The 288,358-nt window shown below is 33.2% G+C and overlaps 5 protein-coding genes across 14 annotated transcripts; 2 read left to right on the forward strand and 3 right to left on the reverse strand.

Moving 5' to 3' along the window:
• Window positions 1-14,355: 14,355 nt before the first annotated feature.
• Window positions 14,356-39,222, forward strand: LOC143084035 (uncharacterized). Of its 3 annotated transcripts, none has more exons than XM_076260450.1 (8): window positions 14,356-14,584; window positions 23,527-23,677; window positions 24,532-24,701; window positions 25,643-27,255; window positions 31,154-31,257; window positions 32,921-33,092; window positions 36,317-36,483; window positions 37,327-39,222. In XM_076260450.1, the coding sequence occupies exons 1-4, from the start codon at window positions 14,530-14,532 to the stop codon at window positions 25,861-25,863; spliced, it is 597 nt and encodes a 198-aa protein (XP_076116565.1). In that variant the 5' UTR covers window positions 14,356-14,529; the 3' UTR covers window positions 25,864-27,255; window positions 31,154-31,257; window positions 32,921-33,092; window positions 36,317-36,483; window positions 37,327-39,222. The 3 variants fall into 3 exon arrangements, with proteins under 3 accessions (XP_076116565.1, XP_076116563.1, XP_076116564.1); XM_076260448.1 differs by lacking the exon at window positions 14,356-14,584 and adding an exon at window positions 18,068-18,245; XM_076260449.1 differs by lacking the exon at window positions 14,356-14,584 and adding an exon at window positions 21,093-21,245.
• Window positions 39,223-44,748: 5,526 nt separating this feature from the next.
• Window positions 44,749-109,342, reverse strand: LOC143084036 (dihydropyrimidinase-like). 8 transcript variants are annotated; one of them, XM_076260452.1, is made up of 16 exons: window positions 109,200-109,342; window positions 95,386-95,714; window positions 70,382-70,476; window positions 66,732-66,805; window positions 61,618-61,728; window positions 60,872-61,036; window positions 59,136-59,278; window positions 58,697-58,765; window positions 56,693-56,813; window positions 55,107-55,263; window positions 54,069-54,210; window positions 53,207-53,290; window positions 51,829-52,008; window positions 50,238-50,372; window positions 49,366-49,555; window positions 44,749-47,225 (listed from the first exon to the last, which is right to left on the reverse strand). In XM_076260452.1, the coding sequence occupies exons 2-16, from the start codon at window positions 95,698-95,700 to the stop codon at window positions 47,140-47,142; spliced, it is 2,067 nt and encodes a 688-aa protein (XP_076116567.1). In that variant the 5' UTR covers window positions 95,701-95,714; window positions 109,200-109,342; the 3' UTR covers window positions 44,749-47,139. The 8 variants fall into 8 exon arrangements, with proteins under 8 accessions (XP_076116567.1, XP_076116568.1, XP_076116566.1 ...); XM_076260453.1 differs by lacking the exon at window positions 56,693-56,813 and adding an exon at window positions 57,707-57,827 and having other exon boundaries at window positions 49,399-49,555; XM_076260451.1 differs by lacking the exon at window positions 56,693-56,813 and adding an exon at window positions 57,707-57,827 and having other exon boundaries at window positions 109,200-109,341.
• Window positions 109,343-125,454: 16,112 nt separating this feature from the next.
• LOC143084038 (molybdate-anion transporter-like) lies at window positions 125,455-131,979 on the reverse strand. The gene is made up of 2 exons (XM_076260459.1): window positions 131,864-131,979; window positions 125,455-127,118 (listed from the first exon to the last, which is right to left on the reverse strand). Exon 2 carries the CDS (start codon window positions 127,060-127,062, stop codon window positions 125,698-125,700), a length of 1,365 nt encoding a protein of 454 aa, XP_076116574.1. The 5' UTR covers window positions 127,063-127,118; window positions 131,864-131,979; the 3' UTR covers window positions 125,455-125,697.
• A 209-nt stretch (window positions 131,980-132,188) lies between these two features.
• Window positions 132,189-153,047, forward strand: LOC143084039 (tRNA (guanine-N(7)-)-methyltransferase-like). Its single transcript, XM_076260460.1, has 6 exons — window positions 132,189-132,363; window positions 136,875-136,999; window positions 148,633-148,817; window positions 149,885-149,998; window positions 151,686-151,787; window positions 152,704-153,047. The coding sequence occupies exons 1-6, from the start codon at window positions 132,251-132,253 to the stop codon at window positions 152,851-152,853; spliced, it is 789 nt and encodes a 262-aa protein (XP_076116575.1). The 5' UTR covers window positions 132,189-132,250; the 3' UTR covers window positions 152,854-153,047.
• An 11,883-nt stretch (window positions 153,048-164,930) lies between these two features.
• LOC143084336 (uncharacterized) lies at window positions 164,931-220,322 on the reverse strand. Its single transcript, XM_076260748.1, has 16 exons — window positions 220,275-220,322; window positions 219,373-219,471; window positions 218,173-218,274; window positions 210,750-210,839; window positions 198,541-198,616; window positions 189,460-189,702; window positions 188,498-188,986; window positions 187,265-187,371; window positions 184,237-184,690; window positions 178,159-178,931; window positions 177,447-177,477; window positions 175,491-175,762; window positions 174,676-174,703; window positions 170,454-170,780; window positions 167,450-167,749; window positions 164,931-165,419 (listed from the first exon to the last, which is right to left on the reverse strand). The coding sequence occupies exons 1-16, from the start codon at window positions 220,320-220,322 to the stop codon at window positions 165,085-165,087; spliced, it is 3,774 nt and encodes a 1,257-aa protein (XP_076116863.1). The 3' UTR covers window positions 164,931-165,084.
• Between the last annotated feature and the right edge of the window lie 68,036 nt (window positions 220,323-288,358).

Consider the following 288,358-nt stretch of genomic DNA (forward strand, 5'->3'; position numbering starts at 1 on the left):
TTTTGGATCTGAATAACGATTGCACATACCATTGTGTTCATTGTTCACTGTTTTAAGTATAGATAATTCAAAAGAATTTAAACATTATGTGTCATTTTAAGGACGGTTATTGGTATGCATTGATACTGTTCACATTTTGTAAGACGAATATCTGTTGTCAATGTCTTTATTTAAACTTCAATACAGAATGCTATTTGATAAAGGGTATAGGTATATATTATATCTACAACACATGTTTTCTGTCCTTTATGGATGATCCCAAATATGATTTAATTCCAGTCCTTTGCATTATTATATGATAAATAATTTTATATTGGAAAACTCGATTTCCCCCGTCTTATTTAAGATGAATAAACATGATTTGATAATGACAAATGTATTGTGAATTATATTATTGATGTCATAAAGTGGTAAGATGTGCTTGACCAAAACACTAAGATTGTTTAATCTAAACATTTTCATGATATTGTGTAATGCCAAAACTATATTGATTTTGTTTAATCTATATACATATGTATATGTATTTTTGTATAAAAACTAGCACCTGTATTTAATTTTATGTATCAGTACTGCTACTACTATGATTATGGTACATATGTCGGATCACTGTAAGTAAACATTGCACCTCGTGTTGATTTCACAAATGAGAAAGCAACTGCTCTCTGTTGGTTTTGGTCCGTGTCTCTCAATTTCTAGTGAGCTACACATTGAAAGATTAATGTGTGTGTCGATTCATTGTTCTTGTTTGTTCCTTATATTGTTTTCTTGCGATTTATATTTGAATGCTTTACAACTCTTCTTTAACGACATATTTAAAGTTCCATTAGGGTACGCGACCGGAATAAAATCTAGTAAGACATACATGTGCAGATACCAACGCGAACTATCACCTTTCATGGACGAATACATTAGAAGATTTAGATTGAAAAAACAAAACACTTTTCATGGGAAACTATCTGAAGATAGAGAAAAAAAAAAAAAATTGTAGCAAGAGTTTAGGTTGATATGTTCAGAAATAACAAACTATACAATGACACGAACAAATTTATTTTTGGGCATAAGAAAAAGAAATACGTAGGATACCAAAGGACATTTACATCCATTAGTCGAACATAAACGCCATGGCTAAAAAAGAAAACATACATACAATATCTTCTTTGTTTTTAAACAACAGTACACAAGCTAATATAGAAAGCTAAAGAATGAGCAGCACGAACTCCATCAAAATCTAGAGTGATGTTAGGTACTCTGGAAGAGTAAAGAGATTCTGCTCCACATCTAACACATATTGTGTTGCTCATTACGAGGGTGATGTTAGGTGCTCTGGAAGGGTAAAGAGATTCTGCTCCACATCTAACACGTATCGTGTTGCTCATGACAAGGTGATCTTAGGTTCTCGGGAAGGGTAAAGAGATTCTGCTCCACATCTAACACATATCGTGTTGCTCATGACAAGGGTGATGTAAGGTGCTCTGGAAGGGTAAAGAGATTCTGCTCCACATCTAACACATATCGTGTTGATCATGACAAGGGTGATCTTAGGTGCTCTGGAAGGGTAAAGAGATTCTGCTCCACATCTAGCACATGTCGTGTTGCTCATTACAAGGGTGATGTAAGGTGCTCTGGAAGGGTAAAGAGATTCTGCTCCACATCTAACACATATCGTGTTGATCATGACAAGGGTGATCTTAGGTGCTCTGGAAGGGTAAAGAGATTCTGCTCCACATCTAGCACATGTCGTGTTGCTCATTACAAGGGTGATGTTAGGTGCTCTGGAAGGGTAAAGAGATTCTGCTCCACATCCAACACATATCGTGTTGCTCATGACAAGGGTGATGTAAGGTGCTCTGGAAGGGTAAAGAGATTCTGCTCCACATCTAGCACCTATCGTGTTGCTCATGACAAGGGCGATGAAAGGTGCTCTGGAAGGGTAAAGAGATTCTGCTACACACCTAACAGATATTGTGTTGCTCACGACAAGGGTGATGTTAGGTGCTCTTCAATACAGTGAGACCCCCCCCCCCCCGGAGGCGTGCTTCAGCAGGCCAATTAACAAAAATATGTATTACATGTAATAGTTCAGTGGTGATAACTTCACCACTTTGAACTATTGCTTTGATAGTTCCCTTGTTAGCAGTAATCTTCTATCAAGTCAATCATGATAGGAAATACAAGCCGTGTAATATCGTGTCAAATCGGAGACAGATCTGATTGTGCGAATGAGATTTTTTTTACTAAGAAAATATTTTATTGAATATAGATACCAAGATTACAATTTGATATGCAAGAAGCGTGCTACGTCTTCAAATACAAATGGTCTGTCAATCTATTTATTTGGTGGTCTTTTGTATGGATGCAAGATGAAATTCTATTTCACGGAGGTCTCAGATGTCCTTCAAAGAGGGACGAAAGATACCAAAGGGACAGTCAAACTCATAAATCTAAAACAAACTGACAACGCCATGGCTAAAAATGAAAAAGACAAACAAACAACAGCACACACGACACAACATAGAAAACTAAAGAATAAACAACACGAACCCCACCTGTTTTATAAATGACAGAGCAATTTTTTTTGGTGTCAATTGTCTTTTTTATTAACCTATAATTCTTTTTCACTTCAGGACAATTGGAGACTTTGTTGGTATCATCATTGGAGTCATAATCTTCTTATTATATCTGTAGCTGTGGTGATATGTAAAGGCTGTTTGAAATCAGAGTGTCATCGCGGACGAATGGTGTACCCAACAGATGGCGTAGCTGTTATTCAACACTGTACGTTGGTTAAGTGTGTGTTATATTACAAAAACTCGTCAAATACACATATGTAATTTTCCTATGAGGTAAACACATAAACAAATGTATGTAATATTACAAAAAACGAGTCAAATATACATAAATTATGTAATTTCCTATTAAGGTAAACAAATGTGTGTAATTTTACAAAAACTCGTCAAATACACATATGTAATTTAGTTATTAGGTAAACCATGCGGTACATGTGGAAACATAGAAACTCATTGCTTTAAACAGATATGAAGTATACATTTGAGCATAACAAAACAAAAGCAAAAATATAAATTTGAGAAAAATGTTTAAACTTGTTTAATATGTTTCGTAATGATGTTTACAACTGAATGCAATATAGTATTTGAATTAAATAGAGCTTTATGAAATTCACCTGTTGAAGGATAGGACACATTAAACTAGATTATGAGTAAATGTTAGCAACTATAAGTCACCGTATGATCTTCAACAATAAGCAAAAATAAATACCGTACACTAGTAGTAAGTAATAAAAAAATACGACATGACAAAATCTCATTAATAAATTGTTCATGGAAGATATAAGTGATATAGATAATAAAGAAAGTAGTATAGCACTTAACGTATAAAAAAAAGTGAATGATATACAATACAGTAGGATCATCGAACACATATTCCCATTGTTTTTTCAGATGGAACAGATCTTTCAACTATGGACGACCTCAAATGCATTCGAATATTGTATCTTATCCAGCTTATTCCCTCAATGCATCAGCCCCACCACAACCACAGTTTCCGGTAAGCGAGCCACTTCCGCCACCAATTTATGCTGAAGACAATGAAGCACCTCCTTAAAGCAATATTACTAGTAACATATTTGCCATGAAGACGAACACTGTAGAATTACGAGAACATTCAATTAACTTGATGTTTTTATTAAACGATATAGAATTTTCATATAAATGTTGTTACTATATCATTATATATAATAGGGTCATCTCTCTCAATGTCGTATGCGCCTCAACATTATTTACAGTATCGTTGTTTTATGAACAAAAGTGATAAATATGCTACAGTTTTGATATATTTACCTGCACTGTGATGAAATGATTTAAAATTTTAACATCTATGTACATGTAGGTTATACAAGTTTAATAGACAGGTTGTATTTTTAGATATGTGCCTATTCACTAGAAATATGGTTTGTGATCTGAGCGTCACTGATGAGTCTTATGAAGACGACACGCGCGTCTGGCGAATCAAATTATAAGCCTGGTACATTTGATAAATATATATTCCTGAATTAGCACAGGCATTTGCTTATGCAGAAAATGGTTGATTAAACCATGTTGTACAGCTAGCTTAACCTCTCACTTGTATAGAAGTTGCATAAAATTATATTACTAGTATATTCAAAACAATGTTAACAAAGTAAACGCCGTGTGAATAAAACAAACAGATATAATGAGCAAAAATGTCAAAATAGGGGTACAACAGTCAACCTTGTGTTAAACCTTATGATCTCAGGTGGTCCGGAAGGGTAAGCAGTTCCTGCTCCACATGTTTAGATTCTAGGATGATAAACAACGTCAGTACCTATAATTTTTACTATATAATTCTAATATATCCACGGGTTTCAGGTTTGTAGTGTTGCAGAAACAGTAACGTGTTGACACTCGATAACGAACTTCATTACTTACATCAATAATTCAATTCAATTCAATTCTTTATTGCCATAAAACTACATATTTATAGTATGTGACACAACATAACAAAATGAAAATAAAAATAACAACAAGATCATTAATATACACAATATAAGTAAATATTTTAAGAGTCCCCTTTCCTCAGTTCAATAGACTGATTTAAAAAGGGTCCTAGCTTATTTACCTGAATGTGTGAAATTGGGTTGAGTATATATGTTATTTTATCTATGTCATTTAAATTTATAAAGTGGATATTCTCATTTATTAAAAAATCAAAATAAACTTTTCTATTATTATGGTTTCTATTACAATATAAAAAGAAATGAATTTCATCTTCAATTTGTTTACAGTTTTTACATAATCTTTCTTCTCTTGGTATGTTAAGGTATCTTCCCTTTTCTATTAATAAATTATGGTCACTTAATCTAATGATCTAAATTTTGTTATCAGTTTTCTGAATTCAAGTTTGAGCAAGTTAAATATTTTTTTTCTTTATTATTTATTTTTACATGTTTATAAAAAGTGAGTTTGCTGTTATCCTTTATATCTGATAGTTTATCATTTACTAGTTTTTCATGAAAATGCTTCAATTTTAATTTTATTTGTTCTCTTATATTTTTAGTTATCTTTTGTGAGGAATATGTTTTCAAAGTGTCCAAATCCATACAAGTTTCTTCTACTATATGTTTTACATATGAGAACCAAGAATAAATTCCTGCCGAGTCTAAGTTATGAGACAAAATAAAGGATTCTTTTAAAAGAGGATTAATTTCCTCAGAACATAATCTTATAATATACAATATAGATTGAAATTTAATATTAAGTTCCAGGGCAAGTCTCCCCAGATCAGCTATTGCACTTAAATTTGATGAAATTTTCCTTATACCAAGTGTATATTTACAAAACTGAAGGTGTAACTTCTCTATAGGTGTTTTATCAATGAAATAAAAGGGGTCCAATTGTTTTCCAGAGTTATTTGCTCTTTTTTGGCCCTAAAATATGTTATATAGGAGTCTAAAAATTTAACTTCTGAATTATATAAAGCTATAGGTTTAACTAATGAATCAAAGAGATTATTTGCAACTTGAACTGGTATATTATTCAATGGACTAGTATAAAACTTCATCGCTAAAAGAACTTATTTAGCCTTTTTTGTTAGATCTATAGTAAAGATTTCCATTATTTTTAATCAACATTCCTAAAAAGTTATACTCATTTGTGTCTGATATTGGAATATCTTTGTATGTTGCAAATGAGTTCGCTGTTTTTGGAACAGTTTTGCTTTAAAATCATAGTTTTAGTTTTAGTTACGTTTACACTTAATTGCCAATTATCACAAAAAGCACTTAAATTGTTTAAACTATTTTGTAATCCCTCTTTATTTTCAGATATTAAAAGAAGATCATCTGCAAATAGAAGAGAGTTAATATTTGAAGAAACTAATGAAACTGGATCTGAATTTCTTTTATCTAACTCTTTGATTACATCATTAATAAAAAGGTTAAATAATGTTGGACTCAATGAACTCCCTTGTTTTACCACTCTTGAAATGTTAAAATAATTAGAAAATTTACTTTTATATTTAATTGAAGATTCTGTTTTATTATATTGCTCTTTTACAACATTGAAAAATTGTTTTCCAACACCTGTTTTCACTTATATATACAAAAGACTTATTCTCCATACAGAATCAAATGCTTTACCTTTTTTTATTTTTATAAATGTATTTATTTATTCAAGGTTTTAATACAAAAATGCTTTGAGAAGTGTTATGGTTTTCTCGAAAACCAAACTGGTTTTTACTGAGTTGCCCATCTATAATTTTATTCAATCTGTTATTTAAAATTGCATTAGAAAATTTTGGAAGACAATTAATTGAAGAAATACCCCTGAAATAATCTAGATCATTAAGATCTCCTGACTTATGAAGAGCTATCACAAAAGATTTTTTTCACGTATTTGGATATTTACCTGATTTTAAAATAAGATTAAAAAGTTTGAGAAATATTTAGAAACTTTACTAGGAAAAACGTCAAACCAGCTGTTTACTTGTGAGAAAACTGAGAGAATTAAAAGTGTTTTGATAAATGGGAAAAGTGATTCAGCGAGATTCCGACAATATGTTAAGGAGAAGCAATTCGCATTGATCAATTGTCCTGAATTTGGAATGGAAAACGAACTCTGAGGATAACAACTGTACCATAGCAACGGACGACGGACAAATGACTACTCACGACAGAATACGAAAGATACTGGACAAAAATTATAAAAAATCTGTTGAAAATACAATGAGAAAATATACTAAAAAAAGTGTCAAAAACTAATGCAAAAATTGAAAAAGATAGATTTTTCACTGTGCGAATACCAGTTGTTGATAGGGCATCGGGAGATCTTCCCAGATTATTATGTAGGGTTGATGATATCATCGGTAAAGATGCAAGTTTGTACAAGCTATCATGTGAATTTGGTATATTGAACTCATGTTATGATATGGGTGATATTGAACTTTTGACAAGGAAAATTGAAACTGAACATTGGAGTACAAACGGAATTTCCTTGCATGCAGCCGCAAAACAAGCAAGTTTTTCTCTTGCAAGTAAGAGATGCAAATGTAAAGGAACTTGCATGAACAAGACATGCAAATGTAAGAAATCAGACTTCCTTTTGGCAGCAAGTGTCACACGGGCCGAGAGTGCCAAAACAAGGTGTCGATAGACAATTAATTTCGGAACTATTCAATTAAATTTAATGTTCACTTATTCACTTTATTTTTCTAATTGTAATAAATTAATGTTAATTTGTAAAACTCAATCAATGTTTTTTGATAAATGTTTGTCTAAAATAAACCCATACGGTCCTAATACCGGTATGGTCCAGCTCGTACTAGACCGTACGAGTATACGCATACGGTCCGGACCGTACGCGTACAGTCCAAATACTCGTATGGTCTGGAACATAACCATTATTTGACATACAAGTAAAATAACCAAGGGAATCACCTACATATCTTCCATTTAATATGCGTAGTCTCGAAGATAAGCACAGCTCTAATAAATTTAAACCCTGTGTATTTAGAGTTAAATCTTGATTTCTTCTTTCAAGTTTATTATCAGATTTGTATCCATCTGGTAGAAAATTTTTACCATCAAATAAGTTAATATGAGGAGAGTCTTCTTCAATATAATTTGGAGTTTTTGCTATCCTTGCATTAAAATCTCCGTTACGTAGTATTTTACCTTTACTAGAAAAAGAGCATATTTCCTCTTCCAGAGATATAAGATCATGATCGTAGTGGCTTGATGAATAATGGAAATGGGGAATATGTCAAGGCGTCAACAACCCGACCAAAGAGCAGACAACAGCCGAAGCCCCGAATGGGTCTTCAACGTAGCGAGAAAATCCCGCACCCGGAGGTGGTCCTCCGCTGGCACCTGAATAAAACTGTGTACTAGTTCAGTGAAAATGGACGTCACACTAAACACCAAAACATAGAAATGAACTAAAATTAAAAAAAACATACAACATTAACAAGGACAGAGGCTCCTAAATTGGGACAGGCTCAACAGTGCGGCGGGGTTAATTAGTTTTGTGAGATCTCAATTTAATTCCAACTCTAACTTTTATATTATGATCCCTCAGTGCTTGTATGTTTCCTGATTTGTCACTTTACAAAATATTAACGTGTGTTGAACACGGGCAATCAACTGTCGCCTTTATCTATATGAATTATAATCATTCGTACACAACTCTCTCATTTCCTTTTTATTTCGTAACATATGAGAGATGAGACGTGTGTAAATTCGTATCATATGGATTTTTACAGTATTTAATTCAGTGATGACTGTAATGACTGCTCTAGTTTTGTATAGAGCCCGTAAATATAAAAAAAGGCAAACTTATCAATGTAGGTATTGTATTCAACACTGGAATAAGATCTTTTATTGTTTTGGGTATTGTATTTAACATTGGAATAAGATTCTTTATTAATGTTGGTATTGTATTCAACACTGGAATAAGATCTTTTATTGTTTTGGGTATTGTATTTAACATTGGAATAAGATTCTTTATTAATGTTGGTATTGTATTCAACACTGAAATAAGATCTTTTATTGTTTTGGGCATTGTATTTAACATTGGAATAAGATTCTTTATTATTGTTGGTATTGTGTTCAACACTGGAATAGGATCTTTTATTATTATGGGTATTGTATTGAACATTGGAATAAGATCTTTTAATTTTGTTTTTATCGGTACTTATTACAACTAATAACATTTAGAATGGAAATGGGTAATGTGTCAAAGAGACAACAACCTGCCCAAAAAGTAAACAACAACTAAAGACCATCAATGGGTCTTCAACACAGCGTGAAAATCCCGCACCCGGAGGTGTTCCTCCGCTGGCCCCTAAATAAAATAGTTTACTAGTTCAGTGAAAATGGACGTCACACTAAATACCAAAACATATAAATGAACAAAAATTTAAAAACATACAACATTAACAAGGCCAGAGGCTCCTGAATTGGGACAGCCGCAACATTGTGGTGGGGTTGAACGTGTTTTGTGATATCTTAACACAAATGTGTTACTACGTCCTAATTCCAACTCTAACTTTTATATTATGATCCCTCAGTGTTTGTCTGTTTCCTGATTTGTCACTTTACAAAATATTAACGTGATTTGAACATCTGCAAACAACTGTCGCCTTTATCTATATAAATTATAATTATTCGTACAAATACACAACTTTCTCATTTACTTTTTATTTCTTAAAAGAGGGACGAAAGATACCAAAGGGACAGTCAAACTCATAAATCTAAAACAAACTGACAACGCCATGGCTAAAAATAAAAAAAGACAAACAGAAAAACAATAGTACACACCACACAACATAGAAAACAAAAGAATAAACAACACGAACCCCACCAAAAACTAGGGGTGATCTCAGGTGCTCCGGAAGGGTAAGCAGATCCTGCTCCACATGTGGCACCCGTCGTGTTGCTTAAGGTAGCACTCCACAGTTAGAAAATAAAATTAAAAATTAGCCACAAAATGTTTTATCATCTCCTATTCCTGGATTTCTTATACATTAACCTAACTGTTTGTGTTGTACATGTGCATATGTATGTAATCAGTATATTCCATAGATTTGATTTTCAAAAGTTAAAAGAGTGAAAATAAATTCCTTTTATGTGTATCCATGGCAACATTCTGCATTTATTTACCATAAAATATTGCAAAAAGGGGGGTGGACATGTCTCATATCCCCCCAAAATTGGGATCAAACTAGAATTTCAATGCCTTTGAGTAGTACCTTTTTAGAAACTGTTTTCATAAATCTTCCTAATGATCAAATAAAAAATGGGTGTCTTTCGCCTCATTTTTTCATAAAATCCAATCACAAAGTTCGTGCGATAAAAAGTTGGAAAAAAACATTGCAATAATTGCCGGACCAATGTATGGTAGGGACATGCAAATACGGACTGTCATACAGAAAACAGCCTATATTACATACATTACATACTCTTGATGTTCATATAAACCCAATACAAAGGCTATTTTAATACTCAGCTATCCAAAAATGAATTTTATTGCACACTAGCTCTCATATTTGAAAAATCCACAGGGGCCAAAATGCGAAACTACACACCTAACTGTGGAGTGCTACCTTAAGGTGAAATTTTTCCCCTCCTGCGTCAATTTTCATTATATTTTCTGTGTTCTACTAGCTGTTACGATGAAAATGGTACCTTAGTTTTTAGAATTGGTTCAGTAATAAAGATTTTATGAAGGTTAGCAGTTGATGTTGAAACGCGACAAAAAGTGATTTAAAAATAAATGCTGGATCATAGTGAAAAACTTCAAGTCTGTCTCATTTTTGGGTAAATTTCTACCCCTTTTCCCATTATCTTAATTTAAAATCATAAAATTACCTTAAAAGAGGACAAATTGTACAATTTTTAGGTATTTTAAAGCACTTATAGGTCAATTTTGCTGTAAATAACATACCTAACCATGGTTTAGAAGCTCTCAAGCAGGGTATAAATTTCTAGCAGTACTGGCATCATTAAATTTAATTAATGCCAAATTATAATATAAAATCCTGCTAAAAATGTTTATTTGACTTATTCGCATTCAAAAATATAAAGCGATACATTCTGAGGATATCATATAAAGCGCAATCTTTGGTTACAATGGCGAAGCTAATGGAGTACAAATTTAAGACCGCAACATGTCTAAGTGTCAAAATGTGTATATTTGGTTGCTAAGGACAGTAAACAATAAAATAAACATAAATTGCATTCCTAGCAGATTTTTTACCTTCAGAACTAAAACAAGAACATAAAAGACTAAAGATTTGTGGTCAATTTTATCTTAAAAAGTGCATTTCTGTGCTTTCTGATGTGCCATAAGGTAGCACTCCACAGTTAGAAAATAAAATTAAAAATTAGCCACAAAATGTTTTATCATCTCCTATTCCTGGATTTCTTATACATTAACCTAACTGTTTGTGTTGTACATGTGCATATGTATGTAATCAGTATATTCCATAGATTTGATTTTCAAAAGTTAAAAGAGTGAAAATAAATTCCTTTTATGTGTATCCATGGCAACATTCTGCATTTATTTACCATAAAATATTGCAAAAAGGGGGGTGGACATGTCTCATATCCCCCCAAAATTGGGATCAAACTAGAATTTCAATGCCTTTGAGTAGTACCTTTTTAGAAACTGTTTTCATAAATCTTCCTAATGATCAAATAAAAAATGGGTGTCTTTCGCCTCATTTTTTCATAAAATCCAATCACAAAGTTCGTGCGATAAAAAGTTGGAAAAAAACATTGCAATAATTGCCGGACCAATGTATGGTAGGGACATGCAAATACGGACTGTCATACAGAAAACAGCCTATATTACATACATTACATACTCTTGATGTTCATATAAACCCAATACAAAGGCTACTTTAATACTCAGCTATCCAAAAATGAATTTTATTGCACACTAGCTCTCATATTTGAAAAATCCACAGGGGCCAAAATGCGAAACTACACACCTAACTGTGGAGTGCTACCTAAGTGATTACAAATCCGGTAAATAGTCTAATTCGGTAGGTCATATTCATGAAAGGGAAGGGGATTGTAGTTACGACGTAAGGAACATATCCGATATCATTTGTGAAACGGTTATTCCATAACGGTCAACCAACTCGTGATGGCGTCCGTAAAATTTACGAAGGGATGATTTCAACTTCACCATTTGGAACTCTTGGTTTAATAGCTTCCTTAACATATAAGAAATTGAGATGTGTGTAAATTCGTATCATATCAATTTTTACAATATTTAATTCAGTGATGGCTGTAGTAACTGCTCTAGTATTGTTTAGATCCCGTAAATATAAACTAGAGGCTCTAAAGAGCCTGTGTCGCTCACTTGGTCTATGTGCATATTAAACAAAGGACACAGATGGATTCATGGCAAAATTGAGTTTTGGTGATGGTGATGTGTGTAGATCTTTCTTTACTGAACATTCTTGATGCTTACAATTATCTCTATATATAATGAACTTGGCCAAGTAGTTTCAGTGGAAAATATTTTGTAAAAATTTTCAAATTAATGAAAATTGTTAAAACTTCACTATAAAGGGCAATAACTCCTTAAGGGGTCAATTTTTAGGTCTTACTTTGCTGTACATTATTGCTGTTTACAGTTTATCTTTATCTATAATAATATTAAAGCTAATAACCAAAAAATTCAGGAGCAGCAATCGAACTACAGGTTTTCAGATTCATTTGAATTTTTCTGTCGATAGTAATATTTTAAAACACGCTTTTCTATGAATATCTTGTAAGTCTATATGAAGGATTTAATTTCAATAAATTTCATTGATTGTGTGTACAGATTGGTTAGCTTCTCTAAATGAACATGAAATATTAGGTATTTCGGATAACAGATATCCTTCTTCAATAATAGCACGATGTCAAATGAATCATGTCAATATATTCAAATTGAGACACTATACAAAATCTTGAAAGTATATACAATTTAAGCGGACACCACAGACGCTGGTACAATTTTAAAATTTCCAAACACGACGCAAAGATTACAAAGATATGCCAAATAAGAATAGTTATTTGCGATGTGAACTGGCACAACTTTAAACTGCCAAAGGTTGTGACAGTTTAGATGTTATAACTGCATGGAGGGCAGTCTTCAAACCAAAAAAATCAAAAATGCCCTAACCGATCCAAGTTGGTATAATATCACAAATTTGGGCAATTGCAACAGAAACTACATATTTAAGCCTCCCAAACGGATAGCAGTTTAGTAATGGTTAGAAAAATAAGTTTTATCTAATAATGGTGATGTTGTACCCTTTTTGACTTGTTATATATATATATATATATTCCGAAGAACCTATGTTGATACAATGGTATATAGAAACACATGGTCATACATGATAGTATTATAAGACATATGGTGAGGTAACAGCAAATAGAGAAAAAAAGAATGCTTAGGTTTGAAGGCTTACATTTTATCAAAGAGAATCCATTTTCTATTTTTGATTCGAATGAGCTTACACATTTGTTTTTAGTTTTGATTGCTTCTATTACACAAGTTACATCTTCGATTTTCTCTAAGTATGTTTTTCCATCTAACAGATTCAATTAGGAGCATTTGATTTGCAGTTCTTAATCTACAAAGAGAGCTTTCATTTCCAATCATAATTTTCTCGATTCATGCACGGACGCTATTGAATCATGAGTATGAAATGATAAAGATGAAGTTTTCCTTGATGACGTCATCACGACAAGTTGACCGTTATAGATCTGTTTCAGAGATGACGACGAATACGTTTGAATTGTAGTTATAGTAACCTCAATTCTGTCCGTATTTTTTTGTTCTTTCGATAATTCTTTATTTTCTTAGGTAGTGTTTTGTTAACAGTTGTTTTACCTCTCTTTTTTTCTAAATGGCATTGTCAGTTTGTTTTCTATGTATGTGTCTAATGTGGTACCCAACACCTTCCTTAAAATTAATTTGGCTCGTTTAATTTTCTTAAAATTTTGACCCTTTGACAGAAATATAAAAAATTCCAAAAAATTGAACCAACCATTTCATCAGAAAAAATACACTGGTTATATAGCAGTTTGACAAACACTAATGTTGATCATTGAGAAGCTTTATATTCCAATAACAACACAGCGTCATTAAAACGTTTAGCTGATTTTACAGAGTAATCTCCCTGTAGTATTAGGTACCATCTTAAACAGTTGTTTGGTATCTTTTGTCTTTCTTTTACCATGAGAAAATCTACATTCATTCAAATATTGTTAAAAGGGTAATCTTTTAATCAGTAAAACAACTTGTAAGTTGTCGTGACGGGACTTTATGAATATTCAAATGTCGTATAAATTCTTAATATTTTTGTAAGATTGTTTTGAATAACTTGATAGTACTTGTATGAAGTGCTGTGTGTCAAGCCGTTTTTTGAACGGCGTGATGTTGTGTGTCTTTCGTAATTTTCTTCAAATCGCCAGATCCCTACCCTAATTAAAGAAATACGTTAATATCAAAACAACAATTTATTCAATAGTTTTATGTTTAATCAATTTTTGAAATTCATCATTTGATGGTCACAAAATTGTATACCAAATTTAACTGTGGAAGAAAATAAAGATTATTAATGCCAAAAATTGCAAGAGAAGATAACCGTGTATTAATGATTGGGACTAACATTCATGGTTTACAATTTATATTTTAAAGATCTCTGTAAACTAAATTCATGTATATTGTATCGATTTCAATGATTTATTTTCTTAATCACGTGTGCTGTTGTATACCTCAGATATGGTGAACATAGATATATCATGTTTCACTTCCTTAATTCGAACAATTTAAATTTTAAAAATATATTAGTGCATAACTACCTAACATAATTCCATTGCCCCATAACGACTTATTTACTTTTTAGCGAAAAGCTATATCGTATAAAAGAGAGTTATAATTAGTAAAGAATTGTATCAGATATACCTTCAAAAGTTATTTGGATATTATAATGGATTTATTAAGAAGGATGTTGTGGTTGATAGTATTTTACTGTTTGAAAATTGGTAAGTTTTTTTTTCTCGAAAAACTAAGAATGCTCTCATCCCAGAAGTAGATAACCGTAGCCTTATTTGGCTTATTTTTTTTTTTTTAATTTAATGGTTTTTTTTAATGCTCTTCCACTAAGCACTTGTTTGGCTTTATAACTATTTTGATCTGAGCGTCACTGATGAGTCTTATGTAAACAAAACGCGCGTCTTTCGTATTAAACTATAATCCTAGTACCTTTGATAACTATTTGCTAACTCCATTCCTTTAATATTTTTGTTCAGAAATGACTCATTTTTGTACCAATACAAATATTTTCGGACATCATAACATCGAAATTTGACCACAATTATCAAAGGAATTGAATTAACTTAATTAAAGTTAAATTCGACATATTATAAAATGAAATTTGAAAAACGGATAGCTACTGAAACTTGGTGGTTATAACTAATTTGATTGATAAATTTCTATTATATAAATGCGATAATTGTACATATTACATATTTAATGTAAGTTTTACATCGAAATACAAAATTGGCCCTGGAAAATTATGTTTTACCTGCTCTAGAAAATATAAGGCGTTTCTGTATGAACTTATCAATGCTCTCAAACTTGTTCTCTAAATTGTGGCTCCGAACTATATCGATTCGAGTGCACCTGATGAATTTTATAAAGACAAACGAAACGAAACTATTTTTTTTTTTTTGCAGAAACGAAAAATATAAATATTTCATAAACCGCCAGTACATTAAGTATATAAGTATATTAGAAGGAACGCATTTTTAATACAACTATGAAAGTAGATCTGTTTTATATTACAAGAATCAAGAAAAGATTAAATCAGATACCATAAAATATTGAAACCTCGTTTTTGAGGTACAAAAGTGCTTACAAGATATTGTATTTAGGTACGCAACTGCTAACTGTTCATTAGTGCTTTTATATGAAGTTTTGCAATTTCTATTTGTTCATTAGTGCTTCGATATGAAGGTTAACAACCTTTAGCTGCTCACTTGTACTATGATATGAAGATCTCAATTTCTAGCTTTCACTAGTGCTAAGATGTGAAGCTTTGCAACTGTTAGCCGGCTACGAGTGGCAATTTGCCAACCATATATATGTTAAGTAGATTATAATAAAATCAATAAATCTGAGTCTTTTATGACTGAAAAATTAGTTTTTGGAGAAAAAAAAAAACATCACTTGAAATCCTAAATCTATGTTTTCTCAAATATGATTGTAGCAATAATAAGATATATATATGACATTACATTAAAATTGAATTTCTTAACTAAATGACAACAAAATAATCTAGCCGTTAGCTAAAAGTAAAATTTTACTTTTGTTTGATAAATCATTTTTTTTTAGAAAACTCTCTGATCAGTTTTAAATTGACGATTGAACCATTGCTTATTAAAAGTCGTTGTGAAGACATTGAAATAAAAACAATTACACACAAGGAAGTCCAGCAGTTACAATGTACATTTCATTACTGGGTAAATTAAGGAATATAATTACAGTGAACTTAAAATATGAATATGGTACACCAGTACTATCGATTGAGACAAATCTATTGCGCAATAAAACTTAATAGTTGGATCATTAAAATCTGTTATTTTGCGTAAAGAAGTTTTTGTTTAGTTTACTCAAAGTGATAATGTTATATTCATGTGGAAATTAATATCATTAAAACAATACAGTATTGTTATATACAAAATACAGATACAACTGCTTGACTGCCTATGTTAAGACAATACACTATTGTTAGTTACAAACTACAAGAATTATTAGTAGACTTTAATTTTTTTTAAATCAATTACCTTACTGTTAAATACAACATGGATTCATTAATTGATACAATATGAAAGTGATATGTTGGATATGGACTGTTCCAGTGACAAACAGAGAAATCAAAATAAAATAAAATTGAACATATTTTGTCCTACTTTTTGTTTTAGTAAAATAGAATCCTTACCACAAATCTAAACTATATATATATATATGACCTCTTTAATGTTGTACTTTATATTGTGTGACAATATTTTGAAATTTTGACTTACAATTTCTATATTCCGGAAGTTCTATGTATTTAAAGGATATATAACAGAAATACCGAACGCCAAGAGAATTCCAAAATGGAAAGTCCTTTAGTCTTATGTAGACGAAACGCGCGTCTGGCGTACTAAATTATAATTCTGGTACCTTTGATAAATCTTTATCAATTGGCTAAATCAAACCTAAATCATATACTGTAAATTCAGAAATTATTGCGTGCATTTATTATTGCGATTTTGTCATTTTGAACCACAATGCGATTTAATTTTTTTCGATATTGAGAACAATCCTGTTTAATTCATATACAACTTTTCAAAATGCGAGTTTAAATTATTGCGATTATAGACCTGTCGCATTTTTTGCAATAATAAAAACATCACATTAATTTTTGTAATTTACAGTATAAACAAAAGTTTATCACAAAAATACTTAACTTCGAGAAAATTCAAAACGTAATGTCCTTAATCAAATGGCAAAATCAAAAGTTCAAACACATCAAACGAATGGAAAATAACTGTCATATTCCTGACTTGGAACAGACATGTATTGCATGAAATGGTAGACTTAATCTGGTTTGATAGGTACTTTCTAGTTTAAAATTAGAGTACTTTTAATGACGTTTAAGTTTTGTTGTATTACTTTTACGATACCTACTAAAATACATTTCCGCTTGTAATTTATAAAATTCTACCTTATTTACGTGATGAGGTACATGGTTCGAATCAATCGCTTATATGATATCTTAACATTATTGCAATGTTGTTTTATTTATGTTATATTTGTTATTCTCGTGGGATTTTGTCTGATGCTTGGTCCGTTTCTGTGTGTGTTACATTTAATGCGTTTCACTCAGTTTTAGTTTGTTACCCCGATTTTGTTTTTTTGTCCATGGATTTATGAGTTTGAACAGCGGTATACTACTGTTGCCTTTATTTGTTTCGTCATTTTGACCAAACAAGAACTATATTTTCCCCTTCCCTTTCATGAATGTGACCTACCGAATTAGACTATTTACCGGATTTGAAATCGCATAAGCAACACGACGGGTGCCACATGTGGAGCAGGATCTGCTTACCCTTCCGGAGCACCTGAGATCACCCCTAGTTTTTGGTGGGGTTCGTGTTGTTTATTCTTAAGTTTTCTATGTTGTGTCATGTGTACTATACTATTGTTTTTCTGTTTGTCTTTTTCATTTTTAGCCATGGCGTTGTCAGTTTTTTTTAGATTTATGAGTTTGACTGTCCCTTTGGTATCTTTCGTCCCTCTTTTATCGATATGATATGGTGTTTGTGACTTTTTTCGATTGTAATGTAAAATTTTAATAAAATAAAGTAGTCATTTAGAGCTAATATACAGGCACGAGCAGATATAATTAAAAGATTAAAAAGATAAAATTTTATTATTTTTGCTATGTATGTACTGGCATTTAAACATGGCAAAGAGTGCAATTTATTGACAAAAGTATAAGTACATAAGATAATATTTGTTTACACTACTGTTGTGTTAATTGTTGAGTCGGAAAGACAAGATTTTCCAAATTTATTGTATTATCTAGAATGTTTAACATCATGGATTTTAAAGTGAAAATGTATTTGTGGATCTTATTTTTGATTTTTAAATTTGGTAAGAATTTTTTTTCTACTTAATTCGAATAGTATTCTAAAAACGTATTCTTGACTTGGTAGAAGCATTTTCCGAAGAAAAATGGTGGGTCAAACCTAGTTTCATACCTATCTAAATCGCCCACGTGTACGCCAGTTGTCTATAGTTTACCGGAAGGATGTTTAACCTTTAAACATGTCAAACTTGAGAAGGTTATTCCAAAGTATGCTCGAATAGTTCAGCTTCAAAACAAACATTATTGAACTGATTTATCTTTGAGTTGGTAATTTTATAAGTAATATTTTACAAATGTTTTTGGGTAAGATAAAGATTCAACAAAATCATTTTGATACATGTGACATGATACGGAATGTTACGTCTTCTGTGTATTTGAAAATGATTGTTCAAGCAAACAAGATTGCAAATTTTACATCACAAACTATCACACCTATGACACATTTCAACACATTCAACACTATCACATGCATCACACACTTGAATTATCACATCACACTCATCACACACATCAAACACATCACACAGATCACACACATCACTAACCATACTTCAGTAATTATCTGACGTTGAAATAAAACTATTTTTCAGTATGATATGCTCGTGCATTGCTTTGTACTTACTAAACTACTAAGGGGACGACCATTTGATATTCTGGGGGGGGGGGCAGGAGGATTTTGAAAATAGATAACTCAGCCTTGATAATCACAAAAATAAATGGTTTGTTCTGTGGTAGTTTGAAAATGAAATACCTGACTTGCAATGTATAGAAAATAAATAACTCAGCAGGTCTAATCGAAAGTATGAGATGGCACCAGATTCTTCATAAATTCATCTTTTTTCCCAAAAAAAATCAGGAAACACTTCCCAAATTTTTTAATAACAAAAGTATAAATATTATTTAAATATACTTGAAATGTCTGAAAATTGGTTTCATTTAACTTGAAGTATATTGTCACCTTTATTTTAACAGGGCCGTAACTACATGTAGGAAATTTCAAAATCAAACGTTTGTCTCCATATCAGATTGTGTTCACGGCCTTGCAAGAAGAAAGTTCTGTTTTCCCTCAGACTTATAGCCCTGATTTTTCGGGATCAATGTTTCTTATTTATTTGTCTTTTGTTTATTGATTGCTCTTCTGTATTCTGTTAGTGTTGCATTCCTTTTGTAATCTAGTAATTTTGTTATGAACTTGATCATGAGTTTAAAAAAAAAAAAACAGCAGCCACAGGCTTAACTATGTGAATTCCATTTTTTCTTAATCATGCACATTGGTCTTTTGATGTTGTCCCTAGAAACTTCAGTCTTACACTGAATTTATACGTTTTGCTTTGAGACCAAAATATTGTCAAAAAATTATTAAAACAAAACTTCATTTTCAGATTATGAAAGGGTCTTCCGAACACCCAGAAAGCATGATTTTGCATCATTTGTTCTATAGCTTCTTGGGCCTTCAGTGGGTCCAAAACCCTTCAAAAAAAAATTTGCATCGCTCCGCTCGGCGTAGTATGTTTGCCAATATATTTAAAAGTGCCTAGTTATAACTAAACTTTAATACTATGTATGTATGCAATACATGTATATGCAGTTGGGAATTTAAAAGATTCATTTCTGCAGAGGGGATGGTTAATCTAATTAAATGGTACATAATGACTTGAACTATATGTATTATTTATAAACAAATCATTTAAAAAATTGTATGTTTTCGAATATCAAAAATATAGTTGTGAAAATGAATAATCAGTCCCTTACTTTAATGAAAATGAAAAATCTTGCTTCAATAGTGCAGAAAATGAATAATCTGTCCTCTTAGTTTACAAAAATAAATAACCGATCAAAAACAAATCCTCCTGCCCCCCCCCCCTTCCCCCCCAAGAATATCAAATGGTCGTCCCCTAAAAAGGTAAATAAAGATTGAAAAAAAACTTCCGAAAAAAAAACAGCATATAAACGAACAAATCAATAACACAATTAATCAGTATGGAACTAAAATTACTGTGGGAGTTATGTCTAATGAGAACTTCTAAAGATGAATCGTCGACATCTTTAACATATTGAAATCGGCAACTTGCCTTAACTTCTTTTAATATTGTTAAAATACTTTTTATGAATGAATTCTGAGAAATGATTGACTATTTAGTATCATGTTAGTTGTAGTCAAGGCATTGAAATGAAAACAAACATAAACCAGGATGTTCGACAGTAAGAAGGTCAAATTAAATAACATTCATAATCATTTACTTCTCGAATGCGTTCAACCGATAATATACGTTTTATGTATCCGTATACAAATAATTAAATGTTTACCGAAATTTTGATTTTTTCGAAACACAAGTGCTTAGGATTTTCAACCTCATGAATAGACTATGTGAGATGTGTGTAGGTGTGAGATTTTCTTCAAATTCGTACTATATTAATTAATTTGATAAATATTTATTTGAACGTCACCGATGAGTCTTTTATATTTCGCTCCTCTTTTCACAATTGTGTACTGGTATTCATGATGAGTTTATATAATATCTATCAGAATATACCACAATTGACAAAATGTCGACTCACAAGTTATGATCTATCCATTTAATATTTTCTTTCCTGTGATAAGAATAACAGAAATAAAGTCTTCGTTTATAGCATTATATAATTATTGAGTTGAACAAATCCTTTTGTTGAGGGTAAAAATTATGATAAAAAAAGCAGTAGACATTTAAAGCAGATATATAGTCGATAGAATATATTAGTTAAAGATTTAAAAGATTGCATCTTATCAATTGTGACATGTATGTGCTGTCATTTAAATATGTTATAAAGTGCAGTTTATTGACAAAAGTACATAAGATAAAGTTTCAATAGTTATGCCCCATTATTTGTGTACACTACAGTTGTGTTAATTTTTGTGTCGAAAAGACAAAATTTTTCCAAATTTATTGTTATATCTAGTATTCTTAATATCATGGATTTCAAAGTGAAAATGTATTTGTGGATCTTATTTTTGATTTTTAAATTTGGTAAGATTTTTTATTTACTTAATTCAAATATTATTTTCAAAACGTAATCTTAAGCAAATGTCTGAATTTATCGATTTAAAATGTCACCAAGTTTTACGCCTATTTTTATCTTCTAACTTAATTTTCCCAGCATACCAGTTGAAATGATTAGATAGAAGATTGTATAAAAAAAAGTAAATTGAAAAAAAGTAAGATTATTGAATCAGTTAACTTGTTTTATAACAAACTAAATAATGTTATATATTAACTTTGGTGCAGATATGTCTTTTTAATGTCATCGTGTATTACTAAGAAACCAACATAAGCGTATTAATAATCAATTTAATTAAAAAAAAAATAAAGCAACAAAACATTCGAAAAAAAAATATTCTCACATCTTGAAGAGAAATATTTTTTTCTCTCCATTTTTATGTAAATGCGAAAAGAATTACAACCTGATACAAATGAGAGGGGAAAAGAAAAAAAAAGTCATGACTTCTATCTGAAACATGTAGCTAGTATGTCAGTAATTGCTGATAGTCCTTTGGTAATTTGTGTATCCTTGTCATTTACTTAGTTTCTTTTGTTACCTATTCTGACATCGGACTCGGACTTCTTTTAAACTGAGTTTTAATGTTATATTTCACATGGCTATAAAAGAGGGAGGTTTGGCATGCCACAAAACCAGTTTTTCCTTTAAAAATGTCCTGTACCAAGTCAGGAATATGGCCATTTTTATATTTTTGTTCGTTTCTGTGTGTGTTACATTTTAACGTTGCGTCGTTTGTTTTCTTTTATTTTTTAGTGTAATTTCACGTTGCGATAAGACGTGTCACGGTACTTGTCTATCACAAATTCATGTATTAGGTTTTGATGTTATATTTGTTATTTTCGTGGGATTTTGTCTGATGCTTGGTCCGTTTCTGTGTGTGTTACATTTTAGTGTTGTGTCGCTGTTCTCCTCTTATATTCAATGCGTTTCCCTCGGTTTTAGTTTGTTACCCCGATTTTGTTTTTTGTCCATGGATTTATGAGTTTTGAACAGCGGTATACTACTGTTGCCTTTATTTTACAGTCATTTCTTATAATTTAATTCTAAATTCCATTTTAAACCATAGAAAACCATGAAAAAACGTTGATGACGTCACGGTCATATGACTTAATTATGTCTAAGGGCTGATAACAAAATAACGTCAGCCAATCAGAAGACGCGTTACATCCAAAATTAAATTATTGTTTATTGGTGTGAATGAAAATGATTTACTCTGTGTCTCTATACTACTGTGGATTCATTTATTTTCGTGGGAACCAATTTTCGTGGATTGCGGCAAATTTGCATTTAAGTGGATTTGTGATTTCGTGGTTCTGCCAAAGACTGGATATAATTTATAGAAATTGGTATTTTGTTGAACTTTTAAATTCATTGTTCAGCAGTACCAACGAAACCCACGAAAATTGGTATTCAACGAATAATAATGAATCCACAGTATTTAACTGAAATATACATCAATCAGTCATTTCAATTTTGATAAATAAATGATAAGAAATTAGAGACAAATGAAATCGCGCCTAGAAAAACAGATAACGTTACTTCCAATATTTGTCTCCTCCGAAATAACTTATATAGACGAAGACATACAATAACAGACAAGACATGGTCAAGATAGCTTGATTTGTTAGAGGCACACATTATGGTGTGTTGAACACTTGTACATGTGCACAAAGATTTTTCGCGGCTTTAACGTAAATCTATAACAAATAATATAAAACCAGCAGTGCTCCTAACAACAGGATGACAACAAACTTGATAAAATAATTTGATAAGCGACATAATGTGGCAAGCAGGCCTAAAATATGCTTGTTTATGATGGTAGCTACGCTTACATAATTAAAAACAATATTTCTTAAGGGTTCCATGGAGTGTCATTTCAAAAAATTAATTGAAATTAGTAGCATTTTGATATTGTCCACAGAGTAAAATCAGACTATCGAATTAAATAACCCTTTTAGTGAATTTATGTGTCTATCACACATGTATCCCTTGCTGTGGAACAAATAAAAATAACTTCACCGAGTTTGAATATATCAGGCGTCTGAAACTGTTCTAGTGATTTAATTATATCAACGACTTCACAATAGCAAGTAGGATGAGAAATACCTAATATTATTATTATACGAAATATATTGCATTTACATTGAAGGAGTTGATATCGAATCTAACTTTTAAAAGTTTGTTTGTAATTGTTACCCTGTAAATTAATGCAGGTCAACCACGTAACACTATTTATGTTTTTTATTGCAGGTTTTGTTTTGGCAGATACTTGTTATAAGTATTCATACACCTATTTCAGAGTCTACTCCACCTACTGCTTCGGTTATTGCTATGGATATTACGGCAATGAATACTGTGGTAGCTATTACAATGACTATGACGTTTCACATATAGGATCACTGTAAGAAATATATAATTAATGTTAAACATAACTCATCAAATATACCAGGCTTATAACACAAATGGTCCAATGGCGTTCACATATCACAGTTGATTATGTTACGCTCGTGCATGATCACAATATACAGATGTCGATAACATAAATGGGCTCTTTACATAAAAACATACAGACCTTTGAGAAGGACCGACTGAAATATTTGAAAATAAGAAGATGAGGTATGATTGCCAATGAGATCACAATCCACCAGAGTTCAAATGGAGTGGATACATAATATACATTTAGTTATGGGGATAACCATCAAATAAAAATATTAGAAAAAAATAGCATAAATATATTTAGGCTTTTCAGTATAATCAAAATCAGATCAATGGAAGACATCGCCTAAGCTCGTTGAAGAACAGATTTAAAACCATATCCATGAGACAACTATCAATTAAAGTTCAAAGGACAAAATGTAAAAAAAAAGACATTAAATATCGTAAGGGGTCCAACAATAAATAAATCTTTAACCAACAATATTAATTGCAATCAAATCAAATCAAATCAAATTGATGTGAACATCAAAATTAAAACAATGCCTACTAGTTTTTTGGTTGTTTTTTTTTTATTCTGAAATCGTAAGAAAATTACACCCAACAAGGCATTTGAATCATGTTTAGTATTCAAATAAATCTTTATTCATCTCTTTATATTTATTTTTTCATATCTTTTATCTACTATCCAATAAATAGTTACCTTTGATAACTATTTATTAGGAGATATTATGTGGGTTTTTATATCAAATTATTATGTATTTATGAGTAAATCTAATATCAATATCTATCATGTTATACATAATTTGAGTTATATTTTAGGTCAATTGGAGCGTTTGTTGGCTTGATAATCGGTTGCATAATATTCTTCATATTTTTCGTATTCGTCACTGTGGCTATATGTAAATCTTGTACAAGATCTGCAGGTCAACATGGACGAATTGTCAATCCAACAGGTGGCGTTTCAGTTGTTCAAACAGGACAACAACAGGGTATGTTGCAAATTAAATCGCAAATAGTTTTATAATTAGATTGATTGTGCTGAAACTACGAGAAATTAAAATGAACTTACCAAAGTGGCAATAAAAAGCATAAAGGGAAGAAAAACTTATCATGTCATTAGACAACCAACATATGTAAACCTGAAGACTGCAAAAGCACGATGATCTAAGGTGATCCAGTATGACAAGCCGATCAGGCTTCATCTCTTGAACCCATCATGTCAGGAAAAGTAAAAGGTTTGAAGAAAAAAAAATCATTCGATCAACAAAAGATTGCATTGCGGTTTCAGAGCGCACTACATGCTTAAGTATAATTTATTTTAAAAAATTATAAAATAACATTCAAATGAATTCAATAACATTTACAACGATATATGTGATTACAAATTCATCAAAGATGAGTAAAATATGTGTAGTGTAAATCCAACAAAACGAACAACTAAAAGACAAAAAGTGGTAGACAATACCAAAGAAATATTTCAACTTATATCGAGAACAAAGTGATAAAAGCCCATGCAGAAAAAAAAACGATCAAAAGGAAAACAACTACAAAACGCATCATAGAAAACTAAAGACGGGGCAACATGAACCACACTGAAAAACCTGGGGTGATCTCAGGCGTTACATACAGTAGATATGTGTCTATACTCTTTGTTAAGCCCAAAATATCTTCGATTCAAATCATAATCTGTCATTTTGTCATTTTGATTTTAATTCATTTGAGTATGATTTAGATGAATTATTTTCTTGATTATGCTGTTGATCTTAATTACAAATATATATGTCTTCAATCCGTTTTTTTCATTTGTCTTTATGTGTTTATGTTTTCGTCTATGTACAAATATAACATACGGACATTTCCGGGTTTTTTTTAACAATTTAATATTATCAAATATACTTTCATCAATAAATGATATTTTTCGCATTTTTAGGTGGACCTGGTGGTTACCATTATGGGCATCAACAGATGTATTCGAATGTTGGATATCATCCTGGCTATCCTCCACCACAACAAATGAATGCTTACGGACCACCACATCCTCAGCCAATGACTGGACCACCTCCACCGCCAGCATATACTGAATCCAGACCAGAGGTTAATCAGCCACCACCAGTATCAACTGCATTTGGTGGAGAACCATCAACAAAGTGATTGTTCTTTTCATATCTGAGTGGTCTCCCTTTATCGGATTCGACGATATCGGAATATTACTACTTATTGATCCGCCTTCTCAGAAATCTGATGCATTCTGAATATTTTTTTCAAAAGCGAACCTTAAAACGTTGTTATTGGTTATAACGTCATAGACAATGAAAACTCAACCAATGAAATAACGTTGTTTTTATTTTTGTTTACTAACATTGTTATCACCCATAGTATTTTAGATTCTGAATAGGCGAATTCTCAACTATATTTTTACCAAATGATGTTATTAAATTGCAGTATTGATTTGATTGTGATTGAGTGTGTTTAAACAAACATTATACTATTTACTTCTAAATCGTTTTGAACGATTTCGTGTCCTTATATATAATTTCCGTGTCCTTTTCTTTCTTGCCAAAGCTTATAAATAGTATATGCATTTGATATTTGTTAACTTTCTTCGCAATTTTTTACATAAAACTTTGTAAAGTGTATAGCATACATTTGTTAGTTATTGTCTCATTTAACTGTTGATGTAAATGTCTTTTGATTTTATGAGTCTTTGTTTACTCCTTGGTTTTGATTGTTATTGTCTTAACACAATCTTAAGAATATTGTAAATTCAGTAATATTTACGTACGCACATTTATGTTTACAAAATTTTAACATTTGACAATATGCAATAGTATTTGCTTTTTTAATGTAGATAACAAGTAATATGTTGACTCTGAGGGAGTACATCTTGATACGTCTTTAGTTGTTTATGTTTTGTTTTGTGAACCATGGCAAACCTTTATCTTTACTTTTAGATATTCAGTTGAAATAACCCTCCCTTCTCTTTCTAAATTCTTTTGTTTTATTTTAATTTAAAGTTCGATAGGTGCCACAGATTTTCTTAAATATTTATGTTTATGTATATATCATATCATTTTTGTACTGATAAATATGTATATAATTTTTATATTATATTGTTGTTTTTTTGTCATATTGAAAGAACAAAAAATTATGACAGGCAATACAAGTTATACTTATTGACCTCCATTTATGTTATCCAGCCGATAACACATTATTTTTTCGATATGAAACTGTCACACAAAAAAAGTGCAGAGGTGATCCTTATGACCATGAGAAAAAAAAATCAGGAGACCTTAACATTGTTCAAGGTCGAAAAGTTTTAAACCTTTTTTCTAAAACAAATCAAAGATATTGCCTACCATTGAAATTTGATTGGAGAGACTATTGCTTTGTTTTTTTAGCACATTGAAGAAATTGGTGTAAACGATAGCGAGAGAGATAAGAACCAATCTTTGTTAAGTTTCAATACCTGTACATAATGGTACAAATGCTCATATATATGTGCATGTATCTAATTTTGAAGAGAGTCAATGATTTGATCAAGGGGTTAGTATAACGTATGTTGCTAAGATTAGAAATAAATGCTAAGTAGTGCGCATTAAGCCTCTCTCACTTTGGTGTTCATACGATTCCCTCAAGTTTTGTTTGTAACCTAATTTGTATTTTCTGATTCGATTTATGAGATTGGAAATTGGTTGTCTTCTGTTGCCTTAACTTGTTCGTACAAGTCGACATAACGGACACTAATCTGGTAAGGTATGACGTAAACAATACACGAAAATTTGATAATTAGAAGTATCGCACAGCCGGTAATTTATGACTCTGGATTTCAAATATTTTGGCCACGAGCATCACTAAAGAGACATGTATTGTCGAAATGCGCATCTGTTGCAAGAAAATTGGTACCGTTAATTTTATTATGACGTTGTGATGGGTTAAAAGCCGTCGTGTGGTAACCCACTATTGATTGATAGGTGGTTAGTAAATTTCATATGGGGTTCCGGACGTCACATCTTCTTATGTTTCATTTGATGGACTGAATGTTGGTCAGTTTTGTATTATCTTTTTATAATTTACGGATCCGATGTGTTTTTTTCTACATTTAGGTCTTTAACTGTACGGACAGTCAAATAAAAGCAATTCATTGTACCAAAGCTCAATTTCAGGACATTTGTAGGCACATACTTTGCATTAGCTTTCAACGATTACAAGCGCAAGTCCTCATTGTTTGTGTTGAACATTTTCTATTTTTGTTGGGTGTAGGGTAAAAATTAATAATTTTATAATTTTTACCAAAATCTTCTCCTCTGAAACTACTGGGCCAAATTTAAAAGTCATATGAAACGAGTATTTATTTCACTTGGTCCGTGTTGTTGTGAAAATATGGCAGCTAATTAATGGTCGTGTTTTGAAACCGAAGTTTACCGACTGTCACCTTCGTAAACAATCAACAAAGAAGCATGCATATTCTGGTAAGCACGTGTATAACATGTACAATAAGATATTTACAGTTTTTTTTAGATTTCTGAACGATGTTAACGTTTGTTGACTCTCTCTGCCAATTTGTTTTTTCCATTCGCACTTGCGTGTTGCGATCTCCGGATTTTTACGAGAAGGTCACGCTGAGGTAGCTGCACACATAAAATCTGTCGGCGAATTGTTGGCTGGAAGAAAACAATAAAAAAGTTAATTCAACAGTTTATTATGTTACTTTATAGTCTTGTAAGAATAACATTTTACCAAAAACAATAATTGTGGGTACGCTATTAAAACCATAATTTACATTTCCATCATCAAATTGTAACAATTGTCCCAAAAACTATTATTTATGTGTTAGCATAAAAGTACTAAAACGATTGAAATTTAAGAGTTGTCTGCAACTGAAAAAATAATGTATTTTATAGTTTGACTTTAATTAAATAAAACAATAAAGTCAATTGAGATTTTAAACAATCCCGAACCTGATTTAAATGTTATGAACACGATATTAATTGTATACCCAATAATACGTATACTGAATACCAACAGTAATGTATCACTCACTGTTTTATATCATGTCGTTGTCAGGACCATTCTGACCAGTGACCAAGGATTTCATGCATTTATCAGTATCTCTTGGTTTTTAAATTTTTTTTATGAATAAATATATCTGTAGTTATGATCATAATAAGATTCTGACCAATCAGCAGCTTTGTGTGAAACCATATATTTAAAAAATGTTTGAACGTTCGATTAAAATTTCTAGCAAACAAATAAGTAGACGTTATGGTTATCGTAAATGATGTCTTTTTCAAAAGTCGACATATAATTAAGACATTTAATTTCTGGGAAGAAAATATTAAAAAAAGAAGATGTGGTATGATTACCTATAAAACAGTTCTTAACAAGAGATCAAATGACACATACGTTTACAACTATAGGTGACCGTACGTACGGACGTTACGCACGGTAATGCGTTCGGATTAAAATTACGTTATTATATGATTTAAGAACAGCAACCATTTGCCTATACAAAATAAAATCACCAACATCCGTATATCTACAGAAAGGCCTGGACATGTTTTTTTTTTATTTTAAGTTAATTCTATAAATTTTTGCACCATACATTTATTATATTGAACACACAAATCTTACTTTTACGTTAAACGTAACATTTCAAATTAAATAAAATGCATTTTTCTATGTTCCGTTGTAATTTAGCACATAAAATCTGCGAAATTTAGTATATCAGCTTCCTACTAGATTTATATTATAACATCATACCCGTTTTTTGGTATTGGCTGAAATTTGAAGCAAGCCTTGAACGAAATATTCAGCAGAGGAACCTGTCTTAATGTGTTATGAGGAAAGTTTATCAACATTTCAGTTTTATTATTATCCCTATAAAGTAATACAATCATATTAAAACTATACTCAATAGAAAGTTCTGAAAAAGATAAACATTTCCAAAGTTTCAAATGTAAAAAAAACCTTTTTTTTCAAGCAGAATTTTAAAAAATCGAATGTCTAGCCACTATGTCCAAACGTAATTTTTGTCCATTCCTTAGGTGAAACATGTTGTATAAATACTAAATGTGCATTTATAATACAAAACTAAAATATTTATAAGATACAAACTATAAGTTCATACAAATGGCTAAATGAGTCGGGTGTTTTCACAAACATGATGACCTTACAATTTATTTCGGAAAGCATTCCCTATGTCTAGCCATTATGTCAAAGGGCGTCATTTTGACGTTTCTGCACAGTGGCGTCTTTTATACAAATATGTACTATTTACGAACTGTTTAGGCAGTTAAAATGATGCCGGGAAATGTTCATTCCAAAATGGTCTGATGAATCAAAATAACACTCAGATTAGAAAAACACACAAACATAAGGAATAAACCCTTTATAGACATAAGGGAAAGGGGGATGGGCCGAGGGATAATTTCTTATGGACAAAAGTTTTCACGCAAATCTAAAACACCTTTATAGATTAGAGACCGATTAGAATCCGAGGTACAAGCTAGGGTCTTATAATTTTCAAAGAATTAAATAAATACGTAATTGTAAAATAAAACCATCAGTGCCAAAAGAGATAGAGAAATAGTCTGAAAACTCGCACAGACATATACAAATATTGGACAAAAGTCAGTTCGATCTAAAAAAAAAAACCAAAAAAAACATTTCAACTAAAATTCTTATAAAAAGAAATATTGCTGAATTATTATATGACCTATTTTTATGAAATAAATACAATGACTGTTTATGTTCAATTTGTCAAAAAAAATTCCAGCTATACTTTTGTTTTCATGTGTCCCTCCGGGAGCAAGATTTTTTTTAAAGGTTGCTATGTATCCCTATCCAAAATAAAATTGGAAAAATTTGCATTTGTCTTCATCTCATTACAGATCAGAAAATAAAAGCGATCCTTACTTAATTGCCTTATACATGATAAATTTTGAAACATTTCGTCAGCTTATTGTATTTATTTGATAAAAGTCGATTGAGTAGGTTCTCCGCTCTTGATAGCAAAATGTCAAATTAGTATATGGCGTCACATTTGTCAATTATACATGTTACGTCTTGCGACGCAATACCGTGCGTAACGTCACGGTCTTCAACAATGAATAAATCCCATACCGCATAGTCAGCTACAAAAGTCTCCGAAATGACAAATGTAAAACAATTTAAACGAGAAAACTAAGGTACAAAAAATGAAAGAAAACCAAAAATGTAACACAGCAACAAACGTTCTAACAATTCTTTTGTGGGAAATTTTTACAAATACATTTTGTAGTTTCTTAACTGATGTATCAATTATGTGGTGCGTTTGCTCTGTTACTGAGTATTCGTCGGTTTTAAATAACTGGACGTCATAATGGTTACACCATATTGATTTGTATATAAAAATTTTAACTTATTTTTAAACTTTAAATTCGTGACTTCATTATATTGAAAGGTTGGACCAAAGCCAGGTATTTGTTTTGATTGCAAAATACATATAGGAAGTTGAAGGGAAAATGGAAAAATGGCTGAATTTTCTTTTGTTTTTGTTTAACATTGGTAAGATTTTTATTATTAACTTAAAATAACTGTTACAATGAAAATAAAGCTGCAGAATGAATGTTAAATGTAAGTGCAGTGTTATCTCTAGCCGTGTTAGATAAACGAAAAATGACCATACAAATTATTTCTACCCCATAGAAAATAGGACCAACTTAATGCCGAGTATTTATATAATAGAATATAATGAAGCTGGAAAAAAAGAGGCCATATACAAACGAACTTTATCATTTCAAGTTTTCTTATTTATTGTGGAATGATTAATTATGTAATTATTGATTTACGTCCAGAGAACAATATAACAAAAATCATCAAGGCTATAATTATGAGGTCTGTTTCTGCTCTCAATTTCTCAGAAAATATTTAGAATAGAGAATATAGATACAAAAAAGATGTAGTATGATTGCCAATGAGATAACTGTCCACAAGAGACTAAAATGACACAGAAATTAACAACTATAGTTCACCATACGGCCTAGACGAAATACCTTAAATATTAAAGAATACAGAAATGAAAGATACCCTATCCAGACCCTCGTAAAAAGACATTATGGTAAAGGTAAATAAAACAGCAACAACACGGAGCCCCCTAAAAAAATATCTAGAATTTAATATATATATTCTTTCGAATATACAAGTTTCTTTAAAAAAAATGTCAAGCTCTAAATCGTCCTTAGAATAAAAATCGGTCAATATTAAACAGATATCACCAGAGATTTTCCACCATTTAATAAAAAAAAAAGGACCCAAGACGAGATTTCAAATACTGAAGATGTTGATCGTGCTCTTATTCTATAAATATCTGAATAGAAATGTTTTAACTGCACGGGAAAGAGGATCTAGATGGGGTTTATGGGAGAGAGAGAGAACAGAATAAATAGCAAAAATATAAAGAATGGACGAAAAAAGAATAGAGAATAATGGAATGCTGAAATGTAAAGAATATATAATTACAGGAAATCACAACAAAATAGTATAAAGAGAAATGGCCTAACACAATAGAGAGGACTCCTAATCCAGTCCTTCGGGAAACTGTCTTTTCTTTGCTTTGTATATTCAAATAAGAGACTTCTTACTTAAATATCTTAGGTAAAATCTGTTTTCTACATAAGACTCATCATTGACGCTCAGAATGAGAATGAGATCATATTCCCAATGTTCATTTTCTTGTTTATGTCTTCTAGCGCAGAACAGTGTCAAAAAATTTGAACCTTTCGACATTTCATCTCATATTTTTTTAACAATTAGTGACACACTAAAATCTGAAACTGAGGGTAGTGATCAATCACCCTGCTTCGGTTAGTTCCATGAGAAAATCAGCGGCTTCACACAAGCTTTTTGATTGATCACGTGGTTACAAAGTAAATCATTCAAGTTATAAAACACATGTAAAACTGAGAATGGAAATGGGGAATGTGTCAAAGAGACAACAACCCGATCATAGAACAGACAAGAGCAGAAGGTCACCAACAGGTCTTCAATGTATCGAGAAATTTTCGCACCCAGAGGCGTCCTTCAGCTGGCCCCCAAACAAATATATATATATACGTTCTTGAATTCTTATTTCAGGATCTGTTTTGTCCGATTGTTGTGACAAGTATACCTACCTATATTCCTAATCCTGTTGTGTATACTGTAATGGATATTTGAATTCTTATTTCAGGATCTGTTTTGTCCGATTGTTGTTACACGTATTCCTACCTATATTCCTACTCCTATTGCGATTACTGTGATGGATATTGTTATGGGTCATCACGCAATGAGTACTGTGACTCCTATTACAGCAACTACTACTATTACTACTCGTATTACAGTTATGCTGCTATCGGACCATTGTGAGTATGCTTAAGCCGTTAACAAATCAGTATGAGTATGTGGTATTGTCAACATAAATGTGTTCTTCTTGCCGATGTTTTCTGGAAACCATGCTATTAAATAGGCAGTGGCTATTTTGACGGCTCTGATTAAAATATCTTAAATGAAGCCGGCAAAATAGCTTATTTCTTATTTTGACGGCTCTGATTAAAATCAGTGGCGTAGCCAGGGTTAAAATGATGTGGATGCGAAATGTCTTTTAGGACCTTTTATGTACTTTTTTTCAGACGTTTTTCCTGTATACATGTGTACTCCCCCTACAATCCGACAATGGCGCGAGATTTTTGTTTAATTTCAAAATACCCATCAATATATAAGTTTCTAACAGAATTTTGTTGTTTTCTCGTAACTACCATCATTAGATACCGAAATATGTGATGTTAAAGTTTTACATCCAATTGAAATATGAAATCTCAAAATGGACCCATTACAAAGGCCCTTTTGTATATGGAACTTCGAAATATAGGCTCTGAAGTGATACGCCCCTTTCCCGTAATTTGAGCCTCCACATGGATTTTTTTATTACTTGTCTTAAAGCGTTGCAGGGGACAGAAATGCCGGGCGTCCGTCATGTGTTGCCAGATTTTTGTGAAATTTATATCATCAGCAATGTCTTTGAAACTCGCGAAAATAAGTCCTGATCAAATAATTTAACCAACTATGCCCCCTTTGAAATATAAATCATAATTGATATACCATTGCATTTGGCCTGAAGCTTTTATTTCTCTTTAGATATTAAATTAAAAAAAAAAAGAAAGAAAATGCTTTTTTTTTAGTAACTGCCCTTGTATATTAGTATATTAGAATAGATAATTATGTGCACTAAGGGGACTTTTGAACTCTTTTTTTGAAAATAAAATTAATATTGTACAAAGTTTGAAACGGGTATTTATTGGGCACAGGACGTTTGCGCTTCAAACACTGTGGACATTTGCGCTTTAAATTTCGATTCGCCTGTATTAAATTGACCGGACATTTGCGCTTTTTACCTATAGTCGTATACCTGTAATTCACAAACGGACGGAACAATTAATTGTTGCCCAAATTTTTTATACCAGGCTGAGTCATGGATTTAAAAATGGGAACTATATTCCCCTTGTATTTATTGTGTTGACTGGGAAGTCTGAGGAAATTACAATCCTGCCAGACCTAACCCCGGGGAAAAGGAGGGAAGTCATAACAACCACATACTGCAAAAGCGCAAATGTCCTTTTAAAAAGCACAAACGTCCCGTGCCGTATTTATTAGCCCAGAAATGATCACACTCCATAATAAATACTAGTCGTATTTAATGTCACAGGAAACGATATCAGGCAATAATGTGTTCGTTGTTAACTAGTAACGTTGCTATGTCATCTCTCCGCTTGGTTCAATCTCAGACCAAACATGTCTGCAGGTCTACGTATTATCATCCTCTGCGCTTGCCGTTGCCGACGACGCGCTAAGACGTAGATTTTTCATGAAAAGTTGACAGCACTTTTCTGCGATTTATCCATCTTGTTTACATAAGCTATAAATGATCTTAAAGGAAAGACCACGTATACTGCTTTGGAAATGATTGCACGATGTTCACATATCCTCACCCTTACATTCAGACACAACATATGCAATTGTATATATATATATATATATATATATATTTTTTTTTTGTTTTTTTTTTTTGTCAAAATGATGCGGATGCTTGAGCATCTGAGCATACATGCAAGCTACGCCACTGAAAATATTGTAAATGAAAATAAACTCATCATAGATAACAGGACTAAATTTTGTATATACGCCAGACGCGCGTTTCGTCTACAAAGCCGACAAAATATCCTATTTCTATAGAAATGGTTATTTGACCGGCACCAGCAATATATAGTGAATATGTTGTTGGTGCTGGAAAAAATAGAAAATAAGTCAGTAAGCAGAAGCAAAGTTAAAAACTATTTAGTTTACACAAATAACTATAATATGTTAAATTTCACTATTCAAAAATTAACAAATTCACTACATAGCTGGTGCTGGCAAACTAGCCATTTCTATAGATAAACTCATCATAGATACCAGGACTAAATTTTGTATATACGCCAGACGCGCGTTTCGTCTACAAAAGACTCATCAGTGACGCTCGAATCCAAAAAAGTTGAAAAGGCCAAATAAAGCAGTGGCGGATCCAGCCATTTTAAAAGGGGGGGGGGGGGTTCTAAACCCAGAGTAAAGGGGGGGTTCCAACTATATGCTCCCATTCAAATGCATTTATCGGCCAAAAAAGGGGGTTCCAACCCCCGGAACCCCCTCCCCTGGATCCGCCACTGTAAAGTACGAAGTTGAAGAGCATTGAGGACAAAAATTCCTAGAAATAGGCTATTTTTCTGGTTTGAATAAGGATATTTTAATCAGAGCCGGCAAAATAGCGACTGCAGTTAAATATGTTCCTGTTAGAACAAATATTGTTACATCCTGTAATCCGTTAGGAATATATATACTGTAATATTTCTTCCGGTAATAAAATATTCAAGAATATTTATTCCTCTTGAAACTAATTTATAAAGTAAATTTATTCCATGGCAGTATCATTGCTAGTGAAATAGTAATCCACGAAAAAAGAATGAGGAATAAAGGTGGCACGGTAGTATTTTATTACATTAAGTCGAAGTATTTGAACATTATGATTGAACAAAAAATACAGTACCAAAATGTATCTACTGAATATATTTCCCCAAACTGAGGCATGAATCAGGTGTAGAATAATAGAAATTTTACATACAGATAAAAATGTTTTTTTTTTAATTTCGTATTCACTGCGTGATAAAAAAAAAAACAAAACATAAAAGCACTAGTGGCCTTAGGTTTATAAGGATAGCAAAACAAGTAAACGGTCATCATACAAGTTATTTTCTGAACATTATAATGACAGTACTTCAGTTAACTGTGTATGTAGAATTTTGTGCAGTGGCAGAAAGTGATGAAAATTCTAAAAAGGTTATCCAAGGCTCCGTGTTGAAGGCCGTACATTGACCTATAGTGGTTTACTTTTTTAAATTGTTATTTAGATGGAGAGTTGTCTCATTGGCACTCACACCACATCTTCCTATATCTATCATTATCGTTAGGGACCAGGAAATACTACCGTGCCACCTTAAAGAGGAGCCAAACTGAAATGAGGTAAACTTTTAAAAGACATTTCCTTTACATTTTGCAGTTCTATTGGTGCTTTCGTAGGACTTATAATAGGCTCAATAATCTTCTTGGCATTTGTAATTAGTGTTATTGTGGCAATCTGTGCTTCCTGCACAAAGACAGCTGGACAAAGAGGAAGGGTCGTGCATCCAAACAATGGAATAGCAGTGATACATTCCAATACAAATAGTACGTATAATTATATTATTGTGTTCCACGTAAAATGCTAACCTACTCACACTACCACGGAAAATTGCAATTATAAAGCGTGTGCTCTTGTATTTCGACCCTCAATTTAGATATTATTAGTTACATAGTGTGTTAGTGACATAACATGATATATACGGGGGTCAGTAAATTCCATATGGGGTGAGAGCGAAGTACTATTACACAGTACAGGGCAATCAAGAACTTATATAATTAGAAGAAAAAAACGGTCGACAACCGGGAATATTTTAAAACGAAAATTTGACATTCAACATACTTGTGTTTCTTCGTCATAATTCCAACAATTACTGAATATGTTACCATGATAGTTACTGCAAACTTTAATGCATTCTGATATGTATAAAGTATGTATGGAGTAAATCACTCTTGACCAACTTTGTTGAGACTATTTTGATGAAATTGAGCGGTTATGAAATTTCAGCTCAAGTAAAGCTTGTTGAAAGAACATACACATTAATTTGAGTCAGGCGTTTGCTCGACGAAGACGAAGTCTCTATGGTTTTCAAGTACTTTTGATATTCATATTAACAAATTGGGGTCTTATTCTTTATATCAAATGGCAGACTCCATTATTATGGTAAATTATGTACAAGTACAAATGATGTAAAAGAAGTAAACGATTTTAGAGTGACTATAGTATATTGATTTTTATTGATTTTTTTACTTTTATTAAGGACTTTGCAAGATCCAAAATGATAGTTATGAATACCTTGATACTAAAAAATAAATAAAAAAGAAACAATATTTGCAATTCCAAAATAAATGGTCGATTCTTAGTATATATATGTTGATTTTTAATTCCAGTTGGTGGACAACAAATGTACGCCACACCGAGTGCCCCGCCACCTTACATGTTTGGAGGCTATAGAATGGGATATCAAACTTCATCTGTATTAATGCCACCACCGCCACCAAGTTATACGGCTTTGGATCAGACCAGACCGCCACCACCACCAACTTATTCATCTTTAAATTCGTCAATCCCACCACCAACGTTACCACCAATACAACAAAGAAATAATTGATATACAACATTCTGTTTCCCTGACAACAGTAAACTGATCATAAAATTATTCCCCATTGGTTCATATGAACTTGCCAATGGTTTGTCGAACATTGCTACTAACTCCTAATTTTTCGGTATATTTAGTGTCATCGGCCATGAACTTGGTTTGTCGAACATACGTACCAACACCTCATTCTTGTAAATTCAGTGTCATCGGTCTAAACTTGGTTTATCGAACATTCGTACTAACAACTCATTCCTGTTAATCGGCCATGAACTTGGTCATCGAACATACATACCAACACCTCATTCTTGTAAATTCAGTGTCATCGGTCTAAAGTTGGTTTACCGAACATTCGTACTAACAACTCATTCCTGTTAATCGGCCATGAACTTGGTCATCGAACATACATACCAACACCTCATTCTTGTAAATTCAGTGTCATCGGTCTAAAGTTGGTTTACCGAACATTCGTACTAACAACTCATTCCTGTTAATTGGCCATGAACTTGGTCATCGAACATACATACCAACACCTCATTCTTGTAAATTCAGTGTCATCGGTCTAAACTTGGTTTACCGAACATTCGTACTAACAACTCATTCCTGTTAATCGGCCATGAACTTGGTCATCGAACATACATACCAACACCTCATTCTTGTAAATTCAGTGTCATCGGTCTAAATTTGGTTTACCGAACATTCGTACTAACAACTCATTCCTGTTAATCGGCCATGAACTTGGTTTGTCGAACATACATACCAACACCTCATTCTTGTACAGAAAGTGTCATCGATCTTAACTTGGTTTGTAGAACATTCGTACTAACAACTCATTCCTGTTAATCGGCCATGAACTTGGTTTGTCGAACATACATACCAACACCTCATTCTTGTAAATTCAGTGTCATCGGTCTAAACTTGGTTTACCGAACATTCGTACTAACAACTCATTCCTGTTAATCGGCCATGATCTTGGTTTGTTGAACATACATACCAACTTGTTAACAACACCTCATTCTTGAATAGTCAGTGTCAGTTTTCTACAGAACTAGTGTGTGTGTGTGTGTGTGCAAGTGTTATATGCCATCAACCCTACAGACTATAATTATTTGTACATTCAAAATGTGGCCTTAAATTTGCATGAAATAAAGGCAACTGAACATTAAGCAAGCGGCAATCAAACAAAAAATTTGAAAAGACAAACAAACTATTGTCAATCAAACGCAGACCGTTTACTAAACAGAGTGAACGAAATACAATGTAGTTTACTTTGTAATATTCATTTTTCAGTATCCTGGGCCTTTTTCACAATCCAAACACATCACGTCCTAAGTATCCAGGTGGTCTCAATTATAAGACGAACTACTGTATCACTAGAATATCAACTCAGGTTAATAGATTGAGTCCCGCATGTGACAGGTACCATCGGCTCTAAATGATGATTGAATAGGATTGTCAGTTTTCCTACCGAAGGAAGGTTCTCGGGTGATTACTCCACCATTATAAACTGACCACCAACAGATAGCACAATAATGATGAAAGTGGCGTTAATCACCAATCATGCAATCAATCAATCAGTCGATCAACATTAAACATCAACCAAATCATTCCTCAATCAATTTATTGTGATATTTCACGTTTTGATAAAAGTGTGCATTGTATACATTCAGTATTAAAGTTTTGAAGTTTTTATAGTTACGTTTGTGTCATCATCTGATGGGCGGGGCTTATCTGTTAATTTGCATACGGACAGTCAATTTGAAGACTGGAGGATTGCTGTGATAGTATACAATATACAACATAAATGCATATTTATAAAGAGAAGATGTGGTATGATTGCCAATGAGACAACTCTCCACAAGAGACCAAAATGACACAGAAATTAACAACTATAGGTCACCGTACGGCCTTCGACAATGAGCAAAACCCATACCGCATAGTCAGCTATAAAAGGCCCCGAAATGACAATGTAAAACAATTCCAACGAGAAAACTAACGGCCTTATGTATGTATACTGTATATTAATGTTTGTGTAAAAACAGAACAAAATAATGTTCAAGGACAATAACTCATAAAAGGAATTAATTGACAATTATGGCCATGTTGACTTATTTGAAGATCTTATTGAGAAAAATATCTTGGTATTTTATGATTTCTGTAAAAAAAAATGAAATGGATAAAAATCAATTCGTGCATATTGATTTATTTGCAGATCTTATTTTGCTGAACAAATTCGATTCTTATAATTTCTCTCCATCTACTATTGCTTCTTCCAAGGACAACAACTCTCATCAGTGATAAAATTGACAATTCGTCCAGGGTTATGAATTTGCTCATTTTAAATGTCTATTTTGGTCTAGTTGTTCAAGTAAATCAGCAAAAAACTCAAGAGCCTGAATTGCTCACCTGTAATATTTTGCTTATATTTTTCAGCAATGATTATTTATGCTTTTCAATATATATTCAAGATAATAACCGAAAACTGCAAAATTACCTTAAATGATAAATTAAGGGGTAATACACATTAAAATTAGTAAGATCATATTATAGGAAGCATATATACTAAGTATCAAGTTGGTTATACTTCAACTTCATCAACAAGAGTGCAAACGCTGAAATGTCTCCCTTCTTTACTAGTCATTGATATTATGTTGATAGTCCTAAATGTAAAGCTTTATTACAACTGTCACATAAACTTAACATTAACCAAAAAACTAAACATTGACCAATGAACCATGAACATGATGTCAAGGTCAGATTAATCATGCCAAGCATGCATGTACAGCTAACAATTCATCCATACAACAATTATAGTTGACCTATTGCTTATAGTTAAAGAAAAAATACCAAATCACAAAAACTTAACACTGACCAATGAACCATGAAAATGAGGTCAATGTCAAATAAAACTTGTGTAACTGCCAAAAAGATCATAAAATATTTACATACACCAAATATAGTTGACCTATTGCATATAGAATGAGAACTAGAGGCTCTAAAGAGCCTGTGTCGCTCACCTTGGTCTATGTGCATATTAAACAAAGGACACAAATGGATTCATGACAAAATTGTATTTTGGTGATGGTGATGTGTTTGAAGTTCTTACTTTACTGAACATTCTTGCTTCTTACAATTATATCTATAATGAACTTTGCCCATTAGTAACAGAGAAAAATATTTGGTAAAAAGTTACATAAATTAACCAAATTAATGAAAATTGTTAAAAATTGACTATAAAGGGCAATAACTCCTTAAGGGGTCAATTGACCATTCAGGTCATGTGGACTTATTTGTAGATCTTACTTTGATGAACATTATCGCTGTTTACAGTTTATCGCTATCTATCATGTCTATAATAGTATTCAAGATAATAACCAAAAACAGCAAAATTTCTTTAAAAATTACCAATTGGAGGGCAGCAACCCAACAACCGGTTGTCCTATTCATTTGAATAATTCAGAGCAGATATATATTGACTTGATTAACAATTTAACTCCTTGTCAGATTTCCTCTAAATGATTTGGGTTTCAGAGTTATAAGCAAAAAACTACATTTTACCCCTGTTCTATTTTTAGCCGTGGTGGCCATCTTGGTTGGATGGCCAGGTCATCGGACACATTTTTCAAACAAGGTACCTCAAAGATGATTGTGGCCAAGTTTGAATTAATTTGGCCCAGTAGTTTCAGAGGAGAAGATTTGTGTAAAAGATAACTAAGATTTACGAAAAATGGTTAAAAATTGACTATAAAGGGCAATAACTCCTAAAGGGGTCAACTGACCATTTCGGTCATGTTGACTTATTTGTAAATCTTACTTTGATGAACATTATTGCTGTTTACAGTTTATCTCTATCTATAATAATATTCAAGATAAACAAAAAACAGCAAAATTTCCTCAAAATTACCAATTCAGGGGCAGCAACCCAACAACAGGTTGACCGATTCATCTTAAACTTTCAGGGCAGATAGATCTTGACCTGATAAACATTTTTACTCCATGTCAGATTTCCTCTAAATGTTTTGGTTTTTGAGTTATAAGCCAAAAACTGCATTTTACCCCTATGTTCTATTTTTAGCCGTGGCGGCCATCTTGGTTGGTTGACCGGGTCACGCCACACATTTTTTAAACTAGATACCCCAAAGATGATTGTGGCCAACTTTGGATTAATTTGGCCCATTAGTTTCAGAGGAGAAGATTTTTGTAAAAGATTACTTAGATTTATGAAAAATGGTTAAAAATTGACTATAAAGGGCAATAACTCCTTAAGGGGTCAACTGACCATTTCGGTCATGTTGACTTATTTGTAAATCTAACTTTGCTGAACATTATTCCTGTTTACAGTTTATCTCTATCTATAATAATATTCAAGATAATAACTAAAAACGGCAAAAATTTCCTCAAAATTACCAATTCAGGGGCAGCAACCCAACAACAGGTTGACCGATTCATCTTAAAATTTCAGGGCAGATAGATCTTGACCTGATAAACATTTTTACTCCATGTCAGATTTCCTCTAAATGTTTTGGTTTTTGAGTTATAAGCCAAAAACTGCATTTTACCCCTATGTTCTATTTTTAGCCGTGGCGGCCATCTTGGTTGGTTGACCGGGTCACGCCACACATTTTTTAAACTAGATACCCCAAAGATGATTGTGGCCAACTTTGGATTAATTTGGCCCATTAGTTTCAGAGGAGAAGATTTTTGTAAAAGATTACTTAGATTTATGAAAAATGGTTAAAAATTGACTATAAAGGGCAATAACTCCTTAAGGGGTCAACTGACCATTTCGGTCATGTTGACTTATTTGTAAATCTAACTTTGCTGAACATTATTCCTGTTTACAGTTTATCTCTATCTATAATAATATTCAAGATAATAACTAAAAACGGCAAAAATTTCCTCAAAATTACCAATTCAGGGGCAGCAACCCAACAACAGGTTGACCGATTCATCTGAAAATTTCAGGGCAGATAGATCTTGACCTGATAAACATATTTACCCCTGTCAGATTTCCTCTAAATGCTTTGGTTTTTGAGTTATAAGCCAAAAACTGCATTTTACCCCTATGTTCTATTTTTAGCCGTGGCGGCCATCTTGGTTGGTTGACCGGGTTACGCCACACATTTTTTAAACTAGATACCCCAATGATGATTGTGGCCAAGTTTGGTTCAATTTGGCCCAGTAGTTTCAGAGGAGAAGATTTTTGTAAAAGTTAACGACGCCGGACGACGGACGACGGACGACAGACGACGGACAACGGACGCCGGACGCAAAGTGATGGGAAAAGCTCACTTGGCCCTTCGGGCCAGGTGAGCTAAAAAAAGACCAAACTCAAAAACTAAACTTTAACACTGAACCATGAAAATGAAGTCAAGGTCAGATGACACCTGCCAGTTAGACATGTACACTTTACAATAATTTTATACACCAAATATAGTAGATCTATTGCATATAGTATAAGAAAAAAAGACCAAAACACAAAAACTTAACATTGACCACTGAACCATGAAAATGAGGTCAAGGTCAGATGACACCTGCCAGTTGGACATGTACACCTTAGTCCTTCCATACGCCGAATATACTAGATCTATTGCTTATAGTATCTGCGATATGGACTTGACCACCAAAACTTAACCTTGTTCACTGATCCATGAAATAAGGTTAAGGTCAAGTGAAAACTGTCTGACGGGCATGTGGACCATGCAAGGTATGCACATAACCAACTATAGTTATCCTATAACTTATAATAAGCTAAGAGAGAATTTAACATTACAAAAGATCAAGTAGTCACTGAACCATGTAAATGAGGTCAAAGACATTGGACATGTGACTGATGGAAACTTCCTAACATGAGGCATTTATATACAAAGTATGAAGCATCCAGGTCTTCCACCTTCTAAAATATAAAGCTTTTAAGAAGTTAACTAACACTGCCGCTGCCGGATCACTATCCCTATGTCGAGCTTTCTGCAACAAAAACTATATTGACCAAAAAATTTAACATGAAAGGGGACAGACGGATGGACGGACGAACGAATGGAGGCACAGACCAGAAACATAATCCTCAAAAATGGGGCATACGAACTGCATTTTACCCCTGAGTTCTATTTTTAGCCATGGCGGTCAAATTTGTTGATGGATCAAAACTTCGGATACAATTTATAAACTAAATACCCTAAGGAACATTCAGTTAAAGTTTGAAGGTATTTGGTCAAGTAGTTTCAGAGGAAAAGATTCCTGAAATAGTGTATGTGAACGACAGACGACGGACTCTAAGTGATGACAAAAGCTCACTTGGGGACTTTGGGCTCAGTGAGCTAAAAACCAAGACATTCTATTGGCAAATCCCCATTATTCTGATTTTTCTGATAATATCGCAAAAGATAGACCCTAACCTGCTTATCATTTTTACCCCAGTCGGATTTGCTTTCACTGCTTTAGTTTTTGAGATGAAAACCAAAAACTGCTTTAACCAATGTTAGCAGCAGTTATATAAAAAAGATATGGTATGGCTAATGAGACAACTCTACATAAGAGACCAAATAAACTCATCATAGATACCAGAATTAAAATTTTATATTTACGCCAGACGAGTGTTTCGTCTACTTAAGATTCATCAGTGACGCTCGAAAAAAAAAAGTTTAAAAGACCGAAAAAAGTATGAAGTTGAAGAGCATTGAGGACCAAAACTTCCTAAAAGTTTGGCCAAATACAGCTAAGGTAATCTATTCCTGAGGTAGAAAAGCCTTAGTATGACACAGAAATTAACAACTATAGGTCACCGTACTGCCTTTAACAATAAGCAAAGACCTGTGATGAGGTTTAATTTTTGCTTCTATCCAAAATATTTTTATATGCGAACGGTCCAATCATCCAATGTTCTCACTTTTTATCTGGTTCAACCATTTCTGCAGAAATCACCTTTCATATCTAAAATGTTTGTTTCTCTAGATGCCAATAACTGCAGACAAAGAATGAATAGATATAAAATATTTGGTGTCCCTAACATTTAAACTATTGCAAATTCAGAAATTAATGCAGGTATTTATTATTGCGATTTTGAGAAAAATCCTGTTTAATTCATATAAAACATTATAAAATGGGAGTTTTATTTATTTCTTTTACAACTCTGTCGCATTTTTCGCACAAATAAAAACCTCCCAATAATTTCTGAATTTACACCTTACAACACCCTATATTTAAATAGAAAACAAGATTTTCTCTTAATATATTTATTATTATTACTTGGTATAAAGAAGACAATAACAGATTGTAACATTTATAAACTGTAGGCAGTGTCAATACATCTAAAGCTGTCGTACAAATACCAGGTCATGGTAGCAACATCTTAAATATCAGAGCTTTTACAGACAGCAACATAGTAAAAACAACTTACCATGATAGTAAAAATAGTCAATTCCAGAGATTATAAAGATGGTAAAAAAAGTCAATTCCGGAGTTAATTAAGATAGTAAAAATATTTAATTCAAGAGCTTTTAAAGGTAGCTATATAGTAAAAACATGATGAGTTGTCCAGCAAATACCAGAGGTTCACGTGGTAGCAAGGGCATTTACCATATTTGTAGCTCCATAAAGCGAAAGGGCGAGGTGAGGGGACGAAGCAATCAGCCCCTAAATCTGCCTCTGATCAACATAGTCAATATAAGGACATTTAATGGTTACAAAATCTTTAATACCAGAGCTTATGGAGGTAGTGATATAGTAAAAACATAGTGGGCTGTTCTTAAAAATAACAGAGCTTCTCATGGATAGCCACAGTAGGCACAGTAGGCAAATTCCACAGCTTCTCATGGGCTTTTAAGACAAATTCAGTATATTGTGATGTTGTTTCTAAGCTTGATTTCAAAAAGTATTTCCTTATTTAGCTTCTAACAGAAATGCAGAAACTATGTCCAAGAATGATGCTTCCCTACTTCACTTTTACAATTCAACAGACAGTTAAAATTAAGAAATAATTCATGGGGGATGGAATATATCGTGATTTTACCACGGGTTGGCCCTGTATGACAAATATTTTACCATGAGCGATAGTGTATTTTCCCGTAAAATGCTCATATTCTTACGTCATCGTTCTATGACGTCGGGTATCTCATTCATAAAAAAGCATATGACGTGGGAGTACGATTGGAACAGCTTGACAATGTATTCATATTTTACCACAGGTGTGTACTCAAAGTGTTTGAAGGACGTCATGTTAGAATGATTTATAACAATTTTTCAACTTAGACAAACCACCATCTGTCAATAACTAATTCTATGTAAACCAAATGACATGACACGTGGACTTGACACAGGGAGATGACACAGGGAAAATAAAGTGAGGTAAAAGTATGTATCATTTATGTTGGACACCAGAAACCATGGAAACACACTTGAATACTTTAGCTGTAAATAGATAGAAACCTGAGTAAAATATAACCTTTAACCTTACAAAATATGGTTCACCTTGAGATGGTTCATCTTGAGAATATTTTGTCAGACACATATAAATCATTTCAGAGGAGTATAGGTTTTGTTGACTGCATACAGAAGATTAGATTACCTAAGTACCTAAACATGTGCTAAACAAAAACATAAACTACATAATTTGCAACAAATGTCAAAAAATATAATGGACTAAGTAACCATGCTGCATTAACGTAAAACATATACTACTGTTGCATTCTCACAAGTCTCACAGCCATAATGGTGAGCAATGATTCTAACCCAACTATTTCACACATTACAATAATTTTATGATGACTACACCAGTTATTTATAACAGATAGTATTTGACATTCATAACGTATATTGTAAAAGAAAAAAAGTCATATTCAAAAATAATTACATTCATACTCAACATGATGTTTGCTGTATAACCCTAACCCTATAAAGATTAATGTCTCATAATTTAATATTTGATTTAGATTATTTTTCAAAAAGTTTGCAAAATCAGAGGTCCTAAATTGGGGGTATTTTTATTTCTGTATTTTCAATGAGGTATATCTATTTCTTCTGGGTAATTTGCTAATTTAAAAACAAATTCTCTTTGTAAATGCAATCCTTTCCTGTGTATATTTAAATATCTTAGATAGTCATCACATCTTGATCTGCATAACAATTGTGGCCTAGTTAAAGTAAGATCTAAGATAAACATATCCTTGTAAAACAGGTGTATTTTCTATGCGATACACACATCCTTGTGTAACAGGTGTATTTTCTATGAGATACACACATTCTTGCAAAACAGGTGTATTTTCTATGAGATACACACATCCTTGTAAAACAGGTGTATTATCTATGAGATACACACATTGTTCTAAAACAGGTGTATTTTCTATGAGATACACACATCCTTGTAAAACAGATGTATTATCTATGAGATACACACATTCTTGCAAAACATGTGTATTTTCTATGAGATACACTCATTCTTGTAAAACAGCTGTAAACCAGATTATCATATTCTATGAGATACACGATGATAAACAGACAACTAAATATGGAGATACACAATGTAACAATGCAGCAAACTGAAGCAGTCTTCAAATGTTATAAATAAAAATGTCAAGAAAATGCTGTAGTTATGTCCCTTGATAAAGGGAGATCACCACAATCCTGATGATTTTCCTCCTGGAGGGTTTAATGACCTAGTTGTTGACCTTCTTGGTGATTTCTCATCAATTTGTTGACCTGAAAAAAACAAAAATAAATGCAGAAATTCTAAAATATACTAATGTTGCCTTTTAAGATAATTCCTAAATATTTCTTAATCTTGTTCTTCTGATTACAAGGTTCTTGTGTTTACACTTTTTTGTCTACACATTTTGGTAAAAATCTGTAGAAAATGATAGAATTTGTTTCAGTTGGAGAAAAAATTACAAAAATATCAAACTCTAATTAAAATTCAAATGGAAAGTCCCTTATCACATGTATTAAATATCAAAATCAAAAGCTCAGACAACCAATGAACAAAAAATAACTATTAAACTCCTGACTTGATTCAGACATTTCCTAATGCAGAATATGAAGGGAGAGTTGGGAGATATTTTTCAAAAAATCTATTTTAATTACTACAGCCTAACCAAAAAATGCTAAGTTCTCTGCAACGTTTTTGTGAATAGGTTGCTGTGTGATTGATAGGTTCCTATATCCCATATATATATGTAGGACTCTGAACCGCGATGGTTACACTGAGGTTAAATGGTTTGACTCTGAAATGCGATGGTGGCATTAAGACGCTAGCTTGTTGGCGAAGTGCGATGGTGGTATTGCTGAAGTGCGATGGTCTACTCAAAGTACATGTTCAATGCTTTTTATTTCAATGTAGAAGTCCATGTGTATGTAAGAAGTAGTTTTGCAGGTTTTAAGATGATGATGAGAGGCTTGTAAAATTAAAATACAACGACAAATGTGAGGATTGGTGGATAGCTATAGGGTATAACATAAACTTCTGTTGAGATTATTTTCTCGAATCTACAAAAGGTTCTTTTTAGCGTATGGTGAACCGTGATATTCTCTAATTACAAATGGGTCCGCAGACAAACTCTCTGTATAATATATTAATAATTAATAAGATTACGGTAGGTAAAAAGAGGATATTACAAGAGGAAAAAGTTAAGATAAAATCTTCATGCTAAATTATGTTAAGTCCTACATATATATATAGTCAATATCCATTGAGAAACATCACTTATATACTGTGGATTACATAGGTTCCCATATCCCATATATATATATATATAGTCAATATCCATTGAGAAACACCACTTATATACTGTGGATTGCATAGGTTCCTATATCCCATATATATATATATATAGTCAATATCCATTGAGAAACACCACTTATATACTGTGGATTGCATAGGTTCAGGTAAACCATGAATTTAACTGTGCAAATTTTCTATAGGTTGTATGCCAACTTTGTCAAAACCAAAAATATCCATGAAAAGAAAATTTTTCCTTAATTTCAGAAAATTGTTTCCAAAGAAAAAATTAAAAAATTAAAAATCTCTGTTCTATAATATGTGCTAGACGTGGTGTCACTTCTAATAATTGACTGAGGTTACAATAAACAATGATAAAGGTGAAAACACTATGGAGTTATTAATTATAAAAAAAAAAACAGTTTTCCAGATCATTGAAATGCGAGAAAATAAGGATTTTATTCTGGCTAAAACTGAACCACAGTGTCTTGAGGGTTTCCAAATTGGTAAAAAATTAAATCACATCGAAAAATTGAATCACATCTGTGAGAATGACTCGGCATCCAAAAGGGCCATTATAAACGACCATACATATTCAAGTTAAGGATAAGGAAAGAACAATGGAAGAAAAAGGATGCCCTTACCATATACCTACAATGAATTGCCTATATATGGATACATTTATATAAGGGCTATTCCAATAAAATGTATGCGAGAGGGTAGGAGGAAACTTCAAAATATCCCTACAACCAAGAATCAATTTTTAGATAATTTTGCATATATACTGGTAATAGGTGCATGTTGAACAAAGACCTATGACCAACATTCAATAATTAATTGATCGATTGATTGTTGGTGATTTAACACCACTTTGAAGTACAACTATTTTGTGGCCGCCAGTTTTTATTGGTGGAGGAAGCCAGATTGCCTGGAGGAAAACTGACAATTCTAGTCATTTAAGATTTGTGTCAATTGCACCCTCATGGGCAGGGTTCAAACTCACAAACTAAGTTTCGACTGGCTAGTGATTACATTCTCAAAACCCATGACCCACATCCAATAATTAAACTTCCATTCCTACCCTCCAACATAGATTTTAATGGAATAGCCCTAATTGTTATTTACCACTTAAAGAGAAAGTGGAATCTTGTAAATTACGTGCTCCACTGCTGGTCATGGGTCGACCGTGAAATTCAGCATTGTTTGGTATTATTGGGTTGTCTGCTACTATCATTTTTTCTGACATCTGTGTGGCTGTAATCTTAGCCACTGGGCCATCATACGGTTCTCTTTCCACTTTACATGGCTTCGTAGTCTGAAAGGAAAAAAAAAGTCAATATTTAATTTTCAAGGTCATTTGTTAAAGTTTAACTAACATAACTGTCTGAACATAGATATAAACGTTCAAATTGAATAGGGGCCAGGAGGTAGAAAGAAGTAAAATTAAAAACTAAAAGTATTTTTGTGTTGCTTTGTGAAAAATATATTGTATTGGCAAAAGTGGTGACGAAAAAAATAATTGACCAAGGGGTTACCCCGGTGTTTGGCCCCTTTTCTCTTAAACGTTTGAGCCCATAGCCACCAAAATCAATCTAAACCTTCCTGTTTTGGTAAAGAACACTGTGGTCTAGTTTCATAGAGATCCATCTTCTTGTACTCATGTTTTTGTCAATACTTGGTTTTGGCCCCTTATTCCTGTAGGGTTAGGGCGTAACCCCCAAAATCATACAAATATTTCTTTGAGGTATGGATCCTTGTGGTACATTTTTGTAGAGATCCATACACTTATACACAAGTAATTGTCTTGAAACCAGAAAATTGCTTGTTATAATTGGCCCCTTTTCCTTCTTTGAGCCTTGTTGTACTATTTTCAAGAGACCCATACACTTTTAAACAAGTTGTGTCTGAAAGTCAAACGTCTTTGGTAGCAATGCAACATCACCATACAATTATACAGCTGCCAATATTTTGAAATCTTATAAAATTTAAGACATTACCCTTTCCCTCTCTCTAATCCTGTTAAACACCATCTCAGAGTTACCTACCCTTTCCCTCTCTCTAATCCTACTGAACACTGTCTCAGAGTTACATGGAAGTGGTATAAATCTTCCCATTCCTTGTGTTACTCTCACCTATAAAAAAGTGAAATAAAGTGAATATTTATTGCATACAGAGAAATTTATCATGTGTTGTCAGACCATGACTTTGAGAAAACTCCTCTGAAGTATGAAATCTTTAAATGTACAATCATTCATATCAAGTTACATGTTTATCATATTTATGTTTATTTTTTTTTCTAGGCCAGTTTATGAATACTGTATACTGAAGTAAGTTGGATGTGATCTTATTCCTTTTTAGTCTGGAAAAATAATGTTTAATCAATAGCTGATATTGTTTTTGTACAAATTTTCAGGTATTGCTGGTACTCTCAGATAATTACTTCATATATATATTTGATGTTTCTCTTTAAAAGTCTTTATAAAACTTGATACATGTTTAGACACACTATTGACTAAGACTGTAAGTTGAAATCTAAATGTCTTCTGGTTATTGTGTGTTGTTTCATTGATGCATTTCACATTTCACAAAACACAAAACATGTCATTCCCTCAAAGATATTGAAGTTTACAGCTTTATTGAATACTTACCTGTCCCTCATCTAAAACAACATGGCCTTTTGTCATGACATACTCTGCAACACCATGACATAACATTCTCTCAAAGATATTGAATAATACTAACCTGTCCCTCATCTAAAACAACATGGCTGTTTGTCATGACATACTCTGCAACACCATGACATAACATTCTCTCAAAGATATTGAATAATACTAACCTGTCCCTCATCTAAAACAACATGGCCTTTTGTCATGACATACTCTGCAACACCATGACATAACATTCTCTCAAAGATATTGAATAATACTAACCTGTCCCTCATCTAAAACAACATGGCCGTTTGTCATGACATACTCTGCAACACCATGACATAACATTCTCTCAAAGATATTGAATAATACTAACCTGTCCCTCATCTAAAACAACATTGCCATTTGTCATGACATACTCTGCAACACCATGACATAACATTCCTTCAAAGATATTGAATAATACTAACCTGTCCCTCATCTAAAACAACATGGCCGTTTGTCATGACATACTCTGCAACACCATGACATAACATTCCTTCAAAGATATTGAATAATACTAACCTATCCCTCATCTAAAACAACATGGCCGTTTGTCATGACATACTCTGCAACACCATGACATAACATTCCTTCAAAGATATTGAATAATACTAACTTGTCCCTTATCTAAAACAACATGGTTGTTTGTCATGATATACTTTGCAACACCAAGACATAACATTCTCTCAAAGATATTGAATAATACTAACCTGTTCCTCATCTAAAACAGCATGGCCGTTTGTCATGACATACTCTGCAACACCATGACATAACATTCTCTCAAAGATATTGAATGATACTAACCTGTTCCTCATCTAAAACAGCATGGCCGTTTGTCATGACATACTCTGCAACACCATGACATAACATTCCTTCAAAGATATCGAATAATACTAACCTGTCCCTCATCTAAAACAACATGACCGTTTGTCATGACATACTCTGCAACACCATGACATAACATTCCTTCAAAGATATTAAAGTCTACAGCTTGATGATGTGTCTTAGCACTGATTGTTCTTGAAGCATTTGGATTCCACACAACAATATCTGCATCTGATCCTACAGCTATACGTCCCTATGATAAATAAGTTCTAGGTTACAATGAATGTGTTTTGGGTATCTGTTAGAGATAATATTGAAAATGGAAATGGGGAATGTGTCAACCTGACCAAAGAGCAGGAAACAGTGCACTGTCCCATTAGTAATCATACCACTTCTTATTCTCATATATACTGTAAAGACAGAAATTTTCGTGGAGGATTTAATTTCATTTATTTCGTGGAAACAATATATCCATGTAATTTAAAAAACACACGAAAATTTAACCTACATATAAATATTCCTTCCATTTACTGGAAACCACGAAATTAAATCCCCATGAAATCTTATACAGAAATAAAACCACAAAATGTTTACCCCAACAAAAACTAATGTTTCTACAGTATATAGATAAGTTACATTTTAAAATTATTTTGAGATTGGATTATCTCCCTTGACACAGGCTAAAATTGTAAATTTCTTATTTTCTTATCTCCCTAGCCCTTGGCAGCCATTTCAGAGGCTAAAATTGTAAATTTCTTATTTTCCAAACAGAATTGTATGTGTTGCACTGACAAGTCTGAAAATCTTAACTATATGGTAGTGATCAATTATGCAAGGCTTAAGAAATAGTTTGAGAATGTGTCCATGGGACATTGATGATGCCGCAATTGCATAAAACATAATAAAGTGACATAACTAGAGAACTGTTGTAATGACACTACCCAAATTCTAACTTAATCAATGTATTTGTGTATAAGTTTCATAACATATGGGATAATGGAATCTTTAGCTATAGAATCAAATGATGATAAGGCCATAAAAAAGAATAGGTTTGTTTGCCCAAACGCTACCTACCCAGAAAATGGCTGCCTACTCAAATTCTTTTATTGTCCTGATTTGAAGAAGTTTTTTTTTAATCAGATAGGCATGAAGACTAACAAACACCCAACACTTCAATTTCTCTTTTAAAAAAAAAAAAAAAAAAATGCCTACCTACCTACCCACTGTCTCAACCTTTGGGCAGGGTTTGGGCAAACCAAACTATTTTTAATTGTGGCCTAAACTTTAATTCCCACTCTGCTACAGGAGGGGTGTAATAAAAATGTTTAATGTATAGGTCATATACATTGAATTCAGCTGATTAATTAAGTTTTTTTTTTTTTTAAAGTAAACCCCCAATTTTGCCATAAAGGGAAGTAAGTCTTGCTCTCATTGCATCAATAGGAACATACCTTTTGTGGATAAATATTAAATATTTTAGCAGCATTAGTACTAGTTACAGCTACAAATCTACATGGATCCATTTTACCAGTATGCTGAAATAGAAATATAATGTTTTCATAACGAATAAAAATATGCTCTGACATTACAAAAGAATACTGTAAATTCAGAAATTATTGCAACGTTTTTATTATTGCAAAATTTGGTACCGTTGATTTTATTACTACCACTGGGTCGATGCCTCTGCTGGTGGACTATTAGTCCCCGAGGGTATCACCAGCCCAGTAGCCAGTACTTGGGTACTGGCATGAAAATACAGATTTTTTGTGTTATTAAAATTTGCTGTTACAAAATATTAGAAATTATTATAAATTAAGGAATGTATCTCCCTCATGCAAAGCTCTGATTCCTTTCACGAATTTGGCTATACTTTTTGGACCTTTTGGATTATAGCTCTTCCATCTTTTATATAAGCTTTGGATTTCAAATATTTTGGCCACGAGCATCACTGAAGAGACATGTATTGTGGAAATGCGCATCTGGTGCAACAAACTTGGTACCGTTGATTTTATTGTGACAGAGTTATAGTTGCAATACTTTATTTTTAAACTTGCATTTTAAATATTTTATATAAATTTAGCAGGATTTTACTATAATCAATGTTTCCATGGGACATAAACTTTTTAAAAGTAAATGATTGACATTGATTTTCAAAACTCATCACTTTATATTCTGATACTGACTTCACCAGCTCTCGCTCTCTCTCTCTCTCACAGATACAAATACTGATCGAGGATGCAGAACGAGGTCAGCGTTATCTATTATCTAAATCTACAAATGTATGAATTACTTTCATGGTAACATAGTACCTACCACACCCTTCTCCCAAATGACAGACATTCTATCTTCTACACCATTTACTCCATTCGGTATTTTTCTAAAATCGTCTTTTCCTAAAGCTTTCTGATCAGCATTAAATGTACAATTATCTGTCCCCGTAACTTGTAAATCATTACTGTAAAATAAAAAAACAAAACATTTGTTTGAAAAACAACCGATGAAAATCCCTTTTGTTTTTTAACACTTGCCTGTCAGACCAAATTTTTTCAAAAATAAATTTATGTCTTATACTTATATATCAAGTTGTTTTGCTGTATATTAGTGTTTTTGCCACCTTTCGGATACCTTGGATTTTTTTTTTTTACTTTCAGGATATTTCTTTTTGTTGTTATATTACCATGATAACTTGCTCCTTCAGTTCAAAGTTACTAATAAAACCCCAAAACTTGGAAACGTAAAATGTAAAATTTATAATTAACCAAAGGAAGATCACATCAATAGATATTATAAACAATTCCCCAAAGTTTATGCAAATTGGTTAAAGTGTTTTTAAATTAATGTTCAACATGTTGATACAGACTGACAGACAAACATCAGATTAATATATGGCATGGCCAAAATATAACGCTGAACTTTGACTATTTACGGCCCTTTCTATGCTGTTGGATTGGTAAGGGACATAACTCAAGAAGATAGTGAGAAATTAATAAAATCCTTGGCCAAGGTAATAACCCAGGAAGAAAGTGACAAATTAATAAAATCCTTGGCCAAGGGACATAACTCAGGAAGCAAGTGACAGATTAATAAAATCCTTGCCCAAGGAACATAACTCAGGAAGAAAGTGACAAATTAATAAAATCCTTGGCCAAGGGACATAACTCAGGAAAATAAAGACATATTATTCAAATCCTTGGCCAAGGGACATAATTTAGGAAGATAGTAACAGATTAATAAAATCCTTAGCCAGGGGACATTGCTCAGGAAGATAGTGACAATTAATTAAATCCTTAGCCAGGGGACATAACTCAATCTACATAAGATTTTTCATCCATTATCTATCTGAGTACATACTTTGCTAACAAATCCATAAGATAGCCTGGTGTTGTAGGGTCCGGCCGGAGTGGTGGTCCCATCACATGACCAGCAGCATGTCTCCAACATTTATTCCAATAGTGGGTTCCGTCTGTTCCTAAACTAGCAGCTATTGGTTCACCAAATACAACTTTACCTGTAAGATATTAAAGCTCAGGTTTAATTTTTTTATTACACTTAACCTTGCATCCCTCTCTCCAAAAATGAAAACCAATATATATTGAATACAGGAGTTAATTTCAAACACTTTCTTGTGTACTGTGGATTCAGTTATATTCGTTAGTACCAATTTTCGTGGATTCATTTATTTTCGTTGAAAGAAATTCGATTGAGGAAAACTTACATGTTTGTGGATATTTAATTTCGTGGTTTTGCTGACGTATGGATACAAGCCTATAGAAATATTTGTATTCATTTAACATTTTGTTTTATGGTTCAGCTGTTCCCATGAAATCCACGAAAATTGGTATCCAACGAAAAATAATGAATCCACAGTATTAATATGCAATCTTTTTTCAGACATTTTTTGTTTGATTGAATTATAAAAACTGATATTACTTTTGGATAAACAATAAGTAGGAGTGTCAGGAAATGCTGAATACAAAAAAGAAAATAAGAGTTTAAACATTTGCAAAACCTTTCTCCCATAATCTTGACAGGAACTAAAGCATCATAAAAAATTCAGAATTTACAGTATCATTTCAGATATTTACAGTAACATTTCAGATATTTTCTGGCAGAAAATTAAGAATTATTAAGAAACTGGTATTGCAGTTAATCAAGTCTCTTTCCAGAAGTAACACAAGATGACATTAGTGATTCAAATGTGGAGAAAATGTGTCTCCACGGTTGAACACTATCTGGTGACTTACACATAGATAGACATAAGCTACAAGTGGCCAAATCTGAACAGCAGTGAAAATTGCTGAATAATCATTTGTCTAAAATAAGACAGAACCATTTTATCTTGTTGCTGACAAACAATACCCCAATTATAATTAATTAGTAAACAGGACATTTATGGGTGATGGATGTATCACATAATCACAGGGAGGTTGATCCAAAATGTTAGAATGTCTCGATTTGTAAACATGGCCCCTTAAGGCCTTATGTGAAAGATAACCAGTATTCGTTAAACAGGAAACTGATGACCAATAAATCTAAAAATGCATTATACCTAAAAATACAAAAATGAGGTATGAGCGCCAATGAGACAACTCTCCATCAAGGCTCAATGTATGAACATTTAACAATTATAGGTCAAAGTACAGCCTTCAACACCGTGCATTGGCTCACATAAACAGTACTAGTATAGTCTGTGCACATGAAACTTGATACCAAATTTCAGGATTTGTTTATAGATCCTGAGGAAAATTTTACCAAAATATTGTAGGACAGATGGACGGCAGGAAAGACAAATGTAAACCCATAAACCCCAACCTTAGGAACAGGGGTATAAAAATTGACCGCTAGAAAATAGTAGTTCAGTCTAGTTCTCTTTAGACAGATTAAGCCCAAAACGGCTATGTTTTCCTCCCTTCATCTGTTACAACATCGACTGTTACCTTCTCTTCTCGCCTCATTGATGACCTTCCCAGCAGTTTTACTCATCACCTTGACGATATACAAAGGACAGTTTGCCTGATTTGCAATAGCTATTGCCCTCGATGCAGCTTCACCTTCAACCTAAGAGTCCAAGGTCAAAAGTTCAATTTTTATTGTAATACTGGATCACTAAAGCGTTTAACCTTGTGGCAAGAGAAGTGTATTTTGAATCATTTATTCCAAAGTTAATTGTCTACTTCTTAAAAACCATATGGTTTGTTCTGTTTCATTTTATCTACAGAAAATAAGCTCCAAAATAAACTTCTCTCAATTTCACCAATGCAACCAGGACTCATGCTATTATCAAAACCTTGTTACATTGCTGCCACCAAAATTGTAACGTGTTTTAACATAATATAACTATAATATTGAAGAAGTCAAGAGTATAAAATACACTAAAGCTCAGATGAATATTTCATTTCTTCCTGCCCACCTTGATCAACATATTTCCAACTGCCTAACTTGACCAGCCTATCTCTCCCTAACAAAAGTTAATCTCAAAACTTGGTAAAAATACATTTTGTTTCCAAAATTGTGATATATGTTTTCTGTAAGGTAATGTATGTTAAAGTTTTATAATAAAAGACAATAAATAGTATGTCTAATCTATAAGATGGTTTCAGGGGTAAAAGGTGGAAAAAGAGAAACCCATCTGAGCTGAAGCATAAATAAGATTGCATGAAGATGATCCAGGGCATGCTTATCAGTCCAAAAATTTAATTAAATTCCAGATGCCATTTAAATAGTGCATTTTGGGTATTTTCAAAATTCAATTCTAAATCATGGCCATTAACAACTGCACAGTTTTCATCTTTAAAGAAAATTAAAATCAGAGGCAATAAGGAATCTAAAATAAAATCACTGATCATGATTTGGCCTGGCAAGCATAAAACTTTAACTTGGGTGGATCAAATGTTCACTTATAAAAACCATCTTCGTGCAATCTTGTGAACGAGCATGCAAAGCTTGCTCACCTTGTCGACGAGCTTTAGTGACGACTTTAGCGGCAGATTTACTCATAACATGAACAATATATAACGGACAGTTAGCCTGATTGGCTAAAGTAATTGCTCGATTGGTAGCCTCTGCTTCAACCTAAACAAACAATAATCAAATAAAACAATAAACTAAATACATATAGAAGTGATACAAGCAATCAAAATAAAAACATCGAATGAAAAGCACAGAAATGTATTAGATGTTCATGTACGTTATTATGTGTTAAACTTCTAACTGAAGGATCTGGCATGCAAATAGATATACTAATATAACAAGAGGCCCTCAAAAGCATGAATCCCTCAACTGTACTTTGTTGCTTTAATCTTTCATTAATTACTATTTCTGCTTTTCCATATATATTAATGAGTGGCTTAGAAATGCCATTTGTCTGTTCTTTGAATCTGTCATAATTTTTTAAGCCAAAAAAAAAGTATTTAATCCCTATCTTTCATTATCATGATTATAGCCATGCATAGTGGCCATGTTTCTCAACGTACAAGGAAATAAAATACAAAATTTATACTAGAAACTCTGAAACTCATTCAACTTAAATTTGGCTGAAAACGAATTAGCCGTTTCTATGTTTTTTTTAAAGTAAGCAATAAGCAGTTTCTAAGAAAAAGACTGTTTTAAAGTAAGCAAACTAGATGAACAAATTGTGAAAAATTGTCTTCATAGGATAATACTTCCTGAAGTGGTCTGTTGACAATTATTGTCATTAATCTATTTTGTAGATCTTACTTCGCTGAACATAATTTGAAGTTTGGAATGGTCAGATGTTCTGTTAAATTTTTACTTTTATTGGAATTAGTTTATTGTCAGCAAAGTTCTTTTTTTTTTTTGTCTTTCTATAAAGTTTGGTTCTCAAGCATGTATCTGATGGAAGTTATCTGAGAGACATGTGTTGTCCTATATTTTAACCTCCTGACAGAGAAATGTTATGTCCTCTATATTAACCTACTGACCTCTTCAGGACGGCACATCTCATGAGCTTCTGGACCTGTAATACCGTGCTGGATCATTTCTGAGGATTTCTGTTAAAAAAAAATACAATCTGAATTTCGCAATTGTCAAATTATTAATGTGCAAATATTTATAAGATATTTATACCGCAACCATGCAGTCAAAAGTTTTTAGAAAATAACAGCATTGTATCAGGGTTAAAATTTTGTTTATTTCATTCCAGCAAGTCTTGCATTTTTACTTGTTCTATACATCTAAGAAATAATTTCATTTTCTGAGACAAACTTTATTATTTATATAAAATTTTACTGGTCATTCAGTCCAGCAATGCATATATCACTTAACTAGACCAAACCAATTTTTCCTGGCCTTTGACCTATATCTGGCAACCTTGTGATTGAGTGCTCATGATAAGCTTTTAAATGACTGATTCTTAATTACCTCTGCTATTAAATGTCCATTTTCAGCATGTACCATACCCAAGGCACCTAATTCTCGACATCTCTTAAATACTTCATATAGTTCGTTATCTTCTAACATAAACACATCTTTATATGCCAGGAACATTTTAAATGAATTTATACCTGAAAAAAAAAATCATTTAGATAAAATGAATTATAATGAAAGCTTTCTTATCCATTTTTGATATAGCAAATGTACACTAAAATTTACATGAGTCCTTTCAATTATAATTGCCGCTGGGCAAAGTTGCAGGAGAAAGCAGTTTTAACAATTGTGACTCAAACCTATTTGTGATGGGCACCAGTGAACATGTAAACCACCCCAACATTGTGTTTGTAACAAGTCAGAAGCCTGTAATGCAGTGATTGTCATTTAATGCTGAATATCATATTTATCTCTTGTTTATTGTTTTAAAATTGAGAATTGAAATGGGGAATGTGTCAAAGAGACAACAACCCGACCATAGAACAGACAACAGCAGAAGGTCACCAACAGGTCTTCAATGCAGCGAGAAATTCCCGCACCCAGAGGCGTCCTTCAGCTGGCCCCTAAACATATATACTAGTTCAGTTATAATGAACGCCATACTAAACTTGTACATAAATCAGCCGTTTGTTTTCTCATACAATTTGATTTACATTTGTCATTTCATTGCCTTTTGTTACTTGTTGTGCAGTATGGCTTTTGTTACTTGTTGTGCAGTATGCCTTTTTTTACTTGTTGTGCAGTATGGCTTTTGTTACTTGTTGTGCAGTATGGCTTTTGTTACTTGTTGTGTAATAGCTTTTGTTACTTGTTGTGCAGTATGGCTTTTGTTACTTGTTGTGCAGTATGGCTTTTGTTACTTGTTGTGCAGTATGCCTTTTTTTACTTGTTGTGCAGTATGGCTTTTTTTACTTGTTGTGCAGTATGGCTTTTTTTACTTGTTGTGCAGTATGGCTTTTGTTACTTGTTGTGCAGTATGGCTTTTGTTACTTGTTGTGCAGTATGGCTTTTGTTACTTGTTGTGCAGTATGGCTTTTGTTACTTGTTGTGCAGTATGGCTTTTGTTACTTGTTGTGCAGTATGCCTTTTGTTACTTGTTGTGCAGTATGCCATTTGTTACTTGTTGTGCAGGATGGCTTTTGTTACTTGTTGTGCAGTATGGCTTTTGTTACTTGTTGTGCAGTATGGCTTTTGTTACTTGTTGTGCAGTATGGCTTTTGTTACTTGTTGTGCAGTATGGCTTTTGTTACTTGTTGTGCAGTATGCCTTTTGTTACTTGTTGTGCAGTATGGCTTTTGTTACTTGTTGTGCAGTATGGCTTTTGCTCGTTAAAAATTTCTCCCTGGCCTCACCTTACAACACACCTTAGTTAGAACACTGCAATAAGAGGTGGTAGTTGTTTTATCTGTCATATCTAAACTAAGGTTTTGTACCCAATTGTTATTTCATCTTTCATCAAACAGTAGCACAAACTCTTAATATTTTACACATCAGATACCGAATAGCGGGTTATTTTTCGCGGGTGTAAAATTTTGCTATTTTCAATGAAAAAAGGTGTACAAAATATTTTGGCAGTTATTATTTTGGCGGATTCAAATATTTACTAATACCTTTTGCATGTACACTTTTAAATTGGCGGAATTTATTTTAGCAATTTTGTTCAATCCACGAAAATTAGCAAAAATTTACACCCAGCGAAAATAATCCGCTGTACGGTATGTTATAAATACCTTTTTCTTTACAAAGTATATCCATTTCTTTGGCGACTTCTGGACTCCACCATGTGACACATGAATGTAAGGCGTAGTCACAACATACTTTACTGTCGGCCCAATTCCTCCATTTGTCATAGGCCTCTAATAAGGAGACATTCTTCTGGTCCAACACAAAATCAACTGAAAAAAAAGAAGTATTTTTTATTACTGGACTTCTATTAAAGGCACTATGAGCAATACATTGATCACGTTGATAATGTCATTAACCATTATTAACCATTTTTAGAAATTTGAAATTTCAGCAATTTTTCTTATAGTAAAAGGGAATTTTACTTGAACAGTAAAAGTGAAGCCACCAAAATTAAAAACTTTATCTGCATTTTGTTGTAATGAACAATGTGTATAAGTTTTATATCAAAAATATATATATAGCAAACAAAAACAATTTCGGAAACTGCAGGCTTACGTTACGGAAATACATGATGTACAGACAGACAAGCTAAGGATAAAACTTATACCCACTTCGCTATAGGCATAATAAATTAAAAACATATATATACAAGACTTATACATGTTATAAAGGCCCAAACTCCAAACAGCATTATCGTTCGGGTCATACTTCCCTTTTAAAGAAGTGTAGCCAGATGTCACGACTGTTTCAGAGTTTAATAAAGGCCAGAGGCTCCTGACTTGGGACAAACACAAAAATGAAGCGGAAAGTTATGAAACAGTTTAGAATTATAAAATTCTACATGACTTACTGATCATGGTGGTTCCCCCAGCCAAAGCTGCCTTTGTTCCACTGTAAAAGTCATCCACAGCATGTGTACCCATAAACGGTAACTGCATGTGTGTATGGGTGTCAATGCCACCTGTAAAATTAAAAAATAAATATTGTAAATTCAGAAATTATTGATATGTTTTAATTATTGCAAAAAATGTGACAAAGTTATTAACGCAATACTTCAAACTTTCAAGTTTGGCAATTAAACAGTATTTCTTTTCAAAATCGCTAAAATTAAAATTGCATTTTTAATACATGTAGTCTTAAATGACAAAATCGCAATTATAAATGCAGGCAATTTCAGGGATGATTCCACTATATAGTTTAGGGCCGAATAGCGGCCCTTAAATCGGTGGGCGGCCCCAAACAAATTTATGTGAATATAAATTCCCAATTCAGGAAAAATAAAATAAAAATCGATATTTCTGGAAATGTTTCCTTCACTGATTTAGGCAACTATAATTTTTCTTAGTTTGTCGACAAAATGTTTATAAGTCCGAATAAGAATGCTGTCAACAATCGCACTTTATTAACAACGATTAAATTATGTCAACATGTGGTAAAAGGAATTTAGCAGCCGGATTCAATTGATGTAAATGTTATGGGAGTATTTGATCTCGTAAAAGCAGATCGCCCAGCAGGTCTATAAAAAAATGGGTGTCATTAAAGCAGACCTGTGTTTCTTTGTCATTCAAGTATTACCCTATAGTTACAGCAGTCCATTCATGCTAACTGGGAGTTTATGGGACTTAAGACACTTAAGTTAAGTGTCTAGCTGGCGAATTATTATTGTCAAGTCAGGTCTGCCTAAATGTCCGTTTTTACGGTGACCTAGATTTTACAGACTAGATTCCTATTGACCATATTATACCTCTTTGTGTTCCTATTCCACCTATGCATGCATTTACGATAATAGTTTATACTTACAATCAGTCAGAGCTCAGACATAAATAAGTCTGAATCTGCTTTTGACTTATAGATGTCTAAATTTGTAAGTTTTAGGATTTGTCTCCCTTTAATGCAAGACAAAATACTACTTAAATAAGTCAAATATTGTTAAGCAAGAAATGATTGACCAGAATCAAAAAGTTGCAAATATCAACTCCTACAAGTCGATAAGTTACCAAAATTGGTCAACTTCAAGACCCACGCATACTTATAAAAAGGTCATGCATCTAAATCAAATAATGACAACATTGAAAGCCAATGCCTTGTCTTCTAAAGAAAAATATGAATGAGAGTCTGAAAAATCGGGGATCATGTTAATTAACCTTACAATGCAACCACCTGGATCCACACTTAATGAGGTAAAACATCTGTGTTTAGTAAGGATGTTCAATTAGATAATTAAATATAGATAGATCAAGTCCTTGTGAACTCTCAGACAGGTTTTTACTGTCAAAGGTGGTGTAGTTTGGCCACCAAGTCAAGTTAAGTTTTTTCATCAACATAAATAGACCTAAACAAGTCTGTCATTTTGTGACTTAGATAAGTCTAAAATTGAAAACACATTTTTATAAAGAATACATGTTTTGACTTCTTTAAGTCAAAAACAGAAATAGACTTGTTTATGTCTGAGCTCTGACTGACAATGACTACCAGTTACGTAGTGGCCATCAAAAGATGCCCACCCCCACCTGATTTTGGCTTCTTTTCACGTTTTTCCGATTTTGAACTCTTAAACGGCTTTCAAAGTGCCATATTTTCATAAACAGACGTCTGAGAAGAGTTTATGGACCATGAACTGCTTGGTTGAAGTCCCTGCTATCATGACAGTCCAGGTGGGGCAGTTCAAAAAAGGTATGGAGGGTCATACAGGCCATCAAAGAATGGTTGTCGCCATCACGCCTACAGGTGGGATTGGGGGTTAAAGGGTTACAAGGAGATCGCCCAGCAGAGCCAGTTATATAATATGATGAAAACTTGATTTGTAAACAAATTATTTTATATTTAGTTAGGCTCTATTTCCTCAAAAGACATAAGTTTGAGCGTTTTTATGCACCATTTATGAGCATTATGTTTTCTGGCCTGCGTCCATTCGTTCGTCCGTCCGTTCGTCCGTCTGTCCCGCTTCAAGTTAAAGTTTCCAGGTTAAAGTTTTTGGTCGAGGTATTTTTTGATGAAGTTGAAGTCCAATCAACTTGAAACTTAGTACACATGTTCCCTATGATATGATCTTTCTAATTTTAATGCCAAAGTAGAGATTTTCTCCCATTTTCACGGTCCACTGAACATAGAAAATGATAGTGCGGATGGGGCATCCGTGTACTGGAGACACATATGTGTTTGAAAATGCATCTGGATGATAGATCATTCATGAAATTATTAATACGATGTCAACATTATGGAACTGTTTCAAAAGTTGTGAAGATGATCCAAATGATATCAAAATACAATGGTTCATTGCTTTAATTTCCTGTTTCTTATGGTGACACCTAAAGTAAAACTATGGCAACCTTCTACATATTAAACAGCAAGCAAAAATCACAAAAATATCTGATCAATTAAGTATATAAACTTTCGTATTAAATTGCTTTTCTGATTTCGACACTTGACCAGTTCAATTTGAAATCACTTTGAATCAGAGTAAATTTATAAAGTCTTTAAGATGACCTGTTGTTATTGGGTTGTTTTGTTCAGTGGTTTATGTTACCTGATATATATGTTATTGTAAAAGGCCTAGGTAACCATACATTTTCCATAGCTACATTGTAAGATGCAAGTCTACAAAAGATGGTGCATCATGTGCAATGATCTTAATGTAACAACTTCCCTGGTCTCAATCCAATAACTGTCAATCGATTTGGTTATCATATATATCATAATCAATAGCCCGTCCAGAATTATTCAAAATGTTACAACTTCTAACATCAGTGTACAGGTGAACCTTAATATACATTTTCTGTTTTTACAGGAAAAAAGTTTTATTTCATCTTAGATTTTATGCATAAAAAATTTACAATTGGGATAAAAATTCCCAATTTTATGGTCAAGGGACCCATTTGAAAACACCTGAAATCATCCCTGAATTTTTTTTTTTAATTTACAGTAGAAAAGGCTCATGTGGAATGGATACTGATTGTTATGAATTCCTTGTATACACATGTTGGTTTTAAAACAAATTCTCGATTCTGAATGGTATATAATATTAACAAGTGAAACTGTGAGCTACTGCTCAGGGCTATTCCAGAAAAAAATGTATGGGGGGGTTGGAAGGCAGTTTTTGTCAGCACCCGCCACCCAGACAATTGTAATTGAGAATTATAGTGCATTATAGTGTGAAAAATTGCTCTGATACCCATCACCCATGTATTATTAATACAATGTGCCTTCCAACCCCCCCATACATTTTTTTCTGGAATAGCCCTCACAGATGATACCCCCGCTGCAAGTGGATAATTTTAATAGTGTAACAAGAATGTGTCCACAGTACACGGATGCCCCACTCACACTATCATTTTCTATGTTTAAAGGACTGTGAAATTGGAATAAATTCTCTAATTTGGCATTAAAATTAGAATGATCTTATCAAAGGGAACATGTATACTAAGTTTCAAGTTGATTGGACTTCTACTTTATCAAAAACTACCTTGACCAAAAACTTTAACCTGAAATTTGCACTATCATTTTCTATGTTCAGTGAACCGTAAAATTGGGGTCAAAACTCTAATTTGGCATTTAAATTAGAAAGATCATATCATAGGGCACATGTATACTAAGTTTCAAGTTGATTGGACTTCAACTTCATCAAAAACTACCTTGACCAAAAACTTTAACCTGAAGCCAAAAACTTTAACCTGAAATTTGCACTATCATTTTCTATGTTCAGTGAACCGTAAAATTGGGGTCAAAACTCTAATTTGGCATTTAAATTAGAAAGATCATATCATAGGGCACATGTATACTAAGTTTCAAGTTGATTGGACTTCAACTTCATCAAAAACTACCTTGACCAAAAACTTTAACCTGAAGCCAAAAACTTTAACCTGAAATTTGCACTATCATTTTCTATGTTCAGTGAACCGTAAAATTGGGGTCAAAACTCTAATTTGGCATTTAAATTAGAAAGATCATATCATAGGGCACATGTATACTAAGTTTCAAGTTGATTGGACTTCAACTTCATCAAAAACTACCTCGACCAAAAACTTTAACCTGAAGCGGGACAGACGGACGAACGGACGAACGAACGGACGAACGGACGCACAGACCAGAAAACATAATGCCCATAAATGGGGCATAAAAATATGCAAGTGTTCGGTAAACAGGAAGTTGTTGAGTGATGAATCTGAAAACGCATCACACGGTATAGCTGACTTGAATAAATCCTGAAACCAAATTTCAGAAATCCTTGTATTGTAGTTCCTGAGAAAAATGTGACGGAAATTTTCAACTTGGTTATCATGTGTAAAATAGTACAAGTGTTCGGTAAACAGGAAGTTGTTGAGTGATGAATCTGAAAACGCATCACAGGGTATAGCATACTTATATAAACCTTGAAACAAAATTTCAGAAATCCTTGTATTGTAGTTCCTGAGAAAAATGTGACGAAAATTTTCAACTTGGTTATCATGTGTAAAATAATACAAGTGTTCAGTAAACAGGAAGTTGTCGAGTGATGAATCTGAAAAGGCATCAAACGGTGTAGCAGACTTATATAAACCCTGAAACTAAATTTCAGAAATCCTTATATTGTAGTTCCTGAGAAAAATGCGACGAAAATTATTCATGGGACGGACGGACTGATGGACTGACGGAAGGACAGACAGAGGTAAAACAGTATACCCCCCTTTTTTTGAAAGCGGGGGTATAATTAGAGACAGGTAAATTCTGAACTTATTCTGAATGTCTTTTTGGGGGATTTTTCATCATGTAGCTAGAAATGCATTAATCATGTTTATAATATAGCAATCATAGAGCAGTGTAATTTAATGACTAAATTATTCAGGCCAAGTCTAACAAATTTCCATTGAACTTCAATGGTGCTGGCCCCTTACCTGGTATAACAAGTTTGCCCTTTGCTTCAATAGTTCTGGCCCCTTACCTGGTATAACAAGTTTGCCCTTTGCTTCAATAGTTCTGGCCCCTTACCTGGTATAACAAGTTTGCCCTTTGCTTCAATAGTTCTGGCCCCTCCAGGTATAACAAGGTTGTTGCCAATTTGTCTAAAAAATAAATAAATATGTTATTCATGGTTATGATTATGTTTTCTATCTAGCTTAAGTTAAAGGGGCACAGTAACCTTCTGTTCTTTTAGTGAACCCTCTGCCTTTTGAGTCCTGTCCTTTTGAGTGCAGCCATTTTGAATTCGGCCCTTTTGAATCTTGCCATTTAGAGTTTTAATAGCCCTTTTGAATCCTGCCCTATTACGTTTTAGTGCAACTTTTGGAGTCCTACTCTTTTGAGTCCAGCTCTTTTGAGCCCTGTCCTTTTCTTTTTTACTTTGTAAAAAAATTCTTTTCAATACAAACTTTTAAAAACAAATTTTACTTCTTTTAGTGCACCCTCTGCCTTTTGAGTCCTGTACTTTTGAGTGCAGCCATTTTGAATTCGGCCCTTTTGAATCTTGCCATTTAGAGTTTTAATAGCCCTTTTGAATCCTGCCCTATTACGTTTTAGTGCAACTTTTGGAGTCCTACTCTTTTGAGTCCAGCTCTTTTGTCCTTTTCTTTTTTACTTTGTAAAAAAATACTTTTCAATACAAACTTTTAAAAACAAATTTTACTTAAAGAAAAAGATAATTAAAACACAAAAATACTTTAAATTGAGCAAAATATTCGATTAATCATCTAAAAATATATGCACGACCAAGTTGTTTAACCAGATATTGTTTTAAATAAGGTGGAAAATGTCTAATTATCTCAGTGGTTGAAAAAAACTTGACCTTTTAATTTGATATTAAGGTTAAACAGTTTAAGTTGGCTCTAGTTTGACAAGACCACTGGATGTTTTTTTTTCATAATTTTTCAAATGCCATAAAATTGTCTTCACACATTATAAATCTTATAAAACAAAGAGATGTGGTATGATCTACTAGTCTAATTGACATGGATTCAAGCAACTATAGCTCAGTGTTACACCCTTCAACAAAGAGGAAAACCCACAGCCTATGGTAAGCTATAACCTGAGACATGTACAGGATTCGTGACATCATCAGAAGCTATATCCAGGACAGATGGTTTTATTACTGTTGTGTAATATTGTCACAAAATCCCTTCAACTTGGAGGAAAACCAACACCCTATGGTAAGCTATAACCTGAGACAGGATTCATGACATCATGGGATGATATCCCTTCAACAATTTGGAAATCTCACAGCCTATGGTATTAGTTATAACAGGCCTTAAAACCTGAGGCAGAGTCATGACATCATCATTGGACAATATCCAGGACAGCTGGTTTTATAACTGTTGTGTAATATTGTCTCAACATCCCTTCAACAATGAGGAAAACCCACACCCTACAGTAAGCTATAACCTGAGGCAGAGTCATGACATCATCATTGGACAATATCCAGGACAGATGGTTTTATTACTGTTGTGTAATATTGTCACAACATCCCTTCAACAATGAGGAAAACCCACACCCTACAGTAAGCTATAACCTGAGACCAGAGTGATGACAGATTTCATGACATCATCGGAGGATATCCAGGACAGACTGGTTTTATTACTGTTGTGTACTATTGATTTTGAGTCATGTCTGTTATTCTACAGACAGACTATTGATTCAGACTGGAATAAAACTGCACAGGGATTCAATCCCATATATATGCCAAAGATGTAACAAGTTCTTAATATGATATTGCATTCATTTGGTCAGCACAATTATAGACCAGAAATATTTCCGAATATTATATGTAGTAATTGCTCATTGCGTTGAACATCAATAGCAACCAGCCTCCAGGTATAGATTATGATATCATCAATAGTTACATCTGGAAAGTTGGTTGACACAAATTATTGCCAAATTTTGAGGCATTTATTTTACGTCTTTTGTACCATTCAAAATCATTATAAATTTGAGAATGGAAATTGAGAATGGAAATTGGGAATGTGTCAACGAGACATATGGTTATATATCATGTATATTATCAACTCATGTTATATTCCATATTTGAGCTGTATTTTTTTTATGTTTGATCATTTACCCATAATTATGGATCCTCTATCTGGATAAAAAATGTTTGTAAATTGTAATTAAATTCTATGAAATAGATTATCTTAGAAAATGTGAAATGTTGAAAACACTTTTTCTATAACATAGGCTAATCCATAGGGACCATGCCCCCCTTTTATGGGGAAAATTTGGTGAATTATATAGGGAATCACTGAAGCATGACTGTAGCCAGTCCCCTCTTATGGAAATCAGTGCCCCTCTCTTATAATAAGTTCTGGAACTGCCACTATATAAACAAAATATATATATATGTACTTGACATTGTACACATGTCCCTCTAAGTTCTTACATGTTGGTTATTGTGGTCTTTATGTTTTACTTTGATATGTACATGTTTTTTTATTATTACATATACATTTATACCTCTTTGAACTGTTTTATCTTTTACTATGATAAGAAGATAAGAATTTTATGATAAATTGAACTATTAAGATTGTAAATTAACTATGTGTAAATATTTGTTTTTGATTGTATAGTATATGACTGCTTCACAAAACTTAAACTAACACAACTATTTCTATTACAAAAAAAAAAGAAAACTTTCAAAAGAATGTGCTGTGAGGATCACAACACTATCTTTACAAAATATATTGTACAGAACTTGTTATGCATTGATCAAAACATTATAATACAGAATAAACATGGACTTCATAAAAAATTTCAAGCATTAGAAATTATGAAAATTCCATACTTAAAAATTATAATTCCAAGTTGAAATAACATGAATAATAGCCTGTTCTTACTCTTTTTAAACAAAGAATTTAACATTATGATTGAATATATACAGATACACATTTTAGAATAAATCTCCATAAATGGTCACTATTCAGAGAAAAATCACCAACCAGAGAGATTTTTGGCCTTTAGTAAATTGTTGTCCTTTTTTCAACCTTAAGCATGTTAAGAGGACTGTAGTGAGAAGCAATTCGATAAGAAAGATTTTTTCTCATTATTGAAGCTGTACGCCACGCAGCCGCCTTTAATTTCTTACATCCACTTCATTTGAACTTGAGTGGATAGTTGTCTCATTGGCAATCATACCACATCTCCTTATTTTTATTTTGATACTATGTGTATTCTGACATATTTATTTTTCACAAAATATCATGCTTCTAAAATTTAAGATGAGGAGAAACACTTTTCCCTCTATTGCCAATATCAGTAATAATATTATAAAATCCTCTTATAAATACAACTAAAGCCAATTGTCATAGTTTAAACCTGAGTTGGACTGAAACCACAAACTATTTGAGATCCCAACAGACATATTTTGTCTTATGCATGCTGTTGGCCAAATAAAGCAATATATAAAATAAGTTGCCAAAATGAGGTCCTAATTGGTCAATTAACTATATTCTTTATGATTATATGATTATAAACACGATTGTTTAAAACCTTATCCATGTGTTTCATATTTCTTATATTTATGTTCTTAAACAAAATGGTTGATAAGTCTAATCCAGTACAAATGTAGGTCATGTAGGTCCTACAAAGTCATGCAATCATCAAATATAGTTTAATTACTTATCTCCGACAACCAAAATTATTCAAATAGTCCTTACTTGATAATTCCATCTTCTATGTAGATGTCTGCATCAAATGACTGGTCATCATTTACAATACGGCCACCTTTTATAAATAGCCTGGACTGGGCACTCTGAAATAAGTAAATATATATTTAGTATATTTATAAAACAACTTTTCATCATTGACAATACGGCCACCTATAATGAATAGCCTGGACTGGGCACTCTGAAACGAGTAAATACATATATTTATTAAACAACTTTTCATCATTGACAATACAGCCTGCTGCAAAAAATATAAAAGGAAAAAAATGTGTCCATGAAACACAGATGCCTTTGCTTGATAATTCTGTAAGTTTTTAATTTACAAAGGGACATAACTCATGATTATAAACTTCTAAAAGTTTCATAACATTCGAGTAAAGCAAACTAAAGTTAGGGTACAGAAACAGCAAATTTTGCAACTTTTTCCATTTTAATTGGACACCACCCAAGTTCATACTAGACCTGAGTTTGGTGCATGGTACATGTAATTGGTATTGTTTATAAGTTTCACAATATTTGGTTGAAACATAACTCACTAATGGTGAAAGGGATATACCACCAAAATTCAAATTTGACTTGACAGTGGTGGATCCAGAACTTATCATAGAAAAGTGTGAGGGGGAGGGTGATTCCAGTGATTCCCTTAATAAATCAACCAATTTTTTCCCACAAAAGGGGTGTGCCCCCCTGGATCCGCCATAATGCTTGAGTTTGGTGGTAATGCACATGGTTTATATCTTTAATAACATTTGGTTGACATAAACTAAAGTAAGTATTGCCAATGTATCTATACAACCTTTTAAAAATTTGTCGTTTGTTGAACATTTAATTTCGTGGTTCACCCAATGTCGTGAAAACCATGAAAATTGGTATCCAACGAATAATAATGAATCCACAGTATTATATATATATAGATAAATGTATATTATTTTTTATAATTCAGCACACAAACATTATTCAAGGGAGATAATCCAGTCCAGAGATATGACTGCCATTTAATCAATGCCTTTATTTTGGATAGGATACACAATACATTGGAGTACTACACCAATATTGACTTAAGTAATACCAATGTTTACAAGTCTGTCACAAGTTTGAGTAAATACAGGAATATTTAAATCTAAAATCCTTTGATAAAAGTTATACTGTAGAAACTGATACATAATTTAGGGTCTAGGTGTAAAAGATTTCCTTCCTGAATAAACTTGCATTAAATGATTAACATTTACAAAAGAATATCTGCTTAAAAGTCTGAAACTGGAGTATTTCAAATAACAAACTTGATCTAGGGAGAATTCAAAAGATTGCACAGGCTGTATTAATAAGTACTGTAAATTCAGAAATTATTGCAAGGTTTTTATTATTGCGAAGAATGTGAAAGAGATGTAATTGCAAAATGGCATTTTGAAATATTATATACATGTATGAATTAAACAGGATTATTCTCAAAATAGTAAAAATTAAAATCGCATTCAAGTCTAAAATGACAAAATCGCATTAATCAATGCACGCAATAATTTCTGAATTTAGAGTACTCTGTGCAGAGGCAAACCATGGTGGTGGTTAAAAGGGAGTCAAAGTCATTAAACCCTCCTTTTAAGGTCTGCTTTTCTCAATGTCCAGTGGCATATATTTCATATATATAAATTGAGAAAAGAAGAACTATGTTTTACTCCATGCAGGTCACTAAATGACCTAGTTCTTTCATTTGTTTATGTTATAGAACCCTTAATGTGGCCTAGACATACAATGTTTTACAAAAGCTAGGTACATGTATAATTGTGAAATCCTTCATCAAGTGTGTATGTTTGTTTTTTTAAATTGTTCAACAAAGTAAAATGAAGGGGTCAAGTAGGCGGAGGGGATTGTCACCAAAAAAAACACCACAGTGTACACCACCGTAAAATCATAGATGTATGTGTGTTGATGTCGAAAAAGATGGAAAAAATTTGTTCAAACAAATAAACCAGAAAGGTTTAATATTTAATTGTAGTAAAATGCATAATACATTCATAAATTTCCTTTTTATATTACTAGACAAGTAACTTGACCTTGACCTTTCTGAAACCAGGAAGCCATTACAAAAGTTGGGACTGCAGACAACAAAGACAAAACTTACAGTATGATGCTCACAGCCACAATTATGCCATGTGTCTGCTGAGCCTTCGGGGGCCTCTCTGGCGTGACTACACTCCATGTCGTCCTGACTCCCCAAACAACTGGGTATGTCAGTAAACTCTTTCCCACGATTGACAATTACTTTAAAGCAATGGGTGAAGTCCATTTCATGTCTAGAAATCCAATGCAACTTGATCCAGACTTGTGAATGTTACGTAATAGTTTAGCATAATGCATTGACATCTTCGGAATAAAATTATTGATTTAAATTCTCCGAGTTTCAATGAAAGATGACTTGCTGCTGAATCTGCCCACTACATGACAAAGATGGAGTTGTGGGAAATAACAACTTGAAATTGAAGTAGTTCACATGCATTAGTCATAGAATTGATAAAAAATAAATTAATCCATTCATGACTACATAAAAGCTTTAAACAAATCAATATTTAACCATAACAGTAAGCTTACTTGTAATGCAGATTTCAGAACAATGCAGAAACTGAGCTGATCATTAGTCTTGCCTTTTTAAGACTAAAAGGTCAAAAGGTCAAATGATGAGAATGATTAAAATTTGATAGTATATATCCATCCTCTTTTGAATATTTTTTTTGGTTCAATTAATTATAAAAATCCTCTCTGATCAAGACACTCAAATTCCTCCACCCCCCCCCCCCCCCCCAAAAAAAATACCCTCTGAATAAAAAAAATCTTTTCCCCAAGTTCAGAAAAACAATGTACAGACACTATCAAAGAGCTTTTTAACTGGAAATCAAAAGATCAACCACAAACAAGATTGGGAACAGTTTATATGACCATATGAACAAGTGAAACTGCGAGCTACTGCTCACTGATGATACCCCCGCCGCAAGTGGATAATATTAATAGTGTAAAAATATGCAAGTGTTCGGTAAACAGGAAGTTGTCGAGTGATGAATCTGAAAACACATCACACAGTAAAGCTGACTTATATAAATCCTGAAACCAAATTTCAGAAATCCTTGTATTGTAGTTCCTGAGAAAAATGTGACGAAAATTTTCAACTTGGCTATCATGTGTAAAATCATACAAGTGTTCGGTAAACAGGAAGTTGTCGAGTGATGAATCTGAAAACGCATCACACGGTAAAGCTGACTTATATAAATCCTGAAACCAAATTTCAGAAATCCTTGTATTGTAGTTCCTGAGAAAAATGTGACAAATTTTCAATTTGGCTATCATGTGTTAAATCATACAAGTGTTCGGTAAACAGGAAGTTGTCAAGTGATGAATCTGAAAACGCATCACACGGTATGGCTGACATATATAAATGTTGATACCAAATTACAGAAAGGGTGGATGTGTAGTTCCTGAGAAAAATGTGACGAAAGTTTTGTGGGACGGACTGACTGAAGGACGGACTGATGGACGGATGTAAAAATATGCAAGTGTTCGGTAAACAGGAAGTTGTCGAGTGATGAATCTGAAAACGCATCACATAGTAAAGCTGACTTATATAAATCCTGAAACCAAATTTCAGAAATCCTAGTATTGTAGTTCCTGAGAAAAATGTGACGAAAATTTTCAACTTGGCTATCATGTGTAAAATCATACAAGTGTTCGGTAAACAGGAAGTTGTCGAGTGATGAATCTGAAAACGCATCACACGGTAAAGCTGACTTATATAAATCCTGAAACCAAATTTCAGAAATCCTTGTATTGTAGTTCCTGAGAAAAATGTGACGAAAATTTTCAATTTGGCTATCATGTGTAAAATCATACAAGTGTTCGGTAAACAGGAAGTTGTCAAGTGATGAATCTGAAAACGCATCACACGGTATGGCTGACATATATAAATGTTGATACCAAATTACAGAAAGGGTGGATGTGTAGTTCCTGAGAAAAATGTGACAAAAGTTTTGTGGGACGGACTGACTGAGGGATGGACGGACTGATGGACGGACGGACTGACAGACAGAGGTAAAACAGTATACCCCCCCTTTTTTAAAGCGGGGGTATAATAAATCCCTACCACTTTCATTATTGATCAGTGGAAACAGCATATTAGTTAGTATATATTTTGGTAGATTGTCTGTATTAAATAATAAATAACATAGCAACTTTTTTCATTTGATCAAAACTGAGGGCAATGGAGGATTAGACAACAAAAAAGCCTCTGGCATAATAGTCTTAATTATAAGCATAGTGACTCTTTGGTGACATTTTTATGAAATATTTGCCACTGAACATTAAGCAACACATTATCAATCAATTGGTGTTAATCAGGCCATACATGTTATATGTTCACTTAAATAGGATACATTAAAGTCACATAATTATCTGACTTAACATAGAAATTGACTGTAAAACTTATTCACTTGTAAATACATTTGTAATATATATAGTAACCTGTATTTAGTAAACAAACCAAACATAAACGATATTTTATCCAGGTGACAAGATTTATAGAAAAACACTATTTTAGAGGTCCTCCTGTATTTAAACTTCCATTCAGCATGTTCAGTGTCATGTTTTATACAAGTTTGTTATGTACACTAGATTAAACAAGGTTCACTGAATAAATACTGTATAACAGGCTGGGAACATCAACTCTATATTCTGAGGAATTCTAAATACCAGGGTTTTAATTGTGTCATCTACTATATATTCAATGTCAGAAATACTAAAATTAATAATACCATGCTGTTTCCCCTTAAAATAATGTCTGGTAAAAATATTTGCAAAATGTCCTGCTGTTCAAAATTTTTCATTTATGTATTTTAATTTTGAATATAAAAAAAAAAGAAAAGAAACAGAAGGTGATTGTCATAAGACAATTGTGCTTCACAAGAGACCAAATGACAAACAGTTTAGTGTAACATCTATTTTTTCTGAACCATAAAATTGAGCATGGAAATGTGAAATGTTTCAAAGAGACATCAACCTGACCAAAGAGCAGAAAACAGCGGAAGACCATCAATGTGTCATCAATGCAGCAAGAAACTCCCACACCTCATGGCTTGCTTCATGTGGCCCCTAAACAAAAATGTATACATTTTTATTTACGGGCCAGCTAAAGTAGCTTAAGTCTGCATCCTGGTACAGGATTTTCTCATTAGTTGCTTTGATCTGTTTCTGCCTTTGGTCGAATTGTTGTCTCTTTGACACATTCTCAATTTTATCATAAATATGCTCATGATACAGGAACGCAAGTAATCAACTATGATCGAGACACCACAGTCTGATGGATATTAATAATCATTTTTTTTTTCCATTTTGCATATACCCCCCCTTGATTAAGGTATCACAAGACAAAATAAGAATGCTGTTACTATTTTTGAAACCACAAATCATTTTGACATATAAACGTATATATATGTCATGGTGTGTTATTTGGCTTATATTTGTGTTAGTGTTATTTTGGATAAAAATATGTTTATTTTATGAAAGAAAATTAATTGTTTGTATTTTGTAAAAGTTTTAATTAATCTGTTAAATTAATTTTACCTATGCTGTGGCATTAGTACTTGAAATGTCAGTTTGCTCAAAGCACTTTATTTTGAAATATTAATTGTAATTAGCATATGTCACTAGGATTAGGCTTTGTTAATTAAAGTCTCTTTTTTTACTAATGAGAGTAATATTAACATCTCGTGTCATGTTGAGTTATTTTGTGTTTTAGTATAAATATCATTGTGAAATTTTGGAAAAGCAGTCACCTTTCGGAAACCTAACCTTTCACTACTAAAGTCTATTATACTGGATCTATAAGACTGTCGATCAGTCTACTAGTTGACTTTGTAGTGTTTAGACAAAAATGTATTTTTGACTCACCTTTTATTTTTGATAATTTTTAAGATAACAGTCAGTGTTTCGGAAGCGTAACCTCACACTACTCATGTCATTATACTGGACCTATAAGACTGTCTACCAGTCTACCAGTTGACTGTGTAGTGTGAGACAAAATTTATCTCTGACTCATAATTTAACTTTAAAAATTATACTTTTGAGAAACTTTTATTTTGAGACTTTTACATTCTGAAATTGAGATTAAGTACATTTTATGATTTAGTAATTTTGGCATTTATTTTATATTTTACATTTTAAAGAGATATAGTTTTACTTTGGATTTGAATTGATACTTTGTACTTTAATTAGATTATTATTATTTGGAATTGTTTACTAATTGATTTGTTATCATCATTCGTTTAAATTGTTATAGTAATTAAATTATGAAAACCTTCCTTGCGTTTTAGCTATGCCTATCAGAACATTAAGTCTAGCGATAGACTGACCCCCTGTCCCTTGGTTCCAGCACATACGAGTTAGCTCCCCCTTATCTAACAGTGCTCTCGAGTGGACCTTGGTGACAGATAAATTAGTACAGTTTTGTTTCTACCTTGTATGATTTATAGGATGTATATGCATGTCGGTCATGTCAGTCATATCGGTCAACCTAACAAGTCTGACCAACATTCAACAACATACAGTAATTACTAAATGTTCCATGACTCTAGAACAGTAACCCCCCCCACCAAAATTCAAACTTGATCTGTGTTTTTTGGTAATTAGCATTGTCTTTTAAGTTTTATAACATTTGGTTGTGGCAAACTAAAATTAGAGAATGAAAACCAATTTTGGGATGTGCAGACATATGAACATGCAGAGGGACAAGGGTAAAATCCACTAGCGCATGGGCATACAAAAACAGAAAACAGCAAAATATTGGGTGCATAATAACGTTCTGACATAAAAAAAAAATCAATTTCAAACTTAATTACTGCTTATCCAAAACTCCTTCAAAATTGTAAAACTCCACCTCCCATTTCTTTAAATACTATTTGTATACCTCTTATCTCTTAGTATTACATAATTGACAAATATTTTCTATCTGCCTTTAATAATTATGACTCAGTCATTGTCAACTTCCATGGCAGATTATAAGAACACTTTGAAGTGTCTGCAGGGACAGGGTTTGGTGCACCTTGAGACTTTTTGAAGTTTTAGTGCCAAAAACCTACAACAATTATGATGCACAGACCTGCACTACTATTTTGGTGCATTTTAAAAGTCATGCTGTTTTAGATGGTTGAATTTAAATAATAGAGAAAATAAGTTGTTACACCATTTAATAACCCAAGTTGCATTGTTTTCGTCATAGGTTAATTTTTTGTGCAATGTTCTCTTAAAACTTACATTTGGTTGGATTTTCAGAGTTACCTTTAATAAAATAATGATGTATTCAGACCTAATTATTAACATTTTTACTTAAAGTTGTAAATTGCCTATATATGTAAGTTTATTCTCAAGTCGATGTTGATACATGTACATACACTAAAATCCAAATTTTCTTCTCTTTTTCAAAATTCTTTTCAAAGTAATCAGAAGTTAAAATATTTTGAAAAAGTAAAAACATAATAATAAATGCATTTGGAGTTTGTGGTCTTTAATCAGACCAAACATCTGTATATTTAAGGATCAGATTTCATCTCCAAACTGAACTCTTTCTTTTCCAATGTCATACGAGTACACAATCAAACACATTTAAAATACATGCCATTACATATCTACAATCTATAACCTGTCCAATTACCCGCCTAGTTTATTCCACTTGCATGCAATTTATGTAATTTAAAACAAACAATTATATTAAATGACCATTTAACTTTTTAAAATATTTGAATTGAAAAAACAGCTACCCGACAGGTGTAAAATGTTATCTTAACAAGTAGATTTTTAAAGGCCCCCTTACCTGTTCGTTTGTAACCGTCTCTTCCTCCATTTTCGATAGTAAAAAATATTTGGTGGAAAATCGAAGCCACTTAATCAATGTACAGGTAGATAAAATAATTTCCCGCTTTTTATATATTCCACACTTCAGCAAACTTTCTAAACAACAAAACTATCTGGAAACTTGTTAAATGTCTACCTGTTATAGGGTACGACCTTGGGTGTACCATATATTCATTCAGTTAAAAGTATGGTAGAGTAGAAGTCACCAATGTGTGACAACATGCCAAAGGCTAAACATAGCTTAATGAAGGAGATGTATAACTGATATCTTATGTGTAATCCAAAACTTGACAGGATTATAACTGTTCACCTCAGAGGACCAAAGAGGACAACATCCACTTGTACTGAATAACTGGTTGGGACCACTGTAAATTTTTCTAGATATTCATTAACCATTACTTGTAAGCTAGGTGACCCAGGCCCATAGCCAGGAATTTTCCAAGGGGGGGGGGGGGGGGGGGTATTTGGACTCACAAACTCGACTTTAGCAGTCACAATTCAAACAAAACGTTGACTTTAACAGTGCTTATTTGTTTTCAAAAGGGGGGGGGGGGGGGCGTCCGAACCCCCCTGGCTACGGGGAAGGGGGCCCCTTCAGTATGTCAGGAAATCAAATTAAAAAATTGTTGTAGTGTTGATTCATTATATTAAAAATATTTCAGTAACTGTTCACATACTTTTTGAGGGATGCCAGATGCAGATTTAGCCTTCACACTGGATTTTCTATGTTTGCAACCTACTTGGTACATAATATACATTTTCAGGGCCTACATCCAGAGGATTTTCAGGGCCTACATCCATATTGGCAATATTAGCATAAATAACTAAATATAATAAAAAGCAACAATTGTATAGTTACTTTTTTTCAAATTTCAACAGAATAGTTGTTTATCAATTAGTTTGCGTTGGTTATAATGAGTTTGAAATTAGATTTATAATATTTAAGTTCATATTTATAAAGTTTATTGAAAACTAGCTTTTCAATTATAATAAAAAGAAGATGTGGTATTATTACCATTTAAGAGACAACTCTGCACATGAGACCATTTATGACATAGAAGTTTACAACCTTCAACAATGGATAAAGCCTATACAGCAAATATAGCTATAATAGGCCAAGAAATGACAAATATAAAACAATTTAAAGGTGAAAACTATTACCCCTACACTACCCCGATTTATTCTTTATTCGCCTTAATTTATTACAGGTAATTTAATGCAGATGATTTGTCATGACATGGGGTTAATGAGGTCGTAATGAGGTCGTAATGAGGTGGTTATAGGTAGACATTTATATATATCTTACACCTGTGATCAATGATTAATTGTAGGTATTTAATGCTAACCTCCAGCACACTAGGTTGCAGTCTTGTTATTGACTGCTTCATTGGCTTATATGCAAAACAGCAAACAGAAAGTAGAAAAAAACATTTTAACATCAGGGTTTCTGAACTTTTTTTTAAATATAAATATATATTTTTAATTCAGCATTTAATAACAGATTAATTTGAGTCCAGCAAAAAATTGACCTTTTAATTTCACTACATGTTTTGACATGGAATTGTAATACATTTTTTGTACAAGAATGGTACCAATAGGCCATATCAATACAGCCATGTTTTGTTAATGGAGGAAGCTTGAAAACCATGGCTCTAAGATCATTTGTATTGAAAAGCTTAGTTATAGTTAACACTGTAGATAAACTACTTATTAGAGATCACTTGCCACTCAATGCAGGAAAAATATTAGGGTTTTATAATACTATATAAATATAATCTTAACGTGATTGTTTAAATTAATTTGAAATTATACATGCATATATATATATCTGACAAACAGAGGGCATGACCATGCATTTATTACACCAGTCATCTTTGTGATGAGAAAACATTATTGCTAAATTCAGAGGAACAAATACCTTGTAAAGATGCAGCTTTGGGACAACAAGAATACACAAATTGTCCTGATAAGAATATATTCAATGATTATACATGTACCCCCGACTCCTAATTCAAGTTATTATAGCTTGGTCATATTGCAGGCTACAATGTATTTTACTGCATGTAAAGACATCATATGTGTACACTCACTAGGATAATAAATGTTAAATTTCTAAGACAACTCTGTCATTAAGGCTCCATAGAAACAAGAAACCCTATCTATTCCCATATATCTAAAGTTAGGCTCCATAGAAAGAAGAAACCCTATCTATTCCCATATATCTAAAGTTAGGCTCCATAGAAACAAGAAACCCTATCTATTCCTATATATCAGAACTACAAGAATCATAAAAGTCCTGCCGTGAAGTACTTCCAAATAACTGAGATATAGATAACAACAGTGCACTTTAGATAAAGAAATAAACACCTTATGTAAATAAAGGCATGTCTTTTGTAAACATTTTAAATGTGGATAGATTAAAACCTTTCTATAACCAATTTTAATTGACTTTTTGAGCCTATTCTTATAAGAGTCAAATTTCACTTTTTAAATATTGTGTAAGATTAATATCTGATGTCATACAGCTGTTTAGTAATTTGACATTATTTCCAAGTTTTTGAAAACTTTAATAAATTATAAACAATTGAGTTTTAATCACACTAATATAATCTACAAAAGTTAAACTATATTGTAATTAAAAGCATTTGTATATCAGGCTATCAGTTCTTACATACTGAAGGTGTAAATTATGGTCTCAAAGGGAGATAATTAAAACAGAAAATCATTTTACCAGATGCATTTTAGTAATACAAATTGTGTAGCCAAATTAAATGGAGGTGCTCCTAATTAAAGGAGGTTCATATACTAAGAAGAAGAATCCAAATCAATTTGAAATTAAAAATTAGCCATACAAAGCTGTAACACATTAAGAACAAGAATGTGTCCATAGTACACGGATGCCCCACTCACACTATAATTTTCCATGTTCAGTGGACCATGAAATTGGGGTCAAAACTTTAATTTGGAATTAAAATTAGAAAGATAATATCATAGGGAACATGTGTACTAAGTTTCAAGTTTATGTGACTTTAACTTCATCAAAAACGGCCTTGACCAAAAACTTTAACCTGAACTTCTCACTTTCATTTTCTATGATCAGTGGACCATGAAATTGGAGTAAAAACTATAATTTGGCATTAAAATTACGAAGATCATATCATGGGGAACATGTGTACTAAGTTTCAAGTGGATTGGACTTCAACTTCATCAAAAACTAACTTGACCAAAAACTTTAACCTGAAGTGGGATGAACGGACGCACAGACAAATGAACAGAGGCACAGACCAGAAAACATAATGCCCCTCTACTATCGTAGGTGGGCATAAAAATATATCCAGAGCTTAAGGTGGTACCAAACACTTTCACTAAAATTAATTTGGCTTGTTTACTTTTCATAAAATTTTGTCAAAGTATTTACTTTGAGACTTTAATAACAAGAATGTGTCCAAAGTACACGGATGCCCAACTTGCACTATCATTTTCCATGTTCAATGGACCGTGAAATTGGATAAAAAAATATAATAAGCATTAAATTAGAAAGATAATATCATAGGGAACATGTGTACTAAGTTTCAACATTGGACTTCAACTTCATCAAAAACTACCTTGACCAAAAACTTTAACCTGAAACATGCACTTTCACTATCTATGTTCGGTGGACCGTGAAATTGGGGTCAAAAGTTTAATTTGGCTTTAAAATTAGAAAGATCATATCATAAGGAACATGTGTACTAAGTTTCAAGTTGATTGGACTTCAACTTCATGAAAAACTACCTTGACCAAAAACTTTAACCTGAAGCGGGACAGACGGACGGACGGACGAACGGACACACAGACCAGAAAACATAATGCCCCTCTACTATCATAATTTGGCAGACTACATAGTTTACACCTACATGTACATGTATTTACTTCCCTTTTTCTGTCCATGTACATGGTATTCATGCTTAACTAGAGTGACATTCTGAATGTATTTATGCCTGTCCCAAGTCAGGAGCCTGCAATTCAGTTGATGTTATAAAAAAGAAGATGTGGTATGATTGCCAATGAGACAACTATCCACAAAAGACCAAAATGACACAGACATTAACAACTATAGGTCACTGTACGGCCTTCAACAATGAGCAAAGCCCATGCTGCATAGTCAGCTATAAAAGGCCCCGATAAGACAATGTAAAACAATTCAAACGAGAAAACTAACGGCCTTATTTATGTAAAAAAAAAATGAACAAAAATTGTGTGTTACTGTGTTGCATATTTGATTTGCATCATTATTTTGTATTTAAATTGAGCTTTTGAATTGTTTTATAGTTGTCATTTCATGGCCTTTTCTAGCTGAAAATGTGGTATAGGCTTTGCTTGGTGTTGAAGGTCATATGGTGACCTATAATTTAATTTCTATGTCATTTGGTCTCTTGTGAACAGTGGTCTCATTGGTAATAATACCACATCTTATTTTTAATATTCAAAGGTACAAATAGTACAAACTTAGAGGTATTTTCCCCAATATAAAGTAATTTACATCTTATTTCGACACAGAGTCATCCCATTACCCAATTTTTTCTCGAGTAAAAAGGAGGGTTCATATAATTAACTCACCATTGTTCCTGTCTGATCAGTATGATTACTGTGTACTGACATATTGATGTATATGTGGCCTTACATGTACATTATCAGGAAGTAGACTAGTCAAATGTAGCTACTGCTTAAAAGTCTTGTCAGAAAACAAGGTCAATGTCATGGTCTTTTCCTAGCAAGTGTTTTATAAAGATCTTGATTATGTGCCTCCCTCCCTTTTGTGGTAAAAACTTGATGATTATTTTTAGGGAATCTCTGAAGCATTATAACTGGAGCAGGCCCTTTCTTAGACAGTCAGTGGGCCCTTTATGAACATTTCTAGATCCTCAAACAGACACATGCATATTTTGTACATATGTGGCTGTGGTGATCTAGATTTCCAAAGGCCTGACTGTTCTGTATAACTTCTTACAATGCACAAAGCCTATACTGCATACCCAGCCAAAAAAGGACTTGAAAAAACAATTCAAACAATAAAAACAATGACATAATTAATGTACAAAATAATGAAATAATCAAAGAAAAACAAATATGTAACACAGCAACAAACAACAACCACTGAATGCAGTATCCTATTGGAATAAAGGGTATAGATCATTTGTTCAGAGTTTAATATATTTATATATAAAGTGCCTAGAAAATCAACCTAACGATGTTTTGATTCGTAACTTCCTCCCTGGCGCCAGGGCTGGAACCTGACTAATTTTTGTTTCTAACTTCTACGACAACACTGCCTATATAACAGGAACTCAGTGATATTGTTGGCTTTTTTCAAAACTACCTCTACCCTTTTTTATTGGGAAAATATGCGTCATTTTCATCAAAGTGGGAAATTTATAATAAACCATGAATCTGTTTGGAACTTCAAGTTGCAGACCCCCTTTTAGGAGGTAAACCCTCATTTGAAATAAGACCTCTTATTGTCAGTGATGATACATAAATAGACCCTCAAAACTGCACATATAGTCATTTTAGACATGAAAAATGTTAAAATGAGTGTTTTTGATTTTGTATTCATGCAAGATTACTACTGAGACTGCACTGTTTGGAAAAAAGTTGTCTTTTGGGAATAATTTTAAGCCATTTTTTTTTTCAAATTGGGATTCTTCTCCAGGGGAAAAAGTCTTTATACTCCAGTAATTTAAGGCAAACAATATCACTGGGACTGTTACAGACATTGGCCTTAAATTGTTTATAAAAAAGTTTCCAAAGGAACTTCAGTTAGCGGAACAAATATATGTTGACATGCCAAGATTTTGCGGTGATTAAAATGAAGAGCATTAACACTTACTGATAATTTTTGTTTATTTGTGTTTTTGGGGTTACTTTCTTATTGATGTACTTGTTCGAATGTATTACATCCACCTTTTATCCATTTGTACATACATGTAATGTAAAATGTACATGCTGTTACATACAAAAACAAAATGTGAAATATCCAGCAGATTATGTAAACCAATTATCTTCTGCATAAACAAATCATCTGAATATATTTCTTATGAAGAAAGAATGCAGCACATCTGTTTATAACCTACAGTACTCCACACTCCAGGGACACCCATCACGTGGTGTATACCAGATGTAATCTGACAGTATTAGTTCTGACAGTAACAATGGTGAATATGGCAGAATTCTACTTATTGTCTAGATAATCCAGTTACAATATAGCAACAGGTACTACTCATATAAATAAGTCCTTGGAAAGTACAAATATAAACAGGTGTCAACAACAGAGTCTACACAGAGAATTATACTAGATTATAAACACAATCGAAACAGGCTTCTGTCAAATTCATTGGGTAAGGGGGGGATCAAACCGTGCTGTATTTCAATATAGAATATTTCCTGATTATTTGCACTTTATCAGTTTATCATAAAAAAATTCTACATGTTACTGAGGTGTTATTTAGTGTAATGACTTTAATCATATTCTACGCACCAGCTGTTTGCACCTTGACTCAAAATTCACATCTTGTATTATTTTTTAAATGAATGAATTCAGAATAATGAGCATAATTACTAATATTACATGTTTCATGTTTTGCAATATATAGAAAGTGTAAACTAATATTACAGTTTTATGAGTATACATGTATATAATAGTATGAACCAATGATATTAATACACCCCCAGACATGTATCCAATTTCACTTTATTTTTATTTTCTATTTTGTTAGTTTGAGGCTGACTTTTGTCATGTGTGTACAGACATTAACATTTAAACTTGTTAAAGATGTAAACGTTTCTTCCTGAATTCACAGGAGCAAATTGACACTAGATCAAGTTTCCATTGATGTGAAATTATTTGAAAACAGGAAATGAATCCTACTTCAAAATATAAATAAACTTTATAATTCATAACTTGTTAAAGGGTTGTATTTCATAATACCTTGAAAAAAAATTTAACCAAATTCAATAATTGAAACATAAAAAGTTTGAAATGCCATTTTTCACATTTAGTTACATGAGTAATAGAACCATGCAAATTTGCCTCTTTAAAAAATTGCCAGGTCATATTCATAAATTTATAATTGAACCTTGAACAGTTTCCCAGATGATCCTACAGAGAAATTGATTACCCCATTACAATATTTAAATTATTTTGTATATTTACATGTATCATATATCCTTCCCCTCATGGGGCTATTCACTGACTGGTATAAAACCTTCCCCTCATGGGGCTATTCACTGACTGGTATAAAACCAACATGGAGACTATTGATTGAAGTCATAAAGTTACACAGGGGTTTAGATAACAGAGATATACAGAATGAAGTCATAAAAGTTACACAGGGGTTTAGATAACAGAGATATACAGAGCTAAATTGGATGATTATCTATGCAATTTCATATATCCTGTGTATAAATAAAATAGAACAAATTTTTGTTTCTGGTTTTGTAAAAATCTGTATGTACTTAGAGAGCCAAAGCTAATTATATACATTTTGTATATAAGAGGATTAAAGTGTACAGTCATGTTTTAGTTCTTGGCAAAAATATAGAATTTGGACAGTGATTTCTGTTTCAATATAATAAAAAAATAAAAGTCAGCATTTCTGCAATGTGCAATCTATATAGTTTGTGAATTTGAAAGTCTTGCATATTATGCATATAGAGTGACCTGCCGCCACATTTAACAACTACTCCATCATTTGTTCATGTTACTGTAGAATATAGTACTGGTACTTTATTTTGTATTCATTACATGTAAATGTATACCTATATATATAACAATGACTTTCTTCTTTTAAAATCTTACATGTAAATGTACATGTATACATGTACTGAAAAATATACATGTATAACAATGAATTTCTTCTCTAATAATCTAACATGTAAATTTTTATCAAAATATTAAGGGATTTATTTACTCAAAAGTTTATCTTCATAAACTAATACCTGATTTTTAACTTAACAAAAAACTACAGTTTATTTAGAATAGGTATGGCTGTGTTGACATTTTTGTGAAAGATTAAATAGATAATACCGAAATAATGAAGTGTTTGATCGCAAAGGAAAGGCTTAATGATTATTGGATTATCATACAGAAGTTAAGCTGAAATTACAACTAATTGTAATTTAATCGTTTTGGTCTTTAATCATATACAATATATGCCTATTTTTAAATTCTTAATTTAATTGTACACTAGGCTGAGTTCCCACAGTGGGTTTTAATATCATAGACATATTATTATTGCCTACATTTTCATTTTTAGTGAAAGTTTGAGAATCTACGTACAGCAACTACTTTTTGATTTGGGTAGCCCTTTACTAAGCTCTTGTCTTGAATAATACTCCTGAGTTCCATTCAAAAGTTACTTCTCAATATATCCCTGATTATTCGGGAGACCCAAAACAATAATTTGAACTGATACATTTTGTATTTTAATATTGTATTATGTATTTTTGTATATATGTTATGTTTGTCACAGATCATGTTTTTGGTTTATATGGCAATAAAATTATTTGATTTGATTTGATTATTATTATTGCTTTGATTCCTCAAAATAAACTTGCTATTTTTGTTTGCCATCATAATATTTTCTCCCCCTTTTTCCAACTTGAAAGTAGAAATAGCGCACGTCATAATTAAGCATGCAGGATAACTACCAAAATGACATGCTTGCAATGTGCACTGTACATCTTGGAATCAAGGTATCACATATACAAATGTACATGTATATAAATTAATTGATAACTTTGATGAATAATATTATACATATACATCCATCATTCGTAATAACATATATGCATCTGACATTGTAAATATATGTATTTTAATTTTGAATATTCACATTACAAATACATGTAGAACAAACGAATGTGCATTGATAAAAGGAAACTAGAAGCTCTATTGATAGTTGACTTTATTATTTACAGATTTTTATTGATAGAACTTCTGATTCCTGTTTATATATGCTTATCTCGTAGTGTTGAAGGAATATGTACATGATTATGCTGAAACTCCTGTACATATATATATTTGCATGTTTTTATTAAAGAAAATACACCAAAGTAAAAAAAATCAGCCAAATAAATATGATTTCTTGATTTTTTCTTCAAGCATGTGCATTATGCAACTACAATATACAACCTATTATTCTGAAGGTGGAAACCTTAATATAAACACACACAAACTTGTTTAGTTTAGCCTTATGACCAGGCATAGAATTACATATTCTTTGGAACTGTAAATTATTCAGACTAAAAGAGCAGTCAACATAAATAATTGTACATTTATTAGCATAAAACCTCTATCACTGAAATATGAAATGACATTAATTTCTGATAAATTATATGCTTATCAGCCAAAAAACCACTGTGTAAGTACAGTACAGTCATACACTGCAAATTTACTAATCAAATCCAATGTACATTTCTGTACTAAACAATTAGCATTTTGATTGGCATGAAAAACTGGCAGCATCTAAAATTAAAACAATGATTCACTCCGAGATTCGCTCATGGTCTTGCATTGGTAAATAATCTTATTAATTCAAATTTATTTGAGCTCGAAACAGCAACCTACCTGCAAATGAATGGGAACTTTCTTTACTGGCGTCCGGTTCATTTTTCTGATGGAATGATGTAAATTTTAGGTCAACTATTTCTGATCAATAAACAAGCTAAGATGCTTTGTAACACGTGTGAGAAGATGTAAATTTCACAAAATCAATTCCATCAATAAATTAAACATTCACAATTTTCCGCCACTATGTCTATGTACATGTGTTGTACAAATGAAACTTCCCTTTCATAAAATTAACATAAACACACACTTTTGTCAAACGATCTCATTAAATAATAATGTATCCTAAAGATTAGAACTACAGAATTCCAATCGCCGGTTTGTTGGCAGTTTATCTCAAACGTGAAAGCATCAGTCGATGGGAATTACTCATGCAACAGTTTCGGCCCGGCGACTAGCATAGAGAAAGTGTATAAAATCAGGAATGTCTCGGTGAATGGTTTTACGGAAATTATAAACGCGGACGTCCAAGAAGACACGCACCTGTTAACTTAACGGGATAATTGAATTGATTTGGACAATGACTTTTCTCTATTTAGACACGATGTTTTTTATAAAACAATTTTTTAAAAGACTCACATTATTCCAATTTAATATTTGAAAATGATTATGTATGTCATTTAACAAAATAAAAAAAAATAAAAATCAGGTGAACTCTCAAATTAAAATTAGAATCTATACTCAATGCTAAAACTGAAATTACAATATTTCCACTATATTTAACTAGCCCTCATTTAAAATTATTAAAAACATGACTGTTATAATGTCAAACTTGTGAAGAAGCTTGGGGCTCAATTGGGTTATTTTAAATTTAAGATTTTGAACAACTTTAAAATAATATTTTGGTGTTTAAAACTGGTAAGCGTCTCGGTTTTATGGATTTTCGCACCGTTTTAATGGTTTTAACACGGACATTTTTCAATTATGTAGACTCAAATTTGAAACCCGGGTAATTGAATAGCACCAATGAAAAACAGATGTTTATAATACGGTGACTAAAAAGCCGTTCAGGAACCACAAGAAGTCATCTAAGTTTTTTGGTTTTGTTTGCTACAATTCCATTTCTTTTATTTCTTTCATACTTACTTATCTGTTGACTGAAAAGCCAGCATACGGATTGCCCTTACTCTGCAGATGTCAATATATTATAATAAAAAAAAACCTCTTAGTAATATTAGTAATAGCAAGGAAGTATTCATTTTACTTTCATGGTAATAGCAGTGTAAAATTGTTAAAGGGGTAAAATTGAAGATTTTTTTTAGGGGAGGGACATGTAGTAAGTCTACGAGTCATTTCAGGGGCGGATCTAGGATTTTGGAAAGGGGGGGCGAAGCTTTTGAATTTACCAAGCGGAGCGAGGCGAAAAAACATTGGGACCTTTTGGGGGCTAAAAACATAATCGGTTCCTGACTTGGGGAATGTATATTTTATAGTTGCTGTAAGTGTAGGGACTGGATTGGACATTTTGTATTCTGTATTCTCCTTATTAATTGTCTATTATTAAAAGATAGTATGGATCCAAAGCTATGTACTGATATTTGATGTGGGACTTGTCAGTAAAAATAGACATTGAAAATTCTTGTCTGTTGTATGTTAAGTTTGATGAGTTTAATCATTTGGTTTTGCCATTTGAATAGGGACTTTTCGTTTTGAATTTTCCTCGGAGTTCAGTATTTTTGTTATTTTACTTTTTAGCACATAGTCACAGACTTTGTAAACAAGATATAAGTCGGGCTATTCGATGAAATTAACAATACGACCGACACAAGTCAAGAAAGACAAACAAGCATTTTTTATACAAATGTTTGGTTGAAATGTTTCACCCAACATGATTAAGAGAGGTGAGGGGTTACAAATCAAACGTTGGCTACGAATCAGTTTGGAATGACAACAGGTCTTGAAAAAAGTATTCAATATATCAGTTCGGCGAAACAGACATTCCAGTCAGATATGCAAACCCCCCCCCCCAAAAAAAAATGACGCCCATTTTATATTCATCATGTTTATTTAATATGCTAAATAATTCGGTTGGAAATTGTCGTTTCTTAAAATAGCAAAAAAGTGGACAAGATTATTGTTTTCCTTACGGTCAGAATTTTTGTTCAAGGTAAAAATCAGAGTCAGATTGTTCTTCTCTCAAATATTTCAGACTGCCTCCTCGAATCAAATGGTTCGTACCTTAGACTTTTGCTGAGTTCACACGTAATTCAAATTCGATTCGCATTAACTAATTCGAACTAGTTTAATTCGCATTCGAAACGTTTTACGTCCTAACGTCAATTCTAATTCGAATTACAATTTGCGTCAAATTCGCTCTACTGTCCAAACGACGTTAACTTTTAATTCGTATTAACAAAAGCGTATTTCTAATTCGAATTCGGTAATTCGAATAAGCCAATTCGAATCAATTCAAATTTAAAAAAAGAAGAGTGTGTGAACGCGATTAGCGAATTCGAGTCGCATTCGATTCGAATTCAATTCGAATTAAATGTCCGTGTGAAAGAGGCATTGAAATCTATCTAGAGCTTATACTGACTGCATGGCGATCATTATTCAGCTAAATTATTTTAAAATAGGCTGGGGCGTTTTGGGTTTAACATGTTTTCGTGTGTAAAACTTATTGCTGTGGAACTTTTGTTCATGAGAGTGTAATAGAGTTGGTGGAATTGTAAAATAGAAGTCAATACGTTCTTGCTCCATCCTGAAGGTGTCATTATTGTCATCCTCAGCATAAGTAATGTGTTACTGTAATTTGAATTTTAAAATGAATGCACTGGTCAACTTCACAATAGCGAATCACAAGACTTTGACATAATCAATAATATATATTACAGTAAACACGAGCGAAAAATATCTTTATAAGTAAAGAATTGTCGCATACAAATTAAATACACGGGAAATGGCAAAGTTCACGAAGTCTAGTATGATTAATCATTAAATTTTACAAATAAAAAAGTCCAAGCAATGGGAGCGTTCGCCCTCTACGTCCCCTCTGACTCTGTCACTAATTTTACCACATGCTATTTCCGTTCTTTTAGCGGTATTCAATATATTTTTTCTGAGTAAAAAAATATTCCTATAGATATGGAAGAATTTGGATACTCCTTATTGAAGGAGGAAGACATAAAAAGGACAATCGAACTATCGGACTTTCAAACGCGCTAAATCGGAGCCTGAAAGACGGACAAAACCAATGACCAACTGATGATTGAACAAACCTGAATAGAGTCGGGCTCCTAAAGATATCATATGCTCCGGGAGGGTAACTTGACAATTCAATATTCCTGCTACACTAGTTAAAAACAACCGTCACTGAAATATAAGTTTAGCAAATGCAAATGGTTTGTATTCAAAATCAATCACGGTACATTTGTAAAAAAGCATAGCTTTTTTTTAAAAGAAGATGTGGTATGACGGCCGATGAAACAACTCTTCACAGGAGACCAAATGATACAGAAATTAAAAACTATATGTCACCGTACGGCCTTCAACAATGAGCAAAGCCAATACCGCATAGTCATATGTAAAAGGTCCCGAAATTATTCAATCGACTGTCTCGATTCTAATGGAACCTATGCAGCCAAATTTGTTTCCAATTTCATCGACTCAATACTTAGGGAAAACGTTTTATTCAGTACATTTTATTATATAATAGTTAAATCAACTGAATGGTAAAACCAGCTTCAATAAACTTGTATATCCCATTACTATACTGGCAAAACACCTATTTTAAGGCCCAATACACGTGACACAAAACTGCCTGACCAAAACTATACACATGTATTTACATGAGTATAAACAATGCTCTTTTTTCTTTCTAGAAAAATTCCTCATGCATACAACACAAAACTGCCTGACCGAAACTATGCACATGTATTTACACGAGTATAAACAATGCATGTTATTTTAATTTTGATACAGTGTTAAATTAGGAGGTTTATCTCAAGGGAAAAAGATATCAAAACCAGATGTTCACACCTATCATAGCATGCTTCAATTGAAATGCAATCTTGATATAGACAAACAACCATTAAACACTTATAACTGTATATGAGCAATAAGTTTGTCAAAGAGAAACTAATTAGTTCCAAACGCATTCGTCTCATTCTGCAATTTGAGGCAAATTAACGCACATATTTATTATACACTTCAAGATTACGTAACAACGATGCAAAGGATAATTAGTTCGTCTGGGTGTGTAGAAGTCTGGCCGTAGCTAAAAGAAAGCAGAGGCGGATTTAGGGGGGGGGGGCTTTTGTTGAAAAAATTTGGTTGGTTATATAGGGAATCACTGAAGCGTGACGGGAGCGGGCCCCCTAGGCAGCCAGTGGGCCCTCACCTATGATAATCTCTGGATCCGCCACTGGAAAGGTTTTCACCGGCTATAGACCGGCACAATTATAACCTTTAATGTCCACCCTTTCTAACAACAACCCAGTATCTACACAAACATAGGCAAATAAAGTACTCAAAGAATAGATTCAGAATATATGCGAAAATGTATGCCGACCTTTATCCTTAGAGCTGTTATTTTGCCTTATAAACCGAAGCCTTTATGATTCAGAGCAGTCTAAATACATGCAGTGGTTGTCGTTGGTTCATGTCGGACATATTTGTTGTTCGTAATTTATTTTGTTGTAAACAAGTAAGGCCTTTGGGCTTAACGTTTGAATTGTTGCACATTTTTCATGTCTGGTCCTTTTACAGCCGACTGTACCGTATAGATTTTTATTCACTTCATTTCAACTATGGCATTTATTGTTTCATTGTCAATCATATCACATATCCTTATTTTTATTATGAATATACAAAATCTAAACTAAAATTGCAAAGAAAAAGTATGCTATAAAAGGTCCTGGTTGATAAAATATTGTTTGTACCCCAAAATGAAAATAACGTCACGTCATTGGTTGAATTTCCATTGTTTAGGACGTTTTTAACCAATCACGACGTTTTGGTGTACACTTTTGAAAATATTACCCAGAATGCATTAGATTCTGAAACGGCGTCGTAGAGAGAAAAATCATTGATCTTATTTGTGCATACCTTAAAATCATTGTTGCCACAGGGTTCTCGAAAAGTACGTAGTGATCAGGATTTTTTGAACACTAAAGTTTGCTTAGTAGCGACACAATATTGGTATTTTGCAATAGAAATAGGAGATTTTCTTGAAGAACCATCAGGGAAAATGATTTCGAGAACTCTGTTTTCATTGTATGACCGCCGTTTCTGAATAATAACCAAGGGTATTTGAATACAAATGTCGAATGATTTACGTACATATTATGAAAGATTTAAAGGGCAATCTGGATCATGATATTTCAACGAAAAAGCAACGATTGCATGTTTTTTGTGTTTCCTAAATTTCCTCAAACGAAATATTGAAGTTGATTAAAACGTGAAAAATTGTATAAACATAGAAACTAGTTTTAATTCAAGGCAACTTTTTTTTATTCAGAAAAGAATGAAAATGTTTAGGAACTCTGTCTGGCGTAATTGAATAACAGATGTTACACGTAAAATCATGCTCAATCACATTAATATTTGTTAAAGATTAGCTGACAAAATATAAATAAATATTTTCAAATCCTAACGATAAAGCAACTGACAATTGCAAACAGTTACCGCAGTAACGAACACATGTAGTTATCTGTAATCAGATAATACATTTTCAACGGTAAATTTAAACGAAGTGTAAATACAATGCCAATCCAATAAATTTCGTGCATCCGCAACAACCTTCCGGTACCACCTTTATCAGGAATGTTCAAATCTAAACATTTGAAAGCCATGAATCATTTATGCATAAATAATATGTAGAAACAATATGACTGACCAAAAAAAGTCAAATTTAAAAATCATAAATTACGGACAAATCACTGCCTTATTGTTCATCATTTAGAATCTATAAACAATCCTGACGGTGTGGATTTGTCATGGAATTTACAACTTTGTAAATCAGAGCTGACCACTATAAACTGGTTTCTTAAGGGGAAACAATATTTTATTTAGAAATAGATAAATAAATGCGTACATAAATACAACACAATGGATTTCAAAACAAGTGACAAGTCACTTATACAAATTCCTCTCCTTGAACTTGTTTCTTTATTGCTTATCTTTTCCTAAAATAATGTATTGCATTATTTTGTGGCTCCAGTCTCGTGTTATTATAGTACATTGCCGTAATATGTTGCTGAGGTCTGAGTTGGTACTTATAAAATGTTCACAAAAACGCGCTTAAGCAGAGAAAAGAGCTTAAAAATGCAACGAATAAAACCACCAAAACAAACATCAGTAATCCATCAACACCAAATGATGTAAAAGCAGTTATTTCTTTTATTAAAGAGTCATTAGAACTAAGGAAAGGAGACCAATAACTGTTATTATCATATCTATTATAATATTGTCGAGTTTTCATTATGTTTCATTAAAATTGGTTTTTGTTTGTTTTGCAAATAAAGAATATTATAAGTAATTTAAGAAAAGAATCTTTTGATAATATTTTAATAGGTTGTAAAAATTTTGAAAAGTTAAGCACAAGACTCTAAAATTAGTGCCAAATTTAATAGGCTTTTTATTCAAGAAAACCTAGAGGTATTGAAAAATATTGCTATTTATATCAATAAATGTTTGGAACTGAGAAAACTATCAATATAGTATAGATATTGTTTTATATCTAAGACGTTCAGAATATTTGCCTGTTAATCATAGATATATTGTTATGCCTTTTTTATATGTATGGCTCTGATCTGGCTGTGGATTAACATCTAAGAATTGAAATAGTTAAATTCATATTTATGATTTATTTCAACATTATTGTAACAATTATAAAAATCATTGTATTAGATTACTTTGCTCTTCATGGGCCCTTTAATTGGAATAAAAATATCTTATCTTATCTTATATTAACAAGTCGACCCCTTGCCTTTTTTCAGGTCATGACTTGACATCACTGACACATCCATTTTTTTTCAATTTAAAAAAAATCAAACAAAAAAACAAATAGCAAAGATGAAAAACTTAAAACAAACATACATATATTTTGCAAGATAACTATTATTTGGCGCGAAAAAGTAACATGAGGGTTAACAAAAGATGATCATGTATGACCTATTGACATACATTTCTACCCATTGATATATTATCTCCGTGAAATTGCAAAACATTTATAATTGCCCGTTCAAAAATAAAAATACCCATACCAACCAGCATCCGTGTGTCTTTATAATTCTATATAACTGTAATACTATTTATACTGGACTCCGACCGAGTCTGATCATGCATATATTTGACACATGCATGCATGCATGCATTGTCTCTTTGACACATTCCCCCATTTCCATTCTCAATTTTATGGTAAAATAAAATAATAATATGTAAGACCTACTCTGTCACTGGTGTCCCACGCCATGGCTTTAACCTCATTGGCTACACTCGGCCAAGTCTGACCAATATAATATTTGACAAAGTAAAATAGAAGATAATAAGTAACACCTACCCCGTCACTGGTATCCCACGCCATGGCTTTTACTTCACTGGCTACACTTGGCTTCATTACTTCCTCCACAGGAACGGGCTCTGGTTCTGTCTTCGTTTCTAGCTCAGGCTCTGGCGTTGGCGTCGCCGTGGCATCCTCTGTCGTCTTCTTTTGACGCCGTGGCGATTCTTTACCTAGTTCCAGAGTTTTCCCATCAAAAGCATCGGGAACACTGCCGAACATTGAATTTATGACCCTGACTTTAGTCGGGTGTGGGTGTGGTGCGAAGAAATCAAAGTCCGGCTCTGGGGAGGGTATCTTTCTTTCTCGTGGCATTTTTCTTTGTGAATCTGAAAGTTATTCCAACATTGTAATCAGAGTTATAATTTGTAATGACAGATTGGCGGTTTTAAGACCAGTCCTATCCATTAGCGGAATTTATAGTTTATGTATGGTCCATAACATGTTTAATGTATTTAATTACATCAGTAAAATCGTAAAAATCTTATGTTTCTCAAAAGCCGTTGCTTTCATACAAATGTTGATGCCATATCAGGGCCTGCGACTTTCAGACAATTGAAGGCTTCTACCAATGACATAGTGTCATCGAAACTCTCTATCCAAGCCACAATTATAATAGTACACCATTATAGGTCAAGGTACGGTCTTCAACAGAGAGCCTTGCCTCACACCCAACAGCAAGAAACGAGAAACACTTATGACCAACATAAAATCAGATGCTCCGCAGGACGCAGCTTTATACGACCGCAGAGTTCGAACCCTGAACAGTTGGAGCAAGTATGGACAAAACATTCAAGGTTTCTGACACAGAATGAATGTGGTCTAAGAACTTAAACTTAAAAACTTTAAAATTTTAAATTGGACATTTACCTACATGTATTATGGTCCAATATCCAAAATCTAAATACATGGTTAGATTCAGCATATCAAAGAACCCACAGAATTCAATTTTTGATTAAATCAAATAAACTGTTCGATTTTGGACCCTTTAGACCTCAATGTGGACCAATTTGATAACTGTGCCCAAATATCAAAAATCTAAATACATGTATAGATTCAGCATACATCAAATAACCCCATTTATTCAATTTTTGTTGAAATAAAAAAAAAGTTTAATTTTGGACCCCGAATTGGACCAACTTGAAAACTGGGCCCGTAATCAAAAATCTAAATTCATGTTTAGATTCAGCATATCAAAGAACCCCAAGGATTCAATTTTTGTTGAAATCAAACAAAGTTTAATTTTAGACCCCGATTTGGACCAACTTGAAAACTGGGCCCATAATCAAAAATATAAGTACATGTTTAGATTCAGGATATCAAAGAACCCCAAGAATTCAATTTTTGATGAAATCAAACAAAGTTTAATTTTGGACCCCTATTTGGACCAACTTGAAAGGGCCCATAATCAAAAATCTAAGTACATGTTTATATTCAGGATATCAAAGAACCCCAAGAATTCAATTTTTGATGAAATCAATTAAGTCTAATTTTGGACCCTTTGGACCTTAATTCCTTAACTGTTCGGACCAAAACTCCCAAAATCAATCCCGACCTTCCTTTTATGGTCATAAACCTTGTGTTTAAATTTCATAGATTTCTATTTACTTTTACTAAAGTTATGGTGCGAAAACCAAGAAAAATGCTTATTTGGGCCCCTTTTTGGCCCCTAATTCCTAAACTATTGGGACCAAAACTCCCAAAATCAATCATAACCTTCCTTTTGTGTTCGTAAACCTTGTGTTTAAATTTCATAGATTTCTATTTACTTAATATACTAAAGTTATTGTGCGAAAACCAAGAAAAATGCTTATTTAGGCCCTTTTTTGGCCCCTAATTCCTAAACTGTTGGGACCAAAACTCTCAAAATCAATTCCAACCTTCCTGTTGTGGTCATAAACCGTGTGCTTATTTGGGCCCCTTTTTGGCCCCTAATACCTAAACTGTTGGGACCAAAACTCTCAAAATCAATTCCAACCTTCCTTTTGTGGTCATAAAACTTGTGTTTCAATTTCATAGATTTCTATTTACTTAAACTAAAGTTATATTGTGAAAACCAATGTGTCTTCGGAAGACGACGACGACGACAACGACGACGACGCCAACGTCATACCAATATACGACCGCAAAAATAAAAACAACAACATTCCTGTCTTTATATTAATGTCAACATGAGAACTCTTAAAGTGCCCGTCTCCGAGAGCCAGAGAAAGAAAAAGATGGACTAGCAACCCAACGTCGAAATTTCTTTTTTGTTGTATAAATATTGATTGATTGATTGTTGGTTGCTTAACGTCCAGTGGCAAATATTTCATGCATGTTCAGGACGGGACCAAGTTTACAATAAATACAATAGGTAGGTCTTGTCATAAAATAGGCCATTCGGGATGATGGTCGGGGTTTCGACTGCCACTGGAAAATGAGGGTATATTGGATAGGGACATAAATTTTGCCGTTGTATAAATATAATTTATTATAAGTTATGATTGCTTATGATTATAATGTAGGGTAGTGACATTTTTTATTTTATTTGGTATATATGTTCTGACGCTGATCGTTCAGATAAATCGATTTAGCCTAAGTTGTCAAGAATCGGACGGTCCCCGATAAATATATACTACCATTTGATTTATAAAAGATTATAATACCATATGGTACGATCACGTGACCGTCCCTGACCGTATGGTGAACTTCCTGGGTCGTAAGCAATGTTCTTCGTAAAGATGCATGAAATAATTGCCACTGGATGTTTAGCAAGCAACGATCAATCATTTTTAAAATTTTAAGCAAAGTTTTACTTTTCTTGAATTTTATGATTAAAAATCGAAATGTATTATATGGAAATTAAGAATAGGCAATCTCATCAGTCTTCTCGCATAACTCGAAATTGGAGAACAAACGAATCTTAAACCGGGATAATAGGATTTATAAAGTTCGTACAACTCGTGAAAGAATAAAAAAAAATGACGGGTTTTCATGTAATAGAATCGCGTCCTTGTTCTTGAAACTTTGAGGTCAAGCTAAGCAGACTGCTGAACATTTGTTTACAAATTAAACAAAATTTCACGAATATTTACAGCAAAACGCCTTGCGTGTGTAGGCATATATGATAACTTTTATAAGCTTGCTTTCAGTCTTTTTATGTTAGGTATACTACCCTCCTTTAAGAATAGACTAGTCCGACAGATAACCAATCGATCTGTTTGTAGGACTAAACTACTCAAAAAGGAGGGTAGTATATATAGTTAACTTAATAATGATTTCTGCTAACAAGCAAGCTAGCCCACGATATTATCTTTACCTACACACTCGAGGCATTTTGCTGTAAACGGCGAAAATAGAAATGAATGAGCAGAATGACATGCAGTAAAGTAAAAACAAATTTTAAGAAATAAATGACCCATGACAAATGAAGCTTTTAAGGCTCAGTTGAAGATAATAAAATGTTATCTTCATCTGCCTGTAAGAAAACAATATGTCCGAGTTTCTAATTGACCCCTTCAAATTTTTTATACACAAAATATGTTAAAAATCTTTGTAGTCTTTTAGTAAGAGGTTTACTAGCCATCTTACTACTACAATATAAAATGTAGATTTGTTTAAATCGAGAACGTGCATGACGTGACAACGTTATTTGAACATTTTTTGACCAGAGTTGGATTTAGTGGAAGGACAAGAGGCCCCTTGTCCTTTTGTGGTGAAAAATTGGTTGTATAGGGAATAACTATAAAGCATTACTGGAACGGGTCCCCTCTTAGTCAGTCAGTGGGTCCCCTCTTGTAACAATATCTGGATCCGCCACTGTTGATGGCAACGTTGAAAGTGAGAAGATAGCTATATTTTCCCTGAATTCTACGCCTGATTCGATAAGTTTTCTGTGAAAATAATGACGTCTCCTCCTCTGGCAAGACTCAACCTACATTGGTCCGTGTAACACTTATCAATTCAAAGTTTTAAAAAGTTTTAAAATTTTAGATTTTTAGAATTTTGATCAAAGTTTCAAAATATCAAAATTCCAAATTGTGTAAAAGTTTTGAAATTTTGAAATTTTAACCAAATAATTACAATATTAAAATTCTAAATATTGTTTATAAATTTGATAGTTTAGAAATTTGATCAAACTTTTAAAATACTAAACCTAATGTGCAATTTTGATTATTTCACTTTTTGAAAGTTTGATTTTTTAGATTTTTGATTAAAATATCAAAACGAGAAAAGGGGTGAAAAGAGGGGTACTTGTAAACTGCAAAACGAAATAAAAGCGGAACGAAACGAAACAAAATGAAATGAAGACATACTGATACTTAAAAGTTAATGTAAAACATAAAACCACAGACAGGCAGTTGTAACAGGTGAAAAATTGGATGACAAAAATAAATATTTCTCAAAAGAAGAGAATTCATTTTAAACGCACGGCTCTGATACTGACCATTTTACTTGCTAGTTTTCCCAGCACCCATATTTTAAGAGTAACAGTAAAAAATGACCAACTCGCAGTAGGTCAAATAGTATGGTAAGGTTGAGTATATAAAAAAGAAGATGTATATATATATTTATTGTATAGCAATATAATATTTCCCACAGAAAGTAACCAAAAGTTAGCGTGCAATAAATTCTAATATTGCACTAGTGCAATAAATCGTAAAAATTCATGACGTCATCAACGACAAAATCTTAGTTTAAACCAATTTTTACTTTCAAATATTATATTGCTATACAATAAAAGGGTTATTGCATGTATATTGGGGAATATTGTCCCTCGTAGAACATATATTGCACTCGCAAGCTCGTGCAATATAAAATTCTACTCGGGACAATATTCCCCAATATTCATGCAATAACCCTATAATATTCTACTGAACTTAAAGCAATAAAATGGCTCAATACACATTGTATTATCTCATTTGATTTCAAATTTGTCTGTTATGCTTTACGACTTCTTACTTTCTGCAATCACGTCGGCAGATGGATATATCATTCCATGTACATTTTGAACGATCGTCTTTAACGTTTTAATCAACTATTTCTGTTCTTTATTGTTGGTCTTAAATATTCAGCTTTGAGCGTTCCTGAAGAAGATAGATCCAGAAAAGCGTTTCGGTCGTAAATTCTAACGTTTTGTATTCATTATTTTTTATCGAATGCATGACGATCATATATTGCCTTGTTGCTTGTATCAACGATTTCAGATCTAAGTATTGGTACAGCAGGAATACTGAATTCATGGTGTCGCAATGAACGTTGTACTTGTCTGGAATGTGGGAGGTTTTTGATATTTTTTTACGCTGAAATTCAGAATAAGACCAATATTAGTAGCTTGGAGCCAGGATACTGCTATAAGGTATCTACATAAAAGTCACCATAGATAGATACTAGAATGTAAAATATGAAGTTGAGCCAGACGCGCGTTTCGTCTACCGTGAAAACACTTATCAGTGACACTCGAATCAACATGAGTTGAAATGGCCAAATAAAGTCGTTAACATCCAACTAATTGTTCTGGTTTTGCAAACGCTGTATACATTCATATCATAAACGTATAACATAAACATTATTTTCAGCCTTCATATTTATGTAATAGTTGCTGCTGTACATTTATCGCCCATCTATCAATTTGTATGTGTCGGCGTTTGGAAATTGAAAATCATTTTAAAAAGTTTATATCATGCAGTTATATTTTTGGGAATCCGATATATAAATATAGTCACTAAAGTGACACTTTTTTTTTGCTGGAGAAAACAAAATCTGTGCAAGCAGAGGACAAAAAAAAATCTGAATCCAGATTTCCCGCATGCCTTATAGTAATAATAACTTCTGAACCAAATAATTTGATTAATAAAGCGATGGAAAACTTGATAAAATTGTTTGCGCTCAGCGCGTTTTTTTTTTCTTCACTTCGACAAAACAACCATATTCCCAATTTTTAAGTTAAATGGTTGCACCCTTAGACAACGTTTGGACTGATGCTTGTACAAAATATACGCATTTACCATAATATATCCATTAGGGGCCCTAAAGGACCAACCACTGTTTTCAAATAGAAAATAAAAGGAAATGATTTTTTTTGGTATGACGGGATATCATTGTTCCGTATTTTTTACTTGTGCATTTTTAAGAGCATATCCAGGAACATAGATATAGCAAAACAGTTTTTTTTCTGACGGTGAGAATTTCTTCCCTTTAAGATATATAAGCTACTGTTACCTGCTTAAATTAAATATTTAATGAAAAGTATACCTTCATGTGCTACTTTTTGAGTAAAACGAGGTCGAAATTTCACTGGATCTTTGAAATCAAAATTCTGATTTGTGGGCATATTTTTCCTCCCGACAGAAATGCACAACGTTTTTGTTTTAAAAGATAAACACAAGCTGTTTTTTGATAAATTATTGATAAGTTCTCTCTTACATGTATTATATAAATTTATTTAATATCTTGTTTATAATCAAAGAGCTGAAAGCTCTGAAGAAAAATGACGCCACTGTCTCTAATATTGGGATAGTTTTTATGCAAATCTTGATTTTCACATACCGTAATTAGTTTAACAATGCAACATGTATCGTAAGCATATAATTGATATTCGTATATGTGTGTGTGTGTGAAGTGAAGGTGACAACTGGCTGGTTTTTTAAGACAAATGAATAGGTCAAGACTAGCTGAATTGTACAAATAAATACCGTAGAAAGGCTTGTATATTTCTCACTGGTACATAGTCTGAATCTGAGTCCGTTCGCTTCCATTCACGTTTGCGCCCACTCATTTTCACCCCTTTCACTTTCACACCCTACATGTTCGCACCCAATCTTAATTGGTTTTGTGTTTAACAACTATGTAAGCTAGTGTTTTCTTATAAGTATAATTGTTGTCATTGTCTCAAAATAAAGTGAGACAGCAATTTTTTTTTGTGTTGAATAAATCTTAATTATGCTTTGGATAAGGTATTGCTAAAAATAATAATAATCCTTTCTAAATAAAGTGGTATTTTGTCAACGTTTTATTTTGTGTTGAATAACTCTTAATCATGTTTTGGTTAGTGTATTGCTATAACTTGTTTCATTGACTTGTTTCAAAATGAAGTGAGATTCTGACTATCATGACTATGTTTGTTTCTGCGTGTTGAATAAATTTTATCATGTTTTGGTTATATTAGTGGATTGCTATATTTTGGTTTCTATGTTTTATTGTTTCGTTGTTTCAGATCAATGGGACCAAGTTTTTAAAAACAATTATCTTTTGTGTTTTTTCCTTTAAAATCTTCAATGTTTTACTCATACCAAGCTATAAATACATTCAGTATTTACACCCAAGCAATTTAAAACAACAACCATAATTTTCCAATTATTCAACTTGAATTTGAATTAAAATTGGGCGTGAATGAGTAGAGTGTGAATGTGCGAACGTGTAGGGTGCGAAAATGTATTGGGCACAAACAGACCTGATGCCACACAGTCTGAACCCCCTTCTCCCACAAAATATTAAGTAAATAATCTTTTTGTTACTGCTATCAAAGGTCTAATGAAACTCAGATAGTTTCAAACATTTATCAAAGAATTCTAGTCAAACTGGCACCTAGTTAAATTGGCACCTGAACGTCGTAGGAAGGCGTCCCAGAAAAATAATAAAATAGCCTTGCCAGACGTCATAATTATTTGGACTAATACATGAGATATTGTGTATTTTTCTGCATTATTTTAACCAGTTGAGCATTTTACAGGATTGTTGGTTTAATGCTGTTTAAACTTTACTGAAAAACAAACACCTTAAATTTGCTAATTATTTGGCATGAAAGTTTGATTTATTGAAAGGGACTCATAGTTTTCCATTTTATTTAATAATTGACTTGTTTTTACAATTACACAAATTGTCTAATTGTTAAAACAACAGCTTTGGTAAGGGCTTCGTTGTTTACCTTTATACACTACATATTCACTTTCGTTTCGTGGTTTACCAAAATACACAACAACATATTCACTATGTACTTGGTAACAGTAATTAATTAATTGAATAGAAAATATTATATCAAATATTATTGGATGCCGAATTGACGTCGAATAGGTGCCGATTTGACTAGATGCCAATTTAACCAGGTGCCGACTTGACTTGTACGTTTCAATTCCTCTGCGATCGTTTGCGGTATTTTCTTGAGAAAACCTATTTTCCATCATCAAAGAGAAGAAGAAACTGCTTTAAAATGATCCTGGAACGCTTCATGATTGTTAAAATAAGTTTAATTCACTCAAAAACAATTTTAAAACTTGCGATTAAACAGGAAGTTTCCAAAGCACGTGTAAAAGAAGAAATTAACCGGTGAGAGTGGAAATCCGTATATGACAGATATCCCTATAGTACGACTTTGAAAGTAAAACAGTTCAATCCTTTTGTAAAACAATCTTTAATATACCTATCACATTAATGTTTGAATGGTCTTAAGCTTATTCAAACCATATAAGTCGGTATGAAACACCAAAACGGAATGAACAATAACCGATTACGTTTTGTAGTTTACAAATTCTAAAACTGGTTCCCGTCAAACTACAACACTTTGTTCGAGTGTAGTGGAATACAAGCAAAAACCAGTGTAAACTGGGTCCTGGCTGGTTTAATACTACACAATGATGCATAATGATAACACAAGCAGATACCAGTTTGTTTGGAAAATAGAAAATACGAAACCAAGCGCGGTAGGCAGAGCAATGTAATGAAGTTCAGGTCGGCAGTTATGGAACAATGACTGCGTCATTTTCCAAAAAACTTAAATTTGTCAAATGTTCAGGAACAACCTATTTTAAATTATCAACTTTTGGTTGCCAGTAACAAATATTTCATGATTGTTTAGGAACAGATAAGCAATAAATCCAACAGGGAGCCTGTTATTCATATGATGAAGTCATTATCTTTAGATTAGCTTAATTGAGGTCTGGAGCTGGCATTTGTCAGTAACTGCTAGCTTTATATATAGTAGTACTTTGTTAATTTATTATCATTGTTTAGTTTCTTTTGTTTCCTTTTCTGACATGGGACTTGGATTTATTTAAAAGTGCGTTTAACTGTGTGTATTGCTGTGGGTTTGTTTTTTCTACATTTACTAGATGTATAGGGGAAGGGTTGTGATCGCACGAAACATGTTTACCCAGCCGCGTTTGTGCGCCTGTCCCAATTCAGGAGCCTTTGGTCTTATAAGTTTTGTATGATTTTAATTTTAGTTCATTGTTATATAATTATTTCGTAGTTAAGTTAGTATGACGTATATTATCACTGAACCATCACTGCACCATCACTGAACCATGTGTTCAGGGTACCCCTCTTTTCGCCCCTTTTGTCTTTTTGATATTTTAATCAAAAATCTAAAAAGTCAAACTTTCAAAAAGTGAAATAATCAAAATTGCACATTGGGTTTAGTATTTTAAAAGTTTGATCAAATTTCTAAACTATCAAATTTATAAACGATATTTAGAATTTTAATATTTTAATTATTTTGTTAAAATTTCAAATTTCAAAACTTTTACATAATTTGGAATTTTGATATTTTGAAACTTTGATAAAAATTCCAAAAATCCAAAATTTTAAAACTTTTTAAAACTTTGAATTGGTAAGTGTTACACGGACCTACATTAACTCGGCATTGATAAACGTCAAAATAAAGGTGAGAACGTGATTTAAAATTAAATCGAAATTAAAAAGTATAATAATTCCTTTTACATGTTGTATGAGATTGAGTACCAGCTAGTTGTGTTTTGTCACAGACCAAAAGTTATGAACGGAGATAAATATATTTTTTAAATGTTCCATTTCGACATTACGTATCTATCCACCCCGCTCAGCAAAATATATGACCCATTATGCAGTATAGGTCTTATGTACCAGTGGAGGAAAAAATAATACTAATGAGGTGTATTTACAAACATTTAGACTGTATTAAACTAAATTGTGCTATATTTCTACTTACAGGAACGCAAACAAAAGACTATGGTATGTCAATTCGCAACACACACATAAAAAAATAGCAAAAGAACTTTGAAACTTTTTTTTTGTCACAAAAAATCAAATTCGTATTAAAGAATAGAATAACACTAACATGTGTTAATAATTTACCACAGGTCAATATAAGATATGTTATTCTCCCGATCTCAGCTATTACTACAGGTCAATATAAGATATGTTATTCTCCCGACCTCAGCTATTACTACAGGTCAATATAAGATATGTTATTCTCCCGATCTCAGCTATTACCACAGGTCAATATAAGATATGTTATTCTCCCGATCTCAGCTATTACTACAGGTCAATATAAGATATGTTATTCTCCCGACCTCAGCTATTACTACAGGTCAATATAAGATATGTTATTCTCCCGATCTCAGCTATTACCACAGGTCAATATAAGATATGTTATTCTCCCGATCTCAGCTATTACTACAGGTCAATATAAGATATGTTATTCTCCCGACCTCAGCTATTACTACAGGTCAATATAAGATATGTTATTCTCCCGATCTCAGCTATTACCACAGGTCAATATAAGATATGTTATTCTCCCGACCTCAGCTATTACTACAGGTCAATATAAGATATGTTATTCTCCCGACCTCAGCTATTACTACAGGTCAATATAAGATATGTTATTCTCCCGACCTCAGCTATTACTACAGGTCAATATAAGATATGTTATTCTCCCGACCTCAGCTATTACTACAGGTCAATATAAGATATGTTATTCTCCCGATCTCAGCTATTACCACAGGTCAATATAAGATATGTTATTCTCCCGACCTCAGCTATTACTACAGGTCAATATAAGATATGTTATTCTCCCGACCTCAGCTATTACTACAGGTCAATATAAGATATGTTATTCTCCCGACCTCAGCTATTACTACAGGTCAATATAAGATATGTTATTCTCCCGATCTCAGCTATTACCACAGGTCAATATAAGATATGTTATTCTCCCGACCTCAGCTATTACTACAGGTCAATATAAGATATGTTATTCTCCCGATCTCAGCTATTACCACAGGTCAATATAAGATATGTTATTCTCCCGATCTCAGCTATTACTACAGGTCAATATAAGATATGTTATTCTCCCGACCTCAGCTATTACTACAGGTCAATATAAGATATGTTATTCTCCCGATCTCAGCTATTACCACAGGTCAATATAAGATATGTTATTCTCCCGACCTCAGCTATTACTACAGGTCAATATAAGATATGTTATTCTCCCGATCTCAGCTATTACCACAGGTCAATATAAGATATGTTATTCTCCCGATCTCAGCTATTACCACAGGTCAATATAAGATATGTTATTCTTCCGATCTCAGCTATAACCACAGGTCAATATAAGATATGTTATTCTCCCGATCTCAGCTATTACCACAGGTCAATATAAGATATGTTATTCTTCCGATCTCAGCTATAACCACAGGTCAATATAAGATATGTTATTCTTCCGATCTCAGCTACTACTACAGGTCAATATAAGATATGTTATTCTTCCGATCTCAGCTATTACAACCGTATTATAAAGGATTAGGAAAGTGTTATTTGACTTTCAGATATTAGTACTTAGTAATCTTAGTACTTTTGATCTGTATGAAATATTATTTTGCCACAATGCAATGTTTTCTCTCTATCCTTTCCTTAGTCGTGTACTAGGTTTGATACGATGTGTAACCTAGCTCTTTCTCAGTGATAGTCTCGAGGTTGAGATTTTAAAACAGAATAAAATAGTATTCAACAAGAATGTCCTACTCGTACTAACATTGTCTATGTTCAGTGGACCACTGGACCGTGAAATTGGGGTTCAAACTCTAATTTGGTTTTTACATTACAGAGATCATAGCATTGGGAACAAGTTGATTGGACTTCAACTTCATCAAATACTACGACCAAAATGTTTAACCTGAAGCGGTACAGACGGACAAACGAACGGACGCACAGACCGAAAAACATAATGCCTCTCTACTATCGCAAAAGGAAGGCATAATTGGTAACGTTTTCGTTTGTCATAATTAAGAAACGTATACTGGTATACATGTATACTAAGTTTTTGTTCCAATTCAAATGATAGAACAAATCAACCGACTCATTATATGCATGATTAATGAACCGTATAATGAATTGATATACAGGGCTGGATTTCAGCGGCGATGTGACGTTGGAGCCTCTCAAAATCTTTAAAAAAAGATCGGCTTACAAGTGAAATAGAATGAACAAGAATGTGTCCATAGTACACGGATGCCCAACTCGCACTATCCTTTTACATGTTCAGTGGACCGTGAAATTGGGGTCAATATTTTAATTTGGCATTAAAATTAGAAAGATCATATCATAGGGAACTTGTGTACGAAGTTTCAAGTTGGACTTGAACTTCATCAAAAACTACCTTGACCTAAAAAAAACTTTAACCTGAAGCGGGACGAACAAACAAACGGACGAACTAACGGACGGACGCACAGACCAGAAAACAAAATGCCCCACTACTATCGTAGGTGGGGCATAAAAAGAGTTGTCTGCTCTATGGTCGGGTTGTTGTCGCTTTGACACATTCCCCATTTCCTTTCCCAATTTTATTCTATAGCAGAAAAGAAAAATGCAAACAGAATGCATTTTCATTTTCACTGAAGTAATACACAGTTATGATTAAGGGCCAGCTGAAGCCCGCCTCCGGATGCGGGATTTTGTCGCTGTGTTGAATACCCATTGGTGGCCTAGGGCTGTTTTCTACTCTTGGACACAGTATCCGTTTCCTTTCTCAACTTTATATATACAGTTTAACCTGCCTTGTTCGACACCTCAGTATTCCAAAATCCTGATTAAACCGACACATTAGAATGGTCCCAAAATATATACCTTTCCTTGCAGAAAAAAACGGAGTATATTCAACTGTACTAAAATATCAGTAGCTTTGCAATCATATGCATTTGAAACGTTTTTTTATACAACTAACTAATATGCCTCTTCAAAATGAAATTACTGTCACTATAAATTGAAGTAACTATAGTTATTTTCGATTCATTTGAAAAATTATACCATTTTTTTTTAATATGCACACTTTCTGCAGGCGACGAATTTTGTTTGGGGGCATCGTGTCCGCTCCTGAATAAAGTAAACTGAATTGTATGAATATAAATACAGTACAATCTCTGGTCAGGGGTACATTTAAAGAATAAGAATAAGAACTTTAATAGTTTAAAATCCAAACAACAGGATTGTTACTTAATGAAAAGAAAAAAAACCCAAACATATAAATTACAAACTGAAGATAAATAGAAAACAATACAAACATGAAGCATTCACAGAGACATAAACCCAACAATACAAAAAAAAAGACAAAACACATGTAGTACTTCTCAAGCTGTATACCGTGTACTAGTATATGTAATGATAAAAATATATTTGTTGTGATTATTGACCGTTTATACTGTTTGTGCAGCTGGTCGTTAATAATTTGTAATATTGATAAATATATATATATATATATATATATATATATATATCATTTTGACTTAGTAAATCATAACTATCCCACTACGCCGTTTCGTAACATTTGGTAATAGCTATGGTGATTTTTGTTTTTATAAAAAAAAAATACATTTACCATTTCGACTGCACGGTACATGTAAAGCTAGTGGGGTAAGGATTCGGGGGATGGGATAACTTCAGCGTAATGCATATAATTAAGATCGAAGATAGGAGTAACAATATTTGGAAATATTTGCACTGGTGCCAGAGATATGTCATTGACTATTGTCGGTGGCTATTGTCTAGGACAAGTGACCAGAAATATAGAACCAAACAAAACTGACCTGACTCACTGAAGCTGTTGATAAGTGGTTGAAGTTTAATCTTCGTTCCAATCTATAGATGGATATTTGCTGTAGGACATGTAATGTTTCAAAACATCCGACTCATGCAATGCTTGATTCAGCTGTGAATATGCATGATAAGGGCCGAGTGATGCTGACTAACTGTATGCAATACACTCGATAAAATTACACAAAAATCAATAACATGTAATATATTCTTTTAATTTGCATAAAACGGGTCTAATTAATTGTTGTGCATCGCCTTTTTGAATTTATCTAGTTTTCATATTATCGGATTTTTAATAATAATTAATGCGATCTAATTCATTGTCTGGGAATGCAGGATGTTTTAACTGCTCGTTAGAGAAAACTGTTTGCCGACAGAACAGATGGCGCAGTCAATACAGTACTTATCGCGATGAAAATATATTTCCAGATGGTGCCCTCAATAATGCGGCAAATTTGAACGCGCCCATAATTAAGTTTTCTTTTCCTGTCTTTAATTGTTTACATGTTTATCATATACGATTCAGATTTGATATATGATCATATATATATATTTATATATATAAATTGATAACAAATTAATTTGGATAATGAATAATGAGGATCCCAATGTACTATTTGCATTTTATAAATACATAGAAGATACTAAGAATTGAAGGACAACTTAATCTGCAATAACTAATTCATTATAACTCTTTAATATGAATTTGGATACCCTGTTAAGCCTGCACAGATCATAAGAAGAATTTCAAATTCTCTGGCACCATCCCTTGATGATCCTTGCTGGCTGGACACAGAATCTATAATCTTAAAATATGTTTTTAGAATATATTTTAATAATTTAGAAGTTTGACTCATCTGCATTAAGTACAAGTAGGGACTTCCCTTTAACATGTTTAAGCACCGACTCTTGGTGCTTTCTGCAGATAAGTCATATTAAATATCCTTTATTAAATATACTTGTTATTTGCAGTATACCACATAGTCAAATGTGCGAGTGCTTAATTGTTGTTTTTTTGTTGTTGTTGTATTTTTTATATTGAGATTTCTCCGCACAAACTACTAATCCCTCATGTTTGTCTTTTCAAAGTGAAAATACACTTACCGGGTGCACTTGAGTCAAGGTCAACATAGTATTCATTGAATAATAATACATTGATACTATTTTGTTGAGTGTATTTTCTGTGGTATATTATTTTATTTTATTATTTTTATAACACTTGTTACATATCTTTTATTGTTTGTGTATTGCATATGTTATTGTTTATAATAATATTGTCTGTATGCTATATGCCCTCCTGGGGCCCTAATTTGGTAAATAAAAATATTCTATTCTATATACTAGTATCTACGGGATGTAAATGTATGTATGTATGTATGTGTTTGCCATGTATTTAAACTTCTATAACTAACTAAAAATTGAGATAATACAATTGAGATATTGTTCACGTGCATATTCAAATTCTACCTCAGGCAGGCCCGGTTGTACTTTTTGCAAATTACTTTAGAGTTAACTTGAAATAATGACAACCATTGCCTTGTATTATACCAAAATTTGGCTTCATTTAAGAATAACGGAGGGCGGTGAATTAAAACAATATCGTTTAAACAACGTTTTACTTTTTACTTATCAAAGCTTAAAATACAATACGGCTAATTACCTGTGTACGTTATTTCATTTGGCGACATTTTGTCAAACATTATATGGTTGTCTTTCTGACATTATTTTAAATCTCAATTAACCCCCCCCCCCCTTTTTTTTTTAAATTTTATTAATTTTGTATTTGCATTAATTGTGTCATAGATCACATGTATTCAGTGTAAAACTATGCATGTTTGCTTGTTTTTGACAATATATCTTTTGATTGAGCCATTCCAATTGATATTCATATACACACAGTATATGTCTTTCTATGTTGAGATGTTACTCTATTGTTCTATTGTTTCAGATAAGGGTGAAGGTTGGCGCCTATTAAGACGATTAAACCTATGGAACGCCGTAACTGCCTTATCTTAAAAACTTTTATAATATGATGGTACTTTGACATTATACGAAGGTACTTTAACATTATATGATGATACTTTGATAGTATACGATGATACTTTGACATTATACGATGGTACTTTGACATTATATGATGGTACTTTGATATTATACGATGTTACTTTGACATTATATGATTGTTCTTTGACATTATACGATGGTACTTTGACATTATATGATGGTACTTTTTCATTTTGTAAAGACAAAAGGAATCATGGGAAATTAGAAAAAAACAAGAATGTGTACCCAGTACACGGATGCCCCATCCGCACTATCATTTTCTATGTTCAGTGGCCCGTGAAAATGGGAGAAAATCTCTAATTTGGAATCAAAATTAGAAGGATCATATCATAGGGAGTTTCAAGTTGATTGGATTTCCACTTCATCAAAACAACCTCGACCAATCTGAAGCGGGACGAAGGGACGAGCGGACGGACGCACGCACAGACCAGCAAACATAATGCCCATAAATGGGGCATAAAATCAAAATTCAAGAATCACTCATGTTGAGTGTTCTAAAGAAGGTTGATTTGAAGCATGCGTTTGTACATTTTGGAAAGAGAAAAGATAACACCAAACATTGTGCTTATGCTTTCGAGCTTTTCAAAAGCTTACAAAACCTTTAAACAGACTTATTAAGAAGGGATATATCTTATCTTATCTTATCTTATCTTATAGTTACGATACTGCTGTCAGGTCATTAAAGATTGCATATTTTGGCTTTAATATTGATTCACTTATAGGGTCTTTGCATCGAAAATAAACACATTTAAAAAATAACAACAGTTGTTGGCATGATACGGGTTATGTTCTTCTCATATATTTTATGATAGTATGATACTAAATCCCTAATGGGAGGGATTGTGCCTGATATTCATATGATGAAGACATAATCTTTCAATCAGTTTAATTGAGGTCTGGAGCTGGCATGTCAGTTAACTGCTAGTAGTCTGTTGTTATTTATGTACTAGTATTATTGTCATTTTATTTATTTTCTTTTGTTCCATCTTCTGGACTCGGACTTCTCTTGAACTGAATTTTAATGTGCCGTATTGTTATGCGTTTACTTTTCTACATTGGCTAGAGGTATGGAGGGAGGGTTGAGATCTCATAAACATGTTTAACCCTGCATGCCGCAATTTTGCGCTTGTCCCAAGTCAGGAGCCTCCGGCTTTTGCTAGTCTTGTATGATTTTTAATTTTAGTTTCTTGTGTATAATTCGGAGTTTAGTATGACGTCCATTATCACTGTACTAGTATACATATTTTAAGGGGCCAGCTGAAGGACGTCTACGAGTGCAGGAGTTTCTCTCTACATTGAAGACCCATTGGTTGTTGTCTATATTCTATGGTCGGATTGTTGTCGGATTGTTGTCGCTTTGACATATTTCCTTTCTCAATTTTATTCAGCATATGTTAATTGCCAAAGGCATTAGAGTACAGAGATGGCGTCCAAGAGACTCTATGCAACGTTAAGATTCATCTGGAGCTTAAACAAGGAAATCGGGAAGACGAGTTTATAACGTAATGGGGCTAAACCACTTGTGGCATATAGACACTAACCATAAGCTTGTACGCTGGCGATTCATAATAATAGGTGGTGTTGATGGTTTAAGCATATTGACAATGTTTCTTAAATGCTGTGATAATAACACGTCTCTAACAGTCTTAAACTGTTTTTGTCAGGTGTCCCCAACTTCGGTGTGCCTCTAAGGGTTAGATCGGACAGGAGACTGGGAAAAGTGTCAGTTGCAGACTTTATAGTCAGTGAAAGGGGTGATGGAAGTATGATAACAGGCTTGAGTAACCACAATCAAGGGTTTGAGAGATTATGGAGGGACATATTTGAGGGTGTCCTATGTTATTATTCTATTATATGGAAGATCAAGATATTCTAGAACCATTCAACCTTCAGCATTTAGCAGCTCTACATTTCATATATATAGGGGAGATAAACAGAAGGCTTCATTACGGTGGAAACAGCATGTGCTGGTCATATTATGCGTACAGTTAAATCGTCTCCTTTGATTTTGTGGTCATCTGGCCAACTTCAAAACCCAGTAGGCATACAACTTAGTGAAACCAAATTACTGGAGTATGGACTTGAATGACATAATAAATCGAATAACACAGAAGAAGGGGACCGACCAATATTTGCTCCAATTAGCTATTTAATCACAGGCATTGTGAGAAGTCAACCGTTCTCATGAAAACTTTGAACTAAATGACTATTTCAAGTTTTTGGAAATTATTACAAGAAATTATTTGTTGATAAATTAATAACACAAGTTGATCTATAAAATTTCAGTATCGTATAGTTTGTAATAGCCTGTGTTGGCCAGGATGCACTTGGTCAGAACCTTGCTATGAACATTTCTATATATAACATTTTATTTTATTGTTAAAGATATTTTCCACAATATCGCTAACATAGATGGTTTTGACCTCAATTTTGACTGACAAAATCAGAGTATGGATTCACTCTATGTACACACTCGTGCTCATTTATGAGCATAATGTATAGCACATGAAAGCATACAAATACATGTACAACACTGTGTTCACTGAGTCTTCTACGATTACAGCACTCATAATACAAAGTGAACTACATTGTTTCAGAAAAAGGAGAATGTTTGGTACCATTAAAACGTTTAATGCCGCTGCAAATGTTTGCACCTGTCCTAAGTCAGGAATCTGATATACAGTAGTTGTCGTTTGTTTGTGTAATTTATACGTGTTTCTCGTTTCTCGTTTTTTATATTGATTAGACCGTTGGTTTTCCCGTTTGAATGGAACATGTGACACTAGTAATTTTGGGGCCCTTTGTAGTTTGTTGTTCGGTTTGAGCCAAGGCTCAGTGTTGAAGGCCGTACATTGACATTATAATGGTTTACTTTTATAAATTGTTATTTGGATGGAGAGTTGTCTCATTGGCACTCACACCACATCTTCCTATATCTATATACACCATTGTACATAAAGTTTAGGTTCATACATAATTTTTTGGTTTATATCAATCAACTCAAAAGTTGTTTGTTTGCATTTCCATTAAACGAAATCATCCCCTGCCACTATCTATATGATGGAAGAAATTTGTCAAAGTTACAACAATTATTTTACACCTTATGTGTAAAAGTCAACAAATATCTGAAGCCTAGGTAAAAAGATAGAAACATGCTTGAGACAAGTTAACACTAAAACGGTAATTTGACCTGACGGTCACGACACACATTCTGGCAATACACTCGTGTGCCATACATCTAAAGTCTAGGTCAAAAGACAAACAAGGTGTGGCCTGGACAAACGTCACTGAAAAGAAAGAGAGAGAGACTAAAATAACATGTCTCTCTTAAAAGACATAATGGAAGTCAAGTTCATTGGGTCAAGTTTTTTTTTAGGTTAGGATAAGTGGTGATATAAGCTTACCCCACCTTTGCTTGTGATCTAAAAGCATACTCAAACATTGAAAGTATATCTTTATTCAAGCAACTTTTTAACAACTTCAACTAAAGCTAATCAATACAAACAATCAAATATTGTCTATGTACAAATAATGTGCTCCCCAACAAATAAGGGCACTTCCATGAGAAGGCTATACACAAACCTTCAATTTGTGTCCATAATACTATGAGGTATTTACATCAAAGACCTGATGACATTCAACTGGGTTCAGCAAACTAATTATAAATAGTGTAAAATAGATCAATAGATGCATTTGTTGACCCTATGTTGCATGTAGGTTCGTCCTATAAAATTTTAAGTCTATTTATGACCATTTAACTCTGGTCTTGAAATTCAATAAGTTCTTCCTCTTTTGTGTTCAAAATGTTGTTGTTCTGCATGTAGATAATAGTTATCAAAGGTACCAGATAAGCTTTTTCATATTTTAGAAAAAAGTAAAATCACAAAAATACTGAACTTAGAGGAAGATCAATTGGGAAAGTCCATTAGAAGTTACCCTAACATGCTACTAGGCTAGTATGCCTTAAATGTTTTCATGTGTGCTTAATTTTAGTTGTGCTTCAGCTTTGGGTTGTTTAGATATGTATTTTAGTAGTGCTTTGCATAATTTTCAATGTGCATATGCTGTTATATATCTTGTCTGCATGTTTGTGTGTTTAAATGTTGTGTTTATGTTATTTATATTCGGTAAAAAGCTCTTAAGAGCTTATGTTTGTATTCTAAAATCAAAATAAAACTTTCGTATTCGTATTCGTTTTTTCATGGGAAAAAAGTTCAAGAATATTGGACATTTCCAAGCGAGATAACCCAAGTTAATTGTTTAAGAAATTTTATAAAAACTCTGATACATTTGTGTAGTTTTAAATTGCTCACCGAGATATATATTTGTATTATGACACATGATATCTCGTATGTGTATTTAAATAAAGTCTTCATAATTTTGGTAAATTGTCATAACATTGGTTTTGCATGTATCTGTGTTATTCTATTATCGATAGAACTTTCAATAAAAATTACCACTTTTTATTTCTAAATAATGAAAGTGGGCAAAGATTGATTGATTGATTGTTGGTTGCTTAACGTCCAGTGGCAAATATTTCATGCATATTCAGGACGAGAACAAGTTCACAATAAATACAATAGGTAGGTTGTTGTAATTGAGGCCATCTAGGATGATGGACGGGGAAATTTAGACTGCCACTGGAAAATGAGGGTATATTGGATAGAGACAGAAATTTTGCCTTGCAACAGGCCACCTACGGACCCCTCAAAGAGTTGTTGCAAGGGTTCTTAACGTGCAAAGAGCGTGGCACTCTCTTTACACGAGGCATCGGATTTAACGTCCCCCTTCTGACCGGACGTGACTGCGAACTTGATACATCCCGCACAGCCAAACGGACGCCCCACTTCAGCAAGCGTTTTACTGCCGGTCGGGAGAAGACCAAGTGACCATATTTCTATACCCCAGTCACCCTTGGGGTGAAGTGGGCAAAGAAGAAACTTTTATAAAGTCAACCTTTCTAGTATGTCGATCTATTTGTATACTGAACATACAACATCTGCCGAACGGAGGTTTGGAGTTTGCATTTCAAAATGCAGTTGACAACAGAAAACTTTGATTTAAAATTTATAAAAATCTAAATAATTAGATTATTTTCTCATTTTACAATCTTATCTGCTATGAAAGAATTAACTGCGGCGGAAAATGGAATTTTTATGATTTTTTAAAGCATCAATCCATAGTCAAAGTTACATTATCCACCCACAATAGAAACATAGGGGAAAAAGAATGAAAATATGAATGTTATTTTCAAATGCTATGACAACAGTAAACGCTGACTGAATTTTTTTGTTGTTGAAGATTGATATTTGGAAATCCTTCTAAAAGTTCACTTACTATGGATTTCTTTTATCCCATTTAAGGTTAAAAAGATATATTAAAAACTATAACAGGGTATAAGTGTTTCCCGTTTACATCAATGATAACTATTTATAAGATTTATCAATGAAATAGCATTTGCACTGATTAATGTAAAAAAAGTTATAAATGTCCTTCATTCTTGTATACCAATTTTGATGTTGTTCTGATGATATAAAAATGTAAATTCAAAATTGCAGAGGACTCCCGAGCTACTCGAAATTGATAAAGCAAAGTATAATGTTAAAGTACCATCGTATAATGTCAAAGTACCATCATATTATGTCAAAGTACCATTGTATAATGTCAAAGTATCATCATATAATGTCAAAGTACCATCATATAATGTCAAAGTACCATCGTATAATGTCAAAGTACCATCATATAATGTCAAAGTACCATCATATAATGTCAAAGTACCATCGTATAATGTCAAAGTACCATCGTATAATGTCAAAGTACCTTCGTATAATGTCAAAGTACCATCATATAATGAAAGTTTTAACATAAGGCAGTTCCGGCGTTCCATATAAACCCGCTACATTTGTTTGCAACTGTCAGGAACCTGATGTTCAGTGGCTGTCGTTTGTTGATGTGGTTCGCCATTTTTATAAAGATTAGACCTTTGGTTTAACTGTTTGAATGGTTTAACACTTGTCATATGCGGGGCCCTTTATATCTTGCTGCGCGGTGTGAACCAAGGCGCCGTGTTAAAGGCCGTACTTTGACATTTAATGGTTTACTTTTTTCATATTCTGACTTTGATGGTGAGTTGTCTCATTGGCACCCATACCACATCTCACATATATATCCATCTCCCTGTTAATACAAATGAACAAAATATTACATATTTCAAATATGGTTTGGTTTAAATTGTAAATTCTGCGAACAATTTTTATTTTATTTTGTCAAATTGGCCATCAAAGACTTCTTGAACGAAACGTAACACGTAAATACCAGTGAAAAAAACAATACAATATTGTTTTGGAAAATACAGTTAGATCTCAGTATACCTGCGAGTGAAACAAACTTATTGGTTCGAATAATTCAACATTTTATAAACCGTAAACGTAAAACAACTGTTACATATCAATGCTATTGCATGTCAACATAAGAGTGCTGAATACAACTTATACCCTCGGGAAGGGTGAGAGAAGGGTGAGAGAAGTTGTTCACCAGCAGTGGCATTAACAAAGTGGTTACCCATGATGGTCAGTACTGATACCCTCGGGAAGGGGGAGAGAAGTCGTTCATCGGCAGTGGCATCAACCAAGTGGTTCACCCATGATGGTCAGTTTGCTACGTATCGATTGGTTCACCAGCAGTGGCATCAACCAAGTGGTTCACCCATGATGGTCGTGCAGTGTGCTACGTATTGGTTGGTTCACTAGTAGTGGCATCAACCAAGCGGTTCACCCATGATGGTCAGTGTGCTACGTATCGGTTGGTTCACCAGTAGTGGCATCAGCCAAGTGGCTCACTTATGATGGTCAGTGTGCTACGTATCGGTTTGTTTTAATCAAAATATTGATTCCAACAACAACAACAAAACACACAAAATATATAAAATTCGTAAGGGTTCCACGGAACCCAGTGTCTCGCCTACTTTTGCTGTCAATCGCAGACTCAACAAAAATGAGGAAAAACATCAATAAAAATTTCCCTCTCGATACTGTCTTTTGATTGAAAGAAGCTTCTAAGCTTGGTAAAAAAATCCAGGATAGTTTATGAATCTAATAAATGTTTTATAAACTTTAACTGCAGACTGTATGTAATGTTAACTGGAAGAAAAACTAAGTCCATTTATAAGTAAAATACGCCGAAAAAGTGATTTTTTTTTTTACAAAATTTACTTCTGAATAATATCTTATGATCAGAAACAAGCTTTTGTTTAAGTTTGGTAGAAATCCAGGATAGTTTAAGAACATTATAAAAATTTTAAAAACTTAAACCACAGAGTGAATGTTTTGTTTCTGGCAAAAAAACTAAGTCCATTGGCATTTATAAGTAAAATACGGAAAAGTGGAAATTTATTTTTACAAAATTTTCTTCTTGATACTATCTTATGATCATAAACAAGCTTCTGTCCAAGTTTGTAACAAATCAAGGATAGTTTATGAAAGTTATTAAAATTTTAAAAACTTAAACCACAGAGTGAATGTAATGTTTCCTCGCAGAAAAAAACTAAGTCCATTTATAAGTAAAATACGGAAAAAATGGAATTTTATTTTTACAAAATTTACTTCTGGATACTTTCTTATGATCATAAACAAGCTTCTATCCAAGTTTGGTAGAAATTCAGTATAGTTTAAGAAAGTTATTAAAATTTCAAAAACTTTAACCACAGAGTGAATATTTGTGGACGCCGCCGACGACGACGGAATGTAGGATCGCTTAGTCTCGCTTTTTCGACTATATAAAGTCGAAGGCTCGACAAAAATCTTTTAATGGCATTTTCTCTTTTTCAGTGTCAAGCAACGATTTCTACCTTGTAAGGAGCTTTTCAGGATGAATGAAAAGAAGCTAGCATTATACGTAACTTCACATTCCGCTTAACTTCTAGATGATGTCTTCTCACTAAATAATTCAAAGTTTGGCAACTGTGTTAAACGTTAACGCACCCATCAGATCGAACTTGAAATAAAGATCACAACAAAAACAGTAGTTATAAGTCTGCCTGATATCTTGACTCGAATCTAGAAATTGAAAATGAACTCATCTTTACGACAAAAGAGATGATTTCAGCCAAGTCCCAATTGTGAACTTTACATTTCTATTTTACAACATTCCAGCAGCACCTGCATATGATATGGAGTATTCATCTCCCAATTGATACGATAGTCCAGAGGTGGCATTTCCTCGACAGAGGCTTGGGTTGCTGTTTATTAAGAAGATAGTAAACTGAAAGTGCTAAGTGGTGAAGTTGAAATCAGCCTTTCTCACATTCTACGTACGCTATCAGGAGTTGGTTGACCGTTATGGAATATCTATATCACAGATGACGACGGAGCTTCGTAGCTTCAATGCTGATTTTCCTCGAATGTGACCTACCGAATATTAGATTAATCACCGGATTTGTACTGGCATGAGCAACACCATGGGTTCCACATGTGGATAAGGATCTGTTTGTGCCATGATATTGTCAGTTTCGTTAAACTTATGAGTTTAAATATATCTTTCGCCTCTAGATCTCTTGTGTGAACTTATTTGTAAATAATGTTTTGTGGGTCAGATTTACTTTACTATAGTTATTTCCACAAAAACACAAAACTAGAGATTCTCAAAATCCTGTGTCGCTCACCTCTACTTTGGTTTTGGAAATAATGTATTTTTAAATAGATTACAATCATTACAGATACCATATTTATAATGTATCAGTATATTCGGGTGAGGGGGTGGGGGTGATTTTTGAAAATAAATAACTCAGCCTTGATCATCACAAAAATAAATGGTTTGTTCAATGGTAGTTTGAAAATAAATTACCTGACATGCAATGTATTGAAAATAAATAACTCAGCAGGTCTGAATGAAAGTATGAGATGGCACCAGATTCTTGATAAATTCATTCATTCATTAAAAAAAATCGTGAAACACTTCCCAAATCTTTTAATAATAAAAGTATCTATAATACTAAAATTACGAGGTCCAATTTGTCAGCCGTCATGGGGTAAAAACGACAAATCTAAGAATTCAACTTTATATAAAGCTAACATAGGACAATGGTGTAGATTACAAATTACACCAACCTAGACCCTCTTGTTTTTCACATATTATTAATCATTGCCAATAATTCACAAGTTCCGGGTCGAATACCGATACCAATAGCATATTCACCTGTTACCTATTAGGTGGCACGGTAGTATTTCCTGGCTCATAAGGGATAATGATAGCCTTTTTAGAATTTTCACCACTTTCTAACACTGCAAAAAATTCTACATTTACATTTAACTAAAGTACATTCATTTTACTATTCAGAAATGCATTTGAATATGTATCATGACCGTTTACTTTTTTTTGCTATTTTTAATAACCTAAGGCCACTAGTACTTTTAGGTCTTTTATGGTGCAGTGAATACAAAATTAAAAAAAAAATCTCAAAAATTCATTTTCATCTGTATGTAAAATTATTTTATATTTTTCTACACCTGATTCATCCCTCAGTTTCAGTTGATACTGTATTTTTTTGTCCAATCACACTGTTTAGATACATTTACCTAAGTGGGTACACAAAAGAGCATCCTAAATTCTGGAATGCAAATACTACTGTGCCACCATTACCTTATCTGTACGTTCCGCATCTGACAGGCTAACCAAACGGTGTATTTAGGATTTTGCATCTGACAGGCTAACCAAACGGTGTATTTAGGATTTTGCATCTGACAGGCTAACCAAACGGTGTATTTAGGATTTTGCATCTGACAGGCTAACCAAACGGTGTATTTAGGATTTTGCATCTGACAGGCTAACCAAACGGTGTATTTATGATTTTGCTTTATACACGGGTCATAATCACAGGGTTGTCTACTAAATTCAATCATGTCACGGACCCGCGATATCACGGGTGTGTTCTAGTATATATTTGTAATTAAGATATACTTAAAATGTCTGAAAATTGGTTTCATTTAACTTTAGGTATTTTTTCTCAGGAACACTTATCTCACTTTTATTAAGGGCCTTACGTAACTACATTGAGGCAAATGCCTCGATCATGTAGGCAATTTCAAAACCAAATGCTTGTCTCCATATCAAATTGTGTTCACGGCAAGTGTCTTGCAAGAAGCAAGATGAACTGTTCTCCCTTAGACACAGTCCCTGATTTTTCGGGATCAATGTTTCTTATTCATTTGTCTTTTGTTCATGGATTGCACTTCTGTATTCTGTTAGTGTTGCATTCCTTTTGTAATCTAGTAATTTTGTTATGAACTTGATCAAGAGTTTAAAAAAAACCAGCAGCCACAGACTTAACTATGTGAATTCCATTTTTACTTTATCATGCACATCGGTCTTTTGATGTTGTCCCTAGAAACTTAAGTCTTACACTGAATTTATACATTTTGCTTTGAGATCAAAATATTGTCAAAAAATTATTAATACAAAACTTGCATTTTCAGATTATGAAAGGATCTTCGGAACACTCAGAAAGCATGATTTTGTATCATTTGTTCTATATCTTCTTGTGATTCAGTTGCTCCAAAACCTTTTAAAAAAAGGGTTTCTACAACCAAACTTTAATACTGTGTATGTATGCAATACATGTACATTTTGTGTATATGCAGTTCGGAATATAGAAGATTCATTTCTGCAGAGGATGGTGATTAATTCTGATTACATGGTACATAATGACTTGACTATACATGAGTTATTTATAATACACAAACAATTTAAAAATAACTTATTTTTATGCTATGACAACCACACAATTTGGTTTCTGATGGACAGTGGTTTCATTGCCAAGCATACCATATCTCCTAATTTGTATACTATGACATCCACAGCATTTGGTCTCTGATGGACAGTGGTTTAATTAGCAATCATACCACATCTCCTAATGTTTAAACTATGACATCCACATCATTTGGTCTCATTATTTGGTCTCTAATGGACAGTGGTTTCATAAGCAATCATACCATATCTCCTTATTTGTATACCATGACAACCACATCATTTGGTCTCTGATGGACAGTGGTTTCATTGCCAATCATACCACTATTTATTTGTATACCATGACAACCACATCATTTGGTCTCTGATGGACATTGGTTTCATTGCCAATCATACCACTATTTATTTGTATACCATGACAACCACATTTTTTGGTCTATAATGGACAGTGGTTTCATTGCCAATCATACCACGTCTCCTTATTTGTATACCATGACAACCACATCATTTGGTCTCTGATGGACAGTGGTTTCCTTGCCAATCATACCACATCTCCTTATTTGTATACTGTGACATCCACATCATTTGGTCTCTGATGGACAGTGGTTTCCTTGCCAATCATACCACATCTCCTTATTTCTATACCATGACAACCACACCATTTGGTCTATGATGGAGAGTGTTTTTATTGGCAATCATACCACATCTCCTTATTTGTATACTGTGACATCCACATCATTTGGTCTCTGATGGACAGTGGTTTCATTGCCAATCATACCACATCTCCTTATTTGTATACCATTACAACCACATCAATTGATCTTTGGTGGACAGTGGTTTCATTGGCAATCATACCTCATCTCCTTTTTTGTATACCAAGACAACCAAATCATTGGCTCTTTGATGGACCGTGGTTTTATTGCCAATCATACCACATCTTCTTATTTGTAAACCATGACAACCACATCATTTGGTCTCTGGTGGACAGTGGTTTCATTGGCAATCATACCACATCTCTTTATTTGGATACTGTGACATCCACATCATTTTGTCTCTGATGGACAGTGGTTTCATTGGCAATCATACCTCATCTCCTTTTTTTATACCATGACAACCACATCATTTGGTCTCTGATGGACAGTGGTTTCATTAGCAATCATACCACATCTCTTTATTTGGATACTATGACATCCACAATATTTTGTCTCTGATGAACAGTGGTTTCATTGGCAATCATACCTCATCTCCTTTTTTTATACCATGACAACCACATCATTTGGTCTCTGATGGACAGTGGTTTCATTAGCAATCATACCACATAAACTTATTTGTATACCATGACAACCACATCATTTGGTCTCTGATGGACAGTGGTTTCATTGCTAATCATTCCACATATACTTTTTTGTACCATGACAACCACATTATTTGGTCTCTGGTGGACAGTGGTTTCATTAGCAATCATACCACATATACTTATTTGTATACCATGACAACCACATTATTTGGTCTCTGGTGGACAGTGGTTTCATTGCATTTCATACCACGTCTCCTTATTTGTAAACAATGACAACCACATCATTTGGTCTCTGGTGGACAGTGGTTTCATTGCATATCATACCACGTCTCCTTATTTGTAAACCATGACAACCACATCATTTGGTCTCTGGTGGACAGTGGTTTCATTGCATATCATACCACGTCTCCTTATTTGTAAACCATGACAACCACATCATTTGGTCTCTGGTGGACAGTGGTTTTATTGCCAATCATACCACATCTCCTTATTTGTATACAATGACAACAACATCATTTTGTCTCTGATGGACAGTGGTTTCATTGGCAATCATACCACTATTTATTTGTATACCATGACAATCACATTTTTTTGTTCAATGTTGGATAGTGGTTTCATTGCCAATCATTCCACATCTCCTAATTTGTAAACCATGACAACCACATCATTTGGTCTCTGATGGACAGTGGTTTCATTGGCAACCATGCCACATCTCCTTATTTTTGTACCATGACAACCACGTCATTTGGTCTCTGATGGACAGTGGTTTCATTGGCAACCATACCACATCTCCTTATTTTTGTACCATGACAACCACATCATTTGGTCTCTGATGGACAGTGGTTTCATTGGCAATCCTACCACATCTCCTTATTTGTAAACCATGACAACCACACCATTTGGTCTATGATGGACAGTGGTTTTATTGGCAACTATACCACATCTCCTTATTTCTATACTGTGACATCTTCACCTTTTAATACTGCATCTTATGTCTAAACAGTTTAGTTTTAAGGAAAATATAATTACACAAAATGTTTGTCAACAGGAAATCCTCCTCCCTTAATTAAGGAAGGTGTAATTTATGTATTCTTTTTTAACTAAAAGCTAGCTTTTAAGCCACAGTTAACATGGATAAGGCAGAGTTCTTACATCAATTTTATAAAACAGCCTCAGAAGCCAGAAATTTGGAAATTCCATCTTATTTCTATAATGTATATATTTATAAGAAGATGTGGTATGAGTACCAATGAGAAAACTCTATATCTAAGTAACCTTGGCTCACATTGAACAGCAAGCTATAAAGGGCTCCAAAAATTACTAGTGGAAATCCATTCAAACTGGAAAACCCACAGCTGTCTCATGTCTAATCTTTATAAAAAATAAGAATCACTTGTGAACCACATTAACAAATGTTATGCATTGTATAGCATCAGATCCATATATATCATCTGATCCATATATATCATGTATACAACACAAATTAAATCTTCAAATTTTATTTGTTTACCTCATCACATTCAAGAAATACATTGTACTTATGGTAATATTATGATGCTAAAAATGTAGTAGGGAAAACACTTATATAGTGACTTAACAAATATATATTGAATATCTAAAACTCAAGTTAAAATACATAATTTATTAGACATATAAGTCATATACCATGTATACTAGTATATACATATTTACATGATGGTGTTTATGTAAATCAATAGCACTTAATTACAATGATAAATTCTTTCCTATTTAAATATAATATTATTTTCCTTTTGTCATTCTTTCCAAAAATACATTATTTGGTTAAGAGGAGCATTGAGGAGCAAGTCATGAGTTTTGTTGTTATTATATTCTGTTTTGCAAGAAAATCCTGTCCTCTTGACATTTCCCTTACTTAACAAGCTGATTTATTTTTAGACTTTGGAATAGAGACCTTGACATATACAATACATTGTAGCATCCATCTCGTTTGGACCTTAGCTTGATCTCGATGTTTTTTCGGGGGAGGGATTAGGTTGTTGTCTCACTGACATATACGTAGACAAACACATGTCATTTTTTACATACACGAGTCCATCAATTCCTTAACTAACGGCTAACTATAGATCTAAGTCTTTTGAATTTAGTGTAAAAATAAAACGACATGATTTGAATTATCAATCTTTTTTTATTCATCATATTCATTATAACTGTTACCAAACTGCCTTCATTTTTAAATTAGGGAATTTTTTTAAAGAAAAACTATGAATACCAAATACCCTCTTAACTCATACATTTGTCATAAATTTATATCATTTTATATTTCCCATTTCTAAGTTTTTGTTCTTGAGGCCAGACCAAAAAATATTTGTTGTTAGTCATAACACCTTTGAAGTCAAATTGACCAGACTTCAAAATATATTAACAATATGATCTGTTTCCAGCCAGGCCGCTTCCTGTTGTAGGCCATCGTGATTTTTAGACAATGTATGCAATCTAAACCCACTTAAAATAGCTAAAAACAGTAAAATAACACAAATAACAAAGATCATTCGGTTTCCATGTTGGAAAACATCTTCATGAAGCAACATCAAGACGATGCAAGCAATGATATTGATCGGAACACGGAACCAGTTAATTATGCTCCATCTATGTGTATCTGGAATGATATGACTTCGGAGGAACCCCATGGATGGGAAGTACAATCCAACTCCGACCTGGAACAGAATCAAAGCCGCATATGATAAATCATACATCTGATGGCTAGGATTTGTCGATATCACTAAAATCAAATTGGCGATGAAAGCTATGAATATCGACGCTAATAATAAAATTGATACCGACAATTTCTTCTTGGCAATTGTGATTTGAAAAAACGCTTGCCCTATCAAAATACTTATCATAAAGCTTGAAAACACAAGACCCAATGATGGATTCCCCGGCTCTAAAATAGGAGTCCATAAGAAAATTGTTATGTAAATGACACTTTCATACAGCGATTCCACAGCCCCAATCATGAATATTTCCTCGACGGTAACAATTTTTCTGAATCCTTCACCACATTGTTTTCTAAATTTAACTTTTGTAACGGCACTATTTTCATTCCAATGAGTGAACACAATTATACCGGCCATAATGAGAAATGGAACAGCTAACATGTAAGGTGCTACTGGTCCTAGTCCAAACCACTCTGATATTACATTTGTTGTAATACCTGCAATAACAGCCATTATTCCATTCCAAAATGAGGCTTTAGCAAAAGTAACAGAAATCCATTCTTTAGGAAAATCATGTGTTTCTAAATGTTCATGCACATACCAAGCTTCAAACGCACTGAAAAGAACAGACGTGGCCAATCCTCCCAGAATTCTTCCGATTATCAAAACACCATAACTTCTAGAAAGTTTGAGGAAACAGGATAATGAGTAGATGACTGTGAAAAATAAACATAATTTCTTGCGACCAAAATTATCTGCCGCTATATGAGTCCAGGTACCGAAAATTACTGATGCGGCAAATCCAAACACATAAAGAACAGCAATCTGAGGTTCCTGGAACCCGTAATAGGAATATAATTTGTATAAATAAGGACCTTGTAACCAGTCAGCAAACATTGCCAATAAATAGGCAGCAAAGTAGGTTCTCTGGAACTTGAGGAACTGAGGGTTGTTTCCGACAGATTCATCTTTCCTTGCTCTGTGGGCCAAAATCTGTAACACGGTGCAGACCCCACACAAAGCTAAGAATGAGAACGAGGTAAACGCCAACATAGTCATTGTTATACTTTTCAACTCACTTCACCCTATGGTTGATATCTTACATCTTTACAAGTCTGAAAATAAATAAAATAGAAGATAAAAAGTATAAATGTTTTTATTTACAAGAAAACCTAGTTGAGGTTTATTGAATTATCAAAAATATTATAAAGAAAATCAATATTCATACAGCATGCATAGATATTTATATTTTGGCATTCAGATTCCATAAGGTCATGTTTCTTAATGAATGTTAATTATGAAGTACATGTAAATATATACTGCAGCTGTGCTACATTTACATTTGTATTTGAGCAGTATATTCATATGTGATATACAGTCACTGACCAATTGCAATTATCACCTTGTTTATGATGTTGACAATGTGTTTCTGTAGAGTTTTATTTACAAATATATGACATCGATAAAACATACGTTTTTTTTCTTTGGTCGGGTTGTTGTCTCTTTGACACATTCCCCATTTCCATTCTCAATTTTAGGTTCACAGAAATTTTACATCTTCAGCTCAAAATTAAGAAATGATGGTTTTTACCCTAAAAACTTCATTTAGAGCAGTTATTAAGTTGCAGTATATAAAGAATAACCATACATTGTCTCGAAATATCAATGTAATTTGTACTCGGCTCAAAACAGGTAGAAATTCTAGGCACAGCCTCGCTTTCTACCTGTTTCTTAGCCTTGTACAAATAACATTGATATTTCGAGACAATGTATGGTTATTCTATATGCATGTACATGTTTACACTAAATCTGTTGCCATTATTGGATGTGCACGGATTAGTTTCTTAAGGAGGCTTGCGGGTATAAAAAATCAGCAAAAAAATAAACATTTGTTTTTTTCATTACAAATTTTGTTTATTACACTATTAGCATGATTAGTTATTACTTTATAATATGGTAAAAAAAGTACCCAGACAAATCAATTTGGTTTGGCCCCAGATGACTTTAAAAATGTTTATATATCATTGAAAAAGCTTCAAATTATCTCCCTTTGGTGCAAAAATGTCATTTTTTTACGTTTAAATTTAAATACCTTTTTTAACTCATCGGTGACCTATATTTTTTATTATTGTTTTCAAACAAGCTGTATACATAAACTTAATAATTGTTAAATTTAAGCAATTTCTGTGATTTTTTTCTTTTTATTTCGATATTACCAATATTTCTCCTATTAGTTCAACAGAAAAAAAAAGGGCATTAACAAAAAAAGTATGCATCTTTCGGAGGCAGATGATGAGCTTAAATTAATGGTGACCCCATATTTTTATTTTATATATCTATTAGGTATAACATAAAGTTTAATCATAGAAAAAAATAGCAAAATCCTATATTAGAAAAAAAAAGTTGATTTAGACCCTCAAGAACCCTTAACCTGAAAAACATGGTATATTTATCAGTTGTTATTAGGTTTTGAAATGAATAAGCATTCAGTAACTCTAAAAAACTGGTACTCTTGATCGGTACAATGTACTTTAAATTTGTGTGTTCAGACTTCTTATTTTTTTGTGCTTTCTGCCGAACTGACAAGTCGAGCCTTTTTCACATTATTTTTAACAGAAATTCAGAATTTTACAATGTGTTATTATTGTATGCTGTAACAATGTTGTTCTAGGTCATAGGATTTATTTAGTCCTCACGAGCATGCATGTCTTTCCCATACAAATTCTATATGTGTCTATCCCTAGTCAGGAACCTGTAATTAATGTGGTTCTATGTCAGGCCATGGTTTTTTAATTTGTTGGTTTACGGATTTTTCCCAATGAAAAAGTTGGGTCGGTCGGTCGGGAAAGAAAAGAAAAAAAAATATCTTTTAAGGCAGAATAATATGCAAAAAAAATTTATATTTCACCTCAATAACAATATGTTTGTTATGTTATTTTGTCATCATTTCTTGAATTTTAGTTCGATGAAATATTATTGCTCAGCTGTCATAAACATCACATGACATTGTCTAATAATTTCCCTTAAAAAAAGGGGGGTGCACGGATAAAGACGAAATTAAATCGTCATTTCACAAACTAGAAAAACAGATTCGCGTACCTTTATCAATCCAAGAAAACTTGGCGAATAATGATCTTCAAGCACGAAATTTGATAAAGAAAAAAATGTAAAAACGTTGTATGAAAATAAGTTTCAACACACATGTCAAAAACGTAATAGACTTGTTCACTGGAAAAACAAGACTATCAGATTAATTTGTTGTCATGCATTCCTGTATTTTATCCAAATTGACGATATTTTTTTATTATCTATGAAACAAGAAAATTCCAAATGATTTGTTGATATTCAGTACTTTAAAGGGGTTCTAACTACGAGATATATAAAAAATCTAAAGTAAGATTTTTTTTGGTTAAATCAATAGTGAAATAATAATTCGCTTTTAGCAGCCAAAATAGTTCAATTTTGTCAAAATAAGCAAAGAAACATTGATATTTTCTAATTCACTTGCAAATGAATCAGTCGACCTCATTAAATCCGTATTCATGTGAACTTCAGTTTAATTCCTAGCTAGAGATTGACAACATATGCATTGTACATGTACTAATTATTTTTAAAGAAAAATAATGTCAACAATGAAAGTGAAACTACGGTAAATTAAACCATTTGATTACTTATTCGATCCATATAAAAGCATTTTTAAAGAAAAATAATGTCAACAATGAAAGTGAAACTACGGTAAATTAAACCATTTGATTACTTATTCGATCCATGTAAAAGCATTCTTATACGGTTAAAGACAATGAGAAACATATATGTTGAATTTATAAAATAAAATCAAACAGACCTATAAAAATCCAATTGCACGTGTTGGTTTAATCTATTCATACCTTTATTTATGTTTACATCGCCTACATGTACATGTATATGGTCATCTGAGGTCAAATCGATAGTAAATTAGATGGCGTCTGGACAAAAATTCACACGAAACGAACCTGCATATTATCTACCACATGCTCTATCAACTGTTTCTTTTGGATTTTTGGTAGTTTGGATAAATGGTTTTCATTGTTATACCTCTATTGTGCTCTTTCCAATAAAATATTGAATTGAAGAATTGAATTGAAAAATATTGTTATAAATCCAATATGAGAATTTGAGTCAAATCGGTGACCATGAATTTGACAGCTAGTGCCCCTTTAACTTGATGTCTTCCACCTGCCCACATTTGGACAAGTCTATTTCTATGACATGATGCATCTTACAGACTGATGACAAATATGGGAAACCAACTTATTGTGTAATTGGTTATATACAAAGGTTTCGTTCCGCAAAATTCTTTTCGCAAACGACATTTCAAGGTCATTTATAATTGATGTCTATTTTTAGAAACGTAAACTGAAAGGTTTTTTTTTACAACAGAAAGTGTTTTCAATTTCGTTAGTGATCGATTCATGCATTTCATTTCAATAAAAAAAGAGTATTTTAATTATTTTTCAGAGATAATGCATTTGTTAGGGTCGACGGGAATAAAAAAGCATGAGAAGTAAATTTTATTTTTATTCTGGATATCGGCAAAATTGGGTGAGCGGATCTGTAAACCAACAAATTAAAAAATCCTAGCCTCATAGGGTTTAGTGCAGATAATCATGCCATCTGCTGTGGGTATTTTCGATTTTGACTTTTTTTGATCCCACATTGTCGCAGGAAAGCGTCCCAGAAAAAAATTAAAATAGCCTTGCCAGACGTCATAATTATCAGTCAGGGGACTTACTTAAATAAGTGATTTTCTAAATCACTGATTTAAGTAACATAATTTCCATAAAGGTTGAAAGTTAGAGTTGTCTTTCTTTAATAATCACCTATTTAAGTAGTACAAATTAATCACTAGAAGAAGTGATTTAATTTTATTGTAGCTTTAAATATAGAATACTAATGATCCAGGGACTAATTATGTTTCTAAACTTATCAGAACCAACATCTGTGTTGTCTAGGATGACCAGGTCATTTCAGGTGATGACCTTGTACTGAATCTAGGATAATGACATAAAAATCACTTGTTTAAGTATCAGACCTCAATTTCCTTCCCAAAAATCACTTCTTTAAGTATCATTCTTTTAATAATCCCTACTAATTTCAACACCCCTGAACAGTGAGATTTTTATCGCGAACAGTAGAATTTTATTACATAATTTGAAAGATGAAACCTTGAACTTCACAGGAAAAATACTCCCACTGCTGGGAAAAATCTTTTAAGAAAGTATCAGTTCATTATGTAAAGCCATTATTATAGCATTTTTTCAACTAAAATAGAATTTTCAGCTAAATAATAGCATCAAAGGCAGAAACCTTTCTACTTAAAAGAAGCAAAAAGTTTATTTTTTTTTAATTTTACTAATTAAAAGAAATTATTTAAACCTATGTGTTTAAAATTTGGAAAAAAATACAAAATTCCAATTTGTGACAAAACCTCGATTTTGCTACTCAAATAAGTGATTTAAAAATCACCTATTTCAGTAAGTCCCCTGACTGATTATTTGGACTACATAGGGTTTAGTCCTCACAAGCATGCATGCCTATATATATAGCTATCCCATACACATTCTATATGTGCATGATGTGTCTATCCCCAGTCAGGAACCTGTAATTAATGTTATTCTAGGTCTTAGGATTAAGTCCTCACAAGCATGAATGCAAAACAAATCATTATGTCAAAAGTGACTTCAGCTGTTAAGTTATTTAAGTCTGCACACAGCCACCTGGAAATTGTATTTTTCAAGTTTTTGATACAGAAAACAATATTTTTTTAAAAATCACTTCTCACTTAACTTTTATTGTGTTAAGATACGAGTGTATTGCTTACTCTGTCAACTATGATTTGCTGGCAGATCAAAGGGTAAAACATATCCTGCTGCTGGTTGCCAACAAAACGGAAATGAAACTATAATGTTTAGACGAAATTAAATGTCAATAGTCCGACCTTACATTATTCCGAACAAATTGTTTCTTTTAAGTAAATAAACCCTTAGATTAGTATTTTTCGTTTTGCATAAAATATGCGCATCAAAATTCATATTTTTGTTTTTAATAATCCAAAATAATTGTAATATATTTTGATTTTTATAGTCATTTGATTTTGAAAAAAGTATGATCGAGAATAGAAGACTTATTTTAGCATCCCCACTAAAAACCGAAAACATCAACAAAAAAGAACGATAAACACACGTGTGGATTTCTAAACTTGTTGTACATGATTGACTGGTCTTCAAATAACACATCCAACATGACTTCTAATCTTCCAAAAAAGAAATTTTACAGACAAAGAGCACATTCTAATCCTATGTCAGATCACAGTGTTGAATAGTTAGTTCATAATTTAAGTTTTTAACCCTTTCAACGCTACACAAAAAAATAGAAAAATGGCTGCTGCTGCTGCATTTTTTTTGTGTTCATTCATTAGAACAGTATATTCCTTTTCAGACTGCTGTATCTTTTTTTATTATAAGAGATACAGAAAAGGTTATTGCATGAAAAATGCTCAGGAGAGTATGAACTGTAATGTTAGGCAGTTATTTCAGTAAAATTTTTATCAGGTTACCTGCTTTTTCCAGTAATTGACAGGTAGAAGGTGTAATTTATTACATTTGTGTTGAATTTTGAATAAAAACTACTTTTAGTCTTCATCTATTTTGTTTTTTTTATCTGCCATATAATAAATAAGACACCAATTGCTCGATTCCGTAGCGTATTGCACCATACACAATGTATTATGTAATCATGGCACAAATCAGTGGCTCCGTCCTCAAAATTTTCAGTCAACTTCCGTTTTCCCCCCTTTTTCTACGTCTCGTAATGATCGATCAAATCATATTTCCCACACGAATTGAATGTAATAAACACATTGAGATTACAAGAAACCTTTTAACTAATCCTCGTCGTCAGTTTCGCCATAAAAATGCTGAAATATTTCCATATTTACAGCTTCGTTTCCGATTTCCGCCATTTGCATTTGTCAAAATATTTGTTTTTATTTTCCTTCAATTTTCTTTCTGCTGCATGATTTTACAATAAAAATTGCCGGGATTTCAAGCGCAAATGAGACCTTGCATATCCTCGATTCATACAAGGAAAAATTAGAGAGGACCCGAATGAAAACCGAATGGTTTAAGAGTCCTTATGAAAAATCCGTAGTCATCGCGGCATATGCCGCGAATAGCAGTGGCGGACGGCGTATGTCATCGCGGCATATGCTGTGTATAGTGTTGAAAGGGTTAATATCACGTGAAATATAAACTGAGATATACACAAGTATTTTAATAGCTTTCGGGTCGATCCGGCCCCACGTCGATCCGGTCAAGTCGATCCGTCCCCACATCGATCCGGCCCAAATGTAAAGTCGTTCCGGCCCCAACAAAAAGTATTTTTATAAGGAACAAAAATAAAGATATATATATTAAGTGTAATTCATAAACGTGTATGATTTTTATTATAATGTAAAAGGTTTACGGTAAAAAAAAAAAAAAAGTTCCTTTGAAAAATAGATGAGTATAAAACAACTAGCTAGGTTGATTATGTTTTTATTACAAGTTTTCAAGATAATTGGGTATAATTGTATTAAAACGTATATAAAAGAATTCAGACATAAACATTAATGAGCAGTAATTAGCATTTTCTTTCGATTGACTGTTTTCATCTTGTGTAATAACAAATAGTTACATACACAACGGTACAAGCCGACACCCAAGCTGATACATACACACTTTATTTTTCTTTTAAGTTCTTAAAAAGAGTAGGTTCAGTAAGACCCTTTTTTTGGCATGCAATTTCCATTTATACTGTTAAAATTTGTCACAAATTCCTTCAAAATCAATATAGTTTATTCATATTTTATTATGGGGCCGGATCGACTTGGGGCCGGATCGACATGGGACGGATCGACTTGGGCAGATCGACTTGGGGCTGGATTGACTTGGGGCCGGATCGGTTTGGGGCCGGAACGACCGGATACCTATTAATATGTAAATGATGTATGTGTATATATGTCTCATTTGAAGTAAAAAAGAAAGAGAGATAAATTTGTTAGAGTTTAATTTAAAATAAACTGTTCTTTTTGCTTTACACGGTAAAAGTAAAATGAGCAATACATTTTGTTTTCAATTTTTTGAATCTGTATCTCACTCAGTAGTAAAATCGTGGTATCCCGTCCTCAGTCAGGTCTTACATGTAGTCATTACAGCTTGATCAACTCCTGATAATCTGTTAACAGCAACATGTTAGGCTGCTCAGATGATTCAAAGACAAAATAGTTTATGAGGCTACTGTACATGCAGTAAACCTGCATAAGCAAAACTCTGAAATCCATTGTGGATGCATGAGTGTCATATGATGCCCAGACGTCTGAGGGCTAATAACTGTATTGTAAAATCATCAAACAACTGTCATAATGCACTAATGGGTGTACTTTCTTGATGAAAAACGGTAAAAAATCTTACAAAATGATGTGAATGGTAGTTTTATGAGTTATGTGTCAGTTAGGTATGGCACATCATTCATTTTGTTTTTATAGTGTGGAAACCCCCCAACAAATCTTACTTAGATTGAAGAGAAGGAGACCCAGAAATGAATAGTTTGACTTTAAACACTTTTTTTACACATTTCCCTTCTGTTTCTCACGAAATTATCGTATCTTGAGCTCTCCTTTACACTATTTACGTTTCTTTTACAATCCGGAAAAATCAGTATGATGAGATATTCTAAATATATCCAACCTACATTGTATTTTATAGTGACGTCATTCTTGGAATGCCACACTATGCAGAAGCAGGGATATCCTTCACTGGTTATTTAAATCATTCTCAGAGATCGTGCACTAATTACAAATTGATATTTGTTAAATCTAAACATAATAATCAGTCAGGGGACTTACTGAAATAAGTGATTTTTAAATCACTTATTTGAGTAGCAAATTTGAGGTTTTGTCACATATTGGGATTTTGTAGTTTTTTCAAAATTTTAAACACATAGGTTTAAATAACATCTTTTAATTAGTAAAATTAAAAAATATGATCTTTTTGCTTCTTTTAAGTAGCAAGGTTTGTGCCTTTGATGCTATCATTTAGCTGAAAATTCTATTTTAGTTGAAAAAATGCTATAATAATGGCTTTACATAATGAACTGATACTTTTTTAAAAGATTTTTTACAGCAGTGGGAGTATTTTTCCTGTGAAGTTCAAGGTTTCATCTTTCAGATTATGTAATAAAATTCTACTGTTCGCGATAAAAATTTCACTGTTCGGGGGTGTTGAAATTAGTGGGGTTATTAAAAGAATGATACTTAAAGAAGTGATTTTTGGGAAGGAAATTGAAGTCTGATACTTAAACAAGTGATTTTTATGTCATTATCCTAGATTCAGTACAAGGTCATCACCTGAAATGACCTGGTCATCCTAGACAACACAGATGTTGGTTCTGATAAGTTTAGAAACATAATTAGTCCCTGGATCATTAGTATTCTATATTTAAAGCTACACTAATATTAAATCACTTCTTCTAGTGATTAATTTGTACTACTTAAATAGGTGATTATTAATGAAAGACAACTCTAACTTCCAAACTTTATGGAAATAATGTTACTTGAATCAGTGATTTAGAAAATCACTTGTTTAAGTAAGTCCCCTGACTGATGTTTGCTGTAGATTCAAACATCAACATGCAATACTTTAATTTGTAGGTCAACAACTTTCAAATAAAAGATCGTGGGGTTACATGAAATAGGGGAGAGAAACGAGTTTATTATTTTTTTCTGTAAAAATTCTGTTTTGAGAATCTTCCTCCGATTCAGGAGCACCTCAACTGATGAGTAATTATCCACTAAAATAAAAGTTAATTTATTTAAACACTTAAAATGTGACATTTCATTGGATTAGTAGTCTTTCATTAAAACTAAATTTTTGTGTACCAACATAATCATTGTAATGGTAAAAAAAAAATTAAAAATATTGCATTTTGTAGTTTAAACCTATATATTCATTTACAAATATTTCAAATTTAGGATTTGAACACAAGCTTCACACAGTTTACATCAATCATATTGTTGTGTTATTAGTACCTGTTTCCCTGTGATGAGAGTTGTAACTTTATCAATGGAAATTTAAAACTGAATAGATTTTTCAGTCCACACTTTCTTAAGAAAAAATAAAAAATTCAAGAGTACTGTCACAAAAAATGGAAAATGGCCCTAGCCTGCAGTTCAGTGGTACACAATCAAGATTTCAAAAAATATTGTAGTTGTTGTGAAATGACAGAATTCAGATGAATTTTAGATAATTAACTATCAACTTTAATCAAATGTTTAGATTTAGAAGATGCAGATCTCTTCCATTAGTCCAAATTGAATCCTCAACTAAGGAAATGAAAGTACATAAACAACAATTGATTTCAATATTGTCAACATTTCTACTTGTTCTAGCTGTTCTCTTTTTTCATTCTTTATATGAAGACTATCAAAAGATACCCCCCCTCCCCCCCGCCCCTTTTCCAAAAAATATAATTAAATAGAAACAAGGGCCGTCTTTCCCCTCAGAGCTATTCAGCTCTTTGATTACTTAGATACATTTTATCAGTTTGCTTCACTTTGGCCTACTTCGATTTGTCCATTTGTCGATTTGACTCTAGTTAAAATATCAGTGCTGATCATATGTGAGTGATATTTCGGGTTGTCAGTTGAGTAAACTAGACAAACTCAACTAACTGAGTTGGACTAATAAAATTTGATTTTACTATTAACTTTTTGACATAGAATAAATTACACATTCATAAAAACTGCACTTTGAATTAAGAGTAAATTTTGATGTACAACTTGTTTTATTTTGTAGTCCTTTGAACCCTGAGAGTATGGACTGGTCAGACATTTACCCACAATTCTCCAGTAAAAATGGAGGTGATGAAAATAAATTGGTAGAATTTGCAGACATCGGTTGTGGATATGGTGGATTATTAGGTACTAACTTAGTAAATTATAACCCAGTAAAGGAACAGAAATTTTTAAAAATGGCAGCCCACTGACTGCCTAAGAGGAGGCCTGCTCTAGTCATGCTCCAGTGTTTCCCTATATTATATTCCTCAGAAAAGGTAGGCCCCTTGACACACATTCCCCTCTAAATCTGCATCTGTAACCTATAGTTGAGTATAAAAACCAAGAGATGTGGTACATGTACGATTGCAATAACATTAATGGTACCAATTTTTCTGCACCAGATGCAAATTTCGACAAGCAATGTCTCTTCAGTGATACTAGAGGCCAAAATATCTTAAAACCAATGCTTATTTAACATTGTTTAAATGATGAGGAGCTATAAACCTAAAAGGTAAAAAAAGTATAGCTAAAGCCGGGCAAGGAATCAGAGATTTGCATGAGCATGATAAGGAATCAGAGATTTGCATGAGCATGATAAGGAATCAGAGATTTGCATGAGCATGATAAGGAATCAGAGATTTGCATGAGCATGATAAGGAATCAGAGATTTGCATGAGCATGATAAGGAATCAGGCCAATATTAAAAATATCTTTGTTTCCCCTCACCCGACTGAGGTTGTTAGGGTATGGGTAGGTAGGTAGGCAAATTATTTTATTTTATTCCTTGATATGGTTTTCTATATTGAATTTGTATAAAATTTAACAGGTAAGGCTCAAGTCAAGAAAAGTGGGGTATTAATTCCCTGTATTCTAATTCAGTGTACACCCCAGTTTTTTGGTGTTGAAAAAAACAGTATACAGGGACCACCTTATTTTCCTATTCATTTAATGTAATGAAATCTACAAAAGCGCACATTCTACTTGTGATAACAATGCTTAATGATAGCAAGTGTTTATTTAGTTAAAAAATCAAGCTTATTTCAAGTCTAATTTGATGCATAACTCACAACAAAACAATTCCTTTGTTCACCAATTCATACCTTGATCATCAATTATGAGATGACAAAAAGATACATGTATGTTAATCTTGGGAATTGAAATTCAATGAATAAAATTTTTCAATAGAAGTGAACATAATTTAGTGATGTTGAGTTACACCTGGATCATGCAGCTTAGTCAATTGATTCCTAAACAAAGATTTGTATGTTTTTTCGAGTTCTAGAAGAAACAAGGCTTCACTTTATATTCATGTTTTGTATTCTTTTTTGTTTAAACATTGTTTAAATGATGAGGAGCTATAAACCTAAAAGGTAAAAAAAGTATAGCTAAAGCCGGGCAAGGAATCAGAGATTTGCATGAGCATGATAAGGAATCAGAGATTTGCATGAGCATGATAAGGAATCAGAGATTTGCATGAGCATGATAAGGAATCAGAGATTTGCATGAGCATGATAAGGAATCAGAGATTTGCATGAGCATGATAAGGAATCAGAGATTTGCATGAGCATGATAAGGAATCAGGCCAATATTAAAAATATCTTTGTTTCCCCTCACCCGACTGAGGTTGTTAGGGTATGGGTAGGTAGGAAGGCAAATTATTTTATTTTATTCCTTGATATGGTTTTCTATATTGAATTTGTATAAAATTTAACAGGTAAGGCTCAAGTCAAGAAAAGTGGGGTATTAATTCCCTGTATTCTAATTCAGTGTACACCCCAGTTTTTTGGTGTTGAAAAAAACAGTATACAGGGACCACCTTATTTTCCTATTCATTTAATGTAATGAAATCTACAAAAGCGCACATTCTACTTGTGATAACAATGCTTAATGATAGCAAGTGTTTATTTAGTTAAAAAATCAAGCTTATTTCAAGTCTAATTTGATGCATAACTCACAACAAAACAATTCCTTTGTTCACCAATTCATACCTTGATCATCAATTATGAGATGACAAAAAGATACATGTATGTTAATCTTGGGAATTGAAATTCAATGAATAAAATTTTTCAATAGAAGTGAACATAATTTAGTGATGTTGAGTTACACCTGGATCATGCAGCTTAGTCAATTGATTCCTAAACAAAGATTTGTATGTTTTTTCGAGTTCTAGAAGAAACAAGGCTTCACTTTATATTCATGTTTTGTATTTCCTAAAATACTTTTAATAAGTATTTACGAATTCTACTGATGCAGTTTATAACATTAAAACGTGCCCTTTTGCAATTTTCATGCCATAAATTGAAAAAGGAAATCCCATTTAAACTTGTTTTTTTTACACCAGAAAACAGGGACGTTTCCTGAAAACAGGGAATACATGTATCCCACATTTCCTGACTTGTGCCCAACCTGTTCAAAGACAAAGTAGATAGATTTTAAAGCACGATTCAGACCATTTTTACTCAAAGTCGTTAAGATTTTATCCTTCAAACAAGAACAGAGGTTAGACACAAAGCAAATCAAGATGCACTCAGCGGGTTGAAAGATGCTTCAGGTTTTTTTTATTTTCAAAAAAGATCACCCTTGCAAACAAATCGTAAGGCAAACATTTTGTTTGTTTCCTTGATTCCGAATCTTGTAGGCGCTTTATTGCAAAAATGCCTTGATTTAAAACGCTCGTTGACTACAGCATCGGAAAGGTATCACCAATAACCAACATAGCGAAAAAAAAAAATAGTGGACAAGAATGGCCAATAAAAATTTTCGGGTCGCAGTGATTTTACCGGGTCGGTCGTGTGAGGGGAAACAAACAATATTTTATTTTTGGCCTCAGAGATTTTATTTGCATGAGCATGATAAGGAATCAGAGATTTTATTTGCATGAGCATGATAAGGAATCAGAGATTTGATTTGCATGAGCATGATAAGGAATCAGAGATTTGATTTGCATGAGCATGATAAGGAATCAGAGATTTGCATGAGCATGATAAGGAATCAGAAATTTGCAGGAGCATGATAAGGAATCAGAAATTAGCAGGAGCATGATAAGGAATCAGAGATTTGATTTGCATGAGCATGATAAGGAATCAGAGATTTGATTTGCATGAGCATGATAAGGAATCAGAGATTTGCATGAGCATGATAAGGAATCAGAGATTTGCATGAGCATGATAAGGAATCAGAGATTTGCATGAGCATGATGAGGGAGATACATCATACATTCCTTAATTTTAAATAATTCTCAAAATTTTGTAACCGCAAATTTTAATTACACAAACCCGTATTTTCATGTAAATACCTAAGAACTAGCTACTGGGATGGTGATACACTTTGGGACTCTAAGTTCACCAGCAGAGGTATTGATCTAGTGGTAGTAATAACATCAACAGTACCAATTTTTCTGCAAATGACAGAATGTCAACCTTAAACTGAGGGATGAAGATCATGAAGATGTTAACATCTATAGGTCACCATACAGACTTTGTCAATGAGGATGAAGATCATGAAGATGTTAACATCTATAGGTCACCATACAGACTTTGTCAATGAGGGTGAAGATCATGAAGATGTTAACATCTATAGGTCACCATACAGACTTTGTCAATGAGGATGAAGATCATGAAGATGTTAACATCTATAGGTCACCATACAGACTTTGTCAATGAGGATGAAGATCATGAAGATGTTAACATCTATAGGTCACCATACAGACTTTGTCAATGAGGATGAAGATCATGAAGATGTTAACATCTATAGGTCACCATACAGACTTTGTCAATGAGGATGAAGATCATGAAGATGTTAACATCTATAGGTCACCATACAGACTTTGTCAATGAGGATGAAGATCATGAAGATATTAACATCTATAGGTCACCATACAGACTTTGTCAATGAGGATGAAGATCATGAAGATATTAACATCTATAGGTCACCATACAGACTTTGTCAATGAGGATGAAGATCATGAAGATGTTAACATCTATAGGTCACCATACAGACTTTGTCAATGAGGGTGAAGATCATGAAGATGTTAACATCTATAGGTCACCATACAGACTTTGTCAATGAGGGTGAAGATCATGAAGATGTTAACATCTATAGGTCACCATACAGACTTTGTCAATGAGGGTGAAGATCATGAAGATGTTAACATCTATAGGTCACCATACAGACTTTGTCAATGAGGGTGAAGATCATGAAGATGTTAACATCTATAGGTCACCATACAGACTTTGTCAATGAGGGTGAAGATCATGAAGATGTTAACATCTATAGGTCACCATACAGACTTTGTCAATGAGGATGAAGATCATGAAGATGTTAACATCTATAGGTCACCATACAGACTTTGTCAATGAGGGTGAAGATCATGAAGATGTTAACATCTATAGGTCACCATACAGACTTTGTCAATGAGGATGAAGATCATGAAGATGTTAACATCTATAGGTCACCATACAGACTTTGTCAATGAGGATGAAGATCATGAAGATGTTAACATCTATAGGTCACCATACAGACTTTGTCAATGAGGGTGAAGATCATGAAGATGTTAACATCTATAGGTCACCATACAGACTTTGTCAATGAGGGTGAAGATCATGAAGATGTTAACATCTATAGGTCACCATACAGACTTTGTCAATGAGGGTGAAGATCATGAAGATGTTAACATCTATAGGTCACCATACAGACTTTGTCAATGAGGGTGAAGATCATGAAGATGTTAACATCTATAGGTCACCATACAGACTTTGTCAATGAGGGTGAAGATCATGAAGATGTTAACATCTATAGGTCACCATACAGACTTTGTCAATGAGGGTGAAGATCATGAAGATGTTAACATCTATAGGTCACCATACAGACTTTGTCAATGAGGGTGAAGATCATGAAGATGTTAACATCTATAGGTCACCATACAGACTTTGTCAATGAGGGTGAAGATCATGAAGATGTTAACATCTATAGGTCACCATACAGACTTTGTCAATGAGGGTGAAGATCATGAAGATGTTAACATCTATAGGTCACCATACAGACTTTGTCAATGAGGATGAAGATCATGAAGATGTTAACATCTATAGGTCACCATACAGACTTTGTCAATGAGGATGAAGATCATGAAGATGTTAACATCTATAGGTCACCATACAGACTTTGTCAATGAGGGTGAAGATCATGAAGATGTTAACATCTATAGGTCACCATACAGACTTTGTCAATGAGGATGAAGATCATGAAGATGTTAACATCTATAGGTCACCATACAGACTTTGTCAATGAGGATGAAGATCATGAAGATGTTAACATCTATAGGTCACCATACAGACTTTGTCAATGAGGATGAAGATCATGAAGATGTTAACATCTATAGGTCACCATACAGACTTTGTCAATGAGGATGAAGATCATGAAGATGTTAACATCTATAGGTCACCATACAGACTTTGTCAATGAGGATGAAGATCATGAAGATGTTAACATCTATAGGTCACCATACAGACTTTGTCAATGAGGATGAAGATCATGAAGATGTTAACATCTATAGGTCACCATACAGACTTTGTCAATGAGGATGAAGATCATGAAGATGTTAACATCTATAGGTCACCATACAGACTTTGTCAATGAGGATGAAGATGTTAACATCTATAGGTCACCATACAGACTTTGTCAATGAGGATGAAGATCATGAAGATGTTAACATCTATAGGTCACCATACAGACTTTGTCAATGAGGATGAAGATCATGAAGATGTTAACATCTATAGGTCACCATACAGACTTTGTCAATGAGGATGAAGATCATGAAGATATTAACATCTATAGGTCACCATACAGACTTTGTCAATGAGGATGAAGATCATGAAGATGTTAACATCTATAGGTCACCATACAGACTTTGTCAATGAGGATGAAGATCATGAAGATATTAACATCTATAGGTCACCATACAGACTTTGTCAATGAGGATGAAGATCATGAAGATGTTAACATCTATAGGTCACCATACAGACTTTGTCAATGAGGATGAAGATCATGAAGATGTTAACATCTATAGGTCACCATACAGACTTTGTCAATGAGGATGAAGATCATGAAGATGTTAACATCTATAGGTCACCATACAGACTTTGTCAATGAGGATGAAGATCATGAAGATATTAACATCTATAGGTCACCATACAGACTTTGTCAATGAGGATGAAGATGTTAACATCTATAGGTCACCATACAGACTTTGTCAATGAGGATGAAGATCATGAAGATATTAACATCTATAGGTCACCATACAGACTTTGTCAATGAGGATGAAGATGTTAACATCTATAGGTCACCATACAGACTTTGTCAATGAGGATGAAGATGTTAACATCTATAGGTCACCATACAGACTTTGTCAATGAGGATGAAGATCATGAAGATGTTAACATCTATAGGTCACCATACAGACTTTGTCAATGAGGATGAAGATCATGAAGATGTTAACATCTATAGGTCACCATACAGACTTTGTCAATGAGGATGAAGATGTTAACATCTATAGGTCACCATACAGACTTTGTCAATGAGGATGAAGATGTTAACATCTATAGGTCACCATACAGACTTTGTCAATGAGGATGAAGATGTTAACATCTATAGGTCACCATACAGACTTTGTCAATGAGGATGAAGATGTTAACATCTATAGGTCACCATACAGACTTTGTCAATGAGGATGAAGATGTTAACATCTATAGGTCACCATACAGACTTTGTCAATGAGGATGAAGATGTTAACATCTATAGGTCACCATACAGACTTTGTCAATGAGGATGAAGATGTTAACATCTATAGGTCACCATACAGACTTTGTCAATGAGGATGAAGATCATGAAGATGTTAACATCTATAGGTCACCATACAGACTTTGTCAATGAGGATGAAGATCATGAAGATGTTAACATCTATAGGTCACCATACAGACTTTGTCAATGAGGATGAAGATCATGAAGATGTTAACATCTATAGGTCACCATACAGACTTTGTCAATGAGGATGAAGATCATGAAGATGTTAACATCTATAGGTCACCATACAGACTTTGTCAATGAGGATGAAGATGTTAACATCTATAGGTCACCATACAGACTTTGTCAATGAGGATGAAGATCATGAAGATATTAACATCTATAGGTCACCATACAGACTTTGTCAATGAGGATGAAGATCATGAAGATATTAACATCTATAGGTCACCATACAGACTTTGTCAATGAGGATGAAGATGTTAACATCTATAGGTCACCATACAGACTTTGTCAATGAGGATGAAGATCATGAAGATATTAACATCTATAGGTCACCATACAGACTTTGTCAATGAGGATGAAGATGTTAACATCTATAGGTCACCATACAGACTTTGTCAATGAGGATGAAGATCATGAAGATGTTAACATCTATAGGTCACCATACAGACTTTGTCAATGAGGATGAAGATCATGAAGATGTTAACATCTATAGGTCACCATACAGACTTTGTCAATGAGGATGAAGATCATGAAGATGTTAACATCTATAGGTCACCATACAGACTTTGTCAATGAGGATGAAGATCATGAAGATGTTAACATCTATAGGTCACCATACAGACTTTGTCAATGAGGATGAAGATCATGAAGATGTTAACATCTATAGGTCACCATACAGACTTTGTCAATGAGGATGAAGATCATGAAGATGTTAACATCTATAGGTCACCATACAGACTTTGTCAATGAGGATGAAGATCATGAAGATGTTAACATCTATAGGTCACCATACAGACTTTGTCAATGAGGATGAAGATCATGAAGATGTTAACATCTATAGGTCACCATACAGACTTTGTCAATGAGGATGAAGATCATGAAGATGTTAACATCTATAGGTCACCATACAGACTTTGTCAATGAGGATGAAGATCATGAAGATATTAACATCTATAGGTCACCATACAGACTTTGTCAATGAGGATGAAGATCATGAAGATATTAACATCTGTAGGTCACCATACAGACTTTGTCAATGAGGATGAAGATCATGAAGATATTAACATCTATAGGTCACCATACAGACTTTGTCAATGAGGATGAAGATCATGAAGATATTAACATCTATAGGTCACCATACAGACTTTGTCAATGAGGATGAAGATCATGAAGATGTTAACATCTATAGGTCACCATACAGACTTTGTCAATGAGGATGAAGATCATGAAGATGTTAACATCTATAGGTCACCATACAGACTTTGTCAATGAGGATGAAGATCATGAAGATATTAACATCTATAGGTCACCATACAGACTTTGTCAATGAGGATGAAGATCATGAAGATATTAACATCTATAGGTCACCATACAGACTTTGTCAATGAGGATGAAGATGTTAACATCTATAGGTCACCATACAGACTTTGTCAATGAGGATGAAGATCATGAAGATATTAACATCTATAGGTCACCATACAGACTTTGTCAATGAGGATGAAGATGTTAACATCTATAGGTCACCATACAGACTTTGTCAATGAGGATGAAGATGTTAACATCTATAGGTCACCATACAGACTTTGTCAATGAGGATGAAGATCATGAAGATGTTAACATCTATAGGTCACCATACAGACTTTGTCAATGAGGATGAAGATCATGAAGATGTTAACATCTATAGGTCACCATACAGACTTTGTCAATGAGGATGAAGATGTTAACATCTATAGGTCACCATACAGACTTTGTCAATGAGGATGAAGATGTTAACATCTATAGGTCACCATACAGACTTTGTCAATGAGGATGAAGATGTTAACATCTATAGGTCACCATACAGACTTTGTCAATGAGGATGAAGATGTTAACATCTATAGGTCACCATACAGACTTTGTCAATGAGGATGAAGATGTTAACATCTATAGGTCACCATACAGACTTTGTCAATGAGGATGAAGATGTTAACATCTATAGGTCACCATACAGACTTTGTCAATGAGGATGAAGATGTTAACATCTATAGGTCACCATACAGACTTTGTCAATGAGGATGAAGATGTTAACATCTATAGGTCACCATACAGACTTTGTCAATGAGGATGAAGATCATGAAGATGTTAACATCTATAGGTCACCATACAGACTTTGTCAATGAGGATGAAGATCATGAAGATGTTAACATCTATAGGTCACCATACAGACTTTGTCAATGAGGATGAAGATCATGAAGATGTTAACATCTATAGGTCACCATACAGACTTTGTCAATGAGGATGAAGATGTTAACATCTATAGGTCACCATACAGACTTTGTCAATGAGGATGAAGATCATGAAGATGTTAACATCTATAGGTCACCATACAGACTTTGTCAATGAGGATGAAGATCATGAAGATGTTAACATCTATAGGTCACCATACAGACTTTGTCAATGAGGATGAAGATGTTAACATCTATAGGTCACCATACAGACTTTGTCAATGAGGATGAAGATGTTAACATCTATAGGTCACCATACAGACTTTGTCAATGAGGATGAAGATGTTAACATCTATAGGTCACCATACAGACTTTGTCAATGAGGATGAAGATGTTAACATCCATAGGTCACCATACAGACTTTGTCAATGAGGATGAAGATCATGAAGATGTTAACATCTATAGGTCACCATACAGACTTTGTCAATGAGGATGAAGATCATGAAGATATTAACATCTATAGGTCACCATACAGACTTTGTCAATGAGGATGAAGATCATGAAGATATTAACATCTATAGGTCACCATACAGACTTTGTCAATGAGGATGAAGATGTTAACATCTATAGGTCACCATACAGACTTTGTCAATGAGGATGAAGATCATGAAGATATTAACATCTATAGGTCACCATACAGACTTTGTCAATGAGGATGAAGATGTTAACATCTATAGGTCACCATACAGACTTTGTCAATGAGGATGAAGATGTTAACATCTATAGGTCACCATACAGACTTTGTCAATGAGGATGAAGATCATGAAGATGTTAACATCTATAGGTCACCATACAGACTTTGTCAATGAGGATGAAGATGTTAACATCTATAGGTCACCATACAGACTTTGTCAATGAGGATGAAGATGTTAACATCTATAGGTCACCATACAGACTTTGTCAATGAGGATGAAGATGTTAACATCTATAGGTCACCATACAGACTTTGTCAATGAGGATGAAGATGTTAACATCTATAGGTCACCATACAGACTTTGTCAATGAGGATGAAGATGTTAACATCTATAGGTCACCATACAGACTTTGTCAATGAGGATGAAGATGTTAACATCTATAGGTCACCATACAGACTTTGTCAATGAGGATGAAGATCATGAAGATGTTAACATCTATAGGTCACCATACAGACTTTGTCAATGAGGATGAAGATCATGAAGATGTTAACATCTATAGGTCACCATACAGACTTTGTCAATGAGGATGAAGATCATGAAGATGTTAACATCTATAGGTCACCATACAGACTTTGTCAATGAGGATGAAGATCATGAAGATGTTAACATCTATAGGTCACCATACAGACTTTGTCAATGAGGATGAAGATGTTAACATCTATAGGTCACCATACAGACTTTGTCAATGAGGATGAAGATCATGAAGATGTTAACATCTATAGGTCACCATACAGACTTTGTCAATGAGGATGAAGATCATGAAGATGTTAACATCTATAGGTCACCATACAGACTTTGTCAATGAGGATGAAGATGTTAACATCTATAGGTCACCATACAGACTTTGTCAATGAGGATGAAGATGTTAACATCTATAGGTCACCATACAGACTTTGTCAATGAGGATGAAGATGTTAACATCTATAGGTCACCATACAGACTTTGTCAATGAGGATGAAGATGTTAACATCTATAGGTCACCATACAGACTTTGTCAATGAGCATTTACAGCAAACTATCAACCCATCTGGTATGAGGAACGACATCAAAAGTTCAATGTAGGATAAAAAACTTAATTCATATAGTTTATTCATTACCCCCCTACCCCCCTCTTAACTTAAGGGGGTAGACCTTGGTTCAGGGAGATAACTCTTTAAATCAGTTAAGCGTTTGTAAAAGTCAAGTTCATCAATGTATTTTAAGCATTTACCTGAAACAGATCGAAATTAATCTATGTAACCTAGAAGCTTAGAATATATTTTTGAAAATGGTTGACACAAAACGTACTGATGATTTTAAGAGTTATTTTCCTTAACCTAGGTCTACCTCCTTAATTAGGGAAAAATTGATAGAGCAATAAGGATATATGTAAAATTGATGTCAATTAAAAAAAACTTGCAGCAATTTTGATTTCATTCAAGTTGAGTTTTAGATCAAACTGACTTGATTTTTATTTGAAATATCTTCCATAATTTTAATATTAATATATTAATATATTTTTATATACTTATATACATGTACAAATGTATATATGTTAGTTGATTTTTCATACAGTTACTATTTGTCTGGATGGAAAATTGATTTTATAGTTTTTAATCAATGCAAAATTAAGTCAATAAGGAATGACTAAAATATGCGAAATTTCGAAAGATACTTAATGAAGAGAATGAAATAACAAACGAAAGAATGCCAAGGTCAAACATTAATGATCATGTTAATTTCTAAAAACAAGTTTTGGGAAAAACTGTCATTAAAAACATTATTTATTTTAAACAGGTTGAATTATTTTGTTTTTCAGTCGATTTATCTCCCATGTTTCCTGACACTCTGATGGTTGGCATGGAGATCAGAGTTAAAGTTTCAGATTATGTTAAAGACCGCATCCAAGCTTTAAGAACACAAAACACTGAGAAGTACCAGAATATAGCATGTATTAGGACAAATGCCATGAAATATTTACCTAATTTCTTCAGAAAAGGACAAGTAAGTTTCTTAAAAACTAGTTTCATTATAACTATATATACATTGCACCTTAAAATTATATATTAAATAATTATAATTATACATACATCATTGTACATTGCATGTTAAAATTATATATTAAATAATTATAATTATTATACCTTACATATATTACAACCAATTCTATTGGATAACAACTTATCACGTGACATGGAATAATTCGGTTAATTTTCATTTTATTGCAAGGGAGGACGAATAACCTTTAAAATTTACACCAGCGGTGAATAACCCTATAATTCACCGGCGAATAACCTTTTTATTGTCTAGATTTGCACTTGAGTTACCTCCCATGAAAATGACGCTACAGACGTAAATAAACAAGATGGCAGCGTTCACGTTACACTGACATCCCATCGAGAGATAAGGAAATAAGGCTTTAGAAATGAATAGAGTGCCAGCAGACGATGATTTCTCTACCAATTTCTCTTATCAAAAGGTCCTTTTCAGGGCCATAAATATTTTACAAAAAGATTCTAGCTTTGTTGTATATCCGAGAAATTCTTTAACACAAACATGACCAATGTATTTTCTTGAGCTATTTTCAAACGTCAGCTTGTGTTTGTTATGTAAAAAATATGATAAGTGTTCAAAAGGCCCTTACTGTTAGTTCGGAATAATAAAACAATTGTGGCCCCTTAGAATCGATGAATATTCAAAATTGTCAACCCTTAAAAGTTATTTCACTTCGGGCTATGCCCTCATTGAAATAACCTTCTCTTGTTGACAATTTTGAATGTTCACCTTTTCAACGGGCCATATTTGTATATTATACATACATTGCATTTTACAAGACTATTATATATTACCTACCGTATAGCGGGTTATTTTCGAGGGTGCGATTTTCATTGTATAAAGTAAAGAAATATTTTGGGCAGTTATTATTTTGACGGATTAGAAACTTTTATCAATACCTTGTACACTTTTAAATTGGTGGAATTTATTTTGACGATTTAATTCTATCCGCGAAAATAAGGGTAAATTAACACTCCGTGGTAAAGATCCACTATACGGTATTCTTTATTTTATAGTTAAAGAAAATGTTTTTCTTGTTTCCTGATCCACATTTTAAAAGGACTAAACACAAGTGGAGAATTATAAGCCAGACCTTGTTAGCAGAGTATGCTTATGTTATAGCTGTAGGGGTAAGTGACTCCTCACAGACCAATCAAATTCAAGTATTTGTAAAAACGAAAAATCATTCAATATTATAAATACAGTAATCATCTAAGAAATTGCACCTCTAAAGACACAAATCACAAGGGCATCTAGAGGGCATCATGCAGTCTTTCACAATTTACAGGTGTAGTGTGGGGTGCTCATTTTCGCCACATCTTTTCATGTTTTCTACAGTTTATGGTCAGGTCTAAATGTTTTTGAAGTATACTGATATTTCTAAATGAAGATAACTTCAAATGCAAAATATTCTTAAACTTGAAAACATGTTTGTTTGAATATAATCATCTGAAAAGTTGGATTAAAGGGTGTTTGAAATTTCCTGATTTTTTGTCAATGGGGGACACATATTCGCCGTTTTTACACATCTATTTAAAACCAAAAAAACGCAGCTTTAAACAACATTGATCAAATCAATTTCATTATCGATAAATAGCAGACATTTCAAAGGTGTTAAAAGAACTGAAATTAAGGGCATTCAGTCAAAGAATTACTTAGAAATACTTCTTTGAATTCGTGTTTTTCTTTAGGAAATTGGCCGAAAATTGTTGTCCGTTTTTCGGTCCGTTTCAGTAGGTGCCGCAATTTTGTCTCAGTTTTAAAAAATAATCATATTTGTTATATAATATCAATTACCGGTATATGTCTTCCATTTCAGCCATCCATTGAAGTTTTTACACCTCAAAATCATAAAACCGCGAAATTGTGTCCCCGGTGAATATGGGCACCCCACTCTATTTGTCTTTACAATAATACTGTATTTGGCCATGTATAGTAAGTATAGTACGCATCCCCTTTTAATCTAAAAATAATCTTGAAAAAAAGTTTAGGAAAAAAGAAGAAAAAAGAAAAGATAAAATAAAATAAAAGAGATCTCTTTACTGATATTACAATTTATCTTACCTCCTATAGATTTATAGAGATATGATCGTTAAAGGAGTTCAGTTAATGACTTGATATTTGATATAGGGTGTCCTAAAATATATAGGGTTAGTTACCATACATGGTTAGTTACCATATAGGTTTAGTAAGGAGTTACTTCCCTTTCAAAACAAAATAGATGCCACAACCCTTTATAAAAACAACACTGTGTTGAGGAAAAATCTGAACGGATTCAACAGACGAAGACATTGATGATGAACGGTTGAAATAAGTTAATAAAATATAATTAAAGCTAACAAGTTGTTATTGTTGGCATTACGGAGTAACTTCCCTTTCAAAACAAAAAAGGCATCTGAAAGGATTCAACAGACGAAGAAATTGATACATGTAATGAATGATTGAAATACATTCATAAATCAAATTTAAAGCTAAAAAGTTGTTATTGTTGGCATTTGTTTTCTGTATAGACAAATGAAAGTAGGATCTGAATACTAAGTGTTGAAGACTTGATCACTTTTATAGGCCGCTAGTTCAAATACAACAAGTGAAGATAGTCATTAAGATAAATTTGTTACATGGTGTGCTAGTGACATCCCCATACAGAATTTACTGACCCCCATATATATCGTATCAGGTCATGTAACTAATAATTTAATCTCCCATTTTTTTTTACATTCTTCATCAATTGTTACAATAAATGCTACAAAGATTTCAGAATTTACAACATTTGAATATTTTAAAGTACATGTTTGGGGTCTTTTTTTACTTTTTTAGGGTATAGTGTATACTATAACAGATGTTAAAGATCTCCATGATTGGATGGTCAGCCATTTTGATGAGTTTCCATTGTTTGAAAGAATTCCTGATACTGAATTGGTAAGGTTAACCTTTAACTCAGTGCAAAAATTACATTTTCAAATATAAAAATCTGTTTTTTTTGGTAAGCAAATCCAATTATGTTTGATAGACTGTCCAATGTTTAAATTTGGTCCAGTGGCAAATAGTTCATGAATATTCAGGACAAGACACTAGTAAAAGAAAAGTCAATTTTATTCAGGACAAGATACTAGTTAGAAAAATATACTTTATTCAGGACAAGGTACTAGTTAAAGAGAAATCAATTTGAGATGAAAAAAAAAACGAACTCAAGAAAGATAACTGCTGAAAAAGACGGATCAAACACAGTTACCTCCTCTTCCTATAAACTCATCATAGATACCAGGATTAAATTTTTTTTTAAACCAGACTCATGTTTTGTCTACAAAAGACTTATCAGTGACGCTCGAATCCAAAAAAGTTAAAAAGGCCAAATAAAGTACGAAATTGAAGAGCATTGAGGACCAAAATTCCTAAAAGTTTTGTTGAATAAAGCTATTAGATTGTAACATAAATATATAGCAGGAGAATATAACTCTGACAGCATAAATTATATTATAAACAAAAAAGTAGGCATCTGAGAAAAATGTATAAATAGTAGAAATTTCTATGGTATAAGTCGTTTCAGGAACCATGTCTTATACCTGAAAAGATAGTGTATTTTGTGTAGTTTAAGATAAAAAAAAAATCACCTGTTTGCTCAACATGTGTTGGAATTGACGATGTCTATTGTTTGGTCACATGGTGATGGAAGTCACATGCCAGATTCAACTAATAACTGAAACTGGAATGATAATAGGAACTGGACTATTTAACCACAATTTTATGGAGGACTAGCTAGACATAGTTTGATATAACAAGGAGTTTTATGGAATAATTTTTTCTTTAAAACTAAATTTCTATGAACGTTTTGCAGGAGTCTGACCAAGTTGTAGAAAAATTGTACATCAGCACAGAGGAAGGTCAAAAGGTCACAAGAAACAGAGGGGACAAATTCTTGGCAGTGTATAGACGAATTGTAGATCCTTATCAACAGACAGACAAAAATAACATGGATAATTCATAGCATAGGGAGACAATACGACAGAAAAATCAAATTATGAAAACTTAATCGGTGTTATAACAGAAATTGTGTCATTAGCATAAATTATTATGATTAACTGTAAATCAACACATTGTAGAGAGTGAATTATTTCAATTACTTTGTAAGAAGGCTGAGTAGAAAAAAATGTGAATATAAAACATCAAGTGAAGGTCCAACTTTGATCTTTGTATATATATATGCATACATCATAAGAGTAATTTGAGAGAACATATTGAAAAATAAAATTTGGCTAGAAAAGGTTTAACTATTCTAGAGGCTCTCAAGAGCCTGTGTTGCTCACCTGTGTCGACTGTGATTTCGGAAATCATGTAATATAAGGTTAAAATCATAATAACTAGAATAAGATACCCCAATAATGATTGAGGCCAAGTTAGGTTTAATTTGGCCCAGTAGTTTAATTAAAGCAGTTCATCCCATTGTAGTGTCATTGAAAAAAAAATCTTAAACATTTTAAATTGTTTTTTTTACAATTTTCCGATAGACTTATCTTGGTCAGAAGGGGTGAGGGAGCTTTTCTTATCACTTCACAACCAAGCTTATATGCTCAACATGTTCACAAGGAAGCATAATAAAATACCACATTTTTTTTTCAACAAATTTAATAATTTAGAAAAATTTTATTTAAAAAAGGGGGGTGCACCATATCCATAGAAAATGAATTTTTATTCATTGCATTCAATGAAACTTCATAAATCATATATTTTCATTTACAGTTAACAAAATTGTGGCACAAATGCACAATAAATGAAATATTTGTAGTTGACAATCTCTTTGTCAAGCTTTCTGCAACAGAAGTCACAGGCTTGACATCAAATTGTTGTAGTTATCAGATTGTTAATTTAATTGAATGTTTGTCGACTCATTTGTTATATTGAGAATTTTCACTCAACGAAACCCCAGTAATCAATAGGGACATTTTGGTAGGGAGTGTACTATTATTTTGGTAGGGAGTGTACTATTATTTTGGTAGGGAGTGTACTATTATTTTGGTAAGGAGTGTACTATTATTTTGGTAGGGAGTGTACTATTATTTTGGTAGGGAGTGTACTATTATTTTGGTAGGGAGTGTACTATTATTTTGGTAGGGAGTGTACTATTATTTTGGTAAGGAGTGTACTATTATTTTGGTAGGGAGTGTTCTATTATTTTCATGCGGTCAAGATATAACTACTATGTTCATTATGATCACTATCTGCTATCTATGGCGAACGTAGATACTAGTATCTTGTCTTCTGGAGGTATAAATCCTACTTTTGTAAAAAATCACTCTAATTCAAACAAAAAATTCTCTGAAACTGACATTATCAAGATGCTTGATTTTTTTATTGACAACATATTTGTTACATTTGGAGGACATGTTTTTCAACAAACTGTTGGATTTCAAATGGGAACCAATTTTGCCCCTCTACTTGCCAACTTGTTTCTTTATTATTATGAGGCTGACTTCATACAGGAACTTCTTAAGAAAAATGATAAGGAGTTAGCAATATCCCTTAACTTTATGTTCCGCTACATGTATATAGATGATGTTCTCTTACTAAATAATACAAAATTTGGTGTTGTTGAAAGAATCTATCCCATCGAAGTAGATATTAAGGATACTACAGATACAGTTAAGTCTGCCTCAAATCTTGACTTACATCTAGAAATTGACAATGATTTTCGGTTGAAAACAAAACTTTACGACAAAAGAGAAGATTTCAGCTTCCAAATTGTGAACTTTCCATTTCTATGTAGCAATATCCCATCAGCCCCTACAAACAGAATATATATCTCCCAATTGATACGATGTTTCCTATAATTGAATTCCTTAATTGAGGATTGCTGCTCACAAGGAAACTTTTAAACCAAGAGTTCCGAATGGTGGAGTTAAAATCATCCCTTTGTAAATTTTAGGGACGCTATAACGAATTGGTTGACCTTTATATGGAATAACCATTTCACAGATGATATGGGATATGTTCCTTATGTCGTAACTACAATACCCTTCCCTTTTCACGCATGTGACCTACCGAATTGGACTATTTACCGGATTTGTAATAACATAAGCAACACGACGGGTGTCACATTTGAAGCAGGATTTGCTTACCCTTCCAGAGCACCTGATATCATCCCTAGTTTTTGGTGGGGTTCGTGTTGCTTAGTCTTTACTTTTCTATGTTGTATCTTCTGTACTAATATTTGTCTGTTTGTCTTTTTATTTTTAGCCATGGCATTGTCAGTTAATTTTCATTCTATGAGTCTGACTGTCCCTCTTGTATTTTTCGTTCCTCTTTTACAAGGTGTAGATATTGAAAATAAAACAGATCTGCTAATTTATTGATTACAGTTTGAAAACAAAATGTATAAGGATTGGAAAATGTTGTCTAATCGACGACTAATCAGGCATACTGTTTTATATACACGTTTGGGGTGATCTTATATCTGACAAAATATAATCACTATTGAATATATAAACATGTTCACATAAAACCAATAGAAATAGATAATAATGGAGTTAAAGGGAAACTTCGCAAAAAATCAAAAATTGATATTATGTCCATTCTATATAGAAATGCTCAAATTTATAGATATTAAAGTTTTATTCCGCTAGATAAGAGATCACCATCGATTTTTTAATTTAGAGTATCAATTCTCTGCGTTCCGCCATTTTGTCGTCTTCCCCGATTAAAAATCACGATATGTCTATAAACCACAAAGGACGAAAACTACAGTAACCGATGTAGTCGTAATTGCGTGTCGATATCTTGTCAATCGTATGGTTGTTTTATCTGACAAACTAACTTGATACGGAAAATGTTCTTATTTTTTTTAAATAACCATAGTCTGTTATTTTTAAACTGTTAATATTGGAATTAGTTAAAAAGTCGAAGTTTAAATCATAAATAAGTGTTCCGTTAAAACTGTTTTCGTAAATCTAATTCGTTTATAATTCTTTAAAGTAATAAATTTTATTCAAATAAATTCGGATCTTCCCTCATCTGATCACCAGCATGACTATAGGTATTACTCCCAAAGGTATTGTGAGGGGTGTGAGGTGACACGTCCAGGTATTCAAGCGATTTCCTGTCGGGCTTGCAAGTTCATGCATCGTTTCACTTCTGTAGGTATTGATCAGTGTACACGGCCGATAACTTATAACTCTCCATTTTGAACTATCAGGTGTATAATATACATCTATGTCTTGCGTTTCCGAAAGTGATATAATATACTAGTCATTACTAAACTCATACGCTTGTTTATAAATAACATTACTGGTGTAAAGAATATTATTTATAAAAATATAAATAATACAAAAAAAAACGATTTGATAAAATAAAAATCTATTTACATTTTTTCCCCAAGGTTTAATTTGGGAAAATGTAATATATACTCGTTGGCAATAGTAAAGGACAGATTGGAACATACCAGAAATATTTATTTAAAAAAAATGTACGCACTAGTCGACGATTCATTTCTACGGCTGGATAGAACGTTACGGAGCTATATCGCAATTTAAAATATATACATGTATACATTGAACATAATAAGGAACATACATTTTGTGTAAATTGGGGTAACAGTTTTGTAAATAGACTAGTCCACGAATGCCAACAGTATGTATCATCGAATTCGATAGACTATTGTATACCAAAAGAAGAAGAAGAAGAAGAAGAAGAAGAGGACCAATTTGATTTAAATACAGGTCGATATAATAACTTGCTTCGGTTCATCGAAGTTATGAACATAGTAAAATCACAAATTTATATATCAATTAGATCGTTTCCAATAAAGGAAGAAATTCTACATCATCACAATTGTTCCGACATTCATGTAAAACATATGCAACTGGACGTACGCTAATAAACCCCAAGGGATGTGAATATTTTCTAGGAAAACTTTTGAGTATTAAAGTTTCAAATTGATTTCGGGATTTATTTTCTTTCTTGATATTCAATGACAGCAGTTTAAAGAATAAACTGCTTGTCCGCTTTAGGGGTATTCTTGCCAGTTGAACAGACTTATAATTACATTCAAAAATAAGGAAATTAAGATGACATTAAATTCGTTGTCTTTTTTTTTAAACATCGTTGGTCAAATAGCTAAAGTATTATTCGTTGTGAGAAGAAGACTATTTTAATATAAAGACGCTCCCGATTATGAATAAATTTAGTTGACGTTTTTCACACTTGAAAAGAATTTCTATTCGTAATTTTTCGATTCCATTCCAAGAGGATCCTTAAATTTCCTGTCATTTTTTTAAAACATCTTTTTTTTTCAAATAGCTGAAGTATTCATGCATGCGTTGTGAGATTTAAAATATTTTGATGAGAACATTAATTCCTAAATAGGTAAATAAAGATCACTTTGGATGGACTAAATTATATTATTGCAATCTTGTTTGAAATATTAAAGGTTGGCGATTTTAATTTAAAAAGGTACAATTTTTAGTTCATACACTCGTGTTTAGAAGGCTGTTTTTATTTATAAATTTATTCAATTAAAATAATTCCGTATTTTATCGTTACAAAACTAATCAGAAGTCATAATTCATTTAAAAGTGAGCTTATGCAAAATATATAAAAATATACAACAGTTATCCAGTTATTGTGCGACCTTATTTCTCCCGTAAATTCATTTTAATTCTTTTTCTTACATTTCTGTGTCTATATAACTATAACTGACTCCCGTATATCATTCATACGAAATGTTGTTCACACCTGAAATGCTGAACCGTGACGCCTAGGTGTCACTGAATGAAGATCGAAAGATTAGAATTACATAATGCTAATCTTTTAATTACCTTGAGTTTAACTACGCATTCAACATTCACTAAGTGTCTTAAATTAATACACATCTAATTTCCACAGTACAAGCAAGTGAAAATGTTTTCTGGAATGAAGCAAAAAGTTCAGAATACAAACATATATTTTTTTACACTATCGATCGTGTCAGTTTCATGTTTGTTTAAAGTATTTGAAGAAAAAAAATCATAAAAATGTTCTATTGTATTATTTATTTTAATTACTAGAATTCGTATAAAAAATCCACACATGAATCCTTCAATCTAATTTAAAAAGTTGCATGGCTATCACTTACTTTTCGTTGGTTAATAGCTACACCACAAGTCGTCGATGCGCTTTAAATAGCGTTATTAGATGGTTAACGAACAAGACTTAAATGAGATTAATTTCACTCCCGGCATGCTCAAAGACTTAAACTACGTCACATAAGTCAGGAAGTTTGATAAAATAAAATTAATAATTCCCAATTTTCTCCTTTATTTCTTTTCATATCGAAATAAAACTTGGTGAATATGTTTTTTATGGTATTATGAACATAATAAGATGAAAAGTGAAAAATCGCGAATTATCCCTTCAAAGAATAAGTGGAAGAAAATGAAATAACTCATACAACACTGTCCGATGTTAGGGGAGGCATGAGCGCTCACAAACATGTTTAACCCCAACACATTCTTTATTTGCCTGTCCCAAGTCAGGAGCCTGTAGTTCAGTTGTTGTCGTTTGTTTATGTGTTACATTATTAACACCACCACACTCTTTATATGCCTGTCCCAAGTCAGGAGCCTGTCGTTCAGTGGTTGTCGTTTGTTTATGTGTTACATTATTAACCCCACCACACTCTTTATATGCCTGTCCCAAGTCAGGAGCCTGTAGTTCAGTGGTTGTCGTTTGTTTATGTGTTACATTATTAACCCCGCCACACTCTTTATATGCCTGTCCCAAGTCAGGAGCCTGTAGTTCAGTTTTTGTTGTTGTTTCATGTCTGTCTTTTTTGCTTTTCGTAAATTGTTTTGTTATGAATTGTACCGTCGGTTTCTTCAATTGAATTGTTTCATTTTTGTCATCATGGTCATGTTGGGGCCTTTTATAGCCGACTATACGTTTTGGGATTTCTCATTGTCGAAGGCCGTACAGTTGCTTATAATTACTAACATCTGCTTGAATTTTGGTGGATAGTTGTTTAATTGGTAATCAAATCAGGTTTCCTGATTGTTATAACCAAATGATATTGGCAATGAAAGGAAACAGTTAACTTTTGTAAAACTGACATAGAATATTGAAATTTATTTTTTACACACTTGATTCCCCTAAATAAAACTATTTTTACACACTTGATTCCCCTAAATAAAACTAACGTACAACATAACAAACAAGAATGTGTCCTCAGTACATGAATGCCCCACTCGCACTTCCATTTTCTATGTTCAGTGGACCGTGACATTGGGATAAAAACTCTAATTTGGCATTAAAATTAGAAAGATCATATCATAGGAAACATGTGTACTGAGTTTGAAGTTGATTGGACTTCAACTTCATCAAAAACTACCTTGACCAAAAACTTTAACCTGAAGCGGGACAGACGGACGATCGGACGCACAGACCAGAAAACATAATGCCCCTCTACTAGGCATAAAAATCTTACAAAAGATTCCGGGCTTAGACATTGTGAACGTCATTGTGTTCATCGTTTACAAAACAAAAATGAAATAACAAATATACCGACAAATTTCCATATCATGCTTATCAAATGGCAAAATCAATAGTTCAAACACACCAAAACAAAGGATCACAACTGTCAAATTTTTGACTCGGGTTCAGGTATTTTATTATGTAGAAATGGTGGAATAAACTAGGTTTTATAGCTAGTAAACCTCTTAATGGTATGATAGCCGCATACAATTCCATTATATGGACAACTTTGTTTTGAACAAAACAAACGGACATGTGGATAAGAACATCAAAAAAAGGGCATTACATTGTGTTATAATCTTAATCACTATAAAAAAACACAAATATGTCAACAAAGAAAAACAAAATGGTATATCGACCAAAGCACATAAGCAAAACGGAAAGACATGCATACAAAAATGACAATAGCACAATAACACAATGTGCGATGTTTTAGTACCGAGCCACACCACAAGGATATAACCAAAACAGCATAAACATGATACATTAAAAGTAATTTACAAAGACATAAGCATGATACATTAAAAGTAATTTACAAAGACAAATAAAAGAACACTATCACACATATTTAGGATGATAAGCAAAATCAGTAACTAAAATCTATACTCCAAGACCACCATGTATTATTTGTGAAGTTGATAAGGAATATGTATCAAGAATGTCTTGGTATCTTAAAATTAATTTTAGCAAAAGACTCATTAATCAATGACAATCGAAAAAAATGTGTAAAGGAAAATCAAGTAGGATGTTGTATAGCATTGCGCTACAACACAAACAAACAACACATGGTGCAGATAGCACGACTTGGTAGATGCCCTACATTTGATCGGGTGTAGGTCCATAAATGTTTGTTTGACATTTAATATATTCTCAAAACACTTTCAAATATTTGATTTTATTACATATGGTGTAGACTTCTCCTGTTTTCATTGGATATTACGATCACGTGCTACAAAGGTTGTTTTATAAATCTGTTTCTATTTTAAAGTGTATTGATGGTGTTCAAAATTACTATACGTTATGACGTCACATATAACAACAATGCCAGAAGCACAACTGCAGATAAAAAGAAAATTTGCAAGTTTGTCAGAGGACAGTATCTATGGTATGATGTTAAATGCTAACGCTAAAATATATATTCAATCAATTCAATTGAAATACAAGAGTGCACACACTGAAATGTCTCGCCTTCTTTACTAATCATTGATATTATGTTGATACTCCTAAATATAAAGCTTTATTATGACTGTCACATAAACTTAACATGAACCATGAAAATGAGGTCAAGGTCAGTTGAACCATATGCCAGGCAGACATGTACAGCTAACAATGCTTCCATACAACAAATATAGTTGACCTATTGCTTATAGTTTACGAAAATAGACCAAAACACAAAAATTTAACACTGAGCAATGAACCATAAAAACCAGGTCAAGGTCAAATAAAACCTGCACGACTGACATATAGATCATAAAATATTTCCCTACACCAAATATAGTTGACCTATGACATATAGTATTAGATAAAAAGACCAAAACTCAAAAACTTAACTTTGACCACTGAACCATGAAACTGAGGTCAAGGTCAGATGACATCTGCCCGCTAGACATGTACACCTTACAATGATTCCATACAACAAATATAGTAAGCCTATTGCATAAAGTATGAGAAAAACAGACCAAAACACAAAAACTTAACTATAACCACTGAACCATGAAAATGAGGCCAAGGTCAAATGACATCTGCCCGCTAGACATGTACACCTTACAATCATTCCATACAACAAATATAGTAAACCTATTACATAAAGTATGAGAAAAACAGACCAAAACACAACAAGAGTGCACACGCTGAAATGTCTCGCCTTCTATACTAATCATTGATATTATGTTGATAGTCCTAGGTGTAAAGCTAAGCTTTATTACAACTGTCACATAAACTTAACATTAACCAAGATAACTAAACAAAGACCAATGAACCTTGAAAATGAGGTCAAGGTCAGATGAAACATGCCAGGCAGACATGTTCAGCTAACAATGCTTCTATACAACATATATAGTTGACCCATTACTTATAGTTTAAGAAAAATAGACCAAAACACAAAAACTTAACACTGTGCAATGAACCGTGAAAATGAGGTCAGGGTCAAATAAAACCTGCGTGACTGACATAAAGATCATAAAATATTTCCATACACCAAATATAGTTGACCTATGGCATATAGTATTAGATAAAAAGACCAAAACTCAAAAACTTAACTTTGACCACTGAACCATGAAAATGAGGTCAGGGTCACATGACATCTGCCCGCTAGATATGTACACCTTACAATCATTCCATACAACAAATATAGTAGACCTATTGCATATAGTATGAGAAAAACAGACCAAAACACAAAAATTTATCTATAACCACTGAACCATGAAAATGAGGTCAAGGTCAGATGACACCTGCCAGTTGGGCATGTACACCTTACAGTCCTTCCATACACCGAATATACTAGCCCTATTGCTTATAGTATCTGAGATATGGACTTGACCACCAAAACTTAACCTTGTTCACTGATCCATGAAATGAGGTCGAGGTCAAGTGAAAACTGTCTGACAGACATGAGGACCTTGCAAGGTACGCACATATCAAATATAGTTATCCTATTACTTATAATAAGAGAGAATTCAACATTACAAAAAATTTGAACTTTTTTTTCAAGTGGTCACTGAACCATGAAAATGAGGTCAAGGACATTGGACATGTGACTGACGGAAACTTCGTAACATGAAGCATCTATATACGAAGTATGAAGTATCCAGGTCTTCTACCTTCTAAAATATAAAGCTTTTAAGAAGTGAGCTAACGCCGCCGCCGTAGCCGCCGCCGCCGCCGCCGCCGGATCACTATCCCTATGTCGAGCTTTCTGCAACAAAAGTTGCAGGCTCGACAAAAACTTAACTATAACCACTGAACCATGAAAATGAGGTCAAGGTCAGATGACACCTGCCAGTTCAACTTGTACACCTTACTGTCCTTCAATACACCGAATATCCTAGACCTTTTGCTTATAGTATCTGAGATATGGACTTGACCACCAAAACTTAACCTTGTTCACTGATCCATGAAATGAGGTCGAGGTCAAGTGAAAACTGTCTGACGGGCATGAGGACCTTGCAAGGTACGCACATACTAAATATAGTTATCCTATTACTTACAGTAAGAGAGAATTTAACATTACAAAAAATCTGAACTTTTTTTTCATGTAGTCACTATCCCTATGTCGAGCTTTCTGCAACAAAAGTTGCAGGCTCGACAATATATTGTCATATAAACTCTGAACAATAAGTTTGTGACAAATAATATAAACATACACAAAATACATTTAACAAACAAAACTATAAAAGCATAAAAAGAAGAATACAAGAATGCTAACGCACCAAGCTGTGAAGTTGTTGGAAGACTATTTATATTTTCACTGGCATGTTAACAATCTTTAAACAAACAACTTAAAATACACAGAAAAAAACATTTGAGTCCATTTTCATAATACATTATTTAAATATGTGATACATTAAAAATTCGGTTTTCTGATAGATGAAAGATGGGTTCGTTGAACAAAACAGAGGCGTTATGTCAAATACAAAAAAAATACCATGTTATGTAGAAACAACTATATTTACGTAATAAGAGCATGTCATTGCATTTTTGTTCAATACTATATTCATGAAGAGCCATTTTTATTTACACATGTACAAAAAAAAGTAGCTGTCTGATAAACTCCATTTACAACAAGCTACTGTCAAAAATTCATAAACACTTTAAAGACACGAAAACAGTCTCTTAATTAGTTATTTCGTATGTACATACTTTATAATTCATTAGACTTACAATTTAGACCTACATTCACTATTAAGGTAACATTTACCATCTTATGAGATAAACATAAAAAGCTATGACTGAAATTAAATTTGTAATAACCTAAATACAGCTATCAATAGTATATTGTATCAAGCTATGACATTACCTTGCACTTTGTAAATACATGTGTTTCACAAACCACGCCTCTTTTGAAATATATACTATTGATAGATGTTTTGTTTACCAACTGGTTCCCAGATATGATATGTATGTAGCATATGAAAGGAACACAACTTGCGAACTTTACTAATATGAATGCACATAGATAGTGGCCAAATTGAAGTTGAGAAGGACCAACTGTTAAGTGAGAGGAAGAAAGTATATAGGTTTAAATTCTTGGAAGTTTGAGGCATATAATTTATATTTATACCTACTAACCCCTGAAACCTTCAAAGAGGGAGATCCCCCCTTAGCTATGACAGCTGAGTGGGATATTTTGCACGAATGACATCATGGACATTTTCAAGTGAAATATATGACCTGTTTATTTAATCATCTACAAAACACAGATAAAAGAGTTAATAGATATACTTTATTTCTTTAAATAAGTTTATATCTTATACAAGGTGTGTAGTTTGTTTCTTTACGTTTTCATTATATTTGACATATGCCTACAATCAGGACACCTTTGTAATAAGTTATCTCTATTTCAATTTCAATCTTATTGTCATAGATGGTACATTATGTGAATGCACAATTACTTTTCAACAATTTTGGTTCAATACATTTCTTATAAATTTCAATTCAAACAGTAAGTAGAATTTTTTAAATATAATAATTTTTAGTGTCCTAAGGCATACAAATTCATTGAATTGCCATTCTTTTGTTATTCTTTGTTCGATTTGTATTTAATTTATATTGTTTTATCAATTTACATTATTTTAAGAAGGATAACTTAAAACAGGATTAAACATAGGAAGTAACTAGAAATTTCTGTTAAGTGTTTTTAATCACACAAAGCTTAAGTAGTACGATGTTTGACACCACAGCTGTCAAGTGAAGCCATTTGATTTCTCATGGTCTGTGATTTACAGGTAACATAACCCTCATCAGTGACACAAAAACGGAGTATATTTTCACCTGTCGTTCAAGGTTGAAATATCCAAAGGAGGGATGTTCTGTACTCCCGTACAAGAGATTTCCCGAATTTTGTCATTTGAACGGGAGGGCTGGCAGTTATACATATAAATATAAATATATATCGCACAGTCAAATGTTTGGATCTTCGAAAAAATAGTAGTGCATATTAACTTTCCAATTACTGGTTTCCAATAATTATATCAGAATACATTAAAATTATTTTCTTGAACAGAATATGTCATGACTGCTTCATAATTATCATATCTGTTTAAGAACGAACACCAAAAAGGGGATTTGTGTTTAGCAAAGAACACCCTTAAAAGGGATGAGTATATATTTTAACTTTTTCCTTGCCATGTATGACACTCAAACATGAAATATGTTTAATATAAATGAAGGCAACAGTAGTATACTGTTGTTCAAATGTCATACATTGATTTAGATAAAATCAATCTGAGTTACAAAAAAGAACTAAGTGATACACATCTAATATAAGAGGAAAACAACAGGACAACATAAACACTTGACTGCAACAAAAACTAACTCCAACATACATAATATAATATAAAAAATGTCTCTAGTATATTTTGATCCATTTTAGTATAAGAGATGGTTTAAGTGACCAAATCATTGAACAATGGATCGACTATACCTCTTCCTATTAATTGTTTACAGGTGTTTGTCTTAGATGTTGTGTACATTTTTTTTTCTGAAATAAAATACATTCATCCTATTTCAAGCATTTACGAAGGGTTGCCATATCTCTGCTCGTTACGTCAGTCTTTTCTATTTGATCTGCAAGATCTGCATAAACTGAGTCTTTTCGTAGGGCTTTGATAAATTCATTAAAGCCCTGTTCATTTTTACGTAAAAGCATGTCTATTAAGTTTCTGTTCTTTTCTTGTGGGGTTTTACCAGACTCTATCTTCTTCCCATCGTCAATTGACACTACCTCTCTTGTTATTAGATGATCTACTATGCTCTCATGTTGTATATCTGTTATGACCTTGAGGTAATTCTTCTGTAAACGAACTTTATACAATGGAACATTCCAGTCTGATAAGTCTACAAAATGTAAAGAAATGAAAGGTAAATACATATGCAGAAATACGATTCGGACACATGCTGTATTCATTATATTTTACAGCACTGGATGGAAACCTCAGCTGGACTTTCATTTCCCTAGGGTATCATCAGCTCAATCGTTAGTACATCGGTACTGACATGATTTATAACAATTGGTTTTCCATGCACAATGAAATGCTTTACATGAATGACTTTTCATTGTCGATTAATTATGAAAGTGAACTCTTTAAAATAACTACACTAACAAGTGTACAATCTCCTGAGGCATTTTCTTTTGGAAAATAGCATACGGATTAAAGATGAAACAGAAAATAATAAAAAAAAAAAAACATTGTGGATTTTGATTTTTTCAAAACATTTTGTAATGGTACACATATACAATAAACAAAAAAATAAATTGGTGAACAAATGAAGCAAACTAATATTTATTTAATTATATAAATTACATTTGATTTTTATACCTTACATATATTACAAACAATTATATTAGGTAACACCTTATCACGTGACATAGAATAATTTAATTAAATTTCATTTAATTGCAAAGAGAATAACCCTAAAAATATACACCAGCATTGAATAACCCTATAATTCACCGGCGAATAACCTTTTCAGTTTCTAGATTTGCACTCGAGTTATCTCCCATAAAATGACGTCACAGACGTAAATTAACAATATGGCAGCGTTCACGTTACACTGGAAGCCCATTGAGAGACGAGGAAATAATACGTTAAGCATGAATAGAGAGTGCCAGCAGCTGATGATATATTTTATGAAAGGTCCTTTTCAGGACAATCCATTTTTTACAAAAAGATTCTACCTTTGTTGTACATTCGAGAAATTATAGAACACAAACATAATTTCTGAAAACGTCGGCTCGTGTTTCACTGTTTGAAAAGAATATAGTAAATGTTCAAAAGGCCCTTCTACTGTTAGTTCAGTATAATAAAACAATTGCGGTCCCTTAGAATTGATGAATATCCAAAACTGTCAACCCTTATTGAAATAACTTTCTCCTGTTGACAATTTTTGATATTCACATTTTCAACGGGCCATAATTGTATAATGGTCTGAATTCAAATACTTATAAAGTGAGTTTTATAATTATAAAAAATCGAATTAAAAAAAAAAACACGGATTAATATAACATTGTGTGATTTAGAAAAAAGTGAAGATATAAAAGTATCAAATTGTATCTGAAACAGAAAAAAAATATTCCATATTTTTCGTCCTCGTGGAATATGTCAGTGCTATTTCACTCCATTGACATTATCATTACTTATGTTTTACATCCAATTCATTATAAAAAATGAACTCTCATTTAGGTTTGAATATCGCAATGGGAAAGGATAATTTGTAAGGTCCCTCGAAAGTGTGGATATGTTCTAATATCAAAGGTACCAGGAATAGAATTTAATACGCCAGACGCACATTTCCTCAATATAAGACTCATCAGTGACGCTCAGATAAAAAAAAGTTATAAAGCCAAACAAGTACAAAGTTGAAGAGCATTGATGACCCAAAATTCCAAAAAGTTTTGCCAAATACGGCTAAGGTAATCTATTGCTGGAATAAGGAAATCCTTAGTTTTTCGAAAAAATAAACCTCGGGGACGAAACGTCCACCAGCAGTGGCATCGACCCCGTGGTATCAAAGGTACCAGGATTATAATTTAATACACCAGACACGCGTTTTAGTATAAATCTTCATAAAACATGACCAAGTGTTGTCTATCCTATAACTAGAAAAGAATATTGATCTCAAAGTCACAATGTCTAAGAACACAATTAATTAACACTAACTTAAAATCGTCTCGAAAGACTCATCATATATACCAGTGACCTACTTTGGTATGCCAGAAGAGTAGTATACTTATGATAAATTAAATACGACGCAAAAGATCTGGAAGAAGCACTTACATTATATCTAATTTGAATGAATGAGATTTAACAATTATTTCAATATAAAAACTTCTTTGCTTGTGTTTATAATAAACTCATCAGTCATACCTTCAGTTTCAGCAGATGCTGATAATGTATCTGCATTGATTTCGTGTGAATTGCATTTCAAATCATTAGCGATTTCTTCGTATCCATAAACACGTAATCCGTCAACAAATACACCATACGCAGGTTCTCTCCTTTTGATCACAATATCCAGCAATGCTCTGTTTTGATCGTCTTGCCCAGCATATTTTTCAATACGACGTCTGTCATCTACTGATATCACTAAATTAGTCATCATATGGTCTAAAATTTGACTGATTTGTATATCCTGTATGATTCTGTTTTCATTTTCTCTGATTCTATCTGTAAATGAACAGATCGGTTTATTAAGAAAACAAAAATTTGGTAGATCATCAAGTAAACAAAACACACCCTTTACTGTTTATGTATCTTTCTGTTTTCGATTTTGATTTTGATTTTTGTTTTTCTACTTTTTCCTGCAGCAAGTGTTTTTGAAGTCCATTAGCAACAACCTAATACGTCAGAAAATGGCGATAGAGAAGATATGCTTAACCATATGGTGAGGTATAATCAGTCAGGGGCGTTACTTAAACAAGTTATTTTTTTTAATTACTTATGTAAGTAATTTTTTATTTTAAATACAATAAAATTACTTAATAGAGTTATTTTAATTTTCAATAGAAACATAGACTAAATGTAGTTTTCATGATTTTAAACTACATTTTATATCATAAAATAAAGAATTTATCAAATTTGAGAGGAGTATAGAGATGAAGGGTTACTTTGAAAATAATAACAAAAATATTACTTGAATAAGTTATTTTAAACATTTTTGAAAAAAATAGCAATTACACTTATCTAAGGCACATATGTAATTGATTTAGGTTACAAATTATAAATAACTTCAGGTCTTAATTAATTCACAAGTATCTATCTATTTATATCAGTCTACGTTCAAGATTTTAGAGGAAAATGACAATTTAATAGTCCCAAGAGACCAATCTTTGACCCAGAAGCGTCGGTATGAAAGATAAGTGCGTCGGAAAGTTAATTAGTGTTTCTGAAGAATTAGTTTTTATATATCAAGGGAAAAATAACCAGATAACTGTGAAAATTATTTAAAGCTAGTAAAATCTGTATTCTTGGACACCTATAAAAATAATATTCAGAAAAATAACTTATATAAGTTATATTTAAATAAGCCTCGTTTTTAATAGATCAACGTTTTATATTTTTTTTCTAATTGTATGTAATTTCATTAAAAAAACATAACATCAGGGGCATTGTGATATACTAGGCAAAACTATTTTACAAATAGTGGTTTAGCACTGATTTTATATATTTCTGTTATAAATCTATGATATACATATTTCCTGTACTATAGAAACATTGGTAAATACATAATAACTAATAGTGTTTTTTACTTAGATCGTTCATAATTTTTTTTTGGATATACACAACAAGATAAACATGCTCGGTGTGATCCAAGTCTGCATCTTGAAGATCTTACTATGGCCTATAATGGAAAGTAAAATCACAAAAATACTGAACACCGAGGAAAGTTCAATCGTAAAGTCCCGAATCAAATAGCAAATTAAAATAAAATGACAATACACATCAAACGAATGGACAGACATTTTAAAACGTAGCAAATGGCGGACTGAACCTGGTTTTATAGCACTAAACCTCTCTCTTGTATGACAGTCGCATCAAATTCCGTTATACTTACAACGATTTGTGAACAAAACAGACATAATAAATAAAAGTCAAAATATTGGTACACCAGTCATCATTGTGTCACAATCTCAAAACAAACAATCCTTTACAAAAAAGCACAAAAATATCTATCAAATTAAAAAAAAAATCATAAGGGTTCCACGGAACCCAGTGTCTTGCCTACTTATGCTGTTAATCGCAGACTCAACACAAATGAAGAAAAACATCAATAAAAATTTCCCTCTCTATACTGTCTTTTGATTGAAAGAAGCTTCCAAGTTCGGTAAAAAATCCAGGATAGTTTATGAATCTAATAAATGTTTTATAAACTTTAACTTCAGACTGTATGTAATGTTAACTGGAAGAAAAACCAAGTCCATTTATAAGTAAAATATGAAAAAAGTGAATTTTTTTTTTACAAAATTTACTTCTGAATAATATCTTATCATCAGAAACAAGCTTTTGTCTAAGTTTGGTAGAAATCCAGGATAGTTTAAGAACATTATAAATATTTTAAAAACTTAAACCACAGAGTGAATGTTTAGTTTCTGGCAAAAAAACTAAGTCCATTTATAAGTAAAATACGGAAAAGTGGAAATTTATTTTTACAAAATTTTCTTCTTGATAATAATATCTTATGATCATAAACAAGCTTCTGTCCAGGTTTGGTACACATCAAGGATAGTTTATGAAAGTTATTAAAATCTTAAAAACTATAACCACAAAGTGAATGTAATGTTTCCTCGCAGAAAAACTAAGTCCATTTATAAGTAAAATACTGAAAAAATGGAATTTTATTTTTACAAAATTTACTTCTGGATACTTTCTTATGATCATAAACAAGCTTCTGTCCAAGTTTGGTAGAAATTCAGTATAGTTTAAGAAAGTTATTAAAATTTCAAAAACTTTAACCACAGAGTGAATATTTGTGGATGCCGCCGCCGCCGACGGAATGTAGGATCGTTTAGTCTCGCTTTTTCGACTTAAGTCGAAGGCTCGACAAAAACACATGCATTGCTTTGCTTGTCTGACGTCAGAAAATGTTAACGTCAAAGGAAGAATTTTTGTTGTTCAACGTTTATTCAAAACAATTATAAATTCACATTGGGAATGATGATATACATGAGTAATATTAGAATGCTTCACTATTACAAATTGTGTCTTGAATGGAGAGTTGACTTATTAGCACTCACAATTACAGATGCCTACCCTGCAGTTTTTGACTTTTCCATATAGCTGATGTGTTTGACTTTTCCATATAAGTGATATTTTAGAAAGGCATTGTACTAACAGTGTGTTTTATTTATTCAGAATATTCATTAAGTGTTACCTGTAACCATTTCCACTGCTCTAAGTGTCTTGGGATCAACATCTTTCACAACTTTTTTTAAACAACTTGCTCCTTTACCAATATCTACAAAAACTTGCTCAAGTACCCGTATTGTAGGTTTCACTGTTCTGTCCCTCCTCCATTTAAACAACACTTCCTTATTCTGTGCTGTCAAATCACGATCCCATTTCTCTCTAATACTCTCTAAATCTTCTACAGACAGTCCAAGTTGTATTCCAAGTTGAAAAACTATCTTGCCAACCAGTGGTGCTAATCTATCTAAAATTTCATCTGATGGAATACAGTCTAGAATATCGTCAGGAATACCTATATAGAACAAGAAATAAAATATATCTATCAAAACTAATTAAAGACTCAAATTTCAGTGTTACTTTGAAAGGGTTTAAAACAATGGAATATTGTTTATCCTCGAAAGATAAATGCATGTGTATGAGAACTGAATTTATATTTCAAGCTGGTACTAACAATCAAGTATGGTACATGTATTGTATATAGCATTTGGATGCAATTCATGCTCTCTTGAAAAAAGACCATAGCTGAAACTGAAAGCGGACCTTTTTATCCCCCCCCCCCCCCATCATTATTCAAGGGCATGTTCTTCATTCCCTATATTTGACTGCCAAAACTTATCAATATTTCTCATCCCAATTCTCTTAATCGTCTCCTGGATAATTCTTAAAGGGTCATGACCAGCATTTAAGAGAGAATTCCACTCAGACAATCATCCAACATAAACATTTCAAAAAACTAGTATTACGGAACGAAGAAAACTACCAAAACTTTTACCAATAAATTCTGAAAATGGGATTAGGATAAGACAAAATGACTAGATGGACATCTTCACGTTCGTTCATGCCATGAATCAAATGTACCTGATATGTTGTTACAGGGAAAACTACCAAACAACACATTGACCAATAGACTCTGAAAATGAGACCAAGTCAAACAAAACCTGGACATATAAATGATACATCAAATATAGTTGACATTTTACTTATCTGTGATATTTACTTCACCAGGAAAACTTGTTTATCATTTAAGCATGAAAATGTGGTCAGGGTCAGGAGAATCAAGCCAGATGGACATTTGTATTGTTGCAATAATCTTATACACTAGATATAGGTGACGTATATTAATAGTATCTGAAAAAATGCCCTGTCATAAAAAACAGCGTTGACAAATCAAATGAACCATGAGAATGAGGTTAAGTTCAGTCAGATATGTACACGTTACACTCATTACATGCACCAAATTTAGTTGACTTTTGAGATACTAACTTGACAATGTAAACAGAACCTGAATCATGAATTAAGGTTAATTTCAGGTGAATTTTGTCCTATCTAAAAGAGGGACGAAAGATACCAGAGGGACAGTCAAAATATAAAGCTTAATTATTGTTAATAGAATACTTTAACGTCACTAGATTGTCTCACATTTAGCAACTGTTGTCACAATTCTGACAAAAATGACAAAAGACAAACGGATGCGAAACACAAAATAGAAAAATGTATGATTCATTAAATTCACCATTGCTAATTTTATAAATTTGTTATGAAAATGATACAAGTTCTACAGGAAAATTGACAATATGTGTTTTGCTCCTGTTATATTATTATTTTCAATCTGCTAGTAAAATGTTTATTTAGACAAAACAAATCATTGTAACTGTATGTCCTATGTCAAGTCATATCAGCCATGTTTGTTGACAAGACAATATTTATGCTGCATACTCTAAAAACCTTTCTCTCAAAGTTGTTAATATATTGGTTCAATAGTTTCTGACTTGTTTAAGATATTAATACTATTAGATGATGGACATAGACATTAGTCAATCAAATGTTAAAACGGAGAAAATGTGAATGTTTTGCAGACAGATCCATTGAAAGTATCATTTGTTAAGGATTTTCTAGATTGGACATACATTTGAACACAGTATCATGGACAAGTTATGACAGCAAAATTAGTTTATCGTAGTTAATTTCCACAGGTAAAACATCAAAACATAAACTATTTAAAACAAAATTGTATGTTTTGTTCGAGGTTGACTTAGAACGTAGCTTCAGAAGATGAGATTTAAAATGACTGGCAATTGATGCAAACTGTTAACAATTGCTCACATCTCCTATATGAAAGTATACGGATGTGAAAGAAGGACTACAAAAAAGGCACCTAATTAATGCACTTAGTGCCCTCTCAATAAAGGTAACAGTAGCACACCGTCGCTTGGAAGCCACAACTCGATTAAGAGAAAGCAGATCCGGATCACAAACCAAATCCAACAGACAACAACAAGATGAAACAACCAAACAACAGAAACATTATTAAAATTATTACAAATTAATTGGAATAAATTCAGGGAAGCAGTCAGAAGCAGAAATATTCATGGAAGAAAATAGCATCTGTAAATAAGGAAAGATAGTGTTTAGATTTTTAAGAATTTTCTTACTGTTTTATAATTGAACAAACTAAACGATTTCAAAAGAAGATTACCTGCTTATTATTCGAAGGTTTGTGCTTACTGTTTTTTTTTTTATCAAAAAAGACACATAGACAAATGACAAAGACAATAACATTATGATTACTGGTCAATCCTTTGACATGTGAAAATTCCAAGTTGCATTGATATGTAAAATGGAAAGATGACTAATTGAGACATATTCTACCTTTAATCAGATATTTTACCAACATAAAAGAGGGCAACAGATATCAGAGGGACAGTCAAACTCATTAATCGAAAGTAAACTGACAACGCCATGGCTCAAAATGAAATGGAAAAACAGACAAACAATAGTAGACATGACACAACACAGAAGATTAAAGAATAAACAATACGAACCCACCAAAACTAGGGGTGATCTCGGGTGCTCCAGAAGGGTAAGCAAATCCTTTCTCCATATGTGGCACCCGTCGTGTTGTTTATGTGATAACAAATCTGGTAAATAGTTTAATTCGGTAGGTCACATTCATGAAAATGAAGGGGATTGTAGTTACGACGAAAGGAACATATTTGATGTCATTTGGGAAACGGTTATTCCATAACGGTCAACTAACTCGTGATGGCATCCGTAAAATTTACGAAGAGATGATGGAACTGTTGGTTTAATAGCTTCCTTGTGAGAAACAACCCTCTATCAAGAAAATCATGATAGGAAATGCAAGCACGGAAATATCGTAGCAATTGGGAGATATATACACCGTATACAGGTGCTGCTTGAATGTTGCTACTTAGAAATGGAAAGTTCACAATAGGAAAGCTGAAATCATCTCTTTTGTCGTAAAGTTTTGTTTTCAATTGACCCTCATTGTCAATTTCTAGATGTAAGTCAAGATATCAGGCCGACTTCACTGTATCTGTTGTATTCTTTTAGTTCAATGAGATTGATGCATTCGAAATAGTCACCACATTTTGAATTATTTAGTGAAAGTACATCATCTATATAGAAGAAAGTAGAGTTAAAGGATATTGCTAACTTTATATCTTTCTTCCTAAGAAGTTCCTGTATAAAGTCAGCCTCATAATAATAAAGAAACAAGTGGGCAAGAAGAGTGGCATAATTCGTTCCCATTGGAATGCTGATAGTCTGTTGAAAAACATGTCCTCCAAACGTAACAAATATGTTGTCAATCAAGGAATCAAGCATCTTGATAATGTCAGTTTCAGAGAAATTTTTGTTTGAATCAGAGTGATCCTTTACAAAGTAGGATATATCCCTTCCTAAGACAAGATACTTGAATCTTCGTTGGCCATTCTTTTTTATGAAACACAGCAATACCAACTCTTTCAATTTGTTTTTTAGTTTGGAATGCTGAATACTTATATAAAGTGCAGAAAAGTCAAATGTTTTAATACTATTACAAGATGAAAGAGAGTTAGATCATATGTACTCTAAAACATCTTTTGAATTTTTAAGTATCCACATCTGATTCACGCCACCTCTAGAATAGGCAGTTTCTCAATAACTTTGAAGCCAGTCTTTGATTGCTGATAGAATAGATGTTAATAATATAGAAAGAGGTTTCGTAGAGCACTTGGAAGACCAAGCAATATACCGTTGTTTTTAAGGACACTTATGCAGTTTAGGTATCCAATACATTGATGGCAGATCCAGTTCATCATCTTTGATTGAAATTCCATTTATGCTACAGAACAGTAAAAACAAATCCTTGATAAGTATACCTTTAGTTATCAAAGTATACTTACTAGATTTTACTTGTTTTCTACGACGTACCTGAAAATATATAAATATTAAGCATCACTTCATTTCAGGTCGATGAATTAAATCTTACATGGATGTATGTTATATGAAAACAAGTTCCTACAGTTATTACAGAAGTAAATGGTCCAGACCAGATGCAAAATACATGCCTACAGTTATTACAGAAGTAAATAGTCCAGATCAGATGTAAAATACATGTTCAAGGGCATGAGCTACACTACGTTTAACAAGTTCCTACAGTTATTACAGAAGTAAATGGTCCAGACCAGATGTAAAATACATGTTCAAGGGCATGAGCTACACTACGTTTAACAAGTTCCTACAGTTATTACAAAAGTAAATGGTCCAGACCAGATGTGAAATACATGTTCAAGGGCATGAGCTACACTACGTTTAACAAGTTCCTACAGTTATTACAGAAGTAATTGAGTCAAATTGGGGAACCATCTTGTCCTTTTTGAGCATAATACATCATACTGAAAAATATGTAATTAACACGTTATAGGAATGTGATGCGTCCAAAGGGATTTTCTGGGTTTGCTTTCATGGGGAACGCTCAAAGTAAAATATTTGAAAGTCAAAGACTGATAAGAACCGAATTATTAAATAGCTATAAGACCAAATAGAATCGAATAAAATAGCCAAATCCATCTGTCTGGCCTGCGTGACGTATTTTCATCCCATTTATGATGACCATGTTGTCAGTATGTAATATGTAAACCTTAAAAACACACTATATGCCACATATAATATAAAAATATAAATACAATTGAAGCAGTCAATTGTAATAATTACTTACAACACATAATGTATGTGGTGTCATTTCCTTTTCTCTCAATCCGTTGTCCAATTCTGTGAATCGTATTTCATCATTCTCTTTTAAATGCATAAGTGTCAAAAATTTGACAATCTGAATATTTCCTGGGTAATTGTCTTCCATGTCATTCCATACCATCTCTTCCATTCCAAGATGGAGAGCCAAATCGTGAAGCATGCGTGTCTCACAATTAACAGACAGACGAAGCAACTCTGTGTTACTTGGAATCTGAGATAATGCATCTTCACTCAAACCTAAACATGATTTAAAAAACATAAACTTTGTGAAGATAGAATGTTAGTATACTGATATATGACGAGATAACTATTCAACATCAATAGTTATTGGGTACGCAATATTAGCAACATATGCAGTGACCTTATTCTAATTTCTGAGAAACTATGTTCACGAAATACACCTAAATATATTAATTTAAATGTTGCACATACTTTATTTGTTGACAGCAACCGTAGACAATTAACTTATAAAACATTTAGGATATACTTTAGTAATTTACAGCAATTAATCTTGTAAATCTTGAAAGGTACTAATACATGCAGCTTCGGTAATTGTAATTGTAATATAAAGGAGAAGGTTTAGTGCCATTAACACATTAAATCCCACTGCAATTGGTTGCACCTGTCCTAAGTCAGGAATCTAATGTTCAGTAGTTGTTGTTTGTTGATGTGGTTCATAAGTGTTTCTCATATCTCTTTTTAGCTCACCTGGCCCGAAGGGCCAAGTGAGCTTTTCCCATCACTTTGCGTCCGTCGTCGTCCTGCGTCCGTCGTCGTTAACTTTTACAAAAATCTTCTCCTCTGAAACTACTGGGCCAAATTAATCCAAACTTGGCCACAATCATCATTGGGGTATCTAGTTTAAAAAATGTGTGGCTTGACCCGGCCAACCAACCAAGATGGCCGCCATGGCTAAAAATAGACCATAGGGGTAAAATGCAGTTTTTGGCTTATAACTCAAAAACCAAAGCATTTAGAGCAAATCTGACATGGGGTACAATTGTTTATCAGGTCAAGATCTATCTGCCCTGAAATTTTCAGATGAATCGGACAACCCCTTGTTGGGTTGCTGCCCCTGAAAAGGTAATTTTAAGGAAATTTTGCTGTTTTTGGTTATTATCTTGAATACTATTAAAGATAGAGATAAACTGTAAACTGCAATAATGTTCAGCAAAGTAAGATTTACATATAAGTCAACATGACCGGAATGGTCAGTTGACCCCTTTAGGAGTTATTGCCCTTTATAGTCAATTTTTAACAATTTTCATAAAACTTCTAAATTTTTACTAACATTTTCCACTGAAACTTCTGGGCCAAGTTCAATATAGATAGAAATAATTGTTAGCCGCAAGAATGTTCAGTAAAGTAAGATGTACATACACATCACCATCACCAAAACACAATTTTGTCATGAATCCATCTGTGTCCATTGTTTAATATTCACATAGACCAAGGTGAGCGACACAGGCTCTTTAGAGCCTCTAGTTTTTTATATAGATTAGACTGTTGTTTTTTCCCGTTTGAATGGTTTTACACTAGTAATTTTGGGGCCCTTTAATTTTATAGCTTGTTGTTCGGTGTGAGCCAAGGCTCCGTGTTGAAGACCGTACCTTGACCTATAATGGTTTACTTTTATTAATTGTGACTTGGATGGAGAGTTGTCTCATTGGAACTCATACCACATCTAACTATATATATATTTGGTAATTGTAAACTCAGATGGTAAAAATCCATTACTCTTCCACAGATGTTCCAACCTGATATATATTTGAAATATAATTATGTGTTGAAAACAACTATCAGCACTAAGGCATGTCAAGCATGGTTTATGACATGAGATATGAAATAGGATATTTTCATAATTTAAATGTTAACTCTGGTCAATAATATGCAAGTGCAGAGAGATACATAATACATTTACCTGGACAACTAGTATCACACTGCTTTTGTTCCTGTAAAATAGAAAATAACTCTACATTTCAAGTGTTTGCACAATTCCATGTAGGCAATCTACTTGCTTATTGGTCCACAGCAAATATTTCATTTTGTAAAATGTGTGAAATTAATGACAAAGCACACATGATGAACAAAAATACAATATTGTCAAATGCTAAAAATTACCACAAGCAATGTCAGGTAAATATTACAAATATCAATCTGCTACTCTACTTTACACTGAAAATGGTTTAAATAAAGAGATGTTATAGCAACATTAGCATCAGTAAATTGACCCTCTGTCATTCGTCCTGTGCTGTTTAGTTACTATCATACCAACATCAACAAGTTTGTACAAATATAAATTTGTCTCTGAATATATGAATAAAGGCAACAGTAGTATACCGCTGTTCAAAACATTTTTACATAACAACTTTTAGAGCTTGATATGTGACATATATTTTGCTAATTGTTGAAAGCCTTACGGTGCCATATAGATGCTGAATTCTACGTCATTTTGGTTTATAGTGGTGAGTTGTCGCATTGACACTCATAAAGCATATCTTATTTCTTATAAAGAGTTGAAAGTTTGAATGTCTAACATTTGAATGCAAATTCTGAAATAAGGGAGCTTAACGACATATGCACAGGCTTAGAAATTAAATTATAAATTGCACTCAGTAAAAGTGAATACATACCCTTTTCTTGTTCCAGATACTCCAGCTATTTTTGATGTTTTCACCGTGTTCACAAATACATTCCTCAGTGTCTGAAGCCATCTTGTTTTCCGAAATGAAACAGTTTAATTTCGAGCAGGAATACTCGGTGTGGAAGGGTAACTTGCTGCTGGCTTTACAATGGATGGAAGACTGATAAAATTCGGAAATTCTCTCTAAAGTAACAAACAAACAATCCCGAACACCAGTGGCTATATCAGGTATTATCAAACCCTTTGAGCGCTTGTGGACTAGGTGCAAAACGATCTTATTTCCTTCTACACAGACAACAATATCATGCTCTTTATCAAATGATAACCCGATAAACCCAGAAAACATAAGTTTCCTTCCATGGTATTGCTTCAATGTCCACATACTGAGACATGCGCATATGAGACGATTTGGTAAAGCTGGAGGTATAATGGTTCCTTTGAAAACAAAGGCCAAACTGAGAGTCCTTTCTGGCGTACATTCTTGTGTCAAGTAATCTGTCTCATTTCTTTTTGTTAGCATACAGGGTACAAAGAAGTTTTCTATTTGTAGGCGACTTCCGGTTTTTGTATCATATCTACGCTGTTCAGATACGATATCTAGGTGTATCAGCATATCAAATATGTACTCTTTAAATGGTAAAATCTGACGGAATTCTTCTTGCTCCCAAATCTGGTAGAGGTCTACTTTTCGTATCATTCCATTTTCAGACATCTTTTTGAAGGTTTTCCTTGTTTTATCTTCTTTTGGCCAGAATTCCACATCTATGTCATGAAAATAAACAAATGTTATCTTAAGACATGAAATATAAGTCAAGCATATTGATAAGGCTCACCTAGAGCAGCACAGGAAAACAAACTAGTCTTGTTAATTGAATTAAATGTCCATTTGCAAAACAAATTTTTATTCCTCATTATGTATTCAAATCAATTGAGTATAAAAAATGAATATTTTTCATTTGGAAAAATATTACCACAAACAATTTTGAAGGGTTCTGCGGAACCCAGTGTCTCACCTACTTTTGCTGTTAATCGCAGGCCCAACACAAATGAGGAAAACAATTAATATAATATTCCTCTCTAAACTATCTTTTTATTATTAGAAGCTTCTGTCCATGTTTGATAAAATTCCAGTATAGTTTTAATAAATGTTTTAAAAATTTTAACTGCAGACTATATAATGTTAACTGTTAGAAAAACTAAGTCCATTTACAAGTAAAATACAGAAAAACAAGAATAAAATTTTAACAAATTTTTTTTCTAGCTACTATCTTTGGATAATAAACAAGCTTCTGTCAAAGTTTGGTGTAAGTATAAATCCAGGATAATGTCAGATAGTTATTAACATTTTAAAAACTTTAACCATAGAGTGAATATAATTTTTTTGTGGCAGAAAAACTAAGTTCATTTGTAAAAAAAACCAACTTCTGAATACTTTGTAATGATCATAAACAAAAAGTAAAATCACATAAATACTAAACTTAGAAGAAAATCAATTTGGAAAGTCCATAATCACATGGCAAAATCAAACAATAAAACACATTAAAAACAAAAGCTTCTGTCCAAGTTTTGTAGAAATCTAGGACAGTTGAAGTTTTTGTGTGGACGTAGCACGCGTCTGGTGTATACAAATATTTTTTAACCTGTTACCTTTGGATGGCTATTATTTGTTTGTTTCTCTGTCCTTTATTTTTCCCCATTTATCTGCTTATTCATTGTAACCCTGTCATGTAATGTTGTCATTTTAATGTTATAATTAACACTGCCATTAAAGCGGGAGGCTTCGCATTCCACAAAACCAGATTCAACCCACCATTTCTTCATAAAATGCCCTATACCAAGTCAGGAAAATGGCCATTGTTACATTATAATTCGTTTATGTGTGTGTTACGTTTCGGTGGTGACTCCCGTACGAAAAACTTGACACGTACTCCAGCCGGCCAGTAGCCGTACTAGAACCGTACTTATAATAATCATTTGGACTTTTCTTTGAATTGCTTATAATGGATAACCCGGCTGGACTTTCAGCGAAATTAGCCGTAAACCGGCTCGAAATATTTAAATTAGCAGGAGTCCGGTTCAGAAAGTCCAGCTGGACTTTCATAAAAGTACGTCTGAAAAATCCAGCCGGCATTTCTGGCAAAAATATGGCCTCTATAAAGTTCAACCGGACTTGAAAAAGTCCGGCTGAACTTTTAGAAGTCCAGCTGAACTGTTAAAAGTCCAGCTGGAGTTCAGAAAGTTCTGTTTGACCTTTAAAGATGACCTCAACAGGGGCTGATCCACACAAAAAGGGGGGTCCAACTCGACAGAACCCTCCCTCTTGAACCACGTAACTGCTTAGTTTGTCTTCAGATGGTGGATTCTTCTGATTTGATATGCATTCCTTGTTATAATCTGGAAATAAAAAACAAAAAACGAAATCAGATGCCATTATGCTTATTTCTTTTTCTTTTTACTACTGTCTTAATACTGGCAAAACCAAGAAATAGGGAATTGTGAAGCTTAATACTCCTAAAAACTTGTGGTGATAATTATCATGATTGTACATGTATAATAGGCCTAAATAACTTTAAAGTGCATAAAAATAAAGTAAAGCTTTGAAAATTACTAAAACTGAATTTTTTTGCATGAATAAGTATTTAATGTAGTATTTTTTTAATTCTTTTTACTCTTCAAAAATTAAAATAAGCTATTTATAATATTGTAATTATTTCATCAATAAGTTGAAGAAAAAAGAGCATATCAGATAATATCACCAAAATGGTGGAATTCAATTACATTGTACTTACCAGATTTCGAATATGCAATCCAAAATACATGCATTGCCAAACAGCATTCTTCCTAAATTGCCAGTTAGAAGGATCCATCTTTTCTAATTTAATGTGAACAGAACTACTTCCAAACATTTGCTTTACATCCAATATAAATTTCTCATTTTCTTCAAGAAAGAAGACACATCTTCCTGTTTATTCCAAATTCAAATTGTGTTGTATTGCAACACATGAGGTTGTTTAAGGAGCTGTGAAAAACTTGCTTTTTATGACTGCTTGCATATATGTCTAATTTTGACTATGTGATATATTAAAAAAAGAAAATCATTAATCAATTTATTCAATTATGAAATGTTCAATAAAATTGATAGTAATTGCAGAAATATATATTTCGGAATGTGTTATCCTTCAAATGGCCTCATGATCAACCTCTGTGTAGATGCTACTTCCTGTGACCTGTCCAGACTGAGGTTAATTGAAAACAGATGTTCACTTCTACATTTACAAGACTATTGCTATTAAATCACTGTTATGGCTCAAGTTTCTAATTGATGTTATAGAATGATGATAATTATTAATTTTATGCATTCATCTCATTAAATATAAATATAATAGAAAATAAATAAATTTATTTAACCTATTGACAGATGTAATTTTGCTAGGGGTTTTATTTCATGAAAAAGTAAAAATGTTTTAAATAACTGTTGAAAATATTAACTGGGATATAATTCAATCAAAAATAAGTCACCTATATTAAATTTCAACTTTCCAGTTAATTTACAGTCTTATGTTAAATATTCAATGATGGAATTGAAAATATAGGGAAAGATCAAATTTTTATAGTTTGATCTTAAAGTATATTGTAAAAAATATGATATCATTATTATAACTCGCACATTTTCATTTATAACTCTTTTCCATTTTTAAAGAAATTAATTGTTCCTTTGAAAGAACAGAATCCTTATGTGGCCAACTTTTTATTTCTGTTAGGGAAGATTTGGCTGATGAAAATTTTCTAAGTCTGAATTCCTGTTCAGAAATGACTGTAAAATTTTCTAAGACAAAAATCCTGCTGATCATTATACAGAAAGAATAAATTTCCTCAACAGTCCAGCCGTGTTTATTTTCTTGTCAGAATTACAAAAAAGTGCGGTTGGACTTTTAAGAAAATACCGGCTGGCAAATAACCAAAGTATAAGAAAAAGTACGTGTACGGCTCATGTCAGACTGGACTTTTCAAAGTCAGACTGGAATACGTCTCAAGTCCAGCTGAAGTCCAGTTGAACTCCGGTTGAAATTTTCGTACGGGAGTGTCTCTGTTGTGTCGTTGTTCTCTTAAATTTGATACGTTTTCCTCTGTTTTAGTTTGTAACCCGTATTTGTTTTTTTCTCTATCGATTTATGAATTTTGAACAGCGGTATACTACTGTTGCCTTTATTTAAGAAAGTTATCGAAAATTCCAAAAACGTTTACCACAGGAGAAATATTTGTGGAGGACGACCACGACAACGGAATGTAGGATCACTATCTCTCGCTTATTCGACAAAAGTCCAAGGCTCGACAAAAAGGCATGCACATGTATTCAATAATGTGTGAACTGCGTTTTGTACGAGCAACATAAATGACAATGATGGAATGTGGTTTGAATGTATGGTTCAATCAAAACTGCTCCTTTTCGTGATGGAAAATTAAATTTATTTAGTAATGAAGTCCCTAACCACCTTTTTGCATTTTTCTGAATGATTTTGTTGGGTTTAATAATCATTGGTATACTGTAAGTGACTGTTTATTTGAAGGCAGATAGTCGTTATTAATTCTGATTGATTTTGTTGGGTTTAACAATCATTGGTATACTGTAAGTGACTGTTTATTTGAAGGCAGATAGTCGTTATTAAACCAATATATGGTTGTTTTCATTAAATTTCAACTTTGGTAAATATTCAATATATTGGGTAGAAGACAATCGTATAGTAATGATGCAAGTGATGACGAATGTGTTACCATTATGACAATAACCTTAATATATTACGCCAAATTTCACTTCAGAGTTACAAAAGATGATACTTAGCAGTAACTTATGTTGACACTTTGTCAGTCAATTGTTGTCCTTTATCTTAATGTTATGTTCATTTTTTTAGTTGTTTTTTTTTTGGGTAAAGTTAACTACTTCAAGTATACTAGTATTCTAGTGGAAACTTTTTTTTTAAGAGTTTGACTTGATCTAAATAAGACATTCCATTCGTTTTGGTAAAGTTTTAGTTTTATTTTACAGAAATTGTATGTGATATTTCAAAAACTGATTACTGGATTAATCGCAGGCAGTGTAATTCTAATAGATAAATAGGATATTAACTTTACAAGGAATTGATGTTCCATTGTTAAGGTTTAGATTTCTGGATGAGATTTCTTTCTCCCAATACAACTAGAAAGTGAGTAGAGTTACATTTTTGACATTGGCAAACAATACTCCCTTAGGTGTAAGAGTTGCGGTATGAATATAACAACGACATATTGTCTCAAAACATAATTGTGTTGGTACTAATAATTTAAAACAGGGTAGGAATACTTGCATTCTAAAAGTTTGGTGAAGCATTGTTTTAATGAATTTTAAATTAATAAGTTAGGTAGTTCTATACTTATACCTAAATATTTTAGCATATTTATTATCTGTTTCAGTTTAAGCCAACGAAACTTTTTTTCTTCAAAATTTGCAATTGTGTTTTTACAAAACAAACGTTAAAACAGACATCGTTTTTCAAATTTTTAACAACAGAATAAAACAAATGTGTGCACTTCAAAAATATTAACGCTGTGAGGAAAAAAGTATAAATGTTTTTAAAGCTCTGACAAACCAACAAGAACATTTGTATAGGGCACTGTTCAATTGTCCCAAGTGCTTTTAAAAATGGCTGATCAACAATATTAATTTTGGACATTTTGTTTGGACATTGGCAAACAATACTCCCTTAGGTGTAAGAGTTGCGGTATGAATATAACAATTGTGTTGGTACTAATAATTTAAAACAGGGTAGGAATACTTGCATTCTAAAAGTTTGGTTAAGCATTAACAGAATAAAACAAATGTGTGCACTTCAAAAATATTAACGCTGTGAGGTAAAAAGTATAAAATTAATGTTTTTAAACATGCTAAAGCTCTGACAAACCAACAAGAAGATTCGTATAGGGCACCGTTCAATTGTCCCAAGTGCTTTTAAAAATGGCTGATCAACAATATTTGGTATATTGTTTTTTTAACCAGCAATAGCATCACTACTCAATGAAAATATATACACACCTGTAATGAAAGATCTCATAACTTCCACCATAAGAAGGGGACTTATGATAACATTATCTCTCAGCTGTGGTGTGTCAAAATAAACAATCTTCCCAAGAGAGTGTTGATAATGAAGGAAATCAGTCAGCTGCTCAGGAGACAGGACAGACACCTCGCTGATGGCATTTAATTCTTCAACTTCAACCAATGACATAATTTGTTTTCCTTCTGCTACTAATTCGGCGATCTCGAGCTCTAGTGGTACACATGCATTAGGCATTCTCTCTCCCCAACATGGGTGGCTGAATGTTAGCTCTGTGATTGTTTTCTTTAGAACTTCTATTTCTGGGTCACCTTGATCTTTGGCATTGACAAATATTAGAGGCTTAAGGACCAGATGATGTTTTCCCTCGTGGTCTTTAAACAACTCCTCAATTCCACTGTAAAGTTCTTCACGTCGTGCATCAACATTCTCCTATTAAAATATTAAGATTTGCCATATAAATACATATAAATGAGGCTTAAAGAGCATGTATCGCACACCATGATTCATGTGCATCTTCAATGATGGAACAATCCAACTAGACTATCATTAGATTTATCGTAAATTTTCAGAATAGATACATCTACTCTTAAAGGTTAAATTTCTCTAGAATACTTACATTCTCAAAGTTTTGTTAATCATTGTTTTAATAAATTTTCAATTAAGAAATTATGAAGTTCTATAGTTGTATGCTGGATCGATGCCTCTGCTGGTTGACTGTTAGTCCCCAAGGGTATCACCAGCCCAGTAGCCAGTAAATCAGATTTTTTTGGTGTTATTAAAATTTGCTGTTACAAATTGTTAGAAATTATTATAAATTAAGGAATGTATCTCCCTCATTCAAAGCTCTGATTCCTTTAACGAATTTGGCTTAACTTTTTGGACCTTTTGGATTATAGCTCTTCATCTTTTATTTAATCTTTGGATTTCAAATATTTTGGCTAGGAGCATCACTGAAGAGTCATGTATTGTCAAAATGAGCATCTGGTGCAGGAAAATTGGTACAGTTAATGTCATTACTACCACTGGGTCGATGCCTCTGCTAGTGGACTGTTAGTTCCCGAGGGTATCACCAGCCCAGTAGCCAGTACTTCGGTACTGGCATGAAAATACAGATTTTTTTTGTGTTATTAAAATTTGCTGTTACAAATTGTTAGAAATTATTATAAATTAAGGAATGTATCTCCCTCATGCAAAGCTCTGATTCCTTTAACGGATTTGGCTTAACTTTTTGAACCTTTTGGATTATAGCTCTTCATCATCAATTAAGCTTTGGATTTCAAATATTTTGGCTACGAGCATCACTGTAGAGACATGTATTGTTGAAATGCGCATCTGGTGCAGGAAAATTGGTACAGTTAATGTCATTACTACCACTGGGTCGATGCCTCTGCTAGTGGACTGTTAGTTCCCGAGGTATCACCAGCCCAATAGCCAGTACTTCGGTACTGGCTGGCATGAAAATACAGATTTTTTTTTGTGTTATTAAAATTTGCTGTTACAAATTGTTAGAAATTATTATAAATTAAGGAATGTATCTCCCTCATGCAAAGCTCTGATTCCTTTAACGGATTTGGCTCAACTTTTTGGACCTTTTGGATTATAGCTCTTCATCTTCAATTAAGCTTTTGATTTCAAATATTTTGGCTACGAGCATCACTGAAGAGACATGTATTGTTGAAATGCGCATCTGGTGCAGGAAAATTTGTACAGTTAATGTTATTACTACCACTGGGTCGATGCCTCTGCTAGTGGACTGTTAGTTCCTGATGTATCACCAGCCCAGTAGCCAGTACTTCGGTACCGGCTGGCATGAAAATACAGATTTTTTTTTTGTGTTATTAAAATTTGCTGTTACAAATTGTTAGAAATTATTATAAATTAAGGAATGTATCTCCCTCATTCAAAGCTCTGATTCCTTTCACGGATTTGGCTAAACATTTTGGACCTTTCGGATTATAGCTCTTCATCTTTCATTTAAGCTTTGGATTTCAAATATTTTGGCTACGAGCATCACTGAAGAGACATGTATTGTCGCAATGCGCATCTGGTGCAGGAAAATTGGTACCGTTAATGTTATTGTATCTAAATGTAAATCTTTCAAAATATTAAATATTTTTTTTAGTTTAAACTAACAAAACTTTTTTTGTGATTTTACAAAACGAACATTAACACAGACATCTTTTTCAAATTTTTAACAACTTGCTATTGCATTTTTTTTGTGTGTAATTTACACTGTATAACCAGCTTTTGGAAACACTAGTAAAAATAAGTAACATTATAATGAATCGTCAACAAATCTAAAACAGGGCTATTAATAGCATAGTACCCAGTACCCAGTATTTCGGTATTTGCGTGAAAATACGGATATTGTATATTTTTAAAATTGTAGTTATAAAAGATTAGACTTATTTTAAAAAAAAGAATGTATTGTCCTCGTGCATTCATTCTACAGTTTTGGCTGTATTGTTGGTCAATTTTATTTGTGTATTATGTTTTGGACTTTTAAACATTTTGGCCTCTTGCATCCTTGAAATGTATTGTTGAAAAATGCATCTGGTGCAGTACAACTAAATGCTAAAGTTTCTTACTGACAACATATTCGTTGAAATAAAACTTACTCAAATACAAACTAACTTGAACATATAAACTGAGCAATTGCTGTAGTCAATAGACCATTACTGAGAATGGTGTGGCCAAATGAGCTCCATGAAAATGAGATATATCAAATTGAATATTGATTATTTACCTATCTACTAGTGGTTCTTCATATTTTCTACTATATTTAATGGCCCCGTAATCTAAATCTTAAGTGTACTACCTACAAATCAATAGGGATCTTATTCTTTCAATTTGTAATTTCACAACAATGCAGGTCAAGTTGATACATATGGTCATGACATCATTATGTAAGCATAATATTGTATTAGGCAAATTTGTACACACTATTAAAGTATTACAAATAGCAATAACTCACTATTAAAAAGCTAACAAGATATCGCTTACCCTTGATACTTTATCCTTGTGAGTGGCAACAAACAAGATCTTAGGAATGCCTGCATATACAACCTTACAATAGGTCAGGATGGAATTAACCCAATATTGCAAGAATACTGCAAAATAAAATCAAATCGGTCGTAAAAGAAGTATAAAAAAGTATATACATTCTGCATTTTTAAAAGTTGTGATCCTACAAAAGTTTTGCATTGTCTTTTGTCTTGTTAACCCGTTATTGAAAAAAATAATGAAAAAATTAAAAAATTACACCTGCTATATCTAAAAAATCTATAGCTCTACCTCAAATATAGAAAATGTCAGGTTAAGGTTCTATAATCAAATTTGACAGCTTTATTTGTATACATTAAATTTGACCTGTTCAAACTCGACCAAATCACTACTTTACCAAAATGGAAATCCGAAATTATTTTTACATGTAATGTCATCCCCCTACTTACTTTTTTCATGCATAAAATATAAGGAAATAAATTTAACAGGTTGTATGGAAACCATTTGCAAGTTAAACACTGTCCATATTAGGGTCTATAGTTAACTGTGTCCCTTGACTTGATAACAGATATTTAAGCAATGCAAGGTAATATAGTTGATAAGTAGTCTACATTTCCTAAGATTTATTTTGATTTTTTTGAAGAAGTCAAAACGGAAAACTAAAATATCAAGCATTTTTTCAAGAATTTGATCTTATTTAAATATTTCATATTAATTTTGACTAATTTTAATCAGTTATAAGAAGGTAACATTGTATATAAATTTTAAATTCTATGAAATAACTGGAAATATGGATACAGAATGTGGGTTTCTAACGATGTATGTTGTTCAGTACAGATTCAATAATACTTAAATCATGTAGTGAACAAAGTTCCATAACTCTGGAATTATATCATTTGAAAATTATATAAATCAATAAGAAGCTTTATTCCTTCAATTAAAACATACGTAAAAGAACTGATAAAAAGAAAATTTGACTTTTTTATGAAATGTTGATGGATCAAACTACAATATATCATATGCTATGATTTGTCTAAGACAGGTTAATATGAAAGTGTTAGGTTTTGGTTCAGGCAAAGCAACACCTTCAAAATACCAACGTAATGATCTTTAGTCTTTGGGTCGATATTTTGAGAAATCAGTATTTTTTTTTAAATTATCACCTTGCTGTTATAGAAAGATATAAAGATACCCTACTTGCATTATCGGTCAGTTAATAAACATGCTGATTACCTGCTGGAGTTGGCGTCATGTGTTGCCCTGGAAAACACATCACATCAGGAACCTGTTCATGCAAATCTTTGCTCCCATCAAATACTACAAGAAACAATGCACGAAACGTCATGAAGGTCTGGTGTGTTGTTAGATAAACATATTGTCCACCAAAGTCCCAGAAGATAAGACGCCCAACTTTCATCTTATACTTTCCACTTTTGAGGACCTTTTCCATTTTCCTTCTTATTTCCTCTTTTGTCATTCTTGTTCTCATTTTCTTTTCCATCTGTTTTACCGTGAGAGGCACATTGGAGGATTTTTTAGGTGGTAGAGATTGCGCTGTTGCAGCCTGCTCTGAGTGCAAAGAGGAAAGTGTGGCTTTGGTATGACCAGTTGGGCTTGTATCTGAAGTTTTGTTGAATTTTACGGTTTGTTCACTTTCCTCCTCTTCTTCCAGAGAGGTCATTAATACTTTATTATACACAACATCCAGGGCATTATAAGAGTCTGAAATTATATTTAATACATCATGAGCAATCCAAAACAGCTGCAGACTGTCAAAACCAAGTAAAGAATGTAAGAAAATTAGAATTAAGATAAAAATCATATCGTATCAGGTGTAACACTCACATAATGCTATTAACATATTTTAAAGAGAGTCATAGTTTAACTGATTGATTGATGACACTATTGATTATGGAAAATAAATATTAATTCATCGCATAATTTTAACATATAAATTCAATTTCAAAATATATAAAATCTTAACATCCTTCTAATATGATTAATACTGATGTTAAGATTTTCTTACACAAATTTTATATTTTTATTAATATGGTGCGTGAATAGAAGGCACAAAATAAATGGCTACAGTGTGCTACTATTAATTCAGTGCTTTAACATGTCTGCTGATGGTGCAGTTAACAAAGTAGCGCCTTTTTAAAATGTGGTCAGATATTTCTACTGATGCCTTTTCTCACCTGGATCAATAAGAATCCACCCTTTCGTCTCAATGTCAAGGCCACAGCGACCTTCAACAAGAGAAATGCCGTCAGTTGGATGTCGACCATCTGGTATCATATCTCCAGTTAACAGCTTTACAAGACTCGATTTCCCGACGGAAAACTGGCCGGTTACCATGCATCTCATATCAAATGATTCATAGCTGCCCTTCCCTAATAAACGATTTAACATGGCAGACTGTTGCCATTTTCCGATGGATTCTGAAAAAAAAAATTTAAATTTAAATTTCATTATGTTTGAGAATGAAAATGTATGCATACACACACTCGAAGATAATTTGAAACTGGACAATGTCAAAGACAATTTTTCTTCATCTTGAAAAATGTTTTGTTTCAACAAATTTATCTTAAGGCGAAGTGTACATAATTAAACTACACAACAGATTTTTTTTTAAATATCACTTATGGATTCTGCTTGTAAAATTACACCAGAAAATAAAAATAAAGGGGGTAACCGTTTCCATTTTTTAGATAGCCTTTGCAATTAACAGCATGACGCGTCAAAAATACAAAGGATATATAGGGAAAATCAGCAAAATCAGCAGATATTTTTACATTATCAAGATCTTCTATTTTCTTGGTCAATACATTTTTTTTAAATTGATATACGATTCAAAAATGAATGACGAATCCATCGGTGCAAAGAAAGTCCTTAGCAACCGTGCTACTTTTTACGTTACTCCTTATTGAAGTTTCTTTATTTGGCCGGAATATTAAAATTATCAGGCGACGTCATTATCTACAGTTACATCGCCACAACCTCTACGTCGTAACTCTATTATACTGTGCAATGTCGTAGCAATGACTGCGAGTGTATTACCCATCTTCATATGTATTACAAATGATCTAGTGTTATAAATTGATAAGGAAATAAACTAACTAATTTTAATTAATATTTGCCAAAAGATGCAAGTTTGCAATTAAATTTATCGCAAATTACTGTAGACTTTAACTTCATCTGTTCTATATTAGAGTGGTTTCCGCACCTTTTTTAATGCTTGCATGGATTGTTAAAAAAAATAATAAATCAAATATCGAGTTTGAATTTGTCCTGGTATACACAGTGTTGTCAGAATAAATTGATTGGTTTGAATATTAGGATCGGGTATACACCTCGTTTTAAATCTCACTTCTGCATGTTTGTATTTAAAAAAGTAGACCTATTTTCTGCATATTTTCATCTTCGTCATTCCTGCATGGTTTTAATTTGAGGATTTGGATACAATATATTCTACATTTTAAACCTATTTCATAAGTCTTGTTTACATGACGCACTTCTGCAAAAAAAATATTTTATTCTACAAAATTTCCCGTCTCGATCACTTTCCCTTTCTTTAACTAAATGACAAAGAATGATGCAATGTTTGCTGAATGGAGTTGTAGTAACATAAAAATATTTGTTTGTTCCATGCATTTTTTTTAAATCCACATACACGGATTTAAATTGATTGATTAATTGTTGGTTGCTTAATACCCAGTGGAAAATATTTCATGCATGTTCAGGACGAGAACACGTTAACAATAAATACAACAGGTAGGTTTGGTCATAAAAGAAGTCATCCGGGGTGATGGTCTGGAAAATGCGGGTACATTGGATAGGGACAGAAACTTTGCCGTGCAATAGGCCACCTACGGCGGTACTCTCAAGGAGTTGTTGGAAGGGTTCTTTAAGTGCAAACAGCATGGCCTTCTCTTTACACAATGCATCCGATTTAGCATCCTCATTCTGACCGGACGTGACTGCAAACTTAATCCATCCCGCACAGTCAAACGGACCCCCCCCCCCCCCTTTGGCAAGTATTTCACTGCCGGTCGAGAGAAGACCAAAGTGACCATATTTCATTTCCCCAGTCACCCGTGGGGTAACACAGATTTAAACAATGTCTTTCAAATGTCCAGCCTTTAGTGTTCCTAAATTATCAAGGTTAATCCAGAGAAGCGCTTCGGTCGCTCTAAATTTAAAACGTGTTGATTTCATTTAAACTTCAGAATATTTTAGGCCGCAATGAGGTAAAAAAGAAGGACCCGCTTATACATTTTAATGTTTTTACCTTATAAAATTTTATAAGAATGTACTGTGTAATGCAAGGAGATTATTCCTAAAGTATTGCTACAGTCGGGTTTACCTAGCTTAGTGCCGTACGAATATAACCTCTGCATAATACAAATGCATAGCTTTCCAATTTATATAATATAGAAAAAATAAGGAGATGTATTATAGAAAAAAATAAGCAGATGTAATATAGAAAAAAATAAGCAGATGTAATATAGAAAAAATAAGGAGATGTGGTATGACTTCCAATGAGGCAACTACCCGTCACTGGTTAAATGAAGTCGATGTAAGCAATTAGTTAACTTTAAATAAAAACAACCATACTGTTTTCAACAATTTAAGGAAAAAACACATAATGTGTAGGCCACAAAAGACTCAGCCGACATGAAAAATGCGAAAATTTTCAAACGAGAAAATCAACAGGCCTTATTTATAAATTTTTTTTTGCGGAAAACAAATACCAGATGTGAAGTGACAGACTTAAACCAAAGAGAACAACAAACAGTAAACCACTAGTCCTATAATATAAGACTTTATAGGTTGCACTTTGTAAATACAGCTGTTTCTCAAAACACGCCTCTTTTGGGGAGTAATTGAATATTCATAGAAAATTGATTTTGTTTACATACTGGTTCCCAGTTATGCTCTCTGTGTTCCATATCGCAGAGACAGAACTTGGGAATGTTACCAGTAAATAAACACGTGCATATTGTTTACATTGAAATCTGTGGTAACCTTTCATTCGAGGTAGGGGTAGTTAAGAAAATTAGTGTAAGTTTAAACTCGGAGAAGTTCAGGGCATATAAACGTTGAAAATATGCCGCACAGCCCTATATTTTGACCTTTGAAAAAAAATGTGGTGCATATGAACTTTCAATTCTAGGATAAGATTTTTTTCAAAACTTCATAGTAAAAGTGGTACAGTTTTAGCCGTAAAAGGAGTTCCTATTGGAAATTGCATTGTCAATATTTACAGAAATGCAACCTATATAAGGTGAAAAAGGGGAACATTCAGAATTTAACCAAATTTGCTTTATCCACAGATTTTAAAGAAATTAACTCAAATAAGAAGTTTTATAAATATTTAATGAAGATTGATAGAATCCTGGGCCTTAAATATGATGACTCAGCATAAATTCACAGTTTACAGTATGCAAAGTTTACTCAAAGTCCTGGATACAAAATTAAATCATAATATTTGCATATTTGTAAGTTAAATTGTTAAGAAGTGCTCATATTTACTCTTCGCAGTCATTGAAACTCATAGATCCTTCCTGAATATTATTTATGGGGTATTTGTGTCCTTTCGATAACCCAAAAGTAAGCCGCAACACCTAAATCTGCTTTTTTGTCACCACGGCATAATAAATACAAGCTAGAAAAACAAAAATATCTCAAGAAAACTTACAATAGTGTGTTCTATCCTGAATATGTACTAAATATTCCAAATTGCTAGAAACAGCAGAATGATTTAGGAAATTTGAGGCCCCAGGGGCAAAAAACATAGAAAATTGCCTACCCCCTGTGTCATAAAACAAATAATTTAAATTGTAAATGCTATGATTTTATGATTTTAAAGTTCTTGATATAGAAAACAATAACTATTCTTGGAAGTTATGCAAAAATCAGATGTTAGCAGTCATCTCTACAACATTTTAAGTGAATTTATATCTCAGACTGGTAGTTGCATACATACAACTATTGCAAATATGGCTTTGTTTGAACACTTCTAGTATATATAGTAGCTAAATTGTGTCAGATATATGGTTACAGATGATACTGTTGTGACAAGAATTCTAAATTGACCATTTGAGGCAGAAAATGTGTCCTTCAATTGACAAATAGGCATACAGTAAGATGTGGACTGGAGACAGAGGCTGGATTGGATACTTTATATAATCTTGAATGTTGTAATGATTGACTGCTAAACATTACATTTATGATATTCTGATATGCTTTCAATATGTTATCAAAACAGTTTTTAACAGGTTCTAGGCATTTTTTATCAGAAAATATGCAAATAGGGTAAGCTGGCAATAATTAAAGTTTTGATTTCAAATTCTTTAAAAAATTGAAACAGGGGAGGGGGTATAAAATGTATAGTAAAGAAAAATTTAGAGTATACACAGTGATTTCTTTAAGACTTTAATTCTGATAAATGAGTATTAATGTGAGAAAAACTGATTTTAGAGAGTTTTCTATTTGAATAAATGTCTGTATAGGTTGCACTTTGTAAATACAGCTGTTTCTCAAAACACGCCTCTTCTGGGGAGTAATTGAATATTCATAGAAAATTGATTTTGTTTACATACTGGTTCCCAGTTATGCTCTCTGTGTTCCATATCGCAGAGACAGAACTTGGGAATGTTACCAGTAAATAAACACGTGCATATTGTTTACATTGAAATCTGTGGTAACCTTTCATTCGAGGTAGGGGTAGTTAAGAAAATTAGTGTAAGTTTAAACTCGGAGAAGTTCAGGGCATATAAACGTTGAAAATATGCCGCACAGCCCTATATTTTGACCTTTGAAAAAAAATGTGGTGCATATGAACTTTCAATTCTAGGATAAGATTTTTTTCAAAACTTCATAGTAAAAGTGGTACAGTTTTAGCCGTAAAAGGAGTTCCTATTGGAAATTGCATTGTCAATATTTACAGAAATGCAACCTATATAAGGTGAAAAAGGGGAACATTCAGAATTTAACCAAATTTGCTTTATCCACAGATTTTAAAGAAATTAACTCAAATAAGAAGTTTTATAAATATTTAATGAAGATTGATAGAATCCTGGGCCTTAAATATGATGACTCAGCATAAATTCACAGTTTACAGTATGCAAAGTTTACTCAAAGTCCTGGATACAAAATTAAATCATAATATTTGCATATTTGTAAGTTAAATTGTTAAGAAGTGCTCATATTTACTCTTCGCAGTCATTGAAACTCATAGATCCTTCCTGAATATTATTTATGGGGTATTTGTGTCCTTTCGATAACCCAAAAGTAAGCCGCAACACCTAAATCTGCTTTTTTGTCACCACGGCATAATAAATACAAGCTAGAAAAACAAAAATATCTCAAGAAAACTTACAATAGTGTGTTCTATCCTGAATATGTACTAAATATTCCAAATTGCTAGAAACAGCAGAATGATTTAGGAAATTTGAGGCCCCAGGGGCAAAAAACATAGAAAATTGCCTACCCCCTGTGTCATAAAACAAATAATTTAAATTGTAAATGCTATGATTTTATGATTTTAAAGTTCTTGATATAGAAAACAATAACTATTCTTGGAAGTTATGCAAAAATCAGATGTTAGCAGTCATCTCTACAACATTTTAAGTGAATTTATATCTCAGACTGGTAGTTGCATACATACAACTATTGCAAATATGGCTTTGTTTGAACACTTCTAGTATATATAGTAGCTAAATTGTGTCAGATATATGGTTACAGATGATACTGTTGTGACAAGAATTCTAAATTGACCATTTGAGGCAGAAAATGTGTCCTTCAATTGACAAATAGGCATACAGTAAGATGTGGACTGGAGACAGAGGCTGGATTGGATACTTTATATAATCTTGAATGTTGTAATGATTGACTGCTAAACATTACATTTATGATATTCTGATATGCTTTCAATATGTTATCAAAACAGTTTTTAACAGGTTCTAGGCATTTTTTATCAGAAAATATGCAAATAGGGTAAGCTGGCAATAATTAAAGTTTTGATTTCAAATTCTTTAAAAAATTGAAACAGGGGAGGGGGTATAAAATGTATAGTAAAGAAAAATTTAGAGTATACACAGTGATTTCTTTAAGACTTTAATTCTGATAAATGAGTATTAATGTGAGAAAAACTGATTTTAGAGAGTTTTCTATTTGAATAAATGTCTGTATAGGTTGCACTTTGTAAATACAGCTGTTTCTCAAAACACGCCTCTTCTGGGGAGTAATTGAATATTCATAGAAAATTGATTTTGTTTACATACTGGTTCCCAGTTATGCTCTCTGTGTTCCATATCGCAGAGACAGAACTTGGGAATGTTACCAGTAAATAAACACGTGCATATTGTTTACATTGAAATCTGTGGTAACCTTTCATTCGAGGTAGGGGTAGTTAAGAAAATTAGTGTAAGTTTAAACTCGGAGAAGTTCAGGGCATATAAACGTTGAAAATATGCCGCACAGCCCTATATTTTGACCTTTGAAAAAAAATGTGGTGCATATGAACTTTCAATTCTAGGATAAGATTTTTTTCAAAACTTCATAGTAAAAGTGGTACAGTTTTAGCCGTAAAAGGAGTTCCTATGGGAAATTGCATTGTCAATATTTACAGAAATGCAACCTATAGTTGCATATCATTTACATAAAAAGTTTTTTATCGGATTTTTTCTCAGGGGGGGGTCAATATTGATAGTAAAAAAGAACTATTCGATAAAAAACATTGAATGTAAATGATGTGAAACTCCAGTCTTACATTATTAGACTAGTAAACCACAGGCTTCTCAATTTTTGTATAATCATGAACTAGGTTAAAGTATAGGGCTGACCGAGTGCGAGATCCTCATTGAAAATCATTGAGGTCGTTAAGCATCCCTTGCAGTATACTTTGGTAAAATTTCACAAAAAATAATCTTTAAAATGCTATCGAAATGTCATAGTCTGAACTCATTTCACCTCTCATTCCACTAAATATTAAATTGCAGTTACAAGTGTAACAAAGCTTTCCTGACCTCTTTTCTTTACTATTTTTATACTATATTCTATAATCTTGAATTGATAGTTGAGAATAAAATGTTACTTCAGGCACAATAAAAGACAACAAATTTTGCTATCTTCTCAACATTGGAATTTGATAAAGAAGAAATGCCATGTTATAATTTTATCTTACGTGTGTACTTTCAATTTCAATTTGATTCTAAATTTAGATTTAGTTTTCCCATAAATTGCTGATGGAATAGAAGACACCTGTTTATTTTCTGCACATGTAGAAAAAGTTGAAAACTGGGAGTAGAATGACTAAGTTTATACTTATTTTAAGATAAATGTAAGAGTGAGACAACTTTAACATTACTGAGTAATTATTTTTTTTAGCCCAATTTGTTTATTTTTTGTTTGTTTTCCGTCTTTGTTCTTCGAACTTGAAAGTGTTGCATTAGTGGTCAAATTATTCTCTTGGTATCGTCTTATTTTTTGTATGAATATAAATCATGTCCTAAAAATTTTAATTACACAAAAGACAAACATGTTAACATCTTTTTAATTCAATAATTAAATTCACATGTCCTTCATCAATTATTCGTAATATTTACCAAGTTTACGATGAGTACTGTGTGTTTTTCGTTCAACACTATGGCTTTTTAAGACGATATTGTAGGGTAAATTAAGGTTTCATTTTAATTAATTTGATATCAATAGAAGTAGAATTGTTACATGTTTATTTGTTTTTTTGTTTATAATTTTGTTGTGAGAAGTTTTCACCTTCTGTTGATATCATAAAAACGAAATACCTTCTCCTACGCGTCTAAAACAAAAACAGTGTATTAAAATCAGGCTGCACAAAACAATAGATTACTTTGATTTCTAATTAGAGTAATTCAGATAATTTTTATGAGGTTTTAAGACAGTGCTTGTTGGACTCATGATAGACCGCAAAAAGTAGTTTCTCTTTCGTGTGTCCTTTCTTGGAGTAAGGAAGATAACTTGCGTTACTAACGAAGAACGTTTTTAATCCCGTATTCCGCTAGAGGCTTGCAATTACGTACACTTCGCCTTAAATAATACAATAAGATAATGATAGATATGTATTCTTGTGATACAGGAGATGTGTGATATACAGCAATGCCATGTGACATATTCCCTATAAAGTCACAATGGTATCATTCTAATGATACAGGAGATGTATGATATATAGCAATGCCTTGTAATATATTTCCTATAAAGTCACAGTGGTCTTATTCTTATGATACAGGAGATGTGTGATATACAGTAATGCCTTGTGACATATTTCTTATAAAGTCACAGTGGTCTTATTCTTATGATACAGGAGATGTGTGATATACAGTTATGCCTTGTGACATATTTCCTATAAATGCACAGTGGTTTCATTCTTATGATAAGGAGATGTGTGATATACAGCAATGCCTTGTAATATATTTCCTATATAGTCACAGTGGTCTTATTCTTATGATACAGGAGATGTGTGATATACAGTAATGCCTTGTGACATATTTCTTATAAAGTCACAGTGATCTTATTCTTATGATACAGGAGATGTGTGATATACATCATACCTTGTGATATATAACCTATAAAGTCACAGTGGAATTATTCTTATGATACAGGAGATGTGTGATATACAGCAATGCCTTGTGATATATTTCCTATAAAGTCACAGTGGTCGCATTCTTATGATACAGGAGATGTGTGATATACAGCAATGCCTTGTGACATATTTTCTATATAGTCACAGTGGTGTCATTCTTATGATACAGGAGATGTGTGATATACAGCAATGTCTTGTGACATATTTTTTATATAGTCACAGTGGTGTCATTCTTATGATACAGGAGATGTGTGATATACAGTATTGCCTTGTGACATATTTCCTCTAAAGTCACAGTGGTTGCATTCTTATGATACAGGAGATGTGTGATATACAGCAATGTCTTGTGACATATTTCCTATATAGTCACAGTGGTCTCATTCTTATGATACATGAGATGTGTGATATAGTTTTCTCGTTTGAACTGTTTTACATTTGTCACTTCCGGACTTTTTACAGCTGGTTATGAGGTATGGGCTTTGCTCATCGTTGAAGGCTGTAAGGTGACCTATGATTGATAATTTCTGTGTCATTTGGTCTTTTTTGAAAAGTTGTCTGATTGGAATTCATATCACGTCTTCAAGTTTCCATATATATTAGAAACAAGTAATTATTATTTCAGCCAGTATCTAACTAATTAATACAAGATTCTTACCTCCAACTACTGGTGCTGCAGGTTCCTGTGATTGGGCATCAGGAGTAACTTCTTGGAATGTCTTTGACATGGCAGTCTACAAAGGAAAAACATGTAATAAACTATCATGCCTCATGTGAAAACTTGTCAAATAGCTTTATTGAAGGCCGTAGAGTGATCTATTGTTGTCAAATTCTGTGTCAATTGGTCTCTTGTGAAGAGTTGTCTCATTTTCAATCAATACCACATCTTCTTTTTGTATCATACATCTATCGTACGTAAAGGCCTATTTTTGCCACTGAAAATAAAGATTGTAAGAACAATCTCAAAATTGCCCATAATTTGCACATAATGTTTGGTAATGCTTACAAGATCAAGAAATAAACACATCAGACACAGTCTTTATGAAGATTTCTGATTTCCATTCCAGGTACTTAATCTATGCTAATACAATTCTATCTCTCTAGCAAACATAAAGTACTTGGGAAAAATATTCAGACATGATGTTGTTGTTTTTTGTCGACGGAAATGAAACAATGTCAATGATAATAAATTGAAAGTTCTACTCAGAAAGGTTGTTTCAGCAGATCGTAATAAAAACAGATCACAATTAGATTTTCTTGTCATTCAAAATTGAAATAAATGGGGAATGTGTCCATAAGGACACAGATGATGCCCCCGTTAGCATATAACGTTATAAAGGGACATTACTCAAGAACTGTAAAAGTGAAGCTGCCAAAAACATAAAAAGTAAACTTAAACTAAGTTTAGTGGTAATAAGCATTATATGTATATTTCATTAAATGTACTTGAGACAAACTTAAATTAAGAGAACAGAAGAGAAAAAAAACCAGCTAGTTTTCCTTTGAATGGTAATCCAAGTGCTTGTTAGCACTGAATGGTAAAGATTGCTTTAATGCATTTATCAGTTGGTAGTAAAATTGAATATTGCATTGGTTTAGTTGACTCAACAACCATTCTGGACAAAGAAGGATAACTCCAATTTTATTTTTAAGATTTTAAAAAGCACTGATTTTTGTTGATTCAAGTATAATTATGGACAAAGGAAGGTAACTCCAGTTTAAAAAATTATCACTTGATTGAATTTTTTGAAATTTTCAGCAATTTTTCCATTTGAAAACGTCATAACTCTAGAACAGTAAAAGAGATGGCACTTGATCTGTATATTGTAGTAATAAGCATTGTGTATTAGTTTCATAACATTTAATTGAAGCAAACTTAAGTAAGAGAACGGAAACAAACATTTTTGCATTTTTTCCATTTGTAAAGGGGCATAAATTTAAAACAGTAAAAGTGACGCCCTTAAAATTCAAACCTGATCTGTATTTAGTGGTAATAAGCATCATGTATTAGTATTATAACATTTGGTTGAGGCAAACTAAAGTTAGAGAACGGAAACCAACTTTGGGTCGTACGGATGAACGTACGGACATACAGACGGACAAGGGTAAAACTTAATGTCCCCTCCGGTACGGCGGTGGCTAAAGAAAATGTGTCTTTCAATTTCTTTTTGATACGTCTATTTTAGGTTAAAATGCGTCCAACATAATGTGAAGGCGAAAAACTGCCACCAGAAGTGTAAATCCTGTATTGCTTTTGGCCGTTTTCCCGTATTGGACTAGGCAGAAAAGTAAAATTTACTCATGATTTATGTCAACAGAAGACGTCAACAGTATATCCTGATTGATTTGGACTGATTTGCTAATATCATTTAACAAATATAAATATTGTAGTATGAGGAACAAAATTGCATATATAAATGGTAAGGGTACGAAATTACAAAAATCAAAGCAAGTTTCTAGACTGCCTCTCTGTTTTGCTCTGACACCCGTACGTTACAAAGGAGAGAACCAGCCGAAGCAAGTTTTATGACAAGAAAACAACGCCACCTACGTCACAATAACAGATCCTGTGCTTTTTTTTATTTAGCTTTATTTAAGTACCACACAAAGATAGTTCTTGGTTTCATGGCGTAGGAACTTCATTTATAAATATGTTTATTAAACAAATACTGATTTTAAAATTGTACACGATATCTGCGAATGATTTTAATACTGAGTAAAGGGTATCCCTGTTTCTACGTAGTGTGGAATTTCCACCATGCCGACACTAGCACGACTAGGTTGGATATATTTGGAATATTTCTAAATACATGTACTGATTTTTCTGGATTTTAAAGAATCATAAATATGAATGAGAGAGCTCAAGATACGATAATTTCACAAGAAACAGAAGGGAAATGTGTAGAAAATAAAGGCAACAGTAGTATACCGCTGTTAACTCATAAATCCATGGACAAAAAACAAAATCGGGGTAACAAACTAAAACCGAGGGAAACGCATTAAATATAAGAGGAGAACAACGACATAACACTAAAATGTAAAACACATAGACAAAATCCCACAGGAATAACAAATGTAACATATATATATAGCATCAAAACCAAATACATGAATTTGGGAAAGACAAGTACCGTGACAAGTCTTATCGCAATGTGAATTTACACTCAAAAATAAGAGAAAACAAATGACACAACGTTATAATGTAATACACACAGAAACGAACTATAATATAACAATGGCCATATTCCTGACTTGGTACAGGGCATTTGTAAAGGAAAAAATGGTGGGTTGAACCTGGTTTTGTGGCATGCCAAACCTCGCACTTTTATGGCCATGTGAAATATAACATAAAAATGACAACACAGGACTACAATATAAATAAATTGGAGAACACAATTGACAAAGAATCACAAGAACAACAGCCAACAAAGGGCAACAAGTTCAAAATTTTAATACGCCAGAAGTGTATTTTGTCCACACAAGACCTGCGTGTGACGCCCAGATACAAAAGTTTGAAAGCCGAAACGAGTACAAAGTTGAACAGCATCGAGAACCAAAAGATCAAAAAGGTTGTGCCAAAAACGGCAAGGGTTTTCTGTTAGTTACCTGAAAATCCCTATAATTTAGAATAATTCATACTTTTGCAAACAGTAAATTTTATAAAATGGATATTCAAAAGATGATTACATGATAAAACTGAAGTATTAACTAATTATAGGAAACAACTGAAATACATTTACATAACCAGACATTTGAAACACAAAAGTAGACACATCCGAATAAATTTAAACCTCTACGCCAAGTGACGTCCTATTTGAAACTGAAAAATGACGAAAAAATGACGTCATTTGAATTTGTAAAACAGATCATCAAAAAATGAAAAATGACGTCACATAAGAATGAATAAGATAGAATTAGGATTGATCTAAGATTATATATTTGAACTAAATACTGATATTGCATTTAATAACAAAGCACATTTTAATACTTATTAATATCAAACTAAGGTAGTAATTAACTATATTATAAAACTATGTCCGGTTTGTTTTGAATCTAACTTCAAACGTAAAACCCAAAATCAAACCCAACCTTTCTTTTATGGTCATAAACCTTGTGTTTAAATTTCATAGATTTCTATTTACTTATACTAACGTTATGGTGCGAAAACCAAGAAAAATGCTTATTTGGGTCCCTTTTTGGCCCCTAATTCCTAAACTGTTGGGACCTAAACTCCCAAAATCAATACCAACCTTCCTTTTGTAGTCATTAACATTGTGTTTAAATTTCATTGATTTCTATTTACTTAAACTAATGTTATTGTGCGAAAACCAAGAATAATGCTTATTTGGGCCCTTTATTGGCCCCTAATTCCTAAACTGTTAAGACCAAAACTCCCAAAATCAATCCCAACCGTTCTTTTGTGGTCATAAACCTTGTGTCAGATTTTCATAGATTTCTATTAACTTAAACTAAAGTTATAGTGCGAAAACCAAGAAAATGCTTATTTTGTCCCTTTTTTGGCCCCTAATTCCTAAAATGTTGGGACCAAAACTCCCAAAATCAATACCAACCTTCCTTTTGTGGTCATAAACCTTGTGTTAAAATTTCATAGATTTCCATTCACTTTTACTAAAAGTATTCGGACGCCGGACGACGACGACGACGATGACGACGACGACGACGACGACGCAGACGCCAACGTGATAGCAATATACGACGAAAATTTTTTCAAAATTTGCGGTCGTATAAAAATGAGGAAAATTTGTTTAATATTGACTCTAAAGTGCAATAACTCCTTAGGGGGTCCTCTAACAATTTTGATCATGCTGACTTATTTGTAGATCTTACTTTGCTGAACATTATTGCTGTTTACAGTTTATCTCTATCTATAATAGTATTCAAGATAATAACCAAAAACTGCAAAATTTTCTTAAAATAACCAATTTAAGGGCAGCAACCCAACAACAGGTTGTCCGATTCAACTGAAAATTTGTGAGGGGATATATCTTATTCTGATGGACATTAAAATCTTAAAAGATTTGCCCTAAATGTCTTGGTTTCAAAGATATAAAGCAAAAACTGCATTTTACCACTATGTTCTAATTTTAGCCATGTCGTCCATTTTGTTTGGTAGGCTGGGTCATCGGACACATTTTTTAAACTATAAACCACAATGATAATTGTCGCCAAGTTTGATTAAATTTGGCAAAGTAGTTTTAGAGAAGAAGATTTTTAGAAAAGTTACAAAAAATGATGAAAAGTTGTTAAAAATTGACTATAAAGGGCAATAACTCCTTAAGGGGTCGACTGGCAATTTTGGTCATGTTGACTTATTTGTAGGTCTTACTCTGCTGAACATTATTGCTGTTTACAGTTTATCTCTATCTATAATAGTATTCAAGATAATAACCAAAAACTGCAAAATTTCCTTAAAATAACCATTTCAGGGGCAGCAACCCAACAACAGGTTATCCGATTCGTCTGAAAATTTCAGGGCAGATAGATCTTCACCTGATAAACAATTTTACCCCCATGTCAGATTTGCTCTAAATGCTTTGGTTTTTGAGTTATAAGCCAAAAACTGCATTTTACCCCTATGTTCTATTTTTAGCCATGGCGGCCATCTTGGTTGGTTTGACAGGTCACGCCACACATTTTTTAAACTAGATATCCCAAGGATGATTGTGGCCAAGTTTGGTAGAATTTGGCCCAGTAGTTTCAGAGGAGAAGATTTTTGTAAAAGTTTACAGACGACGGACGCAGGACGACGGACGACGGACGCCAAGTGATGAGAAAAGCTCACTTGACCTTTCAGGTCAGGTGAGCTAAAAACAGCAAAATTTCCTTAAAATTACCAATCAGGGGCAGCAACCTAACAATCAATTATGTGATTCATCTTAAAATTTTAGGGCAGACAGATCTTCACCTAATAAACAATTTCATCTCCTGTCAAATTTGCTCTAAATGCTTTGGTTTTTGAGTTATAAGCCAAAAACTGCATTTTACCCCTATGTTCTATTTTTAGCCATGGCAGCCATCTTGGTTGGTTGGCCGAGTCAAGCCACACATTTTTAAACTAGATACCCCAATGATGATTGTGGCCAAGTTTGGTTTAATTTGGCCCAGTAGTTTCAGAAAAAAAGATTTTTCTAAAAGATACTAAGATTTACGAAAAATGGTTAAAAATTGACTATAAAGGGCAATAACTCCTAAAGGGGTCAACTGACCATTTTGGTCATGTTGACTTATTTGTAAATCTTACTTTGCTGAACATTATTGCTATTTACAGTTTATCTCTATCTATAATAATATTCAAGATAATAACTAAAAACAGCAAAATTTCCTTAAAATTACCGATTCAGGGGCAGCAACCTAACAAGGGGTTGTCTGATTCATCTGAAAATTTCAGGGCAGATAGATCTTCACCTGATAAACAATTTTACTCGGTCAGATTTGCTCTAAATGCTTTGGTTTTTGAGTTATAAGCCAAAAACTGCATTTGACCCCTATGTTCTATTTTTAGCCATCTTGGTTTATTGGCCGGGTCACGCCACACATTTTTTAAACTAGATACCCCAATGATGATTGTGGCCAAGTTTGGTTTATTTGGCCCAGTAGTTTCAGAGAAAAAGATTTTTCTAAAAGATTACTAAGATTTACGAAAAATGGTTAAAAATTGACTGTAAAGGGCAATAACTCCTAAAAGGGTCAACTGACCATTTTGGTCATTTGACTTATTTGTAGATCTTACTTTGCTGAACATTATTGCTATTTACAGTTTATCTCTATCTAAAATAATATTCAAGATAATATGCAAAAACTGCAAAATTTCCTTAAAATTACTAATTCAGGGGCAGCAACCCAACAACGGGTTGTCCGATCCATCTGAAAATTTCAGGACAGATAGATCTTGACCTGATAAACAATTTTACCCAGTCAGATTTGCTCTAAATGCTTTGGTTTTTGAGTTATAAGCCAAAAACTGCATTTTACCCCCTATGTTCTATTTTTAGCCATGGCGGCCATCTTGGTTGGCTGGCCGGGTCACGCCACACATTTTTTAAACTAGATACCCCAATGATGATTGTGGCCAAGTTTGGTTTAACTTGGCCCAGTAGCTTCAGAGAAAAAGATTTTTCTAAAAGATTACTAAGATTTACGAACTAGAGGCTCTAAAGAGCCTGTGTCGCTCACCTTGGTCTATGTGCATATTAAACAAAGGACACAAATGGATTCATGACAAAATTGTATTTTGGTGATGGTGATGTGTTTGAAGTTCTTACTTTACTGAACATTCTTGCTTCTTACAATTATATCTATAATGAACTTTACCCATTAGTAACAGAGAAAAATATTTGGTAAAAATTTACATAAATTTACCAAATTAATGAAAATTGTTAAAAATTGACTATAAAGGGCAATAACTCCTTAAGGGGTCAATTGACCATTTAGGTCATGTGGACTTATTTGTAGATCTTACTTTGATGAACATTATCGCTGTTTACAGTTTATCGCTATCTATAATAGTATTCAAGATAATAACCAAAAACAGCAAAATTTCTTTAAAAATTACCAATTGGAGGGCAGCAACCCAACAACCGGTTGTCCAATTCATTTGAATATTTCAGGGCAGATATATATTGTCTTGATTAACAATTAACTCCTTGTCAGATTTCCTCTAAATGATTTGGTTTCAGTTATAAGCAAAAAACTACATTTTACCCCTGTTCTATTTTTAGCCGTGGTGGCCATCTTGGTTGGATGGCCAGGTCATCGGACACATTTTTCAAACAAGGTACCTCAAAGATGATTGTGGTTAAGTTTGAATTAATTTGGCCCAGTAGTTTCAGAGGAGAAGATTTTTGTAAAAGATAACTAAGATTTACGAAAAATGGTTAAAAATTGACTATAAAGGGCAATAACTCCTAAAGGGGTCAACTGACCATTTCGGTCATGTTGACTTATTTGTAAATCTTACTTTAATGAACATTATTGCTGTTTACAGTTTATCTCTATCTATAATAATATTCAAGATAATAACCAAAAACAGCAAAATTTCCTCAAAATGACCAATTCAGGGGCAGCAACCCAACAACGGTTTGACCGATTCATCTGAAAATTTCAGGGCAGATAGATCTTGACCTGATAAACATTTTTACCCCCACATCAGATTTCCTCTAAATGCTTTGGTTTTTGAGTTATAAGCCAAAAACTGCATTTTACCCCTATGTTCTATTTTTAGCCGTGGCGGCCATCTTGGTTAGTTGACCGGGTCACGCCACACATTTTTTAAACTAGATACCCCAAAGATGATTGTGGCCAAGTTTGGATTAATTTGGCCCAGTAGTTTCAGAGGAGAAGATTTTTGTAAAAGATTACTTAGATTTATGAAAAATGGTTAAAAATTGACTATAAAGGGCAATAACTCCTAAAGGGGTCAACTGACCATTTCGGTCATGTTGACTTATTTGTAAATCTAACTTTGCCGAACATTATTGCTGTTTACAGTTTATCTCTATCTATAATAATATTCAAAAACAGCAAAATTTCCTCAAAATGACCAATTCAGGGGCAGCAACCCTACAACGGGTTGACCGATTCATCTGAAAATTTCAGGGCAGACAGATCTTGACCTGATAAACATATTTACCCCATGTCAGATTTCCTCTAAATGCTTTGGTTTTTGAGTTATAAGCCAAAAACTGCATTTTACCCCTATGTTCTATTTTTAGCCGTGGCGGCCATCTTGGTTGGTTGACCGGGTCACGCCACACATTTTTTAAACTAGATACCCCAATGATGATTGTGGCCAAGTTTGGTTCAATTTGGCCCAGTAGTTTCAGAGGAGAAGATTTTTGTAAAAGTTAACGACGACGGACGACGACGGACGCCGGACGCAAAGTGATGGGAAAAGCTCACTTGGACCTTCGGGCCAGGTGAGCTAATAATATTCAAGATAATAACCAAAAACAGCGAAATTTCCATAAAATTACCAATTCAGGGGCGGCAACCCAACAACAGGTTGTCCGATTCATCTGAAAATTTCATGGCAGATAGATCTTGACCTGATAAACAATTTTCTCCCATGTCAGATTTGCTCTAAATGCTTTGGTTTTTGAGTTATAAGCTAAAAACTGCATTTTACCCCTATGTTCTATTTTTAGCCATGGCGGCCATCTCGGTTGGTTAGCCGGGTCACCAGACACAATTTTTAAACTAAATACCCTAATAATGATTTTGGCCATGTTTGGTTAAATTTGACCCAGTAGCTTCAGAGTGGAAGATTTTTGTAAAAGATGACTAAGATTTACGGAAAATGGTTAAAAATTGACTTATTTGTAAATCTTACTTTGCTGATAATAACCAAAAACAGCAAAATTTCCTTAAAATGACCAATTCAGAGGCAGCAACCTAACAATCGGTTGTCTGATTCATCTGAAAATTTCAGGGCAGATAGATCTTGACCTGATAAACCATTTAACCTCATGTCAGATTTGCTCTTATTGCTTTGGTTTTTGAGTTATAAGCCAAAAACTGATTTTACCCCTATGTTCTATTTTTAGCCATGGTGGTCATCTTGGTTGGTTGGCCGGGTCACCGGACACATTTTTTAAACTAGTTACCCCAATGATGATTGTTGTCAAGTTTGGTTCAATTTGGCCCAGTAGTTTCAGAGGAGAAGATGATTGTAAAAGATAACTAAGATTTACGGAAAATGGTTAAAAGTTGACTATAAAGGGCCATAACTCCTAAAGGGGTCAACTGACCATTTCGGTCATGTTGACTTATTTGTAAATCTTACTTTTTCTGAACATTTTTACTGTTTACAATTTATCTCAATCTATAATAATATTCATGAAAATAACCAATTCAGGGGCAACAACATAACAACGGGTTGTCCGATTCATCTGAAAATTTCAGGGCAGATAGATCTGGACCTGATAAACAGTTTTACCCCATGTCAGATTTGCTCTAAATGCTTTGGTTTTTGAGTTATAAGCTAAAAACTGCATTTTACCCCTATGTTCTATTTTTAGCCATAGCGGCCATGTTTTTAGATGAAATGAAAATTAAAACACAAACTTTATTCTAGATACCCTAGTTATCAATCAGATGAAGTTTTGTTTGAATTGGTTCAGTAGTTTCAGAGGAGAAGATCTTTGAAATAGTTTACGACGGACGGACGACGACGACGGACGGACGACGACGGACGCCAAGTGATGGCAAAAGCTCACATTTCCTTTTGGAAAGGTGAGCTAAAAATGGTTTAAATATATTTCTTTTTCACCAAAAGTTTCATTTCTGCTAATTTTTTGGTTAGATTAAGTAAACAATAACATCAAGAGCACTGCATATTTTTTAGGCAAGGACTACTTTACATTCTAAATTGGTGTGAATGGATTGGTGGTCTGACGTATTTACCACATGTTAAATCCCCACAGTAATTGTTTTTCTTCTATGTCATATCACATGTGAGTAAAATTTACTGCACACTGCCTATTTGATGATGATGTGATTTATTTGTTTTTGTATGTAATTTAAAAAGGTTGTGCAGAAAAGTTAACGTTACTGAGTTTACTCATTTCATAGAGGTTTTATTTTTGTAAAAAGCGCCCTTGCCTACTGCTACATACTGAAAGGTATAAAATCTATACACAGGTTGACAGCATACTAAACTGTAAAACATTTCGTAAAAATGTGCTTTTTGTTTTAATATATGATTATAACATGTTCAATTCTTGCCAGATTTTTTATAAAAATTATATCATAGATTTATATCAGCAATGTCTCAGACGAGTTTGAAAATCCATGCCGAGCAATAATATTTTAAAGAGTTATGGCCCTCGGAAACATTATTTATTTCGAAAATTACACCCTTTGAGTGCTCTCATGTGTACAATTTTTGCCAGATTTTTATGAAACTTATATTGTAGGTTTATATCAGCAATGTTTCAGATGAGTTGGAAAATGAGTGCCGGTCAATATTTTTAAAAGAGTTCTGCTCTTTACAAAATTTAATTCTTTGGAATATTGCAATGTTAAGTGCTCTAATGACTGTACAGATTTTATGAAACTTATATCAAAGGTTTAGAACAGCAATGTCTCGGATATGTCAGACCGTTTGAAAATCAGTGCCCATCAATTATTCTATAAAAGAGTAATGCCCTTTAGAAATATTAATTATATTGAAATTTGTATTGTAGGCGGTTTCACATGTAAAAACAATTCCGGATTTTTTTCAAATTCATATCAAGGTTAATATCATCAATGTCACGTATAATTTCAAAGATAATTGCTAATCAAATATTTTTTAATGAGTTATGCCCATTGGAAATATTAAATATATCCGAAATTGCTCTCAAGCATGTTATAAGTCTTCAACTCTCTAAGACAATCTAAAAATGTTTTAAAAAAGAAAAACAAAATTATTCTTTTAGATAAAACAAGAGTGCACACGCTGAAATGTCTCGCCTTCTATACTAATCATTGATATTATGCTGATAGTCCTAAGTATAAAGCTTAGTTTTATTACAACTGTCTCATAAACATAACATTAACCAAGACAACTAAACAAAGACCAATGAACCTTGAAAACGAGGCCAAGGTCAGATGAACCATGCCAGGCAGACATGTACAGCTAACAATGCTTCTATACAACATATATAGTTGACCCATTACTTATAGTTTAAGAAAAATAGACCAAAACACAAAAACTTAACACTGTGCAATGAACCGTGAAAATGAGGTCACCGTCAAATAAAACATGCGCGACTGACATAAAGATCATAAAATATTTCCATACACCAAATATAGTTGACCTATGGCATACAGTATTAGATAAAAAGACCAAAACTCAAAAACTTAACTTTGACCACTGAACCATGAAAATGAGGTCAATGTCACATGACATCTGCCCGCTAGACATGTACACCTTACCATCATTCCATACAACAAATATAGTAAACCTATTGCATATAGTATGAGAAAAACAGACCAAAACACAAAAATTTAACTATAACCACTGAACCATGAAAATGAGGTCAAGGTCAGATGACACCTGCCAGTTGGACATGTACACCTTACAGTCCTTCCATACACCGAATATACTAGCCCTATAGCTTATAGTATCTGAGATATGGACTTGACCACCAAAACTTAACCTTGATCACTGATCCATGAAATGAGGTCGAGGTCAAGTGAAAACTGTCTGACAGACATTAGGACCTTGCAAGGTACGCACTTACCAAATATAGTTATCCTATTACTTATAATAAGAGAGAATTCAACATTACAAAAAATTTGAACTTTTTTTTGAAGTGGTCACTGAACCATGAAAATGAGGTCAAGGACATTGGACATGTGACTGACGGAAACTTCGTAACATGAAGCATCTATATATACAAAGTATGAAGCATCCAGGTCTTCCACCTTCTGAAATATAAAGCTTTTAAGAAGTGAGCTAACACCGCCGCCGCCGCCGCCGCCGTAGCCGCCGCCGGATCACTATCCCTATGTCGAGCTTTCTGCAACAAAAGTTGCAGGCTCGACAATATGTACAATGCAGGGGACATTGGAACTCTGTTCTTTTATCTTAAAGGGTTTTAAATATTTATTAAATGCAAAACTTTCAATGTTATATACCGATTTCAAACCTTTGACTTTCACATATACTAACATCTATATTAGGTAACAAGCTTGGAATTGTCATTTTACATCTATATTAGGTAACATTGTTAACTGACAACAAATACCACAGTGACATTGAAAACTAAAGGTAACTGTTGTATTGTCACTGCTTTGTACCAAGATTGTTGTGTCTCTAACAAATTTGTGAATATCTCTTTTTAATTAAGACAAAATATTTACCTTTAGGAAGTCCATCACTTCTTTCTTCTTCCTTTTTTGCTCTTCAGAGTCATCGCTTTCCATTGTTACCAGATCATAAGGAGTCTCACCCTGAAATACAATCAAATAATCTTTCATTAATCATACAAATATACACAACCTGTAAAACATTTAATAACAGGAAATGGTTGCATTAATTTTACCTATACAATGTAGAATATTGTCTTATTCATATATATTTCACATAAAACCTGTGAACCTAAACCAACAACAAATATTAAGTAATATCATAAAGAGATAAATAGGTAATATTTGAGATTTTACTGTTAAAGAACATGAAGAAATTATTAAAGTATGTAAAATATTACATTAAAACCACGTCAGGAACCTGATGTTCAGTGGTTGTCATTTGTTGATGTGGTTCGTAAGTGTTTCTCATTTTTTTTTATATAGATTAGACTGTTGGTTTTCCTGTTTAAATGGTTTTACACTAGTAATTTTTCAAGCCCTTTATGGCTTGCTGTTCGGCGTGACCCAAGGCTCCGTGTTGAAGGCTGTACTTTGACCTATAATGGTTTACTTTTACATATTGTGACTTGGATGGAGAGTTGTCTCATACAACATCTTCTTATATCTATTAAAACCAAACATACTAGAATAATAAAGTTATCTTTATTATAATTCAACCATCTGGTTTACATTTAACTTTGCCTGTGTCATTAATTCACAAGTTACAACAGAGTGTTATGGATTTTATCAATTCTACACATTGTCAACATATAAATATTCTCATATTACAACTTTTATTCTAAAAAACATGCTACAAAATACAGCTGGGATTGTTTCTTTTTTCGTACATAAGATTATTTCTTGAAAAAAAAATGGAAAATGTGTCCGCATGGACACAGATGATGCCCCCGCTTGCATACAACATTATAAAGGGATATATCATAAACAATAAAAGTGACACTACCCAAATTTGTACTTGATCTGAGTTTTGTGGTAATAAGTATTGTGTATAGGTTTCATAATATTTGGTTGGGGCAAACTTAAGTTACAGAACAGAAACTAAAAATTTTGCAATTTTTCGATTTATAAAGGGGCAAAACTCGATAATGGTTAAAGTGACGCCACCAAAATTCAACTTGATCTGTGTTTTGTGGTAATGAGCATTGTGTATAAGTTTCATGACATTTGATTGAGGCTTAACTTTTAAGTTAGCCTAGAGAATGGAAAGTAAACAAGAGGCTCTCAAGAGCCTGAATCGCTCACCTTAATTCTTTTGGTTAAATCTCTCATCAATGATTATTTTGGCTTTTCAATTTATTTAAATGTTTTTTGGATCGTCCTATTTTCTTCAAAAGCCAAAAAAAATAATCATTTTCTCCTATGTTCTATTTTAGCCATAGGAGCTATGTTTCTTGACATACAAGGAAATAAAATATAAAATTTATACTAGATACTCTGAAACTCATTTAACCTAAGTTTGGCTGAAATTGATACAGCAGTTTCAAAGGAGAAGATTTTTTAAAGTAAGTCAACATGATGAACAAATTGTGAAAAAAGTCTTTAAAGGGCAATAACTCCTTAAGGGGTCAATTGACAATTTTGGTCAAATTGACTTAATTGAAGATCTTACTTTGCTGAACATTATTGCTGTTTACAGTTTATTTCTATCTATAATTATATTCAAGATAATAAACAAAAACAGCAAAATTTCCTTAAAATTATCAATTCAGGGGCAGCAACCCAACAACAGGTTGTCTGATTCATCTGAAAATTTCAGGGCAGATAGATCTTGACCTGATAAACAATATTACCCAACGTCAGATTTGCTCTAAATGCTTTGGTTTTTGAGTTATAAGCCAAAAACTGCATTTGACCCCTATGTTCTATTTTTAGCAATGGCGACCATGTTTGTTGATAGATCATAACTTCAGATACAATTTACAAACTAGATACCCTAAGGAACATTCAGTTAAAGTTTGGAAGTATTTGGCCCAGTAGTTTCAGAGGAGAAGATTTTTGTAAAAGATTACTAAGATTTACGAAAAATGGTTAAAAATTGACTATAAAGGGCAATAACTCCTAAAGGGGTCAACTGACCATTTCCGTCAGTTGACTTATTTGTAAATCTTACTTTGCTGAACATTATTGCTGTTTACAGTTTATCTCTATCTATAATAATATTCAAGATAATTACCAAAAGCAGCAAAATTTCTTTAAAATTACCAATTCAGGGGCAGTAACCCAACAACAGGTTGTCTGATTCATCTGAAAATTTCAGGGCAGATAGATCTTGACCTGATAAACAATATTATTTAGGTCAGATTTGCTCTAAATGCTTTGGTTTTTGAGTTATAAGCCAAAAACTGCATTTGACCCCTATGTTCTATTTTTAGCAATGGCGACCATGTTTGTTGATAGATCACAACTTCGGATACAATTTACAAACTAGATACCCTAAGGAACATTCAGTTAAAGTTTGGAAGTATTTGGCCCAGTAGTTTCAGAGGAGAAGATTTTTGTAAAAGATTACTAAGATTTACGAAAAATGGTTAAAAAATGACTATAAAGGGCAATAACTCCTAAAGGGGTCAACTGACCATTTCCGTCATGTTGACTTATTTGTAAATCTTACTTTGCTGAACATTATTACTGTTTACAGTTTATCTCTATCTATAATAATATTCAAGATAATAACCAAAAACAGCAAAATTTCCTTAAAATTACCAATTCAGGGGCAGCAACCCAACAACGGGTTGTCTGATTCATCTGAAAATTTCAGGGCAGATAGATCTTGACCTGATAAACAATATTACCCCATGTCAGATTTGCTCTAAATGCTTTGGTTTTTGAGTTATAAGCCAAAAACTGCATTTGACCCCTATGTTCTATTTTTAGCAATGGCGACCATGTTTGTTGATAGATCAAAACTTCGGATACAATTTATAAATTAGATACCCTAAGGAACATTCAGTTAAAGTTTGAAAGTATTTGGCCCAGTAGTTTCAGAGGAGAAGATTCTTGAAATAGTTTACGACGACGACAGACGACGACAGACGACGGACGACGACGGACGCCAAGTGATGGCATAAGCTCACTTGTCCCTTCGGGACAGGTGAGCTAAAAATGAACATTTTTACCCATGTCAAATCTTATCTTTAGTTTCAGAGATAAAAGCCAACCAGATGCTCCGCAGGGCGCAGCTTTATACGACCGCAGAGGTTGAACCCTGAACGGTTGGGGCAATTATGGACACAACATTCAAGCTGGATTCAGCTCTAAATTTGGATTGTGATTAAATAGTTGACACAGCATAGGTTTCTGACACAGAATGAATGTGGTCTAATGAAGTTGAAAATTTTTTTTTGCCTTTGAGCAATTCACTATGCTGTTGAATATTAATCTTCTCAAAAAAATGTTTGAAGAAATTTTCTTTTTATTTACGAAATCTGAAATGAGAAAAATTGACCCCCCCCCCCTTCCCCTCTATTTTTTTTTCACATCCCCCTTTGCCTTATTCCAAAACTAATCTCAAGTTAAATTTCTAATGGAGTTTGCAACAATAACTGCTCATTTAAAAACATCATAAAATATTAAAATGTAAAAAACAAGAGGCTCTCAAGAGCCTGAATCGCTCACCTGAATTTTTTTGGTTAAATATCTCATCAATGATTATTTTGGCTTTTCAATTTATTTAAATGTTCTTTGAATCGTCCTATTTTCTTCAAAAGCAAAAAAAATAAATAATTTTCTCCCATGTTCTATTTTAGCCATAGGAGCTATGTTTCTTGACATACAAGGAAATAAAATATAAAATTTATACTAGATACTCTGAAACTCATTTAGCCTAAGTTTGGCTGAAATTGATACAGCAGTTTCAAAGGAGAAGATTTTTTTTAAAGTACATTTGTAAGTCAACATGATGAACAAATTGTAAAAAACAAACTTTAAAGGGCAATTACTCCTTAAGGGGTCAATTGACAATTTTGGTCATATTGACTTATTTGTAGATCTTACTTTGCTTAACATTTTTGCTATAACAGTTTATCTGTATCTATAATAATATTCAAGATAATAACCAAAAACTGCAAAATTTCTTTAAAATCATCAATTCAGGGGCATTATACCTGAAAAACCAGTTACCCAATTCGGCTGAAATTTTCAGGACAGGTAGACCTTGACCTAATAAATACTTTAACTTCTTGTCTTATTTGCTCTAAATGCTGGAGTTTTTGAGATATAAGCCAAAAACTGCATTTTAACCTGTGTTCTATTTTTAGCCATGACGGCCATGTTTTTTGACGAAATAGAAAATAAAACACAAACTTTATTTTAAACACCCTACTGATCATTCAGTTGCAGTTTGGTTGAATTTGGTTGAGTAGTTTTAGAGGAGAAGATTTTTTAAAGTTAGCAAATATGATGAACAAATTGTGAAAAATTGTCATTAAAGGACAATAACCCCTTAAGGGGTCAATTGACAATTTTGGTCATATTAACTTATTTGTAGATCTTACTTTGCTGATCATTTTTGCTGTTTACAGTTTATCTTTATCTATAATAATATTCAAGATAATGACCAAAAACTGCAAAATTTTCTTAAAATTACCAATTAAGTCGCAGCAACCCAACAATGGGTTGTTTGATTCATCTGAAAATTTCAGGGCTGATAGATCTTCACCTAATGAACATTTTGACCCCATGTCAGATTTGCTCTAAATGCTTTCGTTTTTGAGATATAAGCATAAAACTGCATTTGACCCCTATGTTCTATTTTTAGCAATGGCGACCATGTTTGTTGATAGATCAAAACTTCGGATACAATTTATAAACTAGATACCCTAAGGAACATTCAGTTAAAGTTTGGAAGTATTTGGCCTAGTAGTTTCAGAGGAGAAGATTCTTGAAATAGTTTACGACGACAGACGACGGACGACGATGGACGCCAAGTGATGGCGTAAGCTCACTCGGCCCTTCGGGCCAGGTGAGCTAAAAAGGGCTTGTTATCACTGAATGGTAAAGATTGTTTTAATTTATCAGTTGGTAGTAAAAGTGAAAATACATTGTATATTGTATAAAACAATGATTTAAGTTGATTCAACTACTATTCTGGACAAAGAAAGATAACTCCAATTGAAAATTTATTGCTATTGCACAATATTGTGCAATTAGATATTTCTTGCTATTGCGCAATACTGTGCAATTGAAAATACTTGCTATTGCACAATACTGTGCAATTGAAGATTTCTTGCTATTGAACAATACTGTGCAATTGAAATTTTTTTGCTATTGCACAATAATGTACAATTGAAGATTTCTTGCTATTGCTGAATACTGTGAAATTGAAAATTTCTTGCTTATTGCACAATACTTAATATAATAATTTTGGATCCTGATTTGGACCAACTTGAAAACTGGGCCCATAATCAAAAATCTAAGTACATGTTTAGATTCAGCCTATCAAAGAACCCCAAGAATTTAATTTTTGTTAAAATCAAACTTAGTTTAATTTTGGACCCTTTGGACCTTAATGTAGACAAATTTGAAAACGGGACCAAAATTTAAGAATCTACATACACAGTTAGATTTGGCATATCAAAGAACCCCAATTATCTAATTTTTGATGAAATCAAACAAAGCTTAATTTTGGACCCCGATTTGGACCAACTTGAAAACTGGGTTAATAATAAAAAATCTAAGTACATTTTTAGATTCAGCATATTAAAGAACCCCAAGGATTCAATTTTTGTTAAAATCAAACTAAGTTTAATTTTGGACCCTTTGGACCTTAATGTAGACCAATTTGAAAACGGGACCAAAAATTAAAAATCTACATACACAGTTAGATTTGGCATATCAAAGAACCCCAATTATTCAATTTTTGATGAACTCAAACAAAGTTTAGTTTTTGACCCTTTGGGCCCCTTATTCCCAAACAGTTGGGACCAAAACTCTCAAAATCAATCCCAACATTCCTTTTATGGTCATAAACCTTGTGTTTAAATTTCATAGATTTCTATTTACTTATACTAAAGTTATGGTGCGAAAAACCAAGAAAAATGCTTATTTGGCCACTTTTTGGCCCCTAATTCCTAAACTGTTGGGATCTAAACTCCCAAGATCAATCCCAACCTTTCTTTTGTGTTCATAAACCTTGTGTTTAAATTTCATTGATTTCTATTTACTTATACTAAAGTTATTGTGCAAAAACCAAGAATAATGCTTATTTAGGCCCTTTTTTGGCCCCTAATTCCTAAACAGTTAGAATCAAAACTCCCAAAATCAATACCAACCTGCCTTATGTGGTCATAAACCTTGTGTCAAAACTTCATAGATTTCTATTTACTTAAACTAAAGTTATAGTGCGAAAACCGAGAAAATGCTTATTTGGGCCCTTTTTGGCCCCTAATTCCTAAACTGTTGGGACCAAAACTTCCAAAATCAATCCCAACCTTCCTTTTATGGTCATAAACTAAAGTTATAGTGCGAAAACGAAAAGTATTCGGACGACGAAGGCGACGCCAACGTGATACCAATATACGACCAAAAAATTAAAATTTTTGCGGTCGTATAAAAACTGCATTTTACCCTTATGTTCTATTTTTAGCCATGTCAGCCATGTTGGTTGGCAGGCAGGGTCATCTGAAACATTCTTTAAACGAATTACCCTAATGATGATTTTGGCCAAGTTTGGTTAAATTTGGCCCAGTAGTTTCAGAAGAGAAGATTTTTGTAAAACATTACAAAAATTTACGAAAAATTGTTAAAATTTGACTATAAAGGGCAATAACTCCTTAAGGAGTCAATTGACAATTTGATCATGTTAATTTATATGTAGATCTTACTTTACTTAACATTATTGCTGTTTACAGTCTATCTCTATCTATAATAATATTCATGTTAGAAACCAAAAACTGCAAAATTTTCTTAAAATTACCAATTAAGGGGCAGCAACCCAACAAAGAGTTGTCTGATTCTTCTAAAAATTTCAGAGCAGATAGATGTCAACCTAATGAACATTTTTACTTCTATCAATCATGTTGGTTGGCAGGTGGGGTCATCGAACACATTTTTTTAAACTAGATACCCTAATGATGATTGTGGCCAAGTTTGGTTAAATTTGGCTCAGTAGTTTCAGAGGAGAAGACTTTTTGTAGTTAACGACGGACGACGACGACGATGGACGCCAAGTGATGAGAAAACTGTGTTCATTTATTAAGTGTTTTAATAAAAAGATTAGTCCCTCAATGTAAACATAAAACACAATATTTAGTTTAAACTTTTATTATACATGTATGTCATCATAAAGTTGTACTGCATCTCTTTACACTCAACTATTGTATTTGTATTTATATTGTAATTCTACTTTCTCTGTTGACTGGTATTAAGTTTTTAGAGAATAAAGTATCTGTCTAATAAGAGTAAAACTGAATGTTACCTCCAATGTTTTCACCCAAGGACTGCATCCTTGATCTATTAGCCATTTTGTGACATCAATATTTCCATTCTCAGCAGCCAAATGTAAAGCCGTTCGTCCAATCTATAATAATATAAAAATATAAACATGTTAATGGTGTGTGATAACAAAATCAAGAGAAGAGTCAAACAATTTATCAAAATGTAAGAAATATAACATTGGGTAAAACAATAAATGTTAGATTAAAATATATAAACTAAAAAATATTTTCTGATTAAGGAGGGTCTGGAGGGGGGTCTGTTATTCTGTAAACATTTAATTTCCCCCTTTTTTTCTGTAATCTTCAAAAAATTAACCCCTTTTTTCTCTTATCTTCAAAAAGTAGACCACGCATTTCTCATGTTTCTCTAATCTTCATTTTTTGTGCCCGTTATTCTTTAATTTTTTAAAGGCATTATTCTTTAATCATTTAACCCCATCCAAACCCTCATTAAGTTCAACAAAACAAGTAAACAAATAGTAACCTCTTAATTATATAAGTATAACAAGTGAAATAAATTAAGCAAGTATTTGTTGTCCATTTAACATGTCTGATTAACAACATGATTTTGTTTAGAATCAGTATAAAGATCAAAGTTGAAAAAAAATACTTTTTTCAAGGAACATCAAAACAAGTTATATTTTCTGATTCAGTACGAAGAGACAAGAAAAATAAGACCCCACTTTATATAATTCTCTCAAATATTAGGTCTCCATTAAACCCGTCTGATTAACAATGATTCAGTAGAATGATCAAAGTGAAAAAAAAAAACTTTTTTCAAGAAACATAAAAACAAGTGATATTTTCTGATTCAGTACGAAGAGACAAGAAAAATAAGACCCCACTTTATATAATTCTGTCAAGTATTTGTTATTTTTAAAAGATGTTTTACATTAGATCTGTAGAATTAACATTATCTGACTAAAGATGTTAACACAACTTGTTCTCATCAACTTCTCATTAAAAATCAAATGTTTACAAAATAATTTTTTGTCAAGAAACAAAATAAAACCTTTACTATTTGATTCAGTTCTGTGTTACGAATAAAATGAGGCCCCACTTTATATAATTCTAAAAAAATTCTGTTGTCCATTAAACCTGTCTGATTAACAACATGATTTTGTGTAGATTCTGTATAAAGTGATGTTTTGTCAGAGTAAGGTGATTATATCTATCATTACCGGGGATGTGGCCTCTAACTGACTGCCGTGACTGATGAGGTACATCACTACCTCCAGGTGTCCTCTCTCAGCCGCCCACATTAATGGTGTCATTCCATACTGTAATATCAACATATAACAGACATCAAAACTTGTGTCATAATCTGGACAATTTTGTGTAATAAATATAAACAAAATATATATCACATGAATCAGTGGTCAAAACTGAATAAAATGACCAGTCACACTTGTATTTATATTCTACATAAACAACAAATAAACAACATGTTTTATTGTGAGATATCAGAATTTACATCAGAACTGTCAGGTTAAAAAAAACTTTATTCTAGAAACATAAACACTATCTATATCAATGGACTCAGCTGGACAAGACAATTAAAATGAGACCCCACTTTATATAATTCTGTCAAATATTTGTTGTCCATTAAATCTGTCTGATAAACGATGATTCAGTTGAATGATCAAAGTTGAAAAAAAAACTTTTTTCAAGAAACTTTTTTCAAGAAACATTAAAACGTGTAATATTTTCTGATTCAGTACGAAGAGACAAGAAAAATAAGACCCCACTTTATATAATTCTGTCAAGTATTTGTTATTTTTAAAAGATGTTTTACATTAGATCTGTAGAATTAACATTATCTGACTAAAGATGTTAACACAACTTGTTCTCATCAACTTCTCATTAAAATCAGATGTTCACAAAATAATTTTTCGTCAAGAAACAAAATAAAACCTTTACTATCTGATTCAGTTTTGTGTTACGAATAAAATGAGACCCCACTTTATATAATTCTAACAAATATTTGTTGTCCATTAAACCTGTCTGATAAACAACATGATTTTGTGTAGATTCTGTATAAAGTGATGTTTTGTCAGAGTAAGGTGATTATATCTATCATTACCAAGGTGTCTGTGGCCTCTAACTGACTTCCCTGACTGACGAGGTACATCACTACCTCCAGGTGTCCTCCCATAGCCGCCCACATTAACGGTGTCTGTCCACCCTGTAATATCAACATATAACAGACATCAAAACTTGTGTCATAAACTGGACAATGTTGTGTAATAAATATAAACAAAATATATATCACATGAATCAGTGGTCAAAACTGAATAAAATGACCAGTCACTATTGTATTTATATTCTACATAAACAACAAATAAACAACATGTTTTATTGTGAGATGTCAGAACTTCCATCAGAACTGTCAGGTTAAAAAAAAAATTTTTTTTCAAGAAACATAAAAACGAGTTATATTTTCTGATTCAGTACGAAAAGACAAGAAAAATAAGACCCCACTTTATATATTTCTGTCAAGTATTTGTTATTTTTAAAAGATGTTTTACATTAGATCTGTAGAATTAACATTATCTGACTAAAGATGTTAACACAACTTGTTCTCATCAACTTCTCATTAAAATCAAATGTTAACAAAATAATTTTTCGTCAAGAAACAAAATAAAACCTTTACTATCTGATTCAGTTCTGTGTTACGAATAAAATGAGACCCCACTTTATATAATTCTAACAAATATCTGTTGTCCATTAAATCTGTCTGATTAACAACATGATTTTGTGTAGATTCTGTATAAAGTTGTGTTTTGTCAGAGTAAGGTGTATATCTATCATTACCAAGGTGTCTGTGGCCTCTAACTGACTTCCCTGACTGGCGAGGTACATCACTACCTCCAGGTGTCCTCCCCCAGCCGCCCACATTAATGGTGTCAGTCCTCCCTGTAATATCAACATATAACAGACATCAAAACTTGTGTCATAAACTGGACAATGTTGTGTAATAAATATAAACAAAATATATATCACATGAATCAGTGGTCAAAACTGAATAAAATGACCAGTCACACTTGTATTTATATTCTACATAAACAACAAATAAACAACATGTTTTATTGTGAGATGTCAGAACTTCCATCAGAACTGTCAGGTTAAAAAAATAACTTTTTTCTAGAAATTTAAATAATATTTATATCAATGGACTCAGCTGGACAAGACAATTAAAATGAGACCCCACTTTATATAATTGTAAGAAATATTTGTTGTCCATTAAACTCTCTGATTAACAATGATTCAGTAGAATGATCAACAACATGATTTTGTTTAGAATCAGTATAAAGAAAAGTTAAAAAAATCTTTTTTTCAAGAAATATTAAAACAAGTTATATTTTCTGATTCAGTACGAGGAGACATGAAAAATGAGACCCCACTTTATATAATTCTGTAAAGTATTTGTTATTTTTAAAAGATGTTTTACATTAGATCTGTAGAATTAACATTATCTGACGAAAGATGTTAACACAACTTGTTCTCTTCAACTTCTCATTAAAATCAAATGTTAACAAAATAATTTTTCGTCAGGAAACAAAATAAAACCTTTACTATCTGATTCAGTACTGTGTTACGAATAAAATGAGGCCCCACTTTATATAATTCTAACAAATATTTGTTTTCCATTAAACCTGTCTGATTAACAGTATTTTGTGTCGATTCAAAATAATGATCAAAGCTTAGAAAGTATTTAGTGGTATTTCTGTGTAAAATGTTGGTGTATATCAGCTGCTTCATATCATATGAGCTGTTATAAGCAACAATGGTGTATATTTGTGTTGAGTATAAGTGAAGAACTGCAATAAGCCATGTTTGTATTTGTTTCAAGTTTGCATTGCCTATAAAAGGTGTGACTCGTTTGTGATGAGCGTGAGAATGTCATTGCAATGTCACATGTTGGTGTTGAATAAAAGAGTGTCATTGCTAGGTCACATGTTGGTGTTGAGTATAAGAGTGTCATTACTATTTCACATGTTGGTGTTGAGTAAAAGAGTGTCATTGCTAGGTCACATGATGGTGTTGAGTAAAAGAGTGTCATTGCTAGGTCACATGATGGTGTTGAGTAAAAGAGTGTCATTGCTAGGTCACATGATGGTGTCGAGTAAAAGAGTGTCATTACTAGGTCACATGTTGGTGTTGAGTATTAGAGTGTCATTACTATTTCACATGTTGGTGTTGAGTAAAAGAGTGTCATTGCTAGGTCACATGTTGGTGCTGAGTATAAGAGTGTCATTACTAGGTCACATGATGGTGTTGAGTAAAAGAGTGTCATTGCTATGTCACATGATGTTGTTGAATAAAAGAGTGTCATTGCTAGGTCACATGATGGTGTTGAGTATCAGAGTGTCATTCTTATGTCACATGTTGCATAAAAGAGTGTCATTGCTAGGTCACATGATGGTGCTGAATAAAAGAGTGTCATTGCTAGGTCACATGATGGTGTTGAGTATCAGAGTGTCATTCTTATGTCACATGTTGAATAAAAGAGTGTCATTGCTAGGTCACATGATGGTGTCGAGTAAAAGAGTGTCATTGCTAGGTCACATGATGGTGTTGAGTATCAGAGTGTCATTCTTATGTCACATGTTGCATAAAAGAGTGTCATTGCTAGGTCACATGATGGTGTTGAGTAAAAGAGTGTCATTACTAGGTCACATGATGGTGTTGAGTAAAAGAGTGTCATTGCTAGGTCACATGATGGTGTTGAGTAAAACAATGTCATTACTAGGTCACATGATGGTGTTGAGTAAAATAGTGTCATTACTAGGTCACATGATTGTGTTGAGTAAAAGAGTGTCATTACTATGTCACATGTTGGTGTTGAGTATAAGAGTGTCATTCTTAGGTCACATGTTGGTGTTGAATAAAAGAGTGTCATTGCTAGGTCACATGATGGTGTTGAGTATAAGAGTGTCATTACTATTTCACATGTTGGTGTTGAGTATAAGAGTGTCATTGTTATGTCACATGTTGGTGCTGAGTAAAAGAGTGTCATTGCTAGGTCACATGATGGTGTCGAGTAAAAGAGTGTCATTACTAGGTCACATGATGGTGTTGAGTATAAGAGTGTCATTCTTAGGTCACATGTTGGTGTTGAATAAAAGAGTGTCATTGCTAGGTCACATGATGGTGTTGAGTATAAGAGTGTCATTACTATTTCACATGTTGGTGTTGAGTATAAGAGTGTCATTGTTATGTCACATGTTGGTGTTGAATAAAAGAGTGTCATTACTATTTCACATGATTGTGTTGAGTAAAAGAGTGTCATTACTATGTCACATGTTGGTGTTGAGTATAAGAGTGTCATTCTTAGGTCACATGTTGGTGTTGAATAAAAGAGTGTCATTGCTAGGTCACATGATGGTGTTGAGTATAAGAGTGTCATTACTAGGTCACATGATGGTGTTGAGTATAAGAGTGTCATTCTTAGGTCTCATGTTGGTGTTGAATAAAAGAGTGTCATTGCTAGGTCACATGATGGTGTCGAGTAAAAGAGTGTCATTACTAGGTCACATGATGGTGTTGAGTAAAAGAGTGTCATTGCTAGGTCACATGATGGTGTTCAGTAAAAGAGTGTCATTGCTAGGTCACATGATGGTGTTGAGTAAAAGAGTGTCATTGCTAGGTCACATGATGGTGTTGAATAAAAGAGTGTCATTGCTAGGTCACATGATGGTGTTGAGTATCAGAATGTCATTCTTAGGTCACATGTTGCATAAAAGAGTGTCATTGCTAGGTCACATGATGGTGTTGAGTAAAAGAGTGTCATTGCTAGGTCACATGATGGTGTTGAGTATAAGAGTGTCATTCTTAGGTCACATGTTGCATAAAAGAGTGTCATTGCTAGGTCACATGATGGTGTTGCATAAAAGAGTGTCATTACTAGGTCCCATGATGGTGTTGAGTGAAAGAGTGTCATTACTAGGTCACATGATGGTGTCGAGTAAAAGAGTGTCATTACTATGTCACATGTTGGTGTTCGAGTATAAGAGTGTCATTCTTAGGTCACATGTTGGTGTTGAATAAAAGAGTGTCATTGCTAGGTCACATGATGGTGTTGAGTATAAGAGTGTCATTACTATTTCACATGTTGGTGTTGAGTATAAGAGTGTCATTGTTATGTCACATGTTGGTGCTGAGTAAAAGAGTGTCATTCTTATGTCACATGTTGGTGTTGAGTAAAAGAGTGTCATTGCTAGGTCACATGATGGTGTCGAGTAAAAGAGTGTCATTACTAGGTCACATGATGGTGTTGAGTAAAAGAGTGTCATTGCTAGGTCACATGATGGTGTTGAGTAAAAGAGTGTCATTGCTAGGTCACATGATGGTGTTGAATAAAAGAGTGTCATTGCTAGGTCACATGATGGTGTTGAGTATCAGAATGTCATTCTTATGTCACATGTTGCATAAAAGAGTGTCATTGCTAGGTCACATGATGGTGTCGAGTAAAAGAGTGTCATTGCTAGGTCACATGATGGTGTTGAGTATCAGAATGTCATTCTTATGTCACATGTTGCATAAAAGAGTGTCATTGCTAGGTCACATGATGGTGTTGAGTAAAAGAGTGTCATTACTAGGTCCCATGATGGTGTTGAGTGAAAGAGTGTCATTACTAGGTCACATGATGGTGTTGAGTAAAATAGTGTCATTACTAGGTCACATGATTGTGTTGAGTATAATAGTGTCACTGCTATGTCACATGTTGGTGTTGAGTATAAGAAAAATTTCTATGTCACATGTTGCTGTTAAGTTTATAAGTAATTGCTATGTCACATGTTGGTGTTGGGTATAAGAGTGTCATGGTTATGTCAGAGGTTGGTGTTGAGTATAAGAGTGACGTTGTTATGTCATATGTTGGTGCTTAATAAAGAGTGGCATTGCTTCATCACATATTGATTTTGAGCACATGATGGAGTTGAGATGGTTAAAAGAATGTTATTGTTATGTTATATGTTGGTGTTGAGTATGCAAGTGTCATTGCTATGTCACATTATTAGATTGAGTAAAAGAATGTCATTGCTAGGTCACATGATGGTGTTTAGATGGAGTGTCATTTTTATGTTACATGATGGAGTTGAGATGGTGTTGGGTAAAAGAATGTTATTGTTATGTTATATGTTGGTGTTAAGTATGCAAGTGTCATTGCTATGTCACATCATTAGATTGAGTAAAAGAGTGTCATTGCTATGTCACATGATGTTGTTTAGATGGAATGTCAATGTTATGTCATATGTTTGTATTGGGAATAAGAATGACATATTTATGTCAAATGTTGGTGTGAGTGTTAAAAGTGTTATTGCTATGTTACATGTCGGTATAAAAGTATAAGAGTGTCATTGCTGTCACATCAATGTTAAATGATCAAGTCATGTTCAGTGAAAGAGGTAAAGAAATGTTGAACAAGCAGGTGACACATGTTATGTTCAGAACAAGAGCAGTAAATTAGTTTTGTATGATAGGTGGCACATGTCATGTTCAGAAGAGGAGTGGTAAACGAATACTGTATGATCAGGTGTCACATGTCATGTTCAGTACAGGAGTGGTAAATGAATGTTGTATGAGCAGGTGTCACATGTCATGTTCAGTAGAGGAGGGGTAAATTCATGTTGTATGATCAGGTGTCACATTTCATGTTCAGTACAAGAGTGTTAAATGAATATTGTATGATCAGGTGTCACATGTCATGTTCAGGTCAAGAGTGGTATGTGTATGTTGTATGATCAGGTGTCATATGCCATGCCCATGATATTGGGTACAGGAGTGGTAAGTAAATGTTGTATAATCAGGTGACACATGTCATGTTCAGTACAGGAGTGGTAAATCAATGTTTTATAATCAGGTGACACATGTCATGTTCAGTACAGGAGTGGTAAATAAATGTTGTATAATCAGATGACACATGTCATGTTCAGTACAGGAATTATTAATGCATGTTGAATGATCAGGTGACACATGTCATGTTCAGTACTGGAGTGGTTAATGAATGTTGAATGATCAGGTGACACATGTCAAATTCAGTAAAGAAGAGGAATATGTATATTGTATTACCAATTGTCACATCATGACCAGTGCAGGAGTGCTAAATGCATGTTGTATGATCAGATGACACATATCATGTTCAGAACAGGAGTGGAAAATGTAGATTGTATGATCAGGTGTCACATGTCATGTTCAGCACAGGAGTGGTTGATGTATATTGTATAATCAGGTGTCACATGTCATGTTCAGTACAGGAGTGGTAAATCAATGTTGTATGATGAGGTGTCACATGTCATTTTCAGTACAGGAGTGGTAAATAAATAATGTATAATCAGGTGTCACATGTCATGCACACTATAGGAGTGGTAAATGAATATTGTATGATCAGTTGTCACATGTCATGTTCAGTACTGGAGTGGTACATGAATGTTGTATGATCAGATGACACATGTCATGTTCAGTACAGGAATTGTTAATGCATGTTGAATGATCAGGTGACACATGTCATGTTCAGTACTGGAGTGGTTAATGAATGTTGAATGATCAGGTGACACATGTCATGTTCAGTAAAGGAGTGGAATATGTATATTGTATGATCAGGTGTCACATGTCATGTTTAGTACTGAAGTGGTAAATGAATGTTGTATGATCAGGTGTCACATGTCATGTTTAGTACTGGAGTGGTAAATGAATGCTGTATGATCAGATGACACATGTCATGTTCAGAACAGGAGAGAAAAATGTATATTGTATGATCAGGTGTCACATGTCATGTTCAGCATAGGAGTGGTTGATGTTTGTTGTATAATCAGGTGTCACATGTCATGTTCAGTACAGGAGTGGAATATGTTTAATGTATGATCAGGTGTCACATATCATGTTCAGTACAGGAGTGGAATATGTATATTGTATGATCAATTGTCACGTCATGTTCAGTACAGGAGTGGTAAATGCTTGTTGTATGATCAGATGACACCTGTCATGTTCAATACAGGAGTGGTAAATGAATGTTGTATGATCAGGTGTCGCATGTCATGTTCAGTACAAATGTGAATGAATGTTGTATGAACAGGTGAACCATGCCATGTTCAGTACAGGAATGGTGAATGAATGTTGTATGATCAGGTGTCACATGCCATGTTCAGTACAAAAGTGGTAAATTAATGCTGAATGATCACATGTCAAATGTCATGTTCAATACTAGATTGGTAAACGCATGTTTTATTATCAGGTGTCACATGTCATGTTCAGTACAGGAGTGGTAAATGCTTGTTGTATGATCAGATGACACCTGTCATGTTCAATACAGGAGTGGTAAATGAATGTTGTATGATCAGGTGTCGCATGTCATGTTCAGTACAAATGTGAATGAATGTTGTATGAACAGGTGAACCATGCCATGTTCAGTACAGGAATGGTGAATGAATGTTGTATGATCAGGTGTCACATGCCATGTTCAGTACAAAAGTGGTAAATTAATGCTGAATGATCACATGTCAAATGTCATGTTCAATACTAGATTGGTAAATGCATGTTTTATTATCAGGTGTCACATGTCATATTCAGCACAGGAATGGTTTATGTATGTTGTATAATCAGGTGTCACATGTCATGTTCAGTACAGGAGTGGAATATGTTTAATGTATGATCAGGTGTCACATATCATGTTCAGTACAGGAGTGGAATATGTATATTGTATGATCAATTGTCACGTCATGTTCAGTACAGGAGTGGTAAATGCTTGTTGTATGATCAGATGACACCTGTCATGTTCAATACAGGAGTGGTAAATGAATGTTGTATGATCAGGTGACACATGTCATGTTCAGTACAGGAGTGGAATATGTATATTGTATGATCAATTGTCACGTCATGTTCAGTACAGAAGTGGTAAATGCATGTTGTATGATCAAATGACACATGTCATGTTCAATACAAGAGTGGTTAATGAATGCTGTATGATCAGGTGACACATGTCATGTTCAGTACAGCAGTGGAATATGTATATTGTATGATCAATTGTCACGTCATGTTCAGTGCAGGAGTGGTAAATGAATGTTGTAAGATCAGGTGTCACATGTCATGTTCAGTACAGGAGTGGTAAATGAATGTTGTATGATCAGGTGTCACATGTCATGTTCAGTACAGGAGTGGTAAATGAATGTTGTATGATTAGGTGTCGCATGTCATGTTCAGTACAAAAGTGAATGAATGTTGTATGATCAGGTGTCCCATGCCATGTTCAGTACAAGAGTGGTAAATGAATGTTGTATGATCATGTGTGACATGTCATGTTCAGTTCTGGAGTGGTAAATGCAGTTTTTATGATCAGGTGTCACATGGCATGTTCAGTACAGGAGTGGTAAAATAAATGTTGTATGATCATGTGTCATATGTCATGTTCGGAACAGGAGTGGTAAATGCATATTGTATAGTCAGATGTCACATGGCATGTTCAGTACAGGAGTGGTAAGTAAATGTTGCATGATCAGATGTCCTATGTCATGTTCAGTACAGAAGTGGAAAATGCATGTTGTATAATCAGGTGACAGTCTTGATCAGTGCAGAAATGGTAAATGAATGTTGTATAATCAGATGCCACATGTCATGTTCAGTACAAAAGTGGTGAATGAATGTTGTATAATCATGTGTCCTATGTCATGTTCAGTACAGGAGTGGTAAATGTATGTAGTATAATCAGGTGTAACATGTCATGTTCAGTACAGGAGTGGTACATGAATGTTGCATAATCAGGTGTCACATGTCATGTTCAGTACAGGAGTGGTAAATGAATGTTGTATGATCAGGTGTTACATGTCATGTTCAGTACAAGAATGGTAAATGAATGTTGCATAATCAGGTGTCACATGTCATGTTCAGTACAGGAGTGGTAAATGCATGTCACATGTCATGTTCAGTTCAGTAGTTCAGTACAGGAGTGGTACATAAATGTTGTATAATCAGGTGTCACATGTCATGTTCAGTACAGGAGTGGTAAATGCATGTTGTATGATCCAGTGTCACATGTACCGGTATGGTAAATCAGTATTAGTTTTTATTATTGAGGTGTAAAATGTTGTGTGCTTAGTATGACAAAGTTGTTAGTAAAGTGTTTATATGTTAAGAACAGAATTGGTTTACATAAGTATTGTATAAGGAAGAACTGATATATCTCATGTCTTGTGTTATGATGTTTTGTGTAAGGAAGAACTGATATATCTCATGTCTTGTGTTATGATGTATTGTGTAAGGAAGAACTGATATATCTCATGTCTTGTGTTATGATGTATTGTGTAAGGAAGAACTGATATATCTCATGTCTTGTGTTATGATGTATTGTGTAAGGAAGAACTGATATATCTCATGTCTTGTGTTATGATGTTTTGTGTAAGGAAGAACTGATATATCTCATGTCTTGTGTTATGATGTTTTGTGTAAGGAAGAACTGATATATCTCATGTCTTGTGTTATGATGTATTGTGTAAGGAAGAACTGATATATCTCATGTCTTGTGTTATGATGTATTGTATAAGGAAGAACTGATATATCTCATGTCTTGTGTTATGATGTATTGTGTAAGGAAGGACTGATATATCTCACGTCTTTTGTTATGATGTATTGTGTAAGGAAGAACTGATATATTTCATGTCTTGTGTTATGATGTATTGTGTAAGGAAGAACCGATATATCTCATGTCTTGTGTTATGATGTATTGTGTAAGGAAGAACTGATATATCTCATGTCTTGTGTTATGATGTATTGTGTAAGGAAAAACTGATATATCTCATGTCTTGTGTTATGATGTATTGTATAAGGAAGAACTGATATATCTCATGTCTTGTGTTATGATGTATTGTGTAAAGAAGAACCGATATATCTCATGTCTTGTGTTATGATGTATTGTATAAGGAAGAACTGATATATCTCATGTCTTGTGTTATGATGTATTGTGTAAGGAAGAACTGATATATCTCATGTCTTGTGTTATGATGTATTGTGTAAGGAAGAACTGATATATCTCATGTCTTGTGTTATGATGTATTGTGTAAGGAAGAACCGATATGTCTCATGTCATGTGTTATGATGTATTGTGTAAGGAAGAACTGATATATCTCATGTCTTGTGTTATGATGTTTGCAATATTTTTAGAAATCCAAAGTGATATTTGTGTAGAGTATAGGAGTGCATGTGAAGTATAATGAAACGCATTACAATTTATATAGTTATGAAGTTTGGAGACAGCAACACAGTGACATAAAAGTGTAATGACATATTTTATGTTTTTTTAGTTGCTCTGTGTAGTGTGTAATGACATATTTATGTTTTTTTTTAGTTGTTCTGTGTAGTGTGTAATGACATATTTTATGGGTTTTTTTAGCTGCTCTGTGTAGTGTGTAATGACACATTTTATCTTTTTTTAGCTGCTCTGTGTATGGTGTAATGACATATTTTAAGGTTTATTGAGTTGCTCTGTGTAGTGTGTAATGACATATTTTATGTTTTTTTAGCTGCTCTGTGTAGTGTGTAATGACATATTTTATGGTTTTTTGAGTTGCTCTGTGTAGTGTGTAATGACATATTTTATGTTTTTTTTTAGCTGCTCTGTGTAGTGTGTAATGACATATTTTATGTTTTTTTGAGTTGCTCTGTGTAGTGTGTAATGACATATTTTATGTTTTTTTTAGCTGCTCTGTGTAGTGTGTAATGACATATTTTATGTTTTTTTGAGTTGCTCTGTGTAGTGTGTAATGACATATTTTATGTTTTTTTTAGTTGCTCTGTGTAGTGTGTAATGACATATTTTATGGTTTTTTTAGCTGCTCTGTGTAGTGTAATGACATATTTTATGTTTTTTTTAGTTGTTCTGTGTAGTGTGTAATGACATATGTTATGTTTTTTGAGTTGCTTTGTGTAGTGTGCAATGACATATTTTATGTTTTTTTAGTTGCTCTGTGTAGTGTGCAATGACATATGTTATGTTTTTTGAGTTGCTCTGTGTAGTGTGTAATGACATATTTTATGTTTTTTTAGTTGCTCTGTGTAGTGTGTAATGACATATTTAATGTTTTTTTTAGCTGCTCTGTGTAGTGTGTAATGACATATTTTATGTTTTTTTGAGTTACCCTGTGTAGTGTGTAATGACATTTTTTTTTTTTTTTTGAGTTGCTCTGTGTAGTGTGTAATGACATATTTTATGTTTTTTGGAGCTGCTCTGTGTAGTGTGTAATGACATATTTTATGTTTTTTTGAGTTGCTCTGTGTAGTGTGTAATGACATATTTTATGTTTTTTTGAGTTGCTCTGTGTAGTGTGTAATGACATATTTTATGTTTTTTTTGTGTTGCTTTATGTAGTGTTGCTGACATATTTTATGTTTTTTTGAGTTGCTCTGTGTAGTGTGTAATGACATATTTTATGTTTTTTTTGTGTTGCTTTATGTAGTGTTGCTGACATATTTTATGGGTTTTTTAGCTGCTCTGTGTAATGTGTAATGACATATTTTATGTTTTTTTAGCTGCTCTGTGTAGTGTGTAATGACATGTTTAATGTTTTTTTAGCTGCTCTGTGTAGTGTGTAATGACATATTATATGTTTTTTTTAGTTGCTCTGTGTAGTGTGTAATGACATATTTAATGTTTTTTTAGCTGCTCTGTGTAGTGTGTAATGACATATTTAATGTTTTTTTTAGCTGCTCTGTGTAGTGTGTAATGACATAGTTTATGTTTTTTTGAGTTGCTCTGTGTAGTGTGTAATGACATATTTTATGTTTTTTTTAGTTGCTCTGTGTAGTGTGTAATGACATATGTTATGTTTTTTTAGTTGTTCTGTGTAGTGTGTAATGACATATTTTATGTTTTTTTGAGTTGTTCTGTGTAGTGTGTAATGACATATTTTATGTTTTTTTGAGTTGTTCTGTGTAGTGTGTAATGACATATTATATGTTTTTTTAGCTGCTCTGTGTAGTGTGTAATGACATATTTTATGTTTTTTTGAGTTGCTCTGTGTAGTGTGTAATGACATATTTTATGTTTTTTTTAGTTGCTCTGTGTAGTGTGTAATGACATATGTTATGTTTTTTTAGTTGTTCTGTGTAGTGTGTAATGACATATTTTATGTTTTTTTGAGTTGTTCTGTGTAGTGTGTAATGACATATTTTATGTTTTTTTTAGTTGCTCTGTGTAGTGTGTAATGACATATTATATGTTTTTTTAGCTGCTCTGTGTAGTGTGTAATGACATATTTTATGTTTTTTTTAGTTGCTCTGTGTAGTGTGTAATGACATATGTTATGTTTTTTTAGTTGTTCTGTGTAGTGTGTAATGACATATTTTATGTTTTTTTTAGTTGTTCTGTGTAGTGTGTAATGACATATTTTATGTTTTTTTTAGTTGCTCTGTGTAGTGTGTAATGACATATTATATGTTTTTTTAGCTGCTCTGTGTAGTGTGTAATGACATATTTTAGGTTTTTTTTAGTTGCTCTGTGTAGTGTGTAATGACATATTTTATGTTTTTTTGAGTTGCTCTGTGTAGTGTGTAATGACATATTTTATGGTTTTTTTAGTTGTTCTGTGTAGTGTGTAATGACATATTTTATGTTTTTTTGAGTTGCTCTGTGTAGTGTGTAATGACATATTTTATGTTTTTTTTAGTTGCTCTGTGTAGTGTGTAATGACATATTTTATGTTTTTTTGAGTTGCTCTGTGTAGTGTGTAATGACATATTTTATGATTTTTTTAGCTGCTCTGTGTAGTGTGTAATGACATATTTTATGTTTTTTTGAGTTGCTCTGTGTAGTGTGTAATGACATATTTTATGGTTTTTTTAGTTGTTCTGTGTAGTGTGTAATGACATATTATATGTTTTTTTAGCTGCTCTGTGTAGTGTGTAATGACATATTTTATGTTTTTTTAGCTGCTCTGTGTAGTGTGTAATGACATATTTTATGGTTTTTTTAGTTGTTCTGTGTAGTGTGTAATGACATATTTTATGTTTTTTTGAGTTGCTCTGTGTAGTGTGTAATGACATATTTTATGTTTTTTTTAGTTGCTCTGTGTAGTGTGTAATGACATATTTTATGTTTTTTTGAGTTGCTCTGTGTAGTGTGTAATGACATATTTTATGATTTTTTTAGCTGCTCTGTGTAGTGTGTAATGACATATTTTATGTTTTTTTGAGTTGCTCTGTGTAGTGTGTAATGACATATTTTATGGTTTTTTTAGTTGTTCTGTGTAGTGTGTAATGACATATTATATGTTTTTTTAGCTGCTCTGTGTAGTGTGCAATGACATATTTTATGATTTTTTTAGCTGCTCTGTGTAGTGTGTAATGACATATTTTATGTTTTTTTGAGCTGCTCTGTGTAGTGTGTAATGACAAATTTTATGTTTTTTTTTAGCTGCTCTGTGTAGTGTGTAATGACATATTTAATGTTTTTTTTTAGTTACTTTGTGTAGTGTGTAATGACATATTTTATGTTTTTTTGTGTTGCTCCGTGTAGTGTGTAATGACATATTTTATGTTTTTTTGAGTTGTTCTGTGTAGTGTGTAATGACATATTTTATTTGTTTTTGAGTTGCTCTGTGTAGTGTGTAATGACATATGTCATGTTTTTTCCTTATACTTTTGTAATTTGATTACCTCCTTGGTAATTTATCCACTATTTCATCTAGTTGATAGGTGTGGTATACATCAATGTTTTGTTAATAAATTTAGCTAGGTGTATTGCTGTTGTGTTACAATGTTTCTTACTCCAGTCTTATGTACAATACAGAAATACCTGTAATAACCAATATTTTCTCTGTTTAACCATGAATCACTCAGAACAAACAAGGGGATTTATATATGATTAATCTTGTGTGTACTGTCAGTAAATACCTTTATATGTTTTAAATATTTCTACTTCACTTACAAAATTACTTCTATATTCCAAATTAGCTCCATTCTTCAATGATAATTCCACATCTTTAAGATTTCCCTCCTCAGCAGCTGTACAAAGTTTCTGTAAGTAAAACAAAGCTTAAGCATTTCTCTCCTGCACATAATAATGTATGATAAATAAATAAATTCAAATAAACAAACTACTTGTTTATAGTTTTAGTTATTCTGCTTAAGATGTCCACTTTTACGGTTTGCTTTTCAAATGCAACAACTACCAACTGACTAAGACAGTTAAACCGCTGTTTGTAATTTCTGAGTTTTTTGACAGAGAAGACTTGGTATCATTGTATAATATATCAGGTTTGCTCCTTCAAATTTTGTACATTGAAATTCTTATAACTATGATTATAATGAACTCCACACGTGGCCCGAGAACACAGTTATTTGGTAGTGCATTTCTTTTAGACAATAAATTCAAATTAAAAAAATCGCACCTGCTCTTTCTCAAAAAGATTTTTCAGTGTAGTGTACTACATGTACCAGTGAGACAAATAATATCAAAATTATAGAAACTTCTACCAGCTCTAACTCAAAATATTGACAATTCTGTGTTAGGGGGTGTAAAATTCAGTTTGACAGCTTCAGACGTGATAAAATTTGACCTTTTTGAACTGGACCAAATCACTAATTTTTTAACATGTAATTACATCCCCCTACTTAATATTTCATGCATTTAATATCAAGAAATAAATTGGGAAAGTGTTTCAAATAAAACATGCAAGTTATACACTGTTTACACTAGGGACTATATTCGTAGACAGCGAAAAACCAAAGGACGATAACTGTGTCCTTGGACCACGTGTATCTTTGTGTAGTCTATAGACAACATCGGTCACATGACTTCTGAAATACAGTCGACTCTAGTCGTTATGTCGAAGTCAGCCGGACCAGAGAAATATTTCGAGATATACGTAGTTCGACTCAAACGAACACCGGAAGTTTGACAATCTAAGGGACACAACTCTTGCTTAGCTTGGTAAAGCTAAAATAAATCCGGGTAAATATGGCAAGGGGATCGATATTCTAGTATCAGATTGATGTATTTGTATGTCACAGTCTTTTATTATTATGATGACATTTTTTTTTTATTTATTCAATTCTTTTAATTAAAAAAAAAATCCTATGGCGTTTCCAAGAGAGTAATTTCCAATCGATAGTTTCGTTATTCAGGTCGGTTATAGCTGACAAAATTGTTTATTTTCGGATACAAGAGATTTAAGAAAATTTTGATTACTATTCATTTTGTTTTATCTCACTCTTTCTTTTCAAAAGAAAATATAACAAGATTAAAGACGCCGTTTGAGTAGTTTTTAGGTGATCATCAATGGAAGCCATAATCCTCATTTTATACACACCCAAGCTCTTTAGTGTAAATCACAAATTAATTGTTTTGTAAACATTTTAAATACTTTTTCATGAACATTAACAATGTATCACTAATTATTTGTCAAAATTCTTTAAAAGATAATCTTAGGTAAACACTCATGGAAATTGCATGTCATAAATCAATACAGTGGTCAGTGACCGGACATTTAATTACATGTGTATTGTCAGATTAACTATTCAATCCATTTAAATCCTGGAGGTCATGTTTTGACATATGTGTATTAGTTCGAGATAAAAAATGAATTTTGAATGCTTTTGTTAACCTTGGGACCGTTAATTTAGTTTGACTCAACCGAAATTTCGACTCATCCAATTTTGACTCATCAGGAGTCGAACTACATACTTTTGTATAGAATAAAGTTTGGGACCACGTGAAAACTTCGACTCATCCGAAATTTCGAGTCAACAGAGTTCGAGACAACGAGAGTTAACTGTATAAGAAAAAAATCTTACCTCATTCCAACTTGCCATTATAATATCCTGCAAAAAAATTAACAATGATTAATTTACAGGAGGTTTTAAATCTCAATAAACTATAAATATATTTCAAGCATTAATTTAGAGATGATGCCATTCTTTTGATTGTTCCAATTTCTTCACCTTGTTAAGTTTAATAAAAGAACAGAGTTCCAATGTCCCCATGTTGCACTTATTTTATATTTCCAAGGGACATTACTCTTTAAAAAAAAAGTCTATTGTACACCATTTTAGAACTTGTCAAAGATACTGTTGATATTAACCTATAGTATAAGTATAAAAAAAACTGGCAAGAATTGTACCTGTGAGAGCGCTAATGAGACCATTTTCCATAAATTTAATATTTCCAAGGGGCATAACTCTTTAAAAAAAAAGTCGATCGTCCACCACTATAGAACTTGTCTGAGATATTGCTGATTATATTAACCTATTGTATAAGTTTTATAAAAATCTGGCAAGAACTACACCCGTGACAGGGCTAACAAGGCCATTTTCCATAAATTTAACATTTCCAAGGGGCATAACTCTTTAAAAAATAAATGGGGAATGTGTCCATAGGGACACAGATGATGCCCCCGCTAGCATATACAGTTATAAAGGGACATAACTCAAGAACTGTAAAAGTGACACTACCAAAATTTGAACTTAAACTGAGTTTTGTGGTAATAAGCATTATATATACAAAAAGAAGATGTGGTATGATTGCCAATGAGACATCTCTCCAAAAGAGACCAAATGACACAGAAATTAACAACTACAGGTCACCGTACGGCCTTCAACAATGAACAAAGCACATACCGCACAGTCAGCTATAAAAGGCCCCGAAATGACGATGTAAAACAATTCAAACGAGAAAACTAACAGCCTAATTAAATTTATGTTCAAAATATGAACACAAAACAAATATGTGTTTACACATAAACAAACGGCAACCACTGAATTATATATACATTTCATAACAATTAGTTGAGACAAACTTAAGTTAGAGAACAGAAACGAAAAATTCAGCAATTTATCCATTTGTAAAGGGGCATAACCCTAGAACGGTAAAAATGACGCCACCAAAATTCATACTTGATCTGTGTAAGTGTGGTAATAATCATGGTGTATAAGTTTCATAAAATGTGGTTGAAGCAAACTAAAGTTAGAGAACGGAAATGAAAAATTCAGCAATTTTTCCTATAGTAAAAGAGCATAACTCTTGAACTGTAAAAATGATGCCACCAAATTTCAAACTCTATCTGTGGTTTGAGGTAATAAGCATTATGTATAAGTTTCATAACATTTGGTTGAAGAAAGTAACAGTAATAGAACACAAAAAAAAATTCATGAATTTTTCCATTTGTAAAGGGGCATAACTCTTGACAGGGCTCGACATTAACGCTTGTCCGATTGTCCGGGACAAGTGCACACAGGTGTCGGGCAAGTAGATTCACCATACTGCTTGTCCGATGGGACAAGTGAAAAATCAAGGTCAGATAAAAATAGATCAAATTCAAGACTTATACATTCCCAAAAATATGAATGATTGTTTTATTGATCATACTTAATAAAATAATTATTCATTGATTGAACCAGAGACATATAAAACTTGTGTAATATGTCTCTGATTTGGAGTATTGAACATGCTGGCAGCCATTGACCAGGGGGATATAAGTAAGGGGAACGAAACCAATGTTAATGTATCTTCTTAGTATAAGCTTCCTTGAATTAGGAGCACCTCCATATGGAGTTTTACCTAAACTTTAAAATATTAAATTAAAGTATGTTTCATTTGATTTTGCTTTTATGCATAACAATACATTAAAAGAGGTTTTATTTGATAAGATCTATGACATGTGATATAAAAATTTAAGATGAAAAAAAAAAAAAAAAATCTAAAAAGGCAGATTTTTTAGTGAAATGTGTATGTACTTCATGGTCATATATCAATGTATATACAAATCAAAATAAATTGTAAAAGCTTGTTTTGACATCATCAATAAATTAAAAAGGTTTACTCATATACATGTTCAAGGTGACCAGGTGTATTTACATCCTTGGTTTAACCCATACCACTACTAAAGTAAAGAATGAATAGGTCCATAGGGGAACGTAGTGGTTTGGGAAGAAATGATGATTTAATGATTGACAAATGATAGTGACATTGAGTCAGAGAACACAGTCTTGCAAAAAAACTTTCATTCTGAATTAATGAAATGTATTTTGATGCGGTATTCATATAACATTACAAAATGCTCCTTTTATTAGGTATGTCAAAGCCCAAGTGTTATTATTGCATAAATCATCAATATGTTAGATTTTCAATTATGAATTCGGACAAGTGAGTTAAGGTAGCAATACACAGTTAGGAAAAAAACTTAAAATTGACACTCATAATTTTTAAACACCCTCTTTCCCCTCCTGTCTAACAAAGAAGGCTTTATATGTGTGTTATGCATGTATATACTTATAGAAAGAGAATCTTCCATAGATTTGATTTCTAATAGTCATAAGGGTGAAATATAATCCCTCTTGGGTGTAACCATGGTAACAATCTGCATTTCTTAGATACAAAATATAGCAAAAAAGGGGGGTGAACATGTCACAAAAGTCTCCAAAATTTGGTCTAAAGGAAAATTTCAATCAATTACAGTAATACCTTTCCTGAATCCATAGGTTTATATCTATCAAGTGGTCCCAAAAAAATCATATGCTTATCTGCTCGTTTTTCCATAAAATTGAATTGAAAAGATCGAGCGCAAAATCTTTGTTGATAAACACTACAATAATGTATGGACCTATGAACGGTACGGATAGGAAAATACGGACTGTCAATCATATAAATGGCCTATAAAACATGTTAAAAACAATCTTAATGTTCATATAAACCCACTAAGAAGGCTATATTATTCTTCAATTATCTAAAAATCAATTTTATTGTACAAAAACTTTCATATTTAAAAAATTCACAGGGGCCATAATGCGAAACTAAACTTCTAACTGTGTATTGCTACCTTAAGGATTAACATTTTTTTTCCCAATTCCACTTTAAATGGATTTCTGTTTTCTACTAGCTAAAACGAGCAAATTGGCCTGCTAGTTTTGAAAATCAGTTCAGAAATAAAATTTTTATGAAGGTTAGCAGTTGACACTGAAATGCAACAAAAAAGTGATTTTATGAAACATGCCATGTCAAAGTGCATTTTCTCCTTTTTTAGTCAAATTTCTAAAACTATACCTTCTAAGCCTGTCTTTTCTTGTTTAAAAACTTAAATTAACCTTAACAGTAGACAAATTTTACAAGTTAAAGCTATTTTAAAGCTCTAGAATGTCAATTTTGTTGTGTATTACCATACCAAAGCCTTGGTTAAAATTTAGTAAATACTGAATTCATTTATAATAGCGGGAAAAAATTTAGGCTTAATTCATGCTAAATTATGACTTTATACTTGCTAAAATAATAAATTTGATTTAGTCGCATGAAAAAATATAAAGCGTTACCTTCTAAGGTTTCTACATAACGCGCAATCTTCTTTTCCAAGGGGTAGCCAATAAAGTTTCAATTTATGACGGAACCAAGTCTTTGTGTCAAAATGTCTATATTGGTTGCTAAGGACAATAAACAACAAAACTAACATATATTGACATTCTAAAGGTTGTTTCTCCCTCAGAATTGTATCTATAAACTAGTTATCAATAGATTTGTGGTATGATTTGTCTAAAAAAAAGCAATTCTTTGCTTTGTCAAATGCCATAAGGTAGCAATACACAGTTAGGAAAAAAACTTAAAATTGACACTCATAATTTTTAAACACCCTCTTTCCCCTCCTGTCTAACAAAGAAGGCTTTATATGTGTGTTATGCATGTATATACTTATAGAAAGAGAATCTTCCATAGATTTGATTTCTAATAGTCATAAGGGTGAAATATAATCCCTCTTGGGTGTAACCATGGTAACAATCTGCATTTCTTAGATACAAAATATAGCAAAAAAGGGGGGTGAACATGTCACAAAAGTCTCCAAAATTTGGTCTAAAGGAAAATTTCAATCAATTACAGTAATACCTTTCCTGAATCCATAGGTTTATATCTATCAAGTGGTCCCAAAAAAATCATATGCTTATCTGCTCGTTTTTCCATAAAATTGAATTGAAAAGATCGAGCGCAAAATCTTTGTTGATAAACACTACAATAATGTATGGACCTATGAACGGTACGGATAGGAAAATACGGACTGTCAATCATATAAATGGCCTATAAAACATGTTAAAAACAATCTTAATGTTCATATAAACCCACTAAGAAGGCTATATTATTCTTCAATTATCTAAAAATCAATTTTATTGTACAAAAACTTTCATATTTAAAAAATTCACAGGGGCCATAATGCGAAACTAAACTTCTAACTGTGTATTGCTACCTAAGAGTTCGGACAAGCTGATTTTCTTGCCACTTGTCCGAAGGGACAAGTTAGAAAAAATGTTAATGTAGAGGCCTGCTTGAACGTTAAAAGTGATGCCACCAAAATTCAAACTCGATCTGTGTTTTGTGGTCAATAATGAGCATTGTATATAAGTTTCATATCATTTAGTTCAGACAAACTAAAGTTAGAGAACAGAAACAAAAAATACAGCAATTTTTCCATTTTTTAAAGGGGCATAACTCTAGAATGGTAAAAGTGATGACACAAAAATTCAAACTTGACCTGTGTTTTGTGGTAATAAGCATTGTTTATAAGTTTCATAACAGTTGGTTAATAAGGCAAACCAATATTGGGACGTACTGACGTATGTACAGACGGACAAGGGTATAAATTAATACCCTCTCCGCTACGGCGGAGGCATAAAAAGTCGATCCTCCACCATTATAGTGCTTGTCAGACATATTGCTGATATTAACCTATTGTATAAGTTTTATAAAAATCTGGCAAGAATTGTACCCCTGAGAGTTCTTATGAGGCCATTTTCCATAAATTTAATATTTCCAAGGAGCACAACTTGTGAGAGTGCTAACAAGACCAGACAGACGGACGCCCTGTCTTTCCATGCCCCCTGCAATGCGTTAAGTGGGGGAAAATTAATATCCATCAAGCTGTTAAGCAGGAGATGTGTTAACAGGGCATAGACATACAGACAGATTAATCAAGAAACAACGACAAGGCACATGGACATACGAACAGTAAGTATACTGAAGTCAGTTAATTTGATTATCTCCCCTTTAACATGTTTATAAACCACCAGAAACAATATCTGTCCACCTGTTCCACAAACAAGGTACATGGACATGCAATTGTAGGTTTAATTTGTGTCCCATTTCAAACCTTCTGCCAGTTTTGTATTTTCTCACAAAAACAGATGTGTATTCACAGGCACTCGTCTTGTACCTTTATATAATAAATTCTGAGACCAGTGCCAGTGTGAGTATTCATTAATTAACCTTAAAATGAAAAAAAATAGTACATAAACTCTAATTATACTTGAATGATTTTGTTTTATTCAATTTACATAAATCTGGGTTTAGTTGTCTTTTGGTTTCTCATGCTCTATCATGTCATAATTGATTTGGCCTTTCACGTTCTCCAACTGATTTCATTTTTGACACAAACCCCGTGTTTATTAGCAATGTTCTTGTATAGGTACGCACACACACCTGTGCTTTCAATGGACGCTTTCTAAAAACACTGGCCGAGTCTTGTTATCATCATAACTTTCCCTCAGTTTTTCAAAAGAAGCAGAAAACATGCTTCTATTCAATTTTTTTACCGGACATTCACTTTCGTTTTAATTAAATGTATGTTATGATAAATCCCGAGCAATGCGAAAAAAATATGACTACATGACACACGCTAATTGGATAAACACCAAGAAAATCGAAATGTTTTTAAAAACACGTGTACCTATTGAGCAACGGAAAACTCCAACAAGGACCCATTTCAGCTACTTGATGCAAGGATCTATTTTTTGAACGAAAGGAAAATTCCAATTATAAATGTTATAAAAATAGATTTATGTGACGACTGTAAACAGATAAGGGTAAATAACGCAAACAGTAGCCAATAAAAGGGTTGAGAACTCATGGTTTTGGCATATAATTGGGTTTTCCTTTGAACTAATTGGGTTATTAAACCCTGCAATGGGCAATTGCATTGGGTTTTTTATTATTTGTATAGCGTGATCACGCAAATATGCAGCTTATCTGGAGCTCTGACATGTTATACCACCAGAAACAATATCTGTCCAGCTGTTATACTGACAAGGCACACAGACATAGGGACAGTATATTGAAGTAAGTTGATTTGATTATCTCACCTTTAACATGTTAGACCACCAGACACAATATCTGTCCAGCTGTTACACTGACAAGGCACACAGAAATATTTAGTCATACTAAAGTAAGTTAATTTGATTATCTTCCCTTTATCATGTTAGACCACCAAACACAAAATCTGTCTAGCTGTTACAACGACAAGGCACACAGACATATGGACAGTATATATATGAAGTGAGTTAATTTGATTATCTCCCCTTTAGCATGTTCGACCACCTAAATAATGTCTGTCTAGCTCTTGCACTGAGTTTTTATTTATTGGCTCATGCCATCAAAGCTAAAAAGATATTATATATTACTTATAAAAAGACTCGATGTAGTGAATGTCCAAAAAGAGACACTTTATATACCTATACATCAGAAATATATACCGAGTATGATTAAGTACCCAAAGTCCTAAACAGAAGTCTGTTGGTTCTAGTTCTGAAACTGTCAATAACTACAAATTATCCTTCATAAAACTCCAATTGCAACTTCAGCTTATTTGGTGTCATCATGGCGTTAATACCAGCTGCCACAGGTCAATAACAATCTGCAAATAAACGTTAACATCAAATTTGAATCATGTAAAAATAATAGATATCGTCATATGATCATATGATGCTGGATAAGCCAATCAAATTAAATCAGTTTTTGTATTACGTTTTTCGTATCTTACTCCTTGCAGTGTGATACAAGATCAGTCAGGGGACTTACTGAAATAAGTGATTTTTAAATCACTTATTTGAGTATCAAATTCAAAGTTTTGTCACACATTGTGATTTTGTAGTTTTACCAAAATTTTAAACACATAGGTTTAAAAAATATCTTTTCATTAGTAGAATTTAAAAAAATGAATTTTTTGCTTCTTTTAAGTATCAAGGTTTATGCCTTTGATGCTATCATTTAGCTGCAAATTCTATTTTAGTTGAAAAAATGCTATAATAATGGCTTTACATAATGAACTGATACTTTCTTAACAGATTTTTCCCAGCAGTGGGAGTATTTTTCTTGTCAAGTTCAAGGTTTCATCTTTCAGATTATGTAATAAAATTCTACTGTTCGCGATAAAAATTTCACTGTTCGGGGGTGTTGAAATTAGTGGGGGTTATTAACTCATTCGCCCCCAAGACATTTTTGGAAAATCAGGCATTTTCGAAAATTTGCAAACATATGCAAATTATATGCAAATGAGCAGACTCCTGATGCTGTAACTGATGCTAATCTATTAAACTACTTATTGGGATTTGGGGGCGAATGGCATGGGTGGGGGGTGGGGTGGGAGGTGGAATATTTTCTCGTGGGTTTGAACCCACCCCCAGTGAAAAATGCATTTCCGTCTATTTTCCGATTTTAAAACGACCTTGAGAGGTGAACACTGACAAGACTGTGTTTTTTTGTCATTCAAGTATTACCCTATAGTTACAGTAGTCCATTCATGCTAGCTGGGAGTATATTGGACTTCAGTGTCTTGCTTGAGAATTATTATTGTCAAGTCAGGTCTGCCTAAATGTCAGTTTTTATGGATTTTTGACAAAACAGTGACCTAAATTTTACAGACTAGATTCCTATTGGCCATATTATACCTCGTTGTGTTTCTATACCACCTATGCATGCATATATGATAATAGTTTTTACCAACAGTCACTTCCAGTTACATAGTGGCCATCCAAAGATGCCCACCCCCACCTGATTTTGGCTACTTATCATGTTTTTCCGATTTTGAACTTTCAAAGTGCCATATGTTCATGAACAGACATCTGAGAAGAGTTGATGGACCATGAACTGCTTGGTTAAAGTTCCTGCTATCGTGACAGTTCAGCTGGGGCAGTTCAAAACCAGATGCTCCGCAGGGCGTAGCTTTATACGACCGCAGAGGTTGAACCCTGAACGGTTGGGGCAAGTATGGACACAACATTCAAGCTGGATTCAGCTCTAAATTTGGATTGTGATTAAATAGTTGACACAGCCAGTGACAGCATAGGTTTCTGACACAGAATTAATGTGTTCTAATGAACTTAAAATGTTTGTTTTCTCTTAGAGCAATTCACTATGCTGTTGAATATTAATCCTCTCAAAAAAATGTTTGAAGAAATTTTCTTTTTATTTATGAAATTTCAAATGAGAAAAATTGAACCCAATTTTTTTAATCACATCCCCCTTTCCCTTATTCCAAAACTAATCTCAATTAAAATTTCTAATGGAGTTTGCAACAATAACTACTCATTTAAATACATCATAAAATATTAAGATGTAAAACTAGAGGCTCTAAAGAGCCTGTGTCGCTCACCTTGGTCTATGTGCATATTAAACAAAGGACACAAATGGATTCATGACAAAATTGTATTTTGGTGATGGTGATGTGTTTGAAGTTCTTTCTTTACTGAACGATTTTGCTTCTTACAATTATATCTATAATGAACTTTGCCCATTAGTTACAGAGAACTATATTTGGTAAAAATTTACATAAATTTACCAAATTAATGAAAATTGTTAAAAATTGACTATAAAGGGCAATAACTCCTTAAGGGGTCAACTGACCATTTTGGTCATGTTGACTTATTTGTAGATCTTACTTTGCTGAACATTATTGCTGTTTACAATTTATCTCTATCTATAATAATATTCAAGATAATAACCAAAAACAGCAAAATTTCCTCAAAATTACCAACTCAGGGGCAGCAACCCAACAACCGATTGACTGATTCATCTGAAAATTTCAGGGCAGATAGATCTTGACCTGATAAACATTTTTATTCCATGTCAAATTTCCTCAAAATGCTTTGGTTTTTGAGTTATAAGCCAAAAACTGCATTTTACCCCTATGTTCTATTTTTAGCGGTGGCGGCCATCTTGGTTGGTTGACCAGGTCATGCCACACATTTTTTAAACTAGATACCCCAAAGATGATTGTGGCCAAGTTTGGATTAATTTGGCCCAGTAGTTTCAGAGGAGAAGATTTTTGTAAAAGATTACTTTAATTTACGAAAAATGGTTAAAAATTGACTATAAAGGGCAATAACTCCTAAACGGGTCAACTGACCATTTTGGTCATGTTGACTTATTTGTAGATCTTACTTTGCTGAACATTATTGCTGTTTACAGTTTATCTCTATCTATAATAATATTCAAGATAATAACCAAAAACAGCAAAATTTCCTCAAAATTACCAATTCAGGGGCAGCAACCCAACAACCGATTGACCGATTCATCTGAAAATTTCAGGGCAGATAGATCTTGACCTGATAAACATTTTTATCCCGTGTCAGATTTCCTCAAAATGCTTTGGTTTTTGAGTTATAAGCCAAAAACTGCATTTTACCCCTTTGTTCTATTTTTAGCCATGGTGGCCATCTTGGTTGGTTGACCAGGTCATGCCACACATTTTTTAAACTAGATACCCCAAAGATGATTGTGGCCAAGTTTGGATTAATTTGGCCCAGTAGTTTCAGAGGAGAAGATTTTTGTAAAAGATTACTTTAATTAACGAAAATGGTTAAAAATTGACTATAAAGGGCAATAACTCCTAAACGGGTCAACTGACCATTTTGGTCATGTTGACTTATTTGTAGATCTTACTTTGGTGAACATTATTGCTGTTTACAGTTTACCTCTATCTATAATAATATTCAAGATAATAACCAAAAACAGCAAAATTTCCTCAAAATTACCAATTCAGGGGCAGCAACCCAACAACCGATTGACCGATTCATCTGAAAATTTCAGGGCAGATAGATCTTGACCTGATAAACATTTTTACCACATGTCAGATTTGCTCTAAATGCTTTGGTTTTTGAGTTATAAGCCAAAAACTGCATTTTACCCCTATGTTTTATTTTTAGCCGTGGCGGCCATCTTGGTTGGTTGACCGGGTCACGCCACACATTTTTTAAACTAGATACCCCAATGATGATTGTGGCCAAGTTTGGTTTGATTTGGCCCAGTAGTTTCAGAGGAGAAGATTTTTGTAAAAGTTAACGACGACGGACGACGACGGACGACGACGACGACGACGGACGCCGGACGCAAAGTGATGGGAATAGCTCACTTGGCCCTTCGGGCCAGGTGAGCTAAAAAAGGCTTGTTATCACTGAATGGTAAAGATTATTTTAATTTATCAGTTGGTAGTAAAAAGTTAACATACATTTTATATTGTATATAACAAAGATTTAAGTTGATTCTGGACAAAGAAAGATAACTCCAATTAAAAAAAATCTTGCTATTGCACAATATTTTGCAATTAGATATTTCTTGCTTACTATTCTGGACAAAGAAAGATAACTCTAATAAAAAAAAAATATTGCTATTTCACAATATTGTGCAATTAGATATTTCTTGCCATTGTGCAATACTTTGCAATTGAAAAGACTTGCTATTGCACAATACTTAATATAATAATTTTAGATCCTGATTTGGACCAACTTGAAAAATGGGCCCATAATCAAAAATCTAAGTACATGTTTGGATTCAGCATATCAAAGAACCCCAAGATTTCAATTTTTGTTAAAATCAAACTAAGTTTAATTTCGGACCCTTTGGACTTTAATGTAGACCAATTTGAAAACAGGACCAAAAATGAAGAATCTACATACACAGTTAGATTTGGCATATCAAAGAACCCCATTTATTCAATTTTTGATGAAATCAAACAAAGTTTAATTTTGGACCCCGATTTGGACCAACTTGAAAACTGGGCCAATAATCAAGAATCTAAGTACATTTTTAGATTCAGCATATCAAAGAACCCAACCCAGAGCTCCAGATAAGCTGCGTATTTGCGTGATCACGCAATACAAATAATAACAGTCAGAGCTCAGACATAAACAAGTCTATTTTTGTTTTTGACTTTTTTGACTTAAAGAAGTCAAAACATGTATTTATCATAAAAATCTGTTTTCAATTTTAGACTTATCTAAGTCATAAAATGACAGACTTGTTTAGGTCTATTAATGTTGATGAAAAAACTTAATTTCACTTGGTGGCCAAACTACACAACCTATGACAGCAAAAACCTGTCTGAGAGTTCACAAGGACTTGAGCTATCTATATGTAATTGTCTAATTGAACATCCTTACTAAACACAGATGTTTTTCCTCATTAAGTGTAGTTCCAGGTGGTTGCATTGTAAGGTTAATTGACATTATCTCCGATTTTTTAGACTCTCATTCATATTTTTCTTTAGAAGACAAAGCATTGTCTTTCAATGTTGTCATTATTTGATTTAGATGCATGACCTCCTTATAAATATGCGTGGGTCTTGAAGTTAACCAATTTTGATCACTTATCGACTTGTAGGAGTCGATATTTGCAACTTTTTGATTCTGGTGAATTATTTCTTGCTTAACAACATTTGACTTATTACAGTCGTATTTTGTCTTGTATTAAAGGGAGACTAATCCTAAAACTTACAAATTTAGACCTCTTTGAGTCAAAAGCAGATTTAGACTTATTTATGTCTGAGCTCTGACTGAATAAAAAACCCAATGCAATTGCCCATTGCAGGGTTCAATAACCCAATTAATTCAAAGGAAAACCCAATAATATGCCAAAACCATGAGTTCTCAACTCTTTTATTGGCTACCATTTGCGTTATTTACCCTTATCTGTTTACAGTCGTCGCGTAAACTATTTTTATAATATTTATAATTGGAAATTTCCTTTCGTTCTAAAAATAGATCCCTGCATCAAGAAGCTGAAATGGGTCCCTGTTAGAGTTTTCCGTTGCTCAAAGGGTACACGTGTGATAGCAATATACAACGAAAAAATTTTCAAATTTTGCGGTCGTATAAAAAGTATGGAGGGTCATACGGGCCATCAAAGAATGGTTGTCGCCATCACGCCTACAGGCGGGATTGGGGGTTAAAGGGTTAAAATAATGATACTTAAAGAAGTGATTTTTGGGAAGAAAATTGAGGTAAACGGCTTTCAAAGTGCCATATGTTCATGAACAGACATCTGAGAAGAGTTGATGGACCATGAACTGCTTGGTTAAAGTTCCTGCTATCGTGACAGTTCAGCTGGGGCAGTTCAAAAAAAGTATGGAGGGTCATACGGGCCATCAAAGAATGGTTGTCGCCATCACACCTACAGGCGGGATTGGGGGTTAAAGGGTTAAAATAATGATACTTAAAGAAGTGATTTTTGGGAAGAAAATTGAGGTATGATACTTACACAAGTGATTTTTATGTCATTATCCTAGATTCAGTGCAAGGTCATCACCTGAAATGACCTGGTCATCATAGACAACACAGATGTTGGTTCTGATAAGTTTAGAAACATAATCTGATAATTAGTCCCTGGATCATTAATATTCTATATTTAAAGCTACAGTAAAATTAAATCACTTCTTCTAGTGATTATTTTGTACTACTTAAATAGGTGATTATTAAAGAAAGACAACTCTTACTTTCAACCTTTATGGAAATAATGTTACTTGAATCAGTGATTTAGAAAATCACTCATTTAAGTAAGTCCCCTGACTGAAGATATATCACTTAAATAAATAACAGGCCACAACTATAAGAGAGTCATTTATATTTGATATTTCTTCAAAAGCATATTTTTAAATATTGTTTAGGGGCGTCGTCACTTCCATTCCTATGTTGAGCGATTGGTTGAAAAAATGATAAACCAGACCTCCACTGATTATCCTTATAAATAAATAAGAATTGCGTGAAATTTATGAATGGATGCATAAGTACAAAGCTGTTTTTTTTAAACAACCTTGACTACACACGAGGGTCTTGCAAGGACGGAAAAATTATTTGTATCAATGACGAGGACAGTTTAGACATCCTTGACTATACTCATGACGGTCTACCACGATGACTTGTATATCAACAAGGGTAGTTTATATCGAAATTGACTACCCATTGTTTTCAATGTTTATTCATACCCATAAGGGTCTTGCAGATCGTGAATTGTATCATTAATGAATCAAGAACTATATATATGAAAATATCAAAAGTTCTAAATTTTGGTAAATCAAAAATTTATAAATATTTCAAATCAAAATAGACAATAAATTACTGAATGTTGATAAATATTTTTTAAAAATAAAATTATACATACTAACTATCATGCCGATATAAAAATTGACAAAAACCATCAAAGCATTAAACAAATTGAGAAGAACAGAATAAATAAAGAAGAACTATAGTTTTTACACCAGTAACAGATGATTTTGTCAATAAACAGATAAACAAATTAAATGTAAAAAAGTCTACAGGGTATGATGGTATTTCTTCTAAAATCATAAAGCTAGCACAGTCAGCTATATTGCAAGTCCTATTAAATTGTTTATTAATAAATCTTTTGAAAACTCAGTCTTCCCAGAAAAACTTAATTTGCCCAAGTGGCCCCAATTTTCAAAAAAGAACAACACCCTAGAAAAAGGCAATTACCGTCCTGTAAGTGAGCTGCCAGCTATTTCAAAATTTCATGAGCGAGCAATTCACGATCAAGACCATCAAGTAATGGAATTTCCTAAAAAAAACATTTTAATCCCCTTTTGTCAGCTTTTCGTTCTGGTTTTGGTTGTCAAACAGCGTTATTAAAAATTATAGAAGATTGGAAAAAAGCTCTCGATGAAAATAAATATATTGTTGCCATACTAATGGATCTATCAAAAGCCTTCGACTGTTTACCCCACGATTTACTTCTATTAAAATTAGAGGCTTATGGCGTCTCTGAAAGCTCGTTAAAATTATTTAAAAGTTACCTTGAAAATAGGAGGCAACGTATATAAAGATCGATTGGCAACAATTACAGTGACTGAGAAATACTAATAAAGGGGTCCCCAAGGGTTCAATTCTTGGCCCAGTGTTGTTAAATGTCTTTATAAATGATATTTTCTACTGTGTTCAAGACATTACAATATATAATTATGCAGATGATAATACCCTGTCTTACTGTGACAATAATGTAGATAATTTATAGTAAAAATACTTAAAAATGAGTGAAAAAATGATAAAATGGTGTTCACAAAATTTAATGAAAGCAAATCCGGATAAGTTCAAGGCCCTTGCTATTGGCATGATTGGGGAAAAGACTAAAAATTATAATTTAACTTTTAATTTAGAAGGCAATACAATTTCATGTGATGACTTGGTGCAACGGTAGATTTTGAACTGAATTTTGATACACATATATCTCACAAAATTGTAAAAAAGCTTGTAAACAACTAAACATTCTTAAACATATTGGCAAATATCTTAACAGGTTGGGACGTCTAACAGCTTACTACTCTTTCATTGTTTCAAATTTTGATTATTGTCCAGTAATTTGGCATTTCTGTAGTGAAACTAGAGGCTCTAAAGAGCCTGTGTCGCTCACCTTGGTCTATGTGAATATTAAACAATGGACACAGATGGATTCATGACAAAATTGTGTTTTGATGATGGTGATGTGTTTGTAGATCTTACTTTACTAAACATTCTTGCTGCTTACAATTATCTCTATCTATAACAGTACTTTCTGTGGAAAATGTTATTAAAAATCTTCAAATTTTAAGAAAATTGTTAAAAATTTACTATGAAGGGCAATAACTCCTAAGGGGGTCAATCGACTATTTTGGTCATAGTGACTTATTTTTAGTTCTTACTTTGCTGTACATTATTGCTGTTTACAGTTTATCTCTATCTATAATAATATTCAAGATAACAAAAAAAAACAGCAAAATTTCCTCAAAATTACCAATTCAGAGGCAGCAACCTAACAACCTATTATCCGATTCATCTGAAAATTTCAGGGCAGATAGATCGTGACCTGATCAACAATTTTACTTTCTGTCAGATTTGCTCTAAATGCTTTGGTTTTTGAGTTATAAGCCAAAAACTGCATTTTACCCCTATGTTCTATTTTTAGCCATGGCGGCCATCTTGGTTGGTTGGCCAGGTTTTTGAGTTATAAGCCAAAAACTGCATTTTACCCCTATGTTCTATTTTTAGCCATGGCGGCCATCTTGGTTGGTTGGCCGGGTCACGCCACACATTTTTTAAACTAGATACCCAAATGATGATTGTGGCCAAGTTTGGATTAATTTGTCCCAGTAGTTTCAGAGGAGAAGATTTTTGTAAAAGATAACTAAGATTTACGAAAAATGGTTAAAAATGGACTAAAAAGGGCAATAACTCCTAAAGGGGTCAACTGACCATTTCGGTCACGTTGACTTATTTGTAAATCTAAATACTTTGCTGAACATTATTGCTGTTAACAGTTTATCTCTATCTATAATAATATTCAAGATAATAACCAAAAACAGCAAAATTTCCTTAAAATTATCAATTCAGGGGCAGCAACCCCACAACGGGTTGTTCGATTCATCTGAAAATTTCAGGGCAGATAGATCTTGACCTGATAAACAATTTAACCCCTGTCAGACTTGCTCTAAATGCTTTGGTTTTTGAGTTATAAGCCAAAAACTGCATTTTACCCCAATGTTCTATTTTTAGCCATGGCGGCCATCTTGGTTGGTTGGCCGGGTCACGCCACACATTATTTAAACTTAATACCCTAGTGATGATTGTGGCCAAGTTTGGATTAATTTGTCCCAGTAGTTTCAGAGGAGAAGATTTTTGTAAAGGATAACTAAGATTTACGAAAAATGGTTAAAAATGGACTAAAAAGGGCAATAACTCCTAAAGAGGTCAACTGACCATTTTGGTCACGCTGACTTATTTGTAAATCTTACTTTGCTGAACATTATTGCTGTTTACAGTTTATCTCTATCTATAATAATATTCAAGATAATAACCAAAAACAGCAAAATTTCCTTAAAATTATCAATTCAGGGGCAGCAACCCCACAACGGGTTGTTCGATTCATCTGAAAATTTTAGGGCAGGTAGATCTTGACCTGATAAACAATTTAACCCCGTCAGACTTGCTCTAAATGCTTTGGTTTTTGAGTTATAAGCCAAAAACTGCATTTTACCCCAATGTTCTATTTTTAGCCATGGCGGCCATCTTGGTTGGTTGGCCGGGTCACGCCACACATTATTTAAACTTAATACCCTAGTGATGATTGTGGCCAAGTTTGGATTAATTTGTCCCAGTAGTTTCAGAGGAGAAGATTTTTGTAAAGGATAACTAAGATTTACGAAAAATGGTTAAAAATGGACTAAAAAGGGCAATAACTCCTAAAGAGGTCAACTGACCATTTTGGTCACGCTGACTTATTTGTAAATCTTACTTTGCTGAACATTATTGCTGTTTACAGTTTATCTCTATCTATAATAATATTCAAGATAATAACCAAAAACAGCAAAATTTCCTTAAAATTATCAATTAAGGGGCAGCAACCCCACAACGGGTTGTTCGATTCATCTGAAAATTTCAGGGCAGATAGATCTTGACCTGATAAACAATTTTACCCCTGTCAGACTTGCTCTAAATGCTTTGGTTTTTGAGTTATAAGCCAAAAACTGCATTTTACCCCTATGTTCTATTTTTAGCCATGGCGGCCATCTTGGTTGGTTGGCCGGGTCACGCCACACATTATTTAAACTAAATACCCTAATGATGATTGTGGCCAAGTTTGGATTAATTTGTCCCAGTAGTTTCAGAGTAGAAGATTTTTGTAAAGGATAACTAAGATTTACGAAAAATGGTTAAAAATGGACTAAAAAGGGCAATAACTCCTAAAGAGGTCAACTGACCATTTCGGTCATGTTGACTTATTTGTAAATCTTACTTTGCTGAACAGTATTGCTGTTTACAGTTTATCTCTATCTATAATAATATTTAAGATAATAACCAAAAAAAGCACAATTTCCTTAAAATTATCAATTCAGGGGCAGCAACCCAACAACAGGTTGTCCGATTCATCTGAAAATTTCAGGGCAGATAGATCTTGACCTGATTAACAATTTTACCCCTGTAAGACTTGCTCTAAATGCTTTGGTTTTTGAGTTATAAGCCAAAAACTGCATTTTACCCCTATGTTCTATTTTTAGCCATGGCGGCCATCTTGGTTGGTTGGCCGGGTCACGCCACACATTATTTAAACTAAATACCCTAATGATGATTGTGGCCAAGTTTGGATTAATTTGTCCCAGTAGTTTCAGAGGAGAAGATTTTTGTAAAAGTTAACGACGACGGACGACGGACGACGGACGACGCAAAGTGATGGGAAAAGCTCACTTGGCCCTTCGGGCCAGGTGAGCTAAAAAATACGCAAACAAGAATGTGTCCAAAGTACACGGATGCCCCACTCCCACTATCATTTTCCATGTTCAATGGACCGTGAAATTGGATAAAAAATATAATTAGGCATTAAAATTAGAAAGATAATATCATAGGGAACATTTGTACTAAGTTTCAAGTTGATTGGACTTCAACTTCATCAAAAACTACCTTGACCAAAAACTTTAACCTGAAACATGCACTTTCATTTTCTATGTTCAGTGGACCGTGAAATTGGGGTCAAAAGTTTAATTTGGCTTTAAAATTAGAAAGATAATATCATAAGGAACATGTGTACTAAGTTTCAAGTTGATTGGACTTCAACTTCATCAAAAACTACCTTGACCAAAAACTTTAACCTGAAGCTGGACAGACGGACGAACGAACAGACGAACGAACGAAGGAACGAACAGACGGACGGACGAACGAACGAACGGACGCACAGACCAGAAAACATAATGCCCCTCTACTATCGTAGGTGGGGCATAAAAATTGAAAAAATACAGGAAAGAGCTCTCTGCTTCATATATGAAGACTATATGTTTAACTGAATTTTATCTGAAAGTTACATTGTAAGGGACCCAGCTTAATATCTAGGAGCCATGGGTGACTGGGCTCCCTTTAAGTTTTGTCCCTGGCAGTTATGAAATTTTACTTTTAACTTCTGAACTTCCATCTTTAAAAATTCGCAGACTTAGAACCATTTGAATTGACACATTTAAAATTGTACACAAGAAAATTCCCAGTTATCTTCATGACCTAATAGATATTAAAACTCAACGTTATAATTTTAGATCTATTAAAGGAAACAGCTGACATACCGAAAGTTAAAACTACAAGATACGGGTTAAAATCATTTCGTTTCAGTGCTGCACAATTATGGAATGAGCTGCCAAACCACATAAGACAGGAAAATTCTTTAACTCAATTTGCCAATCTAATACAGACCTGGAATGGCAGCTGATGGCAATGTAATGCATGCCATAAGTGATTGGAGCATATCTTTGCTTCCCCCCTTTTGTTAAATACTTAAACTAGCTAGGTATGATTTTATTTTTTATCTGCATGAACAGTATTATTTTATTTGCTTATGTCATGTTTGGGCTTTTAATATCCCAAATATTCTGTAATGTATGTGTAATGTAATGTATGTTTGTCTTTAATATGTGTGTTTTGCTTATATGCTTGTGTGTAATTTATTATAATGTCGATTTTAAAAGCTCAGTAGAGCTTGTGTTACTTTGTTTACTATGTATCGACAATAAATAAAACTTTGATTTGATTGATGACTATTTATCAATTGTTGTATAATTTATCATGATTAAACTTCAAATTAAATATTTTTTAGTATAAAATTGATATAACAAACTTGTTCAAGGGAGACAACAACCACAGTTCTGGTTCATTCTTGTATAGATTTCATTCAAAATATATATATTCATTCATTAATCTTTACATCCATGACATCAGTAACTATTATTATTTATCATTGTCATTGTAACAATTTATTTTTGACATACACATTAACAATATCCATATATCCGCCCAATTCATTTCGACAAGAATTAAACCTTAATAATAACACTTTTACACTTTTGTTGTTTGCAAAACATATTAAAATCGTTAATATTATGCTTAAGAATTGTTATAAATGTGTAATTTTGATTAATTATCGCTTGCCTACCTTTATTTTGTAATCAGTCAAAATATCCCCAGTTGAAAGTAAAACATGTGCCAGGTATCAAAAGTGGTTTATGGCCAAATTTGTTAAAGGGGTTAATAACTCTGAGTTATCGTTCTTGAAGAACTCTTTTGTGTACCTCCTTTTGTCTCCTGACTATGCTAATAAAGTGAATATTACTATACATAAAAGTAAGGTTTACAAGTAATAATTTAAACTAAAATACAATATTCAAAATATGCAATTAAGCTTAATTTTATCATACAGTCAGGGGTACTACTTATATAAGTAAATTTTTTTTACTTCTTCAAGTAAATAAAAATTAGTTGTACAAGTAAATTATAATGTTTGAATAATCTCCCCTTAATTTTCTAAAAAAATTACTTATACAAGTAAATTTTTTTTACAATCCCACCAAAATTCTCAAGTTTTGAGATGTAAAATCATGCCTTTAATGATTATTAATTTTTAATAAGAGTTCAATGCTTCATCTCATTAATTCAACAAAGAAACTGATTGCACAAAGATCTTATTAAGTATTTGCACAGTCTTCAAAAATTGCTCCTTTCGGGCTTGTAAATGAGCAGTGTTCTGAAGATAACAGACAAATGGGATTTTCATTGTCCATGAAATTACACTTAAATGATAAGAAAAGAAATCTGCAATGGACAGACAAATTAAAATTCTATTAGAGCAAAGAAATCTTGAGAATTTAAGAAATGAAGATAAGATGACTTTTTCACTTATATAAGTAAAAAAATCTGAATGTCTAAGGGACATAACTAAAGTCAATTTATTTTTCACCTATACAAGTAAATGAAATTCACTTGTATAAGTATCCTACAAATTTACTTATATAAGTATATTTTTTTTTACTTCTTCAAGTAAATACTTGTACAAGTAGTACCCCTGACTGTCATAAGAGGGCGGTAAAGGGTTATTTTCGTACAACGTTTTCGGCCTTTTTATTTTACGTGTTTTCGTGTTTTGACGTTTTATTTCTCGTTTTCTCGTGTTTGGTTTCATGTGCGTGCTTCGTGTTTCCCCTTATTTATTTTCTGTGTTTCGTGTCGGTACTCTTAATTTCTCGTGCTTGTCATGCTTGTCCTGCATTTGATTAAAAAGTAAACTGGCACTTAAATTCAAAGTCAGCCTGGATATTATTTAAATTATGCAATTCTATGTTAAATATATGTATGAAATGTAATAGAGTCCATCAAACTATTATAAATAAATTTTAATATAATTTTTTCAAATCAGATGCAAAAGTTGACCGCAGGGTCTTTGTGTCCATTAATAATGACTGCATGATCTCTAAGAAAGGTTGATATAACTTCTAGTACTTTTTTTCCTTAATATTTACGATTTTATTTCACATGTTTCCGTGTTCAGACACCCCCTTTACCACCATCTCATAAATATAGCAATTAAATAGATGATTTTCTACAATATTATATATAAATGATCAGAACAATCACTCTGCTACATTAATATCAGTTCTTAACTTTTTGTAATTTTCAAATACAAAGATTTTATATTGTATGCACAATTTTGATTCTATACCAATTATAAATGAAGGTTCAGACAAGCTTTTTAAAAAAGAATACTTGTTAACACTGACAAACAACAGCGCCGCCTGGTGTCTAAAAACTCTTACACTTTTCAAATGCACTTTTTAACTTACAAATTTGTTTCTATAAACAATTTTACCTTGAAGAAAATAAAACCACTTAGTTAAATGATTAATTAAACATTTCTTCTGTACTTGTTCAGAACATTTCGTCTTAGTGTGAAGAAGAAGAGATTTATATGAAAACCCGGAAATATGTCCATCGACCTGTTGCTGTGTCAAACATGTGAAAAATATTTATAAATGAGCTAAAATGAGTATGTCATTTCTTCACATGAGTCAGATATAACAGAAATATTTCTAACTTACCCTTTAAAGTCATTGAAATGATGTCTTCTTGGGTTAAAAAGACTTAAAAGAATGTTGTTTGCAGTTTGACGATAGCCAGCAACGTTGTCATGACGAGACACAATATAACGGGATTGGGACAAATCGGACCAAGAAAACTCGGACCAGTTTTAAAGAAAGGCTAAGCGGATTAGATTAAAAGACAAATCGGACCAGTTTGAAACACTGATTGGACCCATTCGAACATTTAAACACTTTTCAAAAGACACCTCGGAATAATGTGAAACACTGATTGTGTCCTTTTAAAACGGTTGATTCAAAGGGAACTTGAAAAGGGGGGTAGCTCGGACGAACGACTCCCCCCGGGCCCCCGTTTGATCGCCAAAAATAATAAATATGTTTTACGCTATATATCAATTTTTAGTAACCTGTTACCTTCTGTAAATCCCTCCTCTATCAGGAGAACCTGGAGTTCATCCAGTAAAATTTGGTTACGTTATATTTACATGATCTGTTTCCAGTCACTATGCATTATCTTTAATTAATGTATATCTATTTACAGCCTATGAGTTTGGTAAACCTTACAACTTTTAAATGTTTATTTACTTTCAAGGAGCACACTACGCTTTTAATGGAAAGAGTAACACAGGCTTCTAGTGTAAAGCAAAATATTGTCCTATGAAATATTGTACCCGGCACAAGACAATATTTCATAACTATGTATCATGAAATATTGTCCATGTTGTCCTTGTCTATGGAAAAATGTCTAGAGAAGGACAAATTTTCATGGTGAAATTTTGTCTGTATATAGACAATATTTCACAGATGAATACTATGGAACTTTGTCTTGTTAAAGGGAGGTTATATTTTGTGTGAATTGAGACAACAAGGCCGTAGCTATGCATCTTATTTTAGTGAGGCAAAATAATTGAGCCGAGCGAAGCGAGGCGAAATTTTTTTTTGGAGGGTATGAAATAAATGGTGCAAAATCCTGCATTCTATGCATTTTTAGAGAGTTTGATAATGTTTTGAATTTGGACACTTTTTATATAAATTTTTCATATTATAAGACTTTTACTAACACCAAATTTTTAACAACTTTATTTAAATTTATATGCAAGATAAACATCCAAATATCACTGATTTGAGTCTGCTGCCAGAACATAGAACAAACATCGATTCAGTAGAGTTTGCCAAATTTTTCTATTGCCGGTTCAGTCAAATCGTTTGGGAATCATAATTTGGTCTGCTGATATCCTTATCGCGATGAACATGGAGCATGGCAAGACCACACAATCTCTCGCCACTCATGCATGCTCTTTTCTAAAGGTAGCACATTATCATCAATACAATGATCAATGTCTTCTTCCAATTCCTTCTCCATCAGCAATTCGTTAGCAGCATCGGTAGTAACAGTTTTGTTTGCAAAAAAGAATTAAGCTTTCCTGTAAGCACCATCATGCAGTCGCAGTTACAAAATATTAAACTCGCTTTTATGCTGACAAAGAGTAGACAAACTAGGGACAGAATGATTGATTGATTGATTGTTGGTTGCTTTACGCCGCATAGCACAAAAAGGCTAAATCGCGGCGAGGGGATAGAATGAGATAAGATACAGATATATGATTCTATCTATAGAGTAAGTATATCTGATATGGGTACAGGGGAAATTGGAATGGAGTTTTTGACGTTTACATGTAGGGCCGTAATTTACAATTATTTCTGGAATTAGTTGGTGGTATTTCAGTTCCAGAATCTATAAATTTAGGGGCTAGGGGTTAGGGGTGTCCGATTCCGAAACCCCGAATATAAAGAAACGAAATTCCGTAGTCCCGAATAAGTAAAGACGAAATCCTGTGTTAAAGGTTCTACCATTCCTGAATAATATCAAATTGGAATTTGGGATATTCTTTCAATTTTTAAGGTTAAAGAAACATGGATAAAAACTAATCCATGCATGTTTCATATTATTTATATTTTATTTATCTCTAAAGAGAAAGATTAAAGTTTGTGAAATGAATACGCAGACAGGACTGCCCCCTTGCGATGCCCAGTACTTGATTTGTCAAAAGTTGTTGAAACGGAGAAATGAATACGCAGACAGGACTGCCCCCTTCCGAAGACCAGTATACTTGATTTGTCAGTCTACTTATCGTTTTTGGACTGTACTAATGAAGTTATATGCAATACTCAGACTCTATTCACAAAAATAGTTTACTAGAATTATTGAACATGAAGAAATAGCTTATTTTGAATAATGGAATGGACTGTTGCAACCCTTATCAAGGCAAAATTTATACACCAAATTAAAGCTTATTGATAGAGGAATAAACTGAGTATAAACGATATGTGCCGCAATGACCATTAGAGGGATTACGGAGGACCTAAATGCCAAAATACGCGTGAAAACTAAGAAATAGCCAATTTTGAATAATGAAATGAATATTTTGAATAATGGAATGGACTGCTGCGACCCTTTAGCCCTTAATTATAGATAAACATTATACCTCATTCGAAAGCTTATTACGAGAGGAACAAAAGGAATATAGTCAACATGTTCCGCAACGCATATTAGAGGAGAAACGAAGGACTTAAATATCGAAATACGCTTGAACATGAAGAAATAGCTTCTTTTGAATAATGGAATGGACTGTTGCAACCCTAATCAAGGCAAAATTTATACACCAAATTAAAGCTTATTGATAGAGGAATAATTTGAGTATAAACGATATGCGTCGCAATGACCATTAGAGGGATTACGGAGGACCTAAATGCCAAAATACGCGTGAAAACTAAGAAATAGTCAATTTTGAATAATGAATTAATATTTTGAATAATGGAATGAACTGCTGTGACCCTTCAGCCCCTTATAAAAGATATATTTTTTACCTCATTCGAAAGCTTATCAATAGAGGAACACAAAGTATATAGTCAATATATGTTTTGCTATGCATATAAGAGGAGTAACGAAAATACGCGTAAAATTTAGAAGTAGCATATTTTGAATAATTGAATGGACTGGTGTGACCCGCCAATCCCTAATTTAAGAAAACATTATACTAGTACGTCTTTTTGAATAATAGGTTGACGGATCGCAGCAGTCCATTCCATTATTCAAAATAAGACAGTTCTTAATATTCACGCGTTTTTCGATATTTAGGTCCGTCCTTACTCCTCTATAAGGCGTTGCTGAACATATAAATATTTTTTTCAAAGACAGTAACTCATTTGGAATAAACCAATTTTCAATAAGGCCCAACAACATGAATAAAACATAATTCATCTCCTAGTACACACATGTAAACGATAGATGTATATAAACAAAACATAACAACAACAGAATTACCTATAGTATACACTGTAGCTTAACTTATAATTTCACTTTTGAAAATATAATGACTTGTAAGAGTATTTGAATGCAGATATACTTTTTGATTTTTTAATTTCACTGGATAGTGAATTCCACACTTTTGGACCACTAAAAGAAAAAATGATTTGTATAATTCTGTAAATGATTTAGAGTAGTTTGATTATAAGAGTTCTGCCACACCCCAATTCTGAGGGTAATTTCTGCTGGGGCCAGACCAAAAAATCCGAAAATCTCGCACGCCCGTTGCGAGGTTGTGAGGGGAAAATTGGGTGATTGGGGTTGATGGGAAAGAGTGGGGGGTGGGTTGAGAATGAGGGAAAATGTGTGGAAGAAAGAAACACACACACACAAAATCCACAGATAGAATAAACACAATGGATTGCAAGAATACAAATATGTCTGATCAGAGAGAGAATAGGACACAAGAGGTAGAAATTCTGGAAAACTGGCCGCTGTCAAGGCCAAGGAGACCAGTGCTGCAATGATGAGGAAATTCTCAAATGGCGAGAGGTAGGTCAGCATTCATCCTGGAGTGTCAAATACATTAAAGATGTTGACACGAAGTTTGGGTCCGCAAAAATTATAAACTTGTGTTGGAAAGGTGGAACTATTCGCACTTGGGATGTGAGAGATTAAATAAGCAGCTGAACACCGTCTGTGCAAAGAGAGAGACAGATGGGTCTCGTGAGCTATGGGATGAAAAAATCCAGATGCACCGGGTACGATTACCACGACTTTTATATTTTTTGATAAGGACGGTAGGATTGAAAATGTTAGGATATAATTTTTTAGGCCCAAAAAATCGGGTCTAAAACCATTGAATTGGGGATGGTGGTTTGGGATGACCTTAATTGATTTTATAGATTGTTAGAATAAAGACATGGAACCAATAGCTAACATGGAGTTAGCTAGTTTTTGTGCTGTTGTGTTGCTGTCATATTGTCGTATAAATCCTTTATCATTTTACCTTTAGGAGACAATAACAATTAAAACCAAGGAGTAAGCCAAGACTCACAAAACCAAAGGACATTTACATAAACAGTTTTAAATAATAAATAGATTGACTATACAGATACTGTTTTATGTTAATGTATTTGATAAATATATTATAGATTGACTATACAAATACTGTTTTATGTTTCCATGTAATTCTAATATCGTCCTTTGTCAGTTTATTTCCGATTTATGAGTTTGACTGTTCCTCTAGTATCTGTCGCCCCGGTTTTATAAAAGGATATAATTACATTAGATGTATGCTTCATTATAATACGTTATTCTGATTGGCTAACTGCACATCACGTGCTATTCCCCTGTTTTATAAAAGGATATACAATTTAAATATAATTAACGGGTGTAACCTAAATATAAATCTTTCGTACATTTACTAGGTAACACCAGTTCAAGGAAAACATAATGTTGATAGTTTATATAAAGTCGGCACTAACGATACAATACGTACCATATAACCTCAAACTTTTAAAATATTTATTTAAAGTAAACTTTAGTCATGCGTTCATATGAATTATATAAACCACCTTTAGTTAGTAATGTCGTTTTACATTGAAACATCGTCTGTGTTTCTACCAGTAATATTAGTTACACAATGTGCTAGTGACCTTATATATTATAACATCGTCTGTGTTTCTACCAGTAATCTTAGTTACACAATGTGCTAGTGACCTTATATACTATAACATCGTCTGTGTTTCTACCAGTAATCTTAACCCTCTTGCTGCCGGAGGGACACATATGTCCAAACCGGCAGTGCCGGAGGGACACATATGTCCATGGATAAATTTATGCAAGCTTCTTATCAATGCTGTATCTCTTTCAATTAAAATACGGAAGAATAAACAGGGTTATGTTTTTCTCCAATTGGTCCCAAATGTAGTGGTCATTTTGTCGTGACGTCATATATCGAATGACGTTGTTGTTTGGCATGTTACGTCACAGACGTTGAGCTGTCGTATTTTCCGGCATATGAAATGCAACCTTGAAAAACGGTCGGCAGCAAGAGGGTTAATTACGCAATGTGCTAGTGACCTTATATATTATAACATCGTCTGTGTTTCTACCAGTAATCTTAGTTACGCAATGTGCTAGTGACCTTATATATTATAACATCGTCTGTGTTTCTACCAGTAATATTAGTTACGCAATGTGCTAGTGACCTTATATATTATAACATCGTCTGTGTTTCTACCAGTTATCTTAGTTACACAATGTGCTAGTGACCTTATATATTATAACATCGTCTGTGTTTCTACCAGTAATATTAGTTACGCAATGTGCTAGAGACCTTATATATTATAACATCGTCTGTGTTTCTACCAGTAATCTTAGTTACGCAATGTGCTAGTGACCTTATATATTATAACATCGTCTGTGTTTCTACCAGTAATATTAGTTACACAATGTGCTAGTGACCTTGTATATTATAACATCGTCTGTGTTTCTACCAGTAATATAGGGTTATTGCATGAATATTTGGGAATATTGTCCCGAGTATAATTTTATATTGCACGAGCTTGCGAGTGCAATATATGTTCTACGAGGGACAATATTCCCCAATATTCATGCAATAACCCTTTTATTGTATAGCAATATAATATTTAAAAGTAAAAATTGATTAAACTAAGATTTTGTCGTTGATGACGTCATGAATTTTGAAGATTTATTGCACTAGTGCAATATTATAGGGTTATTGCATGAATATTGGGGAATATTGTCCCGAGTAGAATTTTATATTGCACGAGCTTGCGAGTGCAATATATGTTCTACGAGGGACAATATTCCCCAATATTCATGCAATAACCCTTTTATTGTATAGCAATATAATATTTGGAAGTAAAAATTGGTTTAAACTAAGATTTTGTCGTTAATGACGTCATGAATTTTAAAGATTTATTGCACTAGTGCAATATCATAATTTATTGCACGCTAACTTTTGGTTACGTTCTGTGGAAAATATTATATTGCTATACAATAATATAGGGTTATTGCATGAATATTGGGGAATATTGTCCCGAGTAGAATTTTATATTGCACGAGCTTGCGAGTGCAATATATGTTCTACGAGGGACAATATTCCCCAATATTCATGCAATAACCCTTTTATTGTATAGCAATATAATATTTGAAAGTAAAAATTGGTTTAAACTAATAGTTTGTCATTGATGACGTCATGAATTTTGAAGATTTATTGCACTAGTGCAATAATAGAATTTATTGCACGCTAGCTTTTGGTTACTTTCTGTTGGACATATTATATTGCTATACAATAATATTAGTTACACAATGTGCTAGTGACCTTATATATTATAACATCGTCTGTGTTTCTACCAGTAATATTAGTTACGCAATATGCTAGTGACCTTATATATTATAACATCTTCAGTGTTTTTACCAGTAATCTTAGTTACACAATGTGCTAGTGACCTTATATATTATAACATCGTCTGTGTTTCTACCAGTAATATTAGTTACACAATGTGCTAGTGACCTTATATATTATAACATCGTCTGTGTTTCTACCAGTAATCTTAGTTACGCAATGTGCTAGTGACCGTATATATTATAACATCGTCTGTGTTTCTACCAGTAATATTAGTTACGCAATGTGCTAGTGACCTTATATATTATAACATCGTCTGTGTTTCTACCAGTAATCTTAGTTACGCAATGTGCTAGTGACCTTATATATTATAAAATCGTCTGTGTTTCTACCAGTAATCTTAGTTACGCAATGTGCTAGTGACCTTATATATTATAACATCTTCAGTGTTTTTACCAGTAATCTTAGTTACACAATGTGCTAGTGACCTTATACAGTATACAATAGCATAATGTGTAACGAATATAGCTTGCCGACTATCTTAACATATTGCCTTACAACCAGTAGTCTATGAAGACAAAGAAGTAAAATCACAAAAATACTGAATCTCGAGGAAAATGAAAAAACGAAAGTGATCAAGTTTTCAATATCTATAAACTTCTTTCATGGGTGTATAAAAAATAACCACTTGTTAGCTTCAATGTGTTTTCTGTGTGTAATTTAAGTCGTTCATCTGTTGTTTGAGTGAATTGTATCCGGTTTTTCTTCAACGTCATATTTTTTTGCAAAAGGACAACACTGTTATCAGCCAATTGTTAAAATGAAATTCGTCCACTAACCCCATATTATAGGTTTACAGGGTCTAATCTTATTTTTTTATTTGACCAATGGTATTGCTAGAAATGTATAGGAGGTAAGACATTGATTGTTATATGCTGACTTATGGTAATTATGACAATATGTTCATAAAGATAACACAGATTATACAAACATTCACACGTTCAAGGTATTACGATAAAATTGATGGAAACTACAGTATATGTACAGGCTGTTGGGTGTTTTGAAAGCACTTCGGCACTGACATGAATATCAATTGTATGGTGATTTTTATAAACTGACTATTTGCAAACATATGAATGTTTTGAATAACTAAGGATTTGTTTTATCCCAAGCATAATTACCTTAGCTGTACTTCTCACAACTTTTGGAATTATGAGTTGTCAATGCTGTACACCTTTATACTTGTTAGCTTTCTCACTATTTTGATCTGAATGTCACTGATAAGTCTTATGTAGAAGAAACGAGTCTGGCTTATCAATGTATAAGTTTGGTACCTCTGATTAAAATGTAAATCGAATTAGCAAACACAATGGCAATAAATGTATCACAAAGAGATAGTGTGACATGGCTGACAGGAATTAGGACATATGTAGACTTTGTTTCTACGGGTTGTGCCTTGTGATGTCATCAGTTAAGACCTGATGGACAAAAGGGTAGCCTGACGTTGTGGTCAGAAGATATGTCCAATGGAAGTAGTGACTGCACTATGGTAAGAGTTTGGGTATGAAAAATGACCAATTTGATAGATGTTTTATCAGCATGTCAGATGTATTCAAGGAGTCATGCGAGGACGCATGCATTTTGAGGCGTGGGTAGTGTAACGAAAATCGGTCATAGTTTATTTATTTCGATGTGAAATACCAGTTGTCTTTCCTTATAAATTGTGCTTCTATATGTATACAAGTTTCTCCATAGTTGGAGCACCATCTATTACTAAAAACACCCTTAACATTGGTATAGTCTTGATTTTCACCCCTTCACGTATAATGGACCGTTCCATATGGTAGTATATAAGCCAGCTCAAGACAGAGAAACTTTGTCAGTTATATGTGGACCGTTGAAGTGATAACATCAGGGATTATTTTCCAACTGGTAAGTAGAGTGAATTAAGTGATTCCAAAGGATATATAAATAGTGTTCGGATTTATATGTGAATATTGCAATAGTGATTGTGATACAATGTATAAAGTGAATCTGATATATATAAGTGGTTATTGTATTAATGAGAATACAAGGTGTATACTTGCTGGTGTTGCAAGTTGTACTATGTGGAAGTGTGAATACTTCATAGATTTGTATTAGTGAGAATACAAAGTGTTTACTTGCTGGTGTTGCAAGTTGTTACTGTCACGGACGGACGGATGGAGAAGTCGTTCAGTGCTATTTTACAATATTGACAAAAGAATCAACGATTAGAATAAATAAATTATTTAATAAACAAACAAAATATTATAAATATTAAAGTCCAAATAAATAGTCCAACAGCTTCAGTAGTTTGTATTGTATATCCAGATTACTTCCCTTTATATCGTTATGACGGTTATGGTATCGTTATGACGGTTATTGTATCGTGCACGACAGTTCCACTATAATATGTAGATATGTTGTTTGATGAATTATCATGTATGATTGCGTTCAATCTGTATGACCACTCCTTAACACCGCAGCATTGTATTACTCTGGTGCAGGCTGGAACCTGGTAATAATATAATTGTACAAACTCTTTAGTACGATTATCAATTTAGATATGCTTTTTACTTGCACGTTCATGCAACATAAACATGAACTCTATAATCTCACGTTCATAAAATGAACATATATATTCTATTAATTTACATAGATAAATATACACATACATTTTATATGTAGCAAAATGTGTCATACTGTAATAAATATCATAACCTTGCATGATAGTTTCACGTACATAAGGAAATTCGGAACCTTGTACACATAAATATCACGTACATTCAATATGTACCCGTAATTAACAATCTTGTTCTTGTTCACTAGTAAAACCGCAAATATCTGAATATAAAACATTGTTTTCATATCTTTAAATCCGTTTACAAAATATTCTAAATTATACAATTTACATAATGGAAAATTATCTGCAGAAGTCTGAAAGTTTCGGAAATTTGATAAACAAAGTAACATACAGAAAAGTATATATAAATATATGTAAGAATAAAACACTTACCTCGGAATTGATGCACTATATACAGTAGAACCATTGTAGGTTAAATTTAGCTAACAAATATGAAATGCTCTAACGAGTGTGGCATCCTTCCACACGAAATTCCCAAGCAGAAATGAAATGACAACGTGTCCAAAGAAATCATCTGACCACTGTTTAAAAATAGCCAAACTTGTCCGAAGAACTCGATTGACCACTATTTAAAAATAGTCAACAGGTGTGTAAATAGGCCAAGCCTAATCAGTGTGCGTTTAAACACAGGTGAACCAAACTTAGGCCAAACGTACATATATACATAAAAGCGTATGTTAAAACTATGTATAAAATAAACCGTGAACAATAGGCGTCCTGCGCAAAGACTGCAAGTGCAATTCTCTGATCATGACGACAATTTCACAATCGTTATCTATATACAAGCTCGACTAAATAAATATGTGAATAACTCTATAAAATACATCTGGATCGTGACAGTTACATTGTGGAAGTGTATTAGTGAAAGTGCACTGTGTTTAACCTTACCAGTTGGATAATATTCATTGTGTGGGAACTCAAAGGGATAGTTAGTGCGTGAGTTCAGCTGTGTTATATATATATATATTCCTTGTGAGTTGAAACATTGTGCAAGTGTAATTGTGTCATTGTGTTATTGTGGTTAGTTGCAGACTAACAAGGTGATACTACATATTGATGGACGTTGTAAATAGAAGTTGTATATATGTGATTTTGTGTTCATACGTTTTGTGTAATACTTACTTGATGCATGTTGCAAAGTAATCTGTTGGTGACATGGTGTAATAAAGGGCCGTATGCATGTTGCATAATAATCTGTTAGTGACATTGTGAATAAATCGGTCTGATACATGTTGCATAGTGATTGCATAGTGACATTGTGTATATATATTCTGTTATGAAACATTGTGTCTGCATTGTGAATGAGGTACTTCACCCGGCATTTTGATTAATGTGCATTGTGTGGCGTATTTGACATTGTGAATTCATTTAAGAGTGTGTTAATTGTTTTAAATAGGACAACTTGTTGTGGTGCAAATTTAGGTTGAACACTTGAAATCCTGATTTATTCAGATACGGATCCATTGATCGCCCGGTTACACGTTACATTACAAAGACTTGTATAGAGCGTGAGTCATGTAAAGTATCAGCGTACAGTTACAAAGATTTGTATAGAGCGTGAGTCATGTAAAGTATCAGCGTAAAGTTACAAAGATTTGTATAGAGCGTGAGGCATGTAAAGTATCAGCGTACAGTTACAAAGACTTGAATAGAGCGTGAGGCATGTAAAGTATCAGCGTAAAGTTACAAAGACTTGTATAGAACGTAAGGCATGTAAAGTATCAGCGTAAAGTTACAAAGACTTGTATAGAGCGTGAGGCATGTAAAGTACCAAAGTAAAGTTACAAAGACTTGTATAGAGCGTGAGACATGTAAAGTATCAGCGTAAAGTTACAAAGACTTGTATAGAACGTGAGGCATGTAAAGTATCAGCGTACAGTTACAAAGACTTGTATAGAGCGTGAGACATGTAAAGTATCAGCGTAAAGTTACAAAGACTTGTATAGAGCGTGAGACATGTAAAGTATCAACGTAAAGTTACAAAGACTTGAATAGAGCGTGAGGCATGTAAAGTATCAGCTTGAAGTTACAAAAACTTGTATAGAGTGTGAGGCATGTAAAGTATCAGCGTAAAGTTACAAAGACTTGTATAGAGCGTGAGACATGTAAAGTATCAGCGAAAAGTTACAAAGACTTGTATAGAGCGTGACACATGTAAAGTATCAGTGTAAAGTTACAAAGATTTGTATAGAGCGTGAGGCATGTAAAGTATCAGCGTACAGTTACAAAGACTTGAATAGAGCGTGAGGCATGTAAAGTATCAGCGTAAAGTTACAAAGACTTGTATAGAACGTAAGGCATGTAAAGTATCAGCGTAAAGTTACAAAGACTTGTATAGAGCGTGAGGCATGTACAGTACCAAAGTAAAGTTACAAAGACTTGTATAGAGCGTGAGGCATGTAAAGTATCAGCTTGAAGTTACAAAGACTTGTATAGAACGTGATGCATGTAAAGTATCAGCGTACAGTTACAAAGACTTGTATAGAGCGTGAGACATGTAAAGTATCAGCGTAAAGTTACAAAGACTTGTATAGAGCGTGAGACATGGAAAGTATCAGCGTAAAGTTACAAAGACTTGAATAGAGCGTGAGGCATGTAAAGTATCAGCGTACAGTTACAAAGACTTGTATAGAGCGTGAGACATGTAAAGTATCAGCGTAAAGTTACAAAGACTTGTATAGAGCGTGAGACATGTAAAGTATCAGCGTAAAGTTAGAAAGACTTGTATAGAACGTGAGGCATGTAAAGTATCAGCGTAAAGTTACGAAGACTTGTATAGAGCGTGAGACATGTAAAGTATCAGCGTCAAGTTACAAAGACTTGTATACAGCGTGGGTCATGTAAAGTAACAGCGTAAAGTTACAAAGACTTGTATAGAGCGTGAGACATGTAAAGTATCAGTGTAAAGTTACAAAGACTTGTATACAGCGTGGGTCATGTAAAGTATCAGCCGTAAATTTGCAAAGACTTGTATAGAACGTGAGTCATGTAAAGTATCAGCGTAAAGTTACAAAGACTTGTATAGAGCGTAAGACATGTAAAGTATCAGTGAAAAGTTACAAAGACTTGTATAGAGCGTGAGGCATGTAAAGTATCAGCTTGAAGTTACAAAAACTTGTATAGAACGTGAGTCATGTAAAGTATCAGCGTAAAGTTACAAAGACTTGTATAGAGCGTAAGACATGTAAAGTATCAGTGAAAAGTTACAAAGACTTGTATAGAGCGTGAGGCATGTAAAGTATCAGCTTGAAGTTACAAAAACTTGTATAGAGCGTGAGGCATGTAAAGTATCAGCGTAAAGTTACAAAGACTTGTATAGAGCGTGAGACATGTAAAGTATCAGCGTAAAGTTACAAAGACTTGTATAGAGCGTGAGTCATGTAAAGTATCAGCGTACAGTTACAAAGATTTGTATAGAGCGTGAGTCATGTAAAGTATCAGCGTAAAGTTACAAAGATTTGTATAGAGCGTGAGGCATGTAAAGTATCAGCGTACAGTTACAAAGACTTGAATAGAGCGTGAGGCATGTAAAGTATCAGCGTAAAGTTACAAAGACTTGTATAGAACGTAAGGCATGTAAAGTATCAGCGTAAAGTTACAAAGACTTGTATAGAGCGTGAGGCATGTAAAGTACCAAAGTAAAGTTACAAAGACTTGTATAGAGCGTGAGACATGTAAAGTATCAGCGTAAAGTTACAAAGACTTGTATAGAACGTGAGGCATGTAAAGTATCAGCGTACAGTTACAAAGACTTGTATAGAGCGTGAGACATGTAAAGTATCAGCGTAAAGTTACAAAGACTTGTATAGAGCGTGAGACATGTAAAGTATCAGCGTAAAGTTACAAAGACTTGAATACAGCGTGAGGCATGTAAAGTATCAGCTTGAAGTTACAAAAACTTGTATAGAGCGTGAGGCATGTAAAGTATCAGCGTAAAGTTACAAAGACTTGTATAGAGCGTGAGACATGTAAAGTATCAGCGAAAAGTTACAAAGACTTGTATAGAGCGTGACACATGTAAAGTATCAGTGTAAAGTTACAAAGATTTGTATAGAGCGTGAGGCATGTAAAGTATCAGCGTACAGTTACAAAGACTTGAATAGAGCGTGAGGCATGTAAAGTATCAGCGTAAAGTTACAAAGACTTGTATAGAACGTAAGGCATGTAAAGTATCAGCGTAAAGTTACAAAGACTTGTATAGAGCGTGAGGCATGTACATTACCAAAGTAAAGTTACAAAGACTTGTATAGAGCGTGACACATGTAAAGTATCAGCGTAAAGTTACAAAGACTTGTATAGAACGTGAGGCATGTAAAGTATCAGCGTACAGTTACAAAGACTTGTATAGAGCGTGAGACATGTAAAGTATCAGCGTAAAGTTACAAAGACTTGTATAGAGCGTGAGACATGGAAAGTATCAGCGTAAAGTTACAAAGACTTGAATAGAGCGTGAGGCATGTGAAGTATCAGCGTACAGTTACAAAGACTTGTATAGAGCGTGAGACATGTAAAGTATCAGCGTAAAGTTACAAAGACTTGTATAGAGCGTGAGACATGTAAAGTATCAGCGTAAAGTTAGAAAGACTTGTATAGAACGTGAGGCATGTAAAGTATCAGCGTAAAGTTACGAAGACTTGTATAGAGCGTGAGACATGTAAAGTATCAGCGTCAAGTTACAAAGACTTGTATACAGCGTGGGTCATGTAAAGTAACAGCGTAAAGTTACAAAGACTTGTATAGAGCGTGAGACATGTAAAGTATCAGTGTAAAGTTACAAAGACTTGTATACAGCGTGGGTCATGTAAAGTATCAGCGTAAATTTGCAAAGACTTGTATAGAACGTGAGTCATGTAAAGTATCAGCGTAAAGTTACAAAGACTTGTATAGAGCGTAAGACATGTAAAGTATCAGTGAAAAGTTACAAAGACTTGTATAGAGCGTGAGGCATGTAAAGTATCAGCTTGAAGTTACAAAAACTTGTATAGAGCGTGAGGCATGTAAAGTATCAGCGTAAAGTTACAAAGACTTGTATAGAGCGTGAGACATGTAAAGTATCAGCGAAAAGTTACAAAGACTTGTATAGAGGGTGACACATGTAAAGTATCAGTGTAAAGTTACAAAGACTTGTATAGAGCGTGTGGCATGTAAAGTATCAGCGTAAAGTTACAAAGATTTGTATAGAGCGTGAGGCATGTAAAGTATCAGCGTAAAGTTACAAAGACTTGTATAGAGCGTGAGTCATGTAAAGTATCAGCGTACAGTTACAAAGATTTGTATAGAGCGTGAGTCATGTAAAGTATCAGCGTAAAGTTACAAAGATTTGTATAGAGCGTGAGGCATGTAAAGTATCAGCGTACAGTTACAAAGACTTGAATAGAGCGTGAGGCATGTAAAGTATCAGCGTAAAGTTACAAAGACTTGTATAGAACGTAAGGCATGTAAAGTATCAGCGTAAAGTTACAAAGACTTGTATAGAGCGTGAGGCATGTAAAGTACCAAAGTAAAGTTACAAAGACTTGTATAGAGCGTGAGACATGTAAAGTATCAGCGTAAAGTTACAAAGACTTGTATAGAACGTGAGGCATGTAAAGTATCAGCGTACAGTTACAAAGACTTGTATAGAGCGTGAGACATGTAAAGTATCAGCGTAAAGTTACAAAGACTTGTATAGAGCGTGAGACATGTAAAGTATCAGCGTAAAGTTACAAAGACTTGAATAGAGCGTGAGGCATGTAAAGTATCAGCTTGAAGTTACAAAAACTTGTATAGAGCGTGAGGCATGTAAAGTATCAGCGTAAAGTTACAAAGACTTGTATAGAGCGTGAGACATGTAAAGTATCAGCGAAAAGTTACAAAGACTTGTATAGAACGTGAGGCATGTAAAGTATCAGCGTAAAGTTACGAAGACTTGTATAGAGCGTGAGACATGTAAAGTATCAGCGACAAGTTACAAAGACTTGTATACAGCGTGGGTCATGTAAAGTAACAGCGTAAAGTTACAAAGACTTGTATAGAGCGTGAGACATGTAAAGTATCAGTGTAAAGTTACAAAGACTTGTATACAGCGTGGGTCATGTAAAGTATCAGCGTAAATTTGCAAAGACTTGTATAGAACGTGAGTCATGTAAAGTATCAGCGTAAAGTTACAAAGACTTGTATAGAGCGTAAGACATGTAAAGTATCAGTGAAAAGTTACAAAGACTTGTATAGAGCGTGAGGCATGTAAAGTATCAGCTTGAAGTTACAAAAACTTGTATAGAGCGTGAGGCATGTAAAGTATCAGCGTAAAGTTACAAAGACTTGTATAGAGCGTGAGACATGTAAAGTATCAGCGAAAAGTTACAAAGACTTGTATAGAGCGTGACACATGTAAAGTATCAGTGTAAAGTTACAAAGACTTGTATAGAGCGTGAGGCATGTAAAGTATCAGCGTAAAGTTACAAAGATTTGTATAGAGCGTGAGGCATGTAAAGTATCAGCGTAAAGTTACAAAGACTTGTATAGAGCGTGAGTCATGTAAAGTATCAGCGTACAGTTACAAAGATTTGTATAGAGCGTGAGTCATGTAAAGTATCAGCGTAAAGTTACAAAGATTTGTATAGAGCGTGAGGCATGTAAAGTATCAGCGTACAGTTACAAAGACTTGAATAGAGCGTGAGGCATGTAAAGTATCAGCGTAAAGTTACAAAGACTTGTATAGAACGTAAGGCATGTAAAGTATCAGCGTAAAGTTACAAAGACTTGTATAGAGCGTGAGGCATGTAAAGTACCAAAGTAAAGTTACAAAGACTTGTATAGAGCGTGAGACATGTAAAGTATCAGCGTACAGTTACAAAGACTTGTATAGAACGTGAGGCATGTAAAGTATCAGCGTACAGTTACAAAGACTTGAATAGAGCGTGAGGCATGTAAAGTATCAGCGTAAAGTTACAAAGACTTGTATAGAGCATGAGGCATGTAAAGTATCAGCGTAAAGTTACAAAGATTTGTATAGAGCGTGAGGCATGTAAAGTATCAGCGTAAAGTTACAAAGATTTGTATAGAGCATGAGGCATGTAAAGTATCAGCGTAAAGTTACAAAGACTTGTATAGAGCGTGAGACATGTAAAGTATCAGCGAAAAGTTACAAAGACTTGTATAGAGCGTAACACATGTAAAGTATCAGTGTAAAGTTACAAAGACTTGTATAGAGCGTAAGGCATGTAAAGTATCAGCGTAAAGTTACAAAGATTTGTATAGAGCGTGAGGCATGTAAAGTATCAGCGTAAAGTTACAAAGACTTGTATAGAGCGTGAGTCATGTAAAGTATCAGCGTACAGTTACAAAGATTTGTATAGAGCGTGAGTCATGTAAAGTATCAGCGTAAAGTTACAAAGATTTGTATAGAGCGTGAGGCATGTAAAGTATCAGCGTACAGTTACAAAGACTTGAATAGAGCGTGAGGCATGTAAAGTATCAGCGTAAAGTTACAAAGACTTGTATAGAACGTAAGGCATGTAAAGTATCAGCGTAAAGTTACAAAGACTTGTATAGAGCGTGAGGCATGTAAAGTACCAAAGTAAAGTTACAAAGACTTGTATAGAGCGTGAGACATGTAAAGTATCAGCGTAAAGTTACAAAGACTTGTATAGAACGTGAGGCATGTAAAGTATCAGCGTACAGTTACAAAGACTTGTATAGAGCGTGAGGCATGTAAAGTATCAGCTTGAAGTTACAAGAATTTGTATAGAGCGTGAGGCATGTAAAGTATCAGCGTAAAGTTACAAAGACTTGTATAGAGCGTGAGACATGTAAAGTATCAGCGTAAAGTTACAAAGACTTGAATAGAGCGTGTGGCATGTAAAGTATCAGCTTGAAGTTACAAAAACTTGTATAGAGCGTGAGGCATGTAAAGTATCAGCGTAAAGTTACAAAGACTTGTATAGAGCGTGAGACATGTAAAGTATCAGCGAAAAGTTACAAAGACTTGTATAGAGCGTGACACATGTAAAGTATCAGTGTAAAGTTACAAAGGCTTGTATAGAGCGTGAGGCATGTAAAGTATCAGCGTAAAGTTACAAAGATTTGTATAGAGCGTGAGGCATGTAAAGTATCAGCGTAAAGTTACAAAGATTTGTATAGAGCGTGAGTCATGTAAAGTATCAGCGTTAAGTTACAAAGATTTGTATAGAGCGTGAGTCATGTAAAGTATCAGCGTAAAATTACAAAGATTTGTATAGAGCGTGAGGCATGTAAAGTATCAGCGTACAGTTACAAAGACTTGAATAGAGCGTGGGGCATGTAAAGTATCAGCGTAAAGTTACAAAGACTTGTATAGAACGTAAGGCATGTAAAGTATCAGCGTAAAGTTACAAAGACTTGTATAGAGCGTGAGGCATGTAAAGTACCAAAGTAAAGTTACAAAGACTTGTATAGAGCGTGAGACATGTAAAGTATCAGCGTAAAGTTACAAAGACTTGTATAGAACGTGAGGCATGTAAAGTATCAGCGTACAGTTACAAAGACTTGTATAGAGCGTGAGACATGTAAAGTATCAGCGTAAAGTTACAAAGACTTGTATAGAGCGTGAGACATGTAAAGTATCAGCGTAAAGTTACAAAGACTTGTTCAGCACGTGAGGCATGTAAAGTATCAGCGTAAAGTTACGAAGACTTGTATAGAGCGTGAGACATGTAAAGTATCAGCGTAAAGTTACAAAGACTTGTATACAGCGTGGGTCATCTAAAGTATCAGCGTAAAGTTACAAAGACTTGTATAGAGTATGAGACATGTAAAGTATCAGTGTAAAGTTACAAAGACTTGTATACAGCGTGGGTCATGTAAAGTATCAGCGTAAATTTGCAAAGACTTGTATAGAACGTGAGTCATGTAAAGTATCAGCGTAAAGTTACAAAGACTTGTATAGAGCGTAGGACATGTTAAGTATCAGTGAAAAATTACAAAGACTTGTATAGAGCGTGAGGCATGTAAAGTATCAGCGTAAAGTTACAAAGACTTGCATAGAGCGTGAGGCATGTAAAGTATCAGCGTGAAGTTACAAAAACTTGTATAGAGCGTGAGGCATGTAAAGTATCAGCGTAAAGTTACAAAGACTTGTATAGAGCGTGACACATGTAAAGTATCAGTGTAAAGTTACAAAGGCTTGTATAGAGCGTGAGGCATGTAAAGTATCAGCGTAAAGTTACAAAGATTTGTATAGAGCGTGAGGCATGTAAAGTATCAGCGTAAAGTTACAAAGATTTGTATAGAGCGTGAGTCATGTAAAGTATCAGCGTTAAGTTACAAAGATTTGTATAGAGCGTGAGTCATGTAAAGTATCAGCGTAAAATTACAAAGATTTGTATAGAGCGTGAGGCATGTAAAGTATCAGCGTACAGTTACAAAGACTTGAATAGAGCGTGGGGCATGTAAAGTATCAGCGTAAAGTTACAAAGACTTGTATAGAACGTAAGGCATGTAAAGTATCAGCGTAAAGTTACAAAGACTTGTATAGAGCGTGAGGCATGTAAAGTACCAAAGTAAAGTTACAAAGACTTGTATAGAGCGTGAGACATGTAAAGTATCAGCGTAAAGTTACAAAGACTTGTATAGAACGTGAGGCATGTAAAGTATCAGCGTACAGTTACAAAGACTTGTATAGAGCGTGAGACATGTAAAGTATCAGCGTAAAGTTACAAAGACTTGTATAGAGCGTGAGACATGTAAAGTATCAGCGTAAAGTTACAAAGACTTGTTCAGCACGTGAGGCATGTAAAGTATCAGCGTAAAGTTACGAAGACTTGTATAGAGCGTGAGACATGTAAAGTATCAGCGTAAAGTTACAAAGACTTGTATACAGCGTGGGTCATCTAAAGTATCAGCGTAAAGTTACAAAGACTTGTATAGAGTATGAGACATGTAAAGTATCAGTGTAAAGTTACAAAGACTTGTATACAGCGTGGGTCATGTAAAGTATCAGCGTAAATTTGCAAAGACTTGTATAGAACGTGAGTCATGTAAAGTATCAGCGTAAAGTTACAAAGACTTGTATAGAGCGTAGGACATGTTAAGTATCAGTGAAAAATTACAAAGACTTGTATAGAGCGTGAGGCATGTAAAGTATCAGCGTAAAGTTACAAAGACTTGCATAGAGCGTGAGGCATGTAAAGTATCAGCGTGAAGTTACAAAAACTTGTATAGAGCGTGAGGCATGTAAAGTATCAGCGTAAAGTTACAAAGACTTGTATAGAGCGTGAGACATGTAAAGTATCAGCGTAAAGTTACAAAGACTTGTATAGAGCATGAGGCATGTAAAGTATCAGTGTAAAGTTACAAAGACTTGTATGGAGCGTGAGGCATGTAAAGTATCAGCGTAAAGTTACAAAGACTTGTATAGAGCGTGAGGCATGTAAAGTATCAGCGTTAAGTTACAAAGACTTGTATAGAGCGTGAATCATGTAAAGTATCAGCGTAAAGTTACAAAGATTTGTATAGAGCGTGAGGCATGTAAAGTATCAGCGTGAAGTTACAAAGACTTGTATAGACCATGAGGCATGTAAAGTATCAGCGTAAAGTTACAAAGACTTGTATTGAGCATGAGGCATGTAAAGTATCAGCGTAAAGTTACAAAGACTTGTAAAGCGCGTGAGGCATGTAAAGTATCAGCGTAAAGTTACAAACACTTGTATAGAGCGTGAGGCATAAAAAGTATCAGCGTAAAGTTACACAGACTTGTATAGAGCGTGAGACATGTAAAGTATCAGTGAAAAGTTACAAAGACTTGTATAGAGCGTGAGGCATGTAAAGTATCAGCGTAAAGTTACAAAGACTTGCATAGAGCATGAGGCATGTAAAGTATCAGCGTGAAGTTACAAAAACTTGTATAGAGCGTGAGGCATGTAAAGTATCAGCGTCAAGTTACAAAGACTTGTATAGAGCGTGAGACATGTAAAGTATCAGCGTAAAGTTACAAAGACTTGTATAGAGCATGAGGCATGTAAAGTATCAGTGTAAAGTTACAAAGACTTGTATGGAGCTCGAGGCATGTAAAGTATCAACGTTAAGTTACAAAGACTTGTATAGAGCGTGAGGCATGTAAAGTATCAGCGTAAAGTTACAAAGACTTGTATAGAGCGTGAATCATGTAAAGTATCAGCGTAAAGTTACAAAGATTTGTATAGAGCGTGAGGCATGTAAAGTATCAGTGTGAAGTTACAAAGACTTGCATAGAGCGTGAGGCATGTAAAGTATCAGCGTAAAGTTACAAAGACTTGTATGAAGCGTGAATCATGTAAAGTATCAGCGTAAAGTTACAAAGATTTGTATATAGCGTGAGGCATGTAAAGTATCAGTGTAAAGTTACAAAGACTTGTATAGAGCGTGAAATATGTAAAGTATCAGCGTAAAGTTACAAAGACTTGTATAGAGCGTGAGGCATGTAAAGTATCAGCGTAAAATTACAAAGACTTGTATAGAGCGTGAATCATGTAATGTATCAGCGTAAAGTTACAAAGACTTGTATAGAGCGTGAGGCATGTAAAGTATCAGCGTAAAGTTACAAAGACTTGTATAGAGCATGAAGCATGTAAAGTATCAGCGTAAAGTTACAAAGACTTGTATAGAGCGTGAGACATGTAAAGTATCAGCGTAAAGTTACAAAGACTTGTATAGAGCATGAGGCATGTAAAGTATCAGCGTAAAGTTACAAAGATTTGTATAGAGCGTGAGGCATGTAAAGTATCAGCGTAAAGTTACAAAGATTTGTATAGAGCATGAGGCATGTAAAGTATCAGTGTAAAGTTACAAAGACTTGTATACAGCGTGGGTCATCTAAAGTATCAGCGTAAAGTTACAAAGACTTGTATAGAGTGTGAGACATGTAAAGTATCAGTGTAAAGTTACAAAGACTTGTATACAGCGTGGGTCATGTAAAGTATCAGCGTAAATTTGCAAAGACTTGTATAGAACGTGAGTCATGTAAAGTATCAGCGTAAAGTTACAAAGACTTGTATAGAGCGTAAGACATGTTAAGTATCAGTGAAAAATTACAAAGACTTGTATAGAGCGTGAGGCATGTAAAGTATCAGCGTAAAGTTACAAAGACTTGCATAGAGCGTGAGGCATGTAAAGTATCAGCGTGAAGTTACAAAAACTTGTATAGAGCGTGAGGCATGTAAAGTATCAGCGTAAAGTTACAAAGACTTGTATAGAGCGTGAGACATGTAAGGTATCAACGTAAAGTTACAAAGACTTGTATAGAGCATGAGGCATGTAAAGTATCAGTGTAAAGTTACAAAGACTTGTATGGAGCGTGAGGCATGTAAAGTATCAGCGTAAAGTTACAAAGACTTGTATAGAGCGTGAGGCATGTAAAGTATCAGCGTTAAGTTACAAAGACTTGTATAGAGCGTGAATCATGTAAAGTATCAGCGTAAAGTTACAAAAATTTGTATAGAGCGTGAGGCATGTAAAGTATCAGCGTGAAGTTACAAAGACTTTTATAGACCATGAGGCATGTAAAGTATCAGCGTAAAGTTACAAAGACTTGTATTGAGCATGAGGCATGTAAAGTATCAGCGTAAAGTTACAAAGACTTGTAAAGCGCGTGAGGCATGTAAAGTATCAGCGTAAAGTTACAAAGACTTGTATAGAGCGTGAGGCATAAAAAGTATCAGCGTAAAGTTACACAGACTTGTATAGAGCGTGAGATATGTAAAGTATCAGTGAAAAGTTACAAAGACTTGTATAGAGCGTGAGGCATGTAAAGTATCAGCGTAAAGTTACAAAGACTTGCATAGAGCATGAGGCATGTAAAGTATCAGCGTGAAGTTACAAAAACTTGTAAAGAGCGTGAGGCATGTAAAGTATCAGCGTCAAGTTACAAAGACTTGTATAGAGCGTGAGACATGTAAAGTATCAGCGTAAAGTTACAAAGACTTGTATAGAGCATGAGGCATGTAAAGTATCAGTGTAAAGTTACAAAGACTTGTATGGAGCGTGAGGCATGTAAAGTATCAACGTAAAGTTACAAAGACTTGTATAGAGCGTGAGGCATGTAAAGTATCAGCGTAAAGTTACAAAGACTTGTATAGAGCGTGAATCATGTAAAGTATCAGCGTAAAATTACAAAGATTTGTATAGAGCGTGAGGCATGTAAAGTATCAGTGTGAAGTTACAAAGACTTGCATAGAGCGTGAGGCATGTAAAGTATCAGCGTAAAGTTACAAAGACTTGTATCAAGCGTGAATCATGTAAAGTATCAGCGTGAAGTTACAAAGACTTGTATATAGCGTGAGGCATGTAAAGTATCAGTGTAAAGTTACAAAGACTTGTATAGAGCGTGAAATATGTAAAGTATCAGCGTAAAGTTACAAAGACTTGTATAGAGCGTGAGGCATGTAAAGTATCAGCGTAAAATTACAAAGACTTGTATAGAGCGTGAATCATGTAAAGTATCAGCGTAAAGTTACAAAGACTTGTATAGAGCGTGAGGCATGTAAAGTATCAGCGTAAAATTACAAAGACTTGTATAGAGCATGAAGCATGTAAAGTATCAGCGTAAAGTTACAAAGACTTGTATAGAGCGTGAGACATGTAAAGTATCAGCGTAAAGTTACAAAGACTTGTATAGAGCATGAGGCATGTAAAGTATCAGCGTAAAGTTACAAAGATTTGTATAGAGCGTGAGGCATGTAAAGTATCAGCGTAAAGTTACAAAGACTTGTATAGAGCGTGAGACATGTAAAGTATCAGCGTAAAGTTACACAGACTTGTATAGAGCGTGAGGCATGTAAAGTATCAGCGTAAAGTTACAAAAACTTGTATAGAGCGTGAGACATGTAAAGTATCAGCGTAAAGTTACAAAGACTTGTATAGAGCGTGAGTCATGTAAAGTATCAGCGTAAAGTTACAAAGACTTGTATAGAGCCTGATTCATGTAAAGTATCAGCCTATAGTTACAAAGATTTGTATAGAGCATGAGGCATGTAAAGTATCAGTGTAAAGTTACAAAGACTTGTATAGAGCGTGAGACATGTAAAGTATCAGCGTGAAGTTACAAAAACTTGTATAGAGCGTGAGGCATGTAAAGTATCAGCGTAAAGTTACAAAGACTTGTATAGAGCGTGAGACATGTAAAGTATCAGCGTAAAGTTACAAAGACTTGTATGGAGCGTGAGGCATGTAAAGTATCAGCGTAAAGTTACAAAGACTTGTATAGAGCGTGAGGCATGTAAAGTATCAGCGTAGAGTTACAAAGACTTGTATAGAGCGTGAATCATGTAAAGTATCAGCGTAAAGTTACAAAGATTTGTATAGAGCGTGAGGCATGTAAAGTATCAGCGTGAAGTTACAAAGACTTGTATAGAGCATGAGGCATGTAATGTATCAGCGTAAAGTTACAAAGACTTGTATAGAGCATGAGGCATGTAAAGTATCAGCGTAAAGTTACAAAGACTTGTATAGAGCGTGAGGCATGTAAAGTATCAGCGTAAAGTTACACAGACTTGTATAGAGCGTGAGGCATGTAAAGTATCAGTGTAAAGTTACAAAGACTTGTATAGAGCGTGAGGCATGTAAAGTATCAGTGTAAAGTTACAAAGACTTGTATAGAGCGTGAGGCATGTAAAGTATCAGCGTAAAGTTACAAAGACTTGTATAGAGCGTGAGGCATGTAAAGTATCAGCGTAAAGTTACAAAGACTTGTATAGAGCGTAAGGCATGTAAAGCATCAGCGTAAAGTTACAAAGATTTGTATAGAGCGTGAGGCATGTAAAGTATCAGCGTAAAGTTAAAAAGATTTGTATGGAGCGTGAGGCATGTAAAGTATCAGTGTAAAGTTACAAAGATTTGTATAGAGCGTGAATCATGTAAAGTATCAGCGTAAAGTTACAAAGATTTGTATAGAGCATGAGGCATGTAAAGTATCAGTGTAAAGTTACAAAGACTTGTATAGAGCGTGAGACATGTAAAGTATCAGCGTAAAGTTACAAAGACTTGTATAGAGCGTGAGGCATGTAAAGTATCAGCGTTAAGTTACAAAGACTTGTATAGAGCGTGAGACATGTAAAGTATCAGTGTAAAGTTACAAAGACTTGTATAGAGCGTGAGGCATGTAAAGTATCAGCGTAGAGTTACAAAGACTTGTATAGAGCGTGAGTCATGTAAAGTATCAGCGTAAAGTTACAAAGACTTGTATAGAGCGTGATTCATGTAAAGTATCAGCCTATTGTTACAAAGATTTGTATAGAGCATGAGGCATGTAAAGTATCAGTGTAAAGTTACAAAGACTTGTATAAAGCGTGAGACATGTAAAGTATCAGCGTGAAGTTACAAAAACTTGTATAGAGCGTGAGGCATGTAAAGTATCAGCGTAAAGTTACAAAGACTTGTATAGAGCGTGAGACATGTAAAGTATCAGCGTAAAGTTACAAAGACTTGTATGGAGCGTGAGGCATGTAAAGTATCAGCGTAAAGTTACAAAGACTTGTATAGAGCGTGAGGCATGTAAAGTATCAGCGTAGAGTTACAAAGACTTGTATAGAGCGTGAATCATGTAAAGTATCAGCGTAAAGTTACAAAGATTTGTATAGAGCGTGAGGCATGTAAAGTATCAGCGTGAAGTTACAAAGACTTGTATAGAGCATGAGGCATGTAAAGTATCAGCGTAAAGTTACAAAGACTTGTATAGAGCATGAGGCATGTAAAGTATCAGCGTAAAGTTACAAAGCCTTGTATAGAGCGTGAGGCATGTAAAGTATCAGCGTAAAGTTACAAAGACTTGTATAGAGCGTGAGGCATGTAAAGTATCAGTGTAAAGTTACAAAGACTTGTATAGAGCGTGAGGCATGTAAAGTATTAGTGAAAAGTTACAAAGACTTGTATAGAGCGTGAGGCTTGTAAAGTATCAGCGTAAAGTTACAAAGACTTGTATAGAGCGTGAGGCATGTAAAGTATAAGCGTAAAGTTACAAAGACTTGTATAGAGCGTGAGTCATGTTAAGTATCAGCGTAAAGTTACAAAGACTTGTATACAGCGTGGGTCATGTAAAGTATCAGCGTAAAGTTACAAAGACTTGTATGGAGCGTGAGACATGTAAAGTATCAGTGTAAAGTTACAAAGACTTGTATAGAGCGTGAGACATGTAAAGTATCAGTGTAAAGTTACAAAGACTTGTATAGAGCGTGAGACATGTAAAGTATCAGCGTAAAGTTACAAAGACTTGTATAGAGCATGAGGCATGTAAAGTATCAGCGTAAAGTTACAAAGACTTGTATAGAGCGTGAGTCGTGTAAAGTATCAGCGTGAAGTTACAAAGACTTGTATAGAGCGTGAGGCATATAAAGTATCAGTGTAAAGTTACAAAGATTTTATAGAGCGTGAGGCATGTAAAGTACCAGAGTAAAGTTACAAAGACTTGTATAGAGCGTGAGACATGTAAAGTATCAGTGTAAAGTTACAAAGACTTGTATAGAGCGTGAGGCATGTAAAGTATCAGCGTAAAGTTACAAAGACTTGTATAGAGCGTGAGTCATGTAAAGTATCAGCGTAAAGTTACAAAGACTTGTATAGAGCGTGATTCATGTAAAGTATCAGCCTAAAGTTACAAAGATTGGTATAGAGCATGAGGCATGTAAAGTATCAGTGTAAAGTTACAAAGACTTGTATAGAGCGTGAGACATGTAAAGTATCAGCGTGAAGTTACAAACACTTGTATAGAGCGTGAGGCATGTAAAGTATCGGCGTAAAGTTACAAAGACTTGTATAGAGCGTGAGACATGTAAAGTATCAGCGTAAAGTTACAAAGACTTGTATGGAGCGTGAGGCATGTAAAGTATCAGCGTAAAGTTACAAAGACTTGTATAGAGCGTGATTCATGTAAAGTATCAGCCTAAAGTTACAAAGATTTGTATAGAGCATGAGGCATGTAAAGTATCAGTGTAAAGTTACAAAGACTTGTATAGAGCGTGAGACATGTAAAGTATCAGCGTGAAGTTACAAAAACTTGTATAGAGCGTGAGGCATGTAAAGTATCAGCGTAAAGTTACAAAGACTTGTATAGAGCGTGAGAAATGTAAAGTATCAGCGTAAAGTTACAAAGACTTGTATGGAGCGTGAGGCATGTAAAGTATCAGCGTAAAGTTACAAAGACATGTATAGAGCGTGAGGCATGTAAAGTATCAGCGTAGAGTTACAAAGACTTGTATAGAGCGTGAATCATGTAAAGTATCAGCGTAAAGTTACAAAGATTTGTATAGAGCGTGAGGCATGTAAAGTATCAGCGTGAAGTTACAAAGACTTGTATAGAGCATGAGGCATGTAAAGTATCAGCGTAAAGTTACAAAGACTTGTATAGAGCGTGAGGCATGTAAAGTATCAGTGTAAAGTTACAAAGACTTGTATAGAGCGTGAGGCATGTAAAGTATCAGTGAAAACTTACAAAGACTTGTATAGGGCGTGAGGCTTGTAAAGTATCAGCGTAAAGTTACAAAAACTTGTATAGAGCGTGAGGCATGTAAAGTATAAGCGTAAAGTTACAAAGACTTGTATAGAGCGTGAGGCATGTAAAGCATCAGCGTGAAGTTACAAAGATTTGTATAGAGCGTGAGGCATGTAAAGTATCAGCGTAAAGTTAAAAAGATTTGTATGGAGCGTGAGGCATGTAAAGTATCAGTGTAAAGTTACAAAGATTTGTATAGAGCGTGAATCATGTAAAGTATCAGCGTAAAGTTACAAAGATTTGTATAGAGCATGAGGCATGTAAAGTATCAGTGTAAAGTTACAAAGACTTGTATAGAGCGTGAGACATGTAAAGTATCAGCGTAAAGTTACAAAGACTTGTATAGAGCGTGAGGCATGTAAAGTATCAGCGTTAAGTTACAAAGACTTGTATAGAGCGTGAGACATGTAAAGTATCAGTGTAAAGTTACAAAGACTTGTATAGAGCGTGAGGCATGTAAAGTATCAGCGTAAAGTTACAAAGACTTGTATAGAGCGTGAGTCGTGTAAAGTATCAGCGTGAAGTTACAAAGACTTGTATAGAGCGTGAGGCATATAAAGTATCAGTGTAAAGTTACAAAGATTTGTATAGAGCGTGAGGCATGTAAAGTACCAGAGTAAAGTTACAAAGACTTGTATAGAGCATGAGGCATGTAAAGTATCAGTGTAAAGTTACAAAGACTTGTATAGAGCATGAGGCATGTAAAGTATCAGCGTAAAGTTATAAAGATTTGTATAGAGCATGAGGCATGTAAAGTATCAGCGTAAAGTTACAAAGACTTGTATAGAGCGTGAGTCATGTAAAGTATCAGCGTAAAGTTACAAAGACTTGTATAGAGCGTGAGGCATGTAAAGTATCAGCGTAAAGTTATAAAGATTGGTATAGAGCATGAGGCATGTAAAGTATCAGCGTAAAGTTATAAAGACTTGTATAGAGCGTGAGTCATGTAAAGTATCAGCGTAAAGTTACAAAGACTTGTACAGAGCGTGAGACATGTAAAGTATCAGTGTAAAGTTACAAAGACTTGTATAGAGCATGAGGCATGTAAAGTATCAGTGTAAAGTTACAAAGACTTGTATGGAGCGTGAGGCATGTAAATTATCAGCGTAAAGTTACAAAGACTTGTATAGAGCGTGAGGCATGTAAAGTATCAGTGTAAAGTTACAAAGACTTGTATAGAGCGTGAGTCATGTTAAGTATCAGCGTAAAGTTACAAAGACTTGTATACAGCGTGGGTCATGTAAAGTATCAGTGTAAAGTTACAAAGACTTGTATGGAGCATGAGACATGTAAAGTATCAGTGTAAAGTTACAAAGACTTGTATAGAGCGTGAGACATGTAAAGTATCAGCATAAAGTTACAAAGACTTGTATAGAGCATGAGGCATGTAAAGTATCAGCGTAAAGTTACAAAGACTTGTATAGAGCGTGAGTCGTGTAAAGTATCAGCGTGAAGTTACAAAGACTTGTATAGAGCGTGAGGCATATAAAGTATCAGTGTAAAGTTACAAAGATTTGTAGAGAGCGTGAGGCATGTAAAGTACCAGAGTAAAGTTACAAAGACTTGTATAGAGCATGAGGCATGTAAAGTATCAGTTTAAAGTTACAAAGACTTGTATAGAGCATGAGGCATGTAAAGTATCAGCGTAAAGTTATAAAGATTTGTATAGAGCATGAGGCATGTAATGTATCAGCGTAAAGTTACAAAAACTTGTATAGAGCGTGAGTCATGTAAAGTATCAGCGTAAAGTTACAAAGACTTGTATAGAGCGTGAGGAATATAAAGTATCAGCGTAAAGTTACAAAGACTTGTATAGAGCGTGAGGCATGTAAAGTATCAGTGTAAAGTTACAAAGACTTGTATAGAGCGTGAGTCATTTAAAGTATCAGCGTAAAGTTACAAAGACTTGTATAGAGCGTGAGACATGTAAAGTATCAGCGTAAAGTTACAAAGACTTGTACAGAGCGTGAGACATGTAAAGTATCAGTGTAAAGTTACAAAGACTTGAATAGAGCGTGAGACATGTAAAGTATCAGTGTGAAGTTACAAAGACTTGTATAGAGCATGAGGCATGTAAACTATCAGTGTAAAGTTACAAAGACTTGTATAGAGCGTGAGTCATGTAAAGTATCAGCGTAAAGTTACAAAGACTTGTATCCAGCGTGGGTCATGTAAAGTATCATGGTAAAGTTACAAAGACTTGTATGGAGCGTGAGGCATGTAAAGTATCAGCGTAAAGTTACAAAGACTTGTATGGAGCGTGAGGCATGTAAAGTATCAGTGTAAAGTTACAAAGATTTGTATAGAGCGTGAGTCATGTAAAGTATCAGCGTAAAGTTACAAAGACTTGTATACAGCGTGGGTCATGTAAAGTATCAGCGTAAAGTTACAAAGACTTGTATGGAGCGTGAGACATGTAAAGTATCAGTGTAAAGTTACAAAGACTTGTATAGAGCGTGAGACATTTAAGTATCAGTGTAAAGTTACAAAGACTTGTATAGAGCGTGAGACATGTAAAGTATCAGCGTAAAGTTACAAAGACTTGTATAGAGCATGAGGCATGTAAAGTATCAGCGTAAAGTTACAAAGACTTGTATAGAGCGTGAGGCATGTAAAGTATCAGCGTAAAGTTACAAAGACTTGTATAGAGCGTGAGTCATATAAAGTATCAGCGTAAAGTTACAAAGACTTGTATAGAGCGTGAGGCATGTAAAGTATCAGCGTAAAGTTACAAAGACTTGTATAGAGCATGAGGCATGTAAAGTATCAGCGTGAAGTTACAAAGACTTGTATAGAGCGTGAGACATGTAAAGTATCAGCGTAAAGTTATAATGATTTGTATAGAGCATGAGGCATGTAAAGTATCAGCGTAAAGTTACAAAGACTTGTATAGAGCGTGAGGCATGTAAAGTATCAGCGTAAAGTTACAAAGATTTGTATAGAACGTGAGGCATGTAAAGTATCAGCGTACAGTTACAAAAATTTGTATAGAGCGTGAGGCATGTAAAGTATCAGCGTAAAGTTACAAAGACTTGTATAGAGCGTGAGGCATGTAAAGTATCAGCGTAAAGTTACAAAGACTTGTATAGAGCGTGAGGCATGTAAAGTATCAGCGTAAAGTTATAAAGATTTGTATAGAGCGTGAGGCATGTAAAGTATCAGTGTAAAGTTACAAAGACTTGTATAGAGCGTGAGGCATGTAAAGTATCAGCGTAAAGTTACAAAGACTTTTATAGAGCGTGAGGCATGTAAAATATCAGCGTAAAGTTACAAAGACTTGTATAGAGCGTGAGACATATAAAGTATCAGCGTAAAGTTACAATGACTTGTATAGAGCGTGAGGCATGTAAAGTATCAGCGTGAAGTTACAAAGACTTGTATAGAGCGTGAGGCATGTAAAGTATCAGCGTAAAGTTACAAAAACTTGTATAGAGCTTGAGGCATGTAAAGTATCAGCGTAAAGTTACAAAGACTTGTATAGAGCGTGAGACATGTAAACTATCAGCGTAAAGTTACAAAGACTTGTATAGAGCGTGAGACATGTAAAGTATCAGCGTAAAGGTACAAAGACTTGTATAGAGCGTGAGACATGTAAAGTATCAGTGTAAAGGTACAAAGACTTGTATAGAGCGTGAGACATGTAAAGTATCAGTGTAAAGTTACAAAGACTTGTATAGAGCGTGAGGCATGTAAAGTATCAGCGTAAAGTTACAAAGACTTGTATAGAGCGTGATACATGTTAAATTATCAGCGTAAAGTTACAATGACTTGTATAGAGCGTGAGGCATGTAAAGTATCAGCGTGAAGTTACAAAGACTTGTATAGAGCGTGAGGCATGTAAAGTATCAGCGTAAAGCTACAAAAACTTGTATAGAGCGTGAGACATGTAAAGTATCAGTGTAAAGTTACAAAGACTTGTATAGAGCGTGAGGCATGTAAAGTATCAGCGTAAAGTTACAAAGATTTGTATAGAACATGAGATATGTAAAGTATCAGCATAAAGTTACAAAGACTTGTATAGAGCGTGAGGCATGTAAAGGATCGACGTAAAGTTACAAAGACTTGTATAGAGCGTGAGGCATGTAAAGTATCAGCGTAAACTTGATACGCAAAGTTCATTGACAAGGACGTTCCGGCAAAGTGCGATGTTTTAGATCAGGTATCAGCGTTAAGTTGATACGTACAGTTCATTGACATGGATGTGCCGGCTCAGTGCGATGTTTTAGATCAGGTATCAGCGTAAAGTTGATACGTACAGTTCATTGACATGGACGTTCCGGCTCAGTGCGATGTTTCAAACTAGTTTAAATTGGTCATATTTCAATTTTGTATTTGTTCATTTTACTTCGAAAATGAAACTTTAATACCATCTCACCTGTTGCAAAATATACAATTTATCTAACACGAGACTGAATATAAGACTACGACTTTTTTTCTATTGTCGTA

Source organism: Mytilus galloprovincialis, chromosome 7 (genome assembly GCF_965363235.1).
Source record: "Mytilus galloprovincialis chromosome 7, xbMytGall1.hap1.1, whole genome shotgun sequence".
Taxonomy (NCBI): domain Eukaryota; kingdom Metazoa; phylum Mollusca; class Bivalvia; order Mytilida; family Mytilidae; genus Mytilus; species Mytilus galloprovincialis.

Excerpts from the sequence above, each read along its gene's own strand:
- LOC143084035 (XM_076260448.1), top strand. The coding sequence starts at position 18,179 with ATGTTTAACATCATGGATTTTAAAGTGAAAATGTATTTGTGGATCTTA. Across the intron at positions 18,246-23,526 it reads ATTTTTGATTTTTAAATTTG|GTTTTGTTTTGGCAGATACT; the intron begins GTAAGAATTTTT and ends TTTTTATTGCAG. Across the intron at positions 24,702-25,642 it reads TCAAACAGGACAACAACAGG|GTGGACCTGGTGGTTACCAT; the intron begins GTATGTTGCAAA and ends TCGCATTTTTAG.
- LOC143084036 (XM_076260452.1), bottom strand. The coding sequence starts at position 95,700 with ATGCCACGAGAAAGAAAGATACCCTCCCCAGAGCCGGACTTTGATTTC. Across the intron at positions 58,766-59,135 it reads ATGGACATTTAATAGCAGAG|AAATCCTCAGAAATGATCCA; the intron begins GTAATTAAGAAT and ends TTTTTTTAACAG. Across the intron at positions 47,226-49,365 it reads TTCCACTTTCTCTTTAAGTG|GTCAACAAATTGATGAGAAA; the intron begins GTAAATAACAAT and ends TGTTTTTTTCAG.
- LOC143084038 (XM_076260459.1), bottom strand. The coding sequence starts at position 127,062 with ATGACTATGTTGGCGTTTACCTCGTTCTCATTCTTAGCTTTGTGTGGG.
- LOC143084039 (XM_076260460.1), top strand. The coding sequence starts at position 132,251 with ATGATTGACTGGTCTTCAAATAACACATCCAACATGACTTCTAATCTT. Across the intron at positions 132,364-136,874 it reads TCAGATCACAGTGTTGAATA|TCCTTTGAACCCTGAGAGTA; the intron begins GTTAGTTCATAA and ends TTTATTTTGTAG. Across the intron at positions 137,000-148,632 it reads TGGATATGGTGGATTATTAG|TCGATTTATCTCCCATGTTT; the intron begins GTACTAACTTAG and ends TTTGTTTTTCAG.
- LOC143084336 (XM_076260748.1), bottom strand. The coding sequence starts at position 220,322 with ATGTACCTCGTCAGTCAGGGAAGTCAGTTAGAGGCCACAGACACCTTG. Across the intron at positions 189,703-198,540 it reads TGCAGCACCAGTAGTTGGAG|AATCCATCGGAAAATGGCAA; the intron begins GTAAGAATCTTG and ends TTTTTTTTTCAG. Across the intron at positions 165,420-167,449 it reads AGCATCTGCTGAAACTGAAG|ACTTATCAGACTGGAATGTT; the intron begins GTATGACTGATG and ends TACATTTTGTAG.